The sequence below is a fragment of the Elgaria multicarinata genome, chromosome 4 (assembly GCF_023053635.1).
Source record: "Elgaria multicarinata webbii isolate HBS135686 ecotype San Diego chromosome 4, rElgMul1.1.pri, whole genome shotgun sequence".
Taxonomy (NCBI): domain Eukaryota; kingdom Metazoa; phylum Chordata; class Lepidosauria; order Squamata; family Anguidae; genus Elgaria; species Elgaria multicarinata.
In genome coordinates this window covers 106,073,935-106,362,292 of record NC_086174.1, presented here as the reverse complement: position 1 = coordinate 106,362,292, position 288,358 = coordinate 106,073,935, and the positions used below count along the sequence as shown (strand labels likewise).

The 288,358-nt window shown below is 41.9% G+C and overlaps 4 protein-coding genes across 6 annotated transcripts; 2 read left to right on the top strand and 2 right to left on the bottom strand.

Moving 5' to 3' along the window:
- Positions 1 to 122,137: 122,137 nt before the first annotated feature.
- On the bottom strand, positions 122,138 to 194,912 carry UBE3D (ubiquitin protein ligase E3D). Its single transcript, XM_063125466.1, has 10 exons — positions 194,851 to 194,912; positions 191,843 to 192,039; positions 190,057 to 190,147; positions 188,037 to 188,271; positions 185,180 to 185,249; positions 182,501 to 182,570; positions 179,304 to 179,412; positions 177,297 to 177,466; positions 162,577 to 162,715; positions 122,138 to 122,792 (listed from the first exon to the last, which is right to left on the bottom strand). Exons 1-10 carry the CDS (start codon positions 194,910 to 194,912, stop codon positions 122,772 to 122,774), a joined length of 1,164 nt encoding a protein of 387 aa, XP_062981536.1. The 3' UTR covers positions 122,138 to 122,771.
- Positions 194,913 to 197,051: 2,139 nt separating this feature from the next.
- DOP1A (DOP1 leucine zipper like protein A) lies at positions 197,052 to 260,418 on the top strand. Of its 3 annotated transcripts, XM_063124915.1 has the most exons (38): positions 197,052 to 197,100; positions 205,938 to 206,128; positions 207,489 to 207,670; positions 209,489 to 209,659; positions 210,589 to 210,778; positions 212,303 to 212,401; positions 213,629 to 213,728; positions 216,584 to 216,693; positions 218,559 to 218,667; positions 221,504 to 221,624; positions 221,914 to 222,033; positions 222,891 to 223,005; positions 223,489 to 223,518; positions 224,771 to 225,001; positions 227,157 to 227,790; positions 229,375 to 229,649; positions 230,644 to 230,796; positions 232,530 to 232,630; positions 233,435 to 233,694; positions 235,779 to 237,786; positions 237,899 to 238,010; positions 239,189 to 239,371; positions 240,833 to 240,958; positions 241,906 to 242,040; positions 242,770 to 242,825; positions 243,732 to 243,836; positions 244,802 to 244,868; positions 246,995 to 247,139; positions 247,636 to 247,715; positions 247,960 to 248,069; positions 249,708 to 249,857; positions 250,975 to 251,036; positions 251,612 to 251,764; positions 252,909 to 253,045; positions 255,242 to 255,297; positions 257,293 to 257,457; positions 258,543 to 258,672; positions 259,823 to 260,418. In XM_063124915.1, exons 2-38 carry the CDS (start codon positions 205,991 to 205,993, stop codon positions 260,126 to 260,128), a joined length of 7,425 nt encoding a protein of 2,474 aa, XP_062980985.1. In that variant the 5' UTR covers positions 197,052 to 197,100; positions 205,938 to 205,990; the 3' UTR covers positions 260,129 to 260,418. The 3 variants fall into 3 exon arrangements, with proteins under 3 accessions (XP_062980985.1, XP_062980986.1, XP_062980987.1); XM_063124916.1 differs by lacking the exon at positions 223,489 to 223,518; XM_063124917.1 differs by lacking the exons at positions 197,052 to 197,100; positions 205,938 to 206,128; positions 207,489 to 207,670; ... (2 more) ...; positions 212,303 to 212,401; positions 213,629 to 213,728 and adding an exon at positions 216,447 to 216,482.
- Positions 260,419 to 260,737: 319 nt separating this feature from the next.
- Positions 260,738 to 279,157, bottom strand: PGM3 (phosphoglucomutase 3). Its single transcript, XM_063124918.1, has 13 exons — positions 279,077 to 279,157; positions 277,417 to 277,622; positions 273,118 to 273,302; positions 271,716 to 271,783; positions 271,172 to 271,305; positions 269,813 to 270,008; positions 268,963 to 269,120; positions 267,977 to 268,060; positions 266,606 to 266,704; positions 264,916 to 265,032; positions 263,006 to 263,128; positions 261,945 to 262,118; positions 260,738 to 260,943 (listed from the first exon to the last, which is right to left on the bottom strand). Exons 2-13 carry the CDS (start codon positions 277,618 to 277,620, stop codon positions 260,851 to 260,853), a joined length of 1,635 nt encoding a protein of 544 aa, XP_062980988.1. The 5' UTR covers positions 277,621 to 277,622; positions 279,077 to 279,157; the 3' UTR covers positions 260,738 to 260,850.
- Positions 279,158 to 280,584: 1,427 nt separating this feature from the next.
- On the top strand, positions 280,585 to 286,681 carry RWDD2A (RWD domain containing 2A). The gene is given in 3 exon segments (XM_063125465.1): positions 280,585 to 280,631; positions 284,264 to 284,488; positions 286,004 to 286,681. Coding segments are annotated over 2 exon segments (879 nt in total). The 5' UTR covers positions 280,585 to 280,631; positions 284,264 to 284,287.
- Positions 286,682 to 288,358: the final 1,677 nt, after the last annotated feature.

The following is a 288,358-nucleotide window of genomic DNA, read 5'->3' as shown; positions in this document are numbered from 1 at the left end:
CACAAATGCAAACATCATTCAACTAATTAAAACATTTAAAACCAATACATCACTAAAAGCAGCACATCATTAAAAGGCAAATTTAATAATAATAATAATAATAATAATAATAATAATAATAATAATAATGTGATGCTGCAGGCTTTTGAAGAAATAAGCAGCATAGCGATGCTGCCAAGACCCCCCCATGGTGTTATTCAACTTGGCTTCAAGATGTGCATGAACATCACAAGCATGTAGCTGGAGCTGATTGGGTGGGCCTTTCCCATCAAATTGGACTGTGGTTTGGGAGGCCTTGCTGGTCGAGGATGATGGAAGTTATATTCCAGTATATCTGGAGGGCACCCAGGTTGGGGGAGGCTGCTCTAGACGTTCTCTCTAGCTTCTGGAGATTCCATTGATCTGTATGCACTTACTAATAAAGCATTATTAATAAAGCTCCAGGTTCAAACCCATAGATCTCCAACTAAAGAAATTCAAGAAGTACAACAGGGAAGGATCTCTGCCTGGGAACTGCCACAGCAGGTTAGATTGACCTCTAGTCCAAGAGGTGGCAATTTATAGTCCTCCCATCAGCCGTAGTCCACACAGCCCACCATGAGGGATGATGGGAGTTGTAGGCCAAAACACCTCCAGAACTCTTCTTCACTCTGGATGGCAAAATAAAATTGGAAGGGGAAGGGAAGGGGGAGAAGCTGGATGCAATAAAAAGCTCCAGAGTCTGCAGTTTGTAATAGCCAAGGTGGAGTTCAAAAGGTGTTATGCAGACTGAATTAGGTTTGATCTCACTTTTACAGATTTATGCTGCCTCATGTTTGAAAGATGCTCCATCCTTTGACTTATCGCATCACTTTAGCTCTGCTCGTAAACATGGTTGATTTATTGAAATGAAAGCTAGGGAAGGACTGTGCTTGGGTGTGTGTGTGTTTTTGTGTTTTTTCATGCTTCTGCTAACCTTGGACAAGTGCCTGTATTCTTCCTCCCTTTTAACTGAGAAACTAATCGTTCTGGGATAGTTTTTCATCCTCCACCGAGATTCTCAGTGGCTCCTTGGGTTCCCTAATGACATTATTACATATCTCTTACCATCAGCCAGTTCCAAAGGGACTACTGAAGGCAGACAAGAAAGGACATAAATCCAAAGAAAGCACACAAAGTGTTGATCTTCAAAAAAAAAAAGCAAAAAAAAAAAAAAAAAAGCAAGGCATTAGTGATTGGCCGGCTCTTAGGAGAGGAGGACATACTGTTATTTAAGAGCATTTTAGGATTGTCTGAAGAGAACTTCTCAGTAATGATCTTGGATGTTACTGCATTCTTGCTGACAATGGGTTGCTTTAATCTAAGACAATCTAATATATGCCTCCTTTTTTTCTTTTTTAAAAAATGTTTTCTTACCAGCAGCTGGGACTACTGTGAAATGGGTTTCTGTCGGTGTTAAAAAATGTGGGCTCAAAGGAGTTCCTTACTGTGTTGGGGCTCAGAGCCCCTACCCCTGCCTTGTAAAGGGTGACCATATGGAAAGGAGGACAGGGCTCCTGTATCTTTAACAGTTGTATTGAAAAGGGAATTTCAGCAAGTGTCATTTGTATATATGGATAGGCTGACCATATGGAAAGGAGGACAGGGCACTTATATCTTTAACAGTTGTATAGTAAAGGGAATTTCAGCAGGTGGAATTTGTATGCATGCAGGACCTGGGCCAGATCTACACCAAGCAAGATAAAACACTTTAAAAATGCTTTGAAATTGTATATATAATGTTTCCTGGGCCTGAACAGTTATCAAAACCATTATAAACCGTTATAAGCAGTAGTGTAGATCCTGCCCTGGTGAAATTCCCTCTTCATCACAACAGTTAAAGCTGCAGGAGCCCTGCCCTCTTTTGTATCTGGTCACTCTAGTATAACTCCTGCAACTTTAACTGTTGTGGTGAAGAGGGGATTTCACCAGGTGCTGCATACATACAAATGACACCTGCTGAAATCTCCTTTTCTCTACAACTGTTAAAGATACAGGAGTCTTGTCCTCCTTTCCATATGGTCACCCTATATATGGAGAACCTTGTGAAATTCCCTCTTCATCACAGCAGTTAAAGCTGCAGGTGCCTTGCCCTCTGTTAAATCTGGTCACTCTAGTATAGCTCCTGAACTTTAACTGTTGTGATGAAGAGGGAATTTCACCAGGTTCTCCATATATACAAATGACACCTGCTGAAATTCCCTTTTCTATGCAATTGTTAAAGATACAGGAACCCTTTCCTCCTTCTCATATGGTCACCCTAGCCTTGTACCAAGTCTTTTAAGGAGGTTATTTGTCCTTTTCCACATTTCTCATGACAGCCATTTTGTGGTGGTGCCAAGGACAGTTTCTCATGTTCCCAAATGTGCCTATGAACTCAGAAGTTTGCCTATGCTGGATCTAAGACAAGAAACAATCAATTTTGAAGACTACAGTGGGATAAAGAATGGATCTGGGAAGAACTTCCTAATAATTGTGGTAGCCTTTCCATCAGTAACATATATGCACCCCACTCTCCAATTTCTTTCAGTGGGGCTTATGCATGAGTAATTCAGGCTACAATCCTATATACAGTTAACAGGGGATAAGCCCCATTGAATTCAGTGCCTGAATAGGCATGTATAGGGTTTGCATGGTTGTTGTGAGGGGTGGGCTGTGAGCAGCTGCTTGCAGTGAGCCAGGAGCCTTAGGGCAAAGCTAGTAGCCAGGACTAAAGAGCAGGTCAAAGACAAACCTGAAGACAGGCTCAAGGAACAACACAGATTTGGGAGGTGCCGTGGTTCAGTGGTAGAGCGCCAGCTTTGCATGCAGAAGGTCCAAGGTTCAACCCCTGGCATCTCCAGGTAGGGCTGGGAAAACTCCTTCCTGAAACCCCAGGGAGCAGCTGCCAGTCAGTGTTGATGATACTGGGTTATGTGGACCAACGGTCTGACTCAGTATAAGGCCACTTCCTATGTTCCTAAGTCAGGACTTAAGGGCAAGCGAAGGACTTAGGACCTTCATACTTAAGCAAGGGCTACACTACATGCTATGTTAAATGTTTAGCATGTAGCTGATCCTAACTTTTTTTTTTACTTTAGTATAATTGCATGAGCCCCTGATATGGATTGGGGCCACCACATATGGGTAGGTGGGTTAAATTTTCCTACCAGCTGCTTTCCCCCCTAAATTTGCATTTCCCCAACCCCTCACAGGGGCTACTTCCCTGCCAAACCTCTGTGGTGCCAATGCGGTGCAGGCAGGGCAGCGATAATGGGAGAAAGAGGCTGGGTAGGAATGTTTAAACCTCCCCCCGCCCACCCATGCACAGTGTTCCCAACCCAGATCAGCCCCCCCTGCACCTGTTATTTACATGAGGAATGGGAAAGCTTGTATTCATTCCAACAAGGGTTTTCTTCCTTTGCAAATAACAGGCACAGTGAGCCTAATCTGGATTAAGACCACCCGGGGGCAGGGGGAGAGTGGAACCCTCCAAATCCCTATGCCAGGATTCCAATCTGGATCATCAGGCTTCCATGTTGGCTATTTCTGAGAGAAAAATCATGCAGTCAAGGTCAAGCCATGTCATTAACCTGAAGTCTAATTTCACAGTGGCTCCCCAGAAGAAAGAAAGAAAGAAAGAAAGAAAGAAAGAAAGAAAGAAAGAAAGAAAGAAAGAAAGAAAGAAAGAAAGGCTTAGATCCTAAATCGCTCTTCTATTACCACAAGGTAGGTGTGTGTGTGTGTGCAATTTCTGCTGCCTCCCCTCTCCATCTGTAACCTTCAACCATGTATCCCACAACATTCCTAAGGCTCCCCACCAAACCCTCAGGAGCAGATGGGTGGGTGACGGAACAGGGGGTTATGGGAAAGTGCCCCTCTGCGATAGAAACTCTTTTCCTGATGGAGAGGAAGTTAGAATCCAAGCATTCTTATGCACTACAGAATCAGATCGCGAGTTAGCAATTCAGGAATGAAAATGTTCTTCCCCTGGTCCTCTATGAATGCTCCTCTTGCTTTAAAGAAAATAAAAGAGCTTCTTTAAATGAGCGATTTATAGCATGCTTGTGACTGGCCACTCACAGATGTTTGTGGATCATTTTGACAATGACATCAGCTTCCTGCTCCAGTATCCAGCTCCATTCCCCGGTTTTAGCAGTAAAAACTAAACCTCAGGAAACCTGACTCTTCTCAGATACATCAGCATTTGTTGGGTTTTCCTGCTGTGTACAGGCAACACCCAATAGAGGGTGCTGTCTCAATGAATTGTATGGGCTACATGGTCACTGCTCTCTCCCTCGTGTAATTATCTCTCATTGTAAATGTGGAAGAGAAGCAGGAAGCAGAGCACAATTTTCCCCTATCTGAAGGAACACAATTTCCCCCCGCCTGAAGGAGCTCAAGGCATGCTGATATCTGTTCCCCTTTAACTTCAATTCATTCTATTTGATTCATTTGAAAAATATTGCATACTTCCTTGAAATTTCCCTCCGCCTTTAGTTATTTTTATTGCCCAGGAGTGATTGGTTTTGTGTTTCTCCAAACATGTACAGGTATGAACAGACTCTTAACGCAAGCCTCTCTGACATAATGGTATTGTCCTCTATTTGATTCTGAGTTGCAAGACCTAGGAGACAGGATGCAGAGCAGTGCGGCACATTTCCCTTGATGTTTCTGACAAGACTGCATAACAGCCAAACCAGCAGAGGAAAAAAGTTGACGTGGTTTCATCTGTGCTGAAAAACTGACCCGGTGACAGTTGCCGCGGTTGTTAATCACTGCAAACCCCCGACTATATTGCTTTTGGCCCTGAATGGCTTTGGCAAAAATAGTTGATTTAATTACCAGCATTGTAATTATGTGTGCAGAAAATGTTGGTTTAAGTGAGCTTAAAGGCCAGGCAAGTAGGCATTAGAATTCAGTAAACTGTACATAAAAGGATTATGCAAAGGCGTCTGTGCTTTGCCTGACAGGCAGCCCATATATGCATTGATTGGTGGCTGGGTTTGCCGAAATTAATTTGGAGTCACCTTTTTCTCCCTTTCTTTCACAGCTTCAGCTTTTATGGTGGTCCACACAAACTGCAAATGCTGCAAGGCAGGGAGGAGGGAAAGGTCTCCGGCCCGCAATCAAAACATAAAACTGAAAGGGAGAAGCTGACTGAATTAATCCCCTGAGAAAAATTCAAGAACATGATGTTTCAGCTAGCTCACAAAGGGTCCTTTCAGAATATCTTGCTTTTGAGATGGATGATGCAGCCGGTCTGAATGCGGGCTGAGGCGGGTGGAGGGAATGGAAATAAGCTGCCCTCTCTCTCGGTGAGAACACATGGCGTGGTAATAATAACAGCAGCTCTTCCCTAAGAAGGTTCTTCATCCATCAGCAGATGAGAAATATTGCCAAGAAACTGATTCTCTCAGGGATCCAATTCAGGGCTGGTTCCAGAGGGTGGGAAAGTTGGGCATTCACTAGGACCCCAAGAAAAGCAGAAGGTCGCCTCACCCCCCCCACACACACACACCCCAAAAAGTGCCACCATTTCCAGATTTCACAGAGTATCCTAGAAGATCAGATGCAGTCTAAGAGAATTTTCAGCTCGTGTATCTCAGCCACTCCAGATTCTGGCATCCCATTAAGCATGCCCAGATCCTGGAACTAGCACTGATCCTATTCCAACGAGTTTGTCAGTTTTGTTGTTGCAATTTCATACACAAGTTTCTGTCTCTCAGTGTCAAGCTTGCTTTCAATGCCCACCGCCAGCCACTGGCAACCACTCCGTCGCTGAAGACCTCTATAAACGTTTCACTACCTCTGTTGTCACTTTTATTAACCTTGGCAGACTTCGCGCATATAAGCCCTGGTTATTTTAAGCACAGTTAGAATTCTTAACATAGGGCATATTCTAGAATGTGTTACTTGGAGAACAGGAAATGGTATATGTGGCAGGAAGGATTGCATGTATATACTACATAGTAGATCCACAATATTTTACTGATGAATTGGTTACATTAATCTATTAAAACATCATTTAATCTTCTAAAAAGACCCACCTCTTAATCAGGAACCAGGTTAAAAAAAGAAAAGAAAAAGTGCCCATGCCCCCTGGAAAACAGAGAAGGTATGTAATTATGTACGTAAGTATAAAGGGCTACATGTTTATCAATTATAAGGATCTGTAATAACCAGCAAGCTATTTACCTTCATTAACTTATCTCTTGGACACATTACTTTGAAGATGCAGTTAGCAGCTACATCTTTCTTTCTTACTCTAAAGTAAGAAATGCCCCTTCTCCATGCTTTAACTCTTTGCTCCCCACTGTGATCCCTATGTGAATAAGCTCCCCACCACCACCTATAACTATCATTGGCAAAAAGTGATCCAATTGTTTAATTAATCACTTTCTAGCAATTAAATTTACAGGCACAGCCCCTCCCCATCTGGCTCAGGATCATAGTGGGGGACAAAGGGTTAAATCTATGCTGAGGTCCCAATTTGTATCAGGGTCCTTGTGCTTACTTTAGAGTAAAAAAGAGCATGTTACTTCCTACGTTTTCAAAGTAGCGTGTACTTTGGATCTCAAACTCTGAAGCAAGTCTAATTTTTAGATAGATCTGGATTCGTCTTCTCACTTGAAGCTAAACTATAGCCCTATTCACACGTAGGGTGCAAAAATGTTAAAGGTGTGTAAAGCAAGGAGAAAAATAGGAATAGAGGTTAAATGTTCTACCCAATACGGTAATTTAAAATATATATATATATATATATATATATATATATATATATTTGTTTACTTCTTTTCTTTTTCATTCTTTTGCTTTGGGATATATATATATATATATATATATATATATATATATATATATCCCAAGCATATATGAAGCACTGCTGACAACATGAGTCCACACCCACGCATTGAGTGCATATCTCTGAAGAAAAAACCCTATGCATGTCATCTGTGCTCAATGTGTAGATGTTTGGGACTGACCTGGGCACAGGCCAGAAGGGTGGTCCTGCTCCTTCGTCAACACATTAATCCCCTGCATGTGTGTAGGGCAATAGTTTAGGTTAAAGGGAGAACTACAATCAAGAGCCATCCAAAAATTAAAAATGCACAGAGGTGTGGCTGTGTTCGTCTGTTTCAGAAAACAACAAAGAGCTTCTTTAAATGAGCATTTTATAGCACGTTTGTGACTGGCCACTCACGGATGTTCGCGGGTCATTTTGACGACACCGTGAGCCTCCCACTCCATTTCCTGGTTTTAGCGATAAAAAAAATGAACCTCAGAAAACCTGACTCTTCTTCTTCTTATTATTATTATTTATTTATATAGCACCATCAATGTACATGGTGCTGTACAGAGTAAAACAGTAAATAGCAAGACTCTGCCGCATAGGCTTACAATCTAATAAAATCATAGTAAAACAATAAGGAGGGGAAGAGAATGCAAACAGGCACAGGGTAGGGTAAGCAGGCACAGGGTAGGGTAAAACTAACAGTATAAAGTCTGCACAACATCAAGTTTTAAAAGCTTTAGGAAAAAGAAAAGTTTTTAGTTGAGCTTTAAAAGCTGTGATTGAAGTTGTAGTTCTCAAATGTTCTGGAAGAGCGTTCCAGGCGTAAGGGGCAGCAGAAGAAAATGGACGGAGCCGAGCAAGGGAAGTAGAGGCCCTTGGGCAGGCGAGAAACATGGCATCAGAGGAGCGAAGAGCACGAGCGGGGCAATAGTGTGAGATGAGAGAGGAGAGATAGGAAGGAGCTAGAACGTGAAAAGCTTTGAAGGTTAACAGGAGAAGTTTATATTGGATTCTGAAGTGAATTGGAAGCCAATGAAGAGATTTCAGAAGCGGAGTAACATGGTCAGAGTGGCGAGCCAAGAAGATGATCTTTGCGGCAGAGTGGTGAACAGAAACCAACGGACTGATGTGAGAAGAAGGAAGGCCAGAGAGAAGAAGGTTGCAGTAGTCCAACCGTGAAATAACCAGTGCATGAACAAGCGTCTTGGCGGAAGAGACAGACAAAAATGATCGAATCCTGGCAATATTATACATATGCAGGCGAAGTTGCGCTATAAAATGCCCATGAGAGGGTGCTGTCCCATTGAACTGCGCAAGCCGCGTGGTCGCTGCTCTCTTCCCCGTGTAATCTCAGCTCGTTTCGAATGTGGAAGAGAAGCAGGAAGCAAGAAGAGTCTTGTAGCACTGTGAAGACTAACACTGGTATTACAGTATCTGATGAAATGGGTTTATTAGTCTTATTAAAGACTAATAAACATGTTAGACTTTAAGGTGCCACAAGATTCTTTGTTGCCAATGATTAAGCTTCTTTTTCTGCCTTAAGGGTCATTGAAAGAGACTTTGACAGCACCCAGTGTTTTAAAATAAATGCCATATAGATTTTTCTTGTTGTTCTAGTACCCATCGATTGTAAAAAGCCTAGAACTTTTGTGCAAGTTAAATATATATGTCTCCTCAGTGCAAATGATGTTGACTGAATGAGGAGATGGCAATTCCCACTTTGTAGCAAGTACTACTGCATTTTGACAACAAGGGCTTAACCTGATGTACCTTATATAGGAGCTTGTAGACACAGGAGCTGAATATAGGAAGCAATCTATACCTTTATTTTTCAGAGAGATGGGAAACCCAAGACATGAGTGACTGTGGGGACCTACTAGATCATCCAGCTTGTTTTCCAGTCCCTGTAGTGTTACTCTGTGTCTCTAAATGTGCCGTGCCTATATTGACCTTCTTTTGAGGGGGGACAGTACATGGCAAGCAATTAATCACACTGTCCTTATTGTATTGGCTCTAATATATACACATACCTTGGTTTTCGTGGTGCAGAGAAATGGAAAACATGGAACGGTCCTGGTGAAGACTGCAAACATGCGATCGGAACTGTGTTCCAAAATCTATCATTTCTGACTTCTACACGTATGCCCCAACCTCCTGCCCAGACTCCCCAGTCACTTTCAGAATGGTTCTGCCAATCAAAATGGAGTCGGATATAGAACAATGGATTTTATCATTTAGAAAGTAGGAAAGAATGTCCTGATTGATCAATTGTATTATAAGGATGAAGAGAGGAAATATTTCAGTATGACCAACAGTAGGGAAGTTATACAATAATTATCTTCTCCATTACATGTCTCAGTTAGGTTAAAGAGTATATAGCAGAGTTGGCAGGAAGCACCAAGGACTCAGAAGTCCTTGCAAATTTCAATTCCTAGGGATCTTTGCAATGAAAACTTCCTATTTTAAAAGTTTATGGAGAAAGAATCCTCCAGGTGCACAGAAATGTATTTATCAAGCCTGATGTGTTTCAAACATTTTCTTCAGGGATACTCTTATGGCCAAAGCACACATTGCCTCTAGTAGGTATCAAGCAGCTACAGTATCTGTGTTTTTCCTAGTCAAAGGTAAGTGCAGGGGACCAGATCCAGATATGGCTCTTAGCATGGCCCTTTAACCCTTTGCCTTCCACTGTGGTCTTGATCGAGACTGGTGGTTCTATGCCTGTAATTTGCATAGGAGAAAAAAAGCCTCCATTGAATGAAAAAATGTAATCTTCCATTTATAACTCTCCTGTATTTTCCCATCACTTTCCCCATATTTTTTCTTACCCCAAAAAACTACTAAGGAGAGAAAGACAAAATAGCTGCACAATGCATTTTGACTGGCAGAGCTAGGAGCTGTTCATCTGGAAGCACCTAGATACTTCATCATCTATCTTTATTCAGTAATGTAGTGTACAACATGAGAACAGGGAATGTCTTAGGGAAAGTAGGGTTGTCCCACCCCCCTCAACTATGGGAAACTAGTGGACTGCACAGACCATTTATATGTATTGAAAAGTGTTATATGCCACACAATGTGCTAAGCCATAATATTTAGCTCAAAATGCTTAACTACTATGGCTTAGCATGTTGTTTGAACAGGGGTAACTATATTTATATACCATATAATTGGGATACACCGTATACTTTTTTTTTCAACAGAAAGGTATCCAGAGAAAAGCAGTCTTGCATAATAAATTCCTACTCTTTTAATCACTTCTATACATCTTTTTTTTAAAAAAAAAAAAACGGATTTGCAATCAATCCATACATCCTGAGATGGCATTCGTTTTGAGATTGTGATGATTCATTAGGGCATCAGACTGAGCGATCCTTTCCATCACGCTTGGGAAATCATTTAACTGCAAGACTGAATTTTGCCTACAGGTTAGATTTATTGGGCGTTCTTCCTTACCCGTCTCTCTCCCTCTCAGCCACCTACTACAATTCTTTATCAATTCTTCTTATAAGTGAAAATGTAATTGTTGATGACTCTGCTCAACAGGATACTGTTAGGCCCATCAAAAAGTTCTATCCATCATTCTACCACTTGGGAGTACTAAGCCTATTACTAGAGAATTCAGCTCTTGTTATATTTTAAGTGTGTGTTTGAAAAATAGGCTATTAAAATAATGGATGAGTGCTGAAGAATGTTCACATTTGGATTCAAATCTAGGTGTGCTAAAAAAAGAGGAAAGCTTCTAAATGAGGATAACGGTGCACAATTAAAGCATTATGAATTTGATTAATCCCTTTCAAGCTTATTTTTAGAATGCATTCATTAAGTTGCAACACTGAATAAGTTGCAAAGGACTAATCTCCTTTGATTAAATAGCCTTTGTCAAAGAAAAGAATATCCACTGAAGTTAATTGTAGAATGATTGAACTTTTGACCAAAGTTGTATATTTATGTATACCTCCCACTAGCATTTTATATATATCTGTGTGCATATATTAAGTTAAAGTCTTCAACTCTCAAACAGTTTGGATTATCTGGCTATCTCCTTTTCTTCGTAATAACTGGAAAAAAGTTATCTCTGAGAAGCAAAGCACTGGTTGTGTATAAATAATAGAGAGACACTTCACAATCCCCTGGATCTTTTAGATTAGGAGTAGACAGTGCTGGCTAAAACTGGTGTCCAGGGCTCCTGTCTAATGCCCAGCATGGTTCCTGATCTCAAAGACCCTGGCCCTTGTGAATTCCAGATACCTCTTCTGAGTCAAAGCAAAGGCCACAGCTAGACCTAAGGTTTATCCTGGGATCATCCAGGGTTCACCCCTGCCTGAACACTGGATCCCCTGTGTGTCACCTAGATGAACAGGTTTGACCCCTGGACGATCCAGGGATAAACCTTAGGTTTAGCTATGGCCAAAGGCTTTGGTCCACTATGAACAGCAGCAGAAACTCTGTCCAAGTTCTCCCCTTATGATCCCCCCTTTTCTTCTGTGTGAGCAATGAAGACACAGGCAAATAAATGTGCACAGCTGAAATGAACAAGGGAAATGGCTTTGCTAATGCCTCTATATTATTTTTTCTAGTTCTCATTATGGGTTTTTTAAAAAAATGTGTAGGTTATCTTTCATATTTCTATGAAAGCTGGTATGGTGTAGTGGCTATTGTGTTGACGTTCCACTGGGAGACAGGTTCAGCTCTATGCTCAGCCATGAAGATCACTGGAGGACTGCCTCTAGCCAAATCCATCTCTATTGTGACAGAGTAATATTTCATGTGCTACTGAGACCTGAGTTCATGGCTTAGGTTGAACTCAACTCTTCATAATTAAGTCCAACATTTTAGTTGCTAGACCATGCTGGCACAGATTATGGAAACTTGTGCTGGTGTCTGATTTCTTTTATGTTGATTACAGAGAGGGGGGCGGGGAAGAGAGAGAGAGAGAGAGATTGAGAATCCAGGCCCCTTTTATTATCATATATAATATGACGCACCCAACACACAGTGTTCATAACACCAAAGAATATAAGCCAAAATAAAGTTATAACTTTGTTATAAAAACTTTGTTTCCTGGCCCGTATGTGGAATTAAGCAAGTAATTGTACCTCTTCTTGGCAGCTACAGTGAATCCAATCCACCTCTAAACAACAGCTGGCGCTCAGCAAGTTTCTGTTATCGAATCACTTTTTTTTTCTCTTGCGGTCATTAATAATTTGCCTAAAAAGGAAACCATTCCTTGGAAGATCCTTGTAACTGTTTCCAGATTGTGTAGCTTGGGTAGCACTGATATATTTCCCCCAGTCTCAGCACTTCTGCTCCCTGCCAGTGCACAGTGTAAACTATGATTTTAATTCAGTTTTATGTATTTTATACTTATTGTTATTCCCCACCTCAATCCAAACAGAGAGGCGGGTAAGAAATAAAATTATTCTTATTGTTGTTGTTGTTGTTGTTATTCTGGGTTGAGACCTTTCTGCCACTGGTGCAACTGCTTATGTAGTTGGGTTCATCTGTGACAATGGCCCCACCCACCCACCCCCCAAAAAGGTGTAGAAGAGCGTTATTAAAATGTGAGATATGTGTGATGTGTGATGACACAGATTGTCCCCTTCCATAAGGGTTGGTTGTTCACACACGCAAACAAATGCTGCTGATTTTCACTTTGTGATTGTCTCTTCAACCACACAGAGAAACGGGAGTGTGAATATGGAGAAAGCCACAGCAAACCCAGTTATCTCTATGGCAAAAGTATGCACCCACAATCCTTTGCATTTGCATAGCATTTTCTCTTCTTCCCCACCCCCACCCCCACCCCCGGGAGAATTTGTAGAATTTGTTCAAGTTTAGTTATAACAATGCAATAACCAAGTTAATACTACTTATATCCATTATCGTATTTAAATGCTTACAACCACCCAGTAAGGTAGATGAACATTATTATAACCATAGTGCAGATGGGCTGAAGTTGAGATGGGGGGGGGGGGTAGTAAGTTCATGACATAGTCAAGATATGGGCCTGAGACTCTCCTGGCCAGATCTACACCAAGCAGGATAGGACACTTTGAAAATGATTTGAAAACTGTATATGGGGTGTGTCGTGGGCCCCAACAGTTGTCACTACTGTTTTAAGCAGTAGTGTAGATCCTGCCTTCTAGTCTCTTATCCACTCTTATCCACGGACATAGTCTGTTAACCACTGTGCTAAACTATTACATATTTCAGTGTATGCGTGTGTGAAATTTCAGTGCAAGACCCTCATTGAGTTTTTAATAGACTGACCATATGGAAAGGAGGGCAGGGCTCCTGTCTCTTTAACAGTTGTATAAACAAGGAAATTTCAGCAGGTGACATTTGTATTTATTTATTTAAGGATTTTTATCCCGCCATTCAGCCCAAAAAGGCTCTCACGGCGGCATACAAAAATATTTCTTGACAGTCCCTGCCCACAGGCTTACAATCTAAAAAACATGACGCAAAAGGAAAGGGGTTTGGGAGAGGGGAGGAGGGGGGAAAGAAAAGCAAATTCAGGCACTACATTCTTAGTTGCAAAGTTCAGCAGTGACAGTTGACAGTTGGTAGCAGGAGGGAGGGGGCTCTCAGCTGGAGCTGGACCCAGGCATGGTGGAGAGGTGCCTGGCTGCTGCTTCCTCCCTCACTGGTGGCCTCTGCAGTGACAGTTGGTAGCAGGAGGGAGGGGGCTCTGAGCTGGAGCTGGACCCAGGCACGATGGAGAGGTGCCTGGCTGCTGCTTCCTCCCTCACTGAATTTGTATGCATATATCCATATATTTAAATGGATAAATATATGGATATCTGATCTGCTTTTCTTGAAACCTTTGTATAACTCACCCCCTTTTTTTGGGGGGGGGAATGGTACATATGATGGAATGATGATAATTTTATATACACAATGTATGGTTTTTTCCCCCATTTTCATGATGTATTTTCTGTTCTGTTTGTTGATATTCACAATAAAAAAAGTTTTTAAAATATTAAATATATATATATAAAAGAACATTACATTTTGTTTCTGCAGCAGGTATATATTCTAGAGTACTTCCAGAATCCTGAATAGCCCTTACTTAAACTCTGGGGCTGCAAGTTTGAGAGGCAGTCAAGAGGTTGAAGACACCCTAGGAAGGGAAATTTTCTTCATTGTACTTACAAAGAAATCTGCTAGTTACTAGAAAATGAAGTAATAACAACAGGTCAATTAGGATAATAATAAGACAAGCCTTCATTTAACTGCATTTGTCCTGTTTTTGGTTGCTGTTGGGGTCTGCCTAGATGGTCTGAAAGCTCCGGGGTGGGTGTGAGGTGGTACTGTGTCAATTATATGATGCAGCAGCCACCTCGCAGCCATCCCAGCTTTCTCGTGAAGCTGCGACTATAAAAAATAGGGAACTTAACCTGAGTTTTTCCCCAGAGCAAGGTGAGTACAGCACATCTGCTGTCTATCCTCGCTCCAAAGTCACGGCAGAGACATTCCAGGGTGGATGGCGCCCCCTGATTGGTTGCCGCCCACCAGGGCAGGATCTACACTACTGCTTTAACATGGTTTATAACAGTAGTGACAACTGTGGGGGCCAGGACACACTCCCTATACAGTCTTCAAAACTTTTTCAAAGTGTTATATCCTGCTTAGTGTAGATCTGGCCCAGGACAGAGGACAGGGAATGGGCCAGGAGAGCCAATGGCCATTGGAAACCCCGCACCCTCCATCTGCGTCAGGATTAGCCACCGCCACCCTGCAGCAGAGACAGGTTTTGCTTAAGGCAGCGGTAACCCAGCACTGTATAGGCAGCCCCCTGGTTTGTCCTGGTTTTGACTGCTGCTGAGCTATTTGTTCCCTTCAGAATTATTAGTTTCTCTTGTTTATTTTCTTCTTGCAGTTTTTAAAAAATGTGTTCCAAAAGTTTACATTAAAGCTTGTTTCTCTTAACGGCAATGGTTTGGGTTGCTGATATATCTTCTTTCTTCTATTTTGAAGTGTAAATGGTTTGCAAGATGGAAATGTGCACAGCTAGCCCGGGAATTAAAAAAAACCCTCTGGTTTGCAAAAACCATGTGTTCAACAGATGGCGTTAAAAAGTGCAAGATTAGTCTTATGTTGGCAGTATTGCTTTTTCTGCCCAATTCATAAAGAAACTCCAGACAGGTCTGCAGAGGAGCACACACCTCTAATATATTACATGATATATTAGATGCTATTAAAGATGCTGATATTGGAATATACTAAATTCTAACCTTGAATGGAATAGGAGAAGCCTTGGGGATCAAAAGCATTTGCAAAATTGCAAATATGTTTAGGCCCCACTTTGGTGGGGCTTACAGAATGGTCTCCCAGCAGGGTGAATGGCCTATATGCTCCAGTTAGTTCATGACTTTCACCCCACTGGGGAAGAGCCATAGCTCAGTAGTAGAGCACATGCCTTCTATGTAGGGCTGGAAACGACTCCTGTCTAAAATCTTGGGAGAGCCACTACTGGTAAGTGTTGACAATCCTGCAGTACATGAAATAATGGTTGGAACTGGAAGAAGGCGGCTTCCCGTATCCCTATGCCACGGTAAGGCTCAGCCATGGCCATTGTACCAAGTCCAGGGAGGCTTGGGAAGGAACACCAATAATTTGGCAACTACAGGCTGCAATTCCTAAGGCTGCTGGGAATCAAACCAAACATCATTATGGCAAAGATGGCCACCCGCTATGTTTTGTGCTTTGTTTACTGCTCCTGCTTTGCCTGTCAACCTACATCAATCAGGATGGACTGGCGGGTTAGAAATAGATGATGATGATGATGATGATGATGATGATGATGATGATGATTTGTAAGTCTTCCATATCTTTGCAATATGATTGTATCATCCAGTCACTCCTGATGCAGAGATGTGGCAGACTTATAATCCGCACTCAGAGAGGAGATGACTTGTGGCTTCCACCTCTGCACGACTTACGATTTCTTCACATGCAGGCACACTCTGAGAGGTGACTCTTACCTACAAGGCCAGTTCCAGGTTTTGGAGGGTGGTTGGACAAGGCATCCTCAGTGGCCCCCTCCCTCAGTAAGTGTATCTTCTTTCTGCCACAGTCACCAGCTGCTATTACTCCTCATTCCCTTTCTCATCATAGTTACCACTGGCTGGCTTGCAGGCAGAGAACGAGGGAGCAAGCAGAATCTACTGCTCCTCCTTCTCACTATTACTGGCCATAGCTAGAAGGGGCGAAATCCTGGGGCGATCCTCGGGGTCATCCCTGTGCATCCACATGACGCACAGGGGATCCCTGGAGCAGGGAAGGATGATCCCTCCCTTGCCCCAGTATCTTGCCCTCCCCTTTGATCCCATTTTTTCCACAGTCTTGGGATGATCCCAAGACCGCGGAACGTGTGTGCTGGCGTCGCAGTTTGTCCCAGTTACTCACAGTTACTTGCGAGGATCCAGGACCCACACACACCCTGCGCCCATCGGGGGTGGGGTGGGGGAGTGAGGAAATTAATTTAAAATTTAAAAAACCTTACCTTTTGCGCACGAGCATTCATGCACTCTTCTTAACAAAAAAAATGGCGGCCGTGACATCCTCTCCCTCCAAGGTCATTGCGCACTGCGTGTAAACAGAGGGGGAGATCTCACGATAAAAATATTGCAAGATCCTCACCCCTCCGTCGCGCTAGACCCGTATAGGGTGACCATATGAAAAGGAGGACAGGGCTCCTGTATCTTTAACAGTTGTATTGAAAAGGAAATTTCAGCAGGTGTCATTTGTATATATGGGGAATCTGGTGAAATTCCCTCTTCATCACAACAGTTAAAGCTGCAGGTGCCTTGCCCTCTGTTAAATCTGGTCACTCTAGTATAGCTCCTGCACCTTTAACTGTTGTGATGAAGAGGGAATTTCACCAGGTTCTCCATATATACAAATGACATCTACTGAAATTCCCTTTTCTATGCTAAAGATACAGGAGCCCTGTCCTCCTATTCTTATGGTCACCCTAGACCCGTAGGTCTAGCTGAGGCCACTGTTGCCTGGGCCAGAGCAAGAAGCAAGTGAATGGGCAGATTGCAATGGGGAAGAGGAGAAGAAACTGCAGAGGGTTCTTGTCAGTAGACCCTTGCAGGGCTGTGGGTGCTCAGCAGGTGCCCAGCCAGGCCTAGCCTTGACACTGGCCCTGCATGCAGAGATACAGGGAATGGGCTCCTCTGAGGATGAGTTGTTTTTATTCTCCTACCCTACAAGGAAACCTTTTTGAGTGTGATTTAATTCGGGGGGGGGATCATACTTCAACTGTCAGAAATTTGGGGATTACACTTGTCTCGTAAGTATAAATGCCTGTCTTGCTTCTTTCTTTTCCCCTTGACTCACTCATAAGAATGCATGGGCCAGAGCTTCAAGGCCAAAACAGGCATTACTTTACATCCGTATCTAGCAGCTACTTCTTTTCTTCATGTTTACTCTGGAGTAGGAGGCTTGATTTGGGTTTTTAAAGCCCCCTTTAATACCAGGGTCCCAATCTGGATCTGGGCCCCTGCCCCTATTTTAGACCAAAAATGGGAAGAAGAAAAAAAGACGTAACTGCTAGATACAGATTTAAAGTATGGCCTGTTTTGGTCTTCAGAGATCCTTGGGTAAAGTTTGAGGAATCGGAAGGCACATATAGCAAGCAGAACTGCATACTGATCAGGTGAGGAGTCAGAAAGAACGGTGAGTTGAAGTAAAGATGAACCAAGTTGCTGTTCACCACAACAGAAGCTCCCACGGCCAGCATTTTTTGTCAACTCCAAATAAATTTGTTTTATCGACACCAGCTAATCAACATTTCGCTATACCAGTTTAGGACCTCATTTTGCAGAAAGTGACAGAGCTGACAAACCCATTCCTACAGAACTACTCAACAGCCTCCCCTCCTGATCTAGGAGTACCAGACCCTTTCGTACAAGAACCATCCAAATGGTAGATGTGGTTCAATGCAAGCAAGTGTAAAGTAATGCATGATGGGGGTTGGGAGGGAAACCCACTTCAAGTATAACTTGATGGCATCTGAGTGGTGATGACCAACCAAGAAAGAGATCTTGGAGTTGTGGTGGACCGCTCAATGAAAATGTCAACCCAGTGTGTGGCCTCTGTAAAGACATTTTTCTCTCTCTGTCAAAATACTAGAACCTGGGGTCATCCCATGAAGTTGATTGGTGGGAGATTCAGGACAGATGAAAGGAAGTAATTCTTCACACAGTGCATAGTTAAACTATGGTATTCACTTCCACAAAATGTGTTGATGGCCACCAATGTGGATGACTTTAAAAGCGAGTTGGATAAATTCCTGGAGGAGAAGGCCATCAATGGGTACTAGTCCTTATGCACTACCTCCAGTATTCAACACGCCAGCTTAAAATGAACTTTTAGCTTAGAAATAAAGCTAAAATTGACCTTTTCTTTAACTTAGAAAAAAAGTTGAATAAGGGTGTATACAAGTATACATGGTGTGCAGAAAGTGGACCAGGAGACGTTTTCCTCCCCATCTCTTCTAAACTAGAACCTCCAATGAAACTGAATGGTGAAAGATTCAGGACAGACTGGAGAAAGTGCTACTTGTCACAGTACATCCTTAATGGAATTTGCTATCACAAGATGTAACGATGGCCACCTACTTGGTTGGCATTAAAAGGGGATTAGACAATGGCTCATAGTCATGATGGCTATATATTACCTCCATATTCATATTGCCCCCAATATCAGAGGCAGCCAGCCTCTCCATACAAGTTGCTAGGAAACATGAGCAGGAGTTGTTGTGCTCAAGTCCTGCTAGTGGGCTTCTTATTGGGAGATCTTGTTGGCTTCTGTGGAAACAGATAAGGCCTTTGGTTTGATCCAGCATGACTCGTTTTAAGTTCTTACATATTTACTTTTTCCATTCTCTGTCTGGAGAAGGGACAAAGAGCTGACAAAACAAATCCTCTATAGCAGCAGAAGTGTTTGAAATATATTATGATATGTTGCTTTCCAGCATCCAAAGTGATAAAAGGATACAAAAAGTGAAGCGGTAATGAGTAGCGAGGTTTTCCCTGCATGCAAGTGTTTAGTATAGAATGTAGTTGCAAATTCCAAGTGAACACATTTTCCCCCTTTGCTATTCAAAAAAGAAATGGCTTATATATACCCTCCTGTCTGTGTGTCATAGTATAGCCTTCTGGGAATTTTGGCTATTAGAGCAATAGCTTTAGCACTGCTGTTCTCTTCCAAAGACCTCAGGAGGCCCTTCTCTGATAACATTATGCACACCCTAAACTAATTACAGAGAGATTAACAATTAAATTTATGTCAAGGAAATTTCATGGACACTGTACATAAAACATAAAACCAAGCCACTACCTGCTGCTGTAAAATAATCGTATTTTTTTTTTCAGTTTATTGCCCAAATGCCATTTTGAAAGAGATATCCATGTGCCTTTTCCACAAAAATATGTAGGGGTGCCCACCAACATGTCCGGCCCCAGGGAGCATGTCCAGCACCAAGGGGGGGAGGGTGCTGACCTGAACATAGCCTTGGTCAAATATCTGATTTTGCAGCACAAAGTTAAGACAAATCTGTTCTACACAACATCTTAAAGTTAAAATCACTGAAATAAAGAACAAGTGAGACTTTCAATGTATCTGAAATTAACTTCACTCACTCCTACTTTTGTAGCTTTTGCTGTTCTTTGAAGCTTTTGCTATACTCTGTGTGATACATTCTTCCCTTCCCTCAAATATCTTTTCTGATTGTATCCTCACTCCACTGCAAGCTGTTGCTGCTGTTAATGGGACTTGTTGCTGGCTGGCCGGCTGGCTTTTTATTTTAAAATTTCATTTAAAAAACAACAACAAACCTTGTATACAATTGTCCCAAGTTTCTCTACTCTAACATTAGGATAGGTGTGGTGGGTGGTGGACATTGCTTCATCCATTCACACTTCTCACTTATATACATTAGCTTCTCAAGGCTTGTGCATTGGCACCACTTCGCACATCCAAACTTTGAACTCCTGTCTACTTCCTGCATGGACACGTGACTCTGAGACCCTCTTTCTAATGCCCTGTGTTGCATGCCAGCACCATGAGGCTAAGTTACAACAGGTGTCTCTGGGTTGTCTGTGCAGCCTCTGTTGTCTCTCTCCCTAAGTCATTGCAGCCAAACCAAAGCCTCCAGCCTCAAACAATCTCTCTCGTTTTGCCAAAGTCTTCCAATGGTCCACCTGGGCTACACACTTATGGCTGGGGGTATTGCTTAATGCAGCTCATTGCTTGGTCATGTCCGGTGACTCTTACTTTAAAAACCTCCGCCACCAGCCGCCTCCACCTCCTCTCCTCCTATACAACTGCTCAACTCTGAAGCACTCTTAAAACACTCTGGGTGGCAAGCCAACCTCTCAGGGCCACGCTACAGGTGCATCTGCGTTGCCTTCAGCCAGCTGACGTCTCCAGCCTCCAGCCTCAAACAATCTCTCTCGTTTTGCCAAAGTCTTCCAATGGTCCACCTGGGCTACACACTTATGGCTGGGGGTATTGCTTAATGCAGCTCATTGCTTGGTCATGTCCGGTGACTCTTACTTTAAAAACCTCCGCCACCAGCCGCCTCCACCTCCTCTCCTCCTATACAACTGCTCAACTCTGAAGCACTCTTAAAACACTCTGGGTGGCAAGCCAACCTCTCAGGGCCACGCTACAGGTGCATCTGCGTTGCCTTCAGCCAGCTGACGTCTCCAGCCTCCAGCCTCAAACAATCTCTCTCGTTTTGCCAAAGTCTTCCAATGGTCCACCTGGGCTACACACTTATGGCTGGGGGTATTGCTTAATGCAGCTCATTGCTTGGTCATGTCCGGTGACTCTTACTTTAAAAACCTCCGCCACCAGCCGCCTCCACCTCCTCTCCTCCTATACAACTGCTCAACTCTGAAGCACTCTTAAAACACTCTGGGTGGCAAGCCAACCTCTCAGGGCCACGCTACAGGTGCATCTGCGTTGCCTTCAGCCAGCTGACGTCTCCAGCCTCCAGCCTCAAACAATCTCTCTCGTTTTGCCAAAGTCTTCCAATGGTCCACCTGGGCTACACACTTATGGCTGGGGGTATTGCTTAATGCAGCTCATTGCTTGGTCATGTCCGGTGACTCTTACTTTAAAAACCTCCGCCACCAGCCGCCTCCACCTCCTCTCCTCCTATACAACTGCTCAACTCTGAAGCACTCTTAAAACACTCTGGGTGGCAAGCCAACCTCTCAGGGCCACGCTACAGGTGCATCTGCGTTGCCTTCAGCCAGCTGACGTCTCCAGCCTCCAGCCTCAAACAATCTCTCTCGTTTTGCCAAAGTCTTCCAATGGTCCACCTGGGCTACACACTTATGGCTGGGGGTATTGCTTAATGCAGCTCATTGCTTGGTCATGTCCGGTGACTCTTACTTTAAAAACCTCCGCCACCAGCCGCCTCCACCTCCTCTCCTCCTATACAACTGCTCAACTCTGAAGCACTCTTAAAACACTCTGGGTGGCAAGCCAACCTCTTAGGGCCACGCTACAGGTGCATCTGCGTTGCCTTCAGCCAGCTGACATCTCCAGCCTCAAACAATCCCCCCACTCTCTGCCAAAGTCTCCCAGCGGTCCAGCCGGGCTGTGCACTTGTACCCTGTGGCCAGGGGTAGGGTGCCAGCTTATAGCTTGGTTGCATCTGGTGACTCTTGTTTTAAAAAAACTCTGCTGCCAGCTGCCTCTGCCTGCCCCACCACTGGATTCTGAGATGCTCTTAAAAGGCTCAGTGTGACATGTGAGCCTCTCAGGGCTAAGCTATAACTGTCTCTGAGTTATGCCAGCCAGCCAAAGCCGCAAATTTGTCCATTTTTCTCTGACACACACTTCAAATGTTCTGCATTGCATGCCAGGAGTGCAGACAGAGCCTAGCTCACAAGTGAACAAAGTGAAGTGGAAGGGAAGGGGTAGCGAAGCAAAGCAACGACACACCATGTTTCAACATCCACAGCAACAGGACATCCGTAAAGATGAGAGTTCTCAACTGACACCTCACGGTTGGTCGTGAGAGTTTTTCTCTAAGAATGACCCTTCACGACCCATGATGTGGAACTCTGAGAAAAAGGCCTCTGGCCCATTCTGTTTTTACCTGTGGGCTGCTTTGCCTGACCTCTCCTTTCCCACATTTTTATCTATGGATGCCTCACCTCTGCTGAGCTCCAGGTGCCCGAATGCCCACCAAATCTGCAACAGGAAAGGTGCCCTGCTCGCCCAGCACTTCTTAGCTAAAAACTGGAGATCCCCTTGATGCCAAGGCCTGAAACCTCTCAAGGTGCAAGACTCCAAAGAAGAGGTTTGATAACCTGAATTTGAAGGATATGGCTCCAGCAGTTTTTTAAAAATAATAATTTTAAAACCTTAAACTTAAAAAAATCCTAAAGATCAATTCATAAACCGATTAAAACTTGGCATGGCTAAAGCCCTCCTCCCTCCTTGAGAGCTATCATGGTGCTAAGTTTCATCTCGTTATCTTTAAAATTGACAGTTTTTCAAAAAAACAATTTTAAAACCTCAAATGTTAAAAAAATCCCTAAAAATCAATGGATGAACAGATCTGTTTCAAATTTGGCATGGCTAAAGCTCTACCTAAGAGTTATCATGGTGCCAGGTTTCATCAATTTATCTTTAAAAATGATAGAGCTGTAAGCATTTTTGTTAATTCCCAGTAAAGTAGAACTGCCCTTTAGGTGGGGAGGATGGGGAAAATCCAGATTTTTCTTCAAATATCATAATCCCCCCTCCCTGGATTTGTTACCCAAAATCCTAACAACTCTGGGTTTTTCCTGTCATAGTCACTCTACCAGTACCCTGCACAGCTCCCTTTTCATTGCCTGGTACTTTCTATACCTTTGTCCTCTACTAACCTCTACTATTCTCAGCTGTCATCTAGAGGTTGTTGTATCTTTTTAGTTACAGGCACTTCCTTGTTTTGAGTTGTTAAAAAGTTTCTCCCTAGAGGGCCTTGGTAGGAGGAAGGCCGGAGGGGCAAGAGAAGGAGAGGAGAAAAGGAAAGAAGAGAATGGAAGAAAAATGTGGTAAAAGAAAGCAGGTTGGAAGCAAAGTAAAGAACTGTTTGCATTCAAACCTTCCCCCCACCTACTTGCTGAGAGGAAAATACAGAAGTTCTCTTCCTCTTTCCACTTCTCTCCCTTCTTTTTTCACCCAAATCCCCAATTCTTTCATAACATTCATCTGAGTTTAGAATAAATTGGGCAAATGAAATGACACAAACACAAATTTGGGTGAAGAATCAGTATTTTCTTAAAACAGTATTTGGTATTATCTGAGGGGAGCCAATCAGGAGGAGGGGATGGGACTGGGCTTGCTAATCACACCTTGGATGCCAGCACACCTGTTGACCATGCCACCTTGTGGCCGAGCATTTGGTGTTACAGAGAGGGACCCCGCGTGCGTACAGCTGTAGATTTCCCCCATGTAGTCAGGAACACTGGGCCAATCAGGGTTCCCCTTACGAGGAAGAGCCCTACGTGACTGCTATATGCACCTGGGACCTTTTTACTAACACAGACCAGGAGGCTTCCAAGGTGTCTGGCCAACACAACCTATAGCCAGCAGGCACAATTCCACATATTCCACTGAATCCATCAATGGGTTACAGAGTTTGGGATTGTCGTGGCTAACTAAAGAAATGGTTTTGTGTACCTTGTTTTCTGCATGTATGGATGCCACAGACTAATGTAACCATGTACAGACTGGTGTAATACCAGTGTACCCAGCCATGTAAAATGATGCTTCTTAGAGAGCTAAGGGAAATATTCCACTTGACCAGATACAAAAGAAGGCAGGGCTCCTGCAGCTTTAACTCTTGTGATGAAGAGGGAATTTCACCAGGTGCTGCAAGCATACAGATGACACTTGCTGAAATTCCCTTTCCTATACAACTGCTTAAAGACATAGGAGCCCTGTCCTCCTTGCCATATGGTCCCCCCAAGTGATCCCAAGGGCCAGCGGATAGTGGAATGGGCACCAATGCTTCTTGTGAAGGAAGCATTAGTGCTCTCTTGCTGGATAGATTCAGTGATATTACACTGATTGCTCATCATTCCTTTGTTAAGACAGGTTGCTCATAAATTGCCCTGAATGGTCAATTGATGGGCATTAGGAAATATTTGGCAATCTCTCTGTTTCAAAGACATAACCATCAGGTTTGGAAGAGGCAAAGGCAGAGAATGAAAGAGAGCGCTGTGCGTTGTCTGAAGGCCCTTTGGGATATCGGTCCTCAGTAACAAATCTGCAGCCTTGTATGAGTGTTTGCTTTTGCTTATGTTCAGCTTGAACATTGGTAAATAAACCAAATATTCCAAGGACACTAAGGCTGTAGCTAGACCTAAGGTTTATCCCAGGATCATCCCGGGTTCGTCCCTGCCTGAGCGCTGGATGCCCTGTATGGCACTTAGATGAACAGGTTTGACCCCAGGACAATCCTGGGATAAACCTTAGGTCTAGCTATGGCCTAAATCTCCAGAGCCTTCTCCTCCAAGGAAACTAAACCTGGAAGTACTGCCCCTTGAGCTTCTCACAACACACACACATGTGAACGTGTGTGTGTGTGTGTGTGTGTATGTGTAATAATGCGTTATATGCCAAGCTGTTTAGCAACAATACCAATGTGCTCTATGGGGTCCCAGTAGCTTTGTTTGTGAGTCACCAGGCCCCCAGCAGATCACAGTGCCGTTGACAAAATAATAGAAGGGTCTCAAAATAGGGTTTCCGTGTGCTATAATAACAGTGCTGCCTGCATCTCTACAAAAGCTGTAATCTTAAATTACTGTGGGTTGTACAAGTATGTGTGCAAAGTTCATGCTCTCTCTCTCCCTCCTTCCCCCATGTTAAAAGTCACTTTTCATACTAGGTTATTAGGCTGCTGAGAGACATGACAATAATGCATTGTTGCTGGTATCTTCTTCGAACTCATCACCTGGATCATGATGTGAGCAAACATAGAAAAGATCAACTTTACACTGTAAAGAGAAATTGAAGACATGTTGAGTTCCTGAATCACATAGGAAAGTAAAGTATGACACAGATCTAAACAAGAGGGTTAAGATCTCAATTTTTTGAACGTTCTCAACTTAACTATACAGAGTGTGCTTTGGACTTCTGGAAGTCATTTTAAGTTCTTTGCCGATTGCTAAATTTAGAAGGACAGGTCATGATTTCAGTAGCCTGTCTCACCCCTCACTATCAGATATGCTAATTCCCCATTTAATGTGATCACTGTGAACGGTCTGGTTTATCTGGGGATTTACTGTTTGGCTTACTGAGGGAGGATGGGACGATTCACCCTGAAAAATCTTTCCGCTCCACAAATGGAAATTACTCACCCATTCCTGTGGGAGGAAGACAATCCTTTTACAGGAATCTAAAACTCCTGTCAGAGAACCAAGGTCATTTTACATGCATACTCTATTTACAGGGGTGAACTTTTCCACAAGTGACAATACAGAAGCAATCTATAACTGTTGTCATGTAGATAAAGCTAATATACTTTCTCCCGTAGGCTTTATGCATCAACAAAAATTTTACCTTGGCTGGACAACCAAGTGGGATTAACCTGTTCTGTCAGAACCTTCAAAGTGAAAATGCAGCTAACTGGCCTCCGGTATGTGACAAGCCTTTGACTGACAATTCAGTTAGACCTGTGGCCAGTTCAGGAATTTCAGTCTGTGGTGGACTCCCTCATGGTTTGTAGGCCTAACAGACATTTAACCACACCGACCACTCACACCAGGCCTGGCAATGTGGCCTCATGCAGTGCTTTAGTAGTTCTATAACAGCTTTGACAGAACTCTCCTGATGACAACTGTGTGATTTGAATCAGTTATCATGAGCAGAGAATTTGGGATGGGGTGCCCTAAACCCACTTTTGACAAGTTTTCTGAGACACACCCAGATGGAATCATCCATAAAGTACACCATACATTTAAAGGTGTTTTTAAAAGGCCTTTACTTCCACCTTGACACCACTTCACACCTTCTTGCATTACTGACTATTTTGTAACACAGCAGGTGATTTGGAGGGTTGATGCCTTTGCCAACCCATTTGTGCACCCTTCTCAATGTTGTTTTTCAGCAACAGGACCATCATAGCATTAGGCAGCAGATGCTAAGGAGTCAGAGAGCAGTCGTGTGTGCCATGCGGCCTGCCCTGAACTCTCTAAGGCAGCCTGCTGTCCTCCCAGGGCAGTGGAGGATGCTATCCCATCGCCAGTGTGTTGAAGTAAGATTCAACAGCCAACAGGGTCAGTTTTGGTACATGGAATAGTGGGAGGTGCCATCTTGTCCTCCACCTCAGGCAGCACAAGGTCTTGGGCCCGTCCTGTTCAGCAAAACTAGTTGCTGATTAGGTTGGGCCTAGCATTTAAAAGAAGTCCAACTGGGCTTCCCTCCCATTGGGTTTCCCTCCCACCGTAGTAGATTGAAGCACTGTGGATAGATAGCATTTCTATATGTTATGTAAACCAGCCAGAGAACTTCGGCTATGGGGCAGTATACAAATAATAATAACAATAACAATAATAATACAGCAATTCCTGAACTGTTTATTCTGTTTTATTCTTCTACTTATCTCGTTCCACAAGTCTTTGACAATCCTGGGATTGTTTCTGTTATTTACTTGCATCACAGGCAGGGCCTAAAGGTCTTGATCAGGCTCATTGGGCTGAGGCCTTCTGCACAATGAAAATACTGTGCCTGCTTCAGAGACTTTAATGTCTGGGCTCAGCATTCCCTGATATTTAATTCAAACCAAATGAAAAATATCCATGCTTTCACATGCTGTGGCCATATGCAAAGAAAATGAGGTTAAAGCAGAAAAACAAATGACAGCCATTCACTCAAATACCAAAGAGGCTGGTAAAACAAATTGCTGTTTTCTCTCTCTCTCTCTCTCTCTCTCTCTCTGTGTCTGGCTGTTTATTACATCCAGTGTTTTATTACTCTTTTACTGTTCTTAGGAAGGTGCACTTTTAACTGCTTGTGCATTTTGTAATTGTGAATTTACAACGGTATTATTTTCACAAATCATCACACCAGATCAACTGGGAAGAATAGAACTGGGTCAGGGCTGGTCCCAGGTCTTGAGGAAAGGAGGGGCACTTGTCAAGACATCTTCTGATGGAGCCACCCAACCCATGTGCTGGCACTGGCACAAAGTCAAGGAGCAGGCCCTCCAGTGGAAGGAGTGATACTTGCATCAGACGGAGGTGGCTACTCCTATTCCTCCCCAGCAGCATTGCCATGAGTAAAATGTCCTTTTCATTCCATTCTTTTGCTTCTCGCCTGCCCAAGGACCTCCACTTCCCTTGCTCGGCTTCGTCCTTTTTCTTCTGCTGCCCCTTACGCCTGGAACGCTCTTCCAGAACACTTGAGAACTACAAACTCAATCACTGCTTTTAAGACTCAGCTCAAAACTTTTCTTTTCCCTATAGCCTTCAAATATTGAGTTTGTTCTGACTTTACACTGTTGGTTTTGCCCTACCCTGTGCCTGTTTACACTTCCCTGTGCCTGTTTGCATTCTCCTTCCCTCTTTATTGTTTACTACAACTTATTAGATTGTAAGCCTATGCGGCAGGGTCTTGCTATTTACTGTGTTATCTGTACAGCACCATGTACATTGATGGTGCTATATAAATAAATAATAATAATAATAATAATAATAACCTCACTCTTTTTCAACTTGAGAATATGGATCACTTTGCTCCTCTGCCCATTTCACCAATTCTCTACCCCTTGTCATTAAATACAAACTACCACCACCACCAAAGTGACTTTTTCACATTGCTCCCTCCAAAATTTACTGTTGAGAGTATCACAGAGATAGGTCTGTGATAAAGCAGGCTAGAAATAGAGGTGCAATTCATCTCTTCCCTGGTGCTGAGCAGGGTCCCTTTACTCCCCTGGTCGTTGAATGTTAAATGTGATGAAAACTTGATGAGACATCAACTGGCCATGTGAATGCCTTTCTGAAGTAGACAGAAAAGGGTCTGGAAAAGCAGAAGTTAATTTGGAGGGAATCCGCACGTCGTTCCGAGATCGCTTCTAAGCGACCCCAGAGCGGCGTGAAAGCAAGAATGTAACTTGCCTTTTGAAGAGCCGACGAAGAGACGTCCTTCCCCCCACCGCCCCACCGCAGACCTCCTCGCCAAGCGGTGAGGAGAGCTCAGCTGAAGAAGGCGGGGTGGAGAGCGGAAGAAGCTCTCCACCCCGCCTTCTTCCCCCGAGCGCTCCATCCCAGCCGGCGAGGAGGGAGTTGGGTGGCGGCGGCGGCGGGAAGGACATCTCTTCGTTGGCTCTTCAAAAGGCAAGTTACACGCTCACTTTCACGCCGCTCTGGGGTCGCTTAGAAGCGATCTCAGAACAACATGTGGATTCCCCCCTGCTCCTCAATTCCCAGACCTTTGCACTGTTCTTGAGAGAGAGAGAGAGAGAGAGTATTTTGGAGGTCAAGGGGAAGAGAAGGAGGGGGTAGCTTTGCTTTCCTCTACATCGGGGGTTTCTCATATATTTTCCCTCGTTCATTAATTATAGAGTGATCCAATAGTGTGTAACTTTCCACCCTCCTGCAAAGCTGGTCTTACCCTCAGCTCCCTTAATAAACAGGCAACTCTGTTAAAAACTATCCTGATCATGCATTGTGGCTCCTCTACAAACAATTGGATATACACACAATGTCAAGGTAGGGCTAAAAGCATGATCTTACTCTTCCTTCAACATGATAACATGAAATAGGCATGTGAATCACGTTAAATCTGAATGTCATTCTCAAAAGAGAATGAAGTTGCATTGGGATAAAAACACTGAGAGGAAATACCATGATTTCCATTAGTTTAGTGATAACTAACATAACGTCAAAGGGTGCTTCCGGGCGAGGCTTTACCATAACTACCTTGCTTCATTCATGGAATTTTATGGGGGTGGAAGGAAGGTCCAGATGATGGCATCATCTACTTCTGTGGAACTCTCCTGTGTTTTCCCCCTGCTACCTCCAAAACTCTCTTAAAGAGAAACAGACACGGTTTTGTGAACCACCCAGAGAGCTTCGGCTATTGGGCGGTATAGAAATGTAATAAATAAATAAATAAATAAATAAATAAATGCCTTCCATTTGACAGCACTAGAAGCCCTCCCTAGGGGTGCTTCCAGACAGACGGGCCCTGGCGCTAACAGCCAGAAGGCACAGTGGAACTATTCTTTATTTCTTTTCTTTTTTTCTTTTTTTACTTAACAGTTTTTTCATAATAAGAAAATTGATCAAAGGAGTGGTGATAAAAATACAAGAGTGTTATGAAAGGAAGGGTAGGATGTCTGGGAGCCCTGTAAAACTCTGTGAATGTGGCAGAGTGATAGGGAGGTATGGATTTTGTAAAATCCATTCTGTCTGCATTTCACAGATTGTCAAGTGCCTTTCATTTTAACCACCGCTCGTTGACAGAATCGGATGTTTTTCCAATTTCCTAAATTTGCGTAAGGTCGCACTTGCACAAATTCGTGCTCGCACAATTTCATTCTTAAAATGCACATTTTTATTCTTTAGCCTCTGAGGAAAATGCACATTTTTGGCCAGTGTGTGTGTGTGATATATTTTTCTATGACTAAATTTCTGTAAAATTCTAAAAAGGACAAAAAATGTCCCGCAAATCTGGAAAAGCTGCTCTGCTACAAAATCTATGGATTGGATTCATAGAAATCTGAACTCATGCGATTCCATTGCGAATTTCTCAGACATCCCTAGAGAGAGTGCCAAAAAGCCTCATCTGAAACACCTCCGAATCAAGTCAAGTATCAGACTTGAGGAACCTATATTGTTTTTTACTAGAACCCTGAGCCAGGGTTCTAGGAGATACTATAACATTGGAGCCAGGTGCAAAATAGTAGTTTTGCACCTGGGCTTACAACTGAGAATGATTGTGCTTCTGAGCACATTTCCAGACCAGGGATTTGTTTTCAGTACCACAGAACCTAGCTAACAGTCCTTTCACATATAAATGTATTCCTAATTGTTCTCAAGATCTCTTTATTGCAGCAGCCTGATTTATGAAAGTCAGGAAGGGGAAGCATTGCGTTTTTAGCTGTTGTTAAACAACTTTGGTGTCAGAAAGCTTTTGCTGATTTACTGCAAGTCACCCAAACATCTACCAACAGATCTTGATCTACCTTCTGTCCATCCCTCGTCAAAGCCCATGTGGGGTGAGTTATTAAGGGATATTAGCACAATCTATTCCACATACATTATCTGAGTAATCCTTACAACAGCCCCTGTGAGTTAGATCAGCAGCATTAGGGCCATATTATAAGTGGGAAATGAAGGCACATTGGTTTAGTTAAGGTGGAGGCAAGGCATCTGTAGCCTAATAAGACCTAACTGCATCATCTGCTGTGGGCCTACTCTTGCTCTTCAGACAGCCCCTCTGGAAATTGCTTCCTTTTTCACATTGCATGTGTATGATTGCATTTGCACACAAGTAGAGAGAAAGAGAAGGGGTGGGGTGGCACTGTGGAAGAGCTATGCAATTCTGCCATGCTTCAAACTCCACCCTCAACAGCTGTGCTCCCTGATTGGCTTTTCTCTTTGATGACCCTTCATAAGGTTCCCACCTTTGGCTTAAAGCAACCCTATAAATTCACAGCTGAAGGGAAATTTGAACCAGAAAGTTCCCAGATTACAACACATTCTCTTAATGACTATGCTACACCAAAGGTGCTCAGCATTTCTTGTGATTCTTAACGTTCTACAATTTAACACAGTTAGATCTACACTACCGCTTATAAGGGTACTGAAGTGGACAGTTAACTGTTAACCATCCACATTCCATTCACCACTTTCATAGTGTTATAACCTGCATTTTATTCCACTTCTGTAATGATCTGACACAAGGTGTAGATACGACAGAGTGGATCTACAAAAAGTTTCCTTTTTACCAACTCAGAATAGTCTTTCTTTTCCACTTATCTCTTGCTTCGGCAAGTAGCACTGCAAATGTTCATTCAGCAAATTTTAGTTTAAAGGAAATAATTGGGGTTATTAGTTTAAGTCGTTCTCGATGAAATTTATGTTGCTTAATGGCCTGTGAAAAAAATGATATAATGACTAATATGTTTGTAGTGTTCTTTAGAAATTATCTAGCTAAACACAAATAAAATGATTTGGCTTATTTACATGCTCAGCGACATAAATCTGAAATGCTGCACCATGATAGGCAACATTGATCATTCAGGCTCAGCTGTTGTTTATTCCAGAATAAAGAAAATGCCAAGTGTGTAAAACTTTGAAATCCTCTGAGACATAACACACAGCCTGGGGCACGGAAAAGGAGCAGCAGCAGTTGGACCTTGCTGGCAAGTTTATATTAATACATTTAATTTAATTAATTCAGTGCTTGTCAACAAATGCCATGCTGGCAGTCCTGAAATGGAGGCTCGATATTCAGAGATCACAGCAATATCAAGAATTAACTCTCCGCAAATATAATTGGCTGAAGGGCCTGGTTATATTGCACAACTTGCACAACTGATGGAACTCCCTGCCTCTGGAGGTCAGGCAGACCTTAGCTAGACCTAAGGATTATCCCAGTAAAATGGAGGGGTCATCCCTGCCTGCTCCCGATATCCCCTGTATGTCATTTGGATGTACAGGGATGATCCTGGGATGATCCTGGGATATAGGCCTGGTCTAGCCATGGCCCAACACTGTGTTGCTTTCGGCGTCTCCTAAAAACAACTCTTTTCTAGGAAGCCTTCTGTGGTTGAACAGCCATGGCTTAATCGGCACTCTGTTTTTAAAAAGAACAATTATAATATCATGTTCCATTCTTTTTATCTTTGCATCATTTTCTCTCTTGCTGTTCACAGCTCCAGAATCTATTCAGATGTGGAGCGGTATACAAATGTTGTAAATAAAGAAATGAACTGTGGTGCTCATGTTTATCTGTGTTTTTGAGAGCCCATGGCACAACACTCCCACCAAACCCTGTCTTGCAATTGGTGTATCTTCTCGTTGCCACGGCCACCAGCTGTTATTGCTTCTCCTCCTCTTCTTATCATCATTGGTACCACTTGCTTGCTTTCTTGATAGGCAGGGATCGAGGAAGCAGTAGCATCTACAGCTCCTCCTTCCCAGCCACCGCTATTGTCTGGGCCTGAGCAAGAGGCAGGTGTATGAGCAGACTGCACTGTTTAAGAGGAGAAGTACATCCAGGGGAGGTCTTGTTAGTGTAAGATTTGCCACATCATGACAATGCTCTACCTCTTCATAAAAATGTAAGAAGAGCTGTGCTGGATCAGATCAAAGGGCTATCTAGTCCAGCATTCTGTAACCACAATGGCCAATTAGATGCCCATGGAAGGTCCATAAGCAGGATATGAGCGCAACTGTACCCTCCCACTCATGTTCTGCAGCAGCCAGCATTCAAAGGCTAGTGAAATGGGACAGCAGGATAACACTGTGTCTAGCTTGTGGGTCCATGCTCGACAGCTGGTTGGCCACTGCATGAACAGAGTGCTGGACTAGATGGACCCTTGGTCTGATCCAGTAGTGGTCCACAATGGCCACTGGCAGGAAACATTGGGTAGAATCCAACTAAAGTCCTACTTAGAGTAGACCTATTAAAATGAATGGGACTTTAGTTGGATTCCTCCCAGTATTCTGTTGGATCAGGGAGTGGGGGGAGAAAGTACATCTCCAGATGTTTTTGACCACCTCCCAGCATTCCTCAATATTGGCTATACTGGCAGGTGCTTCTGGGACCTTAAGTCCAAAATGTCTGGAGATCTACCTTTTGCCCACACAGGGTTAAATGAGCACCATTATTTATGATGTATGGCTTATTAAAAATGCAGAGTTGACTCAAGACATTTTGCTGCCCCCATTTCACATACAGACGGTGCACAGAATGACAGATGAATCTTACTTAAACACTGATGACGGGACAGCCTCCTCCACCACACCTGAGGGAAGCAGAGTAGTTTAGGGAGCCCAGGACTGGCTGCGGGGCACACAGCCTCAACCTCCAACACCTTGCCACTAGTCCCAACCCTCAGCAGTTGCTGCCTGGGGCAGTTGTATCACTTCAGCTAATGGTAGGGCTGGCTCTGCACAACAGTGAAGTAGGACATAAGAACTTAAGAAGAGCCATGCTGGATCAGACCACGGGTCCATCTAGTCCAGCACTCTGATCACACAGCTGTTGACCAAGAACCCACAAGCAAGACACCAGTGCAACAGCACCCTCCCACCCATGTTCCCCAGCAACTGGGGTATATAGGCTTACTGCCTCTGATACTAGAGGTAGCACATAGTCATCAGGACTAGTAGCTATTGATAGCCTTCTCCTCCAGGAATTTGTTCAATACCCTTTTAAAGCCATCCAAATTGATAGCCATCATTACATTTTGTGGAAGTGAATTCCATAGTTTTACTGTACTTCCTTTTATCTGACCTGAATCTCCCACCAATCAGCTTCATGGGATGACCCCAGGTTCTAGGATTATGAGAGAGGGAGGGAAATGTCTCCTTATCCACTTTCTACACACCATGCATAATTAAGTACACCTCTATCACTCATGATTTCTCTAAGCTTAACAGTCCCAGATATTGTGACCTTTCCTCACTGGGGAGCTGCCTCTGAAGAGCTCCCTCTTCAAATAGGCTTTCTCTTTAAGTGTGGCCCAATTAGCTGTGGTCCTTAATGCACAGCAGAGTATGTTGCTTTTATTCTGGTGAAATAGCGTTTGACCAAATCCAAATGAAGCTGCATTCCTAATCCCAGTGGTGCCACTAAGGTAGAACTTTGGGGCAGACATCCAGAACACCACTCTGAAGAATGAGCAGAGGATCCCTAAATGCGGTGGGGTTGGCTTATCTCATTTTGAAGTACCGTATTTCTTCAATTGTAAGACACGATCGATTGTAAGACACACACTAATTTCAGTACCACCAACTGAAAAAAAACCCTAAAACACACCCGCGATTCTAAGACACAACCCATTTTTAGAGCTGTTTATATGGGGAAAAAGTGTGTCTTAGAATAGAAGAAATAGGGTAAGTGAAATAATACACACTACCATCATAGAATCATAGAATAGCAGAGTTAGAAGGGGCCTACAAGGCCATCGAGTCCAACCTCCTGCTCAATGCAGGAATCCACCCTAAAGCATCCCTGACAGATGCTTGTCCAGCTGTCTCTTGAAGGCCTCTAGTATGGGAGAGCCCACCACCTCCCTAGGTAACTGATTCCATTGCTGTACTGCTCTAACAGTCAGGAAGTTTTTCCTGATGTCCAGCTGGAATCTGGCTTCCTTTAACTTGAGCCCGTTATTCCATGTCCTGCACTCTGGGAGGATCAAGAAGAGATCCTGGCCCTCCTCTGTGTGACAACCTTTTAACTATTTGAAGAGTGCTATGTCTCCCCTCAATCTTCTCTTCTCCAGACTAAACATGCCCAGTTCTTTCAGTCTCTCTTCATAGGGCTTTTTTTCCAGACCCCTGATCATCCTGGTTGCCCTTCTCTGAACACGCTCCAGCTTGTCTGCGTCCTTCTTGAATTGTGGAGCCCAGAACTGGACGCAATACTCTAGATGAGGCCTAACCAGGGCCGAATAGAGAGGAACCAGTACCTCACGCGATTTGGAAGCTATACTTCTATTAATGCAGCCCAAAATAGCATTGGCCTTTCTTGCAGCTATATCGCACTGTTGGCTCAAATTCAGCTTGTGATCTACAACAATTCCAAGAACCTTCTCGTTTGTGGTATTGCTGAGCCAAGTTTCCCCCATCTTGTAACTGTGCATTTGGTTTCTATTTCCTAGATGTAGAACTTGGCATTTATCCCTATTAAATTTCATTCTGTTGTTTTCAGCCCAGCACTCCAGCCTATCAAGATCACTTAGAAGTTTGTTTCTGTCTTCCAGGGTATTAGCTATCCCACCCAATTTTGTGTCATCTGCAAATTTGATAAGTGTTCCCTGCACCTCCTCGTCCAAATCATTAATAAAAATGTTGAAGAGCACTGGGCCCAGTACTCAAAAAGGCAGTGGATGCTGGTGTCTCCATTTTCAGTGGGGTGGTGAATCTGCTCTGGGTTTCAGTCAGAACCAATCAGAACTCTTAAGGAGCTATGCAAGGTACTTCTGTCTGGTTCTGACTGAAACCTGGAGCAGGTTTACCATTCCACTGACATTAGAGCCACCAGCCTCCACAGCTCAAAAGTGAGTCACCATAACTACATTAAGGCAAAAATCATCTGACTGCACCACTGCCTAAATTGACCAAATATTTTGCTTTTTACTTCCACAGTCTCCACCCCAACCCCTCTGAACAACAATGGAATATGTAAACAAGCCAAAGATCTTTTGACAGTAGAATGTTTCTTTTGTTTGGCTCAAACAGGACATAATGACCCATTATGAAATACAATTTCCAGCAATGTGTCCAGCAATGTATTGCTTCTCTTCCTTTTTGGGAAAATGAAACTTCCTTATTGAGAAAATGAAAAGAAGTGTCATACTTTAAATACTTTCAATGCAGCTCGTGTGGCTGACAATAACAGTGATCATAACCTTGTAAAGTTAAAGCTGGATTTTTACATTTCTTTGATAGACCTCAGTTACCTTGGTGTTCAGACCCAACACCAGCAATAGTTGATAATAATTTCACACCCCACGTTGCAATTTAGCCTGTGTAGCCCTATTTACTCATTTTATTTTTTTCATCACATGTAAATTTTGCCTTTCTTATGAGGAGCTCAGGCCAATATGCATGGAGTTATTTTATCCTCACAGCAACCCTATGAGGTAGGTTTAGCTGAGATTGATATTGCTGAAAGCAAGTACCAAAGCACACTACAGTTTCCACAAGCATTTTATTTCCAGGGCTCTATGTTATGATCCAGCAACCATGATATTCACTATCCTGAAACTCTCAACGTTCAGTAAAAAAAAACTTCGTTTGCTAGAATGTCTTGCTGCAAAGATCGTCTTGAAAGTGTGCCAACAAATCTTGTGAAATCTCAGAAGCCAAGTGATCTTAGTGGGGCGTTAGAGCAAATCATACGGAATTGTGCAGCAGCACGCAAAATGCGTCTCTTAATAGCTTCAACTCCCATGGAGCCAGGTGGTATTTGTATGGATGCAGATTTTAACCTTTATCATCTTGACTTTGTTTCTGATTTTTAAAAGGCCACCTAGATTAGAACAAAGAATAGATTTGTCTGTTCTTTGATTGGCTGAATTACTTCAAAGAAAGTAAAAAAAATAAATAAAAAGAAACCAAAGCTAGGCCAAGCTCAGGGAACTTACTCTGAAGACACGCTAAGCCACAGTTGTTAAGCATTTTGAGCTAAACATTATGGCTTAGCGTGTCATGTAAACCATAACTTGGTGTGTCTTTTTGAACCATTCCTAACCATGGTGGCTACATAACCACGATTTAAACACTCTCACTAACCACTGGCTGCAAAAGGGTTAGCGGCCTAACCGTGGCTTAGTAAATTGTCTGAGCGGGCCCTTTGGGTATGCATGGAGGATTGAGTGCACCTGTGCATGCTAGCAGCATCCCTGTCCCCACTGGGTGGAAGATCCAGTTGCCTTCAGTGTAAACCCTGATCACATGCACCTCAGAGGAGCCAACATACATTCAACTCAAAGGAATGGGAACACCAGCACACATATAAACACCCCACCCTCACCCCTCCATGTGTTCTTGGAATGCATAGGGTAGGCTTCCCCAACCTAGTGCCACCGAGATGTTTTGGACCACAACTCCCAGCATTCCTCAGCATTGGCCACACTGGCTGGGGCTGATGGGAGTTGACTTTCAAAACAACTGGAGGGCAGCAGATTGTGGAAAGATGGCAGAAAGGGTAACTTCCGAAAGGGTGGGGTTATCCAATATTCCTGAGAATTCCTGGTTTTTTTTTCCAACCAAGCTCTATCCACAGAGCACCCCTCTTCTCTACAGTGAGGAACTAACTGGAAAAGCTAAGGAAAAGAATCCCTCTCTTTGACACAAGAGTTCGTTTTTCCCCCTTCTGGTGTGCATACCCCTTAAAATATCTCTGATTTGCACACAGTATAGTTTCAAGTAAGTGGATCATAATGGATCATACTGTAGAAATACTTACAACACTCATGTATACTTATGAGTCTTCTTCTACAGGGTTGGGGGATGATAGGAATTGTAATTCAAAACATCTGAAAGGCCCACAATTGGGGAAAGAGGATTTAAATTCTCAAACAAAATTCTCTGTACATTCCTCCTTTACCACTATCCACACCATTAAGTTCAGTTCCTTTGGCAGTTTCCCCCCCTTTAATAATAATAATAATAATAATAATAATAATAATAATAATAATAATAGAACTGGATCATGGCTTCGGTGTTCTGGATGGAAAACTCTATGGAATTAGTTCTATAATAGATCACCTCCCATGCAGAGTTGAGGGTATGAATTCCATTATGGAGGGGAAAATGAGTTTTCCTATGGTATTATAGAATGTAAATTCCCCTTCTGGCAATGAACCTTAAACAAAGAACACAAGGCAAAGGGAGGGGGGACAGGAAGAATAATTATAGGCCTTAGTTTTTTAAGATTAAGGAGATTTTCAGTATCTCAGCTGCACTTACATTAATTAGAAACACAGTTGCTAAAAACAAATGGATGTAACTTTTCTCCTATCTGGTCAGTGTAAGCATCATAGCATGAAATCATGCTAAGGCGCAAAATTAAATCTTCATAGCCATCCATTCGATATTAATCTCAAGTTTTGCAAGCCAATAAAAATTACTGGAAACTTTTCACAAGAGGTTGGCAAAACCAGAAGTCAAAAGACTGGAATTAGTACAAGATGAAACCACACAAGTAATATTTATGAAATATATGCCACAAATATATTTAGGCCTGTTAGGAAGAAAGGAAGTGGGATATAAATATGTGAAATATGTTTTTATTCTCTCAGTATTTTAACAGTCTATAAATTAATTTCAACTTTGCTGTTTTAAATTTGTATTTTAAATTTGTATTTCTGTACTGCTGCTGATTTTATCCTGGTTGTGCTTTTTATTGTGTTTTATATTATGGTTTTATACTGTTGTTTTATACTTTGAATGGTTTTAATTTTTGTGAAACGCACAAAGAGCTTCGGCTATTGGGCGGTATAGAAATGCAATAAATAAATAAATAAGTCTTAGCACAGATAGTTTAAAAAAAAATTCTGTATTTTAAAAAGTCAGAATTAAACAGGTCTGTTTTGCGATGGAAAAACGAGCGGAAGGGGCAGGAGGCACATGAGAGGTAGACGATGACGTCTAAAGGATGCACACACATTGAATCATAGAACCATAGAATAGTAGAGTTGGATGGGGCCTATAAAGCCATCGAGTCCAATCCCCTGCCCAGTGCAGGAATCCACCCTAAAGCATACCTGACAGATGGTTGTCCAGCTGTCTTTTGAATGCCTCTAGTGTGGGAGAGCCAACGACTTCCCTAGGTAACATCCATAAGTAGGCAGTAGCAACATGTGATAAAACGCTTGTCTGATGAACCTCTTTCTTTTAGAGAAGAGAAACAAACATCCCATTTAGGAATTGGTTTTGCCTATGTCATGATAACAGCTTTATGCAAATAAACTCATACCAGATGTCACCAAATGTAGAAAAGGGGGGAAGATTCCCAAAGCCCCTCCTACATATAAAGATTAAAAGTGGATGAAGCTGTAGTGAGTAAAGACGTTCACCAGTGCAGGCATGGATCTACCAAGGGACTGTGCATTCATATGCAGATTTGCATGTGCATTTGACCAAGTGCTCCATGAACGCGGGTTGCTGGCTGTATGCAGGCCTGATCTGATCTTGCATCACATACCCACAAAGCAATTTGAAATGTATTTACTCAGAAGAATGTCCCATACTAAGTTCAATGGGACATAACAAGTGTGTTTAGGTTTGCAGCTGGTATGTACAAGATGAGTACTACATACTGGTTGTTAGTCACATTACAGGAAGCTTCCTGGTTAGTGGCTTGAATATCACAAAGTGACAGTAATCATATATACCCATATTAGAAAGGTTTTTGTCCAGAGCTGATCTACATTTTGTGTTTGGTACAAAATGTATCAGTGGAAATGGCAAAATGCTTGCATGGCATCATCAATTCTTAAAGGTACACTGTTTAAAAGGCTAGGCTTCCAGAAATGATATGGAAGAGGATATAAAGATGGGGATCTTGATTCCATGTTTATTGCAAAGAAGTGACCGCACACCACGTGCATTTTGCCATTTAAAATCAGGGGGCTTTTTGTATCCATATGAAAAGAGTAGCATGAATCTGCTCCCTCTTTCTCCTGCTTCTTCTTTGCTGTAATGATGTAGATTTCAAACTTCAAACCACTTTTCCACTGGGGCTGCAGGAGCAGACCAAAGAGCTATGACATCCCCTCTTCATTAAAAGCCTTTAATTAGTGGAGTGAAAGAACTGGCATTTAAATGACAGTGGAGGAAGCAAACACTGAAATCACATCTTTATCTGACATTTCTGGGGCAATGAACCTACAAATGATCAGATTTGTAGAAAAGGTGGGGAGGGTTGGTGGATGGCTGGGAAAAATATTTCACTTTCTGGTAACTCTCCTTATTAAGTGGTCCTGAGAGTATTCCTTATTTCACACTGAGAAGTGGTTCACCTTCATATCTCAAAGCTATAAACACTTTAGGGGGGAGAAAGCACATAATTTCTGTTTTCTTTGCTTCCTTCCCCAAATCATCTAATTTGGTTTCATCCTCCCTTACCATGGCACTGAATTGCTGGTGTAGAAACCAGGTTGTGTTTGTGTTGTGGGGAGGGATTCTACCCAGTGCATGACAGCAAAGAGGAGATCTGAAGGTCAAAGTGTGCCGTCTTTTCCGTGAACATATTTCTCCACCCCATCTGATCGTTCTGTGGTTGTCAGTAACTCCTGCTTTCATAAATAAGACATTTTGGAAGACCTTGCTGAAAGGATCCATGGGGCTTCACATTGCTAGTACAGCATCCAATATTTCATGGGGAAATGAGCTGTCCTTCAACTGTTTGAAATCTCAGGCTCCCTCAAAGAAAGCTAATGGGGAAGGTAGCAGAGATGATTGATATACCCCAATAAGAGCAATTCATTATCCATCCATTCCAAGGAACCTGCAGCCTTCCCCAGCTTGGTGCACCCCAGATGTTTTGGGGCCCATCTTGACAACGGTGCGTCGGCGTTGCGAAGCCTCAGGCTCCCGCATTGGCACTCCTTCCTGGCATCTGCATGGGAAGGAGCGCCAATGCGGAGTTGCCGCCACCGCTGCCGGGCCGAACACTGGAGAGGGGGGAGGAATGGGGCAGCCAGCTCTCCTCCCTAACCTACCTCTAAGATTTGTTGCAAAGTTAAAGTGGCAGGATGAACCATGTGCGTTCCTTAGGGGAGTAATGGAATAAAAATGTAATCAACTATCCCACAGAATTTCACAATCATAAAGAGATACACTTGACCATCATAAAGAGATGAAGACACAAACACATCTCAAGAAACATGAGTGCAAATCCTGTACATTTTCAGCTGTGAAAATGAGATCCAAGTTGGTTAAAAGGAGCTAATTATAACACTGTTGCTTTAAAATTATGTGTTTGATGTTTACTTGAAATTGGGATATGATTATCTCTTTTATCTTGGCCAAAAGGTATAGGAGTGGAAGCTGCTCACATGATGTGGTTTTCTCCCCTCCTTCTCCATTGGCTTGTATACAGAGTGAACCACCACCATCCCATCGCTGAACATCAGCTGAAGGGGGAGAAGTTCATCCCCGCCTTGGACCTAGTTGCCCCAAAGGTCCTTGGTGGGGAAGTGCACTTCACCCCCTCTTCTCCAGCCATTTCTTGGCAAGGAGGACTGCCCCCACCATGCAAGTGAATGGAGAAATCACTCCATTCATTTGCATAGGAGGAAAATAACTTGGCAGGCATCTCAGCCTGGCTCCACACTGGGAGCCCCTAATTGAAAGACATATCCTCTGAGACAGGAAGCAAAATCCATGAGCAAACGTGCCATTCTGTATACATTGCTGATGTGGCTATATATGTTTATCATCTCCATCTGCCTTGCAATGATCATCCAAGACTTCTCAAACGGACTGGTACCTCTTCTGCTGCAAGGTAGGGAGGCACATCCAAAGCCACTACCATTGGTACCATGACTAGTTGCTCACAACTACATCTGGATTGGGGCTGGTTTGGCTCTTAGAAACAACTACTAGATCCTTGATGTTCACTAATGCCAACCCCAATTATTTTCCAGTGACAGGCAATACCATGTAATACCAGTTTGCTGTGAACAATACTAAGATTTTTAAAAAAACTTCTTCTAAGAAATATTCAATGTCGATCAGCTGTTTGAAGCTGACAGCAAATTCTGAAGCACTTGTGCTATCCAGCACAAATCTGCACGCCATAGTTCAGCTGACATCCCAATTATGCCAAGATATTTTGGCTGGAAGTGAACTGAGTTTAAATCCAAATCTGTTTAAATCCACCTCTCCATGAGAATAAAGTAAGCTAAGATACAGCTCTGACCGCACACCCTAGGTCAATTTCCCTATTATATGGCAGTTTACCACTACAATTTGCATCCAAAATTTGCTTTTAATGATTTGATTTTTTATTTACTGAATTTTAGACCCCATGGTGTGGACATGGTAGACACAGGGGCAAGCAACCTGGTGCCCTCCAGATGTTTTGGCCAGCATCTTCCTTAATTTCTGACCACCAGCAGTGCTGACTGGGGCTAGTGAGAGTTGTAATCCAAAACATCTGGAGGTCCCCAAGTGGCCCCAGTGGTCTTTAACCGCTCCAAGGCCTGAGACCCATCTCAGACCTCCAACCTGCAACATGGGATCCACTTTCACAATTTCACAATTGTCCGACATAGTGGCAATAGCTTTGCAGCGACCCATCTGGACTGACCTCATGACCCACTTTTGAGTTGTGACCCGCTGATTGAAGACCGCTGTTTTATACTGTACTTAGACTCAGGAAATTTTTACTAAAGAATGCTACTAGCTAAGTGTAGAAGCTTTAGTTTATTAAAACTATTTATATGAGGAAAGATATTGATTTAGTATATCCACCCCCTAGCACTGGGCTGGCAGATCGTTGCTAACAGGAGAGAAAGAGCAAGAAAAGATGGAGATGGGAAGTTATGGTTGTTCACTAAACAAGGAGCAGGCAAGAGCACTGGCAAAATGACAAGAGAGGGCATGGGAGGCTAAAGTGCAAGAGGAAGAGATCTGCTGATTTTCAGTGGCAAGGGCAGAATGAATAGTTTCAGAGTCATTTCACGAGAAAAAAGAAGAATGTGGATATATTTACCTTGTTTCAGGTGAATGGACACAAAGGGCTTTGCTAGACCTACCACCTAATCTGGGTGGGAGGAGCAGCGAGCCCGTGCTATAAGTAGCACAGGCTGTCGCGCCTTGCTAGACGTGGATGCGACGGGGGAAAGCAAAGCCCCATCGCATCCACCATTTTTTTATTTTTTAAAGGGGCCGGACGCAGGAACATTCCTGCGCTAAGGTAAGGCGCTTTTTTTAAAAAAAAACCTTCTCCCCGCTCCCCCCTCCCTGGCCATGAGTCCCCCCTCCCGCCGGCTTCATTTCCCCCATCTTCACCAGCTCCGTCACCCGCCCACCTCTGATCTTCCTCCCCACCACCCCCGGGCTCTGATCTTCTCCCACCCACCTCCCCCGGGCTCCGCCGCTTGTCCCGGATACTTGCGAGTAAGCTCAGTAGCCGGGAAAAGTGGCGGAACGAGCTAGACACCCGAAGTCTCGGGCTCAGCCCAAGGCCGCAGGTAATACCGGGCCAAAAGAGGTTCCGGTTAGCCCGGGCTGAAGGAGGTTTCAGCCCTGCCTGAGCCCGGTATCCCCTGTGCATCATCTGGACACACAGGGGCCGGGCCGGGGCTCGTACCGGGCTACCCCGTCGTCTAGCAAGGATGGCTGTACTTTCAGGTAGGTCACTATTAATTGGAAACCCACCATGGGCCTGGGCTATTCTAGCCTTTGCTGGCCTTGGGGCACAACATTGTTGTGTTGTGGCAAAAGGTGGTCTTCAGTCCCACTCAGGTAGTCTTCAGTTCCATGCAACCATACTGATAGAAGTGATGATGGGGAGACCAAAGGGCTGGTTAAGCTTTATTAGGGATCCCAGAGCCCCACAAAAAGGTGTGGTATAAAGTTTAAAAGTAGTTGAAGACCCTTGGAGCAAGGTTTTTCCTTGAATCATGACTACTCCAAGGAAAATAACAAATATTGAGGGAGTCAAGGGTACTTGAGGAAGGAAACCTGGAAGGGAAACTTGGCGTGTGTGTGTGTGTGTGTGTGTGTGTGTGTGTGTGTGTGGTTGCATTTGGCTTGAGACCTGGGAGTACCTTAACACAATGCCCTAGGCTTCCAATTGTTCCACTTGAGAAACAGGCCACTGTGCTTAAAGTCAGCAACTCATAACAGTGATACAGCTTTCCCTCCCACTGAGATTCAAAGAAGCCTACAACATTCCCCAAGATTGGGGTCACATATCCAGTATGGGAGTCCCTCAGGTGTCTCAAGCAGATCTTTTGAGCTCATATTCAATTGTGGATATACAGTAGAAATGGAGATGGCCCATTACACATGGTCTGAAAAGCCATTTGAAAATCATGAAACTCTTAGCAATGGATTTATAAATGGCGAGCAGCGTAAGACAAGCAGCAAATCTTGCAGAAAGTCCCCATGCAATGAAAGCAAGGGTACTTCCAGATGGAGGACTCCAAACGGTACCAATCCAAAGGCATTGTGCAACTATTCTTATTGTTTCCTTAATGGATTTATTGTAGAAAGAAAAATTATGAAAACAAAAAAGATGGTGGGAGAACACAAGAGGCTTACAAGTGGAAGACATCAGCATCTGGAACCCACATAAAAATCCCACGAATGTGGCAGGGTGAGTGTACACTGAAAGCCTTGTCTGGAAGCATCCCATGTTATTGCATGTGCTGGAGATGCTGCATCTATCTTTAGCATTAGGGTGCCCATAACTGATTTTTAAAATTCATTTTTTTAAAAGATAAAAAAAGCTCTACGTTTTTTTAAAAAAGTGTGTTGTGCATTCCTTCCTGATCAGCAAATGGCCCGGCCCTGGCCAGCTGTATATTTATTGCTTGGCATCTCTGAAAATGTTTGTAGGGCAAGCAGTTCAAGTCCTGAAAGCAGGACTTGAACACACAAATCACACTTCTTGCTGCTAAAATATATAGGCTCTCTAATAATTAAGTTCTCTGCACTGTGAGTTATACAAAGATGGCATTTGTGATTTTCTCACTGAAAAGACACAGGATTTACAAGAGCCTTCACCAAATAGTGCAAAGCCTAAGAGGAAGCATAAACTTTCATAGACATATCAGTGGGAAAACATAAGACCTCAGGCTTTTATTGATTTAATCAACAGTTTAATCAACTAAAGCTTTAGCTGATTAAATAGATGGTGATGAAACTTGTTGCCATTTCCTGATCTGTGCAGGATATGCAGTGTAATAAAAATGCAAAAATGGGCCACCTGGTCATTGCTTGCTTCCTATTTCTTCCCCATGTGAAGAAAGAGGAAGCTGTTCGTCCCTATTGTGGGACAGAAGCAGGAGGCAAAGCGACGGTAGGAAAAAGCAATTTCCCCCATCTGTTGATGCTCGACAGCTTTGTGCTCTGGGTGTTCTTCCCCAACACTTTATTAGCTCCAAGCTGTGCGGGCCATAGAAACTCAGAATCTCACACTTGGTTTTGGTAGATATTTCCAGGAAGAGATACATTCAGGAAGAGATATTTCCAGGTTGGTGTTTTAAGCAGTGGCGATACATTTCCCATAATATGTGATTGGTTCCATCCTGTGCTGGAACATTACACAGGTCTCTGACATGGTTCTGAAATCACATTCCACTTCTGAAATCAGCAACATAAAAATACTGAACAGGATAGAAGTCGTTCATTATAACTGGGAATGAAAATAGTACACTAACTCAGCTTCAGCTATTTGGGGCTCATTCCCCCCCCCTTTTATATTAAATGTCCAAATACTATACAATTTCAAGCTCAGCATCTCTACATCAATATTAAAAATGCTAGTGCCATCAAGACAAATGCCATTTCCAAATATAAGTTTCTTGGTTTTAATCTAAGATGACATGAGGAATAAATTCCATCTTTGACAAATTCTCTTGTTGGGTATTATCATCCAGGACATACATGTGATCGGGACTAAACTGTGTTCAGCATAAATCCACAGCGAGTATGCAGATGCTTTCTTGACATGGTGAATGTAAGGGCATTTCCAGGTGGCTTCTTACCCCAGTGACAATAGCAACGAAGTATAAATAGGGGCGAGAAATGCCTAACAGAAGTTATAGTGGGGGACACTAGTATTATTGGTTTTGCACCATACTTGCTACACCACCCATCTTGCTTCTAGAGCCAGAATTGACAGCAAAGATTTAAATTGCAGGAAGCCATGACACCTGTATTTCTTGTTTGTTTAAAACATTTCCCCCCACCCATCCACTTTTGGGCTTCAAGGCATTTTTGGACTTCAAGACAGCTTACATATCAATATTAAAACAATACAAAAATAAAATGCCAAATAAAATACCAAACACGCATAATACCACCACAGCAGCAAAATAAGTGCATAACTCCCATTGATATTCCCACCACCCAAATATAATTTGTAAACCCTGGCTGGCGTTTGCTTTGTCCAACTAACTATGCTGACAGGCAGCGGATCTCCAGGGTCTCTGGCAGAGACCTGTTTCATCATCTGTCGTCTTTTCAAATGGAACACCTGGACCCTTCTACAACACATCTCCTCCCATATGTACTTGTCTGGGCCCCAAGAACATCTTAAGCAGCCCTTCTGCAGAAGCCCCTACCAGAGGAAGTGAGGTGGGTGGCTACCAAGAAGAGGGACTTTTCTTCTGTGGCCCCACGGCTGTGGAATAAACTTCCCAGAGAGGCTCAGCTGGCACCTACGTTATGCTCTTTCTGGCCCCAGGTGAAGACCTTTTTATTTTCCCATTTGTTTTAGTCTTTTAGTTCTGTTGCTTTAAATCTGTTATTGTATTCATTGTCGGTTGTACTTTTACAGCAGTTTTAAGCTTTTATACTTTATATTGCATTTTATGATGCATTTTGTGGTTTTAATTGGTGTGAACTGCCAAGGCAGCTTCAGCTATTGGGTGGTATAGAAATGTAATAAATAAACAAGCAAATGTATGTAGCAGGGTTGGACAACCTATACCTAATTTCAAAAGCCTTCTACATGTGATCAGTAAAGGGAGATAGTCGGAGGGTGGTGGAAGGGAGCTGGCAGAAAGCGAGAGTGGCAGAAAGAGAAAAGGGGCTATTAGCCCACATTTGGTTGTGGACATGCCCACCACTGGTTTTGGCCTCACCCACTCCTGACACGGGGCCCCTGACCGATTACCTGTGAGGACAGATTGCCTGAACAGAAAAACGGTTGCCCACCTCTCCTTTGCCTCTGAGCTATGGTGCCTTTGAGACTTTGGCTATGGTCCCTTTAAGCTTTGAGACTTCATTAGTACCAAAAAACGCAAAGAGTCTTAGGCTGCCATCCTACAATTACACTGAACTTAATTTCTTCTGAGTAGGCAAGCATAGCATTGCACTGTTAATTTGTTAGCCTTTGAAGTGCCACAGGACTCTTTTGCTGGTTTTGCTCCGACAGAAGCTCTAGAAATTGTTACATTCACATCCAGATTTCCTTCTGCCTGTCCTATGGCTTTTCTTCCTCTATTGTTTATTTGTTTTTCTTTTATATGGCGGAAAATACTTGGAGCAGAGCAAGCAAAACTCTTTGGACTGGGTTTGATTCAGAATATTCTTCATCTAGTGTTATAAACCATAAGGATTTCTTTTTGCCATTGGCTCTCATCCTTTAGGCACTGGCAGCCAATATGCACTGGCATTTTATCTCGATACTATAATGTCTGACTCACTCATGCAGAAGGTGGCGTATTTCCCAACCCTTCCCTTAACATTTCATTTTTTCCCCCAGACCACTTTTATGATGGGCTTTTCAGTGACTGTTGTTTCTGTGCACTACTGAGTGATGTGTGTTCCATTCCGGCAGTATTGTAACTCTTACTGGTGGGAATGGGTTCATTATTTTAAAACCTGCATTCCCGCACAGGTGCATGGATGTACATGCATTTACTAACCTTTTTTTTTTTAAGCAACCTGAAATGGAAGTTTGCTCTTCCACTTCTCCCGCAATTGCAACACTATACTGTGGCTTGCGGCATGTGTTTGCGCTATAAATGCAAATGATAAACCTTCCTAGCTCCTCATATTTCTCCTGCAGTTACAACACTATGCATTGGTGTGTGGCACTGGATTAAACAGGATAGTTAATATTCTGTCTTCATTAATATGTGCCAACTAAGCTGCAATTGTGTTTGACGGGTGGGGTGTGTGGAACACAGGCACAGCGGCTCCCTTGTAGATTCTACCAAGGTATGTGTTTTGCTTCTCATCAAACCTAAAAGCACAGGAGCAGTTAACAACCCCAAAAGGCTTCTTCCCCCTCCCTTTTAACAGCTATGTCTTACTTCTCAGATTCGGAGAGTAACAGTTAAGATTTATTGAATGCCATCTGGTTAATTAAATGTCTATTTCCTCCAGTGTGTGTAAAGAGATCATAATGCAGAAAGTCAACACTGAGGAGAGTAATTAAAGTGCACCTAAAGTGAAGAACTAACCTTGTAGTTAGCTGTAATTAGAAGCAAAATGGGGAGAATGTGTTCAGAGAATTGCTTTCTTTATTAGGTTGCCATCCACAGAAACCTGTTTGTGCATTTCTAACCTCATTTTCTAAGTCTCCGTCTTATCCTTACCCATCTGTGCGCAGTATCTCCTCTCTGTGTGCACTCCTCTCTGGAGAAACAATCAGTTCCATCTTCTGGACATATGTCAGTTCAAAAGATACCTGGGATTACAAAATATGTTTGCAAAGTTTCAAAACACTAGCCTCGGAACCCCTAGGTCCTGTAGGATCATTAGAGTTATAATATTTGCATTTCTGTTTTTAGTTAAATGCCCTTCAGAAGTTAAGTAAAATACTTCACTTCTTAAATTATTGCACTGGCCTCATTACCTAATCAATGTTTACTTTTTTGTTATGGGTTATAAGAAAAGGATAAGGTCATCAATGGCTACTAATCCTGATGGCTATATATTATGTCCAATATCAAGGCAGTATGCCTCTCAGTACTAGTTACTGGGGGCACACAGGAGCATGGGCTTATATTGACCCTGTTCAGATGACACACTAAGCCATCTTGGTTAAGCATTTTGAGCTAAACATCAGCGTGTCATGTGAACCATGGCGGCTACATAACCACAGTTCAAACGCACTCACTAACCATTTGCTGCAAAAGGGTGAGCGGCCTAACCATGGCTTAGCGTATTGTCTGAACAGGTTCATTATTTCAAACAATCATTTGCAATCATGTACCTGTGAAGATCCCCAGCTTGCCTTAAAGGCAAGGCCAGTCTACAACATCACAATTACATCTGCCACTACTTCTTGCTTCACTTTAACTCCTGGGTGAGAGCAAGGGTTGCAACTTAATTAGCCACACAGGAGCTGGCATCTACCAGCTATCTCCCCAGTCATTCCTGGATGAGTTCAGCCTGTTCTCCCCTTGCCTCCCCTTTGTCAAAATGTGTAGCATGAAAGTGCACTCTGGGACACAAGGAAAGGATCCTCGAGTTGTCCAAAATATATAGTCAAAACCAGCTTCCAAATTCAGAAGCTTTGTTGAGATAACAGATAGATAGTAAGGGATGGGGGGCAGATAAATAGCTTTAAAAAGAAAAGATGTTCACTCTCTAAAAGTAATGTAAGCTAGAACAGCCTTCCTCAACCTAGCACCCTCCAGTTGTGTTGGACTACAACTTTCATCATCCGCAGCTGGCATGGGAATAATCTCTATTTTCCACCCTTTGGAATCAGAAGAAGGTTGATGGCTGTATGGAGGATCCTCCAATCAGGTACGGCCATATGGGCCTGGACACATCTCTAGTTTTGACACTTGGGACAAGGCAAGTCCAACACACATACAGAGAGCCATGGGCTACTGGCACCTTTCAACAACCCAGGAAGGTGTAAGTAAACAGTGAAAGCAGGAAAGCTTTCCAAAACATCTCCTGGTAGACAGAACCATCAGGCAAGAATTCTAGCCCGTGTGCATGGAGAATGGTTGAAACGAGATGGGTAGGTAGCTTTGTAATGGGAAAGCTAAGCCATTGTGCCAGGTATGTCGGATTTTTAAAGAGTCAGGCATTTTTATTTGCTGGCCATCCTCCACATCATCCTCTAATAGTACTAAATGGGAGAAACATTCTGGAAATCTTTATTTCAATCTTAATTTCAGTCTAAAAAAATATATGTGGAGGTTAGGTTTCAGTACAAATGATCTAAGGAGCCATAAACAATCTGAGCTGCCTTACAATAGGAGAGTTGGCCATTTTTCAGCCTGAGGGGCCAAAGTACAAAGCTCAGAATACACTCTTGGAGGCCCCATTTCAGTGGTGGCCATGGCCAAAATACCCCAAATATCAGCATATTTTAGCTTAAATAGGGTGACCATATAGAAAGCAGGACAGGGCTCCTGTATCTTTAACAGTTGCACAGAAAAGGGAATTTCAGCCAGAGTCATTTGTACGCATGCAGCACCTGCTGAAATTCCCTCCTCATCACAACAGTTAAAGCTGCAGGAGCCCTTCCCGCTAGACCAGATACAAAAGGGGCAGGGCTCCTGCAGCTTTAACTGTTGTGATGAAGAGGGACTTTCACCAGGTGCTGCAGGCATACAAATGTCACCTACTGTAATTCCCTTTCCGATGCAACTGTTAAAGATACAGGAACTCTGTTCTCCTTTTCATATGGTCACCCCTTAAAGCTCTTACTGACAGCAACTACAGCCTCAGGAGAAGCATTTTAACATTTTAGAATGGTGAGGAAATGACAACGCCAAAGCCAGGAAACCACCAAACTGTAGGGTGACCAACTGTCAGGATTTTCCCGGATTTGTCCTGGTTTTTGTTCTTTCCATAGTGTCAGGGGGGATTTTCTATAATTTTCAATAATGTCCTGGAATGACACACCTTCCCCTTTAAGGCTGCCATTAGCATGGCAGGAGTGAATGACATGCTTTCTTGAGGCACATCATTCCCCCACCCTGAGCTCCAATTGAGGTCTTAAAGGGGAAAGTGGGTCATTCATGGACATTAAAGAAAAGGCCCCAATTGGAGTGGATGGTGGTGGTGCAGAATGAAATCCTTTCCCCTCCTCCACTCCAATCGGGTTCTTTAAGGTGGCGGGGGAATAACATACTTTTTGCAGGACTCAGAAAGCTGCTTCCCCACACACACACTAGGTGTCCTCTTTTTTGGTTTCCCAAATATGGTCACCCTACCAAACTGTTGGTGGTCAGGGAGAAATGGATGGGGCCAGGGGAAAGAGGGCCAGCACGGGACTCCATGTAGGCGAGATTTGGCCCACAGGCCCGAGTTTCTGCACTCCTGACTCAAAGTTTTCCAGGATCATTTGCTCCCAGAGGATTTGGTTATGACAAAACGGCATTTGTTGAAAAGCGAGTCATTTTCCATTGGCTCAAATAAAACAGGGATAAAAGGAAGCAAAACACATCAAAGCGAAGACATGTACCTAGTGTTCTAGAAAGCGAACCAGCACATAAATTTCCATCTGCCAGTACAGGAGATTGAAAAGGCTGTAGGATGCCTCAGAAGTCGACTGCGAATTTTTTTAGCATGTGTAATTAATCACTTTGTCATTTTTCAGAGGCACACCAAGTGCTTTGTGTGAGGTCCGACTTGCAGCTAGGCAGTGACTTATGAGAGAGAAGTTTTTATAAGTGGCCCTGGGATATCCGTCATTAAAATGAGGAACAACAAACACAATAATTAATTTTCCAAGATGTTTGTGCCTGTTGCATGTATGCAGCGTTATATTTTGCAAGAACTTGGGTAATGTTTATTTAAAATGTGGCTTTTTGTGCCATCTTTTATATTCTCATCGTCCTCATAACAAGAGCCTCCTTAAAGCCAACTTCCATGGAGCAACAGATGTTATACGCTGTTGTTGGAACTGCCCTGCAACTTGAAAGACAATCATAATGTGGATATTTTTCCCTCCCTGTTCTCACCAAGTAGTCAGTTTCGTAATGCCAGTAACAAGGGTGCTTCCAGATGGAAGGCTCCAAGCACAACCACACAAAAGTCATTGTGCAGCTATTCTATCTTTTTCTTCTTTGCTGATTTTTTGCTATAATTACAGTAATAAGAATTAATTTTAATAAGAAAAAAGATGGAAGAAGCAGTGTGAAAACATGGAATGGTTACAAGTGGACGATAATGAGCTTCTTTACATACATGAAAAATTCTGCAGCCTTATTGAGGCTTTCATCCTCTGCTGTCTTCCTACTATCACAACACACTCCTTTACAGGCGACCGCATGATTTTGGATTGAAAAGTTCGTTTCTTGGAAAGGCTCCAATGTGCTTTATGAGACAGTGCCATCTAGTGGTGGAATTATAGCGCAATATCAACTGTCCACAGAAGAAGATCCCGCAATATCCCAGATAATACCACATTATCACTGGGGGTATTGAAAGTGAGATTCCTGGGGGTAGCACAGGAGACATCCTGGATGTTGATGATGCTGTTTAATGGACCCACAAACTTCTGTGAGTGGCTAATCATGAGTGTGCAATAAATCACTCATTTACAGAATCTCAACGTTTTTCTCCCCCAACCCACTCATAAAATTCTGTGAATGGGCAGTGCAATGACCCCATGAAAGTCCTAACTGTAAGCATCCCAAGTCTCCCAGATGTTTAAATTGGCTTAAGTTTGATTTTAGCTATAAAATAAACATATTAAGGCTCTCATCTAATTTATGGCATTTCATTCTCAACTTTACTTACCCATCTGTAAAGGGCATAAAGCTGACTTTGCTGATTCTGCTACAATAGTTGGTTAATCCATACATGCTTGGATACCAATCATTCTATTTACTTATACTGTACCTTTATTATTCTCCAAATCTGATTTTCATGTACCCATCATTATACAGCATTTTTAATTTGCAAAGTAATTAACAATCTCTCTTGCCCTCCCATTATCCTTGTGAGGGGGGAGGAGACCATCCATAAAGTATGTCACAATAATTAAACATCCTTTAAAATCCATCTTGGCATACTCTGTCCCATTTCAACCAATATCTCATCCATCCTTCATCACAACATAGCTACATCCTTCGTTCTGATGCATGCCATATCTTCGGGATAATCCGTATTAATCCCATTTTACGGATGGGCAAGTAAGATTGACAAATAATTGAACTGCCTGAAGGTAAAGTATCCTGTGATAGACATGAAAGTTAGTCTCCAGCCCCAGATCTAGATTCTATCCATTACTCACTGAACCATGTTAGCCTTTGATGCAATGTATTCGCCCGTAATTTTATCTGGTAAATGTTCATTTGAATTAAGAACATAAGTAGAACTGTGCTGGATCAGACCAAAGACCTTTCTAGTCCAATTTTCCGTTTCCATAGTGGCACATACTGAAGGTTGTATACAGCCATCAGGACTATTAGCCATTGAATTTACCTTCTTACAGTGAGCATTGGTATTGTCCAAGCAAGACGAACACCTAGTTATCAGTGATATTCCCTGGCATGATAAAAATCACTTTTACTACATGGAAATATTCACCTTGTGAAATTAATATCATACAATCATCTTCCAGTGATTTTACTATGTCAAAAAGCAATGTGAGAAAGGTGACCCTGCAGTAGGATTCTCATACATTCTCGTCATCCCAGTTTAGTTTCAGAAAAATATATAATAATAGCAATAACAACAACAACAACAACAACAACAACAACAACAATAATAATAATAATAATAATAATTTCTAACCCGCCTCTCCATCCTGATCAAGGCGGGGAACAACAAGAAGTATAAATACATAAAATATTAAACACAATATTTAAAACTTCCTAAAAACATACTAAAAACATATTAAAAGCATCCTAAAATTCCTCTGGATAGGCCTGCCAGAAGAGATCAGTCTTCATAGCTTTCTTAAATGATAAAAGACTGTTAAGTTGACAGTCTCCTCTGGCAGGCCATTCCACAGTCTGGGAGCAGCAGAGGAAAAGGTCATCTGGGTAATGTCTGTCAGCCTAGCTGAAGGAAGTTTTTCCCAGAGGACCTGAGTGTGCGGGGCAGATTGTATGGGAGAAGGCGATCCCACAGGTAGCCTGGACCCAAACCATGTAGGGCTTTAAAGGTGATAACCAACACTTTATACTTCGCCCGGAAACTAATCGGCAGCCAGTGAAGAGATTTTAAAAGTGGTGTAATGTGGTCACCCCCAAGGTGTACCGGTGACCAGACTGGCTGCCATATTAAGAATAAATAATAAAATAAAATATGAGATAGGGTTAGCAAGGATACAAAAATTGTTAGGCAGTGAAGAACACACTGAACTCCAAAGCTCTATGTGACCAATTGTTGGTTGCAGTCCAAGAGCCAAATTACATATCATCAAGGACATCCATGACAGCAATGGAGACGTGTTTCTTTTTTTAATCCCTGCACGAGAGGGGGGTTTGGGGGAAACAGGTATAATCCTCTCCTCCCGATATGCAATGGTCCTAACCCAATTGGGGGATCTGTGCACACTTACTCTAGAGTAAAATAAATTATCCACAGCTACACAATTAATATAACAACCCTGTTCACACGAGTGTGGTGTGGTTAACCAACCACAGCGACTTGTTATCGCCGTTGCGTATGCCGGTCACGTTCCGGCTGGGTTTCCCTAATTAACCGCACTGCCGTGGTTTGCTATGTCGTCCAATCCAGATGGGTATGGCTTGATTGAGGGGGCAGCAAGGCTCCAATAACCATGGGTTGTTGTTGGGTTATGTGAGGGTTGCTGAGGCACACAGCAGCTTTGGGAGGGATTTTGATTTGGAAAACAGCACACTTCCCCACTGCTGCTCTGGGGAAATGGCCACCCCTCAGAGTTGTATTTCTTGGGAGAACAAATCTCAGATCTCCCACAGAACGTATTGTTTTGGGCCCTTTTGATCACAAACAACTCCCCAGCAGCCATGCCAAAGTCTTGCTGGGAGAATTTTGTTTCTTGAACCAGCTGCAGCTGGTTGTCACAACACAATCCCAAAGAATCAATGTGACAAAAGTGATAATAGCACCAGAAGACATTTTGTCCCCTTTATTCTATTCACTGGAAAAGCACTTATTTAAATTATCTGAATAAAATAACTGTTGTATTATTTCTGTTTCTACTGGAAAGAAAAGGCAAACGCATACACACAAAAATGAAGGCATTCAGAACTAACAAAACAACAACAACAAAAGTCGAGGACATCCTGACAACAAAAGTCAGCCTGACACCAGATTAGAAATGAACAATAATTCTATATAGATATTTGTTAGAATGTCATTGTTGCTTTGAAACTCTCCCCCCTCCCCCCAAAAAGGAATGTGATTTATTCCACGTTGGTTGTGGAAACTTTTGTTTGTTCTCCTTTTGAAAGTCCATACAATGCAACTTGGAGGATATGAAATGCATCTTCAACAAAGGCAGTTCTGCAACAGAAGAGGATGGAAATTAGCCAGTGACATAAGGGATGTCCTGCACATTGAATGAAGGATGTGCCTTCATCAGCAGTGACTTTGGACAGGCCAGATACCAAGTTCTGACAGCTTTGAAAGATTGGTTGATTTAGATGCATTAGCCAAATTTATCTTGAAATTGTATTTAAACTTCTTACTATGTTTTACTTCATATTTCATTCATTCATTCATTACCTCTCTGTGTATGAAATTTGGTTCCAGTCCTGCATAGTTCCAGTCCTTTAGAGCCGCCGCCAGCCCTTGTTGGGGTGATGCTGGACGAACTGAAATAATCTCTCCCCTCTCATTGGGATATTGTGAAAGGTTAAAACAGGCTGCTGAGATGTTGTCAATGGGTGAAACAGCACCACTGCTAGGGTGGGAGAACTCCAGCAGGATAGGGGGGGGGGTCAGATTATGCACAGTAGCTTAATAAGCTATTCACATTAATTTATTCGTCTAATTGTGTGGGGGATAACAGTAACTTATTTTCAAAATAAGCTACGGTGAGTAGTTTATTAACCCATCATGGCTTACAGTGATGTCCGAACGCAGCCACAGAGTGGCTCATTTGAATTATGCATATAGTGCAGAATGTGGCTGCGAGAAAGTTAACAGGTGCAGCCAGATGGGATCACATGACACCGATCCTGAGGGAGCCACACTGGTTGCTGGAATAAATAATAATAATAATAATAATAATAATAATAATAATAATAATAATAATTTATTACCTGCCTCTCCCTCTGGATCAAGGCGGGGAACAACACCAAACACAATATAATACATAGAATTAGTTAAAAGAGCATATAAAACCAATACAATATTAAAATAACAATCACAGCATCTTAAAATTCTTAGGTTTAAAAGTAATCTGGGTAGGCCTGCCAGAAGAGATTAGTCTTTATGGCTGTCTTAAACTCTGAGAGAGCTTTTTGTTTCTGAGCTCAACTCAAGGTGCTGATTTTGACCTTTCAAGTCCTAAATGGCTTGGAACCCAAATACCTGAAGGAATGGCTCTCCCTATACCATCCTGCTCATGTCTTAAGATCTGTTGGGGAAGCACTCCTCAAAGTACCTTTCTACATTATATGCCTTGCGGAATTATGACTGGTGCTGACTTTAGTATCTCTTTGACACCAGGTTAAACTTTTTTGTTTGCCCAGACATTGATTATTGTGGTTAGCTTGTCCTTTTTATATTTCACTGCCTTTGACTTTGTTTTATAATTGTTTTCTGATATATATTTTATTGTATTCGATGATTATATGGTCATTTTGGAATCCTGTTTTATAGCCTGCCCTGATTTTGATGAAGGGTGGTTTAAAAATCATTCAACAAAAAAAATACATAAATGACATCATTTCCCCAGGAGGTCCCCCTAGCCCTAACACTGTATTCCCTCAAGTACTAAGTAAAAACAAACAAACTGGTTTTTCTAGTAGCTATTGGTCCTTTTGGCTGACACTATTTCCGTGATATGATTTAGTTGTTGGATAGCATTGCCAGTTATTGTTATTTTTATGACTCTCCGACACTGAATTGTTTTTTCGGGGGGCTCAACTGTTTTTCTTCTTTTGTTACTTTTTTGTAATGGTGATGTTACATTTATTTTGTTTTGAATTATGTTCATAAGCCACCTTAGTGAGATACAAAGAAATGTGGAATACAAAGTTTAAAAATGAATAGTTGCATTTTTGTTCTGTCCCTTCCAAAAGGGTCAAGGCAATGCAAAGCATCCAAGACAAACAAACAAATAAATGTGAATCAAATGTGAAAATTCCACTTACTCCACTTATTTCCCCCCCCCCCCCCCACTATTCTTCCTATTTCTAGACAGGCTGGCTGACAAAATGGCTAATTGGTCTTATCCAGTAAAACTGTATGTTCCAAAATTTCTAAGCGCACATTTCACCTGCCCTTGGCACCCCATCCACCCAGTACCCATGGCCACTAGGGCTCCAGGCAGTAATGGCACTGTTGTAGACACCACCACCCTTCCCCTCGTGACTGCATTTATAAGTGAATGGCCTTTACTAGTAGTACCATTATAATGATCCAGGAGCAGCACAGCCACCGAACTCCCAGCAACGAAAATGCTGCCACCACCAGGTAAATCTACTTGAGAGTGAGTGGGAGGAGGAAGGGGCAGGGCAGACATCAGCCTCCCTCTCCTCCTTGAACACCCATGAGTGTGTAATAGAGAGGGGGAGGCTGGTGGCTCCAGCAGCACAATGGCCAGGGGTCCATGTGGTGGCAGGCACCAAGGAGGCAACGGCCCCAATGAGCCCTGCTATGTTGGGTGGACCCTGGCAAATGCCCTAGTATGCCAGGCGATGGCACCAGGCCTGGGCATATATCCACCAGTTAACTGATCTACATAGTGCTACCTGAGCCTGCTTTGCAAATTTGTTACTTTTGTCTGACATCGCGCATGCGTGCACACACACACACACACACCCCAATTTGCCTGTTTTGCATTCCCTTATAGACACTCACTCTGTAAATAATTTTACATCACTCTGCACAATTAACTTTATTTAGCTATGTACAAAATTGGTGGCATGACAGTGGCGGGGATCGGGGTGGGGGACCCAAAATGCATAAAACTGCTCAATCATCACAAGAGTGTACGTCTACTACAAACCAAGGTCATTCACCAACGACCATAAAGTGTTGCTTCAGGGGGTGATCTGTTAAAAGCAATACCAAATAAAGCATTTGTTTGGGATTTTAATGAAGACGTGACATTGCCAGGCCCAGAGAATATCAAGGAGAAGGCAGCTTCATTATTAAACAAGCAATGCTGGAACACGTTCTATCCTTGTAATAAATCGGAAAGGGCATTACTCTACTTGTATCAAAATTGAGGGCAATGGTCTTATTATCTACATTCTAGTGATAGATGTGCTAAGCATGTAGAAGCAGTTTCCATGGGCAGATAGCTGTTGCCATCCCACAAGCACAATGCACAGGCGCATGGGGTGGATCCAGTAGCTCCAGTCCCATGTGTGATTGCAATCCTCATCCATATATGTGTAGGTAGAGTAAATTGTACATTGCTCTGTTAGGAAAGGGAGGGTGTGGGAGGGAGACACAAAGGCTCTTTTCTCCAAGAATTCCATACATTTATGACAAATCCATGAAACGTCAGTTATGTTTTGATGCAATTTGTTGTCAGATTTCAGAATTCTATGAAAAGTGTTTTGTGTTTAGCTGTTGTTCAATTTAAAGATGTACCTGTAGTTTTCTCAATTTCCCCTTTCTATTCTCTAAATGCCACCTTATCACTCGATCTAGAAAGGCTTAGTCTGTTATTCTCTAATGACATAATATCACAGGATCATTCCATTATTGCCAATAGAACAAATACTGCTCTCAGATTGGCTGCAATGGATGCTGGGTGTTGTAGGACTTTTTTCTTTCTTCATACTAGGTCTGTACAGAAAGTGGCAGTTTCTACACAAAATGGCCACCATGTTCAGGATTTCAAATCCAAAGCTTGCACAGCCCTACTTATAGGATTGATGTGAAGTCTTTACCTTCCTTTGCTTCTGATAGAGTCAAGCAGATACTTAAAGGGGGAAATCTTTATTCTAAGTGGTTGGATCTGGTTGCAGTCTCACAGAGGATCTACACTACTGCATTATAATGGTATTGAAATGCACTGATAACTGTTGGGGCCCATGACACATTCCATATACCATTTTCAAACCACTTTCATGGTTTTATATCCTGCTTGGTGTAGATCTGGACTTATTCCTGTCAGTACCCACTATATAAGATGTCATTTGGTCTGGAGGGCTACTTTATAACTCTTAGTGTGCCCCACCCATAAGAAAATCATCCACAGCATTTCAGTGTATGTCTTCTGCCTTTTGGAGAGGAGATTTAATAATACTCCTGTCTATTAAAGACTTCGTATTTGTGGGTCTGGGGAAGTTGAAGATTTTCCCCACTACTTATTAAAATATTCCCTCTATGACCATCCTAGGCATACATTTCTTGCTATTATTCTCTGGTCCCTGTCAAATAGATGCCCTTTACATCAGTTATGTGCTCTTCTTTCTGGCATTTCTGTTTTTACCACTGTCCAGGTGGCAGAAAATTATACATGCCAAATCCCAAACATCTTAGGGAGGATGTTTCAGTTGGATAAGGGTATGCGTGTATATATGGTTGTACTGTTTTCTTTTCTTTTTATGTATATTGTGTTGGCCTATGGCTCCAAGCAATAAAGTTACCACTATTTCTTTGAAGAGCTGTTCTGTCCAATTCTGGCTTAAAAGTAAAGAATCATTAAGAACAATTTTCATCCACATTTAGTAGGTGGGCAGCACACTGAACAGGCAAGTATACTCGTCATCTGGTCACAGTCCTCCACACTGCAGTGGGATTTACTGTATTTCTATTTAACATGTAATAACAACATTTCAGTTGCATCTGTACATACAAATCGGCATACACAAAGTTTATCCAAACTTGTGTCCTCTGTTTTGGTGATTCCATCCCAGTTTTTGCAAACCCCTACATTAAGGATGTTAACGAATCCAAACTACTATTGTTTCCTTATATCAGCCAATTTTCTAATCTCCTTTAGAAGAATAAAGATCCATATTTCATTTCTTTTTGGTCTGTGTCCATGAAAATCTCCCCTCCTGCAATCCATTTTGGCTCCATAGGCCTTGTAAAATTAATAGAGCAGTCAAACCTAAGGGTTTGTTTGTAATCTAGACTGGCTAAAGTTGAACATAAATTTGCTGCTGCAAACCCCTCTGAATATATTTATATCTATATGGCAATGCAAACAGTTATATAGCTCAAGCCTGCAGAAAAATTGGCCAATTGCAGAGGTTGCAAAGATGTCTAGTACAGACTAAGATATAATTCAGGAATCCATATTTAATTAGAAGTCCAGCCTTCGTTGAGCAATCCCATGACCTGGTTTGCATGTCACAGCTACCCAGGGTATAAACAAACCCTGGATAGCCATGAATGAGTGGGAGCAAGCACATGTGCTGATTCACATACACGCACAAGCTGCTGCTATGCTCAGCAACCCAGGGGTGCCCTGTTCCTGGGTTGTTTATCATGATGCTCAATGTCTGGGTTGTTGGGGGATGAAAAAGCCAGAGTTTGAATCCATAGGGTGTCCGCCATGGATACTCTTGTTTGTGACGGAAGCTGGTGTTTTATACCAAAATATTTCACATTTTAAAATTTGTTTATATACGTATATGTTTACAAATTTTAAACCTGTAACATTTTAAATTTTAGAGTTTTTTTTTAAATTATATAAAAAAATTATAAACTGGATGCACTACTAGTGGTCATTTGTTTTGCTTTTGAAATGCTCTATAATGTGCATTGCATTGTCTGCATATTGGTTGACTCTGTCTAAAATATGCATAGGATTGCACCCCAAGACACAGAGACAAACAAATTCAATACAACACAAAAAAACAGCAAGATCAGTGACAGAAGCACTGCTCTGGTTGGGATTTGTTCCACCAGTATCAGGAGCATAACGGGGGGGGGGGGGGGGCTGCAGGGGGCTGCAGGAAATCCATTCCACAAGCAGTTCCCTCCTGCTGGCAGAGCGACACCATTGGATAGAATCCAATAGAGTCTGGAGTTGATTCTGTCATCCCATCTGGTAACGTAGTCAAATAAACCTTTGCTTCCTAGATTTGTGTAATATAGCCTAATTTGTTCATGCAATAATTATTTGCTCTTCTGCAAGGGCAGGAAAGATGATGGAGGAAACCCATTTCTGAAATTGTTAGAGCTATGCATAATGTAGCATGCACATGCCACAAACATTTTGTGGGAAGATGATGTTTAATTTTAAAGATGCACCTTTTCTGGTAGACTTCCAAGCACAAAGGCTCAGGCCTGGACAAGTCCCACCATCACAAACCTCCAATGCGTAAATAGGCATAGACATAGGCATGGGGTTGGATCCAAGAACAGCCATCCACAAGAAGAAGGGACCCACTTGTGGAAGGACCCCTACATCTAATTTTTGGGAATCCCTCCCCACACACACACATCAAGCATATTTATTGTTTTATATTGTATGGATTTATCTGTACGCCACCCTCAGATCCTAGTGATATAGGGCTGGGTACAAATGTTTTAAATAAATAAAAATAAAGAAAGCAAGAAACACCACAGCTCACCCAGTTCAACAGGGTCTCCTGATTCTCTGTAGCATTTTCAGGGGACTGGAGGGGCCGCCGTAGAAAGGAGAGGAAGTCCACTTCTGCCATTGCAGTTGGTCCAGCATAAATCTGGATCCAACCTATGCACTGCATTAATTCTAATGCCTGGAATGAACATTGTGCCTACAGAGCAGGAATAGGGAAAATGTGGCCCTCCAGATGTGGTTGAGCTGCAACTCTTATTATCTCTCACCATTGCCTATGTTGGTTAGGGCTGTTGGAAGTTGCAATCCACTAACATCTGGAGAGGCACATGTCCCCCATGCCTGCTATAAAGCATTCCCCAATATTGAAATAAATGTGGAAACCCTTACTGTATAACATCCTCTATTGTCACTAGAGTCCCAAATGCATACCACAACTGCTGGAGCTGGAGAAGACTACCGGATCAAAGGTGCTGTTTCACCAAATAAGACAATTGTTTGAGCATGACGATACTTGGGTCCCTATCATTGACATTCCCACCATCTTGCAGCTTCTGGTCTATATATTAATCAAATCTGCCATTTTGCAAATAGGGGTGTGCACTTCACTCTGAAAATCCAATGGAGCTCTGAGTTTTCAGCATGGAGAGGGGATGGTTTAAAAACCATCGAATACCCACAGAGCAGAGATGCACCTCATCGGACCTCCGATCTGTTTATAGTCTATCGGAATTTTAAAAAATGCTTACATCACTGTCATTTTTACAGATAAAGGGATGAAACTTGGCACTATGATAGCTCTTAAGTAGGGCATTAGCCATACCAAGAGCAGATCTGTTCATCCCTTGATTTTTAGAATGTTTTAAAAGTTTGACAGCTGTCAAACTTTGACAGCTCAGCCACTTAATTATAGCCTGTAGGAATTAACAAAAATGCTTACAGCTCCATCATTTTTAAAGATAAAGAGATGAAACTTGGCAGCATGATAGCTATTAAGTAGGGCTAATGCAAACAATCAGGGAACACAGCAGATCTCTATTTTTATAAACTGAAGATGCACATCAGCAAAGTAAAGGAGAAAAGCTTGCTCCATAAATGCTCAGGGATGAATTAATACAGAATCAGAGAGGAGAGTGTGTGTGTTTATGGAGGGAATGGTTTGAGGGGATTTTTTAAAATAAAAATTCCTAGAAATCAAGGGACAAACAGATCTGCTTCAAACTTGTCATGACTAAATCCCTACTTAAGAGCTTTCATGCTGCCATGTTTCATCTCTTTAGCTTTAAAAATGATAGAGATGTAAGCATTTTGTTTAATTCCCATAGACTATAATGGAACAGTTATCCAAAAACAGATCGGAGCTCCAACGGGTAATCTGACAATGTGGAGAGACAGAGCTGCTACAAAAATTGGAGTGGAGAAGCACCTCATCGGAGCTCCACTCTGAATTTTGGAGTGTAGCAGACCCACTTTGCACACCCCTATTGGTGAGCCCAGCACGAGTACCCAGAATCACTAGTATAGTACTAGAAAACTAAAGTATAACATGTTTTATATATTTAATGTTTATTGGTTTCCTTCTAAAAGTAGGTCAAGGTCAATAACAACATACTAAAAACATTAGATAGGTGTATCATACTTCTCAATGAACATGCTGGGGGGAAATATAATACATCATCTGGGGTTTGCGTGTCATTTTTTCCACTCCACAAATCTAATACAGATTTCAGAGAGTAAACCTCTTTCCATTCTGAAGACAAATGGAAGAAACGTAAAGTAGCATATAACCCTGTCTCATGTGGATAAACACTTCTGTAGAAAAATGTATCACTTCCAATTTCACAATTTTTATTCCATGACAATACAACTGAATGTTACATTTTAAAACCAAATGAATAAATTCCTTGGACTAATCTACTAATGTAACAGTTCTTTCTGTCAACAAACCTTATGTAAAATGACTAGATTCCTATCTCTGGGTTTATATTTCTGAGATTGTTTTATAAATCGGAGGTTCACTACAAAGTAGTATCTCCTAAGGTTCTAGAAGTACTGACGTCTGCTTGGGGGTATTACATTTTAGGGCTGAGGATGTTTCAGTGTCCAGTAGGATTCCTTTTACAGTGGCCTTTCCTCCGCCTGCCTGTTACAGCCAGGTAATCCTGCAACTGAATTCTGAGCAGACATACACAGAATTGCCCTGTAAGATTACTAAAGCAACTTGGTACTTGGAAACCGGGCCCTAAAAACTACTTCAGTGGTAAAGAAAAGAGTTGCTTCGGGCACTTTGTTTACTTGTTTGTTTAGATTTATTACCAGCCTGTTGACACAAATACCCTCAATTAACAACCACCAATATAAACAAACAAATTACGATAATCAAATACAGTAATAAAATAAGGGTAAAAATAACGGAGCCAGTTGATAAAAACAGTCGGTTCAAAAATCATTAAAAGTATCTTAAACACCATTAAAAGCATGACAATACAGGATCAACTTTGCCTAGCACCTCACAGATAACAGAGATGGCACCAAGCAAACAGATCTATGGAGAGCATTCCTCCAAGTTGGACACTACCATAGGTAATTCTGCTATCAGTGGATCAAGCTACCCTAGGGCAAATCCATTTAGCAAGTAAAAGGTCAAAGCACAGTGTTACCATACCAGGAAAAAAAGGACAATCCAAAAGCAGGATCTTCTCAGGAGTCAGCAGCACATGAGGTCATTCCTAGGAGTAGCCAGGTCCAGATCTACACCTGGTGTCAAATCATTACAAATGTAGACAGAGCCGGTGCTACCTATAGGCAAACTAGGCGGCGGCCTAGGGCACCAACCTAAGAGGGGCGGAGCGGCAGCGCAGCACTCAGCCAAAGTTCGAAGAGTGCGTGCGCGCGTTGGCTGCACAAAGGACAGCCAGCCTTCTTTTTGCTGCCATTAGTGCCTGGCTCCTGCAAGCTGCAGCGCCCAATCCATTCCTCCACGGGGCAGCAGCGGAGCTGGGCTGCTGTCAGGCAGCGTGAGGCTGTGAGCCGGCCGGGCAGTGCCCAGGCCCGACCTGATCCCACTCTTCCGTTTCATCTTCCTGCGCCCAGCGGCAGCGGCCCCCCTTACTGTCTCACCTGGCGTCGCCTGTGCAAATTGCCCTTGTGCCTGCCCCTAAGGAAGCGCCTTCCCCTCCCCAGCATCTGCCGTTCCCACCTTCCTCCCCATTGCCCCGAGCAGGCTTTGGGAAGGGAGGGAACCGGGCGCAGGGCGCTGCAATGGACAGGAATCCGCCCCGGCGGCCCACGCACCTAAAGGAGGAACCCCCGAGACTGGGAGCCACCCACTGGAGAATTGCCAGCTCCGTTGCTCACAGAAGCACGTTCATAAGGGAGGGAGGGAGGGAGGTTGGACTCGGGAGATTTTGGGGCCCTGGTGGATTCTGAGGCTCAGGAAGGAAGCCATCGCCGCCACATGGTGGTTTTTGTTTATTTATTTGTAATGCCTCTATACCGCTTGATATAATTAAATCTCTAAGTGGTTCACATATTAAAAAACACATTTAAAATACAGTATTAAAAACAGTTTGTGGTGTGGCTGTCCACTAGTGATGAATTCAGTTCCAGTCCTGGGCCCAGTGTTTTTCAACATTTTTATTAATGATTTGGACGAGGACGTGCAGGGAATGCTTATCAAATTTGCAGATGAGTAATGTGTATCAGTATCGCTGGGGGACTGAGTGGAGAGTATGGGCAGAGGGGAATTTGGGGGGGTAGACAGGGCTTCCATGGGGGGTGGGCACAGTAAAGGCTGCAAACCCCCTGCCTTCAATTCTCCAGCTACAACTTATGTCATGTTATTCCAATCAAGTTTGCAGAACTATGGTGATTCAGAGCATAAATCATAGAATCATAGAATAGCAGAGTTGGAAGGGGCCTACAAGGCCATCGAGTCCAACCCCCTGCTCAATGCAGGAATCCACCCTAAAGCATCCCTGACAGATGGTTGTCCAGCTGCCTCTTGAATTACTCTAGTGTGGGAGAGCCCACAACCTCCCTAGATAACTGATTCCATTGTCGTACTGCTCTAACAGTCAGGAAGTTTTTCCTGATGTCCAGCTGGAATCTGGCTTCCTTTAACTTGAGCCCGTTATTCCGTGTCCTGCACTCTGGGAGGATCGAGAAGAGATCTTGGCCCTCCTCTGTGTGACAACCTTTTAAGTATTTGAAGAGTGCTATCATGTCTCCCCTCAATCTTCTCTTCTCCAAGCTAAACATGCCCAGTTCTTTCAGTCTCTCTTCATAGGGCTTTGTTTCCAGATCTTTTCCATAACCCAGTGACATTTTATTTAGTGCTTAATTTCAAACTGAGGTAAGTAAATGGGAAATATTGTGGTAGCATGAGGGGTTGGTTATGTTAAGTAACCTTAAATAGTATATATACTTAAACAGTATATATACTTAAAGTAAAAGACTTTAATGTTGTGTTGCCAATGGCAGAGGTATGCATTATACCAAGTACCCCTTAGTTCAAAATGATTTGTGTGCCAAAATATTTTTTTTGTATTTGCGAAAGATAATCATAGATTGATTATTACTTATACTTGCAATTTAAAATAAATTTAGCAGTTTCAAGTTTTGTGCTTTTTGTTTTTCTACAAAACATCTGCTCTTAAAAATCGAGGTTGGCAAAAAAAAATGGGGGTGTGTGCAAGTAGCCTAGGGTGCAAAATAGTCTGGCACCAGCCCTGAATGTAGAATAATATGCAGGAACACTATGAAAGCAGTATATGGAATGTGGATTGTGCCCCAACAGTTATCAGTGCACTTCAATACCACTATAAAGCAGGAGTGTAGATCTACCCCGGTTGAATGAAGCAAAGTACTGGGAGCTGATATAAGATACTGTTCCAGCAAGTAGCAGGTTTCAGCTCTGGTAGGTTAGGGTGAGTTCAGTCAGTCTGAGCATCAGTGACTGGTCCAAAGTCACCTAGTGAGCTTCAAGGTCGAGTGGGGACTAGACCTCCCATCTCCCAAGATCCAGTCCAACTCTCCAACCACTACATCAGAGCGGCTCTCATTACACCACACTGACTCACTAGTGCAAGTCACTAGTGCAAGTCTTTCACTGAACCACTGCCATGCTTTATAAAATCAAGCTGCATGAGAATAGATAGGGTTGTTTGCTTGTCTGTTTAGCATGAACGAGAAAACAGGTTCCTACCCCAAGAGGCTTACTTTCCAAAATGCTAGGGAGACATCAGAGGAAGGAGAGAGAAACAAAGGCCGGAAAACAGGGGAAGAATATGCAATTATTGCAGTTACAGTAGGGAAGCCTTCCCCCAACATAGTGCCCTTCCAGATGCATAACTTGCTGGGGGATGCTGGGAGTTGTAGTCCAAAACGTCTGGAAGGCACCAGGTTGGGAAGACTGCAATAGTGTATTGGGACTAGAGGGCTGTTCCAAAGACTTTATGAAGAATATGAGTTTTGAGGAGGGATTGGAAAGCAGATGATCTCATGGCACCTTCATCTTAGTAGACCTAGGGTACATCTTGATGAGGGGAAAGCCCCGGGGTGGATCCGCAGTGGTGGCAGGTCGTTTATATGACGCAGCTGCCATTGTGGAGCCATCCCAGGGCTTTTCCCTGAAGCTCCGATTTTAAAAAGTTGTGTACTTACCCTGACTTTTGCCACTTGGAGTGAGGTGACGATGGCATCTGCCATCCGTTGCATTGCTTCGTAGCTGTGGCGGAGTCATGCCCTAGCTGATGGCGACCCCTGATTGGTCACCATCCACTGGACTGGGGAAGTGGCAGGCCAGCAACCAAACTGGACTGCCTCTGCTACAGAGAAGTACATAAACTTTTTTTTAAAAAAATATCAGATTTTTAAAAAGCCTTGGGGGGCACACAAACATGCTGCACCACCCACAGAATGATGCCTCCGCACCTCTCCATCATGGCAGGAGGATGCCACGCCAGAGAGGCGCATAAATGCCAAAAAAGAGAATAAATCTTTTAAATGAGGGTGGTGGACTCACCCCAGCACCTGTGCAATGACTCATGGTGGTGCACAGGTGCATGCGTGCGGCGGTGACTCCTTCCAGCAAACCCCACACTTGCGTTCCTTGCCATGCAGATAGTGGGAAGGAACGCAAATGCAGGGGATCCAGGGCTCGCAGCGCCAATGCGCTGCCATCAAGACACATCCCTGGAACTTTTTAATGTTTTAAGTCCAATACATTTGATGGTAAAATTCTAGGCAGTGTAACTTCCCTAAACTACACTTCATTTCAAGACTAGATGAGAATCGCGCATGAAGAACTAAAGCTAGTCACAGTCAGACATCCCAATATGTAGAATGAAATCAGAAGAACTGTCAGGAAGGAGGTTTTTTTGTGAAATTTAATCAAGTGAGATATAAGCAAGCACATCTAAATAATTCAGCCGGGCAGCATAACCTGGAGAATTCAGGGCAATTAAAATCGAAGGCTCTTTTACCCAGTATGAAGATTAAATCAAGACTGAGCCAAAAAAAAAAGCAATTCCTTTCAGATAAAAGAAAAGGACAATATGAAGCGAGGGTCATTTTTTTAAAAAAAAAAATCGGTCATATTAAAACTTTGCATTCACTGAAATTCATTATTGAGAGTGCAATAGGTCACCCTAAAAAAAACTTTGCTCTTTTGGGAACATGAACAACAATCATTTCCACCTATATTATTCTAAAACAGCTTGTGTGGCCTTGAAAGATCTGGTTCTCACACAGAGAAGCGCAAACATTTGGGAAGGCATTGTCATCTTTTTTGGCGCCACATCAAGACTTTTCTCTTCTCCCAGGCATTTAGTAATATGTAATGACCGTGCGTCTGGGGTTTTTTGGCTCATTGTTTTTAAAGTTGTTATAGTGGTTTTAAATGAATGTGTATTTTGCTTGTTTTTGTGGTTTTTAATCTTTGTATATTGCTTTAAAATGTTTTTATCTTATGTGAACCGCCCAGAGAGCTTTGGCTATGGGGTGGTATACAAATGCAAATAATAATAATAATAATAATAATAATAATAATAATAATAATAATAATAATTTTACACACACATCTCCTGACCCACTTAGGAATAAGGAACAACCTAGACACGACTATGCAGACCCGTGTAGTAGAACTGGGTCACCACCCTATGCCTTTAAAGCAGGGGAACATGATCGGTAATTTAAAGGGCATCGGGGTGAGGAGGAGGAGGAGGAGGAGGAGGAGGAGGGCAGCTCCTAGCCCTTTGCTGCGTGTGCTATGGTTCTCTGAAACTGTTTTTCCCCAGCCAGTGTTTTGGGTTTTTTTTGGCTTGGTGGTTATTAGAAAACTGGACGCAACCTCTGAAAGAAAAACAACGGAGGGGAAGAAGTTTTGATTGGGGGATTTCCGGCAGAGGGGAAATTGGGCAGGAGAGAACACCCTTTCTCCTGGCCAATCCCCCACCCCAACTCCCCACCCCTTTGGCTTGGTCTATGGGATTTTCTACCTGAGGCTGTTAATCTAATGTCTACTTTTGGTTTCATCACAGAATTGAGATCCAAGCACTGCATGAAGAGTGTTTCCTTTCCTGCTTTCCCACTACATGTGGTATAGCAGAGTAGCACAAATACATGAGCAGAAAAGGCATGTTCTTTTACTTTCACGAATAATACTGTGCTTTTCCTGTTCTAAATATTAAAAAAAAAAAACTCACCGAAAGTGCACTTTAGACACAAAAGCTAAATGGCAGGGTCACATCAACGTCTAAAAAAACTGTAAACAACTATGAGTTGGGAATGACAAGTACACAATAATTGTCTCATGTAGAAAAGTTCTATGTTGAATTGTTCAGCCTTCATAGCAAGTTTGGGCCAAGGCTACTGCCCAGCACTTATAGACTGCACTTGGATATGATCTACAGCTACCAGGCTGATGAACAGAATTTTACCAGTTCTCTTGCCTCAGGATTTGGACCCAGGAGCAACTGGACATGATTCAGGAGATCTATGAACATGATCTCCTACCTTTAAAATAAAAGTTAAAAGTTGCTGTACGGAGTGGGAGACGGTACTATATCAGGGTTATGATACTGCGAGATATGGGGTTAGTAGTGAACACTATTGCCTCACTTCCAGCAAAGTACCTGTGTGTCCCCGGAGGGACAAATTACAGTTTCAGAGGGGCAACTTAGAACAGGAAAACAACACTGGGTGATGTGGGGAGTCAAACCCTCATTCCCCAGCGCCATAGCTCTGATCTGATCTGGGTTTTTCTGCTGCTGTATTTCACTTTTTAAAGTGGGAGGTCCTGATCATGGGTTTGTCCAATTACACTCTCTAGTCATTCTGTTGGTGTTCGCACAACAGACCTGCCCCTCTAGTTTTATTATGGTTTTAATTTTTGTGAAACACCCAGAGAGCTTCGGCTATTGGGCAGAATAAAAATGTAATAAATAATAAAATAATAATAATAATAATAATAATAATAATAATAATAATAATAATAGTAATAGTCTTCTTCTCTCTTTTCTTGGCCTTTCATCTTTCCTCACCTACCTACCTTCCCACCCGTCCATTGTGCCTTGTCCTTCATGTTCCAGCTTGTCTCCTATACTGTGGTAAGGGGATCATTCACTCATGCCTATAGAGCACCCGGCCACTTCTGTAGGAGGAGGGGCAGAGGAGGCTACACTTACCATTGCTTAGCAACTAGCCTTGTGATGGCCTACCCCACCCTTCAGGCCCCAATGCACTGGTCGACTGTTTACATCTGCCTTCCCCAACCTGGAGCCTTCCAGATGTGTTGGACTACAACTCCCATCATCCCCAGCCAGCAGGACATTTATCTTTTTATTTTTGCCATTTACCAATTAATTGAGAGAGGAGTGCAAATTTGATGAGTAAATTAGTTGTAAATGAGCACACCTCCTTGGGCTGCAAAAATCTTTATTAAGATGACTAAGATAGATAAGATGGGGAAATGAAGCTATGCACCGATATCAGATTCTAGATGCTTTATTTACAAACCAATTTTCAATGGCAAACAAGACGTCAAATGTGCACTACTAAGCAGAATGTGATAAATAGGCCAAACCCCCTACTGGGATTTTTCTGTAAAAGGAGGGGGAGTGAATTGCAAACACGGTGACTCTTGCAGTTAGAAGACTGACTCAAGGGAGATATTGAGAAGGCCCAGAAAGTTCCAAAGAAAGAGATAACATTTCACATGCTGGGAAGCTTTAAGTGGGGGGCGGGGAGGAAGTATCGTGCTTGTTTGTATGAAGGAAACCAGGATGTCAGCTAATGTTTGCCTAATGAATGGATCCTTGTTGCTCTGCTTCTAAATGAAAAAAGCAAAACAACAGGGTGATGTTGTCTTGCCAACAGTTTAGGTGTGATGTGCAACATGATGTGCATGTACAGTTAATTCTTACACTCTTAACTTCATCTCAGAAGATGTGTGCAGTGGCTCTCCATTGACTGAGCCTCCCACTTCATCGGGGGATTTAAGAAGGTACAGTCAATCTCTGGGTTTTAGCCTAGCAGTATTCTTTAGACAATCTGAAAATAGATTAAAAAGTAAATACTATAATAATAATAATAATTCCAAGCCACCATATCCCCTATGGAAAGGTAGTTAAAATAAAGTACAAGAAGGAAGGAAGGAACTTCTCGTGCAAGCACTGAGTCACTACTGACTCTTGGAGGGATGCCAGCTTTCGCTGACGTTTTCTTGGCAGGCCTTATAGCGGGGTGGTTTGCCGTTGCCTTCTCCGGCCGTGATTACCTTTCCCCCAGCTAACTGGGTACTCATTTTACCAACCTCGGGAGGATGGAAGGCTGAGTCGACCCAAGCCGGCTGCCTGAAACCAGCTTCTGCTGGGATCGAACTCAGGCCATGGGGAGAGTTTCAGCTGCAGAAACTGCTGCTTTACTGTTCTGCACCACACGAGGCTTAAAAATACAAGAAGATCCATCCAAATAAGATATTCAGATCTGAGGTATTGCAGGTTGCAATAGCTCAATGTCAATTCCACAGTCATGGGACAGCTGCCAAGAACACTGCTGTACATCCAAACTAAAAAGGATCCATATCTCATATTAAGACTCTTGGTTGATCGCAAGGTTGGAAGAGGAGGAAAAGGAGGGGGGAGGTGATCCCTTATATATATAATGGACCCAGACCATTTGATATGGTGATGATGATGATATTTATATCTATCCCACCTTTTTCTCAATACTGGGACTCAAGGCGGTTTACAAGATTAAAACATATGCAATTAAAAATATAAATATAAATTTACAAAAGTTAAAATAGAATTAAATTTTAAAAAAATCCAATCCAATAACACAGGTCCAGAGTATTCTCAAAGGCCTGATGGAACAAAAATTTTTTTGCTTGCCTCCAAAAGTGTAACAAGGAGGGAGCCAGGCAAGCCTCCCTGGGAAGGGAGTTCCAGAGCCTTGGAGCAGCCACTGAGAAGGCCCTTTTCTACGTACCCATCAGGCAAGCCTGTGACGATAATGGGATGAAGAGAAAGGCCTCCCCTGAAGATCTCAGAGCACGGGAAGGCTCATATGGGAGAATATGCTCTTTCAGATAGCCAGAAAATGTCACCTTAAATTGCACCCAGAAACAGAGTGAAGTCATTGGAGAATTGGTATAACATGGATCCAGTAACACCTCCACACATCCCATCAGGAACCAGCCCATCACTCTTTGCATCAGTTGAGGCTTGTGACCAGTCATGAAGGACAGCTCTGCATACATTAATCTACCACAGGGCAACAGTGATATGAATTATTTGTTGTCACATCTGAATTTTGGTTCATACATTCTTGGCCTTTACTGTAGATGAAACTATTAAAAAGTTCTCTGGATAACCATTACACATTGGACCTCAGGGAAGAATGCCAAGTAACCAGTGGAGGTTGATTGCCATCAGTGGCATGCTACATTAGTGGGGACAAAGTTGAGAACATGTCAGTAAAGTCATGCTATAAACCTCAAATGCAGACCACATGTTAATATGAATCCCAAATTATTTCATTTTTGCCAGTATCTTCATTTCTGAATCAATGTGATTAGATTCTAGACATATCCGAAGTTGTTGTCGTTGTTATTGTTATTGTTATTATTATATTTATATCCCGCCTTTTTCCCAGTACACCCCCAAATAGCAAAAATATGAGTAATGTCATAGATCTATTTATTTATTCATGACTTATTTAAATTTATCGTTAACTTCCATCATTAAAAGTAAGTCAGACTTACTGGGGTGCTTTTGTTTTTGTTTTTTTGTGGTGCGAAGAAGGCTAGAAGGGGTGGGAGGTGCATGGGAGGCAGATGATGTCGTGAGAGGGACCCATGAAAATCCGTGAGTGCCCAGTAATGAGTGTGCAATAAAACATTCATCTGATGGAGGTCATAGACTGGGGATCTCCACTGGGGTGCTAAAGGATATTTCCAATATGCCCACAGACATCTCTCTTGGTGGTCACTAGGCTTTCTGCTATCCTGATTCTTACTTTATTTCTTAAGATTTTTAAAAAATATTTGGTTTTAATTGGGAGACTAGCAAGCTGCAAAGTGAAGCGCAACCCTCCAGCACTATCTATATTTTTATTCAAAAGAGTGGTTTTGTGTTTCGGAGTTCAGAACCCACCTCTGTTTTGTAATTAGGTCCTTGGGCAAGCCACTTTTCTTTTAATCTCACCAGTTTACCTTTTGCAAAATGAGTGCTTTAAAACTGGCTATGGCCATCATGGCAGCCATTTTATGAATGGACAACCCCCCAATGGCAGCCATTTTGTGAGAGCACCCATGATACTCTTTCCAAATGAGCCCACCCACCTAGAAAGGGTAGAGATGATTTCATAAGCCAATCTTCCCCATCCTAGTGCCCTCTGGATATGTTGTTCTCCAGCCAGGCTGGGAAAGGTGATACAGGTAGTTTTTTTGTTCACAGCCTGGGACTCTCCTTTGCTGCCCACCTGCAGTAACACCACCACAACCTGTCAAATGCTGATCTGTTGGAAAAGGTTTTTTTTTAAAAAAAGCATAGGCAATCCAAAACCCACAGTGGGGAATCCCATTATTAGGATCACTAAGAAGAGTTCTGGAGAACTGAAACGTTTACTCATGACTTTGTAACGTGTTATTTTGCTTTAACGAAGGCCATGATAGTTAGTTACTCTTGGAAAAGAGCTACCAACTGGGGGCAGACCTACACCAAGCAGGATGTGATACTTTTTCAAAATGGTTTGAAAACTGTGAGTGTGTCCTGGGCCCCAAAAGTTGTTATAAACTAGGGTGACCATATGAAAAGGAGGACAGGGCTCCTGTATCTTTAACAGTTGTATTGAAAAGGAAATTTCAGCAGGTGTCATTTGTATATATGGAAAACCTGGTGAAATTGCCGCTTCATCACAACAGCTAAAGCTGCAGGTGCCCTGCCCTCTTTTAAATCTGGTCACTCTAGGATAGCTCCTGCACCTTTAACTGTTGTGATGAGGGAATTTCACCAGGCTTTCCATATATACAAATGACATCTGCTGAAATTTCCTTTTCTATGCAACTGTTAAAGAGACAGTAGCCCTGTCCTCCTTTTCATATGGTCGCCCTATTATAAACCATTTTCAAGCAGTAGGGTAGATCCTGCCTGGGAATGCTGGCTGAACTCAGCACTAGGTGTGGTGGTGATTATGTCCCAGAAGCTCTGGAGATGATGTAGGAAATCTTGATCCCCATCTTGGCATTATCCCTGCACCACCCCAATATGATCTCCAGGTTCTGATATTTACATCCTCTGTGCTCATTTGACTGCTTTGCAAGTGTGTGCATGTCCTTCACACATGCATACCAACACCTAGAAAGAGACTGAAAGGTACTTTAAATGGCATATATGAAACAGGTCTAAATTAAATGTTTGCATTTAGAATGTGTTCCTCTTAGCACAGCAAACTGCTCCTTTAAGCTGAAAGCAATGCTAGTCTATCAACTCGCTAAACAGTGCAATTCACTTTTAGAATATAGAACTGAGAGTTTTCCTTGGGGTTCTTTTTAACCACTAACTTATTGTTGTCCTTATTACAAAGGCCTCTGGTTTTCAAACAGTTTCTATTGTTCTTCTTTCAGTTTATGTTTTTGCTTTCCCTATCCTTGAGTGGAGAAAATATGTTAGAGCAGCTCAAGTGTACAGCAGTTTGTAATTTATCTATCAAAGGTATTTATAGAGCAGCAGTCACCATAATATTTAAGCTCTGTCTCTACTGGCAATCTAGAGCAGTAGGAATAAATCTTTCTGTCAGTAGCAGATTAAATGTTCACTATCTGAAGTTTTAAGCAAGGTTTACCCAACCTGGCACCTTCTAAATGTTTTGATGGGCCATGCTGGCTGAGGATGATTGGACTTATAGTCTGGAGGGCACTAGGTTGGAGATTGTAATCTTTGCACCCATTGAACATATTTAATGATCAGTAAAATCATCTGCAGATAAAGTGGTTGGATGAAAAGTTCTCTAAGACGAAGAAGAGATAATCAGCCAACCAGGGCAATATTCTATGCGTGTTCAGACAGAAAAAAAGTCCTACAACTCCCAGAATTCCCCAGCCAGCCATACTGACTGGGGGATGCTAATAGTTGTAGGACTTCTTTCTGTGTAAATGTGCAAAGGGTTGTGCCTTTACTGTTCTTCCTTAGGATTAATTCAGGAGTTGCCTAAAACATGCCTGATTTGGATTGGGCCCAAATTAGCTCATTTTAAACTCAGGCCCATTCCAAATTCCAGATCTTGGTACGCACCTGATTTTTACCATCCCTTTTCTGAATATTGCCCTCAACAAACATTAAAGTAAACATTCACCCACATTTCTTTTTCACCTTTAAAGCTAGTGGCTTTGGTGGTTGGTTTCACAGTGTAGCGCTTCCCAGAAGTGATTGTGAGCATAAGTGATTGTGAACATGCATTGTGTTCTAGAATGTATATTCTCTATTTAGAAGGCCACAAACATCTCCAATCATCTTTGTAAAAGTAATACTTCTTTGCTCAGTGCGTAATTAATTTATGAAACTGGCGACCACAAAATAAGGTGATGGCCACTAGGGAGATTAAACAAACACCTGGAGGAAAAGTCTACTTGCCACGATGGTTATATGCAAATTTCAGGTTCTGAGCCAGCATACGCTAGGGAGCAACAATGGCCTTGTAGGCCAGGGAGAGGAATCTGTTCCAGCTAGAGGGAATTCAATTTTGCAGAAGCTGTTGGGGGACCACATTATAGTGGCTGAAGGCAAAACGGGATGGAGCCAAAGTCCAAAAGGATTCACATTTTCACTGAAGGCTCTTACCGCCAGTAACTAAGCCTTAGGAGACGCAATTCAACTTTTAGAACTGCAAAACCCAGGAAGCCACCAAACGATATGTCATTGGAAGAAAGTGGCAGGGTCATGTGAGGAACCCCAGAAATCTGATTGGGACTCCCACATGGGCTGGATTTGGCCTATGATCCTGAGGTTCCACATGCCTGTTGTAGGCTTCCTCGAGGCATCTGGCTGGCCATTGTTTGAAAAATCAAAAGGTGGAGAGCATCAAAGGTCATATCAACACCTAAGGGTGTAGTGGGAGGGAGGGGAAGGATTGCGGACTTACCTGCATCTGCAATCCTCCCCCAGTGTCTATATGGCTGCGCAAAGTCCCAGAGGGGAAGAGGGATGTTGCAGGCACCTTTTTCATCATCATCATCATCATCATCATCATCATTATTATTATTATTATCTTACCTGCCGCTCCACTCCTTTTTGAAGAGGAGCCACATGAGCACGGAGAAAAGTAAGTTTTAAAAAAACCAGCCAAACTCCATGAACAAACACACCCACCCCTGCCACCCCAGGAATGGCAAAATTGCTGCCTCCCTACCCCCATGGGCACGGAGCCACCCCACGCAGCTCTGTGCCCGTTTGAGGACCCGGGAGGCTACGGCACACCAGCTGCGGTCCTCAGGGTTGTCCTGGGACTATGGGGAAACCAGGAAATACACGATTTAAATTATCCTGGGGAAAGTCTGTGGTCATCCCCGGTTGACCCCGGGATCCCCTGTGCATCATTTGGACGCACAGGGATGACTTAGAGACGACCCCGGGATAAATGAATCATGTAGACATGCCCCTGGTCAGGTCAGAAGAAAGGGGAGAAACAAGTTGTCAGGATGCAAAAGATGTTTTATTTCAAAGCTTGACATGTTTTGGCCTGAATTTTTTCAAAGGCCTTCCTCAGGGGGCAGTAACCCTTAAAAAAAAAAAAATCAATTACATTTATGGGACAAAACATAACATTGAAATATGTTTACATTTTAAGGTTAATTAGACAAATTGCCACAGGGGCCTATGCCCTCCCTTAAGTCTTAAAACATTTAATATTACATAAAGGCACTAGAACCTGTACACATGTATCATTATACATTGAAAAAATTCTGGCCAAAACATATCAGGCTTTGAAATAAAACATCTTTTGCATCCTGATAAAGTGTTTCTCCTTTTTTCTGACTTGGCTACTGTTTGAAACAGGTTGCCGAACAGGCTGCTGACGTCAGTTGCTGCTGAACATGAACTGGAGGGTGCTATTGCACTTAGGTCCTCCTTGTGGTGCTTTCCACAGGCTCTTGGTTGGCCACTGTGAGAACAGGATGCTGAATTAGATAGACCTTTTGACTGATCCAATATGGCTCTTCTTATGTTCATATTTTCAACAAAGCAGTCTAATTCATCATAAGTTAATCAATTGCTTCCCAGAGATTTCACGCAACTTAAACTGATGATAAAATGTAGCACTCTGCAAGAACTTTCCATAGAGTATACAATTTTGTAGAACCATACCAAATGCAAAAAAATATATTAGTGGGTCTTATGCTCAGACCAAACTGATAACTTCATACTTGCTAAGGTCAATTTCTAGTCAGCATGTTTTGCCTGCTGTATTTTTTTAAACACACACACACAGCTGTAGAAAATATGCAGAGAATGATATTACTACAAGAAATAAATTACGAGAACAGATTGGAAAGCTACTTTCATTGCAGATGCAATGAAAGTGTAGGAAATCATAAATAACAAAGATAACCACAAGGTTCCCTCTTGGTTTCCTGCAAAGGAAAGTTAAAGAAGGAGGACATCCAAATAAAAGTTAAGAAATACTTATCAAAGAAGCATTAAAAACACTGCTTTTATCTCAGGTAACAGCAGATAGGGCAAGTAACCTGCCTATCAAACTTTTAAAATGTTGACCTTGGGGTTATTCCAGAAGGAGCTAGAGGCTAGCCTTCAGGAAATTCTGTGAAACTAGGCAAGCTGCGACAAATTAGGTATGTGCATTTCTACCATGCTCCTACTGTATGCTGTTCCTCCCTTTATAGGTTTTTCAATTGGTAAAATCAACCTAAAGTTCACAAATATCAAATTTGTCAGTAAATGATGCAGAGAGAATAAGTTCCTCTGAAAATGGTTACTCTGTAATAATTATAATGTGAAATTTAGCCATTCAAATTCAGGTTCCCTATTGTGGCTTAATTTTTGAATCATCCCATGTATGATTCCCAGTCATGTTCTTCTGAATGAACTAGCAAACATAGTGTACTGTAGAGCTGAGTAGGGATGTCGGTCGCTGGAAAATCCGGTTGTTTTTTGGCTTGATGGATTTCCATGGCATGTATGACTCTCTTTGTGTCTGCAAGCTGAGATATGGGCTGTTCCCCATTTATGGGGGTTTCCCCCTCTATTTTTGTCAGGGAGGGGATGTTCTGCAGTTTGTGCAAATTTCTGAGCAACCTGTAAAATTTATGGCTGAATTTGTGGAAATTATAGCCAAATGTGCGCAAATTTTGCAAATTCGCACAATTTGCCTGCAATTTCTGAAAATGGCTCAGAAATTTGTGGAAAGTGTAGAACCTTCCCCCCCCCCCCCCAATGCACAACCTGGAAAATTGCAAACCGGACTGACTTGCTGCAGTTTGAGTTGGGCACTACAACAGGAACCGAAACAAAGTCAGGGGGGTGAGCCTAGAAAAATTAATCAGACTCCATCCACCAACATCCCTTGAACTGAGCAATAACCTCAAACATCATGATAATAAGCATGAGTTATCCAAAAAAAATAAGATCTTGTTAATTTGACTTCATTAGGGGAGACAGCTTCAAAGGCTACTATCATAAGAACATAATAATGTAAGAAGTGCCATGTTGGATCAGACCAAGGGTCCATCTAGTCCAGCACTCTTGTTTACACAGTGGCCAACCAGCTGTCGACCAGGGACCAGCAAAGCAGGACATGGTGCAACAGCACACTCCCACCCATGTTCCCCGTGCAACTAGTGCACACAGACTTACTGCCTCAGATACTGGAGGTAGCACATAACCATCAGGGCTAGTAGCCATTGATAGCCTTCTCCTCCAGGAATTTATCCAATCCCCTTTTAAAGCCATCCAAACTGGTGGCCATTACTACATCTTGTGGAAGTGAGTTCCATAATTTAACTATGCGCCATGTAGAGCTGATTAGCCTCTCATAGAAAGCCACATGCCCATCCAGGTTTCTCTGTGCTCAGTGTTCCATTGCCATCCGAAGGAGGCCCATTCCTCTAAATGGAGGCTGTTTTGCATCCTGAATAGGCTATCCAATAGCCTGCTCATGACCAGCTCCTTGCCTCTCCCAGCAGCAACCACACAGTAGAGGAGGAACAGGGTGTCCTTAGGCTCTAAGGCTTAGGGCTTGTTGTGAAACAACATGCTTGGCATAAGTGTGGCGTGCCAATCAAAAAGGGGACCTGGCAAGAAAAGGGAAGGGGACACTGGCTCCTTATGAAGAGCTGTACCACACCCTGCTCTACTCACACAAGGTGCAAGATTGCAAAGTGTTTAATATTAGGTTGGAATGCAACCACTATCGGGGGGAGTTCTGTTAGTGCAGGAAATTAATGAGAGCTTAAATCAATAGCTGCCATGCCTATGACTTGACCTTAGCCCTTCCTTAGACCTTGCACCGTAAAGATACAGATAATAAAAATAAAAAATGGGGGAGGAACAAGGCAGCGAGAGGAGGACGCGAGAGGGGTTGGGCGAACCACATCTCCTCCCTCTGGCTGCCTGTTCCTCCCCACCCCCACCCCTATTATTATCATTATTATTATTATTATTATTATTATTATTATTATTATTATTTGTATCTGTGGAGCTCCGCAGGTGCAAATAATAATTTTTAAAAGGTGGGATGTATTTAGCACAAATACATACACAAAGTAGGATCACCTGCGCAGAGATCCTTGAGTTTATCTGCTCCTTACATTGAAGTGAATGGAGAGGTACCATGTTTGCACAAACACAGAAGTCTGGATCACAGGCATAGGATATAGTCCACTAGATTATTGGTGGGTTGGGAGCTACTACTGGGTCACAGCTTGATTTAAGGTGGATCACAACAGCAGCACTACCACAATTAAGATGTATGTCCCCAAATGCAAGTTTTGGCTAAATGCCTGTTTGATCACACAGGTAAATCACACAGGTCTGATAAGGCTGGAAATTACTGTACTACTACTTAAGTCCAAATCTAACCTTAATTCTTGTGTTTTAGTATAGCTAACGCCCCATGCCGAATTGAGCAAATGCCACTAATATTAATGCTGTGGCGATATCCTTTTTTGTTGTTGGTCATATAAAGTATTTCCTTCCTGCTTTCATAATTTATTTTCTGTTTACATAGGAATCATTAGGGTAGGTGTTAGAAGTGTTGGGCTTAGATTGGGAGGCCTTGATTTGAATTCCCACTCAGCCATGGGTGAGTTTGGGCCAATTATTTCCTCTCAGCCTAACCTACTTCACGGGGTTGTTGTGATGATAAAATGGGGGAGAACCATAAATGCTACGCATGAGCCCCTGGGAGGGTGGATGGAGAAATAATAATAATAATAATAATAATAATAATAATAATAATAATAATAATAATAAATAATGGAATTAATATCATTGATAGCACAATATCATTGGTAAGGACTAGCTTCTGATTGTGGGAAATGGCTTCTATATGGGATGTTTTACGCTTACGTTCTTGAACTGTTTATGCTTCTTTTAAACTCCAAACTCCAAACGTAAAGCATTTCTGAATATTTCTGAAATATTATGTTATTCTTGTCCTGATGGCTCTGTGGAAATGTTACATCCGCTTATTCATTGTAACACATTTTATTCATATCTATGGAAGTTAGTTTTTATAAAAAATGATGCATCCTCCATATTTTCAGGAAGCGGTCAGGCTCTTATCTATGAACAGCATATCCTACAAAGAGGGCAAGTTCTTAAAACACTGCTCACATATACAGTTTTATGGTGATAGAGATAGGTAAACTTTTCTTTGTCTCTTGTTACTTGCAGTGCACAAAGATAACATCACTGTGCTCACCTAAGCATGTATACAAGTCAGTGGGTGTTGAGATATGATGATAAAATATCAGATATGAGGGTGGTACACAACCATAAGGAGGTCTGGGGAAACAGAAAGGAGCTGTGAATTCATTGTATAATAGCAAGAAAAGAAATATTTGTGCTTCACAAAGAACGGGGCGAGTCTTGTTGAAAAATGAGAAGCTTACAGTGAAAATTCCACTTTATTCAAAGAGACTTCCTCCAAGGTAATTATATATAGGGCTGCTGCCTAAATTTTATTCAATGTATGGAATTAGGATTTTTATTTTTTACAGGAATTAGATTCACCGTTATAGATTTCTCTTGACTAGTATAGTTGCAAAGAATTCACAAAATATGCAACCGCCTGTGGTTTATATACAAGTGTAAACATGTGCCCATTACCATTTTAGCTTTTTACAGTACATTTGTTGCATATTTCCATTTACAGAATGAGCATTTTGTTTAAGAAAATTATATTAATTCCCTTTGGCTTTAAAAGCATTTCCCCAATTATCACAACTTTAGCATAATGGCTTATATAATTCCTTTAAATGTGTACAGCACAGTACCTACTTACCATATAATTCTAACTAATAATGCTAGCAAAGAGCTGCTTATTAAAACACAGTTTCAAGTACATCCCTGATGATTTTAGCCCTCTCTTTAAAATGTTGATTTACTATTTCAATGTATCTGTAATCAACAAAAATTGATTTGTTTACATATATGAATGCACATTATTAATAACCCCAGCTGTTTTGGTATATTTTCAGTATTAACTACTGCCATCTGTTGAAAAACAGCATAAGACATTCTCAGTAATATTTTCCTGAACCTTTCAAATCTCAACCAATCTTTCATTAATTTTGGATGGGGGGGGGCATGTCATCCTCATTTTCATTGTGATATGTTATTTTCCAATAATGAACTATAAAAGACACCAAAATACAAATCATATAGATAGATAATATATGAATGGTAGTAATTAACTATATATGATGTACCTCCTTCCTATACTAGGTCCAAATTGAGCAAGGCATGAAAAAATAATTCATTATAAGTCACTTCATAGAATCATAGAATCATAGAATAGCAGAGTTGGAAGGGGCCTACAAGGCCATCGAGTCCAACCCCCTGCTCAATGCAGGAATCCACCCTAAAGCATCCCTGACAGATGGTTGTCCAGCTGCCTCTTGAAGGCCTCTAGTGTGGGAGAGCCCACAACCTCCCTAGGTAACTGATTCCATTGTCGTACTGCTCTAACAGTCAGGAAGTTTTTCCTGACGTCCAGCTGGAATCTGGCTTCCTTTAACTTGAGGCCGTTATTCTGTGGTCTGCACTCTGGGAGGATCGAGAAGAGATCCTGGCCCTCCTCTGTGTGACAACCTTTTAAGAATTTGAAGAGTGCTATCATGTCTCCCCTCAATCTTCTCTTCTCCAGGCTAAACATGCCCAGTTGTTTCAGTCTCTCTTCATAGGGCTTTGTTGACCCCTGATCATCCTGGTTGCCCTCTTCTGAACCAGCTCCAGCTTGTCTGCGTCCTTCTTAAATTGTGGAGTCCAGAACTGGACGCAATACTCTAGATGAGGCCTGACAGTGCTGAATAGAGAGGAACCGGTACTTCACGTGATTTGGAAGCTATACTTCTATTAATGCAGCCCAAAATAGCATTTGCCTTTCTTGCAGCCATATCGCACTGTTGGCTCATATTCAGCTTATGATCTACAACAATTCCAAGATCCCTCTTGTTTGCAGTATTGCTGAGCTAAGTATCCCCCATCTTGTAACTGTACACTTGGTTTCTATTTCCTAGATGTAGAACTTGGCATTTATCCCTATTAAATTTAATTCTGTTGTTTTCAGCCCAGCACTCCAGCCTATCAAGATCACTTTGAAGTTTGTTTCTGTCTTCCAGGGTATTAGCTATCCCACCCAATTTTGTGTCATGACATGATCCTAAAGGAAAACATAGGCCACAATCCAGCCAAAAGTAAGCCCTCTTATGTGCCATTTATCTCAATGGAGAGTTTAGTCATTGCTTAACTCTTTGATCCTAAAATCAATGAGATTTAAAAATGCTTAACATTGGTTGGACTTTGCCCTAAATTCCTAAAGTCACAGTGAAGCTTCAAGTTAACATCCCAAACTTTTTGGAAATAAAAGAGTAAGGGCACAATCATATGTATGTTTTGACAGGAAAAATGTCCTATAAAACGATCGGCTGGGGCATGCTGGGAGTTGTAGGACTTTTTTCTGTCTAAACGTGCATAGGATTGTGTCCTAAGAGATCCATTATAGGGTCTATAGCTCAGTGATAGAGAATATGCGTTGCATGTAGAAAGTCCCAAGTGTAACCCCAACACCTCTAGCTAAAGAATTTCAGGTTTTAGAACTAGGTAAGACCTCTGCTTGATGTCTGCAACCAGTCAATTAGGCAACACTGAGATGTGGACCAATGTCATATCTTTGGGTTTAATGCCAAAATCAGTAGGGGTGTGCACGGACCCCCCGCTCCGCTTCACTTGCAGATCCGCCATTTTCCGGATCGAGCCGCTCCGCCCCGCCCCCGCTCCGCCCACTTCCGCTCCGCTCCGCCCGGAGCTCCGGATCCGGATCCGGAGCTCCGTTTCCCCCCCCATAGGCTTGCATTGAAAGCTAAAAAATTATACAACTTTTTTTCTGTTCAAGTTAGAAACCTCATGTTTGGCACCATGACACCTCATGGGGATATACACACGCACGCCAAGTTTCAAAGCAATCCCATCATCCCCTGATTTTTGGCGAATTTTTGAAAATCGGGCACCCCACACACAACATCCCTGCAAGGTGGGCAGGGGAGGAGGGAGGGAAGGCAGGCAGGCATGCAGCTGGCATTTCTGGGGGCATAAGGAAGTGAGCCAAGGATAAGCCAGTAATGCATATAAAATGGAATAAATCAATCAATAAACAAAGGAGGGGTGGAATTAAAAGCAGCAGTGTTGTTCAATAAACAGCAAGAAGAATTTTTTAAAAAAGGCTATATCTGTCTTTTACCAGCAATAGGGGGACGTGCCCGGGGGAGGGGGAAGTAGCTGCCAGTTCAAGACACTGACAGCCACCAACAGCTCTGAGAAGAAGTAAAACGCTCACTTCGACTCATAACAGGCATTGCTCCACCACTGAAAAGTGACCATTCACTTCAACTCATGATAGGCATTGCTCCACCGTTTTACTCTCTTTGGAAGGCTCTAATGGCCTTCCAGTGCAGGAGAGAGTGGGGGCACGTCCACGATGAGATGCCCTAGGGGAGCTCATCCCCTTGCACCACATCTATTCAGTTGTTCACCAAGGTTAGGGTGGGGAGCAGTGCTGTGTTTCTATCTCTTATTCTTGGCTTAGTATATGATTTCAGGTTGTGTTTGTGCATTTGGTGGGGCTACTGTGTTAAAAAGCACGGGGAAAAGCCCGTTCAGATGAAGAAAGAGAAGCTTCCCAGAATCCCAAGTTACCTGTTTTGCCTATGCCCTCCTCCAACTTTGGGATCATCATGACCGGGAGCTGACTCTGCCCCTCAGCCCTTTGAAAAAGGTATTTTTCCCGCCGATTTTTTAAAAACTTCTAGCCCGCGACCCGTACGATGCAGAAAGTTGAGAGTGGTCTCAAAATGACCCCCATCCACGACTCTCTGTGCACAAGAATTTTCAGAATGATAGCTTAAACCCCCCCCCAGTTATCCCCGATTCTTTCCCTCAATGCAATCCTATGGGCGAAAAGCCGAAAACGCCGTTTGAGCCGCGCGGTTGACCCGATTTTCACAAAAATATAGCCCGCGACCCGTACGATGCAGAAAGTTGAGAGTGGTCTCAAAATGACCCCCATCCACAACTCTCTGTGCACAAGAATTTTCAGAATGATAGCTTAAAAAACCCCCCAGTTATCCCCGATTCTTTCCCTCAATGCAATCCTATGGGCGAAAAGCCGAAAACGCCGTTTGAGCCGCGCGGTTGACCCGATTTTCACAAAAATATAGCACGCGACCCAGACAACGCAGAGAGGTGAGAGTGGTCTCAAAATGACCCCCATCCACGACTCTCTGTGCACAAGAATTTTCAGAATGATAGCTTCAAAAACAACGTAGTTATGCGCGATTATTTGCCGCAATGTAATCCTATGGCGAAATGTTTTCAAGATGGCGACCGGAGCGCTCCGCCTGAACTAGGAGCTCCGAAAAATGGGCGCTTCTCTTCGCCTTGCTTCTAGGGGGTCCGCGGTCCGCTCCTACTCCGCCTCTGGGTAAGGCGGAGCAGGCCAATCCGCTACTGCTTCTACGCTCCTAATCGGAGCGGAGCACATCCCTAAAAATCAGGGTAATAATGGATTGAGTTTAAGAGAATATTACGCCGTATGACAATGCTTGGCAAACTGATATTTAAATTTAGTAACAGGCTATGTTCCTTGGGATATATGACATTTTCTACATTTAAGTTTTATTTCTGCTCATAATAAATAATGTATGTTATTTATTATGAGCAGAAATAAAACTTAATGATAGGAAATATTTTATATCTCAAGGAACTTATGCTGCTACTAAATTTGATCCTAAATATCAGCCTACCAAGCATTGTCATACAGCATAATATGTCTCTAAATTGGGCCTGTTTCTCATGACTGTGTTGCTCTGTCACTTCGACTTTGCATCCTAATTACACAGATGTCCAGGGACATGCGCAGGTACAAGCAATGTGGACCAGAAGGAGGGTCCAATCTGTCATATCGTCCTTCCGTATACTTTAATGATACCTTTGAAGTGGGATTGGAGACAGGCACAAGCACACAGAAGAAGTGCACCTTTGGCAATTCTGTAATTAGCCCCTGAACAGATGTCAATAGGAAACTTAAATTGGAAGCTTTACATTTTGTGATTATGAGCAAGATGTGAAGTTGATGAATGGTAAGTAACTGTTCAATGAGAGAGAATAACTGTTTGATCCGTTATGCTTTCTGCCTCAAAAAATGTCTAAAGAGGTTTTCAGATTGTGCTGTGTGATTAGTAAAGGACACCGAAATCAGGCTGCTTGATTAAACCTTACAACAACCTAGCAAAATAATGTAAGCATAAGATAGGGTGCCTTGTAAATTACTGAAATACAATGAGATGTCCACAACCAGTAGATCAGACTGAGGAAGCCAGAACTATTTTCTCTAATTGCTAAATAAAAGCAGGGGGGAACTGTAATCACATTATCAGGATTTTTATGAGGGATATATCACTAATGAGTCTAGGTTAATGTGGCATTTGAAAAAGTTATGCTTCATCAACATGGCCTAGAGGTTTCGAGTACTGCCTCATCTACCATTAGTACAAGGACTCTAAAAATTTCAAGCTTTTCTGTCTCTCTGGATGATATGCCTGGTATCCATAGCATTTTTATTTTGGAAACTTGTGAGGGAGTAAAAAGAAAGCGCCATAACTGCTGAATGTTATTTCAAGAATAGCAAATGTCCAGAATTTGGTGGATGTTAACATTCACACGTAAATGCTGAAAATCCTGGATAAATTTTCTGAATCCCCACCCCCATACTGTATGTTTTGATCATGTCTTGACCATATTCCAGTGAATTAGACCAGGGATAGGCAGACTTCAGGTTTCCGGTATCCACTTCTTTTTAACTAGAATTCTGAAGTTGACCAACTGGAGCAGCTGCAAAATAGTGGTTCAGACAAACAGACACAGAATAAGAAGTAAGGAATATAGTGCCTCTGAGTATATGCTCAGCCCAGGAATTTGAGATTTGTACTAGAACTCAGGTCACAAGTCCATTTATACAAAAATCTACTCCTAGGCAATCTAACTTAGGAGAAAGTGTTTTTTTAATTGTTGCTGCTGCTGTTGACAATTGGAAGTCATAACTCTTGTCAGTCCACTGCAGATCACCCAGATATCTACCAGTAGATCTGGATGTACCTTCCGGCCAACACTGAATTAGAGTGTATCTCTGATTTGCTGGACATCCAGAACACTTGTCTGGCATTGTCTACATTCACATGTGAATATCATCCCTCACCCTTTTCACTGTAACATATTAAAAAGAAAGACAGCCTCAAATGCTGCCAGCCATTCATGAAACATTCATTAACATTATAATCGCAGAAGATGATTAGTTCATATTGACAATGCAGAAAGCAGACAAACCAAGTAGCATCACTGAGAAAAACAGAAAGTAGTTGAGGGTGGGAGGTGAGGGTGGGGGAGTACATGTACCCTAGAAACAGGATGAACTGTGTGGTGTCAGAAGGAAACTAAGATAAGTTCGTTTTTGACATATATGTCTACTCACAAGTGAGTCCCACTTAGGTTCATGGGATGTACTCCCAAGAAAGTGTGTGTAGGATGGAGACTGAAAAGCAAGAGTGGCAAGTGGAAAGACATCCTGAGGATAAACCTGATGAAGAAAGAGGGAAGGGGTCAGCTTAGAACTAGGAAACTGAGGGGAAAGACTGACAAAGTTCTGAGCAAAAAGGGGCAAGGAGTTGAAAGCTGAAGGGGGAATCTACACAGTACTTAGCGACAGGAGAGACTAGGTTATTGCTGGAGAAGTTGGTCAGAGTAAAGAAAGGCAAGGAGATCTAAAGACAAGGGAACAGGTCCAGACAACAGAGTAGGCAAGTTTTTAGTACTGGTTTAATAAAACCATGGAAATCATTGGGTGTAGGTTTCTGATGATACTATATTTAAAATTTAGGATAGTCTCACTGCCTGCTTATAAACACAAAGCTGAAGGCCATTCCTAGTTATGTGATGAAATTACACCCCTAATCTCAACAGCAAATTAGATAAGACTTGTCTATCCACAAATAATAATTTAGTCATATAGAATTCTAAAGCTTTTCCTTTACTAGAGGGAAAGTAACTAAATATTGTTTCACAGTCCTCAACTACCTATACATGGAAATACATTGTTTTCAGTAGGATGTATTTTTTTAAGTTAAGTCTCCTTAGCATTGCAGCCTTAGTATTCAGAGGGAAATATTTATTTTAAAAACAAACAAACCCTCTATTAGATAATCAGAGCAAGGTTTAACGTTTCCCCATGGCCCAGTTTCAATGGGCAAATTTCACCCCTATTTAGCTGTTGATCAGAACATCCTAGCAAACATTTCATCCTCAGCAGTTCGCTATGACAAAAGTCAGTTCTTTGAACTGTTCCTCTGAATCTATGTTGCCTTTTTTGGATAGGTTTCTCTTGCCCAAGGGAAAACAATAGATCTATAAAGCGAAGCTAAAATTAAACATTTCTTCCAAGAAGGCCAGCAAATCTCCAGAAGACTGTTCATATGGAATGCCCTCCAACCTCTAAAGAGATTGGATGCAGCACTAACTAGAGCACTGCTGTAACCTCTCAAAAGTTTCAAATAAATGTGGATATCATCTTAAAGTGATGTTGGGCTCTAGTGTGTGTTTATGTTGCCGTTGCGGTATCTTGTTAGGTGGGTCGTCTGTACAGGTTTTTTAAAAACAAATATCACATTTTGGTTAGCAAGGGCCAGACTACATGTTATGTTTAATGTCTAGTTTAGCCTTACATTTTCCCTGCTTTAAATAGCAGCCATGGGTGGTGGAGGGTGCGATCAGGATCGGAAGCATAGTGCAGGTGGATTGAAATCCTACCCCAAGCTGTTATTTGCATCAAGAAGGAAGCTTTAGGGGAAGGCAATTTTCATAAGGGCTGCAGCACAGGTTAACCCACCCACCCACCCACCACCACCACCGTCTGCATATTATATTGGGCTGTTCCACGGATCCCATTTACAAAAGCAAACTTCCAAATATGTGGGGCCAAACTCAGTCCTGTGACCAGGGTGGGGCAAATGGGTGCACTGTCCACGCTGGAGCTGTACTTCCTCCCCCTTCTGCCGCTACCCAGCATTTTTTTTTAAAAAAAATAGTTTGTGACATGACAGACAATGATAAACTGCATTTAAAGAATGACAACTTGTTTTTAAGAACAATGACAGGACCCCCTGAAAAATTCAGTGAATAAGGCATGACAAAAACAACAACAACCATCATCTGGATGAACTCTCCAAAGTCTGCTCTGCTCACTCAAGACTTTCCCTGACTGAAGGTGGATTTTTCATGATTACAATCACCCTATACTTGGAGCATCTCTACATTAAGGGGAAAAAATGCATCCTTACCAGGCTTTCTTCTTCTGGGGTCTTTCCACATTTTCTAGTCTTCTTTAGATGGCAACCAACAGCAAGCACATGATTTGTAACTGAAAACTAGCCCCTCTCAACAATGCTCCATAATATTCAAAGAAACAGTGTCGTCTAGTACCTGTATTATAGCGCAACACCATCTTTATTATTATTATTATTTATTTATATAGCACCATCAATGTACATGGTACTGTACAAACTGGAGATCTCCCGCAATAATTTAAAATAGTGCATTATCTCTGATCTTTTTAAAAGTGAGATTACTGACGTCCTGGAGGTTGATGAGTTCATGTAAAGGACCTGCAAACCAGTCAGGAGCATGCAATAAATTGCTCATGTAGAGAAGCTCTAACTGAAGTGATCCTGGGGGTGGGGGGGAAACAGCCTGTATAGTAACATGACCCTTGAAGCATTAAAGTAGAGATAACTTAAAGTGATCTGGAAAATATCTTTTCTACGTTACCTTTTACTCTTTTAAAGCACTCACTATACTCACAGTCATAGTGGCTATTTTCTTCTTTTTCTTGAATACTTGATGGCTTCACACTGCAGTTAGCTGGCTGGCTAGCCACCCAGGCTGTAACAGGCCTAATTTCTGATTTTCCCAATGTGTGTAGCTCAGCATGAGGACTTTTCATGGTTTCTGGGCAAAAAAAAAATCAACTCAGCAATTAGTAAAAAAAAAAAAGTGAGAAGAAAGTGAACAAGTGGAAAGAATATATGTTGAAGTCATTGATATTCTTCTTATTGAAATGAGCAGGAGATTTTCTGATGATGATAATCACTGCAGTGGTATCTGTTGATGACTTGAATTTTGAGAAAGTAAATCCATTTTGCTCCATAATAATCAAAGTCACGACAAAAGAAGAGGTTTTGTGGCCAAAAAATTCTTAGAAAAACAAAGCAAGTCAAATGTGTTTCAAGACATTTGCCAGCGAAGAGTGGCCTTTGCAGATACATACAAACTTCTGACAGCTGCAAAGAATTTTGCCTACAGCACCGCCATCTGTGAGTCAACACTTTCAGTTCTGACTTGGATCAATCAGCCACAGAGTCTTTCACAAGCATTTAACCGATTTGTGTGTGTGTGTGTTTTCTTCCTTTTGAAAAAGGACAGCTAAATTTAATTTTTACGTTACTTTAGTTCTAGGAAAAACCAAAAGCTGCAACTGTTCTAAAGTGTGATGTTTAGGTGCTATGCATTCTCTCTCTCTCTCTCTCTCTCTCTCTCTCTCTCTCTCTCTGAAAAGTTGTACTGTGAACCTATCATTCAGAAAGTTTCTTGCATGTTATCAAGCATTTTTATAAGTTTACAAAAGGGAGTCTATGATGCAAGTTAGGGTGCAATTCTATTGAGATAGTCAGCAGTCTCTGAAGTTAGAGGCTGTTGTGTATCCAATGCAGAGCAGCCCAACTTCAGAAGTGATCCTCACCTCCATGCTCTGGCCGCCCTGCAATTTCGCCTGTCTAACGGAGGCTTCGGGGAGGGGGAAGGAAGGAGGCCATGGCATATATAGGAAGCTGCATAATGCAGCTTCCCTGGTCTCTTCCAATCCCTGCCCCTGGTTCCGACTTTAGATCCCAGAAACCAAAAAATCCTGTGTCCCCCAGATGCTGACTCTGTCATTCCAGTGCTGAGTTGGCACTGCCTCCCACCAAAACCCCACGGTTTTACTCACCCACAATTGTGGCAGGTAATCCTGACACCCAAGAGCATACCGGAACCATCCCCTTGCCTTCTTCCTGGTGGAAGGCGACAAATCACCGGTCACCTATCACCAGGACAGTCCCCCAAATTGGCCCCAGACTGGCCCTAGCACAATGTCAGATGGCACAAGAGCCGTACTGACCTTGCTTCCAATTAAAAAGTTGGGGTAAGTCCCCAACTTTTTCAATGCACAGCTTCACGGAAAGCCCTGTGGTGGCTGCAAAGCTATGACTGCATGACACAGTGCGTATATATATGACACAGTGCAAATTCGCAGCTACTGTGAGGCTTTCCCCATGTATAGTGTCAGGTGTAGGTACAAGGCCAGCCTTGTACCTACACCTGACACTGTCTGTCAAGTGGCTTCGAATAGGCCTTAAATGCTGGTGCAAAGCTGAAAAAGTTTTGCTAGGTTTTATCTCTTGACGTAACGCCTGTCCTCCCTCCTGCTTTGGATTCCATCTCCGCTTGGGACTTTGAAAGCACTCTGCACATGGATGCTTTGCTATTTGGACATGGGATTTCTAAGAACTATACCATGAAAAGTAGACTTGGACTTGCATATGCTGTGGATTCTGTGTTTGTGCCCAGACTTAGGTGGCTGAGATTTCCCGGTCCTTAGCAGAAGGATGGGACTCCTGGGCCTGAGGCTTAACCTTTCCTGAAGTCATGGCAACGGGGTCAGCTCAGTAGTGGTAGGCTGAGACTGACAAGTGTGTGACGGATCTCTCTACCCGGTTCTGGTGGCTCAGAGCAACCTTTCCTGGGACTTTGGTTTAGGAGATTGGCCATGTCCCTTTGAGGTGCCAGCATATGTGGAGTCTGGAGAAGCTCAAAGCTGTTATTGGAGTACCCTATTCACACACACCTCTCCAAGTGTTTGCCTTAAGGGTTGCAGAAAAAAGAGCCTAAAGCTTTCTAACCATAGTTCAGCTTTAAGTGTATTTTGGAAACTCTGTAACCATTAAGAAGTCTCACTGATGCGAGTGTCTCTTGTCAGCTTGCCGGCATGTGTGAATGCCAGAGGAAACAGGCATGCGCACGACGTATAGACTAGGAAACATAGGATTGCTCCCTTAAGGACTCAATCTCATTGACTTCAGCAAGGAAGTTATCCGTATTGTTTTCAGCAGCACCATCTCTAAATGCATCCCTGACAGATGGTTGTCCAGCTGTCTCTTGAATGCCTCTAGTGTGGGAGAGCCCACAACCTCCCTAGGTACTGATTCCACCGAGCAGTGCGACGGACAACCATCTGTCAGGGATGCTTTAGGGTGGATTCCTGCATTGAGCAGGGGGTTGGACTTGATGGCCTTGTAGGCCCCTTCCAACTCTGCTATTCTATGATTCTATGAAATGCTTGTTTCTAAACCTGTTTTTTTGAATTGGTGTTGTCGATACAAGATTAAAACTGGATTTTTGAGAAAACAAGCTCCACCCTCAATTTTTAACTTCCTAGTATTAGGAGAGGCTATTTTGTTTGTTTTAACCTTTTGGCATCTCCTTGTTCACTGTATCCTTAGCATCCTTTTTTCTTATGAAGCAAAAAAAAAAAATGGCAGTCATTTAATCCCTGGGGTTCATAATAAATTTATTGTGAAATCTTTACATAGCCCATTATGTAAGTTAACAAACCCTCTCCATGTAGAAGGAACGAGAAGGAAGGCCTTTCCCTTCCCCTGCTCTGGCCCCCACAATCTCTCCACTGGTAAGGGGGGGTGCCATGCACCTCCCACCTCCAAAAATGCCCCACCTAGAAATGTGGGTGCCCCACTAACAGGCAAGGCTGGCTACAGAGTTGGCCAAACTAAACTAGACATTTTAGCTAATATACAGTTTGGATCCAAAAGGAGAAAGCTTGTGCACAGCGATCATTAAGAAAGACTCTAAAATACAGAATGATATTTTCACATTTTTATGTATTAATTAAACAAATGTTAGGAGTGTTACGCTAGCTTTTACAAGTCCCCCCCTAATCTTCAGTGCAATTTCTTAAATGAGCTGTGATAACATTTTCATTATGTGGTCACAGAGATATGAGGAAATATTTCACTCCTGGTTGCTTTAATGCTGTGATTCAATGTCTCAGAAGACAAGTGTGCCCGCTGTATTTCTTGCATCATGAAGTTACAAAGGGATAAACAAAACAACAACAACAACAACAATGAAAACATTTAATTAATTCACTTTTGTATTACTTTTGCTTGCTGTTATTCCTTACCACCAAATAAGAATGCATCTCAGACAGCAAATGCAAAATGAATTTCAGTTACCAACTTCACAGATTGTAGGGAAAGCCAAATCCATAAATAAGGGTGCAATCCTATACATGATATAGGCAGAAAAAAGTACTATAACTCCCGGAAATGCTAAGAGCAGTCAGGCTTTTTCTATCTAAACATCCATAGGATTGTGCCCTAAGCCTTCTACGTCTATTTCAGAAAACAGTAAAATTGGTGGTAAGAGACATCCAACATAATATTGTGTTATATATGAGAGTTCAAACATATATAGCTTAACTAACAGTACTCTTAGGTCACACTTTAAGAAGGTCCTGTAGTTTAAGATTAATATTCCGTTTTAAACTTTTAAAAGTTTTATACTATGTTTGATCATGTTATATTTTACGGTTTTAATTTTTTGTTAACTGCCCGGAGAGCTTTGGCTATGAATAATATAATAATAAGGAGCAGGTTTGTAGCAGGCGGATGCTTTCGAATATCTCTTTACCTAGGGATGCCCAAATGGCATCTGTAGCTTAAAACACCTTTAACCAACTTTGCTTGGAATGTCAGCTATACCCCCTTGTCAATAAGGAAGACTTTGAGCAAAGTTATTGACAGGGACCAATCTCAACTACCGTATTTCACCCATTTGAAACATCAACAACAGTTACCTATATGCTGCCAGACCCAATTCAAAGTGTTGGTTTTACAATTAAAGCCCTAAACTATTTGGTACCAACATATCTGATGGTCCATCTACTGCCAGGCAAAGTTTCCAGTCCAATGAGATCATCTATGCATGCGGTGCTCCATGCACTCATGCCTTCAGAACAATTTGCCCAGAGAAATTTGCATAGCGCTGTATCTGCTCTTTCTATAGCCTACGTGAATAGTTTATACCTCTGTACAGTTTTAATTAGAGCCAGTTGCTGATCCTTTGTAAAAAATAATAATAACTGACAGTCAGTATTCTAACGATGACTGCAAAGAGATGGACAGCTTTATTTTATCTTCACGATGAAAGATGTTTCAGCACATACTAGCAGCTGTTCCAGCCTTGAAAGACACTGAGAAGAGGGTGTTATCAATTGCTGGACATAGTTATGGAGGAGCATTTTAGATGTAAGAGCTCTGGGTTAATTTACATCATCCAGTCATTAAAGTGCTGGGTCCTACAGCATCCCTGCCCAGTGATAAAGTCTTCCCACCCACCTGAAGTGTACCCCAGGCATGACGCTGAACAAATCAGGAGGACAGATGAATTATGAATAGCCCCACAGCAGTAAGTTTAACTGTTTGATTTCATTTAATAGAGCTCTCAGGTGTTCTCTTCTTTAAAGGATTAACAGCAACAAATGTGTTTTCCCCAGACCCTCAGATGGTCCTTTAACACCACTTATTCAGCATGTATGGGTCCATTCAACAGTACTTAGATGTTATTAGGCATAGCCAGGTTAAATCCTTTCCTGATTAGGCTTTCCACAAACAACAATGTTTGCAGTAAACTGGAAAAAAGCTGCTCTCGTATCAAAAACTGTGAACTGCTGAATTCTTAGAAGTTTGATGGGTTTGGTTATCATTCACACTAACAGGTTGTTATATTGTTTTCATGCCATAAGAGAGCTTTCTCATAACAGGGTGGAAAGGGAGGTTCTAAATGGAGTTACACCCGGGGTGGACAACTTCAGGGGTCCTGGTGCAACTTTCCACCACAGGACCCCCTATGGGGTGCATTTCCAACACATTTTGCTTCCTGAGGCAAAATTCAAGATGGCACCCCCTCCCATTCAATGTACAAAAGCCAACTGGATGGGCATTTGAATTTTTTAAACACTGACAACGGGACAGCATCCTCCACCACACGTGAAAGCTACAGCTAGCTTACGGGATGCATGGCAAGCCATGGGGCACACAATTCTCTCCTCCATATCCTTGCTGCTGCCTCCCTGTATTTACAAAATGGAGAAATGCTAATCAGCACACAACTGCCAAAATGTTAAATAATATAAAAGAAACTGGGGTGCTAAGCAAACATTTTATATAAATTTATCATAAATGAACAAACATTTTATATAATAATGATCAAACATGAGTATTTAACGAAACGAAACAAATTGTTAACAGAACCAAAATCAAGTAGTTTACAATAGAATCATAGAATAGTAGAGTTGGAAGGGGCCTACAAGGCCATCGAGTCCAACAACGTGATAAATGAATAGTTGAGCTACAGGCCTCCGGTTTTATTCCTACCTGTTTCACAACAACTGCTTCGTCTGGATCAGAATATCACAAATAGCTTAACGTTGCTTATGGTTGGAGAAAGAAGAGGACTTGTTGAGTTATATTCCTCATATTTCAACAATGTTTTTAAGTCCTCCAAACAAGGATTGGCTTGGATCCCAGCCAAAAAGACACAAATCTCCCGGAGCAGTGAGTTCTTGACCAGCTGCATTGTTGCCTCCCTGTATTTGCCACCTAAGACAATCACCTCACTTTGCCCAATGATAGGGCTGGCTCTGACTGCACTGCTAAATCCAGTGCTGTAGTGACAACTCCCCCCTCCACCTCCCCACAAATGGTGGTTTGCTACGAAAGCTTAAAGAGGTCAAATTTAACTTGTTTTCATGCTAAATATGTCCTTTGTAAGCATCCATAGTGATCTGCCACCAACGTTCTTTGGAAAAGAACCAATTTAGCAATGCAGTGGCAGGATTATGGCCTGAAGTGGGGAGTCCAACAATGGAAAGTGGTGGAGCTGGGAGCCACACCTGAGGATGGGGGGGGGGCGCATATGGCCTGTGGGCTTTCTGTTACCCACACATCCTGCCAGATGTGGTAGCTTGCTCGCTTGCTTACTGAGAGAAAGCTGCTGCCACCATGCATGGAAGAGAGAACACAGGGGAGAAAACATTCTACATTTGACCACCCCTCTACAAATTGTGGCGATTAGCAGACTACAGTAAAGAGTCCCTTACACAGCCCTAGAGAGTGCTGTGATTTTGGAAGGCATACAGGTAGTCTAGTGAACATTAGAAGTAACTTCCAGATGCAAAAAGTCTTTTAATGAAAGGAATACTGTATCAGCAGACAGGGGAGTTCGCATTTCCCTACCGTTGCTTTGCCTCCCGCTGCTGTCCCACAATAATGGCAAACAGCTTCCTCTTCCTTCACACAGGGAGAAAGAGGAAGCAAGCAATGACCACGTGGCCCATTCAGTGGGCATTTTTATTGTGCTGCTTCTCCTGCACACAGCAGGAAATGGTGGCAATTTTCGCTATAGCCCCCAAAATCGGATTTTCTCTGTCTTATTTTATAATGGAAAAAAGACCAGAAGGAGCGGGAAACATGTGAGAGGTGAATGTCATCAAAAGGACCCATGAAAAACGGTGAATGGCCAGTAACGAGCATGCGATAAAACACTTGTCAATCATAGGTGAGTCAAAGTTCAATGCACTAAAATTATTGATTTCTTCTTCAAGTTAGACTACAATAATACTTTTTTTACTTACTTCAACAGAGGTCTAAATTGTCACTCAGTTTATAACCTATTCCCACCCCGATTTGCTGTGGAATTTTTTTTTACAACTATGAACTGTCACAACTAGTGTTGCCCTCAAATTTTGAGTAAACTAAATATTTAGGTGGATTTGGACAAGCCTGTGAAGGTGAAACATCCATTTTGAGGGAAGCTAAATAAATTTCATTATGCTTGGGTAAATTCACACATCTCTGGCCTGCTGCCAAATTTCACCAACAGCAAAATTCAAGGAAAATTTGGAGGGTTAAGATTTCTATAGGCATTTTGTAGGAAGGGTAGAGAAAATAATTTTATATGATTATTGAAATTTCTCAGAAGGTTTTCTACACATCTCTAGTTTTAAATCATGCTAGGTAAAAAATTTCATGCTTTAATTAAAAAATCAGGGCAGAGACGTGTCTATAGATTTGGAGGCAAATTTAAATTGAAACAGGAATGCCTTTTCAGGTATACAGTATTTGAAGTTTGGTGGCTAGCTTAAAGTATCATTGGAATGTTTTTGTTACTATTTTAGAGCCACTAAAATACACTTAAATAGTACATATGGAATTCTTGGCTTTTGACAAGCTTCCTTTTAAGAAAACTCTGAGAAATGCTTTAATGGTCCTATTTCTGCCTTGAGTGAATGAAACAGAAGGCGTTTGAGCTTTCCTTTTGGTTTAACTAAACATGCCATATTCTCCTCAACCTTGTGATCAGGTGGGAAGCCCCAGTACCAATATCAAAGGTTCACTTCATTTAACAGGCTTAAGCGCCTAGCATTAATGATTTCCATGCAACAAATCTCAGTGGAATTGGCTTTATGTAATCCCTGGTCTTCCAAGGCATGTCTTGCAATTACCCTGAACCTTTTGTGAAAATCGGAGGAAAAGCGAATGCCTCAATGAGCGGTTAACATCTGTGGCTTCCTATAGAGTTGCGAGGTTAAAATCAATTAGTGGCAACCTAGACTCCTTGCAACAGCCTTTCATGCAGAACAAACATGCTGGAATTTGAAATGAAAAATGTAATCGCCTGTGGAAAGCATCCATAATGCATTCCCCCCTCCCCCTTCAGTTACCTTGACTGGGTCCCATTCTGCTAATATGATTATCAGTCCACCACGGCTTCAGTTCTCAGTCAGATATATACACACGCTTTTAAACAAATTTCTGCAATGCACTATGATCGAGTGAGTAATTTTGCTTTTATGCTTCGAGTTTTCCAATGTCTACGCCCCACTAGAAGCACCTGAGCCTTTAGCAATAAAAAATCAAAGAAAGGCTACAGCTGGTTTTGTGTCATAGAGGACTAAGCCTAGAATTTTCTCATACATATTAAAGCAATAACTCCTGCCCAGAACTTAGAAGCACTTTCTTCTGCCTTTATCCAGGGGTACAGACACTTCTATAGCAGCATTATTAAGCCATCATAGAGGAAGTTCCATGTAGGTAAGCTGCTGAGGGCAATTCCATTTTCTTCTTTTTTCTTACCTGGTCAGCTTCTTCTTACCAATCTGTATTTCAGTGAAATAAAAGACGTGCCACTTCTCCCTGTCACACACATATGTGCGCGCACACACACATTTATTCCTCATAAATATCACCTCCATATAGGAAAAATGTAACATACAAAGCAGCACTTCAGGGCCCTGATCAGCAACTAATTTCAAATAGGGACCACATTTTGAACTGAGCCAAGGATGGAGAAATAGCAATGCTGTCTCCACTTCTTGAGTCATACTGAGGTCCAAACTAAACATTCCATTAAGCAGGCATAGTGGAGCTATACGTGCTACTTTTATTTATTCTCTTCCAATCACATGTGGCCCAAATTTGGATCGGGACCATGGCACTTCAAAAAAGGAGGCTCCACCTCAGTTTTTTTCATGAAATTCCACCCACTCCCCATCATGTTGGGGTGGGGGTTGTTAAAAGAACCCCCTTCCCCCAAACCCTCCCCCAGTGGAATCAGTTGAGACACTTTTCTTTCTTCAGGACAAAAATGGGGTGGGGGGAGCTTAAAGCCTCCTCTCCCGAAGCACCACAGTCCTGATCCAAATTGGGGCCATATGCACTTGCAGGAGTGTAAATAAAAGTAATAGCTCCACTATTCATGTTTAAAGGGACATCTACTTTGGCCAAGACGCAGGCAAAGCGTTCTTATTCCTTTCTGGTGTGACTAGCTGAAAGATTTGGCAGAGTCTTCTTGTTTTGCACCTCAGGGTCTCCAGGACACTACCAATGGATTCTTTAAACCCAGGTAGATTCTGGGGCCCAGGGCAGGTGAGATGTTGGGGACCCTACCACTGCCCTGAGAAGGATTCAATGTGTATGAGCCTCTGGTGAACAGTGTAGCAGGGCCAGAGACAACAGTATGCACAGGACCTGAGGCAGGGGATCCCTTGCTTTTTGGTGGCCCAGGGGAAATTGCTTCATCCCCGCACCCTCGGACAGCCCTGTTTAAACTGACCTGTCCACATATACCCTGAGGTGAGGACATGCTGACAGAATTCTTTCCTTGTGTACCCCAGTTGTTCATTATGATACACGACATGGCTTATAGACAGGACAGCGAGCAGCTGAGGTGCAAATGGAAACATGTTGACATAATTTTGGTTGCCGTTCACACTGTGGGGTAGAATAGTTTAAAGAGCATTTTCCCTGTGCTTCAGCCAGCATTGGAGAAAGTAGCTTAGGGCAAGGCTTTCTTGAGAAGCCATTGGCAGCTAGAAGGGTTCTTAGAATTCCCTATCTATTAGCTACTTGTCCAATACACAGTAAATCTGCTAAAACTATATCAATCATAAGAAAGTATGCCTGTCTTCAGTGTAGAGAGCTGTTTCAGAAGTTGTTTAGTTAGTTAATAAAATTCATTGGATTTCAACTTTTAAAAAGCTCTCCTCCCAATAAGGGAGCCAGAGATTCATCGTAAACAAGGAGAGTTTTTCCTCACTCAAACACCAACTCAGAACAGGTTTACAAGCATCACTCAGGGTAGCTTTTAAACATATAAAATAGTAATTCCCAACCCACAACATCCTTCAAGAATTCCCCACCAGTGCCCTTTTCAATTCGGTCATCCTCTTTCCTCAACCTGAGGATATAGGTCATTTTATTCCTTTGCCCGCCCTGACCTCTTTCTCAGTAAACTCACCCCCCAACTGTCCTTTCCATGCTCCCCCCTTCAAAAAGTATATTTTAGAGTGCCACAGACAATAAGTAGACCAAGAACTGAAATAATCAGTGGAACATTTCAATAATAATAATAATAATAATAATAATAATAATAATAATAATAATATTTCTAACCCGCCTCTCCATCCTGATAGAGGCAGGGAACAACAAGTATAAAATACATAAAATATTAATCAAAACACAATATTTAAAACTTCCTAAAACATACTAAAAACATACTTAAATGCATCCTAAAAATATTAGATGTGCATTAGACGTTCTTTGAACATTCCATGCAATTTAATGTGCAAAGCAGTGTGCCACCACATTAGAGTCACTTTAAGAAGCTCAAACTGAAAATGTTTCAACGTTCTTTTTGTGCTAAGTGTCATTGGAATTCAGAAAGGTATTCTGGAAAGGCCTAAAAGATGACAAGCTCGATACAGGTATCACATGATGACCAACCAAGGATATTTCACACCTAGTAACTATTAAGCAAGTGTCACTCCTGTCAGTACAGCAGTCACCCTTAAGCAGGTAGAGGACAGAAGTGTGCACACTATTTCAATGTGTCATTTAAGAGACGTTTGTGTAGTGTTTCCATCCAAAACATTTGTCACTGCATAGAGATTACCTGTTGTTAAAGATACATAAGTCACTTTGCAGAAGAATGTAAGACAACATCAACACAAGGAGATACATTTCCAAAATGGGGGTAAGTTCAGCTTCTCAGCGAAGTTTTCAACTGCTCCTCCGGCGATTTTAACAGTAATTTACCTATTTCCATTAATAAGCATCCCTTCAACTTTGCCATTCCCAAAGCTGCATAAAGCAACGCTGATGACAGCATTACTCGCAGAACTAAATTACATGCAGTAACGCTGATGACAGCATTCCCTATACAACTAAATTGTTTCCTGGAATTAGATCCAGTAGGTCCCTGTCAATAACCTGGAAATTAACACATTTTTACCCTCAAAGATATAGTAGGGGGTGGGGTGGGGATTCAAGCTTGAAAGATTGAAAAGGCAACTGTGTATCTTCAAACAAAGATGTTATAAAAAGGGAAATGAAGCAGATCTCATGTTGACTAGAAAAACTAAACAACAAAAACAAGATGTAGTGATGGCCACCAATTGAATGGCTTTAAAAGGGGGTTGGAGGAGAAGGCTATCAATGACTACTAGCCCTGATGGTTATATGCTATCTCCAATATCCAAGGCAGTAAGCCTGTGTGCAGCAGTTGCTGGGGAACATGGGTGGGAGAGTGCTATTACACCACGTCCTGCTTTGTTGGTATCTGGTCGACAGCTGGTTGGCCACTGTGTGAACAGAATGCTGGAGTAGATGGACCCTCGGCCTGATCCACCATGACCCTTCTTATGTTCTTAACAAAAATAGTCTTGTAATGATGATAAGTGGCATGAACACAAAAAGATTATTTTGCAAAGCAGTAGTGGAATCGGGGGACTTAAGCCAGCCGGTGATGGAGGCCAGAAGTACGCTATTATTGTAAGAAACCTAAGGTGCATCACTGTGAAGGAGCCCAATTTGCATGTTGGCTGAAGCTGTGTCATACACTTAACTGTAATAGTTGCAATATGTTAAGGACAAATTGATAAGTATGGGTCTGGGTGCTGAGTCACCATGACCACAAGTGGTACGGGAAGCACAGGGGGTGCAGATTTGGTGAGGAAAGGAGACTGAGAACCACCTTCTTCCTTTGTTGAGTGAAGATTAAAGAGCTGATTGGCTGCTAGATCTTATTCCCACAAGGTCTATAAGAGGTGATCTATGGTTATGATGAATGCTTGAAACAGAATTGTGAAATCGTGATTCCTATTGGCTGAAATCATTCATAAGTGGGATCATTGTTCCTGGCTGAAATCTCTCCTAGGATGAAAGGTTTCTGAGCTACACTAGCAGCTCTGATCTTGATTTGCTGTTCCTATTAACTGAAGCTGCAGGAGCCATTTTGCTGCCACCTGCTGGCTTGAATATCATAATGAATCCAAATTGCTGCTGCCTTCTGGTGGAACAGTATATCTTGCAGTGCTTTCAAATTTTTACGTTTTGGTGGAGCATGCAAAAGCTCCCAACTCAATTATGACATCCTTAAATCAACCATGACGGAGAGCCTTCCTACATCATAGTTTGCAGGTGCATTACACGACTTCGCCATCCTCCAGGGACCCTCGCATTCTTTTCAACTATTTCTGTAGTTCTTTGGTTTGATCGAGGAAAGTTTGGTATTATCTGGAAATGGCAGAACGAAGCCCTAGTGTAGTTGCGCAATGCCACAGCACCACCTAGTGTTATGTAATAGAACATATAGAAAGGCAGAGAAAGAAAATCTCAGGGGGGTGGGGGTAATCCCCAAAAAAAATAGAAGTCTTGGTAAAGTTGCGAGTTAAAAGCCTCATGTAGAAAAGCCCTTTGTCCAAAGGACACTCTTGGAGAGGGAGATCCCACCTTGTAAGTATCATCTGTGAGGCTGCAGCTGGTGCTCCTTCAACTTTGAAGCTGTGAGATTGCGGCAGGCGGAAAGCTGTAAATCCGCAGGCTCCAAAGCCCTCCTGTTCCCCCAAACATACTCACATCAGAAGAGGGTAAAAACAGCACCAGTCCTGGAGCCAGCAGAGTTCATTTCCCTCCCATTGAAGTCAATGGGAGAGGTGTTTGCTTTCTAAAGCTCACTGAAACAGGAAACAAAAAGGGGAGACACCCCTCCGCTGTCAGCACAGGTCTGGCAAGAATAGGAAACAACCGTTCCTCCTCTGCCTTCGGTTTTGCCTCTTCTGCTCCACAGGATCACTTTGCCTGGTTCCAAACCTACACTTACCTGGGAGTAATTCCCATTGAACTCAGTGGAGCTAACATCTGAGAAGACATGCATATGATTCCAGGATTGCACAGCTTGATATGAGCTTATAAGCAAGCTAGTGTAAAGGTTCAAACCTCATACCACCCTCCTAAGCAGGATGGGTTGGCATCACTAAATCTTGCTTTTTGTTTCTACTGTCTTGTTTATATCTGAGTAACAGAAATAATTCCCTAGAGGTAAAGTGAGAATCTACGTCAGCCACAATCTAGTATAACGTGGGTGGGGATAGATGGCAGATTTCCCAGGGTGATGTATCTGCAGGGAGCTATCTGTTTTATTTACACAAACTGTCTGCTATCTTAGTGCTTGGATAATACCCAGAACATGTACATTTGAGGATTGTTATTATAAAGATTTATTATTAATTATTATTATTATTCTTTAAAGTCTGATTAAATTGTTTATGCTCTAGTATAATTTATTGAAGAAAAAGTTGAATATGTAAAAAAAAAAAATCATGAAGAAAAGGCAAAGTGGATTATCAGATGGGAGGGAGGGGTGGAATCGCATTTCCCTGCCATCGCTTTGCCTCCTGCTTCTGTCCCACAATAGGGACGAGCAGCTTCCTCTTTCTTTACATGGGGAAGGAAGAGGAAGCAAGCAACGACCACATGGCCCATTCAATGGGCACTTTTGTAGCGCAGCTTCTCCTGCACTCAGCGGGAAATGGCGGCAAGTTTCATTATAGCCCAAAAAATTGGATTGGATGAGGCTGAGTTTGTGACGGTAAAAAGAGCAGAAGGAGCAGGCGACGCAGGGGAAGAAGGAACGCTGCATCATCAAAATGCCCCACGAAGAACCATGAGTGGCCAATCGCAAGCTTGCGATAAAACGCTCGTCTGAAGAAGCTCAGAGTGAGCTCATCAGAGATTTCCATAAAACATTTGCTGTTGTCGTTCAAAATTTCTAGGAGCATTGATCACTGAGATGAGTTAAGTGTGTGTGTGTGTGTGTGTGTGTGTTTGTGTGTGTGTGTGTATAACATATACATACGCACACACATACACAACATGCTAGCATTCCTAATTATGGCTATAAAATTAAGAATTCTAATTTTAGGTACTCATTAAAAAGTTTTAATTCATAATGACTAATTTGCGTTGCATAGAAATTCAGATAAAAATCCATTTTATTGCCAGAAGTTTCTTGCCCTTGGAATGGCCTACTTCTTGTGCTTCCTTCAAAGCTTCTAATAGGTTTTGGGTACAGATGATGTGAGAGTGACGGCAGAGCTGACAGTTCTATTAGCTGCAGAAACAGGATAGGTCAGTAAAAGGATCTCACACCTAAGGATAATGAGCTCAGCTTCTGAATAGTGTCCTGATTCTTGTAGGAACAGCTCTGACATGACAGACTAGTTGCGGTTGTAGATAACGCAACGTACTGAGTAATATTCATTAGAATTATGAGGTTTAGGCTGTAGTTCTACTCGAGGAAACATGAAGAGGAGCATGTTGCACAACTATGACATTGCATGTTAAAATGTTCTTTGTAGCCAATAGTTTGCCAGCTGACCTTTTTAAAATCTGCCTGATCTTCGGTGTTCTTATTTCAATCTCTCTCTGCCTCTTGAGTTTGTCCTTTGACCACATGCTTGCAAGCATACACATACACACACTTTTTGCAATTAAAAAAGAAAGAAAATTGCTAGGCACTGGTCAATTTTAATTTCACCCATTTTTAATCCATGTGAATATCCATGTGAATATGGGAATCATATCGAAATCCTCTGGCAGACCCCACAAAAACCGGTCATTGTTGTGGCTCCAACATAAAACTTGCATGACCCTATTTCAGCTCTGTCAGCTCCCTGTCTGAAATGTGAAGTGCTTCACAAAGAGGAGTACAGTTTTGAGATATTTCAAAGGCAGGTCTCCTATACTCTGATAGACAGCAGCTGGTACTACTGCCTTTATGACAGGTCCTTTGCAGAATCTACTGAAAATGAACAAACAAAGGATTGACAGGAATTCTTTTTCATACCAATATAATTGAAAGCCAATATTTTATATATGTGCCAGGAACAGAAATACATAAAAGGCTGGTGATAACATGATGAGAGTTGGAAGTCTACTCTAGCCACATCCCTGTGCAGATGACTGAAAGCTATATAGCCCTCTTCAGGTATTCTAAGCCAGGATGGGCAGAAGGTAGATGTCCAGATGGCTTGTACTTCAGTTCCCATGAGTCCCTGTCAGTATGACCAATGGTCAGGAATGCTGGGAATTGAAGTCCAAAACATATGGAGATCTACCTTCTGCCTATTCCTGTTCTAAGCGCCTGTAAACTCTACAGATGAGGAAGATGAACAGGGATGAGCATGCTAACTCCACCTGCCTCCATTACCATTCTTGTTGCCTTCCATGTGTAGAGGGCCACTGTCTGGAGTGGAGAGTTTCCTCTATTATATCTGTGGAGGCTCTCCATGGAATTCAGAACCATGGAAAAGGAGGACAATGAGGGAGCTAAGGACTCTCTGGGGGAACCCATGCAATGGCTATTCTTTTCAAGTGCTTAGTTTAAATCTTAAAATGCTTTGGACATACAAAAAGAAAAGAAAAAAGAAGAAAAAAGCAGCATATGGGTGATTTAAATAAATGAAACCCTAAACCCAAGTTTGTTTATATGCCACATTTCCGCCTGCCAACAGGCCTCCAAGGTAGCTGACAAAAAGATAACATGAAAACACAAGACTCTTTTTGTCATCCTAAAGAGCTTCGGCTATGGGGCAGTATATAAATGTAAATAATAATAATAATAATAATAATAATAATAATAATAATAATAATAATAATACCCCATGACAGTGATAGAAGGGGAGCACCCTTACCCTGACTTCATAATGATGGCTCCTTTGGATGTGATCTACTGCCTGTGTGCAGCCATGGGAGAAACAGCTTTTCCCCAGAAGTGAGCAATCTGGCCAAGTAGCACCAAATGCTTCCCTCTCTACATGGTGGGATTTGTCTCACCTGGGCAGATAGCCAACCCTGGCTACCAGCTCTTCCCAGCGACAGGGCTGACTGCCAAAGGCATTGGCAATCAATGATGTAAAATGCCATTTCGGCAGTTGTATTTTGATTTCTTATCTAAGTTTACAAACTAAAGAAATGGCATAAAACTCATATTAAATCCAAATATTTCAGCTAAATCAATTTGCAGAGTGGGTTGTAAATATTTAAAAGTCACTGGCAATGCCCTAGTTTTATAAATTGGTTAATATTACTGGCATACAACAAAGGAAGAAATATTAAAATTATATGTTTTATTGCATTTATTAGAAATACTTGTAAACCTAAATTCCAAGAAGCTAACTACAAGGAGAAAAGGTTGTGGAGTCAAAAGCATTGTGTAGTGCACAGTGTGAGTAAGAGCTGAGTCATGGATTTCCATAGTTTGAGAAATTCCAGAAAACAGAAAGGTATTAAGGAGATATATGGACTCAATTAACATACATAACATCATATATCACATTAAACCACTGCAGACAAACTCATAAATAATAGCATTTGAAGGTCGTAACTGAAACACTACATAATATAGGGATTAAAATATATTGAAATGCAACTGAATTAGGTTCTTTTTGTATAAACTGAGATATGTCACACATGATTTCCAGATAGCTTTCTTGAGAGCTAATTGTTGAGAGCTTTCATGTATATTATGGTAAATATTGCACATAGAAAGAGAACTGGTTCAGTTAACCAACACCCTTTGTTGTTAGACTCCAGGAACCCTCAGTGAAAAAGCATTCCTAACAATAGGTGTTCTAAACCCGAAAAATATGTCTTGCTTTATAAATATCAAGAGCTCACCATGAATTAGTCAGTCATTTCTGCAAAAAAACAAATAATAATAATTGCATTTTTCATTATTTAGAAACAGAATTAATGACTGGGAAGGATCAGGGTTTTTTGTTTGTTTGTGTAAATAGTAACCCAAAAGGAAAGATATTTATCATTAAGGGCATGCCTTATGATTCAAGCTAGCCTGGAGCGTTTCCCTAGTAGCTAGCTGAAATGATTAGGGATATAATTAGTAGAGGCAGATAAAAAAAAATTGGGGCAAATTTATGACATGTTAGTAATGAGATAGTAAGCATGTTATTGAGATCTCTTCCCTACATTTTCTAGAGCTAATAAAAAGCCCCCACCCCCTACACAAACTCAATAATCATCTAGTTAACTGATTAACCAGATTAATTGATTTCAGTGATTACAAGATTTGTCCTACATGTTTCCGTGATAGGTGTTTCCTAGACAGAGGAGTTTCCTAAGCAGGGGTTCATTACCAATCTCTGAATGTACCCTTTGGATATTATCTGCACCGTATCCGCTCATTATCTCAAATTAATATCAAAAAAGTTACAAGTTACACTCATAAAGGTGGCATAGCAGCTTTTAGACTGACTTCTGCAGAGAAACAGATAGAAGCTGTAGTATCTGATTCAGTACGATCCAATCCCTAGGAATTAGCTGTATAAGTCATGCTTCCAACTAAAGTAGAGTGACCAACTCACTGGTTTTCCCTGGAAATCTCTGGGTTTTCAGGCCCTAGTCAGGGGTGGGTGGGTCCATTTGTTTTTTGTTTTTATAAAAAAGGAAAATCTCCAGGAAAGGTGTGGGTGGGGGCAGCAGGTCGCACGTTTTTCAGGTCTTGGAAAGTGCACAGACCGCCTACGCCATTAGCATGGTTGGGAGGATATCTGTATACATGTGGCTATCCTTCAAGTCATGCTAATGGGGGCCCAACCTGTGCAAATTTCTGTAGGCCTGTAATGTGCCCCTGGCTCGCCCCCTGCCCACACCAATTAAGATGGAAAAAAGAGCAGAAGGAGCAGCAGACACGCAGGAGGCGGATGGCGTCATCAAAGGACCTGTGGAAAACCGTGTTTCCAGTAATGGCATGCGATAAACCACTCGTCTGATGACTTGCATAGACTGCTGTGTACAGTTTTGTCCCTGTGGAAATTGGTTCGGTGACCAGATACTCATCAGCCATAAATGAGTTTAGTTTTCATTGGCTTGGATCCCGAGATATTCCAGCTCATGGAATGTCCCCCCATCCGGTTTTCTGTGATTCACACACACCCTTTCCCACTCCATTCAGGAAAGTCCCCTGACCCTTGGGAAATGTTTTTAGGGGACTGCTGGGGGAGAAAGTCACCTTCTGCCAGCTGCGCTTCTCTTGATCCATGCCCAAACTATTATTTGGAAGGAATCAAATTAAGAAGAATTTTTCATATTGGACTTTCTCTTCACCCTTAAGCAATAATGCCAGATTGAATGTTCTGTTTGATGCAGCTATATTGGCATATGGTATTTGCCAAAAAAAAAAGGGGGGGGGTTGTATAGCCTTTTATGAGTTGACTATTTTATTGGCTCAATAAGTTCCTATTTTAATTGCTGCCTATCATGCAGCTGTCAAAGAAACTTTGTCCGGGGAAAAGGTGGCAACCCTAATTTGGATAGATGTGATATTTCAACATTCTCCCCAAACAGTCCTATTGTATGAGGAGGTGACATGGAGCCTTTTCTAGTGAAGCAAGAAATATTAAAGGAAGTCAATGAAAGTAGACACTCTGCACGGTTCATCACACCAAAATGAGGCATCTTGCTCTAACAGTAACTTCCAACCCTGGGCCCCTAGACGTTGTTGGACTGCAACTCCCATTGCCCCCAGCAGTATGACCAATGGTCAGGGATGATAGGAGCTGTAGTCCAACATCATCTGGGGACCCAAAGTCCAACATCATCTGCGGACTCTATTGCATATTTGGCCTGTGAATGTATCTTTGTTCACAACCATTATTTATATTTAAAAACCAGATGCTTTTTTGAAAAACAGAATTTTGATCGAGGCAGGGAACAACAATAAATGATAAAATATATAATACTCAATTAAAACATAATATACATGGTTAAAACAAAAGAACTGAATTAAAAACATTCACAGCATCCAATGCAGAGGTAAAATAAAATTTAAAAGTTATTAAAAAACAACCAAGACAATGACAGTAATGGATATAGTAGTAAAAAAAAACGCAGCACCGCAACCCATACAATTGCGGAGTCACAATCGTGAAGACCCTGCTCCACAGGTCATGAGAAGATTCTAGAAATCAGGAAAGTTCCAGCGATTCATTGTATTTGAACTTCATACATGAAGAATGACAATATCTCTTCCACACTAGAACCACTGGAACCAAGACATCCTCTCTTTTTAAGAGCACCTTTGTTTTTTCCCTATTCATATGGCCCATTTCTGCCTTCTTTAAGAACCTTGCTCTTCCTATACTTCCCATCCACTCTGCGAGATTTTAGATTCATCTGTTAGATTATTCTCTTTCTTTCTTTCTTTCTTTTTTTGAATGACCCAAAACAGTAACACACCATATCACAAACTAAGTAGATAAATAATTACGAAGAGAACTCAGTACTGCATTCTGAGACTCTAGTTTATCTCTATATATGGTATTATAGCATTCCTAATTACTTCAGTGCTAAATGAGACTCACTGGTACTCATAGAAGATTATTGCAGGCTGCATTTCTTAATTAAAAAATGGAATCCCTATGGCTGTGTGCAGATGCTTGAATCATCAGAATTCACACAGTTCAATGAACTCTCTCTATAAAAATACAAACTGGTGTGCTTCAGCTTGAACTCACAATTAACCAGTATTGACACAATCTTTCACTTTCTCTCCCCCTCTCACATGCGTTCTCTCTCTCTCTCTTACTCTCCGTTTATATTGCAAAGTCTTGATTTACAAATCTCATTTTCATGATCACTTCATGGAAATAGATGTTGACACATTAGTCCCTGGAAATGAAAGATGCAAAATGTGTACAGCAATATCTTTGATTGGACTAGGTTTAAGAATGTATAAAATTTTGAAGTTCATCATGAGGAATGGGAAAACAGCACATTCTTAAGGATATAGACAATATATAAGAAGACCTGTGTTGGATCTAACCAAATCCCAACCTGGCCAAGCATTCTGTTCACACAATGGCAACCTGATGTGTATGGGAAGCCCACAAACAGAAAAATGAGGGTAACAATTGCTTATGTTCCCCAGCAACGTATATACAGAGACATGCTTCCTCTGATCCTGGAGGTAATGTATAGCCATCATGACTAGTAGTAGCCATTGATAGACTTATCCTCCATGGGCACAAGTTGTTACAAATGACCATATTTTAGCCAGGACTACTAGATAGCAACCTAAATCACAAAGCGTTATAACTAATGGTGGTGTTGTGTTAGCAGAAGATGGGCACCCAATTTTTGTTCATCCTATCAATCTACTGCAGGCCTCCATGATATATCCCATACTGTTCCAGAGAGTCCCCAGATGTGCAGGAGCAACTTTACAAAAGATCCACAAAAATTGGGTACCCCAACATGCATGAGCGGGAGTACTTTTCTTTTGTGGAAGGCACCATTGGATACAACCCAAAATATTTAGCACTTGAAGCACAAATGCTTTGCCTCTGTGAATACACTCCCCAAAAGAAAGAGCTGATTTAGAGAACTACCTGTCATGATTCCAAGCCCTCCCACCAACATGTCAGACAATGAAGAGGTCTGCTGTGCAAACCACAAAGCTTTATTCAGTAAACAGATCACACCTGAAGTGAGTGTGAATGCTAGGAGCTATCCTCTAAGTATAATAGCCTAATAAAACAAAGCAGTTGCCTACCAACTCACTGGACAATTTCCCGCAGTGCCCAAAGGGCTTTTTTCTGAATCCCTCCTTAAGCTGAAGCTTCTGTCGAGTGGCCAACCGCCTCTCAACTCTACCTGCTTGACCCTGCAGTGGACTCTGGGGTCTAGCAACTCCAAAGTTTCCTCACCCTCCGAGGGAGACTGAGTTCCCAGGGGGAGGTGATCTCTGAGCCTGGGGCCGGATCTACACTACTGCTTTAAGGTGCATTAAAGCACTTTATAACAGTTTTGATAACTGTATAGGTAGTGTGTCCTGGGCCCAAACACTTGCCAAAACTGTTATAAAGCACTTTAAAGCAGTGTAGATCCTGCCTGGGTGTCCAGTCCGATAAGCTCCTCGGAAGATTCTTCCTTGACTCCTGAAGAGTCTTGGAGAATTTCCTCCCCCATCTGTCTAGAGTGGTATACATCTGCTTCTTCCCTTTCAGCCCCAGAGTCCAATTCAGGTTCCAAAACCCAGTCCCCCACACTAGGGAGAATGGGCCTGATCCTAACACTGCCTGACAGTGGTTTACCAGGGTATTCAGGAAGGAGTATTCCCCAGCTCTAACTGGAAACGCCTGGGATTGAACCTGGAACTCTTTGTATGTAAAGCAGTGCTCTCCCCTCCCATATAGTGCCATCTATATCCCTATTCAGGCATTCAAATTTCAAGTTACCTCACATATACATGCAAACAGGGAGTGGGCCATGGCCCCCATAAGCATAAATGTCTGCCGAAAGGAGGACTACTCAGATACAGCTGTATGCAAGTAGGATTTCAAGTGATCCAGAATCCTGGAATTCTGTATTACACGAAAGCTATTCACATATAGCTGCAAGTGAGCAGACCTCCCTTCTTCAGATGTTTGCACTATACGTGCGAACACCTGCAGGAGAGGGCTATGTCATGCACATGATATCAGGGGGTGGGACAACAAGGCATGGTCCTAATCACATGTAGAGGTAAGAGGGGACTTGAACACCCAAACAAGGCTTATGTGTATGAGGCTTTACAGAGTGACACGATGGCCCCAAAGAATTTGATGGAGAGGAACGCAAGGAAGATAGAGATGAAAGTAAAAAAAGGGAAGAATATGCATTCTCTCCTTAGTTTTAATAAGAGGATGGGAACTAAGGCTTGATGGGAAAGACAGGATTTGAGGAGGGACAGGTGTTCTGGATGCCAATTGCTGGCAAAAAGGACAATAAAGGAAAATGGGTGGAGTCATTTGAGGGAGCATTTTGGAAAATAAAATGATCAGTCAGTGCCTTCATTTTATGTGGTGTTAGAAAGTAATTACAAAACATGACTTTTGAAAATAGAGTGTGCCCACATAGAGTGAGTATGGATAATTTGACCCATTACTTTTTGTTGTGTCCTTCGTATATATCCAGTGGAAATGAATGATTGCCTCCTCTTTTAACTAAAAAATCTTTACTAGTCAATAAACCCAATACCAAATCCCTCCTTAATTCTACTTACCTTAAGCAGTATGCATAGCTGACTGTTTTCTTAACAACTTTCCCTAAATAGTTGCTATAGTGTAGGATGAATTTGTCTTGCACTATCAAAGGTTAAGACTCTAAATGTGACTCCTACTGAATTAGTTGATGGTGGCCTTCTGAGTCTTTCATTACCTTTCAAGGTTATAGTCAAAAGTTAACACAATCAGCCACACCAGTGTGCCCTGTTTCAGAATGAAGTACCTGTATCACAACTTTTACTGTTTTACAGCCATCGGCCTTATCAAAGAAAAATACATTTTAACAGGACAAACTCCAAAACTGATCTATTTCCCACCCAAATTTCCCCTGATTTACAAAGCAGGAAGAGCAAAATTTCCCATACACATTGTAAGGTAAGGGTCATGCTCTCTCAACAACTAAGTTTGACAGTATCATGAAAACAATTCTATTATTTTAACCTCAAGAATATTTCCCTGGAATCGCTGAAAGCACGACAGTATGAAAAAAAGGGGACAACACCCTCTATTTCTCTTGTAGAACAAAAAACATTGATTTGTGGGGATTTGATATACATAAATGTTGGTAGAGGAGAAATCCAAATAAATTGGGCACATTTTAAGCCATCATTTCGCATGTATTATTATTAAATGACCATGACACAATTGTTCCTTTTTGATTTGTTTTTAATCTTCAGACTTTTTTTTTTTTAGCAATAAAAACCAAGTCATAACTTAAAAGGAAGTAAATCTGGGCAGGTTTACAGTCTCCATTTTCTTTAAATACCAGGCAGTTCCCCTATGAGTAGTAACAGCAGAATGTGTTATTGATTGTCTCAAAGTTTAACCCACATACAAAATATTCAGAGGAAACTGTGGAAGAGCTGCTTATTTTGTCAAAGAACTCAGAATCATCCGAATAATTACTTCAAGGTAAAGAAGATACCCATGGATTATTTAAGTCTCTTACTTTTAAAAAACACACACCAAGATCTTCCATACAGAAGAACTGACTTCAACATTGTGGGTCTATTGCATGCAACCACTATTCAAACTTGATAAATGAACCTTTAATCTCATACACAGACATATGAATTGCATTGCAGTTTCAAAGCAGGACATATTATCTCCTAGCAGGCATTTGGCAGAGACAATTCAGAGAGCCATCCAAATTCAAGCATTTGTGATCAGAGAGTAAAGACTTGGAAACTCTTTGTTCTTCAACAAGGAAATGTATATCTTCAGGAGAGCATAGATATCGTCAGGGGGTATAACTGGTGTGCCCATGGGACTTTCCTCTAGTGGAACGAGAATTAGCGCTTCCAAAAGGAACCCCAAAAACAAGCAGAAATACTTCTTTCCAGAACGGGGCAGGTTAGTGGAGCTCCCTTCTGCAAACTCCACCGACCAGCCTATTCTGGAAAAGATTGTTTCCGCTCTTTCTGGTTGCCTTACGAACTGCTAGCTTCCCTTTGTACTAGTAGTGAGTCCCACTAGTGTGCGGGTAACTTTGGATACTGCCCAAAATAAATGAATAAATGAATTAAAGCTGCAATCCTAAACACACTTTCCTGGGTGTAAGGCCTAGTGAACTCAACTGTGCTAAGTAGACATGTATAAGATTGAACTATTAATGTGTTTATATACTGCTTATCTGGGCAGAGAGGCTCAACAAAGTGGCTTACAAATTTGAAAACAAAGATAAAATAACCAGGATTATAAAGAACACAACAACAACACATTTCAGTATCAGCAACAACTGCTAAGATTTTTGAACTGCAAACCAGCATAGGTTTAATTACAAGCAGATTCAATTAAAATTAATACCCAGGTTGCAAGGTTCTGTTTAAAAGCAGAAGAAAGCACCACTAGATGGAAAAGGAACGGGAGGCAAGCTCTGGTTCTGCTGAAAACAGTTAAAATCTTTAATAATTCTTTTTTGTAAAAGGCTCGACATTTCAGATTTAACAAAATCCTTCCTCAGGAGCTACAACAGATGAGATTTTAACAGTTAAAAATACAAACAGACATAGGGAACAACACCCGTACCAAAACAAACTCTGTTTATGTTTTTTGTTACTTATATAGCCAGGATTTAAAAGCAGTCAATGAGAAAGCCAGATGCATTTTCTGAAAGAGGGAATTCCTCAGTGACGGGGCCACAACTGAAAAGGCCAACTGTGGTGCAGGCAGGTTCATATAGCTGCAAGTGATCCTTCAAATAAACCTGATCCCAAGCGATTTAGGGCTTTAAATGTAACAACCAGCACTTTGAACTGAGCCTGGAAAAGCACTTGCAACCAGTGTAACTGCTACAGAATCAGTGTAATATGCTCTGATTGCCTAGCCTCCAGAAGAAAGTTTCCTTTCCCATCTATGGAATGAATACAATACAGACCAGGATGATACAAGCTTATTCAACTAGCCAGGATTCAATCCTATGCATGTTTAGACAGAAAAAAAGTCATACAATTCCCAGCATTCCCTAGCCAGTAGTTTTGTTTTTTTAAAAAAACACAATTCTTTTCCAGGAAGCATTCTTCAACTGACCAGCCACTGTTTTATTGGTACTTTGGTTTAAATTAACAATTTTAATTTGCTGCTTTTAACCTTCTTTCTTTTTACTGTTTTATTCCTATGTGCACTGCTCTAGAATCTATTTAGATATGGAGTGGTACATAAATATTGTAAATAAATAAATAAATAAATAAATAAAATAGATATATAGGCCCAGTTGAGATATGGTGGAAGGGAAGACACGGCCTTCTAGTATGCAGCTAACATGTGTGAGATGGACTGTCCTCATGGATACCAAAATAACATACATATAAAATACATTATTTAAGGCTCAAGGAGAGATTTTGGCACAAGGAGATGAAAAGACAAAACCAAAGTTGTAATGGAGCATGTTTGGATATAATTTGACAAGAGAAAAGTGTTCACAGATGAGAGTCCAGGGATGTTTCTGGCAGGTAACAGCTCCCTGAATGAAACAGATTCACCTGAACGTGGGTGAATGGCTGACTGGCTGTTTAATGTGAACCATCTTGCCCATGTTTAATGATGCCAAATCAGTTTTCATTTGACAGGGATCATTTTTCACTGCAGCCCTCTAGTCTGGAAGCCTTTGCCAAACAGCTTTAACTTCTTTAACGCCATTTGGGGATAGAGTTTCTGATACAGACTGGAGAGAACAAATGGAGGGAATAACGAAGTGAAATTATCCTGCAGATTCTTTTTCCTTTAAAAAAAAGGAAAAGAAAAATGAGGAAATAGTAAACAGTCGATGCAAAAGGTTCAAATTTTTATAATAAAGCATCCCAGTGCATACTTCATGCATACTTCCTTTATGCATCACAAATGAAATTATTAAGCTTTGTGCCACAGACTTTTATTTATTTATTTATTAGCAGGATAACACTAAGAGCACAAAGCTTTACTTTGTTAGCAACGTATCACTTTTGCAACTATAGGAGTTACACAGGTCAAAAGGTTTCCTTTTCTTGTGAATTATCCAAGAAATAAAAACAAAAGAATACATAGCAACGACAATTAGTGGGTTGCAATACCAATTTAGATGGGTCAACCAGGGGTCTGTCTTCACGGCACTGGGTCGGTGCTGCTCTGCTGCCAAACCCTGCACTATCGTTGGCAAAGGCAGGCAGTGCTGCCTTTCCAGCAACTATTAGGCTCACCGGGGGGGGGCTCCCTCTCCCACAGCTTCTGGCGACCAATAGGTCACCTTCCACCCAGGAACGCCCCTGGAATGGCTTCGAGCGATGAGAGCGGCAGAAGAGCCAGGCTGCCCTCGCTATGGTAGGAAAAGTCAGGATAGTAGAGCCCCCAATATTTTAACACACATAGGTGTTGATCAGAGAGAGAGAAGGAAGATGGCTGCCCACTCCACAACATTTTAGCACAATTCTATGATTGTTTATTCAGATGTAACTCCCACTTTTTAAAATGGGGTTTATTCTGAGTCAAGTGTGTGCATAGGATTGCACTCTTTGGGTAGTAACCGATGTTAGAGTAGACCCATTGAAATGAATGAGACTGAAGGTAGTCATGACTAACTTAAATCCTATTCATTTCAATGGATTTACTTTACATAGGACTAACGTTGGATACTATCTTTTATTTGTATGTATTTTATTTATTTAATATAGGGATAGGGAAGCGCTTTCAGCCCAAGGGCTGAATTCAATTCAGTTTCTTGGGGGATGAGTTTGTGGTGGGCAGGGCCAAAGCCAAAAAAAATGTGGTGGTAAAAATACCACCATATTGTAGCCTAAAGCTCTTTCTGCCAGTAACTAAGCCTTAGGAGAGCCATTTCAACCTTAAAAGGGGGGGGGCTTTGCAAAAGCAGGGAAAACACCATGGAATTAACAGTTGGGGAAAGGATCAGGGAAGAGGGTATGACCCTATGGGAAACACCAGAGGGCTGGATTGGAAACCCAAGAGAGCTGGATTTTTGCCATGGGCCTGAGGCTACCCACCCGATTTGATATATATATGCCCCACCTTTTGTGGCTGAGCCCCCAGAGGATGGGTATGACAACTGACATTAAGTGCAATACATAAAAGAAACAAAACACTGAACAAATAGCAAAACAAAACAAAATTAGCAACAGCAGTGGGATAGATCACAAGAGAAGCCAGGAGACCACTCGGCCTGATAGCCCAAAAAAATCCCTCTGAAATAAAAGCACCTTAGCTTGGTATCAAAAACCCAACTAAGGTGCACATGTAGAGAACAAGCTCTTCCTTGGAGAGGGTTCTAAAGTCTTGCTGCTGAGAAGGCCCGTCCTGGGTATCCCCGCCTCACTACACACACAGTGTTTCAATTGGTGAGAAGGCCAAACTATGGGTAGGCCTCAGGTCAAGTAGCAAATGGCCACACCCAAGTCAGGATGCACTGTACCTGAAGTCAGTCAATTATTTTGTCACATGAGGAAGAAAACTTCACAAACACCTCTCCTCACCTTCAGAAAATTAATAATTGCCAATGTCCAGGGCATGGGCAGCAAGGCCTCAGTGCAGGAATGCCAGGGCCAGGATGGACAGAGGTGGAATGGGCAAACAGAGTCCAGGCAGGGCCAGAGGCAAGCAGGGTTCAGAGTCCAGAGGCAAACAGAGTTCAGGCAAGGCCAAAGGCATGGTCAGGAGAAACAGAAGATCAGGCAAGGCCTGGGATTGCAGGTAGTCAGGAACAGGCTGCAGCAGGCACAAGAGACTGCATTGCTGTGGCAAAGCTGGAGTGGAAATGCAGTTCTTATATAGCCTTTTCCTGGCTGCTCCCAGCTGGTCTACATCAGCCCACCTGTGAGTGCTTGATGATATGAGCCTGGATCCTGCAACTACTCTGCGGCCGGCAAGGTGCACTGCGGCCACCAGATGGCAATGCAGGACAGAACTTGACAATAATGATAATAATATATTACTAACAATTTACTGCTCTTTTATGGCACCCAATATCAGCTGCTTGAGGCTTTAAAAGGTTATATAGTAGCATCTTTGGTTTAAATGGTGGTTCTCTGATACTTGGTATTATTATTATTATTATTATTATTATTATTATTATTATTATTATTATTATTATTATTCCACCTTTTGCCCAATTCTGGGCCTCAAGGCGGCCTTACAAAATTTAAAACATATACATTTTAAAACCTATGAAAAGAAATATACAGAAGTTAAAAGAAGTATTAAATATATTACAATATTAAAACATTAAACATTTAAAATACATGACAATTTTACAAGTCTTTAACATAGATGGAGGCCCAGATTATTCGCCAAAGGCCTGCTGGAACAGGAGAGCTGCTGGGATACCAGGTGCTGATCATGGTTGGCTGCAAAGCTCCCTCATTCTCCATAATGTCAGTATTCCTCATCTATTAGGATGCAGGCATAAAGAACAGGCAAAGCCATAATTAAAATCACAGTAACGTCAAGGATACACCTGCTCCTGCAGAAGTATGGAGATTTAGTGACACTCCTGGGAAAAGTGATGAAAATCAGTGACATTTGTCAAACCCAGAAAAACAAATGGGGAAGAAATTATCATCAGCATAAGTTTCTCTTTCTGGCCCATTTGGTTATATTACTTCAACATTCAATCAAATAACATTTCCTGTCTCTTGAATCTATTTAGTTCCCCCCAGATTTATTCTCCAGATAACTAAAATATAGGAATGGATAGTTTGGGCTAGTGCCACTATAGCAGCAGTGCGAAGTGTTTGCATTAAAGTAGAGGAAGGGAGGAACAGAAATGGTTTTCTGATAGGTCCTATACATCTTGCTAAAATTAAAAGGATCTCTATATTTTAAAAGGATTGTTCAGTTCTATAGACATGTCCATTTTTATAGGATTTTACAGCACCGTCTGCAGTTTGGTTTATCTTATATTTTATATAAAAAACATAAAATGTAACTGAAGTATTGGATTTTTTTTTAATTATCAGCTATCCTGTCTCCAATGTTACTTATACACCCACACACATTTTTACGGTGCAAACATATGGGTTGGCCACCTGCTAGCCTCTCCCTGCTTCTATGAAGCCATTTTTACTAGACGGCCTTTGAGCCTGTCTACCTGTGTCGCGCTGTAGGGTGGGAATGAAGCTGAGAGACTTGTGGATCCAGCGGATCCACGGCTTCTCCTCTCCCTTCTCCACCCACCTTCCTTCCTCACTGTCCTCTTCCTGAGAGCGCAACACTGACCTTGGGAAGAGGGCAGCCACTGCAAAACTTTCTGCAGCATGGGCAGGGGTAGGGGACAGATCTACAATTGGATCTCTTCCTCCGAGGTTGGACTTCTGCCTTTGACCTCGGAGCAGCATCCTATGGGCCTTCCGACACTGTTGAGGGGCCATAGGATTGCTCTGCCGAATACATACGTATCACCAAAGAATGAAATCTCTTCTAATGCCGCATTCCTCCATTGCCATCATTCTTACAATCATGCAACCAAAATCTTCTCACATTTCCCCTTAAAGGCAATGATAAATGTTTGCTCTTTATTTATTCATTTATTTATTTATTTAAAACATTTGGATCCCGCCCTATATCACTAGGATCTCAGGGCGGCATACAGATAAAATCATACCATATAAAACAATAAATATATACAGCTAAAAACAAATCAAACCATGAATCAAGGTAAAACCAGTATATAATTTAAAAGCAATAAAAACAATTAAAATTGTTAAAACAATGTGCAAACTTGGTGAATTTAACCATTAAAGTCTTTGTTAAAAAGCCATGTTTTCATTTGGAGCCGGAATAAAATCAAAGTTGGCGCCAGTTGGGCCTCCTTACTTTTTTTTAAGGTAAATATTTCCATATCCCTCTTTTTTTATATCAGTCATTTAAATAACTGCAATATGCTATCATAATTCCCCTTGATAGCTATTTCTCCAAGCTGAACATGCTGAGTACATTCTGCCCTGGGTATATTCTGCTCTGTCTCATGCCACATGTTCCAAACTCTTATCGTGTGACAACTAAAATAGATCGTGGTACTTTAGGTAAGTTATTTTATTTTTGTTTATAGCATTTATATGCTGCCCAATAACAAGGGCCCCTGGGCAGCTTACTATGATAAAACACAAATAAAAGAAATTAAACCAAAATAAAAAATACAACATAAAAATACAGCAACAATGAATAAATCAATACAACAGGATTCTCAACAGCATAAAAGATGTTTGAACAGAGCTTTAAAATTCGAGACAATATTTCTTAAAAACCTTAATTTACTAAAATAATTATTTTTAAAGCCTGGGAAAATAAAAATGGCTTTACTGATGCAATTTGACCACAATGTTGGTGCTACATCTTTGGGGAAAGCATTCCATAACCAGGGTGCCACCACTAAAAAGGCCCTCTTGCCAATAGCTACTTGCTGCACTTTACATGGTGGGGGCGCCGGGTAGAAAGGCCTCAGAAGATGCTCAGCATCTGGATGAGGGAAGAAGCGATCCTATTACGACACAGTGACTAGTTCATATATGTCTGACAACTGGTAAAGAAGATACATTTAATTGTTAAAAAAAACTGGCCTTTAGGATTCTTTAAAAGATACCTAAGCAGAAGTAAGCAACTGTGATTTCTCCAGTCACTACAATAGTTTGTCCTGGAACGTTGACTCTCCGAAGTACTTTCACATGGTACTAGCCTGAGTCTGTGCTTTCCCACCCTTTGCAGGTAATATAAAGCCTCCAGCTTGCTGGAGGCACAAGCCTCTGGCACAAGCCAAAGGTATCTTGCCTTGTGGCTCTGGCAATTTATGTGGAAGCCAGCTTTTTTTTCTACCTGGTTCACTAGTGCTTCTGTAGCTGAGAGGGACTGGACTGAGAGTGAATGGGGGGACGACAACCTCTGGCATGGTTCCAAGAGACATAGCTCCCCCCAACACTACGTCTCGCCAGGAAGTTGAGTAATATCCAGCTACAAGGCACCCTTTCCGGGAGATGGGGACATAACTGGACAACTGCTGTGGGATCCCCAGCTGCTGTGGGATTCCTAGCCAGGCATGATGACTTGATTCCACTTCTTCCATATTTCTGTGGAGGAGAGGAACTGGAGTGAGAGTGGAACAAGAAAGCTAATGATGTGCTCTGGTGTGGGTCTTCAATGCTCTATTCTGTCCTCTGTGCTGTTTAACATATACATGAAACCAGTGGGAGAGGTCATCCACCATTTTGGGGTGGAGACTCATCACTATCCTGATTATACCCAGCTCTATCTCTATCTTTCCTTTTCAACTGATGCCAAGGAGGCTGTGAAAGTCCTGAAGTCTGGTGTTTGGGGTGCAGTGAGGGCCTGGACATGGGCAAACAAACTGAAGCTTAATTCAGGCAAAACAGAGGTCAGGTCGACAGTAGACAGGCCAACCCAGAATTGGGAGAACAATGTGTGAATCAGCAAAACTCAAGGTTGCTGAAGTTCTCCAAGTTCCATCTTAAAGCTCGTTCTGATTCGAGTCCGTATCAGATTGTGAGTTTTTTCCCCTTTTTGCATGAAAACCCGTGCATATTTTTGTGGGTTTCCCCCCCAAATGCATACATTGATTGTGCACATCTTTGAAATGTACCCGTTCTTATCCCATTGATTAAAGTGTATTTGTGTGCATTTTTCAAAAGTATGCATTTTTCGTGTGCATTTTTCAAAAGTATGCATTTTTCATGTGCGTTTTTCAAATGTATGCAGACTTTTGGACGCATTTTGTTCAGTCCACGAATCACATTGCAACCTTGGAAACGTACGGACTTCAACCACAGACTGTGTCCAAGTCCATGTTCAATCTGGATGGTGCGGACTGGGTAAATAAAAAAAGAACTGAAACGAAGTTCTCATACATCCCTAAGTACAACCTGTGCCGGATGAGGCAGCACTCCCTCTCAAGGATCATGTATGCAGATGAAAGGATCCAGCATTGTTCCTCGATGGTCAATGGCAGTGGTGCCATGACTGCCTTTGCCCAGCTTTGGTTGGTACGCCAGCTGTGTCCCTTCCTGGGGAAGGTGGATCTGGCCACAGTGAGACCGTTCTTTCTGCTTGCACTGTGAGACAGACTAGGATGAAAGCCTCTCACTGTTATATATTATTACTGGCACCTTTGGATCAAGAATTGGCAAGCATGGATATATTTTTATCCACAAAAGTTGTTGAAGAGCTTGAAAACATGATATTTTCCCCTTCAGGTTTTCGTTTCACAAAGGTAATAGTCAGAACATAGGGGGAGGTGAGAGTTAACCTCTACGCCGAGTTATAAAAAGCCAGTGCGTGTTTTTATTTATCTATTTATTGCATTTTTATACCGCCCAATAGCCGACGCTCCCTGGGGTTTTTATAGCCTTAATCATGGGTTTTAAGGTTTAAACACACTGAGTTCTGCTATGGGGTTTTTGAAATAACCATGCACATTTTTTTGCAATGCAAATAACATTGCAATCATTATCTTTGCAAATAAACCCTGGGAGGATCTTAAAAATTTCTGGAGCAGGTCAATAATTTGTTTCCTTCAAGAAAACGAATGAATTTATTTTGAGACTTCCCCTGCTTCATGAATAATGGCAAATTAGTGGGATTCCCCATTACTTGTTTGGCTAGTAAACAGAGAACTGCCAAAATGCCAGGTCTGCTATAGATCCATTTGTAAGACGGGAATGGACATTTTCCTTTGCAAATTGAAGAGCAGAACTCCTAACAGTCAAGCTACATTTGTAAATCACAGCCTTGAAACAGGATTTTAATAATTAGTAAGTATGAGCTACAACAGCAACTCAACTCTCTCCTTTAAAATGCTATTTTTAAAGTTCTCCTAATTTAAAGCCTTTTCATCAACCTGAAGTATATTTCCTCAGCCACTTGGCAAAAGACTCCCCCCCTTTTTTTGCCACTAAGCGCAAGCCGTAAATTGTTCCATATCTGTTTTCTTTTCAACACTCAAATAAAGGCCTTTGACTGCTCCGCTCTTATTAGGACCACATAAATCAAAGTCTATTAAAGGGCAAGTCTGGTAATCTGAGAAAACAGCCTGCTCAGACTGTGCTATGGAATTGCTGTTTATGTTCGCCTTTGTGCAGGGCTGAAATAAAGTAAAACTTTCAAGAGAAGTTTCCAGAATTCTCGGCCAAGCGCCAGGGCACAATTTTGTAACTAAAAATGCCATGTTAATTTAATAATTTATATTGCAGTCTTTAACCATTTACACAGAATTAACGGGAATACATTACAAAATACATTAGGTAATTATCAGGGTATACATGGTTTTATTTCTCAAAGTCAGGGGTGGGCAAGACCATTTTTGCCTCCAGAACCACAAAAAAGTGGACTTCACCACTGTGTGCCAGGAGAAAGAAATGGCATCTGGAGCAGCTACAGAGCACCCAAAGATCAAAAATAGCTTGCTTAAAAGTTAATATTGACCCTTTTGTTGCTCCATAGTAGCTATGGAGCACTAAAAGGGTAAATAAACCATCAAAATGGCTGGCCCGGATGCATTTTTTTTAAAAAAAAATGGCACTCAAGGTGGCTTTTCAGTTGAGTCACAGCTCATACCTTTAATCCCCAAGCGGTGAGAGGAATCAAGTGGTGTGCAATGCATGTATGTGGGAACCAGCTCCTAGCCAACGCTGCCTTGTGAGACCTGTTGTAAGAACTTCAACTAAAATGTATTAGGTCCTTGTATCTGATCGTGGTTCAGAACTTACCATAAAAGTGTGAAGTTCATTTTTTTCACTTGGACACTGCAATATTCAATGACCAGTCCTGCCTGCTCGTTTTTATTTCTCAAAAAGGCAAAGTAGCTACTATAAGTTCCTTCCTTTTAAAGCTGCAGCAGATAATTGACTTCTCTTCGGGGAATTAGCAAGGCGTTATTTACAGTGATCTCAGACTCCCGACATCCCAGATTAAGCTGCTCTCTGAACTCCTGCTCTCCAACAGTTGGCCTCCCTGCCTGAGCAATTTGCCTCTTTGAAGATCTCAAAACTCCAAAGTCAACAAACAGCATGTTAAATATACAATTTCCTTTTTTGGTTCAGCATCACTTTGTAGAAAAACGTGAGGTCTTAATTTCCACAGTTCTTTTGAGCTAGAATTTAAGTTGAGAGGAATTTTCCCATCATGGCTTCCTTCACATCTTCAAAAATGCAACCTGCAATGAAAACAAAATGTATTATTATTATTATTATTATTATTATTATTATTATTATTATTATTATTATTATCATTCTTATACCGCCCAATAGCCGAAGCTCCCTGGGCGGTTCACAAATGTAATGAAAAAGTTACCCTGTGCACTGTAAAAATAAAAATTAACTTTCACCCACCAAGTTATTCTCCAAAATATATTGCCAAGCAAACTGTGCAGACAAGTCTTCTTATCACTTATGAGGTGGAAAAATGGCTTCAAACAGATTTTCTTGAAGAATGTTCCCCCCCCTTTAATCGGTTTAGACTATCCTGATCAAAGATCCAGCCCATTAAATGTGCTGCGTTCATCCAAAATTGAGAAGGACCTCTGCCTAAGAATCCAGAGAGCCACTGCCAAATCGAGTTGAGTAGAAAATACTGGGAGCAGGCAATATAGTGCCCATTGGCACCAATGCATTCCCTGGACACCTTTCCTGGTGCCTTCTGAGGCATTCTATCCCTCCCAGTTAAAAAAGGAAGAAAAAATTAAAGAGTTTTCTTAGAGGCCGCTGGGACCACTTCAAAACACCATTCCCCTCTTTCTTTCCCATCAATGCCTCCGGGCCATATGTGGGGCTCAGAGGCATCCTTAGGAAATGAAGAGGGTGCATAGCTGTAGGCCTCTGCTTTCCTCTATAGCATGCCCAGCCACCAAAGGAAAAAAGTGGGGTTAGGAAACTACCCCTTTACCTGCTTTCTGGTAAGCTGGAACGGGGGGAGTGGGCACGCTAAAGAGAGCAGTTGGGGTAGGGAGGGTAGTGGGGAGGGGGCTAGGAAGAGCAGTGGTAATTCACCAGGGGATCAGATGAGCCCTCGGGAAGCCAGCAGGGGTGGTGGAGCCAGGTGAGACCAACCTATGGGGTTGGGAAGAGTTATAATGCTGTATGTCTAAGTGGTTGGAGGCTGCATGCGTGTGAGAAAGACAGAGGGTGAAAGTAAAGTTCAGTGCAGCTGTTCACCTGCTCGAGTGTAGGGCAAAATGGTGTACAGGGACATGGGCATGCAGATAAGGCCTATGCCAAAGTTACTGCACACCTGGCTGTCAGTTAGACCTTCATGCGTTGAGCACCAAGGTCTGTATAGGGCTTTGTAAGCGTGTTCAGCTCAGCACACTTGCAGAGTCCCCGTGATCAGAAACCCTGATAAAGCAGAGTTTGCAATCGTGGAATCTCGGTAAGGACGTTCAGCTGAACACGCTTACAGAGTCCTATGCAGAGCTTCGTGCTCAGCATGCAATGGGTTAACTGGAAGCTGAGTGTTGGGGGCCAATAGTGGCAGGGCTTAAGTATATACCTATGTTCCCCTACCCACTTTCCCCCAATGCACCAACAGGCAAATGCCTACATAGTGCTAAACGGTTTAAGGGTATCCAGATAGATAAAAAGAGAAGGGGAGAATGAGTTAATTGGCAGAAGGAGTGAGGAGAAAGAAAAAGAGTTTGCCTGTTGTGGGTTCAGAGGCATTCTGTGTGGTGGGGCTCAGACCCCACCTCAGTTTTGTACTCCCCCAAACACCTTTCTTTTGCAGAGGTTACTTGTTCTTTATGACTAGCAACACCTCCCATGACAGCCATTTTGTCTTGGTGAAAGTTTCTCAAATTGTCAGATATGCCTACAGGCCCCAAACAATCAGAGACACCTAATGTAAAGAAGGGAAAGTGTTAGACAAGTTCTTAGCCCTCGAGGACGAGATCCAATTCAGCCCTCAAGAACGACACCACACTTACAGCGACAGAGGGTCCAAAGCGCTTTATTGATTATAATCAAGATCTGATAGTTTTGAAAGCAACAGTCAGACAAAGAATTGGGAATTCAGCAGGGCTTTTCAAGCCTGAAAGGGGCAGTGCCCCACAGCAATATTAACCAATTAGAATGTAACACCAGAGAGAGCCCCCTTATCTTTTGCAAAACATTTCTTCTGTAACTGAGCCCCCTTATCTCCTTGTAACAGTACATTCCGCCCGGGGACATGAAGCTATTGTTTTAAGATAGATAGGATAGTTACATGAGAAACATCCTTGAAGACATTCTTAGTACGTGACTCCTCGCTTGGTGTATAATGGATACTATATAGCTTCCTTTAGAAAATGGAGGTGGTTGTGCTAACATTTCCCTCCTTTAAAGCAATTTAAAAGCCAAGCTTGCTAACTTCTAGGTCATCCATGGCTAAAGCTTCATAATGCAAATACATTTGCTGGTGGATTACGGATTTTGCAAGGTTTCTCAAAAGAGACAGAATACAGGGGAGACAAAAAGCAAGGATTAGCAAAATCATTAAAATGAGACAAAATGTAAGAAACCCTTCTTTCAACCACCCCAGGTTGGGTAACCAACCAGTAAGCCATCCAAATAGATCATAAGTGGGTGGTTGTCCTGTTCTATGGAAAACTTGTACTGCTTCTTTGATCTTCTTCACATCAGTCTCAATTTTACTTTGTTCATTTACATAAAAACAACATGATTGGTTAAGCACAGCGCATACACCATTTTGCTGAGCTAATAACAAATCCAAAGCCATTCTATTTTGCACAACAACGTTGCTGAGAGAAGTAACTTCAGTTTGTAAGCTTTCTATTGCATCCAGTGTACTATTAAAAGCTTTTTCTAACTCCAGTGAGATGTTTTTGACAGTTTTCTCTATCTCAGATACTCCTAACCAAGGAAATAGCCATCGTATGGTAGCATGAAATCCAGTGTTTCTTCTAGCTAAAGGGTTATCAGATCTTTGTACAATTCTGTGTGCAAAACTACCAAAATTAGTCATCTGATCAGAAGTAAGGTTCTTAACAATTTGTAAATGTGGCACAGCAAATGACACAGTGCATCTTCCTCTCCATTTAGGAGGGAGGGTTTTATATAGATTTTCTCCACACAAGAAGTACATCCCTTGCTCAACAAGAGTGAGAGAAAGGATATTACCTTTTGCAGTAGTTATTTTGCTGTCTTTTCTAAACTTTATTACCATAGTTACACCATCAATGTAGTGGTATGTGCATCTGTCATAGTGGTTAGTACTCTTGTGCCATTGTTTAATTCGTTCTTCCCATCCTGTGGTATGTTTAAATCCACAAAAGATGGAGGTAGCCAGGACCTCTAAAAGGCTGACTGGAACAACATCAGGTGAAGCTCCATCTGCTTTTGGATTGGAGCTATTGAGTAAAGCTTTGACAACTGCTCCGTTTTCACTGAAAAAGAATACAGAGTTATTCAATAGGGCTTTTGATTCATTTTTCCAAACGACATCTGTGAAATTCAAGCTATGGAGTGTAGGATTGGTAAGACTATAATTGGGCATGTCAGTGAAATTGTAAACACCACTGCAAGTAGACTCTTCTTTGTTAACTTTCATTTCATCATTCACATAGGGTTCTAAAAGTCCTTGAATAGAATCGAACCATAATATATGTGCACAATTTTGACTCTTTAACCATCCTACATCTTGACCAGTTGAGTTCTCTGATTCTATACATATTGAATGTTTTATCTCATTTGGTGTTACTTGGTAGGCTATGAGTCCTCTGGAGCGTGAATTTCGCACCCATAAGCCTTTGGCAGAATGTGTGTAATTTAAGATCCAGTCCGCTAACCACCCAGTTTTTATCTTTGAGGTCCAATAGGTCAGGGGTATAGGGACTGGAAGTAATTTATTACCTGCATCTTTCTTCCCTAGTTGCTCACAAACCCAACAGTTCTTAGCTTGTGTGGTGGTCACAAGTTTTTGTAGGGCAGGAAGATGAGGGTGATTATGAGGGTTTGCCAGGAACGTTTCACAATTGCAGTATAAAGTTAGGTAACTTATAAGTAGTGTAAGGCACAGATATAAGCAAAAGACTTTTGCCATGACGCTCAGGATAGAACCTGGAACCACCAAAGTAAGAAACCTGTGAGCAAGACAAGAATTATCAGAATTAAAGCTACACAATCTTCACATGAATGTAAACTCATGGGCTCCGCTTGTAAAGTCTAACTCTTGTGCCCCCTAAGTGTTGAGCTGAGTACTCTGGCTGCTCCTCGCTGGTCTCTTCGCCTGTGTTGCTGGTGGCTTCCGGTGCACCAGAAGGCAGATGATCGTTGCCTGTGTCCTCTGAGCTCCGGCTGCTCAGGGGAGGCAGAGGTTGATGAAAGTGTTTTATTCTAGAACAATGTGTCCATTTATGTGTCCCCAACAGCTTCACAGCTGAATGACTTACAAGTACAACACAGTAAGGTCCTTCCCACTTTTCTCCCAATTTTTCAGGATTCCACCTTTTCAGCAGGACTTTATCACCAGGCTGGAACGGATGGATAGGTCCTTCAAGTGGCAATCTCTGGAAAGGTACAGCGTAGCGGTGTAGCTGTAAAAGAGCAGACTTGAGGGCAGTTACGTATTCCCTAAGAAAGTCATTCCCCAGTTCCCAGTTAATCTCTTCCCGCTCCCCCACCAAAACCCGAGGAGGAAAACCAAACATTAGTTCAAAAGGAGACAATTTAAGACCCTTTCTGGGGGTCTTTCTGACTTTTGACAATGCAATTGGAAGTGCATCCACCCATTTCAAGGAAGTTTCTAATTGAATTTTCGCTAGGGTTTCTTTCAGAGTTCTGTTCATTCTCTCTACCTGTCCACTAGATTGGGGCCTCCATGGGGTATGAAGGTGCCAATCTATTTGTAGGGCTTTTGCCAAGTTCTGCACTACCTGAGAAGTAAAGTGGCCTCCTTGATCAGATTCTATAGTCTCGGGCAGAGAGAAACGAGGCACCACTTCCTGTAAGAGCTTTTGCACTACAGTTTTAGCTTGACAGTTACGACAGGGAAAAGCCTCCACCCAACCAGTCAATTGATCGACAAGAACAAGCAAGTATTTAAAGCCTTTGTATAGGGGCATTTCAGCAAAGTCAATCTGGATTCTTTGAAAAGGATAACAAGCCCATGGTCTCCCTCCCATGGCTGCTGGTGCTTTTCTTGATGCATTCACTTTCTGGCAGATGAGGCAAGTAGAGGCAATTCGTTGAGCATCCATCCATATTCCTTGACTGATCATAGTTCTTAAAAGTCCTTCAACCATTGAAGAGGCTGATGAGTGTCCATCTTGGGAGTGTAGATCTTTGAGAAGAGTAGTCATGATGGTTCTTGGCACAACAAATCGACCATCAGGGGTGATAAACCATCCTTCTGAGTTCTTTGAGGCTTTAAGTTCTTGAGCCAACTTCAAATCTTCTTTTTCATAATGTGGGTTTAGATGCTGAGAGATGGGTTGCACTAGGTAGATTCGGCTGGCTCCACTCATGGCAGCCTGTTTAGCCAATTTGTCTACGTAGGCGTTCCCTTGCCGAAGGCGAAGGTCTGATTCTCCTCCATGCGCTCTGACATGGACAACTGCAACTTCTTTTGGCAACATCAAGGCTTCCAGCAAATCAATTATTAATTTCCCATGGGCCACTGGTTGCCCACTGGCAGTCACAAATCCTCTTTCTTTCCAAATCTGTCCATGCGCATGAATTACAGAATATGCATATTTTGAATCGGTAAACAAATTTAGTCTTTTGCCTGAGGCCAATTTCAGAGCCTCTGTGCATGCTACAAGTTCGGCTGCTTGTGCAGAAAAGCTGTTAGGGAGCTTCAGTTGTAGTTGGACTCCATTTTCATGTCCATCAGTTACTGCCATTCCTGTGTATCTTTTTCCATTTTGCACATAGCTGGATCCATCTGTAAACAACTCTAAGTCCACATCTGTCAGGGCTTCATCATACAGGTCTGGTCGTGGTTTGGTGTCAAATTGCAGGGCTTCAAGGCAATCATGCTCTGGAGCTTCTTCACTTCCTTGAGGTTCAGGCAGCAAAGTGGCAGGGTTCAATGAAGCTATGGCTTTGAAGGTGAGTCTTGGGTCCATGAGGAGACTGATCTCATATCTGGACTGGCGGGCGGGGTTCAGGTGTCGGTTTCCTCCGCCACTTCCCAATATCTGTGGGACTCCATGAGGCACCAGTACTTCCATGTCACCTCCCATCACCAATTTGTCTGTATCAGTAACTAAGAGTGCCGTAGCTGCCACAGCGCGTAGACAAGCTGGCCAGCCTTTGGCAACAGAGTCCAGGACTTTTGAGTAGTACCCCACTGGCCTCCATGTGGGGCCTGACTTTTGGCACAGCACACCTGAGGCTATTCCTTTTCTCTCATGGACGTACAGTCTGTAAGGTTTTCTTCCATCAGGTAAAGCCAAAGCAGGTGGTGAGGTGAGGGCAAGCTTGAGGTTTTCAAATGCTTTATCCATTTCACGAGTCCACCTCCATTTTTGGAGTCCTTCACTGGTCAAGGAGTTATACAAGGGTTGAGCTTTTCCTCCATAATCAGGTATCCAAAGTCTGCAAAAGCCAGTTAGGCCTAGGAAAGCTCGTAGGGCCCTTGGGCAAGACGGGGTAGGAAAAGTCTGAATGGCAGTCACCCTCTCATTGCCCAGGCATCTTTTCCCTTGTGACAGGTGGTATCCGAGGAAGGTTACATCTTGCTTGACAATCTGGGCCTTCTTTCTTGATACTTTGTATCCACAGGCTCCTAAGTGGTGCAGGAGCGAGACAGTTGCTTCACGACAGGCCTCTGCTGAAGATGCTGAAAGAATCAGGTCATCACAATACTGCAGAACCTTAACATCAGGGTTTTTCTCTTTCCAAGGCAGCAAATCTTGTTGCAATTGCGCCTGGAAGACACAGGGGGCGCAATTCAGTCCTTGAGGCATTACAACCCAGGTGTACTGGCAGACCTCTTCTGTATGTGGGTTAGTCCAGGTAAAAGCAAACAGTGGCTGAGTGTCCTCATGTAAAGGAATGGAGAAAAAGGCATCCTTCAGGTCTAATACAGAGAACCACCCATGTGACCCTTCAAGCTGTGTCAGAAGGGTATGGGGGTTAGGGACCACCGGATGTGGGGGTATTATTTGACTGTTCACCATTCTTAAGTCCTGAACAGCTCTCCATTGGGGTACCTGGCCAGGTGGGGTAGGCTTAGGCACCGCTATCAGGGGTGTGTTGTAGGGAGAGGTAGTCTTCTTTATCCACCCATTCTTTAAGAAGCGATCTATAAGGAGCTGCAGTCCCCTTCTGGCTTCTAGCTTCAAGGGATACTGACGCAAGGACACAGGGGCGCTTTCAGGTTTCAATTGTAATTGCAGGGGCTTAGCATTGAGGGCTCTTGCTGGTCCAGAATCATCCCATACATCAGGATCAACTTCAGAAATTAGCATGTCTTCATTGCTCTCTCGCATTGGGGACTCATCTTGGAGCAGAGCAAACAAAGCCATCTGATAGTTGCTCCCTTGCTGTTTGGGCAACCTGACCTCAAGTGTTCCATTAGGGCCAAAGGAAATCTGGGCCTGCAGTTTGGTTAGAATATCTCTGCCCAAAAGAGCCACTGGACAATTTTCAGAACATACAAAGGAATGTTGCAATTCAGTATTTCCAATTTTTGTCAGCAGGGGGCGTGAGATGTCAAGATTTTGAACTCGACCATCCACCCCTACGATAGCCTTTCTCCCTGCTTTGCCACCAGGTGCTTTAGAAGCTGGCAAAAGAGATAAGGACGCTCCCGTGTCAATGAGCGCTGAGTACTCTTGATCCCCTGCTTTAATTTTTACTATAGGATCAGGGTGGGCGTTGGTAGCCTTTAAAAGGGGATACCCTGTCCTGAGACCACGTCAATCTTCATCTGCATAAAAGACACGCTGTTGAGTTGGGGGCTGAGGTGGGGCGCTGGCATTTGGACTCTCATACTCCTGTCTCTGCTTTCTTTTGATCATTTCACATTCTGACTTCCAATGACCTTTCTTCTTACAAAATGCACACTGATCCCGTTCAAGACGAACTTTTCCGCGCCCTCCTTTGCCACTCCCACTCTTTTGATCAAAAACCATGCCAACGAACTTAGCCTGCCGCTTAACTTCTTCTCTCCTTTCAACTTCATCTCTTCTTTCAAAAACATCCTGGGCTATCAAAACCAATTCTTCTATGGTCTTCCCTGCCGCCCCTGGCTGCTTTTGAATCTTTCTCCTGATATCACTCTGAGAATTAGCAATAAACTGGAAAACCAATGCACCCCTATTTTCAACCGCATCTGGATCAAGATCAGACCACTTTCTATATGCATCTTTAAGGCGCTGTAGGAAAATAGAGGGGGCCTCATCCTTTTGCTGCTTTATTTCCATAATTTTGCTCATATTTGGAGGCTTTCGTGCAGCTTTCCGCATGCCTGCAAGCACCAAGCCAAAATAGGTAGCTGCCCTTTCTCTTCCCTCACTCTGCAAGTGATTCCAATCAGGGGTTCCAGTTGGCAACACTTCTGCTATTTGTGATTCCGTGGCATTTGGAGCCTGTGTTAAATAGGCTTGCCTGGCCCCAGCAAGGATTTGGGCTTTAACTTCAGGCAGCAAAGTATTCAAAAGCATTTGAGTATCACCCCAAGTTGGCATGTGGGTGTGGGATAGGGAAGACATGAGGCTAATGAGCTTCGAGGGGTCTTCTGTGAAAGTGGGGTTCTGGGTTTTCCAGTTATAAAGATCTGAAGTTGTAAAAGGCGCATAGACGAAGGCAACTCTATCTCCCTGAATCACTTCACGTAGAGGCATTTGGAGGCTCTGCTCAGCTTGCTCAGCTTTTTTCCACAAAGAAGGGAGGGCTATTCCCTTCTCCCGAGCCGTGGCACGCGTTAAGGCAGGGGATTCAACAACAAGAGAAGCAGCAATAGGAGAAGAGGGACTGAGCAGTTCAGGGCTCCCCTCTTCAGGCTTCGGATAAGGCGGAGGCAAAGAAATAGGGGGGGGTAGAGTCTGCTGAGGAGTCAGAACAGGGGGAGAAGAGGACGGAGGGGAGGAAGGAGGGGGAGAAGAGGACGGAGGGGAGGAAGCCAGTTGTTGCAAAGGAAGGGAAGAGGAGGAAGAAGAAGCCGGTTGCAATAAAGGTGGGGGTGGAGGTGGAGCTGACGGTGAAGAAGCTAAAATATCAAATTCATCACTTGGGCCGGGTGGAAACACAAACTGACAATTCTTTTTCTTACGTTTTTGCATCAACATAACCTTATGTCTCTGAATCTTGCATTTTAACACCCAAGGAGCCGGCGATCCTATAGGAGGTACATTCTTTTGCCACGTATCGATGTAAGGGAGTTGGTCCCAGTGGCGATCCCTTGTTACTACATCGTGCACAGCTGAAATTAACTTTGGGTCAAAAGATCCACCAGGTGGCCATCCAACACCAAAAGTTGTCCATTCCCGCTCACAAAACAATTTTAAATCATCTTTACACATTTTCACACCGTAATCTGCATTTTTCACAAACTCTTTCCAATAACGAAGGCAACAATCCAGAGGGCTATCTGTTACTACAGACTGAGAGCTTCCCATTTCTGAGGTCAATTGTGAACACCCACTCCCTCCTTTTTCCGTTAGGATCCCAGGGATTAGAGGTTCAACTCACCAAACAGCTGTAGGTTAGTCTGCCCGTCTCTTTGTCACGTCTGACCGTTGTTGCCTGATACCCTTCCGTCTGTCGCGGTGGGGTCGATTTTCCAACCGTGGTACGAATGGTCCCGTCAATCTGGTCTCCGCAAATCCACACGGTGCAGGAGTTGACCAAGGCAGAGGCAGAAGAAGAAAAGTTCTTCTGGCGTACGCTCCTCTAGCAGAGGCTCCTCGTTCCACCGGCAGATGCAGATCCCAGCTCTTGGGCCAATCCGAGTCACGGCACCAGAATTGTTAGACAAGTTCTTAGCCCTCGAGGACGAGATCCAATTCAGCCCTCAAGAACGACACCACACTTACAGCGACAGAGGGTCCAAAGCGCTTTATTGATTATAATCAAGATCTGATAGTTTTGAAAGCAACAGTCAGACAAAGAATTGGGAATTCAGCAGGGCTTTTCAAGCCTGAAAGGGGCAGTGCCCCACAGCAATATTAACCAATTAGAATGTAACACCAGAGAGAGCCCCCTTATCTTTTGCAAAACATTTCTTCTGTAACTGAGCCCCCTTATCTCCTTGTAACAGTACATTCCGCCCGGGGACATGAAGCTATTGTTTTAAGATAGATAGGATAGTTACATGAGAAACATCCTTGAAGACATTCTTAGTACGTGACTCCTCGCTTGGTGTATAATGGATACTATATAGCTTCCTTTAGAAAATGGAGGTGGTTGTGCTAACCACCTTGGTGATTAGTTTCTAATCACTGTCTTGGTGAAAGTTTCTCAAATTGTCAGATATGCCTACAGGCCCCAAACAATCAGAGACACCTAATGTAAAGAAGGGAAAGGGTTTTGGAAGTCATATCTGAGACTAAATGTTTTTTGTAATATAGTGAAGTTGTGATGAAATTTCAATTAAGATACTTCAGGTAATATTTAATTTTTGCACATTTGTATAATTATACATAACTATACAATTATTTGCTACTAAAATGTATTTTTGTATATTTGTGTGTGTATAAGTAATGAAGACGTTTTTAGGAGGTGAGTTGAATATTAATTAATTAAAAGAAATGTATTCTTATGAGCAAGACAACTATGTGCTTGGAAATACAGATGCTATACAGGTATGTTCATCAGAGACCCAGGATTGGGTGCAGCTCCTTCTTGAATTTCCCAATGGTGAGCAAATGTGTGAAACAGGTTTGATCCATGCGGCTGTAAGATATCAGAAATGTGTTATTTATATTTATTTATTTATTTATTTATTACATTTTTATACCGCCCAAACCATGAAGAGCATAAAAAACAACCAACAAATTTAAAACACAAATAGTGAAATGTCTATAGGGGAAATCCTGACTTCTTCAAGATCTGTTGGAGTTTCATCCCTTAGTCTTTGTTTGGGGTGCTACTTCCCTCAACATGAGAGGAAAGCCGATAGCTCAGTGCTAGAGCACATCTTTTCATGCTTAAGGCATCAGAGTCTATCTTTGGCATTGCTAGATGGGGCTGAGAGTCTTCTGTCTGAAGCCCTGGAGAGCCACTGCAAATAAAACAAGATGGACCAATGGGTCCAATGTGATATAAGTTAGCTTTCTATGTTCCATCAAATGTTTTTTGGAGGTGGAGTTTATTTTTAATCTAAGCCAAGGATTTCTTTTGTTAGTGTCTTCCTTTGCTCTTTTCCATGATTTACAGAGCCACTTAATGCCCAGTACATGTGGAGTTTCCCAGCATGCGTGGTGACAATTAGAATAATACTGGCATAGGGGCTATAAACTTCCAGTGATGCAGGGCAATATTAGGTCTCTAATTGTCTGTGCAGATGACACATCACTATTCCAAAGATCACGAAGAGAAGGGAGGAAAAAAAGGTCAGGCTCTATGTAATGAGGCTTTTCCTGCTGTGTTGCTATAATTCTCTTTTCTTGTATTTTCGGTAATCTCTTAAAATACAATCAATTATTTCATACCCTCCATAGCATTACTTTATTTATACAGCCGCATTCAGAATACTCGTGGCCGGTACCCAAAGCACAACACTCCAGTGAAATGGAACAGAAGTCCATCACGTTCAAACATACCCTGAGATACTTGAACTGCAAATGCCATGTCCTTTACCACGAGGTACAGACCCCTCCTCATAATGGGAGTTTCCAGAGCTCTGTAGGTCCTGGCAGCTTTCATCTGTTGGTGTTTCCTTTTGCTTAACTCTAACAAGATCAACTGTTCGATTGGAACTGGCTACCAAATTTGATTACTTCAAAAGAACATCTATGGTCATGCTTGGGGCAACAGTCATAGTCTTCTACGCCTGTGGTTTCCAGACTCAGAAAATTAATCCTTTGGCAGTATCTACTCATTTTCATTTGATACTTAATCAATAAGGGTGTGTGTGTGTGTGTGTGTGTGTGTGTGTGTGTGTGAGAGAGAGAGAGAGAGAGAGAGAGAGAGAGAGAGAGAGAGAGAGAGAGAGAGAGAGAGAGAGAGTACAGAGATGGGGATGGAAACTGTATCTTCAGATGCTGTTAGCTGGTAGAAGTAAACTGGCATTTTAGCAGCAAAGCAGATTAGCTGGAGTTATTTCAGGAAGTGGGAGGCAGGAAGGCTATTTCAAACACCATATAAAACAGAACTCCAACAGCAAAATTTTGCAAACAACAGTTGTTATAGCTCGCTTAGAGAAACTGGGAAACAAAAGCTTACACTTGACAGACAATGTACTTTAAGAAAACAACTCCCTCCAAGCTCAGCATGTACAAACTATTCTGTGGAGTTGGCAACAGAGATGCTTAGATACACGAAATGAATGAGAAGGTGAGAAAAGCTCAAAGTCAAAGGAGAAGCCAAAGTTTTGAACAGTGGTGGCAAATAGAATGTCTGGCTTGAAGGAGATAAAAGAAATGGATTTATTTTTCAACACTGCCCTCTTGACTAGGAAAGGACAAGCAATTCAGTACAACACATGAAGACTTGACATCAGTCACAAGTTTCTTTCCCAAACAGCAAGAAAACAACGAAGCTTCCAAGGGAGACTGTGCGCCATTAGCCTGCTTTTCAACTGCTCCTAAACATATATTTACTTCGAATTAAAATAAAAGAAGGGATATAAGAGGAGGGATTTGCATGATTTATTTAGGTCATTTATATCATTTGTATTTATATCAATTGTATATTTAGTTATATTTATAGATAATTTTTCTTTTTCTTTGCTGTTTAGCTACCTTCCCTTAGAAGTTGTATTAATCAACCTTTCTTCTTATCTTTTTATACTTATACATATTTACATAACCAATGGATTGATAATCATTGTTAGGGGATTGTTTGTAGTCATCTTTTTTCCCTCCTCTTTTATTTCCCTTTTTGTAACACCTTAAATAAATTAAAAAATTATATCTTGACTCCAAGGCAGCTCACAACAATAATAAAGAGTTATAAAATAATTCATCCACACACTTTCTCCACTAAGGACCTTTTGAAAAAGGGAAGTCTTCAGTATCCCCTTAAAAACAGAGATGGGGGGGTGTATCCCACAAAGGTAGGCCACCACTGAAAAAGCCCTGGGATTTGCCAGTCTGATCTTCCTAACTAGCGGGGAAGAAAGTGAGGTTTCCAAGGCTAAATTTAAGATTATGCGTGTGTGTTAATTTTTAATTTTAAAAATTAAAATTAATTTTTAATTTTTTCTACCATCTGACTGTAATAATGCAACCTTAACTCAAATGCAGCTCAAGTGACCAATAAAATAGACTACTGACTGTGAGCAGTGGCCCGTTTAAAATCTGACAGACTAAAACAAACTCTGATTCTCAAACTCTGAATGCTGAGAGCTAAACTACTTGCTGTATTAAATGCATAATGTGTAGGTGATTCTAATGTTCTTGTTTACTTTTGTATACGCGCATGGGGATGTCATTCAGACTAAAACCATCACACATGGGGGAGGGATGTTTTAAATGCTTTTTTCCTTTAAATTCTGGACCCCCACCCTTGCAGGGCCTAGAAAAAGAAAAAGAAACTTTCATTGCTGCCAGTGGAGTTTTCATTTCTTTCTTTTTTGGCCTCTACACCAGGTGGTGGGGGTGGGTGAACCTCCCCCTCTCACAAGAGGTGGTCCCAGCCTAGATCAGAGCTCCACATACTTATACTAAAGCAAACAAAAACGTTAGGATGACCTTCACATTACACACTTAACTGCCTTATATGGAGTCAGACCATTGGTCCATCTAGCCCAGAATTGTTGACACTCTCCTTGGTTTGAAATGACAACCATCAATCCGCAGCAATATTGGGATCTATCCCTTCTCTTGGCAAGCAATTTTGCCAAGTGAGTAGGGCAACAAAAGGTGACTTTTTTCTGGAAGAATGCTCTTCTTTTGGGGGGTGGGGGGATGACCAGCTACAAAAAAATAGCACAGTCTTTGTATCCCAGAATGAGGCTAATTTAGAAATATACGCTTAAATAAAGTGGCTTATTGTCAAAACGAATATGTGTTTTCACAGATCTGCTTTTCTGACAATAGGTAGTGCTGAAAGTTATAGCAATTAACAAGCTTCTCTATCAAATCTTCCCAAGTCATTCTCAATTCTCATTTCTCAACTTGTCAGGAAGCAGGAAGAGAAACACTATAAAGTATTGATTTTCCCTGCTTGTGTTTAGCAAGAAGAAAACATTATAGACACACCATCCAGAGAGCCATCACATTCCACTATATAGTGGGTTTTTTTGTTCAGTACAGGTTTGTTTTTTTCCTTCCAAAGTTGATAATAGATGGTTATATGCTGAAACAAATTGAGTTTTCTACGAGATGCCAAAAATGGCTTGCAGCAATCCAATATATAATAAAGATATTTCATATTTATTTAGTGCATTTCCTAATTTCCCAAGTCATCTGATAATCCTTACAGTGCTGCAAAGCTACGTTAGTATTATTTCAATCTTATAAGGTGTTGGGGGGGGGGGAGGGAGGAAGTAAGGAGAAAGAGAATGAGGTTGAGAAATAGCAACTTGTTCAAGACCACCCAAAGGAGATATGGACAACTGATTTTGTTTTAGAATACAACTGTACAAGCTTCACATCTCTTCTTTAAGAGTATCTTCCGTTTACAGCTTTTTCCAGAGAGGTGCAAAAGGAAAATACCCTTTAAAAAGAGCTGAAAAACTTGAAAACTGTCAGGCTATTTTCTAAAAATAAAACCTGTCTTTATGCAGCACTATGAATATTTCCCTCTTAATTTTGCCATGGATTCGTGTCCTCTCTTCTTCCTTGACTAAAGGAGAAAGTAAATGTATGTAACATTTCCTCGACTGTTTAGTTTTAAATGCAACGCAGAGGCAGAAGCCTGCCAGTTTTGAATGAGGGTGGGGAGAGAAATTAGCCCTTTCCCCTCTGACAGTTTTCCTGCTCCGTCCCCCAATGATTTTCCTCCCACAGTTATGGATACAAATACCATTATTTCAACTGCAGTATCCCACAACTGCTTTTCATTGCATTAATATTAAAAACTCAGACAAGAGAATGTTATATGCACATATGTAATTTCTAGCTTGACTCCAAGATTTCCCAGGTATTTGACTAAAGTGACATCTGAACCAGGATCTTCCCAAGGATTTTCAACACTGTGCTAAATTAGATCTCTGGTTTAAGATTAGGACGAGAGAGTATGTGAGAGAGGATTCAGACAACTGCTTTAGGGACTTGCAGAGAGGTCATGACTCAAGAGCACCTTTTCATTGCCATCATCATCAGGTGTTATTGCTTCTTATTCTCTTTCTCATCATTGCTACCACTTGCTTGCTTCATGGGCAAAAAAGACAGTGAACCAGTAGGCAGTGGCATCTACTGCTCCTCTGTCTCCACACCACTGTTGTCTGTCTGAGAGCGAGACGCAAGTAACAAGCAGGTTGCGATGGTGAAGAGGAGCAACTCCAGGGGGCTTTTCTCAGTGGGCCCCTACTGAGATGTTGCCCTCAGTAGGTGCCTCCTACCTTTGAAGCTGGTCATGGCTGGGTATGACCTCTGCACCTCTGCTCTGAAACTTCTGAGAGCTCCTGCCCATTGGAGCAAACAGTACTAGGCTAGATGAGGCAATGTTCTAACTCACAGTAAAGCAGCTCATTATTATTATTATTATTTATTTATTTATTTATTTATTTATTTATTTATTTATATAGCACCATCAATGTACATGGTGCTGTACAGAGTAAAACAGTAAATAGCAAGACTCTGCCGCATAGGCTTACAATCTAATAAAATCCTAGTAAAACAATAAGGAGGGGAAGAGAATGCAAACAGGCACAGGATAGGGTAAGCAGGCACAGGGTAGGGTAAGACTAACAGTATAAAGTCTGCACAACATCAAGTTTTAAAAGCTTTAGGAAAAAGAAAAGTTTTTGGTTGAGCTTTAAAAGCTGCGATTGAACTTGTAGTTCTCAAATGTTCTGGAAGAGCGTTCCAGGCGTAAGTTTTCAAATGTTCTGGAAGAGCGTTCCAGGCGTAAGGGGCAGCAGAAGAAAATGGACGGAGCCGAACAAGGGAAGTAGAGGCCCTTGGGCAGGCGAGAAACATGGCATCAGAGGAGCGAAGAGCACGAGCGGGGCAATAGTGTGAGATGTTAGTCATGTTTGTTTGGTAAATTACGGCTGTGTAGTTTCAGCATATAACTGGTGCAAAACAAGTGCCATAGAAAGAAACACACATACACGCACACACTGCTACTTCAAAACATTGTATTGGGATGTACAAGTTCATATTTGTACAAGTTCATATTTGTCTATCACCCCCTACTGGTTCAGATGACTTATCACAACTGTTGTTACTTGAGTCTAACATCACGGTGCAATCACACTTACAATATTGTGTAATGTTCTGGTCGCTGCACCTGAAAAAAGATATTGTAAACTTGGGGAAAGTGCAGAAAGGGCAACCTGATCAAGGAGATGGAGCATCTCCTCTACAAGGGAAGGTTAAAACAGCTGGGATTGTTTAGCTTGGGGGGAAATGGTGAGTAAGGGGGGGACATGGTTGTTGTTGTTTATTCGTTCAGTCGCTTCCGACGCTTCGTGACTTCATGGACCAGCCCACACCAGAGCTTTCTGTCGGCTGACGCCACCCCCAGCTCCCCCAAGGTCAAGTCTGTCACCTCCAGAATATCATCCATCCATCTTGCCCTTGGTTAGCCCCTCTTCCTTTTGCCTTCCACTTTCCCTAGCATCAGCGTCTTCTCCAGGGTATCCTGTCTTCTCATTATGTGGCCAAAGTACTTCAGTTTTGCCTTTAATACCATTCCCTCAAGTGAGCAGTCTGGCTTTATTTCCTGGAGTATGGACTGGTTTGATCTTCTTGCAGTCCAAGGCACTCTCAGAATTTTCCTCCAACACCACAGTTCAAAAGCATCTATCTTCCTTCGCTCAGCTTTCCTTATGGTCCAGCTCTCGCAGCCATAGGTTACTACGGGGAATACCATTGCTTTAACTATGCGGACCTTTGTTGTCAGTGTGGTGTCTCTGCTCTTAACTATTTTATCAAGATTTGTCATTGCTCTCCTCCCAAGAAGTAAACGTCTTCTGATTTCCTGGCTGCAGTCAGCGTCTGCAGTAATCTTTGCGCCCAGAAATACAAAGTCTGTCACTGCCTCCACGTTTTCTGCCTCTATTTGTCAGTGATCAATCAAGCTGGTTGCCATAATCTTGGTTTTTTTGAGGTTTAACTGCAACCCAGCTTTTGCACTTTCTTCTTTCACCTTTGTGAAAGAAGAAAGCTCCTCAGCTCCTCCTCGCTTTCAGCCATCAAAGTGGTGTCATCTGCATATCTGAGATTGTTAATGTTTCTTCCTGCGATTTTAACTCCAGCCTTGGATTCGTCAAGCCCAGCACGTCGCATGATATGTTCTGCATACAAGTTGAATAGGTAAGGTGAGAGTATACAACCCTGCCGTACTCCTTTCCCAATCTTAAACCAGTCCGTTGTTCCGTGGTCTGTTCTTACAGTTGCTACTTGTTCGTTATACAGATTCCTCAGGAGGCAGACAAGATGACTTGGTATCCCCATACCACCAAGAACTTGCCAGTTTGGAGGTGTAAAAAATGAAGCATGGTGTGGAAAAAGTAGATAGGGTGCCATTTCTCTCCCTCTCTTATAATACCAGAACCTGGGGTCATCCCTTGAAGCGGATTGGTGGAAGGTCCAGGACAGATAAATGGAAGTACTTCTTCACACAGCACATAGTTAAACTATGGCATTCGGTACTACACAATATAGTGATGGCCACCAATTTGGATGGCTTTAAGCAGGGGTTAGAAAAATTCCTGGAGGAAAAGACTATCAATGGCTACTAGTCCTGATGGCTATATGCTACCTCTAGTACCAGATGAAGTATGCCTATATACACCAGTTGTTGAGGAACACGGGCTGGAAAGCACTGTTGCAATCATTTCCTGCTTGTGGGTTTCCCATGGGCATCTGGTTGGCCATTGTGTGAAAATAATGTGGGACTAAATAGACCCTTGGTTTGATCCAGCATGGCTCTTCTTATGTTCTAACATCGTGTTTCAAAATAAATCAAGATGGCCTCTTTCATTAAAACTATTCAAGGGTATTAGTTTTGTAATATTACCCTAGGCAGTTGATATGAAGCAGAGGTAAACGAAAAGCTGAGAATGATCTTCCTTCGAAGATCAATGGTTATACATGTTTATTTTAAAGCTGCCTTTTTTCTTTTCATTTTTTCCCTAATGTTAACATAAGCATGCCAAGACCTGACCAAGCTTCAAAGAGAAAGGTAGGCTTGACAGGAGAGACAAATACAAATTGGTGTTGACTTTAATTCTCAAGTTGGATGACAAGAAATCCATTTGAAAGTATGTTAAAAGGATTCTTGAGGTGGACACCATTACTTTGAAGTAGAGATGTGTGCAAAATGTGCCCCTCTTTCCTGCTCCATTGGCTCAGATAGCCACAGAAACTCCGCAGTGTGCATTCCATATCCTTGTTTTTTGGAACCACAGCAAATATTGGAAGATTTAACAATGTGCATCCAAATATCACCTAACTAAATTATTTAGGATGGGATGCATACCTGGATTCTTATCACAGATTTGCTTGTGGTAGAGTTTCCGTATTTAGCCTCTGCATTGCCCCATCTCATTATTTTGTGCACAAATGTATGCTTCCAGGTGCCAACAACAGATAGTAAAATCAGATAACACTAGATATAAGAAATGTTGGGTATAATTACCAGCCCTAATAAAACTACAATATTCAACTTGGAAACTGAGCCCTAGATTAAATCTTGTTCAGTTGTATCAGGAAAAGAACAACACATTTCTTTTAAATGCGCATTTAATAGCTTAATAAACTACAAATTATTTTGTGTGCATGTAATATATGCCTTACAGTCATAACCGTTTCCCGCCCACCCACTTTTGCATCCTCCTCAGACCATGAGAGAGAAAGACCTATAGGGAGAAGCGCATAGAGGCCTAAACCATGAAGCGGGGCAAGGTAATTGCATGAAGTGACAGATTACAGAAGATGGGGCACCATTTTACTGCCCTCACCTTCCTTTTCTGTGCAACGTTTTACAAAATGAACAGCGGAAGTGTGTCATTTTTATTTTGCAGCTCAGATGCAGGCATGTCTAGGGTTTGGCCACTGGAGTTGACTCTAAGAATGCTGCTTGTAGGCAAATGGTTGGCTCAAAAGAACTTAATGTCAGTGTTCTATAGTAATTAACTCTCTCTCTCTCTCTCTCTCTCTCTCTCTCTCTGTATTATAATACACACACACACACTTCAAAAAGCCCCCACAGAATTCCAGATTTTTTCCTGTCAACACCAGCTGCTGTTTGCATTTGTAGTATGGCAATTACTGCAAAGATCTGGAAGCCACAGCTAATGAAGTAAATGTAGCAGCTTGTATTTTCTATATGAAGTGATCTAAACTGCAGTTGACAAAAAGAAGATCATGCCTCAGGTAGGTGTGTGTGTGTGTGTGTGTGTGTGTGTGTGTGTGTGTGTGTGTGTGAGAGAGAGAGAGAGAGAGAGAGAGAGAGAGAGAGAGAGAGAGAGAGAGAGAGAGAGCAGTTCGGAAAGACAAAATTAACTAATGCTCCACTGGGTCCCTCACAGTTACCGGCTCTTTAGCTTTTCATTTTTCTGCTGCCTTCTATTTTGGTTGCCCTAGGAGCAGATGACAAAGCAGAACGGTTTGTTCTATCTTTCAATAGAAGAGAAAGTGGGGGTATTTTGGCTTTTGCTGTAGTACTTACGCTGTCTTGGAATTTTTAAACTGTCTCTGGTTTATGAATGATTTTTTTACATCTGATTTCTATTACTTTTTGCTACTCTTTTAATATTGTAACACGTTGTTGTTATACTATAAGGGGTGTTTAAAATAGTTATTTATGGTTTTTTACTTATTTAATTTATTCCAACTTTCTTCCAAAAAACAACACTCAAGGAATCCAACAATAAATTCAAGTTTAAAAACAATATCTTAATTAGTAACAATATCTTAACATGTTTGTTGTTGTTAGCTGCCTTGCATTCTCCAGAGGAATGGTGAGAAATAAATAAATAAATAGTAAGAGTAGTAGAAAGCTGCTATCTAAAGCACCTGTATGTACCTGCCTGTGTTTTAAGATAATTTTTGAAAGCCCTGCTCAGATCATTATTATTATTATTATTTATTTATATAGCACCATCAATGTACATGGTGCTGTACAGTAACACTGGTGGGCACTAGAGATAGGGCCTTCTCAGTGGTGACCCCAACCGGATTCTCTCCCAAGAGAAACGGGGCTGGCCCCATGTATGGCTACTATTAAAAGGTTTTTGAAAATCAGCTATTCTCCTTGGCTTTTAACTGAAATTGTTGTGTTATCTGCTTGATTGAGTTATCTTGGAGCTGGTTTTATTTTAAAATGGTCATAATTTATATGATTTTATGAATATGCTGTATTGTTTTTATGCTGTAAATGATCCTGGGAAGATTATGGTCAAAGGGCGGGTAAGACATGGATTAAACAAATAAAGTAAGTTTGCTATCCCAGAAGATCTTCTGCATCAAGCGACTGATTAGGTATCTGCGCTCCGTAGGCCCTAGAATTCATCCATCAGTTATCTTGGACTCCTGACATGTAGGGCTTTTCTACATGAGGCATTTAGCGTGCACTTGTTATTCCCTACTTGTGGTTGCTTATGGATTCTTTAGAAGATGACATGACCCTCCAGTTTCCCTTCTGTGTCTTACCAGCACTTTCAGTGAGGTGTGTGTGGGGTTTTAGAGCAGGGAAAATGCAGCATTGAATTGTGAAAATGAAAAAAGTGTGATTTCCTCCTGTGTATTGGTGTTATTCCACTATAGCACAGAACCACCTACAGGTTATGTAGTGAAAAAACAGGAAATGAAACACTCCTCCTGTATTGCTTAGAACTCAGTTCTGCAATGAAAATGAAAGTAGATAAGAACAAAGGGTCCATCTAGTTCAGCACTCTGTTCACACAGTGGCCAACCGTCGGCCAGGGACCAACAAAGCAGGACATGGTGCAACAGCACCCTCCCACCCATGTTCCACAGCAACTGGTGCACACAGGCTGGAGATAGCACACAACCATCAGGGCTAGTAGCCATTGATAGCCTTCTCCTCCAGGAATTTATCCAACCCCCCTTTTAAAGCCATCGAAATTGGTGCCCATCACTGCATCGTGGTAGTGAATTCCATAATTTAACTATGCACTGTGTGAAGAAGTACTTCCTCTTATTTGTTCTGGATCTCCCACCAATCAGCTTCATGGGATGACCCTGGGTTCCAGTATTCTGAGAGAGGGAGAAAAATGTCTCCCTATCCACATTCTCTATACCATGCATAATTTTGTACACCTCTATCTTGTCTCCCCTTAGCCTCCCTTTTTCCAAGCTAAGCAATCCCAGTTAATGAATTAACAACTGATTAACAGCGTCAGGTAGAAATGTTCAGAATCAACAACTAGTAGCAAAAATGTTTTAGAATTTGGTTAAAAGTCTGATTGCCACATGTTCTCTTAAGGACTTTACTAAGAAAGCTCTAATTCACACATATTGATAACTGGGACTTGTCTCCATTACATACACCAATGACTTCTTTAACGGGTAAAATTTTGTTACCATTTTGAAGCTCATAAGCTGTGATCCTAACACACAGTAACATGTGGAATCTATTGAAATCAAGAGGATTTGCTCCAAGTAAATATGCTATAGCACAAGACACAACGGGGGAGGGGGGAACATTTTGAATTTGTAGGTACCATCATCAGTTTGTTTTACTTTAAGAGTCAAGTCCTGCAGAGAAGGGAGGAAATACTAGATGCGAGGATTACATTTGAAATGTCCTTAGAAACTGGGCACTAGGATTTCTCAGCTTTGGCACCTCTCTTATTCTAAGATAATATATCACTTTAAAGTGAGACTGTGAAAGGAAAACATAAAAAACTTGTTCTTCACATTGACAGAGATTACATGCAACAGTTAGAAAAGGGGCCATAGCTCAGTGACCGAGAAGCTGATTTGCATGCAAAAGGTCCCAGGTTCAATCCACAGTATCTCCAGGTAGGGCTAGGAAGAAATCCTGCCTGAAACCCTGGACAGCTGCTGTCAGCCAGTGCCGATAATTCTGATGGACCAAGGGTCAGATGGACCAAGGAGTAAGACAACTTCCTATGTTCCTAAGTTTATAAGTAATACACTTAAGAACTGTATAGAAACAATGCCCTCATTGTTAATGGCACACCAGGCCTAGACTTTTCCATTTGTGCCCACCCTATTTCCTAAAGCATCTTGCTTAGGTTGTTGAGGGAATAGCAATTTGTAAATGCATCTATCAAGAAACACATCTTGGTTGAGTCTCTGCTCTTGCTACCACAGTTTATACTACCTTGTACATGAAGTAAGCTGTCTCCCTCCAAACAACAACTCGTGGTTTGCTAAGAAGAAGCCTGCGAGGGAATCGGAGTGCACAATCCCACTTGAACAGAGCCATACTCAGGGAGTACAGGGTACTATCCAGCGTTGTCCCATTGCTAGTGCTAACGACGTTGTGCTAACGTAAACTAATGCTTGCACAACGTAGCTAGCACAATGGCAAAACACCACTTTTTCCTGTTGCACTAGATCAACGGAACTACCTTAAAGGACCATGGTAATGATTTTATCATTTCACAATAACATCTGTCCCAGAAATCATATGCTCAGATTCTCTTCACTCACTTTTAATTACAGGACATGCTCAACCAATTTTGTGCCTTTTGTGTGTAAGGACTTGAAACGTCCTCTTGAATGCACGTATTTCCATATTGGTCTGGAGGAAATGGTTATCTTAAAAAGCTACCTATAATTAGCAAATGGTACTAGGAAGACAAATATAGATGCTGAAGAGGTGAGACATTAGCAGCCTAAGATTAATTAATACTCATCCTATTAGAACTACCTACGACAAGAGACTTTGCAACTCTGCGTTGAGCTTGCCCTGTCACTAAGGGATGGCAAAATCATTTTTCATAGTCGCTCAAGTAGGTCACACAAAGCATTTCCAAAAAACTAGGAGGAAAAACAGATGGAGTTTAGGGACAAATTGTTCTCATTTATTATAGAAACACAAAGCTTGCATTTTGACTCTTAATACTTTTCTGGTCTCATTTCTGCCACAATGATCTTGCAAACAGTGCAGCTCTCTCCAGTTGCTATTGGATTCACCCTCGCAACCCCAAGTCAGAAAGGGTACCATCCATTCTACCTCTGTAGCATTCTAGGACCTCATTTTATTTCTTATGGTAGTCTCTCAGGTGAAAAGGTAACACAGATCATAGGCCCCATATTCAACGCTTTCCAACATGCTATGTTCACTTTCTCAATGCTTATTACACAGGTTACTGGGAAACTGGAACACAGTTCGAATGTCACGGTAAGTTACAAACATTTTGAATTCTGGATTACTGTGAATGAGCAAGTGTTCCAGTGCATGCTTCTCAGTTGCTCCAGCTTGGCTTCTCTTGCCAGTGGGAGGCGCTAAACAAGTCAGGGACTCTTCATCCATGGTTTGTTTAGCATCCAGACCAGGAATTCAGGCTTGTTGCTCTCTTACCAATCCAGAATCATAAGCCAGGATTTGTTCTTGTTTAATGAGGGGAAACAAAATGGGGCAGGGGGTGGATTATTTGAAATGTAAGGATGCCCAGGCATTTCTAAATTAACTTTGAGAAGCCTGCTGTCACCAAACTTTTAGGAAGCTCTAGTTTACTGCTTGCTTTTCCTAAAGTAAGTTTTAATATATTTCATACACTGTTGTGTGTTTTTTTAAACATGGCATTTTATTCTGAAATAAAATTAAAAATACAGGTAACAAAAAGATCACAATAATACAACCAGCTAACTAATTAAAGGAGAAAGAAAAATCACTGATTACAGCAATATTTTGTTTATTTAGTCAATAGATTTATATATTGCTATCCATATTTAAAAATATCTCTAAGTAGTATATCATGGGTGATTTTATGGGATAATGAAAAGCAAGGCTGTGCAAATGCCCAATCCAGCCAAAGTTTGCCACATTCAGGAGGTTATAATGTATGGGGAGCAAACACCCCAGAAGATCGGGGAAGACATCTTTTTGTGCAATATCTCTGGAAATGACAATTGCTGCATTTGGACAACACAATAAATGATGAGGCAATAATCAACTCGACAGTTGTTTATTTAAGACGTACTCCACACATGACATGATAATAATCAACCATGGTGTTGATTAGGATCAGCGTTGACTTGACTATTAGTCCATGCTGAGTTGACTCACTCATCCCTCTCCCTCTCCCCCCTTAGTCCTCCCACTAGTATCCCATCAGCCATTGCTGCTGAAAAACTATCCTACAGCTGGACTAGAGTGGCAGGCACTGCTTTGACCACTCTTACCTTGCGACTCAGTGGCCGACAAAAATAACCAACAGTGGCTGATGAATTAACCAATGGTGCCCGCAACACAACATGATAACTAATAGCCAACTCTGCACAGCGTTGGTTCTTTGTGTGGGTTATTTTGGCCAAGTAACCAACAGTTGGTTAAAAAAAAATCCCTCTGTGCAACACGATAACCCGTGGAGGACTAAATAACCAACAATCAACTGTATAAACCATCATTGGTTATTGTGTTGTCTAAACCCAATCTCTGTATCATCACATTTGTGGCCTCACTTTCATGGATACTTCCAAGTGCTCAAAAAAGCCATGGCTTGGCATTTTAAAAGATGTAAAATAAAAAAGTTAATGTAGCCTCAGACCCTCTTGTATCAAGTTAATTTTCCTCATCTGAAAGTCAAATAACTCCTTCCTATCCCAGAAACATCCCCAAATTTCTCCCCCACCCCATCACCTTTGTTGGGGAAAAAGATCTGACAAAGGTGTGTGTCTGGAGTCGGTGGGTGGGATTTGTTTTGCCTGAAAATTAGAGCTCATAGCCATGGCAGTAAAATTGACTTACTAACTGAAATTAGCTAAAGGCAAAGCCAACATACCTGCTTTTTAAAAATAAAATATATCATGATTTTATTGTTTATATAAATCAGGAGAACAATAGTTGTCAAAGCCTATGATTATGAAAGAGACGACATATAATTTGCTCTTGTACTGAACCATAAAGAAAACCTCCAAGCACCCAATGGCTTCTACCTATATTTTTGTCTGTAAAATAAAGGAGAAAAAACATTAAGGGTGCAATCCTGTGCATTTATGTTCTAACTGATCTACGTTTTCAATAAAAAAAAAATGGGTGAGGGAGACAGACACACAGACCTTTGACAGCAGGAGTGAAATTAAATTAGTTCATTGCTAGAAGCATGTAACTGGAGAACTTTCTCCAACATTTATTCAGTATAATTAAAATCTTTTATTCAAAATCTATACTTAGCCAAGCATAAAATATTGTACCATCTTAATAACTGCAGAGTGTAATCAAGAACTGAACTATAAGCATCTCATTCCTTCTCATAGCAGACTGGAGATGTTAAATCACTTACACTGTTTGAAGTATATTCAAAAGGAAAGATGAAAAAAGAGCCAGCTTCAACCAGCTACTAGAGTTCCTAATTCATTTTTTCTTGCTTTTTTATTTTTATTTTTATTTTTAAAAAAGATTGCCTTTAAAGAGGCCAGTGTCACCCCCACCCACCTTGAAAAGTCTGAAAGCTCCTATTTAATACCTTTACTCCAAGTTTGTTAACAATTATCTTCATGCTGCCACCACCTACTGCTGACTGGAGTCCCTACAAAAGAAGCATGGGGAAGATGAAGGAGTTTATCTGCACATTCTCCTTTGAGCTGGCAGAGTTGCACTACCATCAATGGGTTCAGTGTTCCAGAAAGGAGTTACTTTTATCACATAGGAAGAAGCTATTGCTCACATGTTTGGCATGCATCACAGTCCCAGGTTCAATCCATATTATTTCCAATTTAAAAGGAGACCAAGTAACACTGCCTTCCTCAACCTGATGGCTTCCAGATGTTTTGGACTTCAATTCCCATCAGCCCTAGCCAGCATGACTAGTGGTCAGGGATGGTGGAAGTTATAATTCAAATATCTGGACAGCACCAGGTTGGGGAATGCTGAATAAGATTGGGACAGACTCAACATCTGAGAGAATTGCTGCAAGTTAGAACTGACCAGCTTTTCCCAACCTGATGCCTTCCAGATATGTTGGGCTACAGCATCATTCAAAAAAAAGCATGGCTGGGGAGTAATAGGAGCTGTAGTGCAGCACATTTGGAGAGCACAAGGTTGGAGAAAATAGTAGTTAGGTCCATTGGCCAAGTTGGCTGGACTAGGCAGTACATTGGCTAGATGGACCCAATTCTATATAAGGAGAGCGGCAACAGCCTCTCTACAGTCATGAAAGATGGCATTCTCTATTAAAACCACATTTCAATCCAAGTTTGGGTGCAAGAACCTAAGTTGTAAGTAAGCACTGTAAACTAAAGGATGTCTGTGGGTTTTATAAATCCTTTGTTGTTTATTTGTTCAGTCGCTTCCGACGCTTCGTGACTTCATGGACCAGCCCACACCAGAGCTTTCTGTCAGCTTACGCCACCCCTAGCTCCCCCAAGGTCAAGTCTGTCACCTCCAGAATATCATCCATCCATCTTGCCCTTGGTTGGCCCCTCTTCCTTTTGCCTTCCACTTTCCCTAGCATCAGCCTCTTCTCCAGGGTATCCTGTCTTCTCATTATGTGGCCAAAGTAGTTCAGTTTTGCCTTTAATTCCATTCCCTCAAGTGAGCAGTCTGGCTTTATTTCCTGGAGTATGGACTGGTTTGATCTTCTTGCAGTCCAAGGCACTCTCAGAATTTTCCTCCAACACCACAGTTCAAAAGCATCTATCTTCCTTCGCTCAGCCTTCCTTATGGTCCAGCTCTCGCAGCCATAGGTTACTACGGGGAATACTATTGCTTTAACTATGTGGACCTTTGTTGTCAATGTGGTGTCTCTGCTCTTAACTATTTTATCAAGATTTGTCATTGCTCTCTTCCCAAGAAGTAAACGTCTTCTGATTTCCTGACTGCAGTCAGCGTCTGCAGTAATCTTTGCGCCCAGAAATACAAAGTCTGTCACTGCCTCCACGTTTTCTCCCTCTATTTGCCAGTTATCAATCAAGCTGGTTGCCATAATCTTGGTTTTTTTGAGGTTTAACTGCAACCCAGCTTTTGCACTTTCTTCTTTCACCTTTGTCATAACACTCCTCAGCTCCTCCTCACTTTCAGCCATCAAAGTGGTGTCATCTGCATATCTGAGATTGTTAATGTTTCTTCCTGCGATTTTAACTCCAGCCTTGGATTCGTCAAGCCCAGCACGTCGCATGATGTGTTCTGCATACAAGTAGAATAGGTAAGGTGAGAGTATACAACCCTGCCGTACTCCTTTCCCAATCTTAAACCAGTCCGTTGTTCCGTGGTCTGTTCTTACAGTTGCTACTTGTTCGTTATACAGATTCCTCAGGAGGCAGACAAGATGACTTGGTATCCCCATACCACCAAGAACTTGCCACAGTTTGTTATGATCCACACAGTCAAAGGCTTTAGAATAGTCAATAAAACAGAAATAGATGTTTTTCTGGAACTCCCTGGCTTTCTCCATTATCCAGCAGATATTGGCAATTTGGTCTCTAGTTCCTCTGCCTTTTCTAAACCCAGCTTGTACATCTGGCAATTCTCGTTCCATGAATTGCTGGAGTCTACCTTGCAGGATCTTCAGCATTACCTTGCTGGCGTGTGAAATAAGTGCCACTGTCCGATAGTTTGAACATTCTTTATTGTTTCCCTTTTTTGGTATGGGGATATAAGTTGATTTTTTCCAGTCTGATGGCCATTCTTGTGTTTTCCAGATTTGCTGGCATATGGCATGCATCACTTTGACAGCATCATCTTGCAATATTTTAAACAGTTCAGCTGGGATACCATCGTCTCCTGCTGCCTTGTTATTAGCAATGCTTCTTAAGGCCCATTCAACCTCACTCTTCAGGATGTCTGGCTCTAACTCACTGACCACACCGTCTGAGCTATCCCCTATATTATTATCCTTCCTATACAGATCTTCCATATATTCTTGCCACCTTTTCTTGATCTCTTCTGTTTCTGTTAGGTCCTTGCCATCTTTGTTTTTGATCATACCCATTTTTGCCTGGAATTTACCTCCGATGTTTCTAATTTTCTGGAAGAGGTCTCTTGTCCTTCCTATTCTATTGTCTTCTTCCACTTCCGCGCATTGCTTGTTTAAAAATAATTCCTTATCTCTTCTGGCTAACCTCTGGAATTTTGCATTTAATTGGGCATATCTCCCCTATCACTGTTGCCTTTTGCTTTCCTTCTTTCTTGGGCTACTTCCAGTGTCTCAGCAGACAGCCATCTTGCCTTCTTGGTTTTCTTTTTCTTTGGGACGTTTTTTGTTGCCACCTCTTGGACAATGTTGCGAACTTCTGTCCATAGTTCTTCCGGCACCCTATCTACTAAATCTAGTCCCTTAAATCTATTCTTCACTTCCACTGCATATTCATTAGGAATATTAGTGAGCTCATATCTAACTGATCTGTGGGTCTTCCCTATTCTCTTTAGTTTGATTCTAAATTGTGCAATAAGAAGTTCATGATCTGAACTACAGTCAGCTCCAGGTCTTGTTTTTACCATCTGTATAGATGTCCGCCACCTTTGGCTGCAAAGGATGTAGTCAATCTGATTTCGGTGTCGGCCATCTGGTGAAGTCCATGTATAAAGCTGTCTTTTAGGTTGTTAGAAGAGAGTGTTTGTTATGCACAGTGAGTTGTCCTGGCAAAATTATATCAGCCTATATCCCACTTCATTTTGTTCTCCTAGACCATGCTTACCTGTAATTCCAGATGTCATTTGACTACCCACCTTGGTGTTCCAGTCTCCTGTAACGAAAATGACATCTCTTTTTGGTGTATTATCCAGTAGGTGCTGCAGATCCTCATAGAACTGATCTACTTCTGCTTCTTCAGCATCTGTGGTTGGGGCATATATTTCGATCACTGTGATGTTAAATGGCTTACCCTGAATTCGAATTGAGACCATTCTATTATTTTTTGGATTGTATCCAAGCACTGCTTTAGCCACTTCATTATTAATTATGAAGGCTACTCCATTTCTTCTGTGATCCTCTTGTCCACAGTAGTAGATCTGGTGGTGATCTGATGTGAAGTGGCCCATTCCAGTCCATTTCAATTCATTGACACCCAATACATCTATATTTAATCTTGACATCTCACCAATAACCACATCCAATTTGCCCTGGCTCATAGATCTTACATTCCAGGTTCCTATGGTGTGTTGGTCTTTAGAACATTATCTATATCTATATCTATCTATCTATAATTACATTTATATACCACCCCATAGCCAAAGTTCTCTGGGCGGTTTACAAAAGTTAAAACCAGTGAACATTAAAAACAAGTATACAAAATTTAAAACCATCAAGAACATAAAAACAGCAATATCCTTTTAAAACAACGATTCTGGGGTCAATTAAAAAAACAACAAAACAACAACTCAGCATATGTTGTTAACTGGAAATATGTTGTTAACCAGGAAAAGAGAAAAGTCTTGGCCTGGCGCCGAAAAGATAACAACGTTGGTGCCAGGTGAGCCTCGGGGAGGTCATTCCATAATTGGGGGGCCATCACTGAAAAGGCACTCTCCCTTGTTGCCATCCTCCATGCTTTGCTCAGAGTAGGCACTCGGAGGAACATGTAGTGGAATACTTGTACCGTATACAAGAGGAGATGGTGCATTTATACGCTTTCTACTCCAGAAAGCCTGGTCACTGTTGAAATGATCTGCTAGAGCTCAGTTAAATAACACCAGCACAGTTAGCGTGCCATGAACAGAGAACAGGAGGAAAGAAGATGCCTTCTGCCAAAGGCATATCTGCTCAGTTCACCCCATTGAAAGCAGTGGGTCAAGTTACTCATGACTTGACTTAAGTCCCATAGATTAAGTTTAAGTACCTGGAGCTGAATCCAACCCAGAAAATCAACGAACTCCCAACCTTAACCACTAGTTCCACAAGAAGTGGGTGGGAGGAGAAATTTCTTCCCAACTTCCAACAAAATAATTAGGTAACTGCATTTGTAAACATAAAGCCGTGGCTTATCAATTAACTGTGATCACTCAGGTTGCCCGAGTACATGCTTATAAATACATGTTCTCACTTTATGGCATTAAGTACTGCAAACACCAGTGCTTAAGAGGCAGGCCAAGCTTGCCATATAGTATGAATCAGGCCCAAATCTGTACCTTTTTAGAATTACAAAACACAAATTTCACAAATGCATTTTTGTGGGAACAGGATCTAGTGTTAAGAAATATTTATAAAATAGATAATTCTAGAGAAGATATGAACTATAATTCTTTTAAATATGAACATCTCCTAATGGAATATATCCCCAGGACACCTAGAAGGAGCAGAAACCTGAGATTAATTGAAGAAGTCACTAGCTACTGCTTTGGGAGGAAAATAGAGCTGAAAGTGCATTTGCTAACTGTGGCAGGGACAAATGTGACTTGAAGAAGGGTTTTTTAGTCTGTTCAGCAGGGCTCTTTAGCCAAACTTTCAACATGCATCATTGATTTCACAAAGGTATATAGAAAAGGAACTATAATATTATTTCTCCGGACTTTCTTCTCCCTTTAAAGGGAGGACGGAAATGCCAACAATCCACATGAACATTTTTTTAAAAAAAACGAAAAAGCCAGCTTAGAATTTCAGAAACTTACAACAGAAGTAATAGCATTAAATTGTCTGATCAGTGTATTAACATGTGTCACATTAAAAGGAACCTCCTTGATAACCTAACTCCACAAACCAACTCCAGACCACCAGAACCTTTCCTTCTGTCAACCAACTAGATGTTATAAATTAAGAATTGCAAGTAGCAATGCATCACTCTGGAAAACTGGCTGTAGGATGGCTACATTTCAATAAAATGTTAGTTTTCCTAGGGCTCAAGCTACATGTTACACAAACTTTGTGACTTTTCCCCCCTCTAGGCATTTATTTTTTTAAAAGCCAAAATCAGTATGGGATTGGGCAAGCTGCAAATCAGGAAAGAGAGAATTTGCTTCCCCCCTTTTCCCCTCTGGTAATTTTCCACCTCAGAATCACTGTCCCCATGGTTCTTTTTAAACTGCAGGTGAAAAGATCTGGGATGATATATTTCCCCCCCACCCCACAAACGAGTGAAACAGTAGCATGGTGTGTGTTTGTGTGTGTGTGTGGGGGGGGTGATTTTAAGGATCCTCTGTCTTGCCACAACGCCCAAACTGCCTAGGCACATTTTGGTTTTAAAAAATAATTGTAGGAACCCCTGTCCCCAACAGAACACTTAAAATCCCTGCTGAAAAGATTAAAATCTGAGTAAGATAAAAACAAGTTATACAGAGGCCCCATTCAGAATACACTTTAAACCATGGCTTTAACCATGGTGGTTAAGCCAGAAAACTAGGCTGTGTTCAGAAGACAGCTTAAACCACGGCTTTAACCATGGTGAATAAAGCAAAAAGCCTTATTCACCATGGTTAAAGCCATGGTTTAAGGTGTCTTTTGAACACAACCTGGCTTTCTGACTTAATCACCATGGTTAAAGCCATGGTTTAAGATGTCTTCTGAATGGGCCCATAGTGATCCCAAGGTCTTTGTATGCTTGTACTGTGCTCAGGAAAATCATGCGCAGAATGGGGCTGCTCCTCTGTCCCTGCCACAAGATCATATGGCGGTGTTGGCTGTCCAATGTCTACACACAAGTAGGCTTTCTCTTGCAGATGTCTATGACCAACGTGAGGATGCTGGGGGTGGAGCCAAAGGTGCCATGTGAGGCCAGGGCCAGAGGCGTGGTTCTGCAGCTTGATTGTACATGTGCTTCCCCTTCACATGATACTTACGTGACGCTGTCTGAAGAGAATAAGATTTCTCTAGCAAAAATTTTTTTTATCTGGCATTAGAGGAATAATGATGGAGCAGGACAAATAGATTTGTGGTCCAGTGCCCAACAGTAAAGCAAAACAATTGGGCTGGGTACACTGGTGACATATATACAATAATAATGATAGGAATAACAATAGTAATAAAAAGTAAAATTATTTAATTTTTCAGTCTAGTTAAAACATATATATGTATAAAAACAATGGAAACAATATACAATACATATTGGGCCAATAAACACACAATATTGTACATTTACATGGATTGGTTAGAGCAGACTCATATCCTGCAGGAAGGGAAAGACAGATTGCTTACCTGTAAACGTAGTTCTTCGAGTGGTCATCTGTGCAGTCACACAAAAATATGGGTTCTGTGCCTGCGTGGAGCTCACACCGAAAAATCTCTAGCTAAGACGTTTGGGGCAGGAACCCCTCCCACTGCCTACTGCACATGCTCAGTCGGGTTCCTGCCCAGCTTCCTCAGTTCCCAGAGTCCGACATTGTGGCCTCGGTACCGAGAAGACAAAAACAATTAAAACACACCAGTGCAGGGCCGGCGGGTGGGTTGTGTGACTGCACAGATGACCACTTGAAGAACTACGGTTACAGGTAAGCAACCTGTAATAGTTATAAACAATACATTGTCCACTACAAGAGGTTTCTTGATTACATTTTCATGTTATGGAAAGGGACTGAGGAGACACTTCATGAGTTTCTACAATATATAAACTCTAAACATGAAACTATCAAATTTGAAATGAATTATAACAAATCAAGGCTTAATTTTTTGGATGTTATTTCCCAGAATGGGTCTTACCACTGACCTGTATCCCAAAAATACAGATGCAAATTCCTTTTTTAAATATGACAGCTACCACCCTGGCCATATGAAATATAATCTGCCTTATTCCCAAACACTGAGGCTCCAAAGGAATTGCAGTAGCATACAAGATTTCTACAAGCAGGCAACATACTCATTGTTCAGTTAAGCAGGAGAGGGTATCTAATGAAATTATTTAAAGGGGTATTTATAGAGCCCTGGACAGAGACAGAAAGGAACTTTTACAATCTAAGAACCAGCAAACAACAGAAAGAATGGTTGTTCCTTTAAGTTATGGTGGACACACTAGCAAGATCCAAGATATCATAAATAGATATTGGTATCTCCTGGATGATATAGCCTGTCAAGGAGGCCCCATCTTTGCATATAAATGAAAACAGAACCTCAGGGACATTTTGGTATATAGTGCCTGCAAGCCTAAACCCAAATTGAGAGATATAACACTTTTAGGGGAAGAAGTAAAAGCGAACTTTCCCTGTGGCCATTTCAGTGTATGTATCAATTGCCATAGAGGCAAAAGCTTTATTAACCCTGTAGACAATACACAGTATCCATACTGAGGTTTCTTTAATTGTAATACCAAAGGTGTAATATATGCCAGTGCCCAACAGAACAAAGACATATGATTACAGTGTCTGCAAGATACAGGACAAGGCCTTTATTGATGTGGCACCCCAACCCTGGAACTCCATCCCAAGAGAGGCCAACTTGGCCTCATTGCCAAAGATTTTCAGGCAGGCAGTTAAAACTTGTTAATTCTGCCAGGCCTTTCACTCGTTTAAAATTCTTGATTACTCTTTCTTCTCTGGCTTGGTTTTAATGTCTTCTATGCTAGTTTTTGTATTGTATGTTTTTAATGTTGCAAACCTTCTTGTGGGGGGTCCTCAGAATAATAATTTAATAAAACAGCAGAGGCACAAAGGAAGCAACAACAAACAGCCGTCGGAATCCTCTGCTTGGCAAAGTGGAAACAAAATACGGCCTTCCTCCTCAAGTTTAACGGAGTCATGATGGGGGCTGCCTTCTACCTAACTCGACTTGGCCCCACAGAAGCTTCCCCATTATCCCTAACAAGGTCCTAGACATCCCCCTTCGTTCAAGTAAACATACTTAATCCCCTGGATGCTGCCATTTTGGCAGCAGGCTCACTTTCAATTATTTCTTTCCTGGGTCTAACCAGCTATAACTCTGTCTCAGGAGATCATCAGTTAAAATGGGATGGCTTGATTGGAACAAGACCCCATCATCACGACAGATGCAATGAAATGAAGGGCTTTGACTACATTCAGTGGAGACAAGTTATCTGTAGCTCAACTGGGGACATTACTTTGAGGCCACACAAAACACCTCATGCACTTCAATTGACGAATGCAAGACAAGCTTAATAACTTCTCTTCTCCACCCTAGTACACTTCATCACATCTAAATTGCTTTTCTGTTTCACAACCAAGTCTGGCAATGTGCTGTGAGCCCCGGTAATTTTGTACATTTCCTCTCTGAAAGGATGTCAGTGGCACTTGGCTTCCCGAAACCAGATTTTCTCTTGAACTCACACTGAATGGGCTGCCAAGCAAGTCCAGTGATATGATAAAGCAACAAAACCAACTTCCTAAGTAGGGGTGTGGGATGCCCATGCGTCCACTTCTCAAAATCCTACAATCTTGTATTTGGCCAGTTATGAAATACAGCTACAGTTCATGACAGAGACTCATTTCAGTACTGTGCTTTGTTTGCTTCACATCAGAGCTGAGGCACATGAACCCCTCCAATGTTGGACTACAGCTCCCATCAGCCTTAGCCAGCATAGCCAACCATGAGGGATGATGGAGTTGCAGGCCAACATCTGGAGGATCACACATTCCCCACTCTTGCTTTAGATACTTGACAAATACTGTAAATATCATGCACACAAGCCTTTAAAGCCCTTCAAAATATTAGTTTCCTTAAAAGAAGGATATTTATTTTAAACATTTTCCAGAGGGGTAGCCATGTTAGTCTGTTGCCGCAAAAACACAGTTTCCTCAAGATGGCTTCTTTTTCATGAACAAGCCACCCTGAGAATCTATAGCTTGTTGCTAGGTTGTTCAGGACAGCCTGCTGTGACATCCAAAGATGGCAGAGTGGGTTCTGCATGGCTTGCTTGAAAGGGCTATGGAGGCGCTTGGGAAGAGCAGCGAAAAAGAGGACTGGGTCTTGGGATGCCCTCTGCTCCTCCTCCTCCAGCTCTGCACTTCATTTGATGGCAATCAGCTTGTTCCTAGCTTTGAATGATAGTGTGAACCAGGTCAATATGTTAAGTGAATTTGAAAAGCAGGGTCCTAAGCTAAGGCCTGTTGAATCCATATACCGCCCCAAAATCTGGGCAGAGTCACCTAACCTTTCAGGTTCTCTGTCCTTTAAAAACTGGCCACTTGCTTATTCCAGTTCCATGTATGTTTGCTTGGTGTATTATTATTAAAAATCAGTTATGAAACACTGTCCTGTTCAAAGCAGAGAAAACATGTCAAAGAAACCTATAAGTTCTATTTGCCAGTAATATGAATGTTTATCACACTGCTCAGTTTTGCAGCATAAGAAGTTGGACCCAAATAGCTGAACTTTAGGACTTATGGCACAAAACAGTTAGTACAAGGAGATGCTTTAAAGTGACAAGCAATCTCAGCTGGTGTTTTGCTAACATCATTGTGACTCTTTTTGTCTCTAGGAACACAGAAAACAACAACAACCTACAACCCTATAACTCCTTAGATACTGGATATTTATGATGGTACATTAGGCTGTTTTAGCACATTTCTCTCAGCTCTGCTGTTGCGGAAAAAACAAGCATTCTACTTTAATATCCGTCAGACATCAATTCTGAAGGTTGCAAAGTGAAACAGGCCAGGATTGCCAGAGTTAAATAGACCATAGTTGTTTTCTTTTATGGGTGCATGAAACCGGGGTGGGGGGGGTGGGGGAGAAGATAATGTTCTAAAGGCTATAATTTTCATCACTTTTTAAAGCTAGCAAGACTGGGAACTTACATGTGCATTAGCTCCTTCAAGCGAGAAATATGAAGCCAATGTACCAAAGGGCAACTTTTACTTTATATATTAGATTATAGTAAGCAGTGTTACTGCCAGTTGCATCAGAACTGTATAGTTGTGGATTTTACTTTTAAAGACACACAACCCTTTTAAGATACCGGAGTTGAGAGGAATAGAACTTGGATTGCACATAGCACTAATCCATGGTTTATTTAAACATATAAAACCATGGTTTGCTGCCTTACCCAGGGCTTGTCTTGTAAACAGTAGAACAAACTGTGATTTGTTTTCTCAATTCCTGGGCTATTTATTTTCCTCCCCCTTTGCCCCCTCCCTCCCTATATCCCAAACATCTTTGTGGCAATGTACTACTGGCATATAAACTAGCTGGGGGGTTTACCACACTTGCCTGGCATCTTTGTAGCAGTGTGAAACAACCTATGAACAACCCACATTTCTGAGTTCACATGCAACAACCACCCATGGAGTTCATAACCTAACAATAAACCATGGGTTATTTTGGGGGGGGGGTTGTTAGTGGTTAATAAACTATGGTTTCTTAATGTGGCTGGGTTTTCATACATCACAACAACCCAGAATTCAACAACCCATGGGTTAAATAAACCATGGGTTAGCATGATGTGTGAATTAGGTCAACATGTTATCTCATCTGCAGTTTGTCTTTTTTACTTTTTGTCAGATAGTAGCCTAAACAGATGGAAATGGACTAAAAGTTTTATCAGGACTGGAAACAATACTGAAGTATCTATGAAGAGACTGTATGGATCTGCATCCAGCTCAGCATTTCCATCTACACTTGAACAGCCAGCTCTTTCCATTCTTTCCTCATTAAAAAAAAATCTATTTGGCTTTAAACTTGCAATTCTTGAACAGTACTCCCAACCCCACTCCATGAGACATTTATGTATTGTTCTGCTTGTGGCAGTGGGACCTTCTTGCACCTGAGCCCTTCTTGCACTGATTGGCTGAGCCAATGTGATAGCATGGAATATCTGTGAACATTCCAGGTGCTCAGGGAGCAAAGTCATCAAAATATTTGCCAGTTTGAGATTATAACTTCAGACAGGCCCATGGGAGAAGAATGGCTTTGTGAGACAGGCTGTCAACTTGAAAGTGATGCCAAAAGGTAGGGAATGTAAAGAGCACTGAGACCATCAGCTGTCTGAAGGAAGGGTCCAAAGTAGGCAACAGATGAAAGCCAGGAGACAAGGGAAGGTGAAGGAAATGTAAGCTTGAGGATTTAGACTAATTAATCTTCTAACTGCCTTTGAAATCTGTGGATGTTTCAAAAGCAGTTTAGACTATAGTACGGCGGGGCGGTCTACTGTTTGAGGAAAGAGCTACGAGAAGTTCACATGAGACCTTCTGGCTGCTCCTACGTAGCAATTTGGCTCCCAGCCACTTTCGAAGTATTTTGGCCAAAAAAGCAAACAACCCCACACTTGTTTTGCTTATGTTAAATTTGTATTCCACTTTTCTAGCAAACTGTGGCCACGGCATCTCACTTCTGCATTTATTTTTTTATTTATAAAACTTATATACCAACTTTCCAAAAATGCCCAGGATAGCCGGAGGGGGGGGGGGGGCGAGGGGGAAAATAAAATCCCAACAAAACAGCTAAAACTGCAGCTATTAACCAGACGCTAGAAGCCTAGTGGCTCATGAACAACCGTAGCAGACTACACTCTATGCATTCTTTTCCAAGCAGCCTTCATAACCGAGTTTTTTATTCAGTCGTAAAGTTCCTTCCCCTACCAGATATTATGAAGTCTTATTACACAGACACATCAAGACACCACCAAAATTGATTATATTTACATAACTTCCAACAGACTAGGGAAAGCTTATCTATGCTTGGAACAGTAAACACATTAATCTCAAATCAGATAATCAGAATGCTCGCCTTATGTACAAGACCAGTATATGGATTGATTTCCTTTATTTATAGCTGGTACCAACACACCATTCAGTTACAGTACATAGGGGCGATCTGATGACAAGCAAAATATCTCGGAAATGTATTATTAGAAAAAATACAGCCAAGTAACCATTCTCTTTATATCCGCAATTAAGAGCAATGCCTAAATTCATAGCATAGACTGCTACCCACTTTAAAATGTCAAGCACCCAATATCAAGAGAAGTGTGTGGTGTGCATGGAAGCTAAGCAGCTGTGCAGAGCTGAAAGAGGTCCATTCACCGAGGCTAATGCAGCCTTCAAATAATGAAAGAAAGTCCATGTTCTTGTCCCACAATGCAGTACTGTACAACATCAGTACTGTTTTCCACAAAAGAAAAAAAGAGAGGAACATAGCAGTGTCCTGGAACTCTCTCCACGGAAAGTGTTCAGACACTTGTTCCAGGCCAGAGTGGGGATGTGCACAGCCGGACGAGTGGGATCTCTAGAACTTTTGACAGGGCCAAGCTACACTGGGATGCTGACTTCAGGCTGGCAAATGGAGACTGCCGTTGTAGTCTGCCGTATATATACTCACTTGGGGTCAAAGCCATCTTTAAATATATATATATATATATATATATATATATATATATTCTAAACTGACAGATTATGGGCCCATCTAGCCCACTACTGCTCTCCAAGGTCTCAGGTAGCGTTTCTTCCGCCCACCCACCCCACACCACGCCCAGCCTTGCTTCCTGAGATGCCACGGACTGAATAAGGGATATTGTATGTGCAAAGCAGGTGTTCTACCACTGAATTATAAACCTTTGTCATATTCCAGGTGGAACAATTAGATGATATGAACTTTATCTAATTTCGGTTGCTCTAAACTGGCACCCTTAAATCAAGATGCAGGGAAATATTTATCTTTAATAACATCCAGCTCATATTCTTTAATACAAGCCTTTTGCAGCCTGTTTTGTACTCAACATTTTTCTTCACCCATCCCTGTACTGCACTAGTAGCGTGCTATTCCGCTCTCCCTTTTGCTTCAAACTGATGAGTCTGTACTTCTCACGTTTGCTGTCAAATGACACCATGTGGTGAACTTTTCTCCTCATTCACATCTGGCTTGGCTTTCTTCTGAAGGCGTCCCCTACATAGCCAGGCTAGGCTAGGATTCAAACTGCTTTCAAAGAGGAAACCAAGTTTAATTATTTCAAAATACAAACTTCACTTCATTGGGTGTCTTCACAATAAAGTTCAATCTTGGGAGAACATCAGAAGAAAGTTACAGAAAGGAGAGTTTTGAATGTCAAAAATGACTGTATAAACCTTGTAGAGTAAAAATGGTATATGATTATGTAAACTCACCCTCAGTTACTGAGTTGTCATAGTATGCAAGCAGCATGAGTCACATCTTAGTTCTAACACAAGTTACTCATGAATTTTTGTCTCTATTTCCTACCTTGGCTTGTATTACATTGTCACAATTATGCACTGCCGGAAGCCTAGCAATCACTCTCCATGTTGTCGTTGACTGTCTCACACATCTTGACATATAATTTGAAGTCGTGGCCACATCTTTTGGATCCTTATTTTAACCACAGTAAATGAGCATTCATATTTATTTCAGCTTAAAAACTGGGACACCAGATCTTTGCAACAGCTATCTTTCTTTGTAAAAATCTGACAAAAGCAACACACTAAGGGCTGTTATGGTTTATTATGTTCATGAACTTTAGCAAACCTCAGACTCCAGCATTCCACCCCTCCCCTCCTTTGTGCATGAGGGGGGATGTTTAAAGCTTCCAAGCATGGTTTGTAACAAGCCACAGTCATCCGTTTCATCCAGACATGGGAAACCATGGTTTCTACAAACTATGACTAGTTAACAAACTGGGATATCAAACAAGGATCAAACTAAGGTTCAGTGTCCTGGTATGTTAACTTTTGGTTTTAAACAACAATCTTGATTCTAAAGTCTTCTCTTGTAACATTAGCAGAATATGAAAGATCCTTTACCTGGAAACAATCCATCCAGCGAAGGGAAAGCGGCAGCGAAGCATTACTCTGAGACAGTATCAGCAGCAGTTCCAAACAAGTTTTTGATGGAAATGTCAGAGGATGTACTCCAAAGTCATTTCCCCATGCGTCAGCAAGGCTAGAAAATAACCAGAAGTCTTGTTATTTATTTATACATAGGGAATTCAAACTTCCAATAAATGAAGCACTCTACGGTACTTTTTCGCTTATAAAGAGGCTAATCTATACAGCACTAGGTGATTGATATAACTTGTACCTGTTAAAGCCTCATATCGATTACCTGGCAATTGATTAGCATACTCATCGCCTTGCTAGACCAGACTAAGAATATATCTAGTCCAGCATTCTGTTTCCAACAGCAGCAGCCATACAGATGCTTCTGAAAGGCCACAAAATCGTCACAAAGATGTTAGCCGCTCTCTGTCTGTCACCAGTATCTAAATGGTAAGACTGCAATCCCAAACCTAGCTACTGAAAATGGTGTAGTATAGTGGATATTGTGTGGAGCTTGGAGCATAAAATTTGGAGCTTCATTAAGCAATGAACCTAATCCAGGAGGTTGAGCCTTTTTCTGTCTGAGGGCCAAATTCAATTTTGGAGAAGCTCTTGGAGGCTGCACTCCAAAGGCAAAAGGGGCAGGAACAAAACTCTAAAAATGTCCCCAAATGCTTGCATATTATAGCTTAAAGCTTTTACTGCTAGAAACTAAGCCTTAGGGGAGGCATTTCAACCTACACAAACCTGGACAACTACCAAACTTTCAGCAGTCAGAGGGTAAGAATTAGGGCCAGGAGAAGGGTGTGTGGCCATCAGGGAGACCAGATGGGCCAAATTTGGCCCACAAGCCTGAGGTTCAACATTTCTGGCCCAACTTAATTCTCATGGTTCTGGTGGATAACCTCATGTATGCTACCTGGAGTTCTTAAAGGGAAGGGGTTTAAGCAAATGTGATAAACAAGTAATGATATCTGACTAAATTATGTTAAGATTTGTGGCCTACATCGTTTATTGCAAGGGACTGTACTACACAGATGTGTTTCAAGGAGATCAATCACCACCATTATTTTGCATTTACGTATACAGCACGCTTCGTCTGTGGCCCTGGAAAAACGAGCCGGTCAATACTCATGGGGAACCCACTCAGCTGCCAATAGCAAGAGTGGATGTCATTCACAGAAACTGCTAGCAACGGGGATGGCCTGGAAATGGGGAAACAGGCAGCACAACCCATCAGGATGGAGCACAGGAACTGATGAATGGAGCCACAGCCCAGGAAGGGTGGGGAAGTAAAAAGCCTGGTGAGAGCCACCTAAGAGGGGTGAAAGAAAGCGGAGAGAAAGGGAGAGAAGTCCTATGAAAGAATGGCTCCAAATGAAGGTGGGGAAAGGCTTGGGAGAGTAGTTGTCAGAGGAGAAGAGAGGACTTGCTTGGGGGGTTACGCTATCCTAACAAACCCATACACGTTGTCAAGTATAGGAACTTGGCCCACATAGATGCAACCTGAACATGAGGAGAGAACTGAAGTCAGATCTCCCAAGACCAAACCTTATTACATCTCATGGGTTCTGAAGTAACTGGTTATCAAGCAAACTCTGTCCATACATCCCTAAAGGACAAGTTATTGAGATTCAATCTCCTGATATGTGTTTATGTGGGGGGAGGGGGAAGTGTATGATGAAATACTGTTGCTTGTTTTATACTGTTGTTTGTTTTATACTATGATTTGTGTCTGATGGTTTTAACTTTTGTGAACCTCCCAGAGAGCTTTGGCTACGCAATAAATACCTAAATAAATAAATGAAAGACAAATGAAGCAAGAGTAAATTAAGCTAGGAATCACAGGAATGTGAGAAAAACCTACAGTACTGATATAAGTCCTGTTCAGTCAACATGCTAAGCCATGGTTAGGCTGCTAAGCCTTTTGCAGAAAATGAACAGCGAGCATGTTTAAAATGTGTATATGTAGCCACCATGGTTGGGAATGGCTCGCGCGACACATGTCCTAACGGTTAGCTCAAAATGCTTAAGCACCGTGGCTTAGTGTGTTGTCTGAACAGGATCAAAATGGGGGCCCACATGGGCAATGTAAAGATGAACTACTGTATAGTTCTTGTCTGCACATCTTAGTATCTAAGGTGCTGTATGGCACTGCTGTTTCTTTACTAAAAGAGACTGGGAGCCAAAACAGATATTACTTTTAATTTGTGTTGCTGTGTATTATTATTATTATTATTATTATTATTATTATTATTATTATTATTATTTATTTATTTATTTATTTATTTATTTTGTTACATGTTTACTCTATTGCAGGCTCAGGGCCCCTGACTTGGATCAAGACCCTAGCATGAGCTCTCAGAGGGGCTTTTAAAATCTCGGTCAAGGGCCCTGGGGCAGAGCAGGGGGAGAAGACATAGCGGTTAGAAATAGATTTAAAGTAATCTCCCTTTTGGCACTAACACACAACGCCCCTTCTGGAATTTGCCTGTCCATGTTTCTCCCTCTCCTGGGAGATCTATATGCAGCTTAGATGCAAGGATCATGTTTTATAAAGTTCGGTCACTTCTCAAATGTGGATCCTCCATGGGAATAAAGTGCAGAGGCACAGCTCCTGCTGAGCACAGAGAGAAGCCAGCGGTAGTTGCTCATTAATACCTACTCAATGCAAAAAGTTACTTATTCAGGTCCAGAGCACAATGCAATCTACAACCATCTCAGCAGTGAGTCAGAGAGCATCTCATTAAAGGAGCCCCAAATAGCTCTCAGGGAAAAAATGCTTTAAAGGGGGTTTTCTTTCATTTTTAATTGCTCTGCTCATTGAACAAAGGCCAGGGCTATTGCATTTCAACCACAGCTTCTGAAAATTCATATCTTAATGAAAGGCAGAAAGATATTGGGTTCTGGGTAAGACTACAAAGAGTGATTACTTACATCAGCTACTGCAAAGAGAAGGAAATCGGAGGCATCTTGATCAGTTACTTTGCTAGTTGAACAGCTGCAGGTTAGCTAGAAGAACGGCACAGCTTAATAAAGCACACTGCTCTCGACCGCAGTAAAGAGTATGTGGCAATTATTTGTAACACTTATCTTCTGGGTAGTATTTCCCTTGCAATTCCTTAATATTCCTTAATATTCATTAAGGCACTAACTGTACAGTTGATAAAATGAACGTAAAACAGCACGTTTGGTCCAGTGCAGAGGCTATTAGTAGTCTCCGGTTCAAATCTCAGCTAAACCACTGATTTAGGATGTGGCCCCAAGCAAGCCACTACTTCGCTATCCCCCCACATCAATCTGAAATGTGGAAATAAATATATTAGCCTACCAGAACCAAGGTTCATTAAGGAAATGCATGATTGTAAGGGTCTTTGGACATTTTAAGAGCTGCCTTATACAAACTCTTTGCCCCTAGTACAGCCTTCCCCAACCTAGACTCATAGAATAGTAGAGTTGGAAGGGGCCTATAAGGCCATCGAATCCAAGCCCCTGCTCAATACAGGAACCCTGATGACCTCCAGATGTGATGGACTGCAACTCCACCTTTCCAAGGTTCAGGCTGGCTGGGGATGATGGGAACTGTAGTACAGCACGTATGAAAGGCTCCGGGTTGGGGAAGGCTGCCCCAGTACATGGATACCTAGATGGAAACCCTCCAGGCTTACTGAAAAATAATCTGTGCAGTGCCGGTGGGTGACCAGTGACAAATCCATCGTATCTAAAACCCTCGCCATAGCTACTGCATGTGCAGTGACTTCACGCCATTGGACTGTCAGGACAGCCGAAGTGAATACAATGTACTGTCCATGATCCCTCCTTAAGAGGGAGAAGGCAATACAGTGGCAAGTGGCTGGTGACCAGCCTGTGTCCATGTGCAGAGAAGGCAGCCCAAAGAGGTTGCTGCCTCTGTGAGACAACTCTACCTCCTAATTGTCTGGGCTTATGTGGCCTCACAGCATCTGTTGCTGCAAAAGCTCAAGCCTTTTGTCAATCGGATCCTTGGGCAAAGCTCTCCTGCACCGTTGGACTGTATAAGGAAGAATAGCCCTCAAGTATTTGTAAACCACTTGAACTTCAGTCAAAGGCTTGACAGTTATATGGGTTTATATGCTGGAGCATTGGACTAAACAATGGTGGTGCTCTTGTATTCCTCACACTTTGGCAGCCTGCCCTGTATCTACACTCCCTGCAGAGTGATGTATGATGAAGAATACCATTTCTTTCAAGAGATGCTCATTACGCAGCCTTTCAGAGCAGGCAATGTTGAAACACTGATGAATAGGGCCCCATTACGGTGGAGGTGTGTGGCGGGTTTAATAAAACAAAACAAACCACCACCAAAGACACATCAGCTTTGGTGGAAAATAAGCTAACGCCGACTTTATAAAAATTCATCTCTTTTGGAGAAGCTCGTAGCCCAAAGGGATTTCAAACAACAATGCAGTATTATGGATTTTCTCCTCTCCGCCTGCTAACCAGAAGCTTTCCGCTTCAGGTCTCGACAATTATTTATTGTTGCTGCATGCTCGCTCCCTCAAATGAAATCTGTCCAAGTCACCAAACCAAAATTGCAGGCAGCCACACTGGCTTATTAGGAGAAAGCCCCAAATTAACATTAAGGCAATACCTTTATTAGGAGCAACAAAACTATCACCAGACTATCAAGCTCAGGTTCCCTGGAACTATTCTTCAGGCTGGATGTTAAACAAGCAAACAAAAGCAGCAGGAGAAAGGAGAAGCTGAGCCCGATGGAGGAAACACACAACCGTGGTTTGTATTTATAAGAGTCTTAAGATGAAGTGTGGATGATGCCATGCAGACTTAATAGGTGAGATTGTGCTGGGTGTGAAACAGGTTCAGGTTTCACCGAGACCTACTGGGCCAGAGACAACAGTTGTTGTTCCTACATTTGTAAAGAAAATATAACATCCGGCAGTTATTCTGAACTGCTTTCAGTGCTAAGACAGCACCTCTGTTCCTTGTAAGGCAGAGAGCAGAAATAAAGAGGGATGGGGGAGTTTAAAATTAATTTCCAAAGCTGGAAATTAGTTTTAGATAAATATTAAGTAAAGCTTTAAAAGCTTCTTTTTTTTTTGCTTAACACCTAGCCAGAAGAACAGTACTGTGGTATATTAAATATTGCTTACTACTTTGTGACCCTTTAGTTTATTATTTATTGAATTCATATTCCACTCTTCATAGTAAACCACAAACAAGTTTACAAATAAATCAGTTTATTAGTTGGCCTTCATAAAGGTATTGGCCTACTGTTACTTTTCCATGTTAGCAAAGAGCTATATACTTAATTTCAGGAAATTCTGAGTTTTCTTCCTGGGATTTCAGTGACATCTATATAGTATAATGAGGGGAGGGGAATCATATTAACTTGGAAACATTCTGATGGGACATTATTTTCATGTAAGTAGAAACATCACCAGAATGAAGTTTAAAAGTTATGATAGTTTGATACAATCATACCACAATGATAGTTTGATGCTATGAATGGAATAGAACAAAATCTCAAACAAACGAAGCTTAACTAAACCATATAAACATCTAAGAATATTATTATAAATCATAGTAGATTTCATGAGCTAGTTTTATGTGGTTAGTGATTATACAGCAATTTTAAACGTTCATTTGGTTAATCCTGTATTGTAAATATTCTAACATTTCTGGGCTGTGGTGTTAAATCATTAGCTGTTTTATGTAAGAATGTTCCCAATCCCTCTTCTGACCTGTTTCTTCTCCAAAATGAAAAATCCTAATCTCTATAAATAGGAGTGGACAACCTGTGTCTCTCCAGATGTTATTGGACCGCAATAACTATCAGCCCTAGTCAGTAAAGCCAATTGTGAGGGCTCATGGGAGCTGCAATCCAACAATATCTGGAGGATCACAACTTGCCCACCCTTGTTTTAAAGCTATATTCTCAGTACTTCTATATGCCTTCTGACACAGATTTGAATTAGACATCAAACTAAACCATGGTTTGTTTGGAACACAAACCATGATTTCACCTTCTATACAGTCAAACCTTGGTTTAGAACTCCAATTTTTTTTTCATTTTCCATCTATACTGTAATACTGTTTCTGTGGTACAGCTGGCTCCAGAAAGGGAGAAACTATGGTTTAGCAATTACCACAAGCCATGATTTGCAAACCCTCTTTAAGCTAGAGTTTCTGATTATGGATTGCTGGCTGATCACAAACAATGCTAAGCTAATTCAGACTCATGCCACACCATACTAAATCAAAGTTTGATATGATGTCAAGCTGAGTCATAAACTGACTAGGACTGCACGGAGCTCAAGCTGTTGAATGCACATTAGCTTTTTATAGGACAGCCTGCCCCTACCTGGTGCCTTCCAAAACATTTGGGGGACCAGGTTGGGGAAGCCTGATACAGTGGCATTAGAATATGTCTGTATTTCTATGCTTTCCTTGGGAAGGGGGGGAGAGAGAGAGAAAGAGTAAGATATTCCTTTGTAGGTTTTCCTTTTTCAGCAACACAGTAAGATGGCCTTTTCAAGTCTTATCATGTTTCCTGTGTTACTTTATTGATTAGTAGTAGCTCATTCAATAGCCAATGCTGTATGAGCATTATGGAGGTAATTCTTCTCTAGGTGCATCACTTTCTACTTATCAGAACTCACTATTTCCTGGCAAAAAAAGCAGTTTGTTCTTCTCTCTAATCTAGAGAAATAGCCTTAGCATTCTGGGATATGTTGTCACAGTTAACACTTATCTTGGCAAAATATATTTAGCACAGGAGAAAAAGAAGAAAAAACCTTCTCTCCTTGATTCCTGATACTCTCTGTCAAATCTTATTTACTCCTAAAACAACAGTACAGCCTCTGAGAAAGGAGCTTTGCTTTACCTGGCTAAACATAGAAAAAACCTTTTTTTCTTTAATAAGAGCTTAAGATAAATAATCCCAAATCCCAATGGGCCTTGTTAAAGTCACCTCATAAAATTTTTACGAGTTTGGACAAGAAAAAATGTCGACCTAGCAGTTTGAACTCAGGCTGAGTAATATAGCCTTAGGGAAGAGATTGTCGAAATTCATGTGCCTAGTTTTTTGAAATGGATGTAAAGCAGCCAATTATGACAAATCATTGCAGACTGTGGCTAAGCATAGATTATTTTCAGGCATAATAATCTCATTTTTAAGTAAACAAAATTACAAAGGCAAATGTCCAACTATCAGGGAGCTTAGCCATTTTGCTAATGAAACTGCAATCACGTTTTTTCCCCCCATCTCTGAGGCAAATAAGCCTTGTAGTTTTACAATCTGAAGAGTATAAATCTATTTCTTTCGTGTAACATTTAGCCCAATAATTATGGTAAGAAGATGCAAAAGGATCAGCTCAAAGTCTAATGGTTTAGCTTTCAGGGACTGAACTAGTCCAGGCTGCAGGGGGATGCACATTAGAATGTACACACACACAAGCACACACACACACACCCTGCATGCAGAAAACCAGCACAGCAAGGAGAAGTTTTCAGCACCAACATCGCTGTAGGTAATTGTAATGGAACTACCCTTGAAGAGCATGTGGAAACTACAACCGGTTCAAAAAGCATTAGTCAGACTGTTAACTGGGCCTGAGTGCCACAAGTAGATTATGCCAATATAAAAGATCTTCACTGGCTACCAGTTCTATGGGGTATCTGAAATACTGCCTTCTCAGCTCATCAACTTTCTTTGTTAACTGTCCTCACCTTCCAAGGTTCAGGAAAATGGCCTTTTCAGCAGTGACATCCAAGTAGTGGAATTTCTTTCCCAGGCATATTCACCTGGCACCTCCAATACCACCTTTAAGGCACAGTCAATCCTGTTTCTTAAGTCTTTTAATGGCATTTTGTGGCCTTTTGGGTAATATTTGGTCCCACCCCTTTAATTGGATTATTGTTTTACACGTTTTTCCCTATCAACTTGGTGTTATTAGTTTTGTTTTTATCTGCTACCTTTTTGTTTTTGTAGTTTAATGACAATGTTATTGTAAAAATTATAATAAATTATTTGTAATGAATAATTTCCCCCAAACGTTTTTCATTTTTAGCAAAGATACCCAATGGTGAAACTTCACTGTTAACCTTTAAACACACACACACACACACACACACACACACACACACACACGTGTGTGTCAAGGGCTAGCTTTCAACTGTAGCGAGGGAGCTGGTCTGCCATTTACAAAACGCCAGACCACTAACTTAACTTTTAATTGTCCTTGTGTATTTTCACAGCACTCTCGTCCACTACAGTACAGTCCTTACATCCCAAGTCTGTTCTTGTTGGCACAGTATTTCCAATGTAAATTTAAATAGCTTTGATTTCTGTGGGATTTATTATCCCACTGATACCCAAGAGATGTCCTGACTTACAATTCCTACTAATGGTGCAAGAACATTTCCGACAAAATCAAAAGGGGATTTGGACAAAAGCGACTTGTACTGCTTTCTGTACTGCAGAAGCAAGCAGAATAAAAAGAGCATCAGAACTCTCATTAGAGTATCTAACTCTGTCTTTTGAATACATAATGTTTCCGGAGATCACTAATGCCTTTCAATGGATTAAAAACTTGATATTTGAAATCCTCCATAATATCTTTTCAAATTACAAACGTGCTTACTAATTGCTGGGAGATTTACAAACACCAAGAACACAAAGAGCCCACATTCCCTTCTTAATAAGTTCTCTCATTAAAAATGAGCAATAAATGTAACATTTGTCATTAAGTTTTATGGTATGCAGTATTGCAAAAATGAGTTTCTGGAAGCACCTTCATTATGGGCAAAAACTTGCACAGTGAAAAAAGACAACTTTACTGGGTAGGCCTCATTCCCTCCATTATGCAGATATAGAATGCCCATGTGACAGGTCATTTGAGTTTATCTGTGACCTTGCCTGAGATGGGATTTAGCTGGGCACAAATAGATCTTTGCCAGCCAGTTGGTAAAGCTATTCTGTAAGTTTCAAAGTGATTTCTCAAAAGATTACCATGAGCAAGAAGGATCTTCAGTATCCAAAATATGAACCACTGAGGGCAGGGGAAGTATAGCTTACTTACACTTTGGAGTAAAGGATCATGGCAATAATGGTTGTATAGAGAAGGACCAAGGCTTTTTGATAACCGGAGGACTCAGGAGTCTTTGCCTGAGTCTTTGGGTCTCATTAGCCTGCAAACTGAATCAAAGCAAGCTATGCTGTCAAATCTAGCCAGAAGAGGGTGGAGTGACTTTATGACCACATTTGGAAATCTTTTGTGGATCTCTGCAAAAGGAACAAAGCAAAACAAATATGTTTGCTTATTTTGGAAACATTGACCTGATTGGCTAGGATATGCCAAGAAACCTTGCTTTCACCTAGGTGAGCTTCACCCACTTTAATGAAGATAGCAGGTTGCCAAATGTAATTGACTATGTAACATCTTGACCTCATTGTGTTCACTACGTGTTCCCTGATTGGCTGAGATCTCTCTGTAAAAGTGAAAAAGCCATAAGAAAAAGGAGCAGCTTGACTAAAGAACCCCCCCCCAGAAAATGGTCTGAAGGCACATGCCGCAGTTCTACTTCCAAAATTGTGCAGATCTGAGAACTACCTAGATGGGAGACTGCCTGGTAACCATATATAAGCCACTCTGAACTCTCTGAAGGAAGAGCAGGATACAAATGTTACTGATAAATAAAGGTTTAAAAACTGGAGTAGCTTTATTCCTAATACAGTTCCATGGGCAGCTTAGAGTCTAAAAGAAATAGCACACGTATTGAGAGTGCTATACTTCCTCCTGTCGTATGTCTGCACCAGATCAATAGGGTCTATTGATGTGAACACAACAGCAGCAGGCTCAGAACAATCTGCAGAGAGAAAAAACAACCCCACGAAAGGCTGCTAGAGACAAACGCCACTTTTGTGCTTTGAGTTAATTCAGTGCTGCAGAGTTGTGACCCTCTGCTCTGTTTGTAAACTATAGTTGCTGTTTATTGGCTGGATTTGGTTGTTGTAACTTTTTGTTCTTGTTTTAACCTACCCAGAGAATGTCTGGTTTGGATGGCCTATAAATAGCATAAAATCTGTCGTAATAAAAGAGAATGTGTGTCCATCTATGCTCTAGCTCCAAGACTGTGAAAACTAGATACCCGAATCTTGGCATGTGTACTGAGGGGACCTTAGGGGCATGTACCTTGGGGTTCTGTTTTAAAAATACATTAATTTTAATACGTCCAAAGTGTCCACATGGCTGAAGCCTGCAGTAAAATCTTAGCCACTAGAGGATATGTCTTCCCTTAACCAGCACATTTTTTGCAGTCCATACAGTCAGAAGACAGGGGAGAAGAGTACGCAGAAGAATGCAGTTACATGCCTGCCCATCACCCTTGTTGTGGGGCAGCCTCTCCCCCCTCAGGTGAATGGTCAGAATCCCTCCAACATTTTCATTCGCTATGGGCAAACTTCACTAACCAGTGCATATTTTGTGATGAATTCAGTTCGAAGTCAGGGTAGATCAATAGGTCAAAGGATACAGATATACACTTGCCCCCTCACCTCTACTGTGGGGTGCTCCCATACTTCAAGAGAACAGAGTGGGCAGACCCCTCCTTTAAGGGACTACTTGGGTGCACCTGTGAAGGGCCATGCCTAGAAGGGCCAGTGGGCATGACTTCACTCAGACAGGGCAAGTACAATGCGTCCAGGTCTCTGACCACTGTGTAGGTTTGTTTGAAGGCTTTGCTGTATCAAACTAAAGGCTGAGAGACAGAGTTAAAATGCCTGCTCTCCCTCAGGGGAATAGAGTGGGAAGACATCTTCCATAGGGAGCTATAGGGGTGAGCCATAGCAGGGGCTGTGCTTAGGGGTGTTTCACTCAGACCAGGCAGATGCAATGGCTCAGTTCACACAACACTTTTCTCTACACAGTGTGAAAACTCCACTCAATGGTGGAGTTTTTAGGAGGTACTCACCACACAACATGTTCCGACTCCACTGTTGTGTGAATGTGGGCTACCGTGGAGTAGAGAAAAACTCAATGCGATGTTTGATTGATAGTTCCTCCACCTTCTCTCCTCCCCCAGTTCCTCCCAATGCTATTCCATCAGCCATTGCTGCAAAAAAACAATCCCAGCTCTCCCTAGAGTGGCACTTTGGCCGCTCTAGCCAGGGAACTCTGTAGCCCATGGGGAAAACTCCACTCAATGCAGCAAGAAACTCCATGGAGGCCACCAGACAACACGGAACTCTCCTCTGCACAGCATGGATATTCAGGGTGGAGTGTTTTCAACAGAACTGCACTGTGGGGTGGAGTTTTCCCTCCAGACAACACATTTCTCAATGGTGCTGTAACAACTCCACCGTGGAGTTCTAAAACCACTATTAAGAAATGTGTTGTCCAACACAATGAGTCCAATGAGTCCAACACAACCATGTGTTTTCGGAGCTTTTGCTGTATCAACGTAAGGGCTATTCCCAACAGTGCGAAGCTAGATCTATTTCCTTGTAAATAATAATAATAATAAAAAAACATTCTAAGCATACTATTTGGAAATTAAGTCCAATTGATGCTGGGGACTGTGGCCAAAGACTACTAAGGTGAGAGAGACTCCAGAGCAGTCCTTGAACCAGGACCTAGTATTTAAAATCATATTCAACAGCCGAGTAAACATTTCTGTGAGGCAGAAGCTAAGGATAGAGAACAAATGCAAATTACCCAGAAGTAATGGGGTGAAATGTTAAGATCCTGCTGGATATTAGAAAATAAGTTGTCCTTGTGGAAACTTTACCTCATAAAGGTTTCTTTGCACAGCTTGGTGCAATATTTTGGTGGAGCTTATCCTCAGTCAGATCCTACTATGATAGGTAATCAACCTTTCACAGTAGGATCCCGACTGAGCTCCACCAAAATACACATGCTAAAATGAAAGAGAAACAAAAGTGCAGCTTTACATGCTACCACATCTAAGTGTACTCTGTATTAATGGAGGCTGGTGGCTCCAATTTCAGTGCGGTTGTAAATTCATTCTGGGTTTTAGTCAGAACCAGCCAAAACTCTAAAGGAGCACGTTGGATAGTTCCTTTAGAGTTCTGGCATGTTCTGACTAAAAACCAAGAAGGATAGTCAGCTCTACCAAAATCAGAGCCACTGGCCTCCACTGCTCTGTATATATGTCTGAAAAGGGGGGAAATGTTCTAAACCTTCCTTGAGATGACTAGAGGCACCCAGGTTTTAATTTGGGTGCCTCAAGTTCAACAACGAAACTTGGAAGATTACAAATCAATCAAGAACAAACTGAGAATTCAGTTCACCATCTTCCATGACTGAGGAACAAAGAAAGCTGCCTTATACTGTGATCAGACCATTGGTCCATTTACCTTGGTACGTTGACTGACAGCAGCAATCCAGGGTTTGAGGCAGGTGTCTTTCCTAACTGAAGATGCCGAGGGTGGAACCTGGAACACCTTGCATGCAAATCATGTGTTCTTCCACCAAGCTAAAACCCTTCCCTGACTTAATATAATTTTTCTGCCAAAAATTATTGACAGGAATGAATTCAATACACCTCAAGTAAAGCCTCTTAGAAACTGTTTTTAGCTGTCTAAATTGTTTTAAATTTTGGATATTTAATTTTTTATGGTGTATTTTATCCTTTTTTAATGATGTATTATATTGCTTTATGAATTGTTGTAAACCATCCAGAGAGCTTTGGCTATGGGCAGGGCCGGATTAAGGCCAGCTGATGCCCTAAGCACAGCCCAATAATGGTGCCCCCTTGGCCATTCCATTACTTCGCTGGCAAGATATTAAGACTCAGTAAGTGCTGAAGGTGAAATAAGACATAAAACTCAGTTTTCTTCAAGGCCATCCCCCACGCCAGAATACACAACTATATTAAATATAAACTGTTTTTTATTATATTTATTTAACACTAAATAGCAGCAAGCAATATAAGCCAATTACTTACTTATAATTAGGGCAACAGAATTTTTTTAAAAAAAAATCATCACTGTTTTATGCATTTTTAATAAAACTGTTATAAGGGGAAAATGCAAATGCAAAAATTTATTGAAAATGATTTTTAATCTGGAATTCCTTAAAATTAGATGGCTACAGCTATGGTACTCTGTGGTGCCTCCCCTTCCCTTAGTGTCCAAAGCACATGCTTATATTACTTAAAGGTTAATCCAGGGCTGGCTATGGGGCAGTACAGAAATGAAATGAAATAAATAATAAGTAGTTTGCCTAGGAATTTTTGTGTCACCATTCTTGCCCAAGATGCTGTCCAAATAAGAGTAAAAAATGGTAACTTTAAAAGTGGGAAATGTTATTGATTATGCTTGAAATCAATGTTTCACATGAAGGTGCTTGTGCAACTCATGTTTCACAGTGTAGGTTAATATGAGAGAGAGAATGTCCCAAGATCACACAATGAGCTTCATGGATAAGCCAGGATATGAACCAGAGGCTCCCGCAGAATTTTAGAGTTGGAAGGACACTTAGAGCTCCATCTAGACCTATGCTCAGTGCAGGAATCTTGCAATTATAACATCCCTGGAAGATGGAGGTCCATCCTCTTCTTAAATGGCATAGGTCTCTGATCCACACACCCTTTCTATCTTGAGCAGTTCCATGTCCAATTTATTGGGTTTTTCTATGTCATAGCACTAAAAACACACTTCAAAAACCTAGGCACTACTGCTAAAAAATAATGCAGTTACATGATTGACTGTGATGAGAATTTTTGTGTTAAGTACAGGTAGCACAATTTAGTCAACCCCTGCCCCATGGCTGTTCACATCTGCCTGCAAACACAGAAGTGTGAGTGTGTGTGTGTGTGTGTGTGTGCACGCCATGGTTGTGCACTCAACCGCTCAAGAGAAGAAAAGCCTCTAAGGTAACTGGGCTGGTAGAAACAGCAAAGCAGAGTAAGGAGGCTGATTAGAAAAGGCAAACTTGACATGCTGATCCGTTCCAAGTGCCTCTCAAGGGGGCTTGCAGCTTCTTCTCTTGAGGCTCAAGAGGAGCCTTAAACTTACCAGCCAGACAATTTCACCATCTCTATACAGCTTAGCAGATATAAGTTGCATTTTGCCTTTGCAAGAAAAGCAGAGCTCCGGGGATGTCATATGGACTAGTACTGCTGAGCTATTAAATAAAAGACAGGAGGCAAACCCCTCGGGGCAGGGGGAGGCGGTTAAGAAATGAATGGGTGTATTTTTAATGCTTAATTTTTTTAAAGGAAAGGTAGCCCACAGAGATGATTTGTGAGGCACGGAGGGGCTGATGCAAAACTAAAAAGCACTTCGATTTTTTAAAAATTAAAATAAGACCAGTAGTTTGAAAGGCCAGCTTTCTAGAGATAGAGGTATCATCTTACTTACTGTACGTTTATGGAAGGTGTATTTCCAAATTCAGAAGTGTAAGAAAAGATAATACTATGACTCCTTTAATTGCTGATAGAACAGCTAAGCATTTATTTGTTTCAGAACTTGCACAGCTTATTTTGGCCAAACATTATGAGGGCAGTAATATTTTTATCTAATTTTAAAGTTAGATGAAACAAAATATTTTGGAAGTAGATCTCACTGGCGTGTATAGAAGATGCATAGTTTGAGTTATATTCCATATTAAAGAAGCTCTAGCAATAAAGAACATAAGCAACTCCAGTGTTTCGTAAAAGATATGTGTACAGTTGGTACTTACTCCTTATTTCTGTTTTTAACGCAGGGATAGTAAAGAACTTTAATGGCTTTCCGGATCTCTGAAAACCTTGGATCAGATGACCTGTCATGTTCAAGCAGTGTAAAAACACTGCTGGATGCCAAGTTTCCTGAAGACTGCATCAACAATGTGTCAGAATTCAGTAGCCACATCTGCAAATAGGAAGCAAGTTACATTTTGAAAATAGAGTCCAATCCACATATTCTTTCCAAGATCTGGTCTACTTTTTCCATGCACAAATGGAGGCCACACCTATGCACATGGACTTAAAGAGAAATGAAACTTTGAAGTCCAGGAGCCCCCAAATTATGATTTACAGCCTAATCCTATGCAGGTCTATCCAAAAGTAAGTCTCATTGAATTCAATGGGACTTCCTCCCCGGTACTCTATTTAGAATTACAGCCTTAAATCCCCAATGTAATGAACTGCTCATGCAAAGAAGTCAGGTCTGCCTACTAAAAAAGACAAATTTCTGCAAATGCATGATGTTACTTAGAAAATGAAAATGAAACCCTGACTTCCCTTGCAGTGGGAATGTGGCAAGAATTTTAAGTACCTATTAACATTTCTATCGGAATACTCTTACAGTGCAATCCTATACAAGGCTAGTAACCCCTTAAAGACTAAGATTTGCATCCAGTTGTGTCCATCTGCCAGTGGAATAGGCTCTGCTGGCAGAATGGATTCTCTTTACCTCTATAGCTCCTCCCCCAATCTGTGACAGAGAGTTGGAGGATTCCCCGGAGCAGACTGGGGGATGGGGGAAATGCATTGGTGATGGAGGAGGGGAGCAGATGAGGGAAAATTCCCATTTGTAAAGAACCCTGATTGTGCAGTTTTAGGATGTAGCTCACACAGTAGCTTACACAGAAGGAAGACTTACTCCCAGGTTAGTTTGTATAGGATAACGTTATAAGGCTATGAATACTGGAAAGACTAAAACAAGCCTGTTTGGCAAAGGTGACAAGCTAAAGATATCAATATGAATGGGCGAGAATTTTATCTGGTTTATTTTTGGAAAGCATTGTACCCAAATCTCTCCATGAATGAGATGGAAAGAACCTGACATTTTAACATACTGAGTAAGTATTACTGACTGTGGGAGAAAGCAAAACTGACCGATTTGTCAGTCCTGGTTGAATGCCTAGTTCACTCTTATTCAACATGGTACCCTCCAGCACTACAACTTTCATCAGCCCCAGCCACCATAACCAAGGATGATGGAAGTGCAGTCCAAACCCCTGGACAGCAAGACACTGGGGAAGGCTATCTTTCCTCTTGAACGTGTAGGTTTGAATCCCTGTGCGTTCAACTTTGTTTGTTTATTTATTACATTTATATCCGGACTTTTTTCCTCTTGAAAGGAACCCAAGGTGACGTGTGTGGTCATCGACCCCTCCATTTTACCCTTACAACAACTCTGTAAGGTAGGTTACGCTCAGAGTTGGTGACTGACCGAAAGCCACCCAGTGAGTTTCATGGCTGAGTTGGAACTAGAAACTTCATCTCCCAAGTCCCTGTCTAACACTCTAACCACTACACCACACTGACACACTACAACTGGTTTGTGGGGCTGAATTACAGTTGCCATTTCTTTTTTCTGACAGGCTCCCCATCTTTAACAGAAGATATATGACAGGCAGATACAACACGGTCCTCTCCAAAATGGGACTAGCTTTACCTACTGAATTTTGCCAGTGCAGGTAGGTAAGAATTTAATTTGGTTCGGTTTTTCATAAGAACTTACAAAATGTGTTGTGGACCACCCAGAGACCTTCAGCTATTGGGCAGAATAGAAATGTAATAGATAAATAAATAAATCCACAAATACATGAATGGGATAAAGAATCTGAGATTTAAAAAAATTGCATGTGGGAGAAAGTGAACTGACAGATTTGTCCATCCTTGGCCATCAAATAGACTGCAAAGATTTGGAGTTACTACACTGGATATCTTTGTACAAAAAATGTTATGGATCTGCAACTTACCAAGATGTAGACTGTCCCATCAGGTCCTTGTATGCTGAACCTAAATGTGCTTCTAACAGAAGATAGCTCTACAAGGCACTGGGCTATAACACTCTGTATAAAAGCAGACCTGTTTGGGAAAAGAAAAGAAAAACGAGTTTCATGTAATGAATTCACAAATGCCATGGTTTGAAAAAACAAATGAGTAGATAAAGGAAAATGTCAGACCAATCCATATTGAAAGATGAGACGTTTGCATTTCATAGTGGCATCTGTACCAGTGGAAGCTGCCCTTCCACTCCAATCCTTAAAAATGTTCAGCACCACCAGCAGCAAAAGTGAAAAAATGTTTTTGTTTCCTCCCACACCAAAAAAAAAAAAAAAAACAGCGGAAAGGTAGCAAAGCATGAGGAGTACAAGGCCCCATCCAAGACACCCTGTGGGGTAAAACTGGCTCTGCAAAAGTCACTTTTATTTAAAATGGAGTGTTATTAATTGTACCACTGCCCAGAAACAAAAGCAGCTGAATTCTTTAAATGGAGTAATAAATCTGTTCTCCTCACCTCTCCATTCTCATCCTTCTTCCACAGTAACGAAAACATTTTCTCCCGACTACATAATAAACTGCCACACCTAATCTAATCTTGTACTAGGACTCAAAAAGTCTAAGGCCAGGGATTTAGATTAAGGAAAACAAGCACCGACATCTAATGTGAGCCTGCTGTGCGCACCCGCCAAGTCCACAGCATGAGATAAGCTAGGCCTCCTGCCCTCCAACAGAGCATGAGCCGCCCTCAGAACTAGCATCACTAAATCTTATGAACACAAAGCTATGGTGGCCACCCCCCACCCCCCGCAGGGTACCCATATTCTCTTCCATCGCTACATTTCTGATACCCAGCATGGTGCATGCACGACATATGCTGAATATCCTTTTCCTTTTCACACTTTCATAAGACAACGATTAATTTGTCATACAATAATCACGACGCAAGCTGTTTGCAGAATGCTGTGGTAGCCACAGCACAGGCGCATTTGCCTAAGCTTCAAACTGGTTTGCCCGAAATGTTTTATATCAGAGAGCTCCTCCAATTAAAAAGTAGAAAGCTTTAATTGAAGCCGAGAACTGCATACGCTAGAAAAAGATGGCTAGATATCAGCTTGTAATTGGTAATTATAGGTTTCATGGCAGAAATTAATTAAAGCAACATTAAGTTTGCATAATTTGCCGCTGATTAGCCCTAAGACTTGCTACAAGAGCAAATGAACGCTCAGGCTGGGGATTATTAATTTTGTTGTAAGCATGTCACAAACACTGATGTCACAAGGACACTGCGAAGATATTAAGAGGGCTTTCAAGGGCAGACTAACCAGTGTGAACGTCTGGGAGTAGCAATCCAGAAAAAATAAAATACGGATGGTCCCAATATGGCTGCAGATTTGGCTTTGCAATACATTCTCTGTATTATATTGCATGGTGTGACAGAACATAAGGGGTGGGCTGCATGTAGATCTGGCTCTACCAGTAGATCTCTGGGTAATTTGAAGTAGATTGACAAGGATTTCTGACTCACAATTATTTAACCACGGCAACAATAAAATGACATCACCACCTCCCATTTGTGCTGCTGAAATGAAGGAAACTGTGTCTGGGGTTGGGGAGGGAATTGATGACGAGGCGTGGATTTTGGTGTAGAAGGACTGAGAGCTCAGTCAAGTTCTGGTACTCAAAACAAATTACTGGGCTCAGAATTCTTTAATTCTTAAAATATGCCTTTTTAATCAGGCCCTAGTTGATGGATCTCAGGGTTTTAGTAAAAAAAAAAAAGGCCAGGGTCTGCTTACCTGTGCTGCAGAAGAATTATAATGAAGGAATTACAGTGGTTAAGCATTCTACCTGAAGATACAGGGTTCAGGTTTACAGGCACCTATCGTTCTGATCTAACAAGAGGTAGCGCAGGTATGCAAAAGGGATTCTTCGACCACCAGAAGTCCAATGTAAGAGTTTCAACAGCATGCAAATAATCTGATTATGCCCAATACTCCCACTCATATCTGTGTAGAGCAGCCTTCCCCCATGTGGCATCAGACTACAACTCCCTGTCACTCCCAGCAAGCATGCCATTAACCCTGCTGGTTGGGGATAATAGGAACAAGAGTCCAACACATCTGGAGGCATCAAGTTGGAGGAGGTTGATTCAGGAGAACAGAGGGCAAGCAGAAGAGAAGATTCAATCTTCTCTCCTCCGTCCGTCCGATGAACAGACTGTCCAAACACAATTTGATGCAGCTCAGACTCCTGGACTGCACTTTCAGTTCAAGGAACAGTATTCACATTTCCTGCTATTAGGAAGAAAAACAATACCTCTAAATTGTTATGACTTTTGGCCATTGGGTAAACCCACCCACCCACCCCAAAATTGGCATCCCTTAATCAGTCACACAAGTTGTCTAAATTATTCATAAGATGAGCTTTGACTTCAGTGATTCCCTTCACTAATACCACATTCTAATGTCACAACTAAGCAGGAGAAAGAGCGCAGGAAAAAAAAGCAATAAATACATTTACAGAGCAATTCTATCCATGCCTCTACAGCCTTGTGTGGAGCCGAGTGGTAAGCGGCAGTTACTGCAGCCGAAACTCCCCATGGCCTGAGTTCGATCCCAGAGGAAGCTGGTTCTCAGGCAGCCAGCTCAGGTCGACTCAGCCTTCCATCCTTCCGAGGTCGGTAAAATGAGTACCCAGCTAGCTGGGGGAAAGGTAACTACAACTGGGGAAGGCAATGGAAAACCACCCCACTACAAAGTCTGCCAAGAAAACGTCAGCGAAAGCAGGCATCCCTCTAGGAGTCAGTAATGACTCAAGTGCTTGCACAAGAGGTTACTTTCCTTTTTCTATCCATGTCTACTCAGAAGTCCCATTCATTTCAATGAGGCTTACTCTCTGGTAAGTGCTTGAAACAATGTTAATATTTGTATAATATTTTAAGTAAATGGATAAAAGGGAAGTACAACAAGCCTTTAGATTTGGGGTGGGCAACATGTGATCCTCCATATGTTGTTTGATTGCAACTCCCATCAGCCCTAGCCAGCACAGTCAATAGTAAAGGATAATGCGAGTTGCAGTCCAACATCATCTGGAGGGTGTCACATTTCCCTGCCATAGATAATTTAAAAACAGCACCAATTTAATATAAAATTGCATAATGCTTTAACACCTTGGTATCATGTTGACATCAGCTTCAGATGGCTGGACAAACAATTCAGTGAAATAGTATTTTGTGACACCTGGAAGCAAAAATTAAAAATACAAATAAGGATCTTAATGCTGAATTAATTCACAATAAAACATACAACTGAAGTGTTACTAAGTCATGATAATGGGACAAAGATCCAATCCTGAAACCAGACATGAACCATAAAGAACTGGTGAGAGGGAAAGTATTCAAATGGGGAAGGAGCTTGAAATGTGAATCTAACACCTGTTCAAAACATTACAACTATCTAGAGAGCCATATAGATCTGGATCAAATGTCAAAATGGTACTTGCTTTCTACCTGCCATTCCCTGCCTGTTTCTCCAGCCCTCCCTTCGCTAGTAGAATGCCCCAACTTTTATTTTTGCAAAGTGAGGGCAACCATCATTGAGAGAGAGAGAGAGAGAGAGAGCACCCCGGACAACCTGTTCAGCTAGCTATTTTGCCTGCCAGATATGCCTCAGAAGTTGAAATGACACTTCTAAGCATGCTGAGAAGCATCATTTCTTGCAAAAATCAAGGAATTTGTAGCTTTCGAAACTATAATTCATTACATTGATTTAATTAAACTTTCAAGGTTCAAAGGCTGTTTGCCAATTAAAGGCAAGTTAAGACCATAATAGTTATGTTGAATAAAACTAAATGCTTTAACTACTCCAGCATCTTGTTCACAGGGGCCAACCTGCTGCCAGTGGGAAACCCACAAGTAGGATATGAATGCAACTGCACCTGATAACCCATGTTCCCCAGCATGCTGCCTCCAATACTGAAGGAAATATATAGGTATCACTAGTATCCATTGATAGCCTTCTACTCCACGCATTTGTCCAAACTCTTCTAGAGCCATCTAAACTGGTGGCCATCATTTTATCTTGTGATAGCAAATTCCGTAGTTTATCTATGTGTTGTGAGAAGAAGAACTTCTGTCCTGAATCTCCCACTAAACAGCCTCATGGGATGATACCAGGTACTGGTAATATGACAGGAGGTCAGGGGAAACTCTGCCTATCCACCATTTCCGCACCATGCATAACTGGTGCTGGGGAACAACAGTGGGAGGGGACAATTACCCAAATCGTGCTTAAAGGCTTCCCACTGGAGTATCTGGTTGGCCATTATAGGAAACAGGACGTTGGACAAGATGGACCTTTGGTCTAATCCAGCAGGGCTCCTCTTATGTTATAAGTTTTTGTGTACTAAATGTGATTGATAAATAGAGTTGTTTCACTGGCTCTTGTCTTGTGCCTTTCCATGGATAGGGAAATCTTTACCTGCTAAATTTCTGTTTGTCAGACTGCTGTTAAAAGCATAGGAACAAGGTCCAAAAAAAAGAAAAGAAATTATTTTCCCCAGGAGTTTCAAATTAATTTATTTAAAATAATGATAAAATCCAATATAAAACAGTTTTCAACACATTTTAAAACCAGCCTTCAGCAAACTCACTCGCCAGCAGGACAGGAGTCTACAAGAGCAAAAACGCTCAGGGAGGGAGGTTGCCTTATAGCAGTTAGGCTGCCAAAAAAACCTGAAGGACATTTCTGGGAGAGAATCTGTATTCTCTAGTTCTGAATGGCATCTGCAAGAATTTCTTCCTTTTCCCCTTCTTTTCTGGGAATACTGAAGTTGTGATTTGTGGTCTGAACCCTGACAGGCCATATTACCTTTTCTTTCTAGCGCAAAGCTGTTCTCCCACCCCTGTTTCCTTGTCCCCATCACCCACTTCAGTATCATCCTCTCCTGGAACTCTACAGGAGAAGCTAAAGAACCTTTGCAACCGCAAAGAATATATTCCTTCCAGTCAACAAAGTCCTGTGTCACTTCATTCCAACTTGAAGTAGATTTTTTAAAAGAATAAGGAAAGTTTTCTTTGTAAATTGATTAACTGCCTCAATAGAAAAAAGCAGAGGGCTATGAACAACCATCTGTCAGGGATGCTTTGAGGTGGATCCCTGGAATGAGCAGGGGGTTGGACTCAATGGCCTTATAGGCCCCTTCCAACTCTACTATTCTATGATTTCAAATCTCCCTTATATTTCCTTCAGCTTTTGCCAAGACCCACTTGCAACTGGCTTTCTCTCCCCCTCACTCCCCCTTCCTAAACCAGAAAGAAGAAAAAAGACCAATTTCCTTTGTTTTGTCCTCTGGGTGTTGTGAAGGGAAGCTATTGCAGAGAAGGAAGAAAAGTCTGAAGTGGATTTTTTTTGAAAGAGGGAAAGACTGCCTCCTGGCCTTTTAAATAGATGCTTGCTGTGTTATGCTGAGGCTTGCCAGGGAAGTGGTGAAAATATTTAATCTTTAGAGAGAGAAATGCAGGGGACTCAGGTTTAATGGGAACAACATCATAAGCCTGAGTCCCTGTTGTCTTAGTTCTGTGGTAGGGGCAAGCTTCACTTGCTTGGTGGAAGGGCAAGTTGCATGTGTTCAGAGCACTTTTATATATTCTCACTGGCTAATAGAAATATATTTTGGCTACTAAGCCTGGACATAATTTGTGGGCCCCTGGTTAGATATACAATTAACCTTTCTGGGGGTCCTAGATTCCACTAAAAGCCTCTTACACACATACTCACTCACACACAACCCTCTAGCTGCATGTGACTAAAGCAGCCCACAAAGATGATTTTGTTTGCATATCCCTTACCTGAGGGCATAACCTCTCCCAACAAGGTCTTGCAGCGCTTGCAAATTATTCTGCTATTTGCCTTTGAATTCTGTAGGGGGGAAAATCAATATTTAAATGTCTCATCTCTTTAGATAATTATGGGGCTGGGAGTGACTTTTAAGTAAGCTATGCCAAAGAATTAGATTCACTGGACAATTTTCTCCTAGTTTTACTCTGCATCTCAGAACAAATGGCTTCATTTCTATTTCCAACTGTTACCGTTTCCACATTAAGGAAGATTATTACCGTTCCACAAAAACTATCATACCAGTTAACGTTTAAAAATCATTGCACCTGATCCCAACTCTGTTACAGGCAGTCCAAATACAGAACATGTGCTCAGTTGTTAAATACATTGCAAACATCAGATGATAAAGGTTTATTTGCAGAGAACATTTGATCAAAATGGGAGGTCGGGATGGAATCCCTCACTGTGTAAGACTGAAGACTTCTGCATGAATTGCACTCTCATAACTTACCGAGTAGAAAAGGTTACTGGTAATTGCAACATGAAATGATCAGAAGAATAGAAAGCTATAGACATAAGAAAAGGATAAGTGGTAATAGCTATTACTATTTAGCAGTATATAGCACTTATTTAAATATTCAAGTACTTCAGTTACAGTACGCCTGAAAGATGGATCAGCATTACTATTCCTATATTGCAACACTATGGGAGCTGAGCTATGGGATGGGACTTCTGCGATTATTCACTCCCTAATGAGCTGATAACACAGCCAGGGTCGGCTTGGGCCAAGACTAGTAGCTAATAAATAAAAACCGTATGATTGGTAACATGGCTCCCAAGCCTCCCGTGCATATGCTTTTGAAGGCAGTGCTTTTTACAAGCCTGAACCACCAAGGACCTTACCTATGCTTTAGATACAATTTGGGAGTCCTGGTAAGATATACCTTTTCTTTTCTTTTTTAAATAGGGAAGCTAAATAAATAATAATAATAATACCACAGGCAAGGTCTAAATAAAAACTTTAGAGGAGATTATGTGTTTTATATGGGAAGTTAGCATTGTTGTGGGAGTTGGTTTTTTACAAAACGAACATTCAGAGCCTTTATGTATGTGTGACGTTCACACACAAAGCTCTGCTGTGAAAAGTGCCACCCAGTGAATTTCCTTCCAGTTTAAAAGTGCATGGAATGGCAGAGGAGTCACGTGCTGAAAGCTCTGTGTTTGCACTGGCTTGAACCGAAGTGGCAATACTTCCTGCCAGACAAATTAAATCAATGTATCTTGTGTGACAACTTTCAGCTGCTGGCCATCTGCACTCTCTTAATATCTTTTTGCGCTTCTACTCTAAAAGGTCCTTGATATTGTCTGGAAGAAAATATTTCTCTCTAGAGATAACTGCTAGAATGCTGTGTGACCTCTGGGTGTTTAAAAATTGTGTTAAAGGACGATTTGGAGTATAGTTGCCTTGCTGGGGCCAGAAAGAGAAAGGGGAAAAATAAGGTGGTATCAGATACTCTGAGGGCTGATTCAGCAAACATAGAAGCGCATTGTTCAACAGCTCATTATTCAGTGACTTATGACTCGCTGAATCTCAGCAGAATGGAAAAACCACTCCATTAAAAAATATTTTGTCAGGTGATATGGAGGACTGGTCCATGGCGCTCTCTCTGTCATGGCTGTTTCATCAAGCTTGACATCAAAATTACCAATTGATGAAGAACTATGAAAAACTCCTAAGAGTTAGGGAAAACAACAGATTTCCAAAGGCAGCACAAATTATAATTTAAAGTGTGGATGCAGGGAGGGGACGAGGAGGACAGAAATTAGGGAAACAGGCCTCTTGCCCTTTCAATCAGAAATAAGATTGTTTTATACTGCTCCTGGTTTTATTGTATGTTATTTCGTTGTATTTTAATACATCGTTTTACAGGGAGCTGCTTTGAGGACCTTTTTTAGGGCTGAAAAGTGGCATGCAAACGTTTCTTTAGTAAATAAAATATTTTTAAAAAAAATTCAGCTGGACCGAGTCAGCGCCTTGATTCATCTCACTTAGTATTGTCAACACTGACTGACAACAGCTCTCCAGGGTTTCAGACTTTTTAATTTGGCTCCATACATTACATTGTATTTGTAAGGTTTTAATCTTTTCTAAACTGTCCAGAGAGCTTTGGCTACTGGGAGGTATAAAAATGGAAATAATAACAATAATAATGCTTTGAGTCCAATTCCAAGCCTATCTCTATATGCAGATGAAAGGGAGGTTTCTAAGGTACACAGCCACAGCTGGGCTCAAAGGAACCTTTGGGGAGAAAAAGCATAGAAGTGTGAGACATTTTAAATAGTTGCTGAATGTGTTCTGAGGGAGAGCTATATGCAGTCATATCAGAAAATACGGATATAAATATATGATATGGCCTTTTACTGAGCCAGACAACTGGTCCTTCTAGGCCAGCATGATCTGTCCTGTCTTGCAGTGGGTATCCGAAGTCTCTGGTAGATACCCTTTTCCAGCGGTGCTACTGTGATCCTTTTAACTCATGGATGGTTATCTGCAGCCCTCCAGATATTGTTGGATTACAACTTCCATCATGCTGGCTGGGGCTGATGGGAGTTGGAGTCCCATCTAGAGGAGGTTTGCCCATGCTGGTGCATCCAGATGTCTTGGAATACAACAATCATGCTGAACTGGAATGATGTAATCCAACACATGTGTTGGGTACAAGACTGGGGAATCCTGCTGTTGTTGGCCAGCCTGTTTTAACTGGAGATATCAGGGAACAAACCTGGACCCTTATGCATGCAAATCCTGAAAAGTAAAAGGAATGTAATATTTCAGCTTATTTGTTGCTCCTTCACCATTGTACTCACAGACACAGAACCGCTACTTTGAGAAGTAGCACCCTGAAACTCTGGATGAAGGACTTCAGTTCCTGACCCAGTCAAATCACTTCCTGAATTAACCAGGAAGTAATTGTGTGCAAGAAAACAATCGTCATTTTGTGGCTGAAGCAGGCTCTCGTTGAAGGGGTTGGGATGACAACACCATTCCTCCACCAAATCACTCCAGTTCTCACTGGGAAGGGAAAGAACTCTGAGAAATGTCCTAAGAAAGAGCAAAGAGGAGGTTAGTTGTTATGGCAGGGGCTATTTAGACTTCAGCTCTGTAGCCTGTCCTTTTGGTAGAAAAGGACTGCCTACACAAGAGTCAACTTTGCCCTTTCCATTGCATCGAGCCTGATCCACTACAGATGCTGAAAATTGTACAAATATAATGAAGAGTGTGCAAGCAGCAGTAGTGAGTTCTGGCAGGTTGCCTAACAACATTCTGCCAGATATTCCAGGGCTCTGTGATTCCTGCCATAGATGACCCATTTCCCAAAGCATTTCCCAAAACTAATGAGGAAGTGTTCATGGAGCTGCAGAAAACATTAAAAACACATAGAACGAATGTGAAAACATTTATTTTGGTGGTGGTGGTAGTAGCAATGGCCAGGGAGGGTGGTGGAGGAAAGGAATGTCTCTTAACAGTTGGAGAGACAAAATAGCAAGTTTTAAGTTTGTTCCTTAACACACGTTGTCCATCCCTATCCTAAATGTAAAACTGAGACTTAGTGACACTTCTAGTGACCATAACAGAGATTCTGTAATGCAATGTTTCAGAAGAAATTAAGACTGGTGATGAACAGGAAGTAACAAGAGGGCCAAATTCTTCAAGGGAGACCTAAGGTGATTTAAGGTTACTTTCACATGGTCAAATATTACACACGCAGACACAGATCTCAAATTTCATGCTGATCCTGGCAAGAGGATGATTAATTGGTGAATATTCAGTAAGAATTTAGTATGAGCACTGCCCAATTGTCATCTTGCCAATTTATTATGTGAATGCTCCCAACGCTAATCAGACCAGCTAATATCAGGCCTAGGAAAGTACATTACAAGCCTAGCAACATTAATCTCTTTTTTCAAAAGCAAGAGAGGTACACTTGCAAAATTTTAATTTCAGTCTTTTGTATAACCACTTCAATACCTAGTTCTTCAAGCTATCTATTTATTTATTTAAAAAAACACAAATACAGATCAGTTGCTGTAATAAATAGAAAGAAACAAGACTTAATCCTGTGACAGTGCTAGAATGTTGAGCATCAATACATTTTCCTAGCGCACAATACCAAGTCTTTCATGTATGCTGGGAAATGAATGCTCAGCACAAAATGTAACGCAATAAACTGCAGCTTAAACAGATGACACCTTCCGCGTTTCATTTTTCAATGTACCTCTAAACCAAATGTGCAGTGATATTTGGGATTAATGGGGAAGGGTCAATGCCAGAAAAGTTAGCTGAGGAAAATTAATTTAAATGCCACTCTGCTCAGTTCTCTGAAAGCTACTGAATGGCAAGAGCAATACCATGAAAAGCATTTTTCCTATGTGTCATGCATAAAACAAGCCTGCACAAACTGTGGTTCACCAAGCTGAACACAGTTCACCTGCCAAGCACTACAGCCTCACAGGTGCTCAGCAACCATGCTGTTCAGCAATCTCTTTCAAAACAAAAAAACAAGAGCCTTTGATTAACCAGCATACTGCTACGAACACTCTATAGCTTTCAATTGGGGGGGGGGGAATCCATGGCCTATGAATCAAGAAATATGGGGATGGGGGGGAACCCTGCTACTGAGAAACCGAATGTCCAATAGAAACATATTGGGCCCATTCAGAAGACACTGAGGGCTCTGTGGTTAGCTTAACGATGCTTCTCTGTGGTTAGCCTACAGATCCAAAAGGGTTGGAGACCCCTGGCCTAGGAAGTCTTCACACCATCTAATATGAGCACAGTGCAAATACATTCACCCACAGGAAAACAGTAATGAGGCACGGCACTTACCTATCATTTATTACAGTCTCACCACAAGACTGACAGTAAAAGGTGCAACTCATTTTGGATTTAAGACTGTCAGCCACAGGTAGTACCAGTTCTGAAATGATATTGAAGAACACAACACACATTACTTTAAACATTCAAAAGCAAGTAAAATTGCCATCACATTCACACCAGAAGACACTCTCCATAGCACAGGATTCACAAGAAAAATAATAAGAATGAAATGTATATAGCACATTTCAAGTGTTCAAATACTTCCTTATATCAGCAAGAATACAACAGTCCTATAAGGTAGGCCAATATTATTATCTCCTTCATTACACACACAGTGGTCTGAAACTGACAGAATAATGGCTGCTAGCAAGCTCATAGCCAACATAAGTTTACAGACAGAGACTTATACTATTGCCATGATCAGAGGCAGAATACCTCTTAAGCTGATTGCTGGGCATTAAGAGGAGAAGGCCATCAATCTCATTGTCCTGCTTGTGGGCTTCCTGTGGGCAACTGGTTGGACACTGTGAGAAACAGGATGTTGGAATAGGGTGGCCCTTGGTCTGATCAATCAGGGCTCTTCTTATTCTATTTTAAATTTTATTTCTTTAAAATTATTTTCTTGAGTCACTTTTAAGTATAAAACCCACTCAAGGCAGGGTTCGTATAGCATCCATGCAGCAATAAATCATTTTAATTGAGGTTAAAAAAGCAACAGCATGGGCAGTATCCAATGTTGCCTATGTGCCAGTGGGATCCAGCACAACACAACAGGAAGCTAGCATTTCCCAAACCAACCAGAAATGAACCGAAACACTAGTTTCCAGAATGGAACAGATCAGTGGAGCTCGTTAAGTGTTTTGCCTTGTTTCTGGGAAGTGCTTCCTGTACCACAGGCAGTGAGTCCTGCTGGCACAACACAATCAACAGAAATGAAGGGGCAGCTTTGGATACTGCCCCATGAAGTAACAACAATAATAATAATAATAATAATAATTTATTTCTTACCCGCCTCTCCAATTGGATCAAGGTGGAGAACAACAACAAGCATAAAATACATAAAATACAGATTTAAAACATAGCATACACTGTTAAAAACATCCTAAAAGAAGTTTACCTTTGTATCAACAGTGCATAACCCACATATTATGCAACTTACAGAGCAATCCTATACTAGCCTACTAAGAAATAAGCCCCACTGAGCCTAATGGGATGTATTCCCTTGTAAGTGTATATAGCATAAATTCCACAGCTGAACCAAGTTTCCGCAACGGGCACCGATTTCAGCCAAAATTATTAAGAGAAGCGTTGAATGCAAAGATGTGCACCATTGTGAACCGGTAAGACTAACAAGCCCATTTACAAATGAAGTAAGAGAGACAGAACAAGAGCACAGAATTATATTTCAGAAGTCACAAAAACTACAAAGCTGCTACTTTAATGCTGCGTTACTCTTTTGCTATGCATTCATTCTGCCTGCGAAGCGAGGTAATTAACAACTTTCAGCACATTACAGGGAGTAAATCCAATAAAATCCAAGTTGGAGTTAAAGAAACTTTAGAGGCAAAGGGGAAAAAAGAGGGAGGAAGTAGTTCACAATGTGAAGTCTGCTTCAGCAAATCTCACAGCTAAAAGTTAAACCTTCACCAATCCCATACTCTTTTGTTAAATTGCAGCTTTCCTGAAAATCATACTTAATCCTTCACAGTTCGACCTGCTTGCTTTATGAGAAGCTAACTCTGAAGTAGTCAACAAACAATGATTAAGAAACAAAAAAGTAGCAAGGTGCTCTTACTTTTATTGAAATCTGCTTGAACTAGCAGTCTCATATGTAAACCATCCCCGGGCACATATTGTAGTCCTCGACAGGAAGAAGGAACAATCCTGACCTCTGGTGGAAGGTTGATGGGCTTGCAATCTTCACCATTTTTTAGCTCTAGCAATGAGGGCAACACTGTAATATCCACAGCCCAGCATTCTGGCTTTAATTGACTAAAAATAATTAAAAGAGACCATTTACATTCTATATGTAGGAATTGCGCAATAACGAATTGATAGGACTGAGTCTGAAAATAACTATTTGGTTTATTTTTACTTACATACCTCCCTTTATGACTATTTGCCATGCAAATTAAAAACAGCAACCAGCCAGTAAAATATACAATTAAACAATTAAAATCAAATTAAACTGGGATGTAGTGGGAGAGGGGAAGTGCGTAAGTGGTGCAAGATTCCTTCAAACAATTTAGGGTGATTTTCCTCTCCCACTGTAGCCCAGGGGAGGAGGAGGAGCACTAGGGAAAGATCTATTGCAGAAGCCTGGACCTTGCCTGGGTTACAGCCTTCCACTTGTGCAACATTAGATTTCACCCAATAAAATAAACAAGAATAACAACGAGTAACAGTACAGTCAAAAACTACAGGTCCAGTGCTTAACATACAACTTCCTTCCAACACAACTCATTAAAATGCCTCAAAGAATAAAGGCATCTAAACTCGAGGCCTAAGGGATAATAAAGTGGGTGCCTTTCAAGCAACCATTAAAATCTAAAATAAGCAATTTATTATCCTGATGTATTTAAGAGCTATATATTACAGAACTAAGATATATGTTCATTAGCATAAATTGTGTCAGACTCTAACATTCTTTGACAGGTAGTATCAGTTTCCATTAGAACAGAGCTAGGTTGGGAGTTTGTAAAAGAGGCACAGCTAAATACCCATGTAAGCAAAAGAAGAGATAATTAAACCCTGCTAAATCGCAATATTATTTCCAAATAAGATTAATTATAAGTTACATATCAAAGTCACACATCTTGAACATGCAAATCTTGGATTTCTACTTAAAATTGGTAGCAGTAAGGCTGCTTTGTCAATCTTGTTCTATTTGTATGTGTGGACAGAAAGTATTACATTTGTACTGCAGCTCCATTTAAACAAATTCTACACCTGTTCAGAAATTCTTCTCCATGAATGGGCAAATGTGTGGAGGGGGAGCAGGAATGAACTGCCTGCCCCACACCCTCTGGTGCCTACCTGCTTGGCCTTACCCTCACCACACACGCCTTGAAAACAGATGCCTGAAAAGGGGCAGCTACTTGCATTCAGCTCCATGTGATCAGGACCTCTGCATGATCAAGGCCCATTAGCTGTAGGCAATGAGAATGTTTTAATAGGGCTCCTATATAAAGTCCATGTGTGACATCACGCGGGGATATATTTACATTATAAACCTAAATTTGTTTTAATCCAGTTTGACTATCACAACATCATCCAAAGAACCTCAGTATTTTCTGAGGGTTCTGAATGTTTGTGTAATACCTAGAGTTTGCCAGAAACTATAATTGCTTTGGTTTTCTTAGGGGTAATTACAGCAGTTGAACTGGTTACTTTTGAGGTGTGCTTCACACCCAAGAATATGTTCTTAAGATCTAATTCTGAGGTGTGGTGAGAGAGCCTTCATCACATCTCTGGTAAGTGTGTATAGCAGAGGTGGGCAACCTACAGCCCCCAGCCCAATTTCAAAAACTCTGTGCAAGCAATCAGTTCAGACTTTGTCCTCTGGCAAGAGTGATTTGTCCCTTCCCCTGCAGCCTGCTGAGCTGGAAGAGGGAGAGAGAACTGCCTGTCAGAAAATAACCTACTTTTGGCTCTGGACCCCACTAATCACTGCCATCTGCCTCCCACCACCACCACACAAATTACCCCTGAGGGAATGCAGCTATCACAGGGGGTGGGGGGATGTTCCCCAACCCTGTGCAATCCTATGCATTTTGACTCTGAAGTAAGTCCCACTGAGTTCAATGACACTTACTCCTAGGTAAAGGTGCAATCCTGTATATGTTTAGACAGAAAAAAGTCCTACAATTCCCAGCATCCCCCATACTGGCTGGGGAATGCTGGGAGTTGTAGGACTTTTTCTGTCTAAACATGCATAGGATTGGCCCTTAAATTTGTTTAGGATTGCAGCCTGCATACCCTAGATATGCCGTAATTTGAACCAGGCTTCATTGGGGTTTGTCCCCCAGCACTTGTTTTTATTACCAAGACACAAACATAGGATTTGTTGTGTTTAGTGCACAGAAAGAAAACACAGTGCGCTTTAGCATGTGCAGAGTGCAATCCCCCATAAATCTGGAATTAGGGAAACGTCCCAAATAATACGCCATGACTTCCAGGTAAACTTGAATCCAAGCCTTTACCATTTCAGAATTGAGATCATTTTAAAAAGTAGTTCAAATGGTTATTTTAGAAAACATAACTACCCTCCCCCTTCACGCATTAGTTGATTTTTCTTTTCTACAATTCACACAACAGGTCCTTGGGAGTCCCTTTGCTGTTGTTTGAGTTTAGGGTTTGTTAGCCCAGACAGAACCCAGTGGACGCTGGTGGTCCCTATTTCGGTGGGGCTATGAATCCATTCTGGGTTTCAGTGAGAACCAGTCAAAACTCTAACGGATCTGTCCAAGATTAGGGTTCAGCACCTGGGTAGCTCTTTTAGAGCTGACTGGTTCTGACCGAAACCCAGAATGGTATCACAGCCCCACCGAAATCAGAGCTACCAGCCTCCACTGACGGAAACCCGTCGCCCAGAATCTGATAACAATTCCCAAGGTATCACGGTGTGTAGACCGGAGATCACTGAAGCTAACCCGGCTCTGCCCAGTTCCTGGATAGAAGATTGCATGGGGACGGTCTCTTTGATCCCCTTCCACGGAAGAAAGGCGGAACAGAAATGTAACAAATCCACCTATTCTTTCTCGTGCTCTCCTAAACGGAAAGAGTCAAACAGTAAATAGGTACCCAATAATCAGCAAGCCGCTCTGCGTCCTTTGCCTGATCTCCAGAAACACCGCGGCGTCCATCACGGCACTGAGACTCCGGGCCGAGGGAAAGCAAGGCAGTGCCCGCCGCGAGATTCAAGAACTGCCCGGGGAATGAACGCACGTGGGGAGGGGAAACGTTCAGCCCTGCCCAGGAAGCGCTTAAACGCATCCGAGCTCCGCCGGCGAAAAGAAGACTTCGTGCCTCCGACACAGCGCCCTCTGCGCCGCCGGTCAGCCAGCAGCCCAGTCGCTTTAGCTGCGGGCTGACGAGCTTCTCGGACTGTGAACTACTGCCGCCGCCGCCGCCGCCGCCGCCTTCTCCTCCCGTGTTTAAACGCTTAGGCTGGGATCTCGAAGGCGTTAGTTGTTCCGAAGAAGAAATCCTCCGTCTTTCTCCGATTTCGAATTAAGTGGGTTCAGGAATTCAATTTTTTTTAATGAAAGGGATCCGTATATTTAAATCGGGTTTATTTATTTTACCCCCTGTGGCTTCAAGCGAGGACTGCTCTATTGTTTTGGTCTGTGGATTTCTTTGTCCCACTCCTCTCGCATCCTCCGTATTGCAATCAAAAGAGCCTTTCTAGAGCTTGCAGCTCTATCCTATGCATACTTACTCAGAAAGTTAAGTCTCGTCGACTTTCATGGTTTGCAATCCAATGTAGATCTTCTGAGAAGTAAGCCCATTGTATTCCATTGTGCTTACTCCCATGTAAGTGCGCACAGGATTGCAAGAATTAAGGCACAATCCAATATATTTTCCAGAGCGTAGCCTTGTCTAGTCTAGTCTATTGCATTGAAAACAAGTCTTTATAAATTGCCCGCCGCAAATCATCGTTGTTTTTAATCCTATACTGTCTACTCAGAAGAAAGTCCCATCGAGTTACTCATAAGTGAGCTGCAGACTTGGCCTCCCTTGTCCATATGGATAAAATTGTGCAGCCTTTGTTAAATTCACGAATGATCTAATTATTATTACTGTTATTCGTGGGCTGTGGCTCTTTCGCACTATGCCCATGTTCAGAGGCTGCATGCCTTTAGATTATCAGAAGATAGGGAGGGATAGTTTCACTTTTGTGACTTGTTTGTGAGCTCTTGAACCCCAGAGGCATCTGGCTGGTTGCAGAAAGCTAGAATCAGAAAGCTGGACTAGACTTTAACTGGCATCTGGGAGATGATTTATATGCAAGGTATGTAAACACACAAGGTTGGTGGCAAGGGTAGGCTTGGATCTACACTAATGCTTTATAACAGTATTGACAACTGTTAGGGCCCAGGACACACTCCATATACTGTTTCCAAAGTGTTATAGCCTTCTTGGTGTTGATCTGGTTGGGGACCTCTTGGGTGGGCCCACAACGCAGTAGGGACCCACTGACAAGAGCCCCCTAGGCTTTCTCCTCTCAGACATTGTAATCTCTTGTTTACTTGCCTCTGTGCCCCCATTCAGAAGACATCTTAAACCACAGCTTTAACCACGGTGGTTAAGCCAGAAAGCCAGGCTGTATTCAGAAGACACCTTTAACCACGGCGACGAAGGCAAAAAGTCTTATTCACCGTGGTTAAAGCCATGGTTTAAAGTGTCTTCTGAACACCGCCTGGCTTTCTGGCTTAATCACCGTGATTAAAGCCATGGTTTAAGATGTCTTCTGAACGGCCCAGACAATGGTGGCAGTGAGGAGAAAGAGAAATAGATGCTGCAGTCTACTTGCTCTCAGCCTGTCAAGCAAGTAGTAGCAAAGATGAGACGGGTGGAGCCACAGTAGCTGGTGACAATGGCAGAGAGAAGGCAAGCTTTCCGAGGAAAGGGGCTCATTGTGGTCACCTTGCCCAAAGGCCTGCCAAAACCCGGAGCGAGCATTTTGTATTTACATCCACACAGTGGGGCAGTTCATATTTTCTCAAGGACTGTGCCGTGCAATGTGTACTCAAAAGTATGTCCCTTAAGTGGGGCTTATTCCGTGGCAAGTGCGTATAGGAGTGCAGCCTAGACGAGTCACGTGGTAGCCTACTCGAAGGCTCCGTCAATCCCAGACGAGAGAACCAGCGCAGACGAGAGAGCGCCGTTTAGCCGAGAGCCGGCAGGTGGCGCTGTAGCGCAAGGCGAAGCGAGTCGGAGGAGGGAGGGGTGGAGGAGGAAGAGGAAGGAAGCCGCGCTGCATGCTGGGAGCTGTCAGTGCCCTCTCCGGTGTGTTTAGGCGGCGGGGCTCTTCCGGCTCGGGACACCAAGGTAACCCTTTTGCTGATGTCTCCCTCGCTCTCCTCTCCCCTCCCGTCCCCGGCTCCTTTGGCCTCCGTCGTTCTTCAAGCGCTGGTGCTGGGCTGTGATGGGAAGGGGGTGGGTGGTCTTCGGTTTGACCCCGGGGGCTTCCGTTGGAGTCCCTTCTCCACCCCTGACCTGGGGACAGGTTCAGAGGGGTGGGGAGGTGGGATGGAGGGACCCCTTGATCCTTCTCTCCATAGGTGCTCATGAAACCATTCCTTGTGCTGGTCATCAGTGTTTCCTTCCTTCTCTTTCTCATTCCCCCAATTGAAAGGTTGAAAACAAAAGGAGGGAGTGCAGCAGAAGGAGGCTTCCATATTAGTAATAATAACAGTAACCACCAGTATCTTTGGCTGTCCTTCCTTGTCAGAAACATTTGCAAGGTTCACCTGATGTTCAAACTCAAACCCATATGTCATTGTCTTTAGCCACCGTAATTGTGAATTTAGATGGAATTTCTCTTCTCCTCCCTATCCCAATCCCCTTCCTTCTTCCAATACATCATTGTTTTAAAGTAAGAATGCTAATCTGCCTGCTATACATAGATACACCTTTGTACTCTGTGCTGATTGATTTGAAATAACTGCCCACCTGTGGGTTGTTGTTTATTTTTAAGGTAGATTCATGCAGCTTCCCCAACCGGCTATCCTCTAGATGTTGTGGACTGCAATTTCCATCAGCCTTAGCTGGCATGGCCTATGGTCAGAAAACCTGAGGGTTGAATTCCAAAACATCTGAAGGGCACCAGGTTGATGAAGGGTGCTTTAAATGTCTTAAATACTGCAGTCTTGCAATTATTGGCATTTTGCGTTCTCTCTTTTCATTCACTCAATCAACCAGCAGTCCTAAAACCACACAAGCGAGTAAGCCCAAAAGAACATAAGGGATTTCTGAATAGTTTTATATGATTGCAATGTCATTCACCTTTTTCCTTCATATTTTAACGACCTTTTCTTCAAACCTAGCCTCCTGTAATTAAGTGTAACTCATATCATCAATTTTATTTTGTTCTATAGAGCACTTTTAAGGTAACGTACTTTCTTTGAGAAACCATTTGCGGTACAGGAGGTTAACTGATTATTATTCTATTTTCTTTATTCTGTATCTATGCTGATTTGTTATTTTACTTCAGTATTCATAGCTGTAGAAGCATGTGGTAGTTTATTTTACATCAGTGTCCATGGCTGTAGAAGCATGTTATAGTTTTTATTCTTTGTATGCAACTATTGGAGGAGAGGTAACGTGCATTTGTAACTATGGCTGTTGCTGTTATCAGAAGAGGGAATCAGTATGGTAGATACTTGTTGGCAAGAGTAAAACTTTTACAGGTCTGTAGTAAACTTGTTTACATGAAAATAAGCCCCAGTGACCTGATTCATACATAATGGTAAGCCACTTACCATTTACCATGTGGGTGAATTTACCTGCAGGGCTTGCTGGTTTGCATTTTAAAAATTCAAGCCCTTACAGGAGAGTGCTGCAGCTTGTCATTATGTGCAAACCTAGTGAGGATGGGATAACATGCCACTCAGAACTTGTGACCTTTTTTAGGGCTGCGGGTGGCATGTTAACCACCCCAGCAACCCATCCTTGCAGAGTTCGCACGTAACAGGTTGTGGCATCCCCCACTGCAGTTTGAATTTTCAAAATGGAATCTGGTACTGCAACAAGACGCACCATGGGGAAATTCACCCATGGTGGCTTCTTGTTATATGCAAACAGCCTTACTGTGTTCTTACTCTTTAGTAAATATGCTTAAGATTGCAGCCTTCATCTCTGATTTTTGCATACCTTGAATTTTCCAAAGGAAAATCATAGAATAAACTCTTTATTTGTTTGAGTTCAATAGCATTTGAACTTCAAATCGTACAGTGAAGTATATATTTGTGGTGGATCCTGAAGTGGTTGGAAACCTGAACAGGAGCACTCCACACCACAAAAATGTATAATCTCCATTTGCTGGAACCTCAAAAAATGAATACTAAATAATTGTTGTAACACCACATGAAGACATTTGAGGTGATCCCTAATCTTTATTTTAAAGGGTATCAAGTTTGTTGGTGAAGTCTGTTTTACAGCTTCATGAAATTCCCCTGGATTTTTGTTTGTTGTTTTGCTTGAAGTGTAACAACCTTAAGATTAATGACCGTATGTCCTGAGAAATTGGGATATTCCTTCTCTCTGACTTTCTGTTTTAACTCTGCACTCCAGGACTGGCTTATTTGGAAGTAAGCACAATAGAACTCTGTCCAAGTAGTCTGAGATAACCAGTTTAGAATCTTGTTGAACATGTCTGAATTGTTCCCATGTATTTTCTTACATAGGAAGAAAAAGCGCAGTTTTGAGCAGGGCATCATACTTACACAACATTCTGCCCTTTCCTCCTATGAGAGGCATTGAAGAATTGGCAGAGGGGGGCTGTAGTGTGGCCAAGTGTCCTACTTTTCAGTCCTCTATTTGGTGTTGTCCTCTGTTTGATGGGCTGTCCAGTTTGAAGTCAAAGACCCATAAGGAGGTAGAGCAAGGGCTTGGAAGTTGGCCATCAACAGCTGGACAGCTCACCTAGTCAATCTCCACTATGGTGCGATGTATTGTATTTCCAAGTATATCAAACTGATTGTTTCTGCATTTGCATATATATACAATATAAATCAGCACGTGCAAATGTTTTGCAAATTGATGTCCTCTTTTGCCCTCTGTTTTGGTGATTCATTTTCTCTTTTTTTGGCGACGTATATTTTGTGAAAAATCAGCAGGTTGTAGAGCTGAATGCTGTGTCTCACAGTACAATCCTATGCATGGGAAGTAAGAGCCATTGTGTTTGATGGAAGTTACACTCCCGTGTCCGCTTATCTTGTATGCCTAAAATGAGAGTAATAAAGCCCTAAAGATAAAATGTGTTTGATGCTAGTTTATCAGCTCATCATGTTGGGTTTGTTTAGCAGCAACACATTAGATTTTTATTTGAGTAATACAATTTAAAAAGGGGTTTCCCACCCCCACCCCCCAAATTTGTAAAAAAAAGCATGATGCTGACAAAAGTAAATAAAGTTTGGGCTATAGATAATAAAGATGTCTAGAGGATAACTGAGTTGCTTTAAAATCCTTGAACATGTATAAACAAATGATACTGCCTCATATTGAGGCAGGCCATTGGTTCATTTATTATCTACTCTCACTCCGGTGACTGCACCTCTTACTTGAACCACCACCTCTAACAGGAGCCTTTATTAGGGATGATTGGAATGCTTATACAAATGAGTTAACGGAACTTGGAGAACTCTGACAATATTTGTTAATTATAAAACAACAGGTATGATTAGGCTATCAAAGAATGATTTTTGTATTTATATAGAATAAAGCTCAGAATGGTAGACATGGGATCTATGGCACCATAAGTATTACCCCACCAAAGTTGTTCTTTCTCACCAAACAAAAACCCAGTCCCACATTTCCACAAAATCTCATGAGAGAATATGAGTAATTTTCGAATGCTGCTTGTCACTTCTGTTAAATTTGTGACAAGCAAGGAGATTCCAGAGTAGAAGTGCTGTACAAACCAAGCAAGCTGAGTTGAGAACTGAAAGCTATGACAAGGTGCATAGAGAAGGGGGGGGGGAATTATTATTATTATTATTATTATTATTATTATTATTTATTTATTTATTTATTTATATAGCACCATCAATGTACATGGTGCTGTACAGAGTAAAACAGTAAATAGTGAGACCCTGCCGCATAGGCTTACATTCTAATAAAACCATGATAAAACAATAAGGAGGGGAAGAGAAAGCAAACAGGCACAGAGTAGGGTAAACAGGCACTGGGTAGGGTAAAACTAACAGAATAAGCAAAGGAATTGATTTCTCAAGAAGCAGGACGGCGAAAATCATTATTGTTAAATTATTCCTTTCAGTTTAGTTAATGGTTCAACTCTGCTATACGGGTAACAGATGTCATGGGAGAAGTATGTTTCAAGCCCTTGTCAGGGCCATGTTTGGAACTGAGTAAGAGCTGAAGGGCACGCACATGATTCTGTAACCCCTTCTTCTCCACCATGAAAGTCAACAAGTGCTTTGGCACAGCACTCTTTGCATATGAATCTCAGTTCTCAGCTACTATTGTTTGTGACTTGGCTCAGGTAGGGGAATGCACACCTGGAGCAGGTAAAGGGAGAATTCTAACAAAGCTCCTGTTATCGATTCAAAGAGCCCTTTGTCTGGGTCTAAGCACATAGAAAAAGCATCTGAGGTGGTCAGCTGCACCACAGAACTGTGTCTGCTGCCAAGCGAGGAGGTTTTACAAAGAAGAAACAGTGGGTCATATGTGTCATAGTAGTAACCCCCGTCTGATGTTGCGCACAGCACATTTGTAAAATTGGTAATGAGTCTCTTCCGCATTTCTGGTGGCTATTAAAAATACTCTGATGGTGGAATATATTAGGGTCTTTCCAACATTAAATTTTTGGTTACTGCTATTTTGATCCTATTTATGGACCTTTGTCCCCAGTTTGGGAATCGTGATGCTTTTGAAAACTTTTAAAGATAGAGAAAGTAATGTTTAATAAGGTAGCAAGATCTTTCAAACATTAGGTTATAAAATAGGGCTGTGTGTAGTAGTTGTAGTCCTACTTGAAGGATCTGGCGTAACAGTGGGTAGAACTGTCCTTAAGCTGTAAGTCCAAGAAAAAGTAACTCTCATATTTTACAAAGCTGGAGTTGACATAAAGCAAGGCTTAAATATTTCCTAACTTGCAGGAAATAACTGCAGTTCCATCAAAACGTAAGATGCTGTGCAACACAAAGCAACTACCTTGGCATGAGAACAACTCAAGAGCCGATAATTTGAGCAGTAATTAACGGTAATTAGAATAAATGAATGTGTTGTAACATCTGCAGCTTTGTTGATAATAAAGTAGGCAGGCTTTCAGCTCTTATCTTTCAAAGACTAAATTCATATTAAAATTCTGTCCACTCATATTCATAGTTAGACATGTCATCCTACTGGGTATAAAAAGACCATTGTCCAGGCTTGCTTTCTAGTTTTCTGAAAAAACCTTTTGTCTTTGTAGTCTTCCTCTGTTCATTTGAATAATATAGCATTGTTTGACTCTAGCTGATGTGTAAAGTACAGTATCCAAAGCTGTTTAGATGAAGAATTTGTGGGTTGTTTTTATAGATAAACATGTTTGGCAAAATAGTTGTTTTGCGGTTACAGTATAGTAACTAAGAGTATAATTTAGAAAATATCTGGTTCAAATCTAAGCGGCCTCAGGCAAGCTACTTCTTCCCATCCTCAGTATGGGAATAACTGTACTAACCTATCATACATAATTTCTATAAGGCAGCCTTCTCCAGTCTGGCAGCTTTCCCCAGTAGGCCCGTTGGCAAGAAATGATGGGAGTTGTAGTCCGACACAGCTGGAGGGAACCAGGCTGGTGAAGGCTGCTGTAAGGATTGCTGTTATAATGTATGTGAAATGCTTTGACACTCAACAGTACTATATAAATGCTTCCAATCCTATTTTTCTTCCTCCCACTAACAGTTATAAAGACAGTTGATGCAACTGAACTTCTAAGGAGTGACATCCAATAAGGTTCTTTGGGGTCCACTGTTTTCTATCATGTCTTTTCTAGGGCATATTTATCAGGAATTTAAGGCTTTATATGAGACTAAGCCATCCACTTCGAAATGTATTTAATTTAATTTATTTATATACTATGTATATACATTTATTAACATATTCTTTCTCCTCCTAAATTTCAAGGCAATTTATGATAGGAATAAAAACATGATCATGCAACATATAACAATGAAATAGAAATAAAATACGATGGCGGAAGTCATATTGGCAGGCAATGAGTATTTGTACATAAAGGTAAAATCCATGCGAGTGGACATCTGCTCACGGAATAGGTCTTCTCATTCTCTCTTTCCTCTGCAGTCCCCTCCCTAAAACTGTTCCAGGGATCACCACCTATCCTGCTGACGGAAGTCATTCTGGATGCAGATAGGGCTAACCAGATGTAACCCAATAGTTGAAAGCATTTTGTTAGAAGATTAAGCTATTGGTACCATTCAGTAGGGGGAATTCCATTACGTGTGGGTCCATCGTTGAATCTGAGGTCTGGCAGAAGATGCTAATTGGAAATAGAATCCTGCTAAAGAGCAAGAGTTTTTAAAAAAATCTTTATGATTACACACTCTAAGGAGATATACCAAAGGAGTATGGATATGGAAGATGCCCCAGAGGACAAAACAGAAAGAGCCGGGTTAATTACTTGCATTGACTGAGAATACTGTACAAGATCTAACAGAGCATCAATCAAGCTACATCTTGAAATGGGTCAATAATGAGTTCTTGTATGATGATTACTGCACTGCCTGAGTACAGGCAAGAGTTCAAATATTGCTCTTCGATAGCTTAACATGTTAGGCTGTTGCCCTGGATTATCTTTCTAGAAAGACATCAAATATTCTTAATTCAGACTAGTAAAGCATCTGCATTATCTTTAGTTTAGCCCTTGTCAAAGATCACCTTTTTAGTCTGTCACCAAATGGGACTTCTAAGACACTCACTGAAATTAAAAAAAAGTTTGTATTTTTAAATCTTTTGTTTGAATTCTACATCCAGGGAACCAAGCTGCTTTCATACTGATTTATCAGTCGTAGGCCTTGAAGTCAGTGAAATGTTCGTTACAGAAAGAAAATGGCATTTTCCGGTATAGGCTTTGAAATGACAGGCTGAGAAATTAATTTTTTAAGGCCTTTCGTAAGGTGACTGTGAAAACACATTTTTTTCAGCTGGCAACCCATGGAGTAGATAATACCATGTAGTTTATCTTCCATATGCGAAATGTGAAGAAATGCAGAACCATTGTTATTTTTAATCCTCCATTAGGTATGATAAAGTAACTTTCTCCACACACATCTTTCTTTAGTTGGATTTTTTTTAATGTAGATACTGAAAAGAGTTGGAAGAACAATTTCTGCACTAGATACTTTTGTTCACGGTTTCATTTCAAGAGATAATAGTTCATTTCTTTAAAGGTGATGCCCTGAAGTAGGAGATACTCAGTTGCAATCTACCTCTGGCATAGAAAGTCCATATAGCCCTCATAGCTAATGGCCATTGGTGGACTTATTTGGCACGGATCTCTATAATCCCTTCTAAACCACCACATCACATGGCAGTGAATTCTATAATTATGTACTGCATGGAGAAGTACTTCCTTCCTTTTGTCTTCCATAATAAACTACAACTACAGCACCAAGTATTATGGGACAATCTATGCACTTTGGAGGAGTTTAGGTTGTAGTTGATATTTTATATCTCATAGTTTGAACACTAAAATGGGATTTGTTAGTTATGTGTAATTCAAGATGATTTATTTCATCTTTTAACTTTCCTGGACTTCTATACTCTTTTTTAAAACACCATTGAATGAAGTTTTTGGACTCTCCCTGTTTTATAATATTGCTGCAGACCTAAATGTGAGGTTTTGTTCCTGGTAGCTGCAGAATAATCTGTTTCACACTTTCATGATGCTAAATCTAAGTATTATTTTCAAGGTGTAAAAATGAGCAGTTGCAGAATCTATTTTGAAAGTGTTGTTTTTTATTGCAGATATATCTGCTAGACAACCCTTTGGTGAAGGTATCCAATTCATACCCTCCCCTTTCTATTAGACCCATAGTAAAAATGATAAATTGATGCTTCTGCTTCCTGTATTGTCTTCCTTGATTGGCTACTTTCTCTATTCTCTCCTTCTCCTCTTCCACCTCCTCTGACATGGCAAGGAAGTGCCCCCATCCTAGAAAGCCTTGTTTTATTTATACATGCATGTATGTAATGTATAGGCTGCCCCATAATAAAAAGTTCTTACCAGAGTGACCAAGGTAGTTCAATACCTTGGAAATTTTTACCTTGAATTTGTGTGAAGCCCTTCAGCATTTGCTACTAGGTAGAACAGAATTTTTGTTTTAAATAGTTTGTCTTACATTTTGTTTTATGATACTTATACTTGTTTTTACTATTTTTAGTAAACATTCCCACCCCCTTGGGGCAACAATTCCCCTCCCTCCAACACTCCCCTGAAGGTCAGGGGACCATCTTGAATTGTGGGGGACGCTGTGGAACAGGGTGCTAAGAGGAAGAATAGCTGCCTAAAATTGGGCAGAGGCGCCCTCTGTAAGTGGCTGCTCTTCTCAAGGAAGACAACTCTGCTTGATTTTAGACAATCTCCCTCCTCTTTTCAGTCAGCCTCCTGCGCCACAGCCCAATCCAATGATTGGGCTCAAGTTACAAGAACCCAGATTCCAGCTGGAAATCAGGAAAAACTTCCTGACTGTTAGAGCAGTATGACAATGGAACCAATTACCTAGGGAAGTTGTGGGCTCTCCCACCCTAGAGGCCTTCAAGAGGTAGCGGGACAGCCATTGGTCAGGGATGCTTTAAGGTGGATTCCTGCATTGAGCAGGGGGGTTGGGCTCAATGGCCTTATAGGCCCCTTCCAACTATACTATTCTATGCATATATGATTCTGTGAATTAGGAGAGCTCCCCAGTGGTCAGGAGAGGCTTCTCTGGGTGCGGTGGGCTGCCAAAAGGAGGTGGAGAAGGGAAGTCACCCTCCGCCACTCCCCTTCCACTAGCGCACCTCTGGTTCTGAGCCAATGTTTTTACAGACTTCAGGGTACTTGTGTCTCATATGACCTGGCAATGCATTTGCTTGACAGTCTGAATCCCACAGTATTTGCAAGTTATGATTTGGAGAAATGTAAACAATTGCTCTGTTTCTTTCAGCTCACGACTTTACATGAATTGCAACTTAGTCTCTAGGCGGACTCTGCGGGAGGATGAATGCAGAGGAGCTGGAACTACTGGGTGACTCCAAGTACAGGAACTATGTGGCAGCTGTTGACAAGGCTCTGAAGAGCTTTGAGTACTCCAGCGAGTGGGCAGACTTAATTTCATCACTTGGAAAGCTAAACAAGGTATGGTGGAGGAGCCCTCAGAGGAATTAAACGGATTGATGTTTTAAACTCTTATTTAATTTAGTTATAAAATTTAGGGTCTTGGTGTAGTTTTTAAATTAAATTATTGGGAAAAGAATGGGCTGGCAGATCATTTTAAATATTTAAATAAAACTTAATGTAGTGGGAGTCCAAATTCTGAGACGTCAAACTTCTGTTAAATGAATACTCCCACCTACGTCTATATATAACCATATCTTCCATCTATTAGAAGATGTGTGTCTGCCTGTTAATTCCATAGCTCTAAGACCATGAAACCTACACACCTGTAACTTGTCATGAATACTAAGAGGATCCTCAAGATTATTAGGTGTGTGTTTTTAAAAAATAAATAAAAGAAAGTTATTAGGTTTTTAAAATGCATTAAAATCCATGTATCTGAAGCCTGCACTACATAATCAGTGTGCAGCTTTGCAGTCAATACAGTCTGAAGCCAAGAGGGAGAAGTAGAGACCTAGATGTTATTTTGGCTTTTTGATTGATGTACCTGTTTTGAGTCAGCTGTTCATTGCATTCACACTTCACATTTTAGGTAAGTGTACTGTTGTATGTGTACACTTAAAACATTTTAGGAGTGTTCACACAAAATAATATGTGAAGTTGTCCTTGGCCCCTATAGTAGCTGTAATTTTTGTTATATATGTTCATTCTGCCATTCCGGTGTTTTACTTGCTCTCTGTGTATTTTATACAGTATTCTTTCCCCCCTCTTTTTCTTCTTTTTTTTTTAGTTGTCAACTGACAATGCTCAGGCCATGCCTTTACCCTGTATGGAGGTCTCTTACAAAACATAGTTTACAAGTTAGGATGTTGCAGCAAATTTCTTTGAAAGCAGAAGTTATTCATTAAAATAGATCCTATGATGGGAAGAAAGGAACATGCAAGCACAAGGCTTATTCACGAATTGCCAAATCATTATTTAGTGTTACATGTGAACTGATGCAAAATTCCCACACACACCCCATAGAAAAGATGCACCCGTACCTATTCTAATAATTAGGCCGTTACTTTATGCCATATGGCAGATGACTGTGTGGTTGTATTTCCTGAGATCGATACAATATAGCACAAGGGCCGGACAAACAAAGAAGCCTTTAACTCTTTGGCTTTCTGTAAGCTTTATAATATTAATAAGGCAAAAAGTTAATTTGCTAGATCAGAAGTTTTGGCAACTATATGAGAGTGGGCTCTCCTAATGCATCTTATCCAGCTTAGCAGGACTTATTTAGAATATTTGATTGCAAATTGATGAACTCTGTAAAGTTTCTGATTGAAATAGGGTGCTAAGAGCTTTTAAAATGCATTGCAATGTTTCTTGTTAGGTTCTCCAAAACAATGCAAAGTACCAAGTAGTACCCAAAAAGCTGACCATAGGAAAGCGCCTTGCCCAATGCCTTCACCCTGCCTTGCCAGGTGGGGTTCACCGGAAGGCGCTTGAGACGTATGAGATTATCTTCAAAATCATTGGGCCCAAGCGTCTGGCCAAAGATCTCTTCCTGTACAGGTAAAAGTAATAACATTTGCATTGTACTTTGGGAATTAGTTGGCTTTAACCACATTCTGTTTCTCTTAGAATAAACTAATATATTTTATATGTTTTTATAAATCCCATAAAACGTTTCACACATGTGTCATTGTGGTTCTAAAAGAAGGCAGCTTAACATTTGAAATTGTTGAGAGATCCAGTAGACCTTGTCCAAATTCCAAATCTTTATTATGCAACCAAAATAGGTTTTAGGCAACATCATCAACATCAACAATAGACACCACAAGGTACAATATAAAACAGAGTAGTCAGTCTTACGGTCAGTCACTATATGGACAACTGTCTGGAAGGAAGGTGCGGGTAGGAAGATATAGAGTGGGCAGTTTGTAAATCCTTTTGTCCTGCTGTGATTGAGTGATACATCAGTATAAGTTGTCAGTGTCCTGCATTTTCCCTCCTAAAGAACAGATGGTGCCTATTCATTCATTCTATTTAATGTATCCAAGGACTGCTTCAAAATGCTGAATTCCTTCATGCCATTATGTTTAGAGCTGATTGCCTGCCTGCAGAACTGCTACTTGAGGCAGCAGTCATCTCTGTGATCATGGCTACATTTTTTCCTAAAGTGATGGTTCACAAACATGGTGTTCAGATTGCTGTGTGTATACAGCAGCCTGGTTTTCTTTAGCATTTCTCCATGCGGTTGTTTATATGGGACAGCAAGGATCAATTTAGTAGCGTGAACTGTTTATAATGGAAAATTAAAAACAAATGAACTTAAGTTTCTTCTTCGTGGTCTCTATTTGATATTTTAAAAAGCTTTCCTGTTCTGTCTAGGAGACCAAATTTAAGCTATTCGCCTAAAATAGCTGCACAAACAGTAGTTTTACATCACCATTCTATAAAATTACTTCACCGTTGAGAGTTAGAAGAGAAGTCAGACTTCCATTGCATGATGTTCTTTTATAACACAGAAAGGATCAATAATATCAGTGACTATCTGGGGATATCCCATTTTGGGGGGTTATAAACCAGAAATAAGCATTTGTGTTAGCATCCTGGTCTAAGCCCAATGTCTGAATATTTTTATTTTGATATATGTATCTGGAAACAAGCAAAAATAAAAAAAATCTGATGAAAAAAATTAAACTTCCTTTTGTGTTCATCTGCAGTAGCCTTTTCCAGTATTAAATTAATTAGTTTTTGTTTCTAGTGGACAGATAGTGATGCTATATGATGATGATGATGATAGTATAAATCATAATAAAAGTCAAAGCCAGCAGAACTTGCCATGGCCATGGAGTTAATAATAGGGTATTAACTTATTTTGTAAATTAGTAACAATTTTGAATGACAGGAAAAAAATTGCCAAACAAATGCATGCACCAGGAAAATTCAGAGATGATTGTAGCTGGAAGTCTTTGACACCTCCTTTGCTGTTGGGCACAAGAATTAGTTACTGTGAGCAAAACTTTGCTCATGGAATGTTCCCACTGGAAGGAGAGAGGGAGATATTCACCAATTCCTCCTCCCTTGTAGCCTGCTGTGCGCCCCCCAAAAGCTGCTCTGGTGGGTTGTGGTATCCTCTGGAAAAGCATGAGAGATGCGTGGGGGCTGCCGTGGAAAGGGGGAATTGGTGGAAAAACTTCCTCACACTCTCCCTCCAGATGGTGCCTCCACTTGATCTCCATTTCTTCTGTGAATGGAAGGAGAGCTTTTGTTCATGGTAGGGCAAATCTGGAAACAGCTAGTTATCTCTATGTGGTGAAAATGATGTAGTCCAGTCTTACATAGTTGCCTTATCAGTCTTTCTATCTGTATTTTTTTTATATATAGTTCTGGCCTGTTTCCTCTTCTTGCCAATGCTGCCATGTCTGTCAAACCAGCATTGCTCAGCCTGTACGAAGTTTATTACCTTCCTTTGGGCAAAACCTTGAAACCAGGCCTGCAAGGCTTATTAACTGGCATACTTCCTGGCTTGGAAGAGGGGTCCGAGTACTATGAGAGGTAAGGCTATAGCTTAATGTAATATCACTGTTATAAAATCTTGTCTTCTGTATAATTTTCTAAACTGTTAATCTTAAGTGGTTGTGGTATGTTATATGGGAGCCAGCTGCTCCAAGAGGAAAAACTCAGAACCTGAATTGGTAACAGAAGCTTTCTGTGTGACCTTAAGCAGCTCTTCTAGAGTTCCAGGTTCTGTGTCAAAATTTGGGCTGGTTCAGAAGACACCTTAAACCCTGCTGTTAAGGCTTTTGGTTAAGCAGCAGGGTTGAAGGTGCCTTGTGCGATGCATTTTGCGAAACCCTGCTCACTCGCTAACCAGAGTCGGACCGTCTGCAACAGGGTTAGCAGCTCTAACCATGGTTTAAAGTGTTGTGTGCAACAGCACGGTTTGTGGCTAGTGCTAACCACAATTTCACTAACCAGAGAGCCTGAAGTGTCATCTGAACAGGCCCTTTATCTTCCTTCTGGTATCTTTGACCAAGGCCGTGTGTTTTCCATCTTCGTGTTTTAATTGGTGAAAGTCTGGCATACCCAATCAGTTTGCATGAGGCTAAGGGTGCTCCTTATTTATCCTTTATAACTTTATATCTTCCTGTTTGCAATAGAGTACAATCTTTATGCATAGCTCCAAGAGCCTAGGGCCTTTTCCAGTCTTTGGGTAGTTTCAGATCTAGCAATACAAATCAAAAGTCATTTTGCAGCTGTTTGGCTTTTCCTCAACGGATTTTTTTTTTTATGGAAAGACAAAAGATGGAAAAAGTGGTGAGAGCAAAGCAGAAGGGATGCAAGATGATTGCATCTGGACACCCGTGAAAATTTTTGAATGAGGCAGAATAAATACACAATAAAAGGCTTGTCTGCAAGTGTCTTAAGACTATCCTGTTACCTGGACTTCAGTTTTCATTTTACTGTTTTTGCTTGTGTCACAGAACTAACACTCTGCTGGAGAAGGTAGCTGCCGCAGTGGACCAATCAGCTTTCTACAGTGCTCTGTGGGGTAGTCTTCTCACTAGTCCTGCAGTTCGGTTGTCTGGAATTACTTATGTTCTCTCCCATCTGAACCGAAAGCTTTCTATGGAAGATCAGCTCTATATTATAGGCAGTGACATTGAACTGATGGTAAGAGACGCTAAAGCTTTATTTTTGTAATTGCCCAGCGCTAAATACTTGTCTTCATAACTTCTTGAAATAATTAATACATAAAGAACTTCATTCTGTGTATATCATAGCAACCACAAAATTGCAAAGTACTCATGTGTTAGATGTAAAAGCTGTATTGTTAAAAGACTGATATAAAGCTACATCCAGTGTTATGCAGCAGGACTTCCCTTGCTCACTTCTTCCCCACTCCACACACTTCCCAAAGTGTCCTTCAAAAGGTTCCCCCATCTCTCTGGAGCAGGTTTGTGGTGGAAGGAAATTTTCCATTCCACTTGCAGACACTCGTCATTGGATACAACGCATTAATTCTGAAAATACTTCAAAATATGGTAAATTTCTTGTTTGTCAGGCTAAATAAAACAGCACGCTTTAAAGTTAAGCACTTTAAAGTCTCTATGAATTCAGTAGGAGAATTAAACATTTCCCACGGAGATCAGTGGATTTAAGAACTTAACTTCGGCTGGATTTTTCCAATAAGTTTAGTCTGATGAGCCAAGTAATCCTTCCTACTTTTAAAGTAACTCAAACGTTTATGATATCAGCATGTAATAAATACATTTTCTGAAAGACTTAGAGTTAGATCCAAAAAGTACTTCCTGCAGACAGAAGGGCTCCTTCAGTCTGTACAAGGTTACTAATCCAGCAGAGGAATCTCACTGGTGGAATAGAAATGAGTCAATTTTTATTTATTCTCCCTCCAGTTACCACAAAAAATCTGCTCCAGAGGTTGGGTGGGACAGTGGGGAGGAGGTGCTGGGGCTGCAATGGAGAGGAATCGGTAAAGAAACACCCCCACCCATTTCTGTCAGTGTGGAGATCTGCTTGGGGAACACTGCGTCAGTGGACTACCCTATATGTTGTTGTTGAAAAAGGCATCTAACCTGGAATTATTTTTAATTTTTTTGCAATGTAGTTATTGCCATATGTATACACATGGAGTATAGGGTATGGTATGTGTATGTGTGGGGAAAATTGTTACATCACATATTCTGGTGTGTACTGTGTTAGATACCATGGCATTATAGGTTCTGAAGAGTATTTATACCTTCATGAGTTTCATCATTTTATTTCCATGATCGCCACATGTCTTTCTGTTCTTTTCATTTTAAACATTACTTTGTTATTTGGCCCAGTTCGAATCAGATGCTTCAGAGATCCATTCCTTTGATCTCTCTCCCACAAGTGATGGAGGAGCCCAAAAATGGCTTCCCTCCTGATATGCTTGATGTGCCTGCCTGTCCCCTCCAGCGCTACTGGACATCCATGTAGGGTGTACATGTGTAAGAGCCATGCCCAGATTGTGTGGAGGGAAGAAAGGCACAATCAACTTATCCCATCACGCATTGAGGGAAGATCATGGGACAGTATCCTCCAAACCTGACCACAGTTAAATGACGTTTGTGTACATCTGTGTAATTTTGTGTAACGTAAGCAAAGCGGCATGGCTGAGTATGACTGTTCTTAATGACCATTTTGTTTCAGGTAGAAGCAGTAAGCACTTCAGTGCAGGATTCCAGTGTATTAGTACAGAGGAGCACACTGGACCTGATACTTTTCTGTTTTCCATTCCACATGAGTCAGGTAAAAATCTACTGAAAGTATATTTAGTGAAACATCCTGCTGCACATATCCATGGCTGCAAACTTCAACTAAACTTTCTTAAGATTCCCCGAGACCTGTGTAGTATAGTCTAGGGTTAACATACTAATTCACCAGGCGCGGGGCTTTTATCTCAACAGATCTATATGGGGTCTGGAGAGTCTGCTACATATATGCAAAGGACTTCCATGTGCACAAAATGGGAAGAAGAAGAGAGCCCATTTTTCTTTCTAATGGCAGCCCCTCGTGCCTTAAGGCAAAGGTGGGCAACTTGTGGCCCTCCAGATGTTTTGGCCTACAGCCCTAGTCAGCATAGCCAGTGTTGAAGGATGATTGGAGTTGCAGATCATAACATCTGTAGGGCCGCAAGTTGCCCACCCGTGCCTTAAGGAATGCTGCTCTGGAAGTTCCCCTGACTTTGGGCGGTGGCTTTTTGGAACACATCAGAGGCTGCCCTTGGAAAGGAGACACCAAAAAATGTGTGTGTGTGTGTGTGTGTGTGTGTGTGAGAGAGAGAGAGAGAGAGAGAGAGAGAGAGAGAGAGAGAGAGAGATTCTTTTGATCCTGACCCTGATGCTATTTAATCATGCTTCCCAGTCTTCAAATGATAAAGCTGTTGTTCTTTTGGTTGAAAATGTAATAAATGATCCTGGAAATTCCGAAAGTCATTTTAGTTGTCCTGAAAACAACTCGAGATCTTGATCGAGAGCTTGCATGCATTGAAATGTGTGTGTGAAAGGTGTGAAAACGCAGATTGAAATGGATGGAGAAGATCTTGTGGGTAAAGGACCTCCATAGGTGCATCAGAGCTCCATAGGTGCATCAGAGCACCAGTTAACGTCAGCAGATGATACTCAAATATTTAAATTTGCTTTAAAAGTGGGTATAAAGGAGAAAACGTTAAGTCTTTGGCCCCTGGTGATTAATCAGGGATTTCTTCCAGTATGTTCTTCACCAAATTAAATTGCCAATAAAAAGGTGAAGATGTGGTCTTTATCTGCCGATGCCTGCAGAGACACAAGCCCCTTCAGTGGGGGAGAGTGATAATAATAGAAGTCCTTTATTTTTGTTAGGCTCCTGATCTCAGCCTGTATGGATTCTGAGGTACTGGGAAGCAAATTAAAATCTCTTTTTTCTCCCTATTCAACCACCCCTTGAATGTGACACCTGTTGCTGTTTGTTGTTTAAATGTAACATTCCCAATTTTAGGCAACACGCCCAGACATGGTCAGAATTCTGTCAGCATCTCTTCATGTAGTTCTGCGCAGAGATATGTCACTCAATAGAAGGCTTTATGCCTGGCTTCTAGGTAGGTGCAGGATTTATTATACATTACGTATTTGAATTTTATATTCCTCTTTTCAGTTTGCAAGAATCTTTAAAGCAGGAAACAGTTTAAAAAGAAAGTCTAGAAATGCAGTTTAACATATCAATGGTTTTTAAAATAATAAGAAAAACCGAATCAGTAGCTGTTCACCACCAGCAAAGTAAAATAAAACGCAGGCCAAATAAACCCGTATTATATTAGAGAAGAAAATTTGGTTTTGGGGGGGACTGCTGTTCTTCCTCTTGGAGTTTGTCCTTTGTGGTCTTGCAAGGTCCTCTGCTCTCCCCCATTATTTTCAACATGAAACTGCTTGGAGACATTGTCTGAAGGTTTGGGATGAGGTTGCATTAGTCTCTTTGAGTTTATTTCTCCTTGTCAAGCTCAGCCCAGATAAAATGGTGGGATTTAGTTGATTTAGTTTTGGTTTTCCTGTTCAGGCTGGGGCCATCATTCTCTCCCCAGAGAGTTTAAGTGTTGTTTGGGGATGAGATGCTGCTTCTGGACTTGCCATTGCTTCTGAACAGGGGTTAAAGCCGGACGCACCATTTTCCAACTCAGGCTGGCTCGCCAGCTGCAACTTACACCTACCAAAAGGCAACCTGCTAATGTGATCACATTTGTTGGTATTCCCAAGGCTGGACAGTTACAATCCACTCTTATCAGGTGCTTCCTTTGAAATGTGCCTGGCACCTTCAGTTAGTTCAAAGCACAGCTATCCATCTAATTACAGGACTGGCCCGAAGGGAGCATATTATATCCAAACTGAAACAGCGGCATTAGACCTTAGCCGGTTTCCAATCACAATTCAAAATGCTGGTTTCAACCTTTAAAGCACCAGGCTTCGGTCTGCATTACCTATGGACGGTATCCAATAGGGGCTTTGTACACGTGGCCAGCTCTGCCGGTTGCAATCCATGCACGGCCACTACCGCTTGCGGCCATGATGTAGCTCTGCAGTTCACACCCCTTCCAGAAATGAATGTTTCCACTTGTTTCGGGGATTGACCTCAGAAGCCCTGCATCGCTGCTGCAAGCAATGGCAGCCGTGTGCACAAGCCCTCTGCTGGGTACTGCCCTAAGAGAACAACTTCTTCCCTCCTCATGCATGAATCTCTTCAAAAGAGGCCTTGCTCCCAGTTCCCTCCCCTGTCTAAGATCACATCAGACGAGGACCAAGGAGCACAAGCTCGCGTCCTGCCTCTGGGCTTCCCATGGGCATGTGGTTGATTGCTGTGGGAGCAGAATACTGACTAGGTAGGCCTTTGGTCTGAACAAGTGGGGCTCTCCTTGGCAGCCTTCCTATGGTATTTCCTCCTTGAGGAAGCCCAGCCAGTTCTCTCCTCACCATTTGGAAGACTGTTTTATTTCAGCAGGCAAAAGGTGAGGCAGGTGGCCATTTCATGGAACTTTGCTTCTGTTGTTTTTCTCCTCTAATGTTTGGTTGTTCTGTGATTTCAGTAGCTGTGTTGGAATGGTTTTTCTATTTGGTGATTGTTTATGCATTACCTTTAATGCTTGTAAGATGCCCTGTGGGCTCTTTATAAAGCCATGTGGAGGGATATAAATAATAAATAAATTTTCCATTTATACTACCCTGTTCAAGGTGCATAACCTTTGGACTAAAGCAATTGTGTAGGATTTCTGGCCCTTGGACCAAATCCAGCCCACCTGGTGGAAGGTCCACCCCCAAGGATTTCTCAGATCCCTATACTCCCTTCCCCCAGCCCACGCCCTTTACCCCAGTTGTGTTTCTTGGGTGTTTTCCCTGCTTTTGCACAGTTTTTCACATTCTTATAGGTTGAAGCCAGTACGAGGTTTAGGCTAAAATATGCTGGTATTTTTAGCTCTGTTCTTTTTTGCCTTCACTCCCACTTATCACTGTACTGAGGCCTCTGAGAGCTTCCCCAAAACATAGAGTAATTTAGCCCTGGGGCTGAAAGTTGTTCAATATCCATAGTCTAACACAACTCTATGACATAGTATGCACATTGGGGGCAGAGGATAAGGTCCATGTATCATCCAGCCTTAAATTGGATAATGTCACAGCAAACGCTCCTCCCAAAATGGCCACGTTAGCGCTACATAGCACCAAACGGGCCAAATTTAGCTTGTTCTGAAGCTAAATTTGACCCATATAGCACCCTGTAGTGTTATATGTGTTAGGACTGCAGCCTGAGACTGAACTGGGAAGCAGGACCTTCGCATTTCAAATCTCACCCTAGCTGTGAATGTATTTAAGTAGCTTAAGGGTGCAATCCTATGCATGTGTAGACAGAAAAAAGCCCTGCAACTCCCTACAATGTCTGGCTGGGGAATACTGGGAGTTGTAGGAGTTTTTTCTGTCTAAATATGCATAGGATTGCACCCTCAGGCAAGCTAACATTCACTGATTCAGCTCTCCATATTGACCTACCTTTCAGGGTTATTGTAAGGGCTAGGACAGGATAATGGATGTGAAGCACTTTACTCAAAAGTGCTATACATGTCAAGCCGTTGTCGTTGCTGCTGCTGCTGCTGTTAATATTATAGTATTATTTCAATCTTAATTCTTGTGAAGTCTACATTATTAATTTTCCTGGGAAGAATTAAGTGCAGTGTTCATTATCCAGAATGTCAGGAATCTCTATAGAAGTGAAACCAGCCTGATGTTTTGCTCTTAATGCAACTAGTTGCCTTTTATTAAATTGAATTTAAAATGGTCTTTCCTCTTGCCAACAATATTTGGACGGCAAAATGGTAAGTTATCAGAACTAAGCTGCTGTTCTCTCTGTTTGTTGTTCTCTGCCTGTTTACATAAGCATTGTATTAATTTGCCATTTTGTTTTCTTTGCTTGAAGGTTTTGATAACAATGGTGCCATTATAGGGCCTAGAAGCACAAGACATAGCAATCCTGAAGAACATGCTACATACTATTTCAATACGTTCTCTAAGGAAATGCTAGTTCAGGTAGTCATGCTTTTAATACATTTGGGTGATGTGGCAGAGGGTGGGGAATATGTGTAGCATCAGAACTTGCTCTTATGCTTTTCCATAGGGGCAATATGTAGCCATTCCACTGTATTGCAAAGTGGGCTGGCCTTTGAAGCAAATGATACTGCTGCTCCTGCTGGCTGTTTTTCATGCAACCTGTAGTAGTAATATTGGGCCAAGCCAAACCCAGCCCTTCAGTAATGTATTTTGACCCATAAAGAGCCCTTACACCCACTCCATTTTTGCATCTGAAAGCAGGCAGAACAACCATGAGGGTTATCGAGCTCCCTGGTAGATTATCATCCATGGCTGGTGAGTTGCATTCAGCTTGGTAGACCTTGTTCAAGCTCACTGTAGGAATTCCTGCTTGTGACAAACCTACCGTCTGATGCGCTGGCTGCAATTTTGTAGGCTACTGTTTTTCACCCATATTGAAAGGTGTTTTATGTTGTGCTTTAGGGTGGATTCCTGCATTGAGCAGGGGGTTGGACTTGATGGCCTTATAGGCCCCTTCCAACTCTACTATTCTATGATTCTACGAAATTCAAGGAGACTACAAATTTGCACATCACAGAGATTTTCAGTCAAGAAAATAATACCATTTTTGGACATAGGCAAGTTGGTTGATTGTGCAAAACCTGAAGGTCTCTCCTGTGTGTTCTTCAAGTCTTTCCCCAAAGAACAGTGTTATTAGATAACAATATTTACAACAGGGGTGGGGAACATCTGGCTCTCCTAATGTTATTGGGCTGCAAGTCCCATCAGCCCTCACCAGCATAGCCAGTGGTGAGGGATGATGTGAGTTGTATCTGCACAACGTCTGGAAGACCACATGTTCCTCACCTGTTTTACATGCCAGAAATCATAATTCAAAGCAACTTCCTCTTGAAATAAGACTTTCAATGTACCCTCTTTTCTCCCTTCTTCCAATATTTATTTTCTTCATTAGGATTTTAGCTCCTATGTTTGTATTAAACTAACTGACCTTTAAAACAAGTGTTGGGGTGGGGACTTAACTTGTGCTTAGAATTTAACTTGTTTTCTTGAATGGTGAGGGAAATGTTTAAATAAAGGATGTTCAAATTACATCATGGAAGCAGTACACACCTTACGCCTACATTTTCTATATGAAGCATCTTCCTAGGCCCATAACTGTGGCCTTAATTGTCCTAAGTTGCCCCATGGCATACTCTAGAGATCCACTTGACAGAAGATCATGAGATCTTTCATTCCTTCCATGAATGGAAGGTTTCCTTCCGCAAACAGAATGGACTGAGGTCCAGCAGAGGATGGAGGGGGAGGTGATTTTTGCTGCTTTCCCTTCTCACACTATTCTAGAGGGTCCCCCAACCATCCTGCAACCTTTCAATGGCCCTGGAGCACAAAAAGGAAGAAGAGATCCACAAAAATTGCCTCCCCATTCCTCTAGCAGGAGTGCCCCATGAGTGGATTTCTGCCCACAGGAACTTTGGATCCAACTCTTTGTCCTTACAAGCTTAGCAAGTGTCAGTATTTTGCATGCAGGATGGCTGGTCTATAGACTTGTTACTTGTCATGACCAGCTAACCCAGTAGAGTTTGCTGTACTATCCTTTACTCAATATATTAACGGAAGCAGAAAGTTGGCTCTCTACTACCAACATTACTACTATCTACCAGCAACATAATCTCAAGGCATGGGCCAGGAGATCACAGGTAAGGCGCTAAGTGTAGCACTCCAGGCTTTGTCTGTAGACATGGGTTTCACCGCTGTGAGTGTTGGTTTTTTTAATTTGCTCTCTGTTCACTTAGCCTATATTCCCTCTGTCATACTTGTTGATTCTAAAGTGTCCTCTTTTGCAGGCAATGGTGGGAATTTTGCAAATCAATGTGCACGGAGAGGAGAGCACATTGATGCAGGATCTAAAGCCTTTTCGGATTCTTATCAGTTTACTGGACAAACCTGAGCTAGGTAGCTATATCAATGTCCTTAGGTGCCAGTGTGTCATGCATGTTTGTATGTATATGTGATAGATTCTTGTTGCGTAAGAAATAGTCTGGATAGTGCTGAGCGTGTGTAAAACAGCAGCAACAATCCAGACATTCTGAATTACATATGCGATCAAAAGAGATGCAGTGTCAATAAATAGTAGCCTTGAACCATCTTGTTTTCATTTTGCTGTTCTCACCAAGCAAATTACTATGATGAAGCATGCACAGGAGCCTCTGTGACCAGACGATGGGTTAGAGCAGGGCTGCAGAATCTCAGTCCCAGGGGCCAAATCCAGCCCTTGGCAGGGCAGGGGGGGGGTTCCCAATCCGGCCTTCTGGGGTTCCTCCAAAGCCCCAGCCCCCTTTCCCCAACCATCAATGGTTGAGTAGTTTCCTGGCCTTTAGGCAGTTTCCCTCCATCCGAAAAGGCTGAAATGACTCTCCCAAGGCTCGGTTACTGTCAGCAAGTGCTTTAAGCTTTTAAGCTGCAGTATGCTGATACGTTTCCACCCCCACCACCTCTTTTGCCGTCAGCCTCATCCAGCCTGAGAGCTTCTCCGACATGGAATCTGGCCTTCGAAGTGAAAGAGATTCTGTATCCCTGGGTTAGGGTCTTGCAGCCATGCCCCACTTGCCCGCCACCCCATTACCAAAGAGTTTGGTGATGTAATGTGACATTAGCACTGAAGTGGCATCAGAGGTGCCAGGGAGGGTTAACAACTGAACTAACCCCCCACCCCCCTCCTATGGAATTCCCTTCCTCTGGAGGTCAGGCAGGTACCATCTTTGTATTCCTTTCGGCGCCTCCTGAAAACGTTGTTGTTCCATGAAGCCTTCCCTTGATGACCAGCCACGGTTTACTTTGCATTTTGCTTTTTTGCTTTTTTAAAAAATATTTTAATGTGTTTTTATTCTGTTTTTATTTTGTTTTATCTTGTACATTGCTCTGAAATTTTGAATGGGAAGCAGTATATAAATATTGTAAGTAAATAAATAAATGAACTAGTACAACCTTGCAGAATATAACAGCTTCCTAGCATCACAGGGGTGCCACTGCAGTGTTGCTGGTAGAAATGTCAGTGGCCATCTTTGGGGGTCAGGGTGCAAGTCAAAAATCACATAATGTAGGTAAAACAAGGAAAACGGCCACCAGGAATCAATTGAATCATATTTTGAAAGAAAAAAATATCCGTATTTTTATTTGTATAAGGGCTTCATCCCTTTCAATTGCCATTGAAAGGTAAGCTGTGCAAACGTTTTAAGACAACAAGCTTGCCATGATGCTTTCTAGATTAAGATCGCAGCCTAAATCTTTCATGGCCGTGTGCACGCATTAAGGTTTAATGAAATCAATACAGCCCCAGGAATCATGTTAGCATGTTGCACTGGCGCAACCAAGGGATCTTGTTCCTCCTGAGGTTAGTGGCAGCAATGTTCTCTTTCCTGTTCTGTTTTCAGAGCTCCAGAACATATAGCGTAACAGTGTATGCACTCTTTTACTCAATTGACAAGTTCCATGGTTTTAGTAGTGTAAATGCACAATTGTTTACCTAGATTACATGCAGTTAAACATGTTGCAGTTGTGTCTAAAAGCCTTTCCAGATGCTAGGTTGGAATCCAGTCTTAGTCAAGTTTAGAGTACATCGATTGAAATCAGTGGGATTTAAGTTAGTCGTCATTAACTTAATTTCCACTTATTTCAAAAGGTTTGCTCTAAGTATATCCAGCCCAATAAACATTTTATGGAATAAATGCAGAGTTGTTAATCGTGTTTTATTGAAGAGAGGGGTTCTTAGGGAATTTTCTTCTAGTTAGCACACCTTCCTGTTGTGAAGGCATTTCCCCAGCACTCTAACCACCATTTTCTACCATTGGGAAAGTGCAGCTCTTCCCCCCCACTCCTCCAGCAAATATTTTGTGATTGTAAGGTCGAATGTGGCTGTGAAATTGTTAAGAGGAAGCTTCCAAGCTTGTCATTTAGTTGTGAAGAACAACACAACTCCCACAACTGTCTCTGACATCCTGTAGTTAACTTTTAAACTTTCTATTTAAAAAGAAGCTGCATAAATTGAACATTGGACTGGCACAATACGGAAGGGTTTGTCAAGCCATTTAGCAAACAAAGACCTCCCCCCTCCTAAAAAAAGTGGCAAACACAAAGAGGGTTGCTCCTTCCCCTACAGCGGAGGGAGGGAACATGTGGCACTCTATATGTGGGTGGACTGCAGATCCCTTCAGCCCTAGCCAAGCTAGCCAATATGAGGGATGCTGGGAGTTGTGGTCCAACAACATCCCATCATCCCTTCCCACTGGAGGGTAGGATATAGTATTCTCCATCCACACAGTGAAGTGCCATAACTGTTTGCATATAACATGAAACAGCTTCTGCTTGTTATATATTGTGTTACGTTTTGTGAAGTCTTTATGCCAGGCTAAGTTATTCCCTACCACCACTGTCTCCCTTGGCAACTTCCTGATTCCTTCTATCCCGTCCCATCCCACTTGCGATAGGATATAATATTGGTACTGGATTGGGGCTAGTACAGTGCTAAGAAAGAGACTCTCAAATACTTTTATCTTACATTATGAGCTCTGACAGTAATCATGCATGTCAAAATTTAGCTTTGGATGAACGAATCTCTGCAAAAGTTCTGGAAATCAGTAGCTTTTAAATAGCCAAAGGTAATAAGAATGCAAGAAAAATATGTGTACTTTATCTAATTGTACCTTTGGATTAAACTGTAGGTATAATGAGTTGGGACCACTTCAGATAATAACCAATGAATAATTGCAGTTCCTTCTCTTGTTCCTTTTAGGACCTGTAATATTAGAGGATGTATTGATTGAAGTATTTAGGACATTATACACACAGTGCAAAGCAGAGCTGGATCTTCAGGTGGACTCCTCCTTCAGCAAGGACCATGCACAGCTAAGCAGGTGATTATACAGAAAGCAAAAGAGAAATTGCAGCCTGTAGCTTGGATTCAAAGGATGATTTGCTAGTCCCATGGACCCAAGCCTGTTATAAACTTGTGTTTCTTGAACAGCAAGCTTCCATGCTGATTGGCAAAAGAATTTAGAAAATAATGGGAAATTGCAAAATCAATTTAAGTGTGGTAACAAAGGGGGAAATTGCTGGGAAGAAAATCGAGAAATGGGTTTGTAATAAGACTGCAAATCGATCTATATTTCTAAATTAAATACTGCTATTACATTTTGCTTTCAGCAAATTGAGGGAAAACAAGAAAACAGCAGAGCTGATTAAAACCGCCAATCTTCTGTTTAATTCCTTTGAGCCTTATTATATGTGGGATTACATTGCACGTTGGTTTGAAGAATGTTGTAGGTAAGTTATACTTCACTGAAGGTGATTTACATATTACTATATCCTTTTGGAGGAACATAAAAGTCTTGATCCACTTCTGATTTTGGTGAAATGTTGTATAATTCTAGGTTTTCATAGTTGGTAGCAATCTTTTAGAAAGTACACAGGGGGCGTTGCTTTACTCCTGGAGCTAGTTCATACATGCATGTACATCGTGTGATTATTCAGTGCTTGATAACTTGCAACTGAAAGTGTGACTCCAGTGAAAAGCACTGGTTTGAGGACACGAGAGGTGATAAAAAAATCTGTCTGTTGTGGTTAGTCTGTAATGGGATGCTATAGGGTTGGATCCAGAGTTCCTGTGATAGGAACTCTGCTCTCGGGAGGAAGTGGATTCCTCCTTTCCCATCCTGCCCCCGAAAGCTTCTCTGAAGGGTTAAGGGAGTTTCAGGGGAAAGGGCAAATCAATGAAAATCATCCCCTTTCTTGCTCCATTGGGAGCCTCCACTGCATCAGTCCCACCCGTGAATGTAAGCAAACCTTACGTTTACATATGGGGCACTTTTGGATCCAGCCCATAATGACTGACTGCTTCTTTTTCACCAGTTGCTCAATTGCAGCCTAACCTTTGGGCAAATATAATGTAATAGCAGTTGAAGGAAACCTGGATCCATTCATTTCCTTGATCCTTTAGATCCTAATTTGCAACGCTTTAAAACAATATCTGTAGAGTACCATAACGGCAATTGAAATGCACCTTCGTTACTTCCACCGGTGGGTTTTTGTGTTTTTTTAGGAAATACTATTACATTACACAGCCTCTTTATATTTGCTAGTTACTCTGCTACCAACAAATAAACTGTGCTTTGAATTTCTAGGAGATCCCTGCATGCCCGACTACAGACTGTGCCGGGAGGTGGTAGTGAGCCCGCTGAGCGCCCCCTGACCAGTTTCTGCCTGCTAGTTGATTTTTTGTTGGATATAGTATCTTTGGTAAGATTCCCTTTGCTCATTGATAACAAGAATACAGAGCTTGTTCTCTTACTGCTACCTCCTCTATTGTTTTAGAAAATAGATACTGTACAAGGTGGGGTGGAGGAGATTAATTTTTGTCTTTAGCCCTATTAGATGTAACTGGGTAGGCATTGCTTCAAAAAGCAACAGGACAGGGTCAACGTTAATAGAATCAGGTTTTATCACACTGAGTTTATTTTTTTATTAGGATGCAGGATCCGTCTCATTTCTTTGTCATTGGAACTTATTGCCACCTCTCCCTCTTTCCTATTATTCTAATGGTTGACGGTAGAACGTATTGCAATATGGTTTTGTTAAAATGATTAGATAACAGTAGTTCTTTATGCATGTCACAACAGTATGTTCTACAAACACTGTATCCTAACTGAAGTCTCTTGGAAATGCTTTTCCTCAGTCTTATCTGTCTTTTATCTTCAAATTCTTTGCTTTCTCATTTTAAAGCCTACTAGAAGTATGAGAGTGCTTTGTCAGGTATGACATTCAGACTATTTTCCCCTTTTACTTAAAAGTGATCCTTTTACACATTTCTGGCAATATACATTTCGGTAAAATTAGAAGTGAGAAATCATGAATACTTCATTAGCTCATGCATTATTCTGGCATTATCTGTTTGTGGTACTAGACTCTTTCCGCATGATCATTTTTTTAATGCAATAAACGCATATTTGTTTCTCATTTTCAGTGCACAGCAAACACATCAGGTTGTGCTTCTTTTGTAAATATATCACATTTTCCAAGTGATGAAGTCACAGTGTTCTGATTTTGGGGAAATGCAGTTCCTTAGATGGCATCTGGGAAACCTCTCTTCCCCAGATAATGCTTTCATTGCTCTTTAGGTAGCTTTGTGGGTCTGGCACTGGTGAGAAAACCCTATAGCCATCACTCCTGAAATGCTTTAAATATTGTGCTGGTTCATCTCTTGTGATGGAATTCACATACAACTGGTTTGCCTGTAAACGTGTACACACACACACACAATTTCTGTATTTAGCAAATAGCAGCACTGTTATCTCTACCCATCCCCACAGGCATTATCTCCCCATAGCATGACTGCATATTGTGACTGGGGCTGCAATCCTATACCCACTTGCCTGGGAATAAGCCCCATTGAATTTAGTGGGACCGACTTCAGAATAACTGTGCATAAGATTACACTGTGAATGAGCTAAATTATCAGGATTTATTATTATGAAAACAAGTTTATACTGGGTGGGATTCAAAGAAACCCTGGAAGAAGGACATGGATGGAAGGTGACTTCCCCCCCCCCCTGCTCTCCTAGCAGACTCCCAAACCCTCCCACCTCCAAAAAGCCTTTCCTAAGAGTTGAGAAATTCCCCTGAATGGAGTGGGCTGCTGTGCATGGAACTGAGGGAGAAGCGGGGAGAACGACCCCCAAAACCAGGTGGAGGTTTCATCTGTGAGTAGAGCTTCTGCTCACAGAAGGTACCTCAGCCTGGTTTTTGTTATCTCCCGCTGCCTCAGTTCCCCGTGTCATAGCCCACCCCATTCAGCAGGCCCTCCCTCAGCCCTTCACGGAGGCTGTTAAGCAGAGGAAAGAGGTGGGAGAGCCCACCTTTCGTCCACTCCATTCCACCAGTGTTTATGTGTTTAAAAGCTTTCTTAAATAAACCATTGTTGGAATTTAGTTATGAATGGAACTATGTCAAAGTCGTAGCTACAATCCATTGATATGAGTGCCTTTTACATATCTGTTTTTACTAGGAGACCTATATTGAAATACAAACGGAACATCTGCCACAGCTGTTACTCAGGATGATCTCTGCACTGACGAGCCACCTCCAGACTTTACACTTGTCTGAGCTAACAGATTCCTTGAAACTCTGCTCCAAGATTCTTAGCAAGGTTCAACCCCCTCTCTTGTCCGCTGGTACTGATGGTGCTTTGCAGCTTCCAAGTAGGCACAGCACTGTCCTGGAGTGGGAAGATAAAAAGGTAATCCAGCAACGGGCCTTCTTTTGGATTTTTTTTTTAAAAATTATTGCTATGAGCTGAATCCTCTTTCTATTGCTTAAAACTCTGTGACATTTGTTGCCATACTGCAAGAATAGACAGATTGCTCCACATGAACCCTTTTGCAGCTTGCAGACTTTATACTATAAAAGATAGGCTGCAATCTGTAGGACTTATTTCGGTCTTAAACGTGCATAAGATTATGCTCTTAGTATGTGCCTCAGGAACACTCAACAGCTTAAATAGCTGGGACTCTGCAGGTATGTTTTCTATTCCCTAGAAATGGAAGGGAGCTAGCTTTATGGACAATCAAAGAATACATCATCTCCTTGAAGCTAAAAATGGGCCAGTTTGCATGATTGCCACTGTGGTTAACGATCCACAGTGGTTTATTGACCATGCTGCACATGCCAGGCATGTGGCAGCCTGATTTGCTTCATTATTCTCACCAGCGTGACGTACCATGTTGTCTGAACCTGGTGAGGATGGGTTGCTACCTTGGGTTCTGGTTGGCTGTTAATCAGAGCAACAACCCACACTCATCAGCTTTGGGTAGCATGGTAATCTCATTGGCGAGGCTGATTAAACAAATCATGTGACCATTTAATGTGGGTTGAGGGTTTTTAATGGAAATGGTTTTATTGTAAAGCGACACGATGCCAGAAATGGCGAGGTGGCGCTATAAAAATGTTTCTAAATAGAAAATCAAACCAGTTCTCACACCATGGCTAACAAGCCACTGTGACTTGTTAACTTTGCTGGCCATCATGTGAACCCAGTCATTGGAACTCTGTTATTAGTAACCTAAACATTTCTGGGGCCAATTTGGAACGACTCGTTCTTTCATGTAAATTTTTATTGGCCTGGGACCAAGTTACCTTAAGAATTGCTTCCTGGTGTATTTTGCCATTTGTACACCTACATCAACATCAGAGATCCTGCTCCATGTTCCGAAACCATTATTGAGTCAGCATGTTGGGACAAATGATGGGGCTGTCTTGATCATGGCACTTTTGTTTGGAATTCCATTTCGCCCATCACTGCTTACTTTTTATCATCACTTTTTCGAATGGCTTTTGGTGATGGTGCTTGTATGCTGATTGCTGCTTATAAATTTCTGTTGCTGTTGCTGTGGCTTTGTGATCGACTTTGTTTTGTGAAATTTACTCCTCTTCCTTAATTTTTAATATCTATTATTATCCTTTTAATTGCTTGTTATTATCCATTGCTTGAGTTTTCTTGTAAAAGAAAGGCAGGGTGTGGTGTTGTGGCAGGGAACTGCAATTTGAGCTCTGTGACTGGGCTAGTGTTAGGGGCTAGGAATACAATAGGGGCAGAGCAGAAAGCTAGGCTCAGCTATCCAAAGTGATGTTACCCGTGACTCATGGCCATGTATTTTGAGGTGTTGAGAACTTGTGCATTGCCATTTTATTACATTAGTGGCCTTACCGACAAAACGTCCCTGAAAAATCAAGTGCTATAGAATGCAAATAAAGTGAAAAAATTTGAAGAGATAATCATACTCATATATTGGTAGTGAATGGAATTGGGTGGACATACTCATTTTTATTCTATAGTCAAATTGGCTTTTAGAGTTAACATTATATGCCATCTGAATGCATTCAATGAAACTGTAATACCTCATTAGTGATGTTAATCCAGAGTTAGAGATACTTAGGCCTTAGCTAGATCTAAGGTTTATCCCGGGGTCGTCCCTGCCTGCTCCCAGGATATCCTGTGTGTCACTTACATGAACAGGGATGACCCTGGGACGATCCCAGGATAAACCCTTAGGTCTAGCTAAGGCCAAAGTGTAGACCTACCGAAATGGGACTTAAGTCCCATTGATTTTCAGTGGGTCTGCTCTGTCTGGATCCAACCCATAGTATGTTTGAAGGAGTTTCTCCACCATGTTTTATGCAAGCCTGTTATCCAAGGAATCCATCGTGTTACATGGGTTGTGTTCAAATTCAAGTTCCATGAGGATCCCTTTAAACAGTGATGTAAAAAAAAAATGACCATGTGTTGCGAAAACTGGTTTTCTGAATCTGTCCGTAGACTATAAGCGAAAGACAAATGCAGTAAGATGTGTGGCTGGTTATTCATTCTTGCTGGTTTGTTTCTCCCTCTCAATTAGATGCCACTCGTTTCTGTAGAAAATCCCAATGATCTGTTTGAAGATGGTGAAAATCCTCCAAGCAGCCGGTCATCCGAAAGTGGCTTTACTGAGTTTGTGCAGTACCAGGCAGATACAACCGATGACATTGACAGGATGTTGAGTGGAGGTCCTGGAACATCTGGCACCACCATTATAGGCAGTGGCTCCTCCGAGACTGAGACAGCCTCCACCGTGGGTTCAGAGGAAACCGTTGTGCAGCCTTTGTCCAAGATGACCCAGGGGACAGGATCTCGGAGTGGAAAGACGATGACACTTCAAAAGACTGCAATGCAGTGCTGTTTGGAGTACGTCCAACAGTTTTTAACCAGATTTATCAACCTGTACATCATTCCAAGCAATTCCTTGCCTCGGCCTTTGGCAGCCGAGTTCCCGGAGGACCTTGCTAGAGGGAAAGGAGAAGCTGCACAGTGCACAAGGGAGTCACAAGGAGATGCAGCTAAAGGGAAGAAAACAGCCAAGAAGACAACGCCAAAAGAATACCTCTCTGCCTTTATTGCTGCATGCCAGCTCTTTCTTGAATGTTCAAGTTTTCCAGTTTACATTGCAGAGGGAAACCATACCTCAGAAATACATGCTGAGAAGTCAGATGTTGGTGAGTAGGATGCTACATTTTTACCCCTCCCCTGCTAAATCTTCTTTCAGATTTGACTTTAAAACAGTATTTTTTGTAATGCAACAACAACAAAGGCTTTTACTACATTTCCTTTTTATTTTCCTATTCTTTTATGTGAGCACAAACCCATTTCTTTTTTTCTCTTGAAATCTTTCAGAAGTTAGAATGTTTCCTAGTAAAAGGGTTTGATGGGATATGTGCTGGGGTTTAAACTGCCAGAAGAGATTTTGCTACAGACGTCTGCATTTAGCACCTCACATATAGTCCATCAATATGACATCGGGTTGCATCAAATGTACACCAGTATGTTTTTAGTGTAATTTTAGGTCATTCTGACACATCTTGTGACATCTGCTGAAATGCATTTACTGTTTAGGTAATAAGCCCCTGTCCTGAGCACTTAATATCTATAATAACATTAATATTTCTGTTGATGTACACTAAGCATGGGATCTTAGACCTTTCATGGGGATGGGGTGGGAGATAGCAGTACCATGAGTCTATTACTCGCAAAGGACAAGCATTCATTTTTTCTGGAGCTTTTGATACGTTCGTGTTCCAAAGCCTCCTTCTAGGCTCTTAATAACTAGCTGTAGTTTCTTTTCCAAAGCTCCTCATCATATGTACCATCCAAATTCTTTTCTCAAGACCTCATCCCATAGGGGCCGCCTCTGAATCACTTCTGTTTTCTGTCTGCATGGGGTTACTGGCCTGTGTCCTCAATAACCGGTTTGAGGTTCCCTCTCTATGTCCAGTTGACCTAACACATACATGTGCAAGAGGCACCACTCATGTGCACCACCCGTGCCCACAACTTTCTCATGTGGACCAGCCTTGCCCTCTAAGTCACCAACCTCCCTGTGTTGATTGGGGGGTGGGGTTGCAGGGAGCTTTTACTCGCCTTCAAGCAAGGAGGTTGAGCACACTGGGAGCATGGCTGGTGTGTGTGGCCCCATCCATCTTATATGTGTTGGTGTACCTTATTCAGGTTCAACACCAGAATACGGCTATTGTTTCTTGTCATGTTCCCTTGAGATAGGATACATTATGAAACTAGAACCTGTTCGCAGCTATTTTAGATATGCTCAAGTGGCTGGGCATATATACCCAGCAGGAATGTGGGCATTTTTAAAGCGCATCCCTGCATATTACATCGCAAACTGGTTTTGAGCACTGACTTCCAGAAGCAGCTTATTTGTTTCAGGCAAGGCTGCTGTTTGAAAATAGTCTGTCGAAACTGCAGCTAGCCATGTGGAGTTAGTCGCACTGTTCTCTGATAAGCGTTCTATAAAAGGCCTTTTCTGCCCGTCTTATGTTTCTGTTACAACTTTACCTAATTTGAAATGGTTGCTTTAATGTTATTACTAAATGCCAAATCAACAAATAATAGCGCAAATAATTTTTAGGTATTGCAAAACTACGAGTGAAGGAGAGTTGACATAGCTGGTGATAGTGACATAGCAAATAACTAGCAGATAACATCGTAGATAAGATAGAGAAAAACAGTAACTTCCATATACGTAAAGCTGCTTTTTAGTAGAAACGTTTTTCTTTCTGTTTCAGATTGTGAGCAAGAGCAGCCCCCTTTGTGGCTCCAGACTCTTATGAGCGCTTGCAGGCAAGCAAATGATTTTAGCATCCAAGGAGTTACTATTTCTTTAATAATGGACTTAGTTGGATTAGCTCAATCGGTCGCTGTTGTCACCGGAGAAAATCTGAATAGTGTGGAAACAGCACAACCTCTTAGTCCAAGCCAGGGAAGAGTGGCTGTGGTCATCAGACCTCCTCTCAATCAAGGCAACCTCCGATACATGGCTGAAAAGACAGATTTTTTCAAGGTATAGTAAAACAGTCACACAGCTTCTGTCAATAGTAATGCTGTATTACTTTTGGTAGACTCTGCTCTAATCTACACCAAGCAGGATATTGCACCATGAAAGCGGTATGAAAGCAGTATATAAAAGACTGGAGCCACACCAAGCAGGATATAGCGGTATGAAAGTGGTATATGGTATGTGTCAAAGGGCCCCAACAGTTGTCAATGCACTTCAATACCGCTATAAAGCAGTAGTGTGGCTCCTGCCTTTTATATACCGCTTTCATAGCACAATATCCTGCTTGGTGTACACTAAACCTCTGTTTCCAGCATCTATATTCCAAGTTAGTTGATACATTTGGGAATGTAGAGGACAGATTCCGAAGATACTAGGGGAACATACATTAAATAGTCATTTTTAAAAAATATAGTTAGTAAATCATTACTAACTTGTTTAATTCAGGAGGCTGTGTGTTTTTGAATTACTGTAAGAAACATGGAGGTATTCGGTTGTATCCAATAAACCTCTCCTGCTGACGGAACAGCTTCTGTCTGTGGAACAGGAAAGAGATGATCCATCTGACCCCTCTGTAGACCTTCATGCACCCTCAAAATCTGCTTCAGAGTTTTGGGGGAGCCTTCAGAGCAAGATGGTGGGGGTCCTTTATACATGCTTGGAATCAAAAATATGTATGTGGGCCTCTGCTTGTGCAATGGAGCTTTCCCATCTCCTGCCCCCTGAAAAGTCACTCCTGAGCATCAGAAGACCCTCTGAAATGCTATAGGATGTTGTGTATAGGGATGAAGGAGGAGGAGGTAATTGGTAGAAATTGAGCAGGGCACAAGAATACCTTGGATCCAAACGAAATACTTTGCAAAGTTTCCAGCAGCTGGGCCTAAGTTAGGCAACCCTACAATATCCCCCAGCTGGTCACTCAGCTAAGATAGAGTCTTTCAGAAATCTAACTCTGTGGGTTTATGTGTGCATGTGATTTTGTGTGTGTTCCTTTCCAAAGCATGTAGCGTTAACTCTATGGGACCAATTGGGTGATGGAACTCCTCAGCATCACCAGAAGAGTGTGGAGCTTTTTTTCCAATTGCACAATCTTGTGCCATCGTCCAGCATTTGTGAAGACGTTATCAGCCAGCAATTAACCCACAGAGACAAGGTAATCTTTTCTTCATATTTATTGTGCTCTTTGAAGTATGCTAAAACTGGCAACTGACACAGTATTTTAGAATCCTAGATTGCCATTGCAGATTATGCAGATAAAATGCAAACTATGGAATCTGCATGGTGGTGGCGATGGTGAGCGGTAAAATTCTACTGCAGACAGTCTTCCGTTTCTTAACTAAGTGCCTCAAACAAAAACGAATCCAATCCCCCTTTAAGTCCCTTTTCCATTTTTACCTTCTTTTCAGTGCAATTCTTTTCTACCAGACTGGCTCTTCTTCGAGTTTTGCTCTGTTGCTCTCCTTAGTTCAGCTTCTTAGATTGCACCTTCTGATAGTGTCAATTGTTCTTTCATTTTCATGACTTCAAGGACTTAGTAAACCATTGCCCTCTGTTTTTTCTGGACACTGATTCCAGTTGCCCACTAGATTCAGTTTTCAACTTACTACTATTTTCTTTTCAAATGTTGTGATGTTGTGGATTACAGGTTTCAAATAACTACTCTTTGCAAATCATCTCATTTTTCCATCTCATTTTTCTCTAGTATTTTTCCATTCCTTTAATTATGTAAAATAGACATGTTTTAGTTTTGTGGGGTTCATCCCATTATAGTGATTCATATATTTGGTAGCCCAAATCCTCTTAATCCTGTCTTTTGAGACCCATGTGCTGTGTCAAAATGATAACCACTTAGAAATGTAGTGCCATACAGTGACCCTGTCAGATTAATTTATATATTAACTGCATGTCATTATAATGTTTATTTTACTTAAAGATTTGCCTGTGGATATTTTTATGGATAATTTTATCAAGGCTAATAGATGAATCAACAACAAATCTGATTTGATATCTTGCCAAGATTTTAGGTTCCCCTAGTACAATATCAGATCAGGGCAGGATCTACACTATTCATTACACCGTTGTTTAAGTGCATTGTTGCGTCCTCCCTTGCTACGTTACAAAATGCAACTTGAGCCCAGTCAATCGAAATACCTTTTCTTCTATCGTTTTACCCTGGCACACTCTTCTTTAGAACGTTCTTCATTATGCTCATACCGGCTCTGAAGTAAACCTCCTTCTTCCGGTGACTCTGAGCTAGACCTGCCGGGATAAGCCGGCAGGGAGGCAGGGCAACGCATAGGGACGAGGGAAGCCCTGCAGCGTCTTAAAGGGGCCACGTGCGCCCCGAAAGATAAGCATTTTTTAAAAAAATTAAGCCTCTGTCCCCTCTTTCACCGCCCTCCCTCCCCCTCCCCCTCCCCCTCGTCGCGTTGTGCCAGCTCTCCCTCCCCTAGAAAAGCCCTCACTTGTCCTAATCAGGAAGCAAAGACCATGGTCACGAGACATGACTTTGAAAGACGGCATTGAAAACAACGAAACGTTGGGGCACATTGTTAGTTTTAAAACTATTTTAACAGAAAGTGGAACGGTTTTAAAAGTCAGAAGAAACGTAACAACAACAGCATCACGTGACTGCTGACGTCATCTCTGCCAACTTGTTACGTTTCATCTAGACAAGTGTAGACGGGCCCCCCATTTATTTTTACCTTTAATAAAAAAAGGAAGGAAAAAATTATTTTGAACCAAAATCCAGTCTTTGCAATTTAAACACTTAAATAATGTGATTATACGTGCTTGTTCACTTTGCTCTGATCTATCCATATTACACACTTTCCCAGAGGAATTGAATATATAAAACATGGATTAATCTTTCATTTTATTGTGCAGAAAATCAGGATGGAAGCTCATGCAAAGTTCGCAGTACTCTGGCACCTCACCAGAGACCTCCATATAAACAAGTCCTCTTCATATGGTCGTTCATTTGACAGGTTAGTTAGATACGTGGATGTAGATACAGTCCCAAAAGAAAAATGTTTAAATGTTCTAACTTTTATTTTCTCTGTAAGAACTCTGCTTGAACATCGCAACTTGGGGATCCCGCCTGTATTTTACAATCGCCACATGTTAGGCAAAATTAGTGCTTGTTATGAAACAGGGCTGGGAATATGTGGCCCACCAGATGTGGACTCAACCTGCAGTAGAGAAAAATCTATTCAGTCTTACTTTTATATTTACTCTGGTAAAGAAATAAGCTGCCCTATGACAGTGCAGATAGCCAAGTAACAGCAGATGACAAAAACGTCTTCAGAATTTATTTGTAAAGTAGTTCTTGAAATTGCAGGAATTTTTTAAATGTACGTTAATTGTAATATATTAGAAGAGCAGTTTTTAAAGCAGTTGATAAGAAGGATGGCCAACTCTTTGCGCTGAAGTGTGGCTGATTGGCCCAATGATTCTTAATGTCAGGGGTGGGTAACCTTATTTATGTTGAAGGCTGCATTCCCTTGGGGGAATTCTCTTGGGGGGGTGCATGCCATGAGGGGGTGGTTCTGGAATTAGTGGGGCCAGAACTGGCACTGCCCCCCCCCGGATTTTCTTTCTCCCTTTCTTCCCTTCTCTTAACCTTCACCCTATCATCAGTGGAATGGGGTTGGCTCTGGCCAGCTTTGACAGAGAGGGCCTGGCCTCGCCAGCTGAAGAAATTTGCCAGTGCCAGTGGTTAAAACAGTTGTAATTTTCATTGGCCTCTTGTAGATATAAGATACATTTTAATTTGGACGTTTCCTCCACAGGTCCTTGTTTATCATGCTGGATAGCCTTAACAGTTTGGACGGCTCTACTTGGTCAGTTGGTCAGGCCTGGTTAAATCAAGTACTCCAGCGTCACGACATTGCAAGAGTTCTCGAACCGTTGCTTCTGCTGCTTCTCCACCCGAAAACCCAGCGTATTTCTGTTCAAAGGGTACAAGCCGAATGCTACTGGAATAAATCTCCCTGTTGTCCTGAAGATGAAAATGAAAAGCATTTTATGCAGAAATTTAACTGTGGTGGTTGTAAGTACTGCTTGGATGTGTATATGTGAAGACCTAAATTTCATGTATCTAATGTTAAATCTTTCTAATAATTAAATATGCTTCCATATTGGGTCATGTCATAAAATATAGCTTATAAAGGAGCATATTCTTGAATCAGTAGCTTGGGCCAATGATGTGCATGTCCTTACTAACCTTGGAAGTGACTGTGTGGAGTCTAGGAAGACATGGAAAATTAGTGTGTAGGACGACGGTGGGCAGACTTCAGGTTTGTAGGATCTGCTTTGTTTTTCACTAGATTACAGATGCAAAATAGTGACTCAGGAAGGCAGACGTAGGCTAAGAATAGAGGAAGAAACAGGGTGACTCTGAGCATGTGCTCAGCCCAGAAATCAGTTGTCAGATCCTGAACCAAGCTCACTAGTCCTTTGACACACAAATCTGCTTCTTGTTTTCCCTCAAATGTTCTTTTTGAGCAACCCATTTTTGGAGGAGGTTCTTAGTTGTTGCTATTAACCGGCAATTATGATTTGTCAACTGTTGGTGATCCACTGCAAATCAGCCAGAGATCTACCAGTTGGTGATCCACTGCAAATCAGCCAGAAGGTAATCTACCAATTACCTTCCTGCCACCCCTGTTCCAGCTATATCCGATGCAGATAAACTTTTCCTGAGGCATCTAGATTTAGACAACATTTTGGTTTAGATGAGCCATGCACACCAGACTCGCTAGTAGTCATAATACCGCTGAAAGCAGTACTTTCTCCATGCACTGTAATTGTTTCATACACAGTACCCTGTAAAGTGGTGGGGGCAATTTTTTGGCAGTACATTGCACATGCACCTCTGTACTCTCTCACTGTTTCCCTTTCTCCCCTAGAAGTTTAAAATTCAGCAACTAGAAACATTAATATTGCCCTAACATGGGTTACACTTCAGACTGACAAATCATTTAGTTGTGTTGCAGAAGGTCAGATAGTGACCCACTGAACATAAAAAATAAGCGAAGACCTTTCAACGGTGTCATTCCATTAGCGCAAATGGCTCAATTCCGTTAGCCATTTAAGCCTGCCCACCTCTTCCCAGCAGAGGGTATGTATTTTCTAAAGCTCATTTCTCTTATTTTGTGCACTGGCCAACTAGCCAAAGAGAGGACTAGCAGAGCCCCATTGAATCTTTCTGTTGCACAAGCGGTTGCCCAGTTGCACAAATTGTTTTATTTATTTATTTATTACATTTATATACCTCCCCATAGCCGAAGCTCTCTGGGCGGTACAAGAGTCATGTGCAACCAGTTACACGGTGGGTTGTGCAAGCATAATGCACAACCACATGCACAAACATAACATTAGTTGAATTCTCCTCTTGATCTCGTTCAAAACCTAGTTTCTGCTAGCGCACTGTCATTTACCCTAATGAAATCACACACTTGAAAGCACTTAGCTCTCTATTTTTTCGGTTCTGTGGGTCATTGACTGCTGACCATTCTAAGACGAACTTAGTCCAAGTAAAACACATCAGGAACTGAGCACTAAATTACAGTTATAATGGATTCTTGATTAGATCGTCAGCGTATAATTTGCATATTTTACCGAAAATCTATTCTTTTTTATTTCATTCAGATTTGGGTGGCTTTTCATTTATTACTCAGTAATCACATACTAATGTGAAGTAAATGTAATTTACTATTTTGGTGCAGAATACTTTTTGCCAATGCAAACTTAAATAAGGCATAACCAGGCATAATGTCTGCATCATTTTTTTTATCAATTACCTTCTGGTACGTTGATCATCTGGGAAAGGGTCAGTGGCAGCATTTAATGATTTGTTTATTTTAATTTCAGCGTTAGACAATACTTTTGTCCTCATCACAGCTCTTCAATTTGCAGTAGAGCATTTGGGCTTGGCTGGAGGTTGCTATTTTCATGCAATTTAAACTGACTCGCATTAGGAGTCTATTGCAGATTAATTTGCAACCTATCAGAATGAGCAGTCTCTAAAAACCATTTGCAGGAAAAGAATGCTGTGTGATTTACATTGATAATCTCAGTGACTGTTGAAGCAGAAAAAAAGTTTACAGCTGCTAATTTTGCTTTTTGTTTAAGCGTTTGGCCACATGGCAGCAAGTCAAGAACAAGACATTTCAGCTAAAGAGAGCAACGGAAAGCAACTCACCGTGGATGAAATGGAGAACTTCAGTCTTACAGTCAACCCGTTAAGCGACAGGATCTCTCTACTGAGTACCAGCAGTGAAACTATTCCTCTGGCTGCATCTGATTTCGATCTTCCTGACCATCAGATAGAAATAATGCAGAGTTCTGACTCTGGCTGTTCCCAGTCATCTGTTGGGGATAACCTAAGCTATGAGGTGGAAGCTGAAAGCCTGACTGCACCAGATAGTTCCCAGCTTTTGGGAGGAGATTCACCAGATGAAATAGTCCAGCAGGTGGTTATCGACCTAATATGCAAGGTTGTCAGTGGGCTTGGTGAAGATACCGAACCAGTTAAACATTATCTCTATCCAAAAGACACCTCGTCAAAATTGAATCCTTTCGATCCCTCTGAAGAGGGGACTAAAACTGAAGATCCTAGCATTCAGGACAGCCAGAGCAGTTTGCTTAGCAATGACAGTTCTCAATTGTTATCTGCCTCAACCGAGACGGGTCTTGAAAGCATTTCCAATGAGATCTCCAGAAACAATTCCTCTCCTTGCATCTCCGTAAGCCAGCAGACTCTCAGTGACCAAACATTCACATCCACAGAAGCAAAGTCCAGGCAGAGAAGTCACAGTAGCATCCAATTCAGCTTCAAAGGGAAAGTGCCCGAAAAAATGTCAGAGAAAGAAACCATTGTGAAAGAGTCCGGTAAGCAGCCAGGAGCAAAGCCCAAAGTCAAAATCGCCAAAAGGAAAGATGACGAGAAGAAGAAAGCCCAAGCCGAGAAGCTTAAACAAACCAGTGTTTTCTTCAGCGATGGACTTGACTTGGAAAATTGGTATAGCTGCGGAGAGGGAGAAATCTCAGAAATTGAGAGTGACGCAGGATCGCCAGGGATGCGGAAGTCACCCCACTTTAATATACATCCTTTATACCAGCATGTGTTGTTGTATCTCCAGGTGTACGACTCCTCAAGGACTCTGTACGCTTTCTCTGCCATTAAAGCCATCTTGAAAACAAACCCTTCTGCTTTTGTGAATGCCATTTCTACCACCAGCGTCAACAATGCCTACACTCCCCAGCTGTCCTTACTTCAGAATCTTCTGGCCAGACATCGCATATCCGTCATGGGCAAAGACTTCTATAGCCACATCCCGGTGGACTCGAACCATAATTTCCGAAGCTCCATGTACATAGAGATCCTTATTTCTTTGTGTCTGTACTACATGCGGAGCCACTATCCCACCCATGTGAAAGTCTCCTCGCAAGACCTGATAGGGAACCGCAACATGCAAATGATGAGCATTGAGATCTTGACCCTTCTCTTTGCCGAGCTGGCCAAGGTGGTGGAAAGTTCTGCCAAGGGCTTTCCCAGCTTCATCTCGGACATGCTGTCCAAATGCAAAGTCCAGAAGGTCGTCCTGCACTGTTTGCTGTCCTCGATCTTCAGCGCCCAGAAGTGGCACAGTGAGAAGGTTGCGGGGAGAAATCTGCTGGCCATTGAGGAAGGTTTCTCTGAAGACAGCCTTATAAACTTCTCTGAGGATGAGTTTGACAACGGGAGCACCCTCCAGTCACAGCTCTTAAAAGTCCTTCAGCGGCTCATCGTCCTGGAGCACCGAGTCATGACTGTGCCAGAGGAGAATGAGGCAGGCTTTGACTTTGCCGTAATGGACTTGGAACACATCAACCCCCAGCAGCCAATGACGTCCCTTCAGTACTTACACTCCCAGCCAATAACCTCCCAGGGCATGTTCCTCTGTGCTGTGATCAGAGCGTTACACCAGCACTGTGCCTGTAAAATGCATCCCCAGTGGATAGGCCTCATCACCGCGTCTCTGCCTTACATGGGGAAAGTGCTCCAAAGGGTGGTGGTTTCTGTGACCCTCCAGCTTTGCAGGAACCTGGATAACCTGATCCAGCAATACAAATATGAAACAGGGTTGTCTGACAGTAGGCATGTGTCTCTCTTTCTCTTTTTTTCCACTTGGCAATAGTTTTTTTTTTTTTTTTAAAAATGTTTGTTATGTTCCTTGCAAAATTGCAACCAATTCAATGTTGTGTTTTAGGCCCCTTTGGATGGCATCAGTTACTCCACCAGATATGATGCTTACTCTTTTGGAAGGCATTACAACTGTGATTCACTACTGTTTACTTGACCCATCTGCACAGTATCATCAGGTAAGCTTGTTCAAGGGTTTCATTATGTCTTTGTCCAAGTATTAACATTTGGATTTAAATTTAGCGTGTGTTTACTTTTTTTGGGGGGGGGGGGAGGAGAAATACTTCCCTTGACGAGCTGAATATACACCTAGATATTAAGATCCGTGCCTCGCCGTGGCACAGTTTAAAGGCCATGATTTTATATCTTCTATTGGCACTCAGACATTGGGCTGTTTCCCCACTATTAGTTTGCAACAATGGTCATTTGAAATGCAATCCTCTGCTGGATCAGAGGCCTCCAATGGACAGAAGGAGACAGTGTCTGGATCCATTTTTTTTTAAAAAATAGTTCCTCATGCCTAAAAATCTACAGATAATTTAAAAGCAGCTGTATAATAGTCATGATTTATTATCAGTTTTAAAAGGGTTTACAGGAGATGTTTGTTCATTGTCCTGTGGACTAGTGATGAATGGAGAGCACCTACCAAAGGCCTCTCTAGGTGCAATTATCCAGCAACATCTCCCATGAACTCCTTATTTCAAACAACTGAAATTGCACAACTCCTGCACACTTCCCTTCAGGGTGTTCCAAGGGGAATATGCCCAATATTAATAGTAATGTTCTAACTCTGGAAAACGTTTATTTATCATACTTTTTATACAGCCTTTCAATAATTTTCCAGAGGCAATTCATAAAAACAATAATATGCAAATATGTAATAATGTGAACACATAATTTCTCTTGATGATTTTCTGATTAGCCCCTTACACTGGCTTAGTGCGTCTATAACAAAAATGCAGATGCAATGCTTCGTGATCGCATAACTAGTTAAAGAGATGAGGAACGTTCAGGATCACACGCTCATCTCATTTCTTCTTCTTCTTCCACACCCCCACGTCCCGTATGAAAGCTATAATTAGCATCATGTCTGCTCCCCATCAAATACTAACTATAGTTAACTTTAAATCCGAGAGTGAGGCCCTCTTCTAACCATCGTTTCAAGTGCTGGTTTAAAGATCATTATGATTCATGTTCCACTCAGTGCAGGCCTTTTGCTAACCAAAAACCAGAAAGGGTGAGAATCTAAGTGGGAAAAGGGAGGAGTGTGCATGGCCAAAGGGGAGGGAGGATGGAGAAAAGGGCTTTCCAATATCACGGGAATGATTGGTTGTGTTTTCTTCTTTATTGGCACCAGCTTCTGGTTAATGTGGATCAGAAGCACATGTTGGAAGCCCGCAGTGGGATCTTGTCTATCCTTCACTTGATCATGTCATCTGTGACTCTCCTGTGGAGCATTCTGCAGCAGGCAGACTCTTCAGAAAAAACAGCTGCTGCAGCTGCTGCAGCTGTTACCACTATTAATCTTGGATCAACAAAGGTCAGATCATTAGAGGGATGCACATGTATGTGTAGGAATCTGTATTTCTTTAAATGCAACTGAACAAATTGTTGAATAAATCATCGACACAGCGCCTGTAGAACTACTAGAGATAAAGCTGAATCTTAAATGTACGAACAGAACGTAAATGTTACACGGAGGGTGGGGTGTGTGATCTTGAAATGTTTTTGTTCGTTTTTTTAACCAAGGTTTGTTAGGCCACATTACTATTCCGTATTAAGAGGAAAAGAAGAGCAGGCTGTGCCTCCATGTGTCTAAGCTCTGCACCCTTGCTAGCCCAAAATCAGTCCCATGTAAATTTTCACCCCGTCGGTTAAGTGAGGACTAATTCTAACTCTGAGTTCCTCTTTAAAAATCCCCGTGTCCAACCTTTGTCACTGTTACTGGAACATCCACACATTTTGCTAATCTATTTCCAAAGGAAAAGTATCCCCTACTGATCCCGTTTCATTTTAAATCACCACTGCCTAATATACATCTCAAGCAATTAATTTCAGATAACACACGAATGTGTTCAAGAATGACTGTTAGGTAGAGTTAAATCTACTACACTAGAAGCAAAATAATTACAAAGGAACAAGTTCTATATTTATGTGTTAATTGCATTTTAAATATATAAGATCTCTTCCATAACTCATTTCTTGTTAGCACTTGTAATCTTTGAACAACCAGCACCAATTTTCTCAGAAAACCTCACACCACTTAATTGATCCTTCAGAAAACAATCAGTGTGTTTTTCCTCTTGAGTCTTATATTGGCATTGTATTTTGTGTGACTTTGTAGGTAGGGCACCAGATGCTCTGATATAGTTATTTCAAGGTGACTTCCAATGACGTGCAAATAGAAGTCCCCTTGCACGATGGGACTTTCTCCACCCCACTGCAGCCCTCCCCCCCTGCAAATCTGCTCTGGAAGGTTTCTCTATCCTCCAGAGCAAGTTGCATGGGGGCTGAGGAGAGGGGTTGTATCACCCGCTCCCCATTCTGCTGATGGAAGCAGTTCCATCAGCAGGAGTACTTAATTGGATATCACATTCAGTTCCACGTAGTTGAAACATGGATGGTTTCTTGTGGCCATGTGATGGATCGATGAAAGAACAACCAAAGGACATATAGGTACTTGCCCTTTTATGTTCAGTGTTACTACTCCTAAATGGCTTATCTGGGTTGTAGGCCGTATGTTTTGTTCATAGCCCATTTTAGTCCATAGTTTCTGGTTTGGTGTCTCATTGCAAGTGATGGTTTGTTGCTGAAGACATCGTACCACACCATAGTTGAACCTTCTTATCCACAATTGGGTGTGATGTCTGAATTGAGCCAATGAATTGATCAAATGTGGAATTGCTCAAGTTACAAATCCAGGTCATTACTGTCAGTTGATAATAGCATAATGCTCTGGATGCATGTTTTGAAAATAAGCATTTTTTTAAATGAATTTCAGAACCTGAGGCAACAGATTCTTGAATTGCTGGGCCCAATCTCAATGAATCATGGTGTACATTTCATGGCAGCTATCGCATTTGTGTGGAATGAAAGGAGACAACACAAACATGCCTCAAGGACTAAGGTGTGTTAGATAATGCCACCATTTGAAAATAGTTCAATTTAGAAGATTCCCATCTTAGATAGATTATTAATTTTCAGATGAAGGATTTTGATGCCAGATTACAGACGCTTGTCACCTCTGGTCAGGCAAGTGATGGGTCTGTCGATCCAGTGGGTTTCTCCGATCAGATGTTCTAGCGATTCAAGCCCTATTCAGGCATTATGCAAAGTGGTGAAACTCACCGCAGGAACTGGGATGCGCCAAGGAGCTTTGCCCTCCTCACATCGCATCACAATGTAGCTCCTCCTGGATGTGTTCACATATACCGTGTGAATGCCTGCAGTGGGGAACACTGATCTTGCAGGGTTCAGAAATGCATGGAAGCCTACACGCAGGCAGCTGTACATGTGAAGGCTTCCCGGCTGCATCATTCGTGTTATATGCGTAGATGCCTATGGGAGGAGCTATGTTATGACATCAGATGGTGGGGCTAGTCAGTGCAGACCCATTCCTGCATGTTTGGTATGCTTTACCACTTCACATCGTGCCTGAATAGGGCTTCAGTTATTACGTGGATCGGCATTGAGTATCTGTTACCAAAGCAGCAGGATGCTTTGCCTATTGCTTCTTAGGCAGACCAAAGACACAAATCACTAGAATTAAGTACCTCTCTCTTTTGGACTATTCCATATGCACCAACCACTTCGACAACTGCTTAGATAGAGTGCTTAGCCAGGTTCGGGCTATAAAGCTTGAGTCCTTCATATCCTCCAGTATTTGAAATGCCTTAGGCTACTATCAGTGCATTCCTATACATGTCTACTGAGAAGCAAGTCCCATTGTGTTAAATGGGGCTTACTCCCACGTAAGTGAGTACAGGGTTGCTAACTAAATCACACAGGTGATTTTGAAATGGTTAGGACTTGAGACTGCTAGACTCCGCAACAATGTGTGATATAATTTTCCAGGTCATTCCTACCGCCAGTGAAGAACAGCTCCTGCTAGTAGAGTTGGTTCGTTCTATTAGCGTAATGAGAACTGAGACTGTTATGCAAACAGTGAAAGAAGTGTTAAAGCAGCCACCTGCGATAGCCAAGGACAAGGTATGAAAACAGCAACATTGCTGTGAGCTTCAAGTGGCACAAGAATGACTATGCTGTGTTAAAAATTGTTGATAACAACTTTCTTTCTAGTTTAATCAAAGATGACTTGTTTCATCTATCTGTTTGTTTTAAAAACAACAAGCCTAAGTTATGTCAAAGGTGTATGTCTCCTGCTTTATGGGTAATTCATCAGTTAATTCTAAACTTGAGGAACCAAAACAAAGAGCCAGTTGTGGATGTAACTTTATTTGAATTTGAGTATTTTTTGAATAAAACTGGATGGCAATTCCAAATTTAAAAGATACTAAACCTTCAGTATGAGCATGCTCATTTCATGGATTTTTGTAGTATCCAGTAAAAGGCGTCTTCTTTTGGTAGATATAAATCCCCACTGCCTATCTCTCCTAAATGCCAGGAATAATGGTCATTTCTTTAAAAATAGACTGAGTTCTAAACCCAGCTCCCCTCAGTGGAGATTACCATAATTTAAGTTCTAGGCTCCAGTTAAGGGTAGAGACTAAGGAAAGATCTTTAAGCAAAACCTTTAGAGTTACATTTCTGTAGCTTTTTGCCACCTGGCTGTAGCACTCCCTGAAAATGTGCTGCTAAATAAGCATTGTTTATTTTATTTCAGCAAGGTTTGCATTAATCTTGTGATTTCTGAATTATCAATCAATTTGCTCCTTGAAAAAATAAGCTTTCTCTTTAAAACTTTTTTTAAAATTCTAGAAGCATCTTTCATTGGAAGTCTGTATGTTGCAGTTTTTCTTCGCTTACATTCAGAGGTAAGACAGCAAGGTTATGACGAATTTATTTTCCCCTTCGCTAAGACATTTTTAAAATGGCACTTGTGTGCAACATTTCCATTAAAGTTGTGTGTTCATGGCAGAGGAGAAAGTGGAATCTTATTTCAAGTTTTAAAAATTAGACTCTCTCAAGTTCAGAAATTGACAGGACCTCTCTGATGTGTGGGCTCACATTTCCTCTAGAGTTCTGTATATTACTTTCACAATTGTTGAGCCATTAAGAGAGCAGTCCTATGGCCCCTAGACAGCATGGGGTGGGGGCATAGGATAGTTTGGATTCTTGGATTTGAGGTTGGAGACAGTGCTCTGACCTCGGACCCAGGAGTCCAAGCTCCCTGCTCCGCCTTGCAGCTGGTGTGGAGAGAACCGAGATGGCTGCCTCCCGAAGTTCGCAAAAGTGACCATAGAGAGGAGGGAAAGCTATATAGTCCTGTGGCACTGGAGGACACTTCCCCAGCCTCCTTCCCTCCCCCTCCATAGAGTCCTAGCTAGAGAGGCAAAAAAGCCCATGTAGCTGAAATGCAGAGCGGGAGGAGTGTGGAAGTGAAGAACACTCCTGCTCTGCATTGGATGGCCAAAAGCCTCCGGGTTCAGAGGCTTAAGACCAACCCCATGGGATTGCACCCTAATTGAGCTAAAATAGCAATTTTAGATTGCAACAGTGTCCCGTGTTTTTTTATTTATTTCAGAGGATTTCTGTACCACTTTCCATTTAAAGAAATAATAAACCCAAAGCAGTTTACAAGATGAAATCAAGATAAAATACAATTAGGCTACACTATGAAGATTGCACCATTATCCCATAGTTGACTAGGCTGCACTATGACAAAATGCTATAATGAAAAGCCTTTGGGTACACTTTATGACCCTCTTTCTTCCTTGCAGAATCCCAGTGTCCAACATAGTAGATAGCTGGGCTTCGCTATTGCTTCTTCTGAAGGATTCCATACAACTTGGCCTTCCAGCTCCAGGGCAGTTTCTAATACTTGGGTGAGCCATTTTGTTTTCATGAGCATAAGCACCTTTTGAAAAATGCCAAGACTTCTTTTAATAGGAAAACAACAACTGTTTTTTGAAATGCCTTTAATGCTCAATAGGAAGTACTCATTTTGCTTCTAGAAGAAATGTTGATCTCTTGTAATGAGGCAACCTCACATTTGGCAAGATTTTCCTTCTTCTGTTCACAGAGGTTGAAATCCAGTGTATGTCAAGTGCAAAGCCGCTTCAGCAGGGGTGTCAAACTCTACTCTGGTGTGGGTCCAGATGACCCCCACCAAGCCATCTACGGGCCAGATGACATCAGGGGATGAGGCCACACCTCTGATGCCATCCGGTCCCTGACTGAAGAACTGGCTGGAGCTTTTCCAACTAGCGCCTCAGTCAGGGATCCGGCTTCACTGTGCTGAGGCTTTCCCTTGCCAGAGGGAAAGGGCTTCTCTGTGCTGAGGTGCCTATAATAACTGGCTCTGTGAAGAACCACCAGCATAGCCTTATACATAGCTGACAGTGGGCAAGTCCACAGTACTCACTTAGGGCAAGATCCAGCCAAATTCAGGGAGAGCGTTTAAACCTGTGCTTAAAGAGCTCACAGTGACAGGAAGGGAAAGCCACAGAAAATGGTGTAAGCTCAATTTTATCAAAGAACCTGATGCATTTTAAGCCATCGCTCTTTTTTTGTAATCAAAAGTATCTAATCAAAAGAGGATGGCCTTTATCAAAAGGCATGTGGCCAGGAGAGTGCTCTCCAGTGTAACATGAGAGCTGTGGTCAAAAGAGGAAATTGGACACATTCTTATTTATTTATTTATTTATTTATCTATCACATACAGAAGGTCTTGAGCATGCATGTGGGCTACCTTAATCTCGGCCATTGTTGTCCCTTGAGACTTAAATGTTTGATCTCCCTATTTTTTGCAAGATGTATATAAAAATTTACTGCTTTTCTGTTTTCAAAGCATTTTAAATGAGTTTATTATGAAAAACCCAAATTTGGATAACAAGAAGGACCAGAGAGATCTTCAGGTAAGAAACTTATATCATCAGTTACCTCTGAGTACATCTGTGCTTTTTTTGAGAAAAATTGATCAGCTTCAATCGGACTGCAACATCTTGTTCGGCAATACTGTATCTTTTTGTAAGCCCCTATGAGCTGTGATGTTACCTGGGTTGCTTCCCGATGTCAACCAAAAACAGTGATTTTATTTTTCTAATGTTGTCTAGTACTAGCCTTGTTCAGTGTTAATTACAGTGGACTGACTTCTTCAGAAAAGATCGCCATGACCTCAGCAACAACATTCCGTTTCAGTGATTTCAGTGGGACTTAATTTCTGAGCTCACGTTCATATTTTTAGACTTGTTTAATGTGTGACCCCCTTATGCCTGATGTATTCGTTGCTTAGCTGTAGTGATGTGCCATGCTGCACTATTCCTGCATTTTATTTACTACCATTAGCTCAATTGTGGGAGTATGAATCACCGATTACAACCAGATTTTTTAAAAAACTAGTTTTAAAAATAACTCACCATTGCAAGGAATTCAGACAAGAAAACCAGGCAAATGCATCTATTATGAGGAAATGTTTGATATTCCAAACGAAAACTGCATTTTTTCCTTTCCCTCCAAATCCTTTGTAAGTTGCCCCTTTGGGGGCTTCTCAAGGGACGTTCCCAAAGCCCTCTAAAGCCACCCCTCTCAGTAATGTCCCCTTATCCCAAAATCTTTTCCCCTTTTAAAAGAAAGTTCGTCAGGATGCACACAACCACACACACACATGCCTCTGTGTGGCATTACAACACTAAGGCAGTTAAGCCTAGTTCCCACTAAGGTGGTGAACCTTGGTCTGGACTGTACCATCCCTGTCTGCAAATGGGGATTCTTATGATAGAAAGCATTTGAACAGAGTAACATTCTAGGTGGATTTTTTTTTTTTTTTTGCATGGAGAAACATTCAATCACATCAGCCCCCATCTGTAGTCTTAACTGTTGCGGTCGAGACATTGGTTACTATCTCAGTGAGAACTAGGGGCTCATCTACACCAAGCAGATATTCCACTGTGAAAGTGGTATGAAAGCGGTATATAAAAGGCAGGAGCCAATATAGTGGTATTGAAGTGCACTGACAACTGTTGGGACCCATGACACAGACCATATACTGCTTCCATACCACTTTCATAGTGTTATATCCTGCATGGTGTAGATGTGTCAATGGGCCCCAACAGTTGTCAGTGCACTTTAATATCACTATAAAGCAGTGGTGTGGCTCCTGCCTTTTATATACCGCTTTCATCGTGGAATATCCTGCTTGGTATAGATGAGCCCTAGGGCTTACTGAATCATCACTAGTTCTTGAAAAAGAAACAAAACCTAAAACCGCTGGGTTTTCCCATGTCAGTCACACACCCATGCCCTCAACCCCACCCCCCTACACACACACTGCAGTGGCAATGCACAAGTGTAGAGGTGGACAGGATGCTTTTGACATTTATTAGAAGGGAAAACTTCAGCCAACCGTGATGACAGTTGATGAAAATGGGAAGTCAAAGTGAAGAGCAGCTTAGCTACTCCAGCCACAATGCTCGCTCAAAGACTCTCCACGCCAATCCATTAGATGGAAACTGAGTGTCCTACTAAAAAACCCCAACTTTGTAGGAAGGTCACATGAAGAAAAATGTGTTTGGGATGCCTTTTTGTAGTGTCGTATGGATACGACATCCATCAGGCAGCTGTTATGTGTGGCCATTTGTAGTTCCAGCTTCCAGGTCGTGTCTTCTGCAATGAAAAAGCCACTCCTAATTTTCAATCAAAATGTTATTTTATTAATTCTGGAACAAACCCTTCACTGTATCTGAACCGTTTTGCATTGATTCTGGAACAAACTTTTCACTGTGTCAGAATCATTTTGCATTTTATCATTGCACAAGTTTTCTTCAGGTGCTTTCTGGCATTTTTAATCTTTGCACGATTTGAAGCTTTAATATTCTTAAATAGTAGCTTTGTCTTTTTAGTAGTGAGTGCTCTCACCATGATGACAGCCACACAGTGGCATTGCCTTATTGATGCTACTCGTTGCTCTCATGTAGAAATAAGGTAGTTACTTCTTATGCACAATAACTGTTCTGTTGTTTGTGGGTGTTTCCCCCTCCATCAGGACGTAACCCACAAAATAGTGGATGCCATTGGGGCAATTGCTGGCTCATCCCTTGAACAGACTACATGGCTAAGGAGAAATTTAGAAGTTAAGCCTTCTCCCAAGATAATGGTTGATGGAAACAACTTGGAGTCCGATGTTGAAGGTGATTTTTCTTTTATCCTCCATCCAAAATGTCTACTCAGCCTTCAAAATTGGCCTTATTGATTTTGAGCATCATCACATAGGGAAAATTGCAATTGCTTACCGTTGCTTCTCCCGCGCTTTTGTCCCTCATTATTTCCTCTTTTGAAAGAGGAAGTAAACAATGTGCATGTGGCCCATTGTATGCGAAAACATTGCACAATTTTTGAGTTATTTAGTTCAGCATAAGCTTGCAGTATTTTGCAGAAATAAAAACATACGTAGTTGAATATTACTATGTTGTGCTTCTTTCTTGTCAAATTTCAGTTGACTAAACTTGTCAGGTGCTTGGGTAAATCTGGTGGAATATGAGCTTGCAGCGTACAACCCAGTACTAGCTTGTTCAATGTACTGCAAAGTTTACAACCGGTGGTTTCTTTAAAAATGACTCAATAGGTATTGGCACATAATATGCACGTTCCAAATTGATTTCCCTTTTCCCTTTTAAATTTACTTAGATATGTTGTCTCCAGCTTTGGAAACCTCAAGCATTGCTCCATCAGTTTATAGTGTTCACGCCTTAACACTGCTATCAGAAGTAAGTTTTTCCTTTTTATGTGGGCTTTGTTTACAACTCTTTGTTTTATATATAATGTGGAAGGCCACCCACAAAATTTAGCAAAACTATTTCACTATAGTTCTGTAATTTGCTGTGGTCATTTTCATTGCAAATGGAACATTTAGAATTAGAAGTGCCTCCTGCTGAGGTGAGACGCTTTGACCTATATTGACATTCTGAGATATTTCTGACATTTTCAGATTCTATTTTTTTTTCCTTGTAGGTTTTGGCTCATCTTTTGGACATGGTTTTCTACAGTGATGAAAAGGAGAGAGTGATTCCACTTCTTGTAAATATAATGCACTATGTTGTGCCTTACCTTCGCAATCACAGGTACCTCTGCAATGCCTTGTACAATTTTGCATAACTATCACATGCCATTTCAGTGAAGCTACTATGAGAGTTTGTATACAGTACTCTTTCTACAGACTTGGTCAGCTAGTTACACGTACAAAGTACTAATAAGTAATTGCCGTTAAAAACAATGACAGTCAATTCTGCTTTTCAGGAATGACTCTGAGGTACTCCCCACAAATGTCCCCCACTATCCCATTTACTACTCCAACTTTCAGTCACAATATATTAAGATCCTATATAGCATAGATTAAATCCTTGCTCCTCTAATGTTGTGGGTTTTTTGCCACTCCTTTGCTCAGCCATATTAGTTTTTTCTTGAGTTGCCCCTGCTACTTTTACTGCCCACTTCTTACACTTGTCAAAATTAATCCATACTAGTGCACCCAGTACAAAAAGAAGTACAATCTTTAGTATTTATGTACAATGCTGTGTTTAAAATCAGTCCTTTTTGGCTTATTTGTGGGACATTATGCGTTTCACCAGACTAGAAGCTTTAGACTGCTATTACAACCTATGATTGCTTATTTTAAAGAACAGCTCTGTATCTTCCACGGTTATAAAGTTCATGGATATTCCTTATATTAAAGTAATTCAACTAGTGGCTTCCGGAAGCTTTACCATCCCCCCAAAAACATTAGTGCATCACAGTGGGCCTGTTCAGACAACACACTAAGCCATGGTTAGGCCCCTCACCCATGGTTAGTGAGCATTTTTAAACTGTGGTTATGTAGCCACCACGGTTAGGAATGGTTCAAACAACACACTGAGTCATGGTTCACATATTTAGCTCAAAATGGCTTATAAATGTTCTGTAATGCTTAACAGTGGCAGAGATTTTTATCAGCGGCTGACAGACTCTGCTGACCTGACCAATAAATGGACGTAGAAGTCATTTGGGCCACATAGATTTAAATTATCTATTACATTAACATTCCTGGTGCTGCTGAAACACCCAGTGTAGCTCATCTTGGTTTTCCTAGTGCTTTGATTCAGGCTAGCTGTTGTAGCAGGAACTAGACTTCTCAAGCCGTCCTGGACAAATAGAGCTGCTTGGACAAATAAGGCACAAATCGAGATGCTTCCTTCAGTACAGGGACGGGCAACTTCAGGTCGTCACCCATTCTGCGGAGTGTGCCACACTCCAGCTATTGGAAAAATGCTAAATGTGTAGCTGCTATGGAAGCTTGTTTCCAAGCTAAATGTGTCCTTTCTAAACCTCTGTGGTGGTTTGCTGCTGAATTTTGCTGCCCCCCTGCTCTAGTGCCTTAGTCATCATTATTTTAAGAACCAATGCTGGGATCTAAAGGATCCTGATTGGCAGGTGGTGCTTTAGCATATGCACGGAGTGAAGAGGTGGTGAATTTCTGAATCATTTTCCCTTTGGGGTTCATCCCCTCACATAGTCAAATTCTGCTCTGGAGAGTTCCCCAACCTCCAGGAACCCTCCAGAGCAACAGGCAAGACTGGGCAGGGGGTCTGGTGTTCTGCACCCAGAGAGCAGCAAGAATAATTTTGAATGCATTTGAAGTTGGAGTTTTCAGACTAATTTTCCTGGGAATCTTAAAACCCAGTATTTTGAATCACTTCAAATTCAGTTAATTTCTTTTCCCCCAGTGCCCACAATGCGCCCAGTTATCGCGCCTGTGTCCAACTGCTGAGCAGTCTGAGTGGCTACCAGTATACGAGGAGAGCATGGAAGAAGGAAGCTTTTGACCTCTTCATGGATCCCAGTTTCTTTCAGATGGATGCTTCCTGTGTTAATCAGTAAGGCATTTAGTTGCTTGCGTTTGATATTAACACCTAGCAAAGAAACGAGACATTTCTCGAAGACAGAAACAAACGAAATTCTAGTGATCGACACTCTCCAGATGACCCAATATTCCCATTTACACATAAATCCTCCTCTGGTTGTGACGTCATAGGAAGTTGCCTTATGGACCTTTGGTCCATTTAACTCCAGATTGTGGAAGACAAGGCTCTTTCCCCACCCTACCTGGATTGGATCTGGGACCTTCTGAGATGCTGTCCCACAGTCCCTTTGGTTTTGCTCATCATCTGCCAAGCGCGTCCTCAGCTCTTAGGGCCAAAGCAGACATTACTTTGAATGTATGACTAGCAGCTATGCCTTCTTTTCATTTTTACTCTGAAGTAGGGCCCCCGATCCAGATATTAAAAGCTCCCCTCCCTTCCAAGCTAGGATCCTGATCTGGATTGGAAGCCCTATACTTACTCGAGAGTGAAAATGAAAAAAAAAGTGTAACACTAGACACACATTGAATGTAATGTCTGTTTTGGTTCTTAAAATGTTGTTTCTCCCAATTTCCACTACCTGTTAGTCTCCCCACCCCACACCCTACCCCACTCTTCCGTTCCATTCTCTGCCCCTTCGTGATTCCATGCACCTTTCCTCCAGGCAGTGATTGGTAGCATGGATAGTGGGGTTGCTGATGCTGATTCCAAGAGTGCTTCGTACAGAGATTGGTTGTTTGCTCAGAGCTTCTCCAGCAGCCCCTTCTCAGACCTGAATCAAGCTTCTACTCTTGGATCTCCCTGTCCAGCTCCCCTCCATCCATAGCTGCTGAAGCAGAGCCTCAAAGAGTCAGAAACATTTGTAAACTGCACACCTCCCCAACCTGGTGCTTTCCAGATGTGTTGGACTTCCACTCTCATTACCCCCCAGCCAGCATGGAAGTTGTAGCCCAACCCATCTGTAGGGCACCAGATCGGGAAAGCCTGGGTATACAACAATATTTTATTCTGCTCTATACAGGGCAGAATTGTGAAGCGAGTATCTCACACTCCCATTTGATGTAAATGAAAGTAAAAGACCATGCTTTTAAAAAATCACAATTGTCTTTTCCCCCCCCCTTTTTTTTTTTAGTTGGAGAGCAATTATGGATAATCTGATGACGCATGACAAAACGACCTTTAGAGATTTGATGAGTGAGTCCTGTCTTTTACGCTGTGTGCAAGATCCACCAACGCGTGCCTGTTTGGAAATCTCTAATAATGTTAGCTTATGGTCCAGCTCACATCTCAGCTGTGCCAGGCAGGACCTGCTGTGAGGGAAGCTTATGACACGGCTGCCTTCACTAGGAAAGGTGGCATAGGAGTGCTTCCGCAATTGCCATTGTATTGCTGGTGTGCAGGGTTCATCTGCTTCGTAAGCCACAAAACAGTCTTAACACAGAAAGACTTCATTGTACCCATTTAAAAATAATCATAAATCACTAAACTAAAAATGTGTTCTGAGATATGGCTTAACTCTGGAGTATCACAGAACAAGGCTCTTTGACTATAGTGAAAAACGCACACAAATATTGCAGTCTCCTTTTAAATACGTGTTTCTTAAGCAGGGTCCTTGCAGTGTTCCTTGTATCTGGCAGATGTGTTTAGAGTGCAGAAGAGAATCCGTGCGCTCTGATTAGAGACTTTAATTACGCGCTTTAAACGATCTCTAAGCCAAGAAGTTTGTCTTTGCTGAAAGCCTCTTCGCTGTCGCATTCTTCCTCCTCCAGCCCGTGTGGCCGTAGCTCAGAGCAGTTCGCTCAATCTGTTTGCTAATCGGGATGCAGAGCTCGAGCAGCGTGCGATGCTCCTGAAGAGGCTGGCCTTTGCCATTTTTAGCAGTGAAGTGGACCAATACCAGAAATACCTTCCAGATATACAAGGTAAATAAAAACGACCATTTCTTCGGGGCGGGGGGGAATGCAGTGGAAGGGATACCCTCTGCCTTGCATTCTCCTGCCCGTGCTCCAGATCTGATTGGTGGAACCCTCTAGTGCAGGAGGGAGGGAGAGGGAGGGGATGCTGGTTCCTGCAACACTGGGTGAAATCATACATGTCCTATAATGCCATATTGGGCCCATTCAGAAGACACCTTAAACCATGGCTTTAATCATGGTGGTTAAGCCAGAAAGCCAAACCTTGTTCAGAAGACACCTTAAACCACGGCTTTAACCACAGTGAACAAGGCTTTTTGCTTATTATTTATAACTAAATAAATAAATTTTAACTTGGTGTTTTAAATTCATTATTTTGCATTGCTGCTGTTTTTATCTGGTTGAGCTTTTATATTGTATTTTATATTATGGTTTTATACTGTTGTTTTATACGTTGAATGTTTTTAATTTTTGTGAACCGCCCAGAGAGCTCCTGCTATTGGGCGGTATAGAAATGTAATAAATAAAATAAAATAAATAAATTTATTCACCATGGTTAAAGGCATCTTCTGAACACAGCCTAGCTTTCTGGCTTAACCACTGTGATTAAAGCCATGGTTTAAGGTGTCTTCTGAAAGGGGACACAATCAGTGCTTTGGAGGCCATGACGTACTCTAGTTTCTTTATAATCAATAGTTAGACCCATATTTGTACCCTGCAGAGCAAAGTAAATAAAAATACCATGTTACGGGGCTCTGGATCATACCATTGACTTCGTTATTGTTATGCCCCATGTAATACACTATGGGTTGAATCCAAATTTAGTCATACTAGGAGAAGAGCCGTTGATATCAATGGGACTTCAGTTAATCAGGTCCCACTGATTCCAGTTGCTCTGTTCGAAAAGTAAGATTAAGTCAGGATCCAATCCTTTGTTCTTGAAAAAGTGGCCCCACCCTAATATAAATTCTGCATGGGGGAGTTGTGTGCATATGAACACAAACACATGTGGAGTAGTTTATATGGTGTTCATTGAATCGATCAGTTAATTGATTAATAGTCACATGACTAATCAAACATTTCTTCATTCTTTTTGCATCCCTACTAATCAGAGTTTTGAGCTGACAGATCCTTGTTGAATTTTACGTTACAGAAAGGCTGGTGGAAAGTCTCCGTCTTCCCCAAGTGCCCACCCTTCACTCCCAAGTGTTCCTGTTCTTCCGGGTTTTGCTTTTGAGAATGTCTCCACAGCACCTTACCTCGCTTTGGCCTACCATGATCACGGAACTGGTGAGTTTCCACTGGTAGTCATGCTTTGGAGCACGGGATGAGTTTTTTTAAAAAAGTCAATAAGCTGTTCCACCAAAGACGTTAACTGTTTCAAGAAAAGCAGACCAAATATCCATGTACTTATCGCAAGTGGCATCTAAATGCCACCCATTCAAAAGTTGAGAGTGTTGTTAAGTCCTCAGTCCATTACATTACGGAGGTGAACATTTATCCTTCCAACGTAAGAATATCAGTCCTTTAGCTGTCATAAGGGCTCAGAACATCCATCTGGCGTTGACCATGTGTTAACTTCCAAGACAGGTAGTTTAGGAGGACGTGCACATCCTTCCATATTATAGGTTGTTTTAGTACAAAGTTCATCCTTACTATGACCTCCTCCCAAAAAGGAGCAACTATTGGGCTTTGCCAAAACATGAATAAAAGAAGCATTAGGTGCGTTACATCTCCAACAATTATGTAAATTAGACAAGCCCTTATTAAAGAGGCGTTGTGGAGTCCAATAAACCCAAAACAACAACAAAATTGCTGATGCATCTCCCTTTTTTTTATGAAAGGTGTATCTGATGGGGGGGAAAATGACATTCCTATGCATGTAATGTTTGTTTCCCCCCCCCATTTCTTTCCACTTGTTTTGTTAAATTCACAAATAAAAAAAGATGTTAACTGTTGCAATCCCCAAATATTTATTATTTATTATTTATTTATTTATTACATTTTTATACCGCCCAATAGCCGAAGCTCTCTGGGCGGTTCACAAATAATTTGAATGTGTACTACATTGCACAGCATAGGTTACGTGTTTCCCAACACACACTTTTGTGTAGTGAATTAAATCTATTTTAAGTCATAGAAAATATTTTTCTCTTTGCTACTGGTTTACTCCCAACGCAAATTTCACTGCCTTGTGTGATCTTCCTTTCTTCCTTTGCTCTTATTTACATTGCACGCCATTTCTGTGTGATCCTAAAAGCTTGAAGCAGGCTTTTGTTTCTAGAGATTGCTTGGATGCTGAGTCCAGTATTCCTCACCCAGGAAGAACTTAGGCCCTTTCTACACCTAGGATCTTTCCAGGGATCATCCCTGTGGGTCCAAATGATGCGCAGGGGATCCCAGGATCAGGGAGGGATGATCCCTCCGTTTCCCCAGGATAACTGAGACTTCAGTTATCCCGGTTTTACCTGTTGTCCTGGGGCGATACCGAGGACCGCGGCCAGTGTGGGCACCCGTCCCAGCTTCTTCCTTCCTCCCCGTGGGTAGTGGGGGTCATCTCAGGGAAGGAGCCGGGATGGGAGGAGTCCAGGGCCATCGGGGGTGGGGAGCGGGGTTGGGGCTTCTTTTTTTTACCTTAAGTTGCACTGGAGCACGAATGTGCTCCAGGTCCTGCAGCTTTAAAAAAAATGGCCACCTCCACTTGCGTGACGTCCCTCCTCCCATCCCATTTGGACACAGGGCACGATCCCAGAAGAAGGTAAGTCCGGGATCACCCCGTTCCCTCCCTCTACACCCGTATGGTGTAGAAAGGGCCTTAGTTTCTTTCTTTCTTTAAAACATTTCTGGAGCCCTTTCAGGGCAGAAGCCCTCACAAGGTTGCTTTCAACAATAAAATACATAAAAACAATTAAAATATTAAAAGCAATAAAACCATAAATCCAATAAAATAGCAATTAAAAACAATAAAAGTATTCCTCACCCAGGAAGAACTCTTAGTCCCTATATATTACTTGTCCCTACCTTCATAGTCATTGAAAAAAATAACTTTTTATATTTTGTGTTTTCATTTATTTTATACCAGTCCAACATCACTAAATAACAAGAGAAATATTTTTTTGTGTTGGAAGGGATTGCTGCTGCCACCCATGTGCTGTGGAACATGTAGAAGAATATAACTACATATTTGGGGTTAATTGCATGAATCTTTCCCACTTAATCATCTGCCAATAATTGGATGGGAAAGACCCATGTGATTCCCCCCACCCCACCCCAGCATCTGATTTTGCTGCTGCATAAAATGACATCCACCAAAGCAGTTTGCACACTGCTATGGGTGCATAATGGAGACATGAGAATTGCTAGCTGTTTTAACCGTTGGTTTCTATTTCGATGCCTGGCGGGCTAAGCTGTGTTCCCACAAAAGAACAGAATCTGAGATGTCAGTTTATGATGAATGCTTTTAAAATGTGGCATGTTCACTTTCAGGTCCAAGTCTTTTTGCTAATGGAACAGGAACTTACAGCTGATGAAGATATCTCAAGGTAAAGTCAACTTCTGTTTGCTCATTCACCTAATTGCACAGCGGCTGAAATACCTGTGGTTGGTATTCTGATTTATTTTACATGAGCACTGTTTTATACTCATTTAGAAGAAACTGTTTCAGTCTGATTACGAAAACAGGAACATACTCTGTGCTAATACTAAACAATAGTAAGCAGATTATTCATTTCCCTTAATCATCCCATAATTTCTGTTGCATCATTTCACAAGCATAAAGATACTGAGACAAGACTCTGTATGGTAAAAGTAATGCACCAAAGTAATTTCCAAAAGTAAGTGAATTGGGATGTAGTTATTAAGATTGTGGATGACGGCTGATGAAACTTACAAAAGTAAAAACACATAATATTGCATACCTCCTTTACCAGCTGTCTTAACACAGACTGGGTTCGGATGACACATTAACCCATGGTGGTTAAAATAAACCACTATGGTTCAGGTAATCTCTGATGGTTTAGCATGCCATCTGTGACCTCTTTTCCCACCCACAGTGGGTTATTTCCCCTAAATAAGCCACCTTGGGGACCCACAATCTGAAGTAAGGGTTATTTTACCTATGGTGGGTTAGTGTGTTGCCTGCCATGCCAGCGTGGGTTACAAAGGTCGCCTACAGAGCCACGTGGCAAGAGTGGTCAAAATGCTAATGCTAACGCTGCTCTGCTCCTCTCCAGCAGTCTCTGAGCAAACTTGTTTTCCTGCTACATTTTCCTGTGTGTCTGATTCCAAATAAGTCCCCCCACAGTTCCCAAATGGTTTCATGTGGGGATAAATCCTCTTTTTCCATGAAACTGCAAAGTACCACATTTATCCGGTAATGCAAAAGGTGGGTCCCCATAAGGGGAACGTTTATATTAACTTACATTCCATTTCTGCAAGCTTTCAAAGAGTTAGAGCACACACACCCTTTTGTTGGATGCAGCCAGAGAAAAGGGAACCAGCCAAGTCTTCAAAACCCACAGAGGAAAGCTGGGATGCCTGCCCAGCTGTGCTGGTGGACTACAGGGGCAGGAGAGGCATGGGGGCGGAATAAACTACGTTGTGCAGCTTATCTGTCTACTCGTCTGTCGGGGCACAGGAGGCTATTTGCAAAATAAGCTTCTGTGCGTAGCTTAGAAGCCACTGGGAGTTACCGTGGTGTGTAAACAGGCTCACAGTTATGCAGATTGTGTTCAGAGTCTCTTAGCATTGATTCACTGCCACGCTGAATGGGGGAGCCCCCTCTTTGCCAGCGCTCACTTAGCCTGTGCACCCATCAGGATTTGGTCTTGTTTCTCTGCCCCCTTGTCTTTCTCTCGCAACAGACCAATTACTGCAGCCAACCAACCCTGCCCCCGGTGCCCCACATATGCATGCTAATCACATAGTTCGTGTGAAAGTGAAGCAGAACCGCACGTTTTTTTAAAGAAGGAAAACGGGGGAGAGAGAGGTTACAGGAAAACTGCTTCTCAAACCAGACAAAAGAAAGAGAAAGTGTGTTTGCGCACACGTGTATGAGAGAGAGGGAGGGAGTGCAGAGGTGACTGTGCCTTGTCCTTGCTTCTCTCCCTGCTCAGTGGCTCAGAGGGTGCAAGTGAACAGGCAGCAAAGGCTAAGAGGCTCTTGGAATTGGCAGGAGGTGAACCTTTTGGGCCGTGGGCCTTGGCACGTGTCCCCCATTGCTGCTCCCCGATGCTGCTGGCCAAACTACGTCCACCCTTAAGGCAGCCGAGGACCATTTTGTGTGGCGTGCCGAAATCGGAGACGCAAATTTAGCACTACTATTCAAGCTAAATGATTTCATAAAAATTGTAAATGCAATATAGAGTTACTAACTTGACCCTCCTTAATTTAGTTGTTTGTGTAGCGTTCTCCAAAAGTAATACAAAATAGTGTCCCTATAAGCTTTAAATGAATTGACAACTTCTCTAAATTGTCAGCATGGATTTTTGAAGTGCACATGAAGAATAACCTGTAAATTCGTTGTATTTGAATTGTAGGACTTCAGGCCCATCAGTTGCTGGTCTGGAGACCACGTACACAGGAGGCAACGGATTCTCCACATCCTACAACAGCCAGAGATGGCTAAATCTTTATTTATCAGCTTGTAAATTTCTGGATTTGGCCTTGGCTTTGCCTTCTGAAAATCTCCCCCAGTTCCAGATGTAAGTAAATTGGTCTGGCTGTAATCCAGTAGATACACCCACTCATATTGAGAGTGATGCTGCTCTTCAGGGAGCATTTCTTTGTGGAGACCAGGCAGCAGGTGCACTTTATGGCCTTCAAAGGGTCTCCTTTCGTTTGTGATATAGCAGCACTAAGATGGCGTAAGCAGGAAGGCACAGCTCCCCATAAGAGAAATGCCCCTCATCTGGTGTTGGCAGTTTGTAAGGATGCCTGTGAGATGTGTCCCAGTAGGACAGAGAAAACAAAATAGTTCTTAACACAGCACATAGTTAAAACTATAGAATTGAGATGTTGTCGTGGATTTTAACTGGATGGCTTTAAGAGGGGGATTGCATAAATTCGTGGAGGGTAAGGTTATCAGTAGGTCTGATGGCAATATGCTCCCTCCAGCGTCAGAGACAGTGTGCCTTATGTACACCAGTTCCTGGGGAACATGAGTGGGAGGGTGCTGTTGCGCTCATCTCCTACTTGGGAGCTCCCCAAAAGGAACTTGTTGGCCACCGTGTGAACAGAATGGTAGACTTTAGTCTGATCAAGCATTGTTCTTATGTAAAGCAGAGGCTATACTTGAGCCATATGTTTATTTATTGTGTCATCAACTTCCATAGGCTTACTGCCATTTGGCAAAATTTGCAAAAAAGAAACCAAGAAAGAAATACAAAATAAAGCAGACTGCTTTTAAAAATGTTTGTAAAAGTGGCTTCTTCTAAAATGCTAAAATGTTATTCCTTATTAGAGATGAGGTATAGATCACGGTTTTTCTTTGTGTGCTATCGTCCTGCGTATTTAGGCAGAATCTACACTACTGCTTGAAAATGGTTTATGACAGTAGTGGCAACTGTTGGGGTCCAGGACACACTCCGTATAGTTTTCAAAACGTTTTAAAAGTGTTATATCCTCTTGGTGTAGATCTGATCCTGGGCAACTGAAAAGATGTATCTGGATATTGTCATGGATATGAATATTTTCAAGAAAGAAAGGAATTGGTGCTCTTACCAAAGCTGGCTCACTAGATATGCAAAAGAAGTTTCCATGCTGACTTTGCCCGACTTTTCTTTAACAGGTATCGGTGGGCCTTTATTCCCGAAGCTTCAGATGATTCAGGGCTGGAGGTGCGAAGACAAGGCACACACCAAAGGGAATTCAAACCATATGTGGTGCGACTAGCAAAATTGCTTCGTAAACGAGCAAAGGTATTTCAATTTTTTTTGTCTCTTTTTCAGATATTATAACTTAAGTGTGCAATCTCTACTATTCACATTTCCACAGAAAATTGGGTTAGGTAATGCATCTGTTGCATCAATCTTGCTGTTGGACCATATTCCAACAGGAGAAAATGTGTGTGCAAAGGTTACATTGTGTTACTGCTAATAATTTCTTGGTGAGGGGTGGAGAGGAGGGCTGGATTCACTGCTTTAAGGTAACTCTATGAGCTCCACACAGCATACAGTTCTAATGTCTCAAACAGATTTTTCGCCCCTTGAGAATTCACTTACAGCATCTGTTTGCATGTTGACCTTTTGGGTCAGGGTGTTTAAGGTAAGGTTTCAGCCAAGGCTATAAAGCCAGAGCTGTGCAGATTAGGAGAGATGACAATAGGGAGTCAGGTGTCGGCCCCCTTCAGAAGGCATCTTACACCATGGCTTTAACCACGGTGGTTAAAGCCAGAAAGCCAGGCTGTGTTCAGAAGACCGTAGTTAAAGCTGTGGTTTAACGTGTATTCTAAATGGGGCCATTGTGTTTTTAGCAGAAATAAGCAGGACTGAGCCATTAATAGCATCTCACATCTTTGTGAGTCTACTTAGAAGTAAGCAGGACAAGCCTTGGTAGCAAGCCAAACTGAATCTCTTAGCAGCTTCCTCCCGGGCAATGTAAAACTCTCTGATCAGCAGCGGATTAGAGAGGAGAGCTTTTCCTTGCTGGGGAGAGAGGGCGCAGGCCTGGGGAAGAAGGTGGCCTGCTGGATAGCAAATCCCTGCCCCCACCCCCGGGCCAGAGCCACCTCATACCTGCTCTAAGATAAACCAAGCAACAGTGATAACTTGAAATACTTTCTGCAGTCTCCATTAGAATAATCTGGACTCTGTCAAGGGCTTCAACTGAGGTCTATTGAATAAATGGGGCTTGGAAATTGAACAAGTATGTGCAAGATTGAAGACAAAACCACCAGTGTTTCTATTGAAACATTCAATTTATTTACAAGATGCCTCCCTGTGCTTCTTGGGTGCTAGTAGCTAGCAGCAGTTTTATGGGTTTTTAAGCTTTGGCGACTGGCTTAATTCAAGAGATCTCGTGGCAAAATATCACACTGCTGGGTCCTGCTATTTGTCCTTGTATTTGCAGAAAAATCCAGAGGAGGACTGCTCAGGGAAGACTTTAAACTGGGAGCCTGGTCACTTGCTCCTGACCATCTGTGCTGTCCGCAGCATGGAGCAGCTTCTGCCTTTCTTCAACGTCCTGAGCCAAGTCTTCAACAGCAAAGTCACCAGCAGGAGCATTGGCCATTCAGGAAGCCCCATGCTTTACCCGACCTCGTTCCCCACCAAGGACATCAAAATGGAGAACCAAAAGACATTTGCAAACAAAGTGAGACAAAAGATTGAGGAGATGGTTGAGAAGGACTTTCTAGAAGGGGTCATCAAGACGTGAGGTGTAAATGGCAAAATGTTTTGTCTTCTGTAACGTTAACTTCAAATGAAACCCACTCCATCCTTCCAGAGTGTATAGTTTCCTTTTTCATACTTTGTATGTAATGTATACTTCAGGATGTATTTAATTTAAATACCTGTAAATAAGTTCTGGATGTGGCCTGAATCAAGTTTAAATATCACTGGCTCATATTGATTATGGTGCCTAATATTTATGGTACATTTTTGTTTTTGTCATCTTGAGGTCTGTCTGAGAAAATCTACAATACAAGTTGCACATATTTTTTTCTAGCGGTGTTTTGTTCTTCTGTCCAGATGCTTATGTAACATTTTAGCGGGGAAATGCTTTTCTAATCAGGAGGTGGCTAGGCAGTGCAGAAAAAAATAAGCGATGCAGTAAATGAAGAGTTCTTCCTCTATGTTAGAACAGTATAGAGCCTTCTGCTTATATTAAATCAGCACTGCTTTCAAAATCAATGAGCAAGACATTTACTCCTCAAATGAATGCTTGTCATGGTTTAATTATCACTATCTAACTGCAAAATACGCAAAAGTTTAGAACACCAGCAGTGACCCAATGCGACACAAATGACAGGAAACAGCAACCCACTTGTAATGGAGATGATCTCTTTTCAATAGTAAAGGTTTATTTGGCAAAGGTGAAGGAATAGCAACAGCACAAGAAAGGGGGAGAGTTTAAGGGTCAACTTGAAGAACGGCGCTTCATGAAGCAAGAGCCTTGGGTGGTTCTCCAGCTCCCCCTGCTAAATGGTAGACAGCCAAGCTGACTTCATGCGCCAGCTTATCTGCACTCTCCTGGAGACGAGAAGAGGAAGAGTCAGAAATAAGTGACCACTCAGTCATGTTGATTAAGGCAAATGATGCTCAGGACTACATGTGCAAAGAATTGTTTCATCAGTGTAACCCAAAAGGCGCACAACATGCTTACAGTGAATATTTCAGTTTTAAAAATACACCTCCCTTCCACAGTTAAGGAGCCGAATGCTGCTTGTATTCATGCGCTTCCTTCGGGCTATAACAGCAAGTCTAACTAATGACACGTTGGCGGATTTCCTCCTGAAGCACATAGTGGCTTCCAAAGAGCCATGTGTGTCAGGATTCCCAGCCTGCAGCAGTCCTGGTACTCATTAGCTCCCCAGCAGCTGCTGTTTGCATTTAAAGTGCACGTTTTTTTAATGAGGCACTCACACACACATGGCATCCAGTTTGGCCCAGAGACAGACATTTCAGAAATCAAAAAAGGGAGAGGCAGAATTTGCAAGAGAGATTTCTTCTAAGCATCCTTCCTCTGTCCCTCTCCGTTTTGTTTTCCTGATCTATTTTCTGAAGCTTGGAAGGGGAAAAGGACAGGGCATCTTTTCCTCCTACCATCTTCTCTCTCCTTCCTTCCTTTTTCCAGAAAGGGAAAAACAGGGCTGAAAGGGAAAAAACAGGTACCTTCTACACATCCTTTTATCTCCATCTTTCCAAGTCCAAAATCACCCAGAAAGATGAGGAGAGGACAGGGCTGGAGTGTGCACAAACCACAGAATTATCTCCATGCCTCTCTCCTCCAAACAAGAAGCCGGAGGAAAAGGAAAGTCAGTTGGTTATGGGTGGGGGCACAGACAGCCTTCTGGAGGTCAGACTGAGCCTGTCAAGTAGCGGTTGCTGAACCCTTGCCTATGTAAATTGAATAATAGAATTACAAGGTGATACGAACTACCTTAAAGTGGGCAGAAAAAGAATTTACTGTATGCACTCAAGATTTGTCCCAACTGCATTGCACTACACCAAGGAGCTATTTCCGCACTGACCTGGGTGTCGGCTTCAGCGTAGACTCTGACCACATCTTCCGTTCCAGATGGGCGAACGAAAGCTCGAGACGATTTAAACTTCTTGACGAGGTCATCAATTTCCTCCTGCAGCCCGGGGGGCGCAATGGCCCGTCTTTCAGCATCCGTAGTGTCAATGACGCGTCGGTCAGCAACCTACAAGCCCCAAGTCAAAGAAAGCGATACAGTCTGACCTGATAACGCTCTAGTTGGACCTACACATTTTGAAAAAAACAGCAGCCGCAAGAGATGTGATTGATTTTAAGAGGCAGAAGTGGTTTTGCTATCTCATCCTTCCAACAAACCAAAGAACGGGATGAGCAACTGCCTCAAGGGTAACGATCTTGCCAGCATAAGTTTTGGTGCATTGCAAAAAAATAAAAAATAAAAAATTGTAGTAGTGAAATTTGAACTTCCAAAAAACAGATCCCTTTTGCAATATTTTAAAACTACTGCAGTGTCTTGCACTGCAGGAGATGCTCTTGAATACAATGTGTTGTTCCAAAGCAGGGGCAGTGCCAGAAAGCCGATAGGCTATGATTACAGAATACAATAAGATTGTTTTTAATGATACCCTGAGCTAATTAACACAAGCATGGCAACACCGGTACACCCCCGTCCTAGCAGGGACATTCTATGCAGTGGAGTAGTTGACTGCCCTTTTCAAAAACGTACAGCTATCAATAACACTGTCAATGAACACAGATCACAATCAACAACTTGGCACCAAAAGCTAATGCGCCAGCCGGGAAGAGCTGACCACCTAAGGCTACTGTAGACCCAGAAAGCATAAGACCTGGGCTGCCTCAGTCCAGAGTGGATTCTGGCCATCTCACAGCACGGGAAAGTGGGAGCACGCCCCAGGATCACAGCTATGGCCCAGCTAACAAGGAAAATCCACTGGTAAGAAAAGCCTCTTGGGATGTACCACAACACGGTATTGACGTTGCTTCCACAGGCAGGCAAGACACTGGGAGTGAGCCATCCTTGAATGGCCTGTTGCTGTGGCCAACATTTCTGTTGAGTGTTCATTTCCCACTAACCTTCACTTTGAGTTGCCGGTTAGGAAGATCTGTGTACATGGCATCCCACTGCGGTACCGTGAAGTTCTTCAAAGCCAAGATTGCTTCAATCACAAGCATGTCTGAGATAGCATCACCAACAGTCTAGTGTAGGCATAAAAACAGAAAAATAGTATGTAGAGGCAGCCTTAATAACACTTTGATAAGCCGTGTGTAGGCCTACCATCTCCTCTGGGTAACAGATTCTGATTGGGCATAGAGATTAAAAGGACTCAACAAGCCTTTGGCCTGGTTCGCATGTAATGCTAACCCATGTTTTATTTATTTAAAACATATTTTGTTGCCCTACCCAGAGTTTGTCTGACAGATGATCAGACAAAACATGGTTTGTTTTCTCAGTTCCTGAGGTGTTTTGTTGTTTTTACCCACTCCCTTTATGGCACTGCAGTACTGTCATGCTCTTGTATAAGCCGCTGCCTTTGTAGCCTGGGGAAACAGCCCATGATTCTAGGTTGGCACATAATGACAACCATGGTTTAAATAATCCAGAGTTCACAACTGAGAAACAAACCATGGGTTCCAGGCACATCACAACAAACCACAATTCAACAATCTGATTAATTAAACATGGTTTGTTGTTATATGGGAACCAGGCTTTTTTCTGATGCCACAATAAACCATGGCTTATTATGCGGAGAATGAGTTATAGTGATCTTCAGGGCTTGCAGGCTCTTCCAATCCTCTTTCCTCCTCCAGTGTAATGGTCAGGAGATCAGAAGCTTTGGCTTCCATTTCTCGTTAGTCACAGTTTAGCATTTCATGTGAACCCTAAACTGTAGTTAATCCCATCTATATTTTATTTATTTATTTATTTACAACATTCATATACCGCTCCATATCTAAAGAGATTCCAGAGAGGTGAACAATAAAAATAAAGGAATAAAACACCATACTAAAAATGTTATTTTTTAAAATAGTAAAAACAAACAAAAAACATTTGGCCAGTCCAGGAAGGCTTCATGAAATAAAAACTTTTTTAGGAGGCACCGGAAACAACACAGTGTTGGTGCTTGCCTGACCTTCAGAGGTAGGGAGTTCCATAGAAAGGAGGCCACCACACTGAAGGCTCTTCTCCTTGTGGATTCCAATCGGGCCATGGGTCCATGTGGAACCACCAGGATCATGCCCTCAGATGACCGCAGTGACCAGGGAGGTTGATAAGGGAGAAAAGGCATTCTCTCAGGTATCCTGAGAAATACGCTTGTTTCATATCCCATGCTTTGAACTTGGCTTTTTCAAATAACCCCTAGCTACAGTGTGGACAAAACAAGGAGCCATAGTTTGTCAAAAACAGAAGCAAAAGCTTCCAAACTCCTCCACGCAGAATGGGGCGGAAGGGCAGCAAGCCAGCCAGCTGAATACGAAAGCATAGGGTGGATTAAGGCTAATTCATGTTTAAGAAGTAGAGCAGATACAGCAGGCATCCAAGGGCTAAGTGGCCCCTGTACAGAAACAACAATACCCATCAATTAACTGGAGACCAAATGTTCTGCACAGTGCAAGGCTGACTTTGCTAAGAGTAGGCGTTCCGACTAGCCAAACATTGCAATGGCAAAATTGCTTGGTTTGTGTCTGACAAACTGTTTACAACAGACATGAATTCCAAAAGTGAGCTCAGCCTGCAGAACAAACCCGTTCACCCTTTCTTTGCTAAAACGCTCAAAGGGAGGTGAAAGCCTCAAGCAGAACCATGCAAGACAGACAGACTTCAGCCGCTGAGTTCAAACCTTTTCAAGATCTAACCCAGCATGGTTGGGAACAGATGACTAATTTTGGATCTATGCGCTGCACTCCGTTCAACACAAGAGAAGTTCTGTAACCTCTCTGAATACCTTTAAAGGCAAAGTTTAGGGTTACATCAACATTGCTACCTGATTTATCAAGTCAATCGTGTTTTCAAGCATTTTTGCAGCTTCTCTTTTTCGGTTGTCTTTTTCCTCTTCTGCCTGGTATCTAATCTTCTTTTCAGCCACTTTACTAAACAATACCTGGAAGAAAAAATACACACGGCAATCTTAATGGATGAGACGTGATCATTACCTCTGTCATCTCCCAGTTACCCAATAAGAAGGTGCTTCATGGATAGAATGCATTCCTCCCCACACCCACACCCCAATTGTATCACTGTGGCTTTGAAATTGAGGCTGCTGCTACAAAAATCAATAAAAACATACCCAGATTTAACTGTAAACACAATTTTAGATCAACATGGGAAACATAGATCAACAAATGGAAACAAGGGAAGAGGTTGGATCTTGATATAGTCATACTTAAGAGTAGATCCATTAAAATCAATGACTAACTTACTCTAAATAAATGAAATAAATAACAAACACTACTCATTTCAATGGGTCCAACTCCAAATATGACAAAGTTGGGATTCAGCCCGCGGTGCTTTTATTCACACCCCCATGAAAAGGAAAGCACCCTATCCCTAAACAAGCCATTCCCCAAACTGGTGCCCTCCAGATGTTTTGGACAAGAATTTCCATCATCCCTGACCATTGACCATGCCGGCGAGGGTTGATGGAAGTTGGTTCAAATCCTTTGCAGGTCACCAAGTTGGGGAAGGCTGCCCTAAACAATTAAAACTGCAAAGACCAGAACAGAGTTTCAGGTTGTCCAGTTCCCTTTTCCAGGAGCCAGCTCTCTCTGGGAAGGTTGTAACAGAGGAAGACCCTGGCCTTCCTCTAGTCTTTCTCCCTAGGATCTGGTACTCAGAGGTATCCTTGCTCAGAAAAGCGGAGTATTGGTTGTCTATGGAATTTGAACGCCGCCTACCAAAGGCAACATCCTTTCTATTGATTCCATAACCCCTTACCACCAAGTGTAGCAGAAGCCCCTGATTTGGCCAAGGCTATTTCAGCTCACTCTCACCTCCAGTTCACCTCTTGAATTACCAAATAAATTAGAGGCCGAAACTCATTCTAGGACTTTTTCCCAGAATAACTGTGTCAAAGAGTTGTATCAGGCTTATCCTGTGCCATTTTACATCAGGGATGGGTAACATGTGGCCAGATGTTGGTCAACTGCAAGTCCCAACATCCCTAAATATGGACAATGCTGGCTAGGGCTGATGGGAGTTGCAGTCCAACAACATCTGGAGGTCCCTACATTTCCCATCCCTGTGATACATGGAAGCACCTCTTAAAAGTATAAGAGACACAAGGAGAAGCAACCAATAAACATGATCGTGGGTGGGTGGGGGAAATATTCTACCTGTCACATAATGAGTTTTGTTTTGCTCTTGGAGTTTTGAGTTTGGGGGTTAAGTAGATAACAAAAAAGCAGAGGGAGAGAAATCACAAGAGAAATCACATTGCAGGTTGAATCCAGACTTAGTCATACTTAGAGTAGAACCATTGAAATCAATTGGACCAAAGCTAGTCATAGCAGACTTGAGTCTCATTGGTTTCAGTGGGTCTACTCTAAGCCTGACCACATCTGGCACCAATCCTTCATTTATAGTTTTGTGTGAATAGTTTGTTCACACTGTTGTACACCACCCTGGAACCCTGTCAATCAAGGGCAGTGAAGAAATAGTTTCAATTGAGTACTTACTGTGCCATGACCATTTGCTTCAAAATAAACGCCTATGTCAAATTCCTGCGCCTTGTGATGCAAGTGCTTCACTCCAGTTTTGGCACAGTGGACAGGCACCTAGGAGGGGAAAAGCAAGTGGACCATCTTCAGGGAGACCTATGGTGTTGCCCTTAGAAACCAAGGCCGGGGATTAACATGAACACTGTGAGTAAGGAGCCCAGGACTAGTATTAAGTGTGCTATTCCATTCGAGGCAGCTTTTTCTTAATGGGAGGAAGGCTCAATGGGACTGTTCAGACAACTTGCTAAGCCACGGTTAAGCCACTATACCTTTTGCAGCAAATGGTTAGTGAGCATGTTTAAACCATGGCTACGTAGCCACCATGGTTAGGAATAGTTCATACAATGTGCGAAACCACAGTTCACATGACATGCTAAACCATCATGTTTAGCTCAAAATGCTTAACCACCATAACTTACTGTGTTGTCTGAACAGGGTCACTAAGTCAAAGTTCGAGACTCTGGCTGCTTGACCAATGCCAAGAAAGGCACCAAAGTGCCGCCATTGCTCCCAAGAAATACACAGGGAAGAACTCTAGAAAGATGCCCAGCAAACAAGTGTGTTTTTGCAGCAATAAGAGTGATGCTTTGTACTTGGCAAATAAAACCGGACATTACCTCTGTGATGCTTAGCAAAACAGTTCTCCATACTACTACATTGTAGCACAAGCCTGGGCTGTTCCTGATTCTCAGGCTCCCAGGATACTGAGATGCCCCCTCACAGAACATGGCTGCAGGCTATTCAGTGCCAGGCAACCAACTCTTCCCCACCCTTGTACCCAAACTAGACATATTTCATGCCCTACTAGAAAAGGTGTGGGCATCTGGGGTGTCACCACAGCAATATCCATTTGAAAACCAATGGGTTGAATCAAAAGTTGACTTCTGCTCATGTAACAGGACTGGCCTTTGCTCCCAACCCTCTGGAGCAGCCTTGGATGGGGGTCGCAGTGGGAGGGAAAACCATTCTGCCATCCATGTCTGTTCCACTAGCAAAGAGACAGGATTGGATTCAACCCATGATACACAGGGCTGGCAATTTTACAAAACTAACATCCGCAGAATCCAATGCTCTGAAGAGGAGCACCAGAATCAATTATGATTTTAACAATTGGACAACAATGAAATTCAGTAGCCTCTCACCTTCTAAGTAGGATGTAGCACGTAAGTTCTTGGTTACCGAAAGATTCCCTTGCGTTGTATGCGTGTTGCTCTTTGGCTTTCTCCTCCCACCCCAGAATCTTTAGAAGCATTTATGATTAGACTTGAGATAGTTTATAACTGAATTTCAAGCAGGGAAGCAAGTGAGATGGCAGCCTGCAACAGTTACCTTCATGGTTTCTTCTAAATAACGCGTAGAGCTCCCATTGGCGTAGGCTGTTTGTACGACTGCAAATGTTAAGGTTTGACCAGTCTGAAGGAACAGAGGAGAACAGGCTATGAGCTGCAATTGGACCCATTCGTTTTATAAAGCTTTGTGAAATCCATAGTCCTTTCAAAAGTTAAGGACACAGTCATTCACTTCTTAAAAGCAACAAGGATGGCTATAAGCCACGCGCGCAAAACAGAAAAACAAACAAACAAAAGGCAAGATCACGCTCTAGCTACTGAGGATTTAGGACACCTTTTACATCCAGGGTATGCAACCTGGTGTCCTCCTCCATGATCAGAAACGGGGAGAAAAGCACCCAAATCAGGTGAAAAAAGGGGAGAAGCAAATTCTCAGGATGCTGAACTTCTTATTTGTAGGTTGAAGAGCCCAACGCATTTCGGCCTATATCGTTTCAAGGCCTTCTTGAGCGAAGCTGTCTGCAAAAATCTTCTTATCAACAGAAGAAGTCGCTATTAACAATCTGAGAAAACCATTCTGTTGCTAAGAAGATTTTTGCAGACATCTTTGCTCAAGTAGGCTTTGAAACGATATAGGCCGAAACGCGTCGGGCTCTTCAACCTACAAATAAGAAGTTCAGCATCCTGAGAATTTGCTTCTCCCCTTTTCGTTCGTCCTCCTCCATGAGCCTGCTCACTCACCCATATGGAATTCCTCGTTACCTATGGTGACCAGGTGAGTAGTTAAATACAAGAGTGGTTGAGCCCTCTCAATATTTCATGCCAAATTGCTGCAATGCCAGTTTCATTTTAAAGAGGGTGGGGGGAAGCTAAGTATCTCTCCCTAGAGCATTCCATTTGCATGGTTTCTTCTGTATAGAAGGTATCGCAAGGACACATGAATGGGTGTGCTCACAGCAGAACAGGCAAGATTTTAACTGGATCACAAAACAAAATAATATTCTTAACCAAAGGCGTTACAATTACCTTGACCAGAAGTTCTTTAAGGAAAGTGCTAATTAGAGTTGCTATTTTATCGCCATCTAGAAGATGAAAACGGCCAGCAGCATCAATATAGTAGTAAACAATTCGGTCAGCGTCGCCATCAAATGAGCAGCATCGCTCGCCAGGCTTCATTTCTAGACCTAGCAAACATGGTAGCCAAACAGAACTGTTCTTCAGCTAGCTGCAAAAATGTTGGTGCCTTCAACTGAAAGGTTCTGGGTTCTTAATACTTCTGAGATGATGAACCTACAGCTTATAACAGAGCACGGTAGCTAGCTAGAAATGAGCTGTCCATTTCGTCAGGCATCCTCCCAATGCAAGGCACCAATTCTAAGCTTCCCACTTATATTTTAAACATCTACATTTAATCAAGGTGCCAGAATGCCATTGATAAACAGTTGCTCTGATCCTTCTGTGCCAGCTTGTTCAGCTTCCATGCCACCAATGACTCTGTCAAGAGTGTCCCAAGCTAAGTTTGGATTCAGGCATGGAGAAAGCAGCATGAGACAAGTTCCATATTAAGACTGTTTCCCAACATTGATGAGAAGCAACAGAGAGTGAGAATAGATAAAATGGAGGAAGGGATAAAGACTTATTGAGGAAAGAGCTGCAGAGATTGAAAGTAAAGAGAAAGTGCCGACTATATAGCACGCTCATGTCATTAGTGTCTTAACTCTAACACATAATGGCAAGAAAAGAATGATCTCTGGAGGTCTTTGGGGGTTCTTCTTTGGATCTTGTTGACTTCAATTTACCATTGGAGATAACTTAATTTTTTAAAATTTTTGAAAGGATCATCTAAAAAGGCATGCATACGCTTCTCACTACATACCCACAGGAGGCTTTTGATGGACCTTTACAAAATCAGCCCCACACAGGTGATTGAGTTGCCCTTTAGCTCCATTGTTGTCTATGTGCATTACAAGGCACGCCGGAAGGTAGCATTCAATTTCTTTAAGTTTTAGAGCCCCTATGCCATTTGCACAATCTATCTTCAGGCACATATGACCGTCCCTTTGGCTGGTAGCCTATAGAGAAGAAAGCAAAAGGTGTTCCTTAAAAAACAGATTCTAAACGCCAAACCACCTGCCCTCAAGAAACATCGTGTTTTGAAGCAGAGCGCCAAAACACCCATAAACCAAAATGGGGCGGGGGGAGAGGGCAGGGCCCAAACTGGTGTTCAAAGAAACCAAAAGTTACATGTTGTAATATGCCTGGCCCAAGACATTACAACACTTACCATGCAATCCTTTGCATATCTACTGAGAATTAAACCAATGAATTAAATGAAACTCACTCCCAGGTAACTGTACCTAGAATTTAAATTGTAATCTCTCTCAGGAACAAAACCCATCTCACGCTGGCCTGGTTCAGACAACACGCTAAACCATGCTGCTTAAGCAGCATGGTTTAGCGTGTTGTCTGAACCAGGCCATTGGTTTATTCCAATGGCAATAGCTACAGCAGCCACAACACGTAATTTTTTTTCTGAGTGACAGTTTTTCACCTGCCTTTTTCTTTTTCAGAGTAACACTCCTGTTGCTGTTTACTTCTCTTTGAACTGAAAGCAAACAGACCCATGCTTTGGAGTTATGAACTGGTTCCATCATCAGCATGGATGTCATACTAAAAGCTCAATCCTGCTAACCATGTTTATTTCCAAGTCAAGTGCCCCTGATTTCCACAGAATTTACATCCCGCTCTTCTCCAGTAAACCAAGACGGCTTTCAATGGTTCATGTTTGAGTAAGCAGTCAAACATCACAGTGGAGCAGGACAAAGCCGGGTCATTTATAGGACGAGGCATTCAGCATTATCAAAGCTCTGCTACTTGTCCACAAAGAAGTCCCTTCACAGTGTGTTGGCATCCAAATCAAGGCTGCAGCTGTTCTTGATTGATTACATTTATATAGAATCATAGAATAGTAGAGTTGGAAGGAGCTTATAAGGCCATCGAGTCCAACCCCCACCTTTTTTCTTCCTTAAGGGACCCAACTGGAGGTTCATATCTGTAGAGCAAGGACAGGCACCCTGGGGCCCTCCAGATGTCTTGGGCTACAACTCCCATAATCCCCAACCACAGCCCATGCTGTCTGAGTACTGATGGGAGCTGTAGTCTAAAACATCTGGGGGACACCCTACGCCGCCTACCTCTGACTTTAAAGTAATAACAGAAGCTAGTTCTTTTTCACCTGCTTTGTTAGCTCCACAAAGGCCTTGGAGAGTTTTCGATAGTAGCCTTCCACTGTCGCCGTCCCATAGTCGCCATGAGTGTTTCGGCAACAAACCATGTAATGCAGCTGCGGTGTTGTTACTAAGCCATAGTCTAGGGGTTTAAAAAGTCACAATAGTCAAGGATGAATGCTAATCAACTTCAGAGACATATCACAGTGCATTACGTAGGCTCAGCTAAAGGAGACTTTATGAACCAGAGAAGAAAGGGGGGCAAGGGGAAAGAAAAAGACACATGTGCTTTCATGGAAATATAAAACATTGGAAGCTGCCTCATACAGAGCTGGACTTTGGTCCATTTTGCTCAGTATTGTCTACACTGCTCAAGTTTCAGAAAAGACTCTTACCTAGCCCTACCTGGAGATGTTAGGGGCTGAACCTGAGACCTTTTGCATGCAAAGCAGGTGCACTAGCACTGAGCTATGGCCCTCCCCACTGAATTATCACCTACTGTGAATGACCCATGTTTGGATGAGCTACCAATCAGGACAGCAGAAGACATACCATGGTATTGACCTCGGAGGACAGACACACCATCAATTACTGATTGCGAAAGCTTCTTGCTGCTAGGTCTGGATGCAAGACACAGAAATAGGGTTACTTTTAGTTGAAATGCCATGCAAACACACAAGCTTCCTCCAGTTAATTCTTGACACATGCATACAGACAGAACGTATCATCACGCAAGCCACAATCTTCACCCTGCGGAAGCCAGCCAAATGACTTCGAGACCTCCAGAGGGACTGAAAAGCACTTGGCAGCTAGACTCTAGGTACAAGTGAAGAGGCCACTCATATAAAATAAATGAAAGCCTTCCCTGCCAAATGTTACAATATTTGGTTTATATAATGATGATGACTATATCCTACTGTTCTTTTAACATGGAATTCAAGGTGATTTTTATGGGAGTCTCCAGGTCTCCCCCTGAGACAGTGAGCAGAACAACTATGCCTAAACAATACTACTAAAATCCAGACTTCTTCATAAAATGACTATACTATTTCTGCATCCCATAACATGTTGCAGACATGCTTGTAACACAATAACTATTAATCTACTATGTGCTATTTGTGTTTCTGTGCTTCCCAAAGCAGATCTACTCTGTTTACAATTTGAGACACTCCTTCTTGCTCCTTTACCTGATCACATTCCCAATTTTATGGTTCTTTTATGACTTAATGGCACTCTGGTTGTTTTGGTTTACAGCCTCTACTCTTATCTACTATCAGATAAAAGCACCAAATGGTAGTTATTTATTGTTTTGACCTGGGCACCTATGTCTCCATCTGAAGAAGCTCAGAGAAGATCCATGTTTCATTTTTGTTGTAACAAAGCTGTCTACGTAACACCAGCTCTTGAAATCAAAGCATTATATTTTAATCCAGAGTTTACTTGAAAGCATCCAATTATTGAATTTTATAATTTCAAAGTTGGACTCATGACACATATTCTAATAAACCAAGACCATGTCCTATGAAAAAAGTTTGAAGAAGCACAATATGTCCAGTTTTCTGAAGGGATGTTTAAGAGGAAATACCAAAGCCAAATATTGGAAAGGATAGATGGAGCAAATTTATTCTGTCGCTCTAGAGCATCAAACTTGAATCAACGGGTTCATATTAAAAGAAACAGGAAGAACTCCCTGACAGTATGATCTATTTGATGGTAGAAAAGACTTGTTTTCAAAGGAGATGTTTTTTAAAAAGAGGCTGGATGGCCACCTATCAAGGATGCTATATTAGGGGATTTCCTGCACTTGTAAAGGGTTGGATTCAAATACCATATATATATTAGCTATTTCTCTAATGGAAGTGTATTAAAAACCTCCATGAAAAGCCTTCTGGCATCGATAGGTGCTAGCAATGACCTACTCTTCCCCAAGATGTATAGGAGGTTCACTGCTTACCTGGTGTCTCTGCCAATAACAATGAAGGCATCAACCTGAAGGTCCACTGCTTCCTTCTGGCAGATGTCAGTCAGCACACATTGTAACTCATGCTCTTCTGCATTGGCCAAGTGCGTGGCGTGTTCTTCCCAAGCCGGTGCCAACATTTCACCCAAAGGATCGATCAACTTCACACCATTGTCTGCCTTGGGGGGGGGGGGTAGAAGACAATGTATTATCCTAAAGCAAGGAGGGTGAACCTCAGGCATGGGGTCCCAAACTAGCTCTATGGGGGTCCCAATCCCCCCCTCTAGGATACCCCAGAAGGCCACATCCCTCTCCACCCAACCATCAATCATTCAGGGATTTCATGGTTTGGTGCAGTTTTCCTCCCATTTTTTAAAATTGAAATGCCTCCCTTAAAGCTTAGTCGCTGGCAGAAAGAGCTTTAAGCTAAAATCAGCTGGTATTTTTCTCCCAAACCCTTTTGCTTCAGTCCCACCCATCCCTGGCATGCAGTTCTCCAAAATGGAATTCTGCCCTTGGGCTGAAAGACGGTCTGCAACCCTGTCCTAAAAGGTTTGAGCACATTAAACTTCATCTTTTCTGAAGGCTTAAAGCTAAAGGAGCAAGGCAGCACAGCCCACAGAAAGTTGTTGACAATGTACAAACAGTTTAAATGTACAAACACACATTTCCTTGGGAGTAGGCCCCATTGAGCTTAACGGGACTTACTTCTAAGTAAATGTGTAGGTTTGTGTTGTAAGCAGAGGAAAAAACTAGGGTGCAAGGTGAGTAAGCATCCAAGACGAACAAGTGTATAGACACAAGACAACCTGTTGTAAATAATTTCTGCAGACATTGTTACAAGTCAGCATTTAACATTTTAACTGCTTTATAGTAAATATATACACAGGCCTTGCTTGCAATGTGCCCTATAAACTCTGTAGATGTAAAAGTGTTTTATTGTTTATGAATATGCACAGGCTTTGCCTGCAATGTGCTTTTTCAATTATAATGATTTTAGTGCTTTGTTGTCCCATTCATCTATTATTATTATTATTATTTATTTATATAGCACCATCAATGTACATATCTGTTCACATATGTATTGTTACAGACCCCTGAAGAAGGCCTAACACAATGCAAGAGGCCGAAATGCACTGGGCTTGTTAACAATAAAGTTGGCTACAGCATCCTGAGACGTTTCTCCCTTTTTCTTGTTTGTAAGTACAGGAAAGAAACATTTAGCATACACAATACAAAAACATTTCCTGGAGTGAGAACATTTAGGTGCACTTAAGCCCTATTGAAGCCAATGTGGTGTAATTTATTTATTATTATTTATTTATTAATTACATTTCTATACCGCCCAGTAGCCGGAGCTCTCTGGGCGGTTCACAAAAATTAAAAACATTCGAAGTATAAAACAGTATAAAACCATAATATAAAATACAATATAAAAGCTCAACCAGATAAAAACAGCAGCAATGCAAAATTACAAATTTAAAACACCAAGTTAAAATTTATTTATAGACTGTTAAAATGCTGGGAGAATAAAAAGGTCTTCACCTGGCATCTAAAAGCATATAATGTAGGTGCCAAGCGAACCTCCTTAGGGAGATCATTCCACAGCCCGGGTGCCACAGCAGAGAAGGCCCTCCTCCTGGTAGCCACCTACCTCACTTCCTTTGGCAGGGGCTCATGGAGAAGGACCCCAGAGGATGACCTTAGGCTCCGGGCAGGTACATATGGGAGGAGGCGTTCCTTCAGATAACCTGGCCCCAAGCCGTTTAGGGCTTTAAATGTTAATACCAGCACTTTGAATCGGGCCCGGACCTGGACTGGCAGCCAATGAAGCTGGAAAAGGACTGGCGTAATGTGGTCTCGTCAGCCAGTCCCTGTTAGTAAACGTGCTGCCCTGTTTTGTACCAGTTGAAGTTTCCGGACCGTTTTCAAAGGCAGCCCCACGTATAACGCATTGCAGTAATCCAAACGAGAGGTTATCAGAGCATGGATCACTGTAGCTAGGCTATCTCTGTCCAGATAAGGGCGCAGCTGGTATATCAGCCTAAGCTGATAAAAGATGCTCTTTGCCACTGAGTTCACCTGTGCCTCAAGTGACAGTTCTGGATCCAAGAGCACCCCCAAACTACGGACCCGATCCTTTAGGGGGAGTGCAATCCCGTCCAGGACAAGGCAAACATCACCTCGCCGGACAGATGAACCACCCGCTAACAGTACCTCCGTCTTTTCTGGATTGAATTTCAGTTTATTAGCCTCATCCAGTCCATTACCATGCCCAGGCACTGGTTCAGAACAGCCACTGCCTCACCTGGGTTTGATGAAAATGAAAGGTAAAGCTGGGTAGCATATTGATGACACCTCAGTCCACATCTCCGGATAACCTCCCCTAGCGGCTTCATGTATATGTTAAACAGCATAGGGGATAAAATAGAGCCCTGTGGAACCCCATGGCTTAGGAGCCACTGCACAGAGCAATAATCCCCCAGTACCACCTTCTGGAATTGGTCATCCAAGTAGGAGCAGAACCACTGCAATGCAGTACCTCCAACTCCCAGCTCAGACAGCCTATCCAGAAGGATACCATGGTCGATGGTATTGAAAGCTGCCGAGAGGTACAGGAGAACCAGCAGGGTCGCACTCCCCCTGTCTCTCTCCCGACAGAGGTCATCCCACAGGGCGACCAAGGCAGTTTCCGTTCCAAAACCAGGCCTTTAACCCGATTGAAATGGTTCTAGATAATCCGTTTCATTCAAGAGTGCCTAGAGTTGTCCTGCAACCACCCGCTCAAGCACCTTGCCCAGGAAGGGGATATTAGCCACCGACCTGTAGTTGTTAACATCCTCCGGGTCCAGGTTAGGCTTTTTCAGGAGTGGTCTAATTACCGCCTCTTTTAAAGAGGCAGGCACCACTCCCTCTCTCAAGGAGGCATTTACAACCTCCTGGACCCAGCCGGTGATCCCCTCCTTATTTGATGTAATGAGCCACGAGAAGCAAGGGTCAAGCACACAGGTGGTCGACCGGACTTGGCCAAGCACCTTGTCCACATCCTCGGGCCTCAATAACTGAAACTCATCCAATAAAACTGAACTGGACGGCGCTCTGAACGCCTCTACTAGTTGAGCTGCATTAAGCATGGTGTCCAATTCATGACGAATCTGAGCGACTTTATCTTCAAAGTGCCGTGCAAATTTGTCACATTTGTGTAAGCATCTATCTTAAAATTAGGCTGGTTTCAATGAAACCTAAACCTGCCTGGACTGGGCTTTCTAAACAGAAGGTCAATTCAGCAAAAGAACAAATTGTGTAATGAAGGTTGCATAGAACTGGATGCATTCACCACTTAGAAAAGCATTTACAGCTTTGCACTTTCAGTGTATGCCCTGTGCCTATTTAAAGGGAAGATTCAATAACACCCCTGTGCACCAAAGACTCTGCATCTGTGAGTCAGGGGAAGTGGAGGACATTCAACATTATCTGTTGCAATGCCCTTTATATAAATCCCCTAGACTAAAATTTCTGGACTACATTCTTCGCTACCTTTCTAACCGTCCTTCCCTTGAGCAAATTTGTATCTTGCTGGCTGGCAATAATGCATTTATTACTGCTCAGGTTGCAAAATTTGCCTTGGCTGCAAGTAAGTTGAGAGCTAGGCATCAAGACCATTTACAAGTATTGTAATGGGGAGTTGGAGATTTTGCACTTTTAAAATGGGTTGTTCTAGTTCCCCACTGTGGAGCTCTTGATTTATGTAAATGTGACTGTGTGTTTTTATATTCTTGTATTTTTGTTTATCTTTTTATTTTATTTTAAATTCTCTATTTTTATTCCACTTTTAACTTGTATTTTATTTTTCTAACTATGTTAAATTGTGATGGCTTATCGCTTTTAGCAATAAAGATTTGATTAAAGTGAATTGGATCCATTGCTGCCCCTTCATCAGCAGAATGGAAGAGGCAGGTGGAATGGACTTCCCCTCTCCCTCCCACCACACCCAGCAGCCCCCTGCACATTCCTCTGGAGCAGACTATGGGGGCATACAAGGGGCTGCAGGGGAAGGATAGCAAGGGGAAGTCCTATTGCATGACATTAGTTTTAACCCATACTTTCCTACTTAGGAGGCATTGATGTCAAAGGCTTCAAGTATAAACTACTAACAGAGAGCCAAATGGGTTCCTTTCAATTCTGTGATCCTAAAACCATACAGCTAACATTCGACTTAGAGCTCCCATAGGGTCCCCTCTGCATTTGTAACGCAACACTTTTTTCTCTTATCTGAAATGCTCATCCTCTTACTTCAGGATTGTGAGAGGCTGTAACCATAACGCCAATGGTGGATTTTGTCTGCTTGGACCTCAACACAGCTAGCAAGCCCATCCGAAACATTGTGTGATCAAGGTTTTCTGCCCTGGTGCGGAATCCAGCTGTCCCATACTGAAGAGAAAGTCCTGGAGGCTTGGTGTGAAGTTTTGAGTACTTTGTAACTGCTTCAAAATCCATTTCTGAAAGAGGTAAGATAAAGTGATACAACTGCTACTACTGTTCGCATTAGAAATGAGCAGCATATTGCAAATGACAGTTATGCCCAAAAATGGGGAAGGGGGGGGGAAGAGAAACAGTAGTTATTTTGCACCAGAACTGGGTTTTTTTTAATTATACAGAAAGCAAGGGAGTTTTAAAATATTTTTTTTAGCAAGACAATAATTTGTTTACCCAAAAACAAGAATACAGCAGGACTCTCTGCATTCACACTTCCATTTTTACACACCTAAATGTACCCGACTGTTGTCCAACAACCAATATATTGTTTTCGGCCTTAGCTAGACCTAAGGTTTATCCCAGGATCATCCCGGGATCATCCCTGTTCATGTAAATGACACACAGGGGATCCCGGAAGCAGGCAGGGACGACCCGGGGATAAACCTTTGGTCTAGTTAGGCCTTCCTCACACTTGGAAAGTGTATTTGTTTTCATTGTCTGGGTGTTTTGTAGTACTGATTACATAACTGCATGTCATTGTAAATTCTTATTGTAAATTGCCCTGGGGTATATTTACATTAAGGGGTATTTACAAATGCCTCAAATAAATAACTTGTACAGCTGTGACAATTCTTTTGACGCTGAAATGCTCATCCATTTTCACGAGATTTGCCTTGAAAGTACATTTTTATGCTAAGCCATAATGAGTACTGCAATATAAAAGAAAATCAATGCAAATATTTGGCTAGCTGGTTTTGGGGTTTGTTTGTTTTTACTATTGTGTTACATTTTATCTCAACCTTCCTTCAAAAAGCTTCCTCCCCCCCCCTTTTTTTTTTAATCCTCACACCAACCAAGGTCATTCAGCAAGCTTCAGAGCTGAGCGAAAGGTTTGAACTCTTAATCTACCTAGTCAGAGTCCAACTCTTTTAAGCACTGTGCCATGCGTGTTGGGTCAGGATGCTACAGAAGCCCTTTAAGGGGAGGGCGCAGCAACAGGCACAGGACGAGGCGTTACAACTGTTACCGGACTCTGTATCCTCAGTCTCCTCTCCTGCATACGCCAATCTTAGGCTAAACTATGTAATGAACCGGGCAAAAGAAACTGCAACCCAGAAATCTAAGCAGTCTTCACTTCTATCTACACTACTGCTTTTAAAGCGCTTTGAAAACGTTTTGAAACCTGTATATGCAGTGTGTCCTGGACTCCAACAGTTGTCAAAACTGTTATAAAGCGCTTTAAAGCAGTAGTGTAGATTCCCCGGAGTTTGCCAGGAGACGCAGCCTGCCAAGAAATCCCCGCCTCTCCTCACAACCCTCGATTGAAGAAAAAGCACCCCGCCGCTGCCAAGGGCACCGGGTGCTCACGTCCCTCTACGGGAGGAAAGCATCACATCTTCCGCTTCGTGGACGAGCCAGCCAGAACAAACAAACCCCAAACCACAGGACCGACGCCCGCACTCGTCCCCCCGCCTACCTGCTGCAACCCCACCCTGGAGCTCCGCCGGCGGACGCGGCTGCCTCTCGCCAAAGCTCCCAACGCGCCCGTCTTCCGGGGTCTGCGGGACCAGCCTCGTCCAGCCGCGCGCGCTCCGCCTCTTACTTGCCCAGCCGCACCAATCAGAGCGCCGATAGTCCGGGGGGGAGGATGGAACGTTGGGCGTTCCGGCGTTCCACGCAGGCAGCCCGTTCACCGGGTGGAGCTTTCCTCTTGCTTTCCCAGGAAGGGCGCGTGGACGCCTTGGGTGCTCCCCGGCTCTCGCTCGCTTGGTCTGCGGACGCTCGCGCGTGCAGCTGTGCCGTCCCCTCGTCAACACCTTCGTTCGCAGGTCATCGTTTCCTTGGGAATAGTGGGGCTTATTGTTGATTAACCGATGGGGCTCAGGGGGCAGCCTGGTGCAGGGTGCAAGCCGTAGACATGTCTTCTCAGAAGCAGGCCCGAGTTAAATGGGACTTACTCTCACGAAAGAGTGTATCGGATTGCAGCTTTGAGCGGAGAAAGTGGGCTGGTCTCTCGCTGCCCGCCTCTGCTTAGAGCTCAAAATGGTTTCGTGATCGTCACACGTAACTTCCCAGCTTGCAGAGAAAAGCCTCTCTCCCTCCTACACACAGACATGGTTGTTATTAGGTTAGATTGCCCCAAATGGAAACTCAGCTACACCATCGAAGGAAACATGCCTTTGATTACCGGAGGAGGGTAGTGTTTAATGGGCTGGTTGTTACTTTCTCAATCGCAGGTGTCTTCTTGAAACACCCGCGTTCGAGCTCAGGAAACAGCATTGCACTAAATAGACAGTCCAATCCTAAACATGTCATGCTCTCGGTGTTCAATGGGGCTTCCTCCTCTTTTGAGGATTATTGCAGCCTGAAAGCAAGTCCCTTTAAACCAACGGATCTTACTCCCAAACAAATTGGGAGTTGTTTTTATATTGTTGTTTATATGTTTCTGATGATTCTTAATTTTGTAAATAAAATAAATAAATTTAGAAACATTAGGGTACAATCCTATGCGCATTTGGACAGAAAAAAGTCCTACAATTCCCAGGATCCCCCTGCCGGCAAGGGACTTGTGGGGGGGGGGGATCTGTCTAAGCATGCAAAAGATTGTACCTTTTGGGGTGACAAGCGGATTAAGATGCAATTTGACCGCAGGCGACGTGGAGTCTTCTGAGCAGAGCTCGGTTAAAATTGCCATCTTTTTCCTTAGGATGAGCGCCCCCTGCTGTGTCATTTCTTAAGCGACAGCCAAAACAACAACAACACTTCTTAGGTTTAATGGCAAAATTAGGCCAGAGCGGGCAAAGGCCCTGTTAGCGCCACCTTCTGGCCTAATTTTTATTCTTAGTTATAGTGGATCACTATATTTAAAAACAAAAAAACCTTCCCCCTTCACCATGTATGCTTAGACTGGTGTGGTCGCGTCATCAATGCAACCCTGTTTGATCACGTGGCTCTCCACGCGCTGAGGCGGACGTTCAATACGTTGGTGTTTACGTGTACAAGGTAGAGCGCACGCGCAAGACTCCTGCGAGGTACGTTGGACGGGGACGTACGGGACACCCCGATATAGGGTCCCAATCACGTTTCGATCTGCTTCTCTCGCCCCAGAAGGGACAAGCCGCCCTGCACCCTCGCCTCCGGTCGCGTGTGGAGTTCTTTAAAGAGCTGATTGGGTGGAGGCGGGCGCGGGCGCTCGAGTGACGGGCTGACAGATCGTGCTGTGCTGAGGGCGGGGCGAGACGGGGCGCCGAGAGTTTTGCCACGAGGAACTGATGTCCGATCAGCTACTGGAGCCGCTACTCCTCCAGTCACTGCGGCACAACAGGCTGCCTGCTGGGGGTAGGGGGACATTGGCTCGCACGTCCTGAGCAACGGCAGGCCTTTTAGTACGCCGTCCCCAACCTAAAATTTGAAGCCGGGCCCGATAGTCGCCCTCATATATACACTGCTAGTTCACACGTGCATGAATTGATTTCAGTACACGGGATTGCTGTCTGAATTGAGGGGGCTTCATAACACACATAAATCCCCTCACGCTTTGAAAGAGCTCAGGACAGCAGCCATAACCCCAGACTATACACGCCGTGTACAGTCGTGGAGGGGAGGCTGTTCCTCCCAGCTCTATATGTATTTTTCCAATCTGTGGGTGATTGGCCGAACCCTTTGACGGGCAGCTCAAGGGTATGAACTGACTCCTCTAAAAAGGCCATATGAATGCTCTTATCTGTGGCTGTGGTAATACTTTCACACGTGGAAGTTCTCACCAAAGCCCTATTTGGGCGAGCCCTGGCATGGTTACGATTGCAGGAGGGAAGAGAGCAGGGCCAATGCCTTCTGTGCTTTGGAGGGGAAGGTCTCAAGCAAGGAGCCACATGGGAGCGCCCTGTGTGATCAAGGACCCTGAGCATGCTGAGCTTTAAATCACTTGGAGAGCCGCACTCATAGAGTGGGCTCCCTGTCTCAGACCTTCCTTCTCCAACACTTGCAGGACACTGCGACTGGGTGAGAGGGAGGTAGTCGAATCTCCCTGCTACGAACCCCCTTCTCGAGCATGAAGGTGAATGTCTTAAGAAAGTTTACATGTTGCAGCCATCCACTGAAGAACATTTTGTTTAAACTCATTTTTGTGAGCTAACTTGGGAGGGCTTTGCCCTGAAAGGTGACACATACATTCCTTAAGCAAACCTGCATCTGTAAACTGGTACCCTCCAGATGTGTTTGGACTAAAATTTCCATCATTCCCAGCCCACATGGCTGTTCCCACCCAACATGAGTTTACGATTTATTTTGTGAACCATCCAAAGAACTTTGGCTGTTGGACAGTATAGAAATGTAATAAGCACATATACATCTGGAGAACACCAGGTAGGGAAAGGCTGCTTCATAAGGGTTTTGTTTTGTTTCAAAAGCGTTCTCTGGATGAAAACTTCGTCATGTTTCATCACTCATGTTCATAGGACTAAATGGGTGTCCTTTTAAGTTGTGACAGCCAGAACAGTATGTTGACCGGTGTTTAAGAACTCACTGTTCTCCTAATAATTCCAATACCAGAGTGGATGATGGTGAGGATGTTGAATGGAATCCAGCTTGGAGAAATACGTAATAAGGCTCAAATGTTAAGTTTACTGTACGAAGACTAAATATTTTAACAAATTAGAACTAATGAACGATGGATTCTGGAGAAAACCTGCAAGATCAAGGATGGCTACGAAGGAAAGAGACCAACACCGTTCACAGTGCCACATTTCTACAGTTCAGTGTTGACTATTCAGATTGCTACTCTGGAAGAGTAACCACATGAGATTCAGACAAGAGTCATTGACAGCCAGCTGAGACATAACATAATCCCTAATCATTACTATTAGGCACCAGGCAGAAGCATTTGTTTTCCCAGGCTTTCAAGAAGTGTTTACATTAACATTTTTTCACTTAGATCTTATTGTCTGGACGAAAGGACTGGTGCCATTTTAGTTTGTTTGTGCTTGTATGTTTGTTTGCTTGTTTGTTTCTTATTAGTTAGCTACCATGAGATTATACATTTATGTTGAATGTGCTGGATGTAAATAAATATAATCCTGGCTTCACCATTTACTTCAAGGATTTTGTGTAAGGTAAGGAATAACGAGAGTATTCCTATATATGTTTAGACAGGAAAAAAAAGTTGTACAACCCCCAGCCAGCCATACTATTTGGGGCATGTTGGGAGTTGTAGGACTCTTTTCTGTCTAAACATGCATTGTGCCTTAAGGATTCATTTGTGCGGATTTTTGGTAACCTACTTTGAGAGTCTCTTGGGATTATAAAGCAGGATATAAATACCTAAATAATGTCCTTTTAGTGTGATTTAGAAAGGAGGAAGAAAGAGACTATGGGTCTTTTAGTTTCAAAGCATACAAACATCCTCATGAGGATCCCCCAAAATTGTAGTACTAGACATCGTACAATGTTACTCATCCAGCAAATACATCAGCAGTATATCAGCTGGCTTGATATGAGCCTGGAAGCAGTACAAACATAATGGGACAAAACAGCAGATGAAACAGCTCTATGGTATTATTGTATATGAGGTCTAAGAGAGATGTAATCATTGCCTTGAACTTTGTGAGCTTTTGTAGGGCTTCTGTTGGCTACAAGTAGAGACAGTGCTAAGTTAGATTGGCCTTTAGCCAGCTACAGAACGGCAATTTTTAAATATTTAAATTTTAATTAGAGCTGCCACAGAAAACATGATGTAGAAAAGTCATGACTCTTAGATTTTTCTGAACAATTGCTCCATCGGCATTCATGTGCCACTTTGGAATATCACTCAGCTTCAGCCACTGTGTGATGATATTGCATCACAAGTCACTGAGTGGAATTTACAAATGAAACTGGAGAGTCTTACCATAACCACCACATGACAAAATTGTGTTGAACTTCACTGCACAGTTAGGCCATCATGGATCTTTCATAGTTTGCATTGGATTTCCAGAACCTTCTGAGGATGTTTCAGGCAAGGTAGTAGGACTCAGTGGATGGAACTCATTCAGCTTTGTGAAGGGAAGTCTCCCCATGCTGGCAGTTGCTAGGTGCTAGACAGCAACGGCCATTAGCTGCCAGGCAAGAGCAATCTAGTGAGAAGGTGCGGAAAGTATTAAACTAAACTGCCTTCAGTACAATGTTGCATACAATTTTGTTGTGTTATCGGTGCAAACAGATTTCCTCAGAGACTGCATGGATATGATTTTCACTGTGGGAACTAGCCCTTAAATCTTCATCCATGTTTTCAATTTTAGAACCAGTGCAAAGCTGAATGCATGAATCAATAATAGTAGCACAAGGCCCTTAGTTGTTTCCACATGTTTATCTTGCTTGGATTTTTCTATCTACTGTGATTCAGTTCATGTGTTTCTTAATGTTAGATTTGGACACATCTATAGATGGCCTTGATTTTACTCATGTAAGTCTCTTTGAACTCCTTAGACCCTAAGATTTAAATCTATTTGAGTATTATAAACTTCTTTTTTATCACAGAAAAAAAAAGGTAAAGGAGTGTTTCATTTGATCAAAAAGATTTCATTCTGCCTAGTCAGATTTTATCAATAACTTCACAGTCTGTTTTTGAGTGAGGGGAGAATATTGCTAGGCATAAGAACAATACTGATGTTATTTCTCCTATCTCCAGGTGGCTGGCTTCACATCTGCAACAATGTCCAGCATCATAAAAGAAAATATTCAGCTTCAAATGGCAGAATTAGAAATGCTTTTTTCTATGTTTCCGAATAAAGGAGAAATGACTCTTCAAGATGAAAATACTTTCTTTAATGTTCAGACGTATTTGAACAATGCAAGTGAAATTATTCCACATAAAATTGAATTCTCAGTTGCTGTTACTATTGATGAACCAAAGGTGAGACCATTTGTTTTCTGTTCAGAAGTTTTACTTTATTTTCATTTGAAGAACTCTTAATATTTTAACTTGACATTGTTTGTGAAACCATGACTACCTCATTGAAACATTAACTTGAGCCAATATAATATATTGTTCATTCACATTTGGGCATGTCGTCAGTCATTCATACTTTAGTAACTTCCTGATTAGATTACTATAATACGTTATATGTGGGCCTATCCCTGAAGTCAATCTGGAAACTTAAATTGTTAAGAATTTCCAGAAGGGTTGCTGTGTTAGTCTTAGGTGCCGCAATGCTTTGTTTTTGCTACAACAGACAAATTTATTATGGCATAAACTTTTGTGGACTGGAGTCCACTTTCAGACTGTAGCTGCCAGCAAATCAGACCATGTTACACAATTCCTTTATCAGATTCACTGGATGCCAGTTTATTTCCAGGTTCAGTTTAAGGAACTGGTTTTGACCTTTAAAGCTCTAAATGGCCAGAGACCAGACTGTCTCAGGAGTCTCTCCCATATGAGCCTGCCTGAGAATATTCCATTTCTGAGGTCCTTTTCCTTATCTCCGGCATTAAGATGTGCTGTGCATTGCTATAAGAAAAGGGCCTTATTAACTCTGGCATTCAGAACCTAGAGCAGCCTCTCTAGAGGTATGTTCCTGGCCCGGTCACAGCTTGCTTTTAGAAAGACAGTGAACACTGCCATTCCGACAGGCATTTTGAGAATATTGTTCTATGTAGTTGGCTTTTATGGGTAACTGCTGCTGCTTTAAAATGGTACTTAAGATTGTAATTACTGGTTGTTTTCTGTGTTGCAGCTTTGTGAGCCATCTTGTTTATATTTTATATAGAAAGGCAGAATAAACTCACAATAAGAATAACATTAGCATTGCTTATTAGCCCATGATCATAACAAACAGATCATGAAGCTGTGAAGATAATCTGTATACAGAAACAAGGTGCCATTTGCCCATTCTGGAAGGGCACAGGAGGAAAATCCCACCCCAACCAGCAGCTCAGCTTGTGTAGACAGTTCTCCCCCAAATTCTGAGATGTGGAAGTACCACAGGATGTTACCAAATGTGGAGTTTTCACTTTCATCTTTATTGTAAGGACTTGGTACAGATGTCTATGAGCACTACTCTTGTGGATCCCTATATCAGGGAATCTACCTAGAATTAAGGACCTATTCAAAGGCAGCTATGGCCTTCATGCAGGCATGTCAGCCATTGTAGACAGGTATGTGTGCAAGTGAGGTAATATACTGGCACATACAGGTTTTCCCAGTTGTGAGGTATGTTTTGGACCCTGTGCAACTACTAGTAGTTCACACAGTACAATGCAGATGTGCAAGGTGATTGCGTGGAAGCCATAGTTAACTTTATGAAATGGTTCTAGCTTTCACTGAAATTAAGTTCCAGGTAATAAATTTAGAACTGGGTTCCCTTCATTCATTTGGTGTAAATCACCTAGCTACCAAATATTGAATTGCTCTGTCTCACTTTATTTTTAGGTAAGAATAAATTTGCAGGTAGCTTTGCCTCATGACTACCCCCATGTGCCACCAGAGCTTTTTGCAAGATCAGATGCTCTAGAGAGGCAGCAACAACTGCAGCTCAACAAGGATATTACTTCTTATATTGCATCTTTGGAGTCTGGGGAACTTTGCATATTGGCAGCTATGCAGTGGTTACGAGACAACGGCATGGCGTATTTGCAAAACAGAAAAGTCCATTGTGAAAGAGTGCCAAATGAAAAAGTACTTAAGATATTATTTAACCGGATGTGGATTTACAGCCACCACATATATAGATAAGAACTAAGGAAAAAGATATTTGATGGTGCAAAGAAATTAAATCTGACTGGCTTCTGCCTAACTGGGAAGCCTGGGATCATTTGTGTGGAGGGCGTCAAAGAAAACTGTGAAGAGTTTTGGCATGTTGTTAGATATCCCAACTGGAAACACATTTCCTGCAAACATGTTGAGAGTGTTGAGACTGAGGGAAATGGGGATCACCTACGTCTCTTTCATACTTTTGAAGATTTACAGTTTCAAGCCCACGGTGATTATGGACTGAGGAATGACTATCACATGGACCTTGGCCAGTTCCTAGAATTCCTGAAGGCGCATCAAAGTGAACATATATTTCAGATCTTGTTTGGTATTGAATGCAAATGTTCTGACAAATAACAAGCAAGTTAAATTCTTAGTTTTCCTGTCTGCTAATAGTAACTAAACATTAATCTACCACAATAAAACTGAGGTATGGATATAGTAAATGTGACAAGTAACTTAAAAGGCCATGCACAGAATCTTTGCTTAGTAGAACAATTTGTATATTAAAGTTTATCGTATATCGAAGTTGTAGGGAAAACTTTCAAATTGTGTCTGATGGGAAACTTTCAAATTGTGTCTGATGGGAAACTGATTTATATTGAGTCAGACCAATAGTGCACCTAAATTCAATAGTGACATGCAGCTCCCCTTAAACCAAGCTGTCAAGCATTTTAAGCACCGTTAACTGAAGATTCAAGCTGTAGCTCCGCAAGTTCACAGGTCCTCAAAGCAAAGGTTTTCATTTTCTTAGCCCCAAATTGTAGAAAGGTTCTATTTTAGAAGATGCATGAGCACCTCTTTTGGATGTTAGGCTGTGCTCAGATGGTACAACCACAAGGCAAAGGCAGAGTCCTTAAACTAAGGAGGGCCCAGGCTTCTTAAGGCTAGAGGAATTAAAACTTTGAATTGTGTCCAGAAATCTACGTGGAGCATAAGTAATATGCGGGCTGACAAAATAAAACTGTGTTTGCTAACAAGGGGAGCACCAAAGTGGAGGGCAGAGTGGGATACAGTTATGCTTGGCTGTATAGGGGAGAAGCACTTTTGCAGTCTTATTCAAGAGCAGAAGACACCGAGCCAAACAACAACAACGCTTTATGAGCTCATCCCCAGGTTCCTAAGGAGGGGAGGGAGTTTCCTTTATTACCTGGCAATCAGTGTGGATCAAGGATGCTTCCTTTGCTAGTGAACACCTTTTTAAAAAAACAGTTGTTTCATGTTACTCTAAAGTAAGCTCTGTTGCTAGCTGTCATACCTCCATGAAGGTTACAGAGCAGTGAATGTGTCCCATTGAAGGATTGCAAAAATTATGCAAAATTCATGGCAGAGGAGTAGACTGGAGAGGAATTATGCCCAAATCTCATGGTAGGGAAGTAAAATGAAGCTCCTTTTCTTGACTCACCCACCCACCCTTTGGCAATGTCCTCCATCTCAGAACTTCCCTTGCTGGTGAACACCTTCCATTATAAAGACTGTTTGAAACAAAACGTTAATGTAAATTTCAGGATGACATTCTTCCTGCTCCCCTGGTAGCAATCATTCGCTCTTGCATACTTGCAGAGGAATTGGTTTGGTTTGGTTTGAAATTATCAATGCATTTGGGGCATTCTCTAGCGTCCTTTCTTAATGATTCCTAGAAATAAGAAAATCCATCCTGAGGCTGAGAAGGGAGGAGGGAGAATGGTGTTGAGATCGTGAGGAGCAGCAGGAGTTTTCCCTGCTCTTGTCAGCCAGCTCCATTGTTAGATGTCAGATGTACATGAGCAGTGAGAGGGAACATAAAAACTACACAAAATTCATAGCGGAAATATAAGAGAGGGAACATGTCTTATGGTTTGATTGTTGGAAGCAAAGAGCAGGAATAGATGCAAAGTTTTTACATTGGAGGTAAAAAAAGTAGTTGCGCCCCCCAGAAATCTACACTGAAACAAGAGCTATTATTTGTAAACAATTTGGAGTCTGTGGGAAGCAGAGAGAGTGCTATGTTTACACCAAATTATTCAGGGTTGTGAAAATCCAAGTGGACTCCAT

Coding starts and splice junctions, on each gene's coding strand:
- UBE3D (XM_063125466.1), bottom strand. CDS start 194,912: ATGGACGCCGCGGTGTTTCTGGAGATCAGGCAAAGGACGCAGAGCGGC. Junction 162,716..177,296: donor GTTAAAAACAGAAATAAGGA/GTAAGTACCAAC, acceptor GTTATTTTCTAG/CCTTGCTGACGCATGGGGAA. Junction 122,793..162,576: donor GCTGGATGGATTGTTTCCAG/GTAAAGGATCTT, acceptor TTTTCATTGCAG/GTTGCATTTTTGAAGATGTG.
- DOP1A (XM_063124915.1), top strand. CDS start 205,991: ATGAATGCAGAGGAGCTGGAACTACTGGGTGACTCCAAGTACAGGAAC. Junction 243,837..244,801: donor GGGCAGTTTCTAATACTTGG/GTGAGCCATTTT, acceptor CTGTTTTCAAAG/CATTTTAAATGAGTTTATTA. Junction 244,869..246,994: donor AGGACCAGAGAGATCTTCAG/GTAAGAAACTTA, acceptor CCCCTCCATCAG/GACGTAACCCACAAAATAGT.
- PGM3 (XM_063124918.1), bottom strand. CDS start 277,620: ATGGATTTTGAAGCAGTTACAAAGTACTCAAAACTTCACACCAAGCCT. Junction 273,303..277,416: donor CAGCCTCTCACAATCCTGAA/GTAAGAGGATGA, acceptor CCCCCCCCCAAG/GCAGACAATGGTGTGAAGTT. Junction 269,121..269,812: donor CCATCAAAAGCCTCCTGTGG/GTATGTAGTGAG, acceptor CATGTTTGCTAG/GTCTAGAAATGAAGCCTGGC.